The following is a 243793-nucleotide window of genomic DNA, read 5'->3' on the forward strand; positions in this document are numbered from 1 at the left end:
AGCATGCACACGGGGGCACGCAGGGTACAGGTTAGTGCAGAGCATGCACACTGGGGTATGCAGGGTACAGGATAGTTCTGAGCGCGCACAGGGGGCACGATGGGTACAGGAGTGCATAGATCGTATACACAGGGACACGCAGGGTACAGGAGTGCATAGAGCATATACACGGGGGCACGCAGGGTACAGGAGTGCATTAAGTGTGTACACGGGGGCATGCAGGGTACAGGAGTGCGTAGAGCGTGTACACAGGGACACTCAGGGTACAGGAGTGTGTGAAGCATGTACACGGGGGCACGCAGGGTAAAGGTTAGTGCAGAGCATGCACACTGGGGCACGCAGGGTACAGGATAGTGCTGAGTGTGCAAACGGGGCACGCAGGGTACAGGAGTGCGTAGAGCGTGCACTGAGAAGCATGCCTGGGTACAAGGCAGAGCAGAGCACGTGCTGGGAAGTACGCCTGGGTACGAGACAAAGAGCGCTTGCTAGGGAGCATGCCAAAATACAGCGTAGTGGACCTGTGTACAGAGTGTGGCCAAGCAGACCTAGCAAAAAGCAAAACGATAATCTGGCGCCGCCTACAGGAAGAGGCCGCCTGAAATAGGGAGTGTGCGCCGGGACTTCTGGGTCAGGTCCTCCAGGACCATAGAGACATCAGAGCTAGTGCGGCGCAGTCAGAGCTGCAGGTTGTGCGCAAGTGCACCCGACGGGACCTGGGGACGAAGTGCTGGCCGTGAGACTGGAAGTGAAGATGTCGGGCGGCGTGCACCAGCTCTGGAGGTATGCGGTGAGAGCGGCGTAACATTCAGAAACTGCGCTGTCACACACTTCAGAGAAGGACAGCCGGAGGAGAGGGGTGTGAACACGATCCATTGGGAATGCAATTTAACTAATTGCAGTGCAAAGCAAAAATACAGATATTAGATGAAATACTATATATATATATATGTGTGTTAAGTTACAGTAAATCAATTGGATGTTAATAAATGACAGCTGTAAGACTAGATACTTGTACTCTTATGCCGATTAGCCAAATTTGACAGAAGCCAGCTGGTTAGGTTATCTACTGTATAATAATAAGATGAATTTAATATAATGAATTTATTTACTGGATAATTATTTTATGAAACCAATTGTTAATGATTAAATGAAAACAATTGGTACCACAGAAAAAGTCTCAAAAGTACTGTATACTTATGATTATCCATAATGTTGGCGCTCTTGGCCATTGATAATGACTATAAGAGAGAGCAAGTGTAATGAAAGAAATTATCCGGTTTGTGCATGCTCAGCTGTACGTATCTCCCTATCAGAAAACTGGATAGAGCGCTTACCCCCATGTAAACATGATATGGGACAGAACCTAAAATATAAAGATAGAATAAGTAGAGATTAAATACCAAAGAATGAGGCAACATACAAATGTTGGTAGGCGGTAAAAGGCTAGTCTTTGACATTGAACATGGTTAATATATACACTGTGTTCCAAATTATTAAGCAAATGATATTTTTCTCTGATTTTCCTAAATAGTCGGTACAAATGACAGTCAGTCTAATAAAAGTCATCACCGGTTAGAGTATACATCAAATTTTATTGAAGAAACCTCCCAATGATAACAGTATAATCTCCAAAATGAATAAAAGCTCAAATTGCACTGTTCCAAATTATTAGGCACAGTAGAATTTCTAAACATTTGATCTGTTTTAAAGAACTGAAAATGTTCATTTGTGGAATTTGCAGCATTAGGAGGTCACATTCACTGAACAAAAAGGATATTTAACTCCAAAACATCCTAACAGGCCAAGTTACATGCTATCATAGGAACCCTTCTGTGACATCACCTTCACAATTCTTGCATCCATTGAACTTGGGAGTTTTCGGAGAGTTTCTTCTTGGATTTATTTGCATGAAGTCAGAATAGCCTCCCAGAGCTGCTGTTCTGATGTGAGCTGCCTCCCACCCTCACAGATCTTTTGCTTGATGATACTCCAAAGGTTCTCTATAGGGTTGAGGTCAGGGGAAGATGGTGGCCACACCATGAGTTTATCTCCTTTTATGCCCATAGCAGTCAATGACTCGGAGGTATTCTTTGCAGCATGAGATGGTGCATTGTCATGCATGAAGAGGATTTTGCTCCTGAAGGCACGTTTCTGCTTTTTATACCATGGAAGACAGCTGTCAGTCAGAAACTCTATATACTTTGCAGAGGTCATTTTCACACCTTCAGGAACCTTAAAGAGCCCCATCAGCTGTTTCCCCATGATTCCGGCCCAAAACATGACTCCTCCTCCTCCTTGCTGACGTTGCAGCCTTGTTGGGACATAGTGGCCATCCACCAACCATCCACCAACCATCCATCTGGACCATCCAGGGTTGCTCGACACTCATCAGTAAACAAGACTGTATGAAAAATAGTCTTCATGTATGTCTGGACCCACTGCAAACATTTCTGCTTGTGAACACTTTTTAGGGGTGGCGGAATAGTAGGTTTATGCACCACAGCAAGCCTTTGAAGGATCCTACACCTTGAGGTTCGAGGGACTCCAGAGGCACCAGCAGCTTTAAATATCTGTTTGCTGGTTTGTAATGGCTTTTTAGCAGCTGCTCTCTTAATCCGATGAACTTGCCTGGCAGAAACCTTCCTCATTCTGCCTTTATCAGCACAAACATGTCTGTGCTCAGAATCAACCACAAATCTCTTAACAGTACGATGATCATGTTTAAGTTTTTGGGAAATATCTTATGTTTTCATCTCTTGACCAAGGCATTGCACTATTTGATGCTTTTCAGCAGCAGAGAGGTCCTTTTTCTTCCCTAAATTCCTTGAAACCTGTGCCCTGCTTAATAATGTGGAACATCATTCTTAAGTAGTTTTCCTTTAATTGAGCTCATCTTGTAAACTAATTATCACAGGAAATTGAGATTGATTTCAGTGATCCAAAGAGCCCTGATACACAATACCATCTATGAGTTTATTTGAAAAACAAAAAAATTACATCTTTAGGACACTTAAATCCAATTTGCATAATAATTTGGAACACGGTGTATAGATCAGTCCTAGAATTCATACCATTTGGAAACTTTGTATCCAGTTTTACAATCCAAAAGGCTTCTCTCCTGGCAAGATGTCTTTGCCAATTCCCCCCCTCCCAGGTGGACATCCCACCTTTTCAATGCCATAAAAGCAGAATTGTCCCCTTTATGTACAGTAGTGAAATGTTTTATGGCCCCAGAATATTGTTGTTACCAATATTGGCGATCTTTCTCGGCAATACGTCTTTTTAACTTGCGTGTAGTACAACCAATATAGCGCAGGTTGCAGGAGCGGCATACTATACACGACATGGTGTGAGTCACAATTATAGAAATGATGCGATAGTCTGACTCTCACCATGTGGTGATAGAAAGGATTTTGTTCTTGTCAACGCCAAAAGTACAGACGTTACATCTGGCACTTAAGCCCCTGAAGAAGCCCTTACATGACAGCCAAGAAGTGGTGATAGGAGAAAATCGTGGCATGCTTGGCGATACAATATTGCCTAAGGATAGACCTCTTCTCGCAACACATCTACATCCCTCCTGAACAATTTCACGGAGGGTCTCATCCTGATTGAGCACAGGCAAATATTTTAAAATAATTTTCCTTATAGCGTTAAATTGTGCACTATAGGGTGTAAAAAAAGTGACACCTGATGAAGGGTTCACCTTGTCTTTTATTTTCTTCCATATAATAAGCTGTCTCTAGATTTCCTCTTAACTTTTTCAAATGCAAGTTTGACCTATTGATTGTGGTAGCCTCTAGCTCGGAGCCTGTTACTAATGACTCTACCCTCTGCAACAAAGGAAGCGTCGCTGGAACAGATTCTTCTGGCACGTGTAAATTCTCCTAGGCCCGGGAATAGCCTCGGGATGGCAACTGCTGGAAAGAAGAGTCATGTCACCTGAAGGTTTTTTTACGATACAATGTTGTTTCAACCTTCTCATTAGATGGTGTACCTGTTAACATTATGTCTAAAAAAGAAACTGAAGTGTAAAGGTACTGTCACACTTAGCGATGCACCAGCGATCCCGACCAGCGATATGACGCGGTCAGGATCGCTGGTACATCACTAAGTGGTCGCTAGTGAGCTGCCACACAGGCAGATCTCACCAGCGACATCGCTAGGGACGGGGGTCATTACTTACCTGTCACACTAGGCGATCCTGCGTCCTCCCGCCCGGCTCGTCGCTCATCTCTCCACAGGAAGCGCCGCAGGAAGCTGACGACGAGAAACAGTCCTGGGCGTTCTCGTGCGATCAGCGATTACCAGTGGGGGAGCGAGTTGTAGGTAAGTATCACACACAGCGATATCGCTATAACGTTACAAGTTATAGCGATATTGCTTGCGATATCGCTTAGTGTGACAGTACCTTTAGGTTCTTCAGCTGTGAATCGTAGATTGAAATCATTAGTATTTATATATTGGAGGAAATGTGGAATAACTGATACATCCCCTGTCCAAGCAATAAGCAGGTCATCCACATAGCGTCCATACCATGCTATGTGGGGGGGGGGAGGATTATTGTGAGTAAAGATAAAATGAACCTTCCACCATGCCATATACATAATGAAGGGGAGAGTTTTGAGCCCATTGGGGCGCCCTCTGTTTAAAAAAAAAATACCTTGAATTGAACATAAAATATTTGTGACTTAATAGATAATCTATATATCCATATACCTCTTTCACATGCGGCTCCGCTCCGTACATCTCGTACACACGCGGTTCCGCTCCGTACACCTCGTACACACGGCTCCTCTCCGTACACCTCGTACACACGCGGCTCCGCTCCGTACACCTCGCACACACACGGTTCCACTCCGTACACACGGCTCCTCTCCGTACACCTCGTACACACGTGGCTCCACTCCGTACATCTCGTACACACGCGGCTCCGCTCCGTACACCTCGTACACACGCGGCTCCGCTCCGTACACCTCGTACACACGCGGCTCCGCTCCGTACACCTCGTACACACAGGGCTCCTCTCCGTACACCTCGTACACACGCGGCTCCGCTCCGTACACCTCGTACACACGCGGCTCCGCTCCGTACACCTCGTACACACGCGGCTCCGCTCCGTACATCTCGTACACACGCGGCTCCGCTCCGTACATCTCGTACACACGGCTCCGCTCCGTACACTTCGTACACACACGGCTCCGCTCCGTACATCTCGTACACACGGCTCCTCTCCGTACACCTCGTACACACGCCGCTCCGTACATCTCGTACACACGCGGCTCCGCTCCGTACATCTCGTACACACGCGGCTCCGCTCCGTACATCTCGTACACACGGCTCCGCTCCGTACACTTCGTACACACACGGCTCCGCTCCGTACACACGCGGTTCCGCTCCGTACACCTCGCACACACACGGTTCCACTCCGTACACACGGCTCCTCTCCGTACACCTCGTACACACGTGGCTCCGCTCCGTACATCTCGTACACACGTGGCTCCGCTCCGTACACCTCGTACACACGCGGCTCCTCTCCGTACACCTCGTACACACAGGGCTCCGCTCCGTACACCTCGTACACACGCGGCTCCGCTCCGTACACCTCGTACACACGCGGCTCCGCTCCGTACACCTCGTACACACGCGGCTCCGCTCCGTACACCTCGTACACACGCGGCTCCGCTCCGTACACCTCGTACACACGCGGCTCCGCTCCGTACACCTCGTACACACGCGGCTCCGCTCCGTACACCTCGTACACACGCGGCTCCGCTCCGTACACCTCGTACACACGCGGCTCCGCTCCGTACACCTCGTACACACGCGGCTCCGCTCCGTACACCTCGTACACACGCGGCTCCGCTCCGTACACCTCGTACACACGGCTCCTCTCCGTACACCTCGTACACACGCGGCTCCGCTCCGTACACCTCGCACACACACGGTTCCACTCCGTACACACGGCTCCTCTCCGTACACCTCGTACACACGCGGCTCCTCTCCGTACACCTCGTACACACAGGGCTCCTCTCCGTACACCTCGTACACACAGGGCTCCTCTCCGTACACCTCGTACACACACGGCTCCGCTCCGTACACCTCGTACACACGGCTCCTCTCCGTACACCTCGTACACACGCGGCTCCGCTCCGTACACCTCGCACACACACGGTTCCACTCCGTACACACGGCTCCTCTCCGTACACCTCGTACACACGTGGCTCCGCTCCGCTCCATACACCTCGTACACACGCGGCTCCTCTCCGTACACCTCGTACACACGCGGCTCCGCTCCGTACACCTCGTACACACGCGGCTCCGCTCCGTACATCTCGTACACACGGCTCCGCTCCGTACACTTCGTACACACACGGCTCCGCTCCGTACACTTCGTACACACGCGGCTCCGCTCCGTACACTTCGTACACACGCGGCTCCGCTCCGTACACTTCGTACACACGCGGCTCCGCTCCGTACACTTCGTACACACGCGGCTCCGCTCCGTACATCTCGTACACGCGGCTCCTCTCCGTACACCTCGTACACACAGGGCTCCTCTCCGTACACCTCGTACACACAGGGCTCCTCTCCGTACACCTCGTACACACAGGGCTCCTCTCCGTACACCTCGTACACACACGGCTCCGCTCCGTACACCTCATACACACGGCTCCTCTCCGTACACCTCGTACACACGCGGCTCCGCTCCGTACACCTCGCACACACACACACACGGTTCCACTCCGTACACACGGCTCCTCTCCGTACACCTCGTACACACGCGGCTCCTCTCCGTACACCTCGTACACACAGGGCTCCTCTCCGTACACCTCGTACACACAGGGCTCCTCTCCGTACACCTCGTACACACACGGCTCCGCTCCGTACACCTCATACACACGGCTCCTCTCCGTACACCTCGTACACACGCGGCTCCGCTCCGTACACCTCGCACACACACACACACGGTTCCACTCCGTACACACGGCTCCTCTCCGTACACCTCGTACACACGCGGCTCCTCTCCGTACACCTCGTACACACAGGGCTCCTCTCCGTACACCTCGTACACACGCGGCTCCGCTCCGTACACTTCGTACACACGCGGCTCCGCTCCGTACACTTCGTACACACGCGGCTCCGCTCCGTACACTTCGTACACACGCGGCTCCGCTCCGTACACTTCGTACACACGCGGCTCCGCTCCGTACACTTCGTACACACGCGGCTCCGCTCCGTACACTTCGTACACACGCGGCTCCGCTCCGTACACTTCGTACACACGCGGCTCCGCTCCGTACACTTCGTACACACGCGGCTCCGCTCCGTACACTTCGTACACACGCGGCTCCGCTCCGTACACTTCGTACACACGCGGCTCCGCTCCGTACACTTCGTACACACGCGGCTCCGCTCCGTACACTTCGTACACACGCGGCTCCGCTCCGTACACTTCGTACACACGCGGCTCCGCTCCGTACACTTCGTACACACGCGGCTCCGCTCCGTACACTTCGTACACACGCGGCTCCGCTCCGTACATCTCGTACACACGCGGCTCCGCTCCGTACATCTCGTACACACGCGGCTCCGCTCCGTACATCTCGTACACACGCGGCTCCGCTCCGTACACCTCGTACACACGCGGCTCCGCTCCGTACACCTCGTACACACGCGGCTCTGCTCCGTACACTTCGTACACGCGGCTCTGCTCCATACACCTCGTACACACGCGACTCTGCTACATCCACCCTGTAAACCCCTCCTGACCCCACACAAACTTACCCTCATCCAGCACACTGACAACAAGCACAGCAGAGTCCTGCACACACAGAGGCCCCTGATCATGTGACCCCTGACCCCTCCCCTCCTGTGATCTCATCACAGGTGCTGTGCGCACAGAACAGCCTTCGCATCAGGTCAATTGCAGCCTGGCAGCCAAGGCGCGGAGCTGCACAGCCAATGAGCCGCTGCAGCTCCCAGAGGCAGCTACTCCCCTGACGCGCCCACCACACAGCTCACCGTCGAAGTGCAAACTCGCGATCGGGCCCATAAGCACTCCGGGCCGTCGCAGCTGCGGCCGCGGTACTTACGCCCCTGTCTCTATACAGAATAACCTCAAGAGAATCCTCTCCTGGGTCTTCTCGGTCCCCAAATGTCCCCCTAGTACATGACAATGAGTCATATCAAGCACCCTGCGTCAATAGGCCTTAGGGAGCAGTAATTACTCAACGAGTTCCAGATCTTTCTTGATCACTACACAAGAGCTCATTATTCATGGCAAAGTGGGGAAACCGTTGGTCAGCTCCTGGATATTGGTGAACACCACTGACCACGACATTCTCCCTTGCATATATAAGGGTGTCATCCTTCAACTGAGCCATACCAAACTTATTTTGTGCTTCCTCTACCTCCAGTAGCACTGGGGAATCAGGGATAATTTCATCTTCTCAAACAAAGACCTGCAATGGAGAATTCCCACCCTCTTTCATTGGACTGGTATGGAGACTACCCTCAGTGACTGTAGCATTCCCCCACAACTTCCAGAACACGGGAAAATCGAGGCCAAAAATTACATTATACATAAGGGCTTTTACCACCCCCACTTTGTATTCCACCATCCCACACATTCTGGTGTCACCATAGATACACACCACACTTATGATGAGCCTGTCGGGTATATGACACCCAGGTATGAGGCTGGCATGTACTAGTGTCAGGAGACTACCTGAGTCTAGTATGGAGGTGACCAAACAACCATTCAGCCTGATTTTACACACTTGTGGCTTGGTCTCTAGTCCAGATGTGGCCACAAAGGAGAGAGCTGCAAACAGGGACTGGCACCGGCCTGTTTCACATTCCATAGGCTCTGGGCCTAATGGACACTAAGCCATGACAAGACCAAACTCACAACACATCCAAAACTGGACTTGCCTGGGTTTTCTAAACATAGAGTCTCTACCATGGCCAGAATTTTTCCTGGCAGCCCCTTCCACCACCCCTTGGATAGTAGGATGTTACTGACAGAGTGGGTCAGTTTCCCTGCAGGTGATGGATTGGGGGGAAGCGTCTTGGAGAGTTCCCTCTCTATCGACAAATCTCTCCACCAACTTCACTAGATGATTCACACTCCGGGGGTCACCATGGCCAACTCAACTTTTGCCTCCAAAAATCGGAATAGAAAGCAATGAAAAATGTCATGTGCCTAAAGATGGTACCAATAAAAAAGTTTCGCAAAAACCAAGCCCTCACATGACTATGTCGGCCAAAATATGGAAAAATTATAGCTCTCAAAATGTGGTGATGCAGTTTTTGCAATCAAGAGCATTTTTTTAGTGTGTGACAGCAGCCAAACATAAAATCCCGACAATAATCTGGTATCGCTGTAATCGAACCGACCCGAAGAATAAAGTTGCCTAATCACTTATGCGGCATAAGGAATGGTGTAAAAAAGAAATAAAACCAATTCTTCACATGCTGTTGCTTTGTTCATTTTGCCTCCAAAAGATAGCAGCAAGGTTCGGCACACATTTATCCTGCACTATGCGCTGAGCGCTTACACCGGAGTTTCCATGTACATCTCTGAAATATGCGATTCAGACAGAACCCCCGGCAGAAGATCCCCTATAATGAGGCAGATGGGGACACTGTTAGTGCCATCTGACCTGGGGACCGGCAATATCTGTCTTTTTTAGGTATTGCATAAAAGTGCCATTGACCAGTTTTGTGCACTTCTAAAAAGAAGGAAACCGCTGAACAGAGGCCAGACGGAGTCCAGAGTAACTCTGCTGCCTCACTATAGTAAAGGGATCCCTAGGGGATTTCATCTGAATCACGTCACTCAAAGATTTTGATGGAAACCCCAAAGTGCTCAGCGTAGAGCACCGGATAAATGTGATTCAAAATGTTATGTAAAATGTTCCCAATAAAAGCTTCAACTCAATCCCCAAAAAAAAGCAAGTCCTCAATCGGGTCTGTCATCTGTTAACGGAAATATAGGGGGCTTCCATGTTACTGGTAGCACAAAGGCTCTGAAAAAGCGAAATGGCTCCTCACCCACCAAAATAAATTCAGCAAATTCTGAGCTCCCAAATCCAAATGCCTCCCTCCCTTGTGAGCCCCATTGTACCTAATCCACATATAGCATCTATGTTTGGCATTTCTGTAGTAATGAGAGCCCGCCTAAGTTATGGGTGCATGTCTCAAGAAGCATGAGCTGGGCATAACGTACTGGTCGCTATAAGGTACTGGTCGCTATAAGGTACTGGTCACTACAGCGTACTGGTCACTACAACGGCAGTTTGCAATTTTCACTCAGCTACATCCACTGCTGTTTGTTTCTGGAAAACAGCCATGGAGTCAAAATCATCACAACACCTGTAGATAAATTCCCAAAGGGATATAATTTCCAAAATAGGGTCACTTGAGGGAGAGATTCTGCTCTTCTAGCGCTTAGGAGCTCTGTATATGGAGTCCGCAAACTATTCTAGGAAAATCTGCGCTTCAGGAGGCAAATAGCGCTTCGTCCCTCCCGAGTCTCTCCGTGTGGCTAATCAGTACTCTACCGCCACCTATGGGGTATTTCCACATTCAGTAGAAATTGTGGGACAAGTTATGGTGCCATTTTTACCCACTTCTTGCCTGAAAATGTAAAATCTGCGGCTAAAACTACATTTTGGTGGTTAAAATGTAATTATTTTTCTTTACTGACCAATGGTATAAAATTCTGTGACACACCTGATTGTCAATATGATCACTGCACTCCTGGAGCTCAGTTTGTTTTAGAAAAATTTACCTATTAGCCCTTAAGAAAATTAAAAATGTGGTGTTAAAACAACATTTTAGTGGTAGAAATGTAATTTATTCTTTCTTTACCGCTCAATGGTATAACATTCTGTGAGGCACATGTGGTGTTAATATGATCACTGCACCCCTAGATGAATTCATTGGGGGGGGGGTGTAGATTGTAAAATGAGTTCACATATAGGGGGTTTCTGCTGTTCTGGCACCTCAGGGGCTCTGTCAATGTGACATGGCACCCTCAAACCATTCCAGAAAAATCTGAACTCCAATATGTCGCCTCTTCCCTTCTGAGCTTTGCACTGTGCCTCAAAAGTAGTATTCCCTCACATATGGGGTCTCAGCTCTCAGCGTACTCAGGAGAACAAATTGTATGGTGCAATTTCTCCTGTTACTGTTGTGAAAATGAAAAATTTGGGGTTAAAATAACACTTTTGTGGGGAAAATGTGATTTTTTTTTATTTTCACAGCTCAACGTTATAAACTTGTGTGAAGCACTTGGGGGTTCAAGGTGCTCACCACACATATAAATACATTCCTTGAAGGATCTAGTTTCCAAAATGGGGTCACTTGTGGGGGGGTTTACATTGTTTAGGCACATCAAGGACTCTCCAAACACAACATGGCATCCTTTAATGATTCCAGCAAATTTTACATTCAAAAAGTCAAATGGTGCTCTTTCCCTTCCAAGTCCTGCCGTGCCCCAAACAGGAGTTTTCCTCCACATATGGGGTATCAGCATACTCAGGTGAAATTGGACAACAAATTGTATGGTGCAATTTCTCCTGTTACCCTTATGAAAATGTAAAATTTGGGGCTAAACAACATTTTTGTTTGGAAAATGTGCTTTTTTATTTTCATGACTTAACGTTATAAACTTCTGTGATGCACCTGGGGGTTTAATCTGATCACCATATAGCTAGATAAGTTCCCTGAGGGGTCTAGTTTCCAAAATGGTGTCACTGGTATTTTCACCAAAGGCGACATGGCATCCACTAATTGTTCCAGCAAATTTTGCATTCAAAAAGTCAAATGGCGCTCCTTCCCTTCCGAGCCCTACCGTGCGACCACATATGGGAAATCGACATGCTCAGGAGAAATTTCACAACAAACGTTGGGGGTCTATTTTTTCCTGTTAACTTTGTAAAAATGATATATTTTAATTCTCACTTTTGTGCTGTATAACTTTTAATTAATCAATTAAAATGTAAAAAAGAAATATGTGCCACCATACAAGTGAAAGGGGGTGTTCTTCTGGTCGACACAACTCAAATGAGAGTAAACCAAGGAAGAACACCTCCTATAGGATAAATACACTGCTCAAAAAATAAAGGGAACGCTTACTCAACACAATGTAACTCCAAGTCAATCACACGTCAAACAAACTTAGGAAGCAACACTGACTGACAATCAATTTCACATGCTGTTGTGCAAATGGAATAGACAACAGATGAAAATTATTGGCAATTATCAAGACACCCTCAATAAAGGAGTGGTTCTGCAGGTGGGGACCACAGACCACATCTCAGTACCAATGCTTTCTGGCTGATGTTTTGGTCACTTTTGAATGTTGGTTGTGCTTTCACACTCGTGGTAGCATGAGACAGACTCTACAACCCACACAAGTGGCTCAGGTAGTGCAGCTCATCCAGGATGGCACATCAATGCGAGCTGTGGCAAGAAGGTTTGCAGTGTCTGTCAGCGTAGTGTCCAGAGGCTGGAGGCACTACCAGGAGACAGGCCAGTACACCAGGAGATGGGGAGGGGGCTGTAAGAGGGTAACGACCCAGCAGCAGGACCGCTACCTCTGCCTTTGTGCAAGGAGGAACACTGCCAGAGCCCTGCAAAATGACCTCCAGCAGGCCACAAATGTGCATGTGTCTGCACAAACGGTTACTGTAGAAATTGACTCCATGAGGATGGTACAGTATGAGGGCCCGACGTCCACAGATGGGGGTTGTGCTCACAGCCCAACACCGTGCAGGATGCTTGGCATTTGACACAGAACACCAGGATTGGCAAATTCGCCACTGGCGCCCTGTGCTCTTCACAGATGAAAGCAGGTTCACACTGAGCACAGATGTGACAGAGTCTGGAGACGCCGTGGAGAGCGATCTACTGCCTGCAACATCCTTCAGCATGACCGGTTTGGCAGTGGGTCAGTAATGGTGTGGGGTGGCATTTCTTTGGAGGGCCGCACAGCCCTCCATGTGCTCGCCAGAGGTAGCCCGACTGCCATTAGGTACCGAGATGAGATCCTCAGACCCTTTGTGAGACCATATGCTGGCGCGATTGGCCCTAGGTTCCTCCTAATGCAGGACAATGCCAGACGTCATGTGGCTGGAGTGTGTCAGCAGTTCCTGCAAGATGAAGGCATTGAAGCTATGGACTGGCCCGCCTGTTCCCCAGACCTGAATCCGACTGAGCACATCTGGGACATCATGTCTCAGACTGTCCAGGAGTTGGCGGAAGCTTTTGTCCAGGTCTGGGAGGATGTGACGAGCGTCAGCTTACGCTGAGTCATTTCTTCTTTGAATGAGTGGACCCTCTGGGCCGTGGCACCCACCCACCTAGGGCGAGCTGACCTAGTGAGGAACCACCCCCTATACAGGGAGTGTCAGGGGCAAGACCAAGGGGGTGAGCCACCATGGCTGCTGGACCAGACGGCCGGCTCAGGAAGCAAGACAAGACGAGACAAGGCATTAGTTCAAGTAAGCTTCATTCAGGAACACTTCAGGGTACAACAGGTGCAAAGGTGAACACACTAAGAACATAAAGCAAGATGCGTGCAAGGGCACGCCGAGGTCCAAGGCTTGAGGAACTCTTCTAGGCAAAACAGGTGCAAAACGTGAACACACAGAATCCATATAACAGGGTGCGTGCAAGGGCACGCCAAAGTCCAAGGCAGGGTGCGAGGCATCGGACTCCGGAAGGCTGGCAAGGACTGACAGGGTCCAGGCATCAGAGTATAGACATCTGGCTCCAGATCTCCGGCAGTAGTCTGCTGACTTCAGGAATCCGGCAGACAAACTAGGAGACAAAACAGGGTGCGTGCAAGGAGACACGCCAGGATCAGATTCACAGAACAGAGATCTGCGCAAGCCGAGGGGCATGCCTGGGACGGGTACAAGGACGGAGGCCTGCGCGTGCGAGAGCACGCCAGGGAGGAGCACAAGAACGGTGGCCTGCGCGTGCGAGGGCATGCCAGGGACGGGTACAATGGCATCGGAATCCGGGGTGCTGGCATCGACCGACAGGGTCCAGGAATCAGGCTCCGGACATCAGGCCGCAGTCATCTAGGTCCAGACCTCTGGCAGCGGTCGGCAGGTTACGGAATCCGGCAGGCAAACTAGGGTTCAGAGCAGAGCAAAAGAGGCAAAAGGCTTTGTGCAAGAGTAGCACGAAAAGGCACACTGCGAGAACCAGCGTGCGTGCAAGGGAGCACGGAGACCACGGCTGGGGCAAAGGGCACGTGGTACCGATGATGGCATAAGCAGGCGGGCACGACAAGAGGCGGCACCGCTGCGGCCACGCAGCCGATAACCACTATAGCACTGGACGGGGCACAGCTGAGGCACACAGGCGAGCACGGCTAGAGGCGGCATGGCTGAGGCACACCAGGCAGGCACAGGCGACCAGGCATGTGCATAGAGGCACGGAGCCACAAGGCAGGGCTAGGCAAAGATACAGGACAGAGAAGCGTGCAGACAGCACGGCAAAGTATTCAATGAGAATATTTAATTCATTCAGATCTAGGATGTGTTATTTGAGTGTTCCCTTTATTTTTTGAGCAGTGTATTATCCTATAGGAGGTGTTCTTCCTTGGTTTACTCTCATTTGACTTATGCCGACGGGAAGAACACCCCCTTTCACTTGTATGGTGGCACATTTATTTTTTACATTTTAATTAGTTAAAAGTTGTATTTTAATTTTCACTTTTGTAAAGTATATCATATCCTCTGGTGAGATCTATACTTATTAAATTGTTGGCATTTACTCCATCACAGCTTTTTTCAAACTTTTCGAAAATAATAACATTTCTTGAATGTGGCTTTGAGCACCCTGAGGGGTGCAGTTTTTAGAATGGTGTCACTTTTGGGTATTTTCTGCCATATAGACCCCTCAAAGTCACTTCAAATGTGATGTGGTCCCTAAAAAAAATGGTGTTGTAAATATGAGAAATCGCTGGTCAACGTATAACCCTTGAAACGTCCTAACAAAGAAAAAAAATGATGTTTCATAAATTGTTCTAATGTAAAGTAAACACGTGGGAAATGCTACTTATTAACTAGATGGAGGCCCGATGCTATCGAATCGGGAGGGCACAGTGGTGTGCACGCGGGATTTCAGTTACAGAGAGATATACTCACCTTCCGACGGCCCCCGATCTCCTCTCCACGCTCCTGGCATCTTCCGGTCCCAGTAATGCTTAGCGCGAAGGATCGGAGATGACGTCACTCTTGCGAGAGCGTGCCGTCATCAGCGGTCTTTCGCGCAAAGCGTTACTGGGACCGGAAGATGCCGGGCGCGTTGTGAGACGAGAGAAAGAGTCCGGGGGCCGTCGGAAGGTGAGTATATCACTATTTTTTATTTTAATTCTATTTTTTACAGGTTTATGGTACCCAGGGCCTGGAGGAGAGTCTCCTCTCCTCCGGACCCTGGGTACCATCCGCAACATTGAGCGATGGGCTGGTCAGCTCCCGGTTGCGTCGCCGCTGACCTCCGCGCGGCAGGAAATGACCCGCGCCAACCGTTGGGAGATCAGTGGCTAGAGCCGCAGATCTCCAGACGGTAGCGGTGGTGTGCGCATTCGAATGCCGCGCCAATTTGCGGACAGACTGCGCCTGTCGCTGATTGGTCACGGCCAGCCAGGCGCGACCAATCAGCGACGTAGGATTTCCGTTACAGACAGAATTAGACGATTATATAGTATATTTTGTTTGACATACAGTGGGGAAAAAAAGTATTTAGTCAGTCAGCAATAGTGCAAGTTCCACCACTTAAAAAGATGAGAGGCGTCTGTAATTTACATCATAGGTAGACCTCAACTATGGGAGACAAACTGAGAAAAAAAAATCCAGAAAATCACATTGTCTGTTTTTTTTCATTTTATTTGCATATTATGGTGGAAAATAAGTATTTGGTCAGAAACAAGCAATCAAGATTTCTGGCTCTCACAGACCTGTAACTTCTTCTTTAAGAGTCTCCTCTTTCCTCCACTCATTACCTGTAGTAATGGCACCTGTTTAAACTTGTTATCAGTATAAAAAGACACCTGTGCACACCCTCAAACAGTCTGACTCCAAACTCCACTATGGTGAAGACCAAAGAGCTGTCAAAGGACACCAGAAACAAAATTGTAGCCCTGCACCAGGCTGGGAAGACTGAATCTGCAATAGCCAACCAGCTTGGAGTGAAGAAATCAACTGTGGGAGCAATAATTAGAAAATGGAAGACATACAAGACCACTGATAATCTCCCTCGATCTGGTGCTCCACGCAAAATCCCACCCCGTGGGGTCAGAATGATCACAAGAACGGTGAGCAAAAATCCCAGAACCACGCGGGGGGACCTAGTGAATGAACTGCAGAGAGCTGGGACCAATGTAACAAGGCCTACCATAAGTAACACACTACGCCACCATGGACTCAGATCCTGCAGTGCCAGACGTGTCCCACTGCTTAACCCTGCAAGGAGTTTGTATGTTCTCCCCGTGTTTGCGTGGGTTTCCTCCGGGCACTCCGGTTTCCTCCCACATTCTAAAGACATACTGATAGGGAATTTAGATTGTGAGCCCCATCGGGGACAGTGATGAAAATGTGTGCAAAAACTGTAAAGCGCTGCGGAATATGTTAGCGCTATATAAAAATAAAGATTATTATTATTATTATTATTATTATTATTATTAATAAGCCTGTACATGTCCGGGCCCGTCTGAAGTTTGCTGGAGAGCATTTGGATGATCCAGAGGAGTTTTGGGAGAATGTCCTATGGTCTGATGAAACCAAACTGGAACTGTTTGATAGAAACACAACTTGTCGTGTTTGGAGGAAAAAGAATACTGAGTTGCATCCATCAAACACCATACCTACTGTATAGCATGGTGGTGGAAACATCATGCTTTGGGGCTGTTTCTCTGCAAAGGGGCCAGGACGATTGATCCGGGTACATGAAAGAATGAATGGGGCCATGTATCGTGAGATTTTGAGTGCAAACCTCCTTCCAACAGCAAGGGCATTGAAGATGAAACGTGGCTGGGTCTTTCAACCTGACAATGATCCAAAGCCAGGGCAACGAAGGAGTGGCTTCGTAAGAAGCATTTCAAGGTCCTGGAGTGGCCTAGCCAGTCTCCAGATCTCAACCCTATAGAAAACCTTTGGAGGGAGTTGAAAGTCCGTGTTACCAAGCGAAAAGCCAAAAACATCACTGCTCTAGAGGAGATCTGCATGGAGGAATGGGCCAACATACCAACAACAGTGTGTGGCAACCTTGTGAAGACTTACAGAAAACGTTTGACCTCTGTCATTGCCAACAAAGGATATATCACAAATTATTGAGATGAAATTTTGTTTCTGACCAAATACTTATTTTCCACCATAATATGCAAATAAAATGAAAAAAAAAGCAGACAATGTGATTTTCTGGATTTTTTTTTCTCCGTTTGTCTCCCATAGTTGAGGTCTACCTATGATGTAAATTACAGACGCCTCTCATCTTTTTAAGTGGTGGAACTTGCACTATTGCTGACTGACTAAATACTTTTTTTCCCCACTGTATCTCTCTAATTTAAAGGCATTAGAATTCAAAGTTTGAAAATTGCAACATTTTCCAAATTTTCACCAAATTTCCTTTTTTTTTTTGCAAATAAACGTACGTTATATTGAATTTCTATACAGCGGTGCCCTCCGTTTCCCTCCTGTGTTATATCGAATGCTACCACTGTCATGAAGTACAGTATGTCATAAAAAAAAAACATTCTCCGAATCACCAGGATCCGTTGAAGGTCCAGGGTTATTACCTTATAAAGGGACAGTGGTCAGAATTGTAAAAATTGGCCTGGTCATTAACCACCTAGGGGGGTAGAGAAGTGAATTTTTTAAAAAACATTTTTTTTCTATTTTTTACCGGCTTCAATAGTCTCCGTAGGAGACTTGAAAATGTGATGATTCGAATGCTTGTTACACTTAGCGGGGCTTCGGCAGAAATGATCATCTGCTCTGAACGCCGGCCATAGGTTGTGAAGGGGGTAAATAGGGATAAATAATAAAGACAATATGAAATATAAATAACTATTTGTTACAGAACCACTCAGCACCCAGAATATGTTGTGTAGTTATATGTATGTATAATAGGTTCCATGTGAGATGCATGTCCCTATGCATCAGTTCAGAGGCTGCGCCCCTGGGCAGAGGGGACACGATATTCTCCTTTTGTCCACCCTCCCCCACCTCTGTAATTCCCACAGTAAACATCGGCAGGCTCCGGCCACCTGCGGCTTTTGTAATGCATGTCTGGCCTGCCGCTTTTCTATTGGCCTGCCCTCTGTATCTGTGTGATATATTCTGTGTCCTGTGAGTAAAGTGTTGTCAGACTGGAAATACGTGGAGAAGCAGTGATCTTTTATATGCGCCCATGTAACCAAGGAATTCCAGCCAGCGTCATTCATTCAGACTCCAGCCAACGCAGAGTGGACCTCGGAAAACACAGAGTGGTACTGAAAGAGGTACTCCAGCTTGTAGACCCCGTTACACTGGTGGCAGCAGTGGGATTTGATACCCCTTCTACAGGAGGAAAGGAATGAATGGAAAATAACTACCAGAAGTTAAAGAGGACTACATTAAAAGATCTGGTGGAAGCCCGAGGGTTGATCGCCAGCAACAAAACAAAAGCGGATTTGATAGCAGCCATCATGGAACACGACAGTGCAGCGCCCCCAATGTGAACGTGGAGGAGACCGAATTCCAGAGGGAGGTAAAGAACAGACTGGCGTTCTATGGCCCAAACCCTGCAGTAGAGATCATACGAGAGGTGATGGCTGATGTGCGTACTGATCTGAAGGAAAAGATGGCCGAGCAGACCAGGATAGAGCTAGCCAAGATGGAGATGGCCGAGCAGACCAAAGTGGAGCTGGCCAAGATGGAGATGGCAGAGTGGAGAGAGGAGAGTCAGCAAGCAGGGGGAGCTCTGGCCTTCGACCAGGTACCGTCAGCAGTAAGCCACAAAAAGATCCAGTATAATGCCTTCTGACAGTTGGGGGAGGCAGAGGACGACATTGATGGCTTTCTGCAGGACTTTGAGCGGCAGTGTGCCCTTCATCAAGTGAAGCCGGAGGAACGGGTTCAGATTCTGGCCAGCAAGCTGACAGGCCGGGCAGCGGATGCCTATCGCACGGTACCGGATGAGGACTGTATGGACTATGAGCGGATCAAAGAAGTGATCTTGGCCCGGTATGCGCTGACACCAGAGGCATACCGCCAAAAGTTCCGCGGACTTATAAAACGCGTAACCGATACCCACGCTGAATGGGCCTGTAAATTACGGCGGTCACTGCTACAGTGGGTACAAGGGAGCCAAGCAACCACTAAGGAGGACGTCCTCCAGCTCTTCCTGTTAGAACGATTCTTTAATGGACTAAACCCCGAGACACAGGAATGGCTTCGGGACAGGCGGCCAACGACTCGAGGAAGCCGCTCGTCTGGCCGATGAACATCATGATGCCAGGAGGTCGCAGTTGTCCGGATCAAAGGTGGTTACTAGGGGCCCGCCCATGGACCTGGAGGGCCCCAAACCACCGAAGATTGTAGTGGGACCAGCTAGAAACCCGGCCTACCACAGTCCCCCTGGGGCGCGATGCCACACCTGTCGTCAGCTGGGCCACCTGCAAAGACAATGTCCCAACCGGACTCCGCATACCCAGTGGCCAAAGACGGGAACAGCTACCTTCAGCCAGGCTGCTGTACACTGCTACCAAGGCGAAGCTGACCCGGCATTGGGGGCTACGACTAACCAAGGGGTGGAAGAGATGAAGGAAGTGCTGCATGAAGTAGACCCCGTGCAGGCAGCCCAGGCAGATAATCGACAACAGCATCTACAGGTCGTGTGGATTAATGGGAAACGTATGCAGGGACTAAGAGATTCCAGGGCAACTTTGACCCTTGTGAAGCCTCATCTCGTCCGGGACCAAGAGAAGACGGACCGGACAGTGGCAGTCCATGTAGCAGGGGGAGCTATCCTGCCCACTGCCAGGATTCACCTGAACTGGGGAGTCGGGGATGGCCTTGTTGAAGTCGGCTTGATGGAGGATTTGCCTGCAGATGTCTTGCTGGGAAATGGCTTGGGGCCCATGTTGTCGGTGGCCTCTCTGGCTGAGACCTATCCTGTGACCACCCGGAGACAAGCTCGAGCTGCGGAGGCGGAATCACACTCAGAGGAGGCCCAGGTAAGACATCCCAGCCCTAAACGTATTCCCATAGCCAGACACATTTCTTGGGCCACCCCAGATGAATTTAAGAGGGAGTTACTTGAGGATCCTTCATTCGAGGGATATCGTGGGAAGGCACAGGAGGGGAGAGGGGTACTGGAAGGGGAACAGTTTGTATGGAAGCAGGGACTCCTCTACCGGATCACAGAGCAGCACCACACAGGGACGAGCCCCACTATAAAACGACAGCTGGTAGTTCCCAAGAAGTATAGGCAGGAGTTACTGCGAATCTCTCATGATATACCCTTGGCCGGGCACTTCGGCGTCAGTCGCACCAGGCATTGTCTGACACAAAACTTCTTTTGGCCGGGGGTAACCTATGATGTTCGTCAGTACTGCCAGACCTGTGACAGTTGCCAGCGCATTGGCAAGAGGGGGATCGATGCAAGGCCAAATTACGCCCCCTCCCCATTGTGGAGGAACCATTTAGCCGAGTAGCGGTCGATCTGATAGGGCCGTTAGCCAAACCCAGTCCGTCCGGGAAAAGGTATTTATTGACAGTGGTAGATTATGCCACACGGTATCCAGAGGCAGTTGCGTTACCTAACATACTGGCAGAGACGGTGGCGACCACCCTGCTCCAGGTTTTCTCACGGGTTGGATTTCCACGGGAGATTATCTCGGACCAGGGTACCAAGTTTACAGCAGAGGTGACCAACCAACTGTGGAAGCTGTGGGGCGTAAAGTCCATTAGAAGCGCCCCGTACCACCCGCAAACCAATGGGTTGTGTGAACGCTTTAACGGGACATTAAAACAGCTCATTGGGACTTTTACCAGGACTTACAGGGACTGGGAGAAATTCTTGCCACACCTCCTGCTTGCCTATCGGGAGGTGCCCCAAGAATCCACGGGGTTCTCCCCGTTCGAGCTGGTATACGGGAGACAGGTAAGGGGACCCCTAGACTTAGTGCTGGAACACTGGGAAGGGGAGGGCCTCATAGAAGGAGTACCTATTGTACCCTATGTGCTGGAATTCCGGGACCGCCTACAGGAGCTGACCCAGGTTGTACGTGAGAACATGCAGGCGACCCAGCAGCTCCAGCGTGTATGGTACGATCGGAGGGCCAGAGAGCGCACTTTGGAAATAGGACAGAAGGTCCTGGTGTTAGATGTTAGAACCCACTAAGCAGAATAAGTTTCAAGCTGCATGGCAGGGGCCCTACCAGGTAGTGGGGAAATTACCGACACAACCTATAAGGTCGCCGATTGTGACGACCCCAGGGTTATCCGCATGTTCCACATGAATATGCTGAAGCCCTACCGGGAGCACCCTGAAGAGGTAGTGGCCATCTGTGCACCTGAAGCAGAGGATTTAGCCGGACTTTCCTTGCTGGATGTCTTAGGGGAAAGGACTCAGTTTAAAACATGGAACCAGTTTCACTTGGGTGAAGACCTAGGCCCCCGGGAGAGACAGCAGGCGGATACATTGTTGAGGCTGCGACAGAGGATGTTTTCAGAGAGACCAGGGTACACTCGCCTGGCACAACACAAGGTTGAGACCCAGGATGAGACCCCCCCTGCGACAAAACCCCTTCCGCGTCCCTGAGTCTGTACGAGAGGGGATGCGACAAGAGATACAAGAGATGCTGAGTTTAGGGGTCATCGAAGAGTCAGATAGTCCCTGGGCATCCCCCGTAGTGTTAGTGCCCAAGAAGGATGGGACTACACGGTTTTGTGTAGACTGTTGTAAGCTCAATGAGAAAACAGTGACGGATGCATACCCCATGCCGCGTGTGGATGAGTTGTTAGACCGGCTGGCGGGGGCAAAGTATTTGACCACCATCGATCTATGCAAAGGCTACTGGCAGATTCCCCTTAGTCCTGACGCTATTCCCAAGTCAGCATTTGTCACCCCGTTCGGCTTATTCCAGTTTCGAGTTATGCCATTCGGGATGAAGAATGCCCCGGCGACCTTCCAAAGGCTGGCTGACCGGCTTCTGGATGGTCTCCAGGACTATGCTTGTGCCTACCTGGACGACATCGCCATCTACAGTGCGACATGGGAAGAGCATCTAAATCACCTAGAGACAGTATTGGACAGGATCCACCAGGCGTGAATCACCCTGAACCCAAACAAGTGTCACGTGGGCAAAGTAGAGGTTCAGTATTTAGGGCATTGGGTGGGAAGTGGGAAACAGCGACCAGAACCAGCCAAGAATGAGGCCATAGCCAAATGGCCCATCCCACGTATTAAAACCCAGGTCATGGCGTTTCTAGGGACAGCGGGGTATTACAGGAAATTTGTTCACAATTACAGCAGCGTAGCCAAGCCCCTCACTGATCTGACCCATAAGGACCAACCGCGCCAGGTAACCTGGACCTAAGAGTGTGAGGAAGCCTTTCGTCAACTAAAGGCCGCACCCGATCCAACTAAACGTTTCCTTGTTCACACAGACGCTTCTATGTTTGGATTCGCTGAAAAGGGGAGCCGTGTTACAGAACCACTCAGCACCCAGAATATGTTGTGCAGTTATATGTATGTATAATAGGTTCCATGTGAGATGCATGTCCCTGCGCCCCTGGGCAGAGGGGACATGATATTCTCCTTTTGTCCGCCCTTCCCCCACCTTTGTAATTCCCACAGTAAACATCGGCAGGCTCCGGCCACCTGCGGCTTTTGTAATGTATGTCTGGCCTGCCGCTTTTCTATTGGCCTGCCCTCTGTATCTGTGTGATATATTCTGTATCCTGTGAGTAAAGTGTTGTCAGACTGGAAATACATGGAGAAGCAGTGATCTTTTATATGCACCCATGTAACCAAGGAATTCCAGCCAGCGTCATTCATTCAGACTCCAGCCAACCCAGAGCGGACCTCCGAAAACACGGGGTGGTACTGAAAGAGGTACTCCAGCTTGGTAGACCCCGTTACACTGTTCATGCTGAATATATTAATCATATTTTAGCTGTGAACTTTTTAGACCAAATTACAACAATCCAAAGTAAAAAAAAAAAAAAACCACACCAAACCTTAGTTTCATACGTTTTTCTGCTGAACTATGGCATTGTTCTCTTTGCCTCCTCGTTCTCCATTGCAATCCTCGCTGCGCTCAGCCTCGCCTCTCGTGGAGTAATCGAGTTCTGCAGTACAGGTGGCAGGCTCGCTACAGTGATCAAAACGGAACAACTCTTTTTATTCACTTAAGCAAAACCTTTAATCACATAACAGACGAACAAAATCTCCCAAACAGATAAACCATTTGCACAGTTACCCAGGACCATTGTATTGTGCGAAGTATGAACTTACCTGCCTCCTTGCATTTAATTGTCGCCCTTGCTCCTGCTCAGCAACTCTCGCTCAGAGTCTCTGAAACCTGCAGCGACTTGGCCAATAAAAGTTGTGTGTGGGGAGATGGAGGGGTCCGTCTCAGGTCTCTGGGTATATTGTTCTTCCTATCCTCCAGGAACCAGAAGTGTCTTATTTGTTGCTTTTTTTTTTTTTATAATTTTCCACTTTGTTTTTCTTAAACTTTTTACTGTAACTTCATTTCGTTCAGCAGCCTCAAGTTTCAATGCAAGCTATGCAGACAGAAGGATTCTTAAGAGAAGCTGCTGGAGCGGACATTTGTTACTGGTCTCTCCTCTCTGGATTTATGCTCTTGAGACGCTGTCTACAATCAACAGCCTTGCAGCTCTGGGGTCCAGGGTGTAAATCCTACCAAGTACAACATCTCCATAGAGTTTGTATGTCATAGAATCATAGAGTTGGAAGGGACCTCCTGGGCCATCTGGTCCAACCCCCTGCGTGGGTTTCCTCCACATTCCCGTTTCTTCCCACACGCCAAAGACAGATAGGGAATCCAGACTGTGAGCCCCAATAGGGACAGCGAGTGATAATGTCTGTAAAGCGCCACTGTATATGTTGACGCTATATAAGTAGAGTTGAGCGAATTTGATCGGATTCGGTTCCGAATACGATCAGCAGCAAATATTGTTTTTGCAATATTCGTTGAACACAGCCGAACGTCATTAGTGTCAATGAGAGTAGAAATTACTGAATATGTTCGGAACCGAACACAAGACATACATTTGGCACGAATAGTGTTCAAATATGGCCCCAATATGTTAAAATCAGATTTCGGGGACAAAATCCAAACAAATTCGCTCATCTCTATATATAAGCAAGAGAAATGATAACGTTGCCTCTCTTTTTCAGGCGAGTCTTTGCTTTTACTTAAACTGTCTGCCAACAGGTTAGTGATACATAACGTAAAGTGCGGGGTTCAGACATCCCTCACAGGCTGTGGCTGTCTTGTCCCTATGCTGTGTTTTGGGGTAAGTGGTATTTGGTATCCTCAAGATGTCAGCAACCATTACAGCAATAATAAAGTCCCTAACAACTCTAAAAATAGTTTGAGTCCCACTTCAGGACATTTATTGATGTGGAGAACAGGGGACCCTACACCAGCCTGAGACGAGAGGCACAACTGATGGAGAGGTCGAGACGTGTGCAGCTGACCATGGGAAAACAGAACCCGCGAAGCCCAACTGCTCAGAGGCCTGTATGACAGTCATTGAAGTGACCAGGGAGAGTCGGGTTCACGTGCTGCTCCATCGCTACTCATTCTTAAAGGGACTGTCAGCACGGAATGGCTGTGTCAGCCACTCGGGGCTTCATGGCGGCCAATCAGTAAAATACACCTCCCCACCTGCTTGTTTTCCCTCAATCTCCACCCCCTCTCTTTGATTGACAGCTGTTTTCATAGAGCAGGTGGGAAGGTTTAACTAAATGATTGGCCCCGCTGTGAAGCACCGAGCACCTGCACTTGGTTTGGAGAGTCACTCTGTACTGACAGAGGCGGTGTCAGCGGGTAGAAGGACCCCAATTCTGTATGCGTGTGAAACCATCGTCTATCAGACAAATACTGTGATGGGCAGCCTATCTAAACCATGTGACATAATGTCATCACTTTGTAAATAGAAACAGACTAATACCCGTTCCGGTAAATTGCCAAACTCAATTTACAATTCATGCAGTATAAAAAAAAAAAAAAAAAAAAGGATGAAAAGTGACAAGAAAAAAGACCAACTCTATAATAAAAGGCATCCTATAATCACAGTTCTTGAATGGGTGCGTTAAATTGTGGATAAAATTATTATTTATTTATATAGCACCATTTATTCCATGGTGTTGTACATGAGAAGAGGTTACATACAAGAAACAGATACAAATTACAATGAACAAACTAACAATGACAGACCCGTACAGAGGGGAGAGGACCCTGCCCTTTGGGAGCTAATAGTCTACAGAGTGGTGGGGAAGGAGGCCAAAGGTTAGGGAAATTGCGGCAGCACAGGGGGTGGTGAGGAGGCAGCTCAGGTGGTGGTGAGGAGGCAGCTCAGGTGGTGGTGAGGAGGCAGCTCAGGTGGTGGTGAGGCGGAAGCTCAGGTGGTGGTGATGGTGGAAGCTCAGGTGGTGATGAGGCGGAAGCTCAGGTGGTGGTGAGGCAACAGCGCTAATGGTGGTGAGGCAACAGCTCTGGTGGTGGTGAGGCGGCAGCTCAGGTGGGGAGGCGGAAGCTCAGGTGGTGGTGAGGCGGCAGCTCAGGTGGTGGGGAGGCAACAGCGCTAATGGTGGTGAGGCAACAGCTCAGGTGGGGAGGCGGAAGCTCAGGTGGTGGTGAGGCGGCAGCTCAGGTGGTGGGGAGGTGGCAGCGCCAATGGTGGTGAGGCAACAGCTCTGGTGGTGGGGAGGCGGCAGCTCAGGTGGTGGTGAGGCGGTAACTCAGGTGGTGGTGAGGCGGAAGCTCAGGTGGTGGTGAGGCAACAGCTCTGGTGGTGGGGAGGTGGCAACGCCAATGGTGGTGAGACAACAGTTCTGATGGTGATCAGGTGGCAGCTCTGGTGGTGGTGAGGCAGCATCTCAGGTGGTGGTGAGGCTGCAGGTGGTTATTTCAGGCTATAGTCTGATGACAACTCCAGTGGTGGTGTGGTGGCAGAAGGTTATTGCAGGCTGTAGTGAGGAGGCAACTCCAGTGGTGGTGAGGTGACAGGAGGCTATTGCAGGCTGTAATAAGAGGGAAGCTCCAGTAGTGGCAGTTTATTGCAGCCTGTAGTGAGGTGGCAGGGGGCCATTTTAGGCTGTAACCTTTCTTGAAGAGATGCGTTCTATCTGAAAGTTCCAAATGTGGTGGATAATCGGACGTGTTGGGGTACAGAATTCCAGTGAATGGGGGACGTTTGGAAGAAGTTTTGGAGGCGATTGGGTGAGTAACGTATAAGTGTGGGGGAGAGAAGGAGGTCTTGAGAGGACCAGAGATTACGTGTGGGGAGATATTAAGATATTTGTTCGGAGATCTAAGGAGGAGACAGATTATGGACGACTTTGTAGTTCAGTGTTAGTAGCTTGAACTGGATACTTTTGGGTTTTGGGAGCCAATGAAGGGATTTGCAGAGAGGAGTGGAGGAGGAGAGAGGTGAACTAGTTTGGCAGCAGAGTTCATGACAGACTTGAGAGGCGCGGGAGTGTTAGCAGGCAGGCCACTGAGGAGGATATTGCAGTAGTCGAGGCGGGAGATGATGAGGACAGCACTTACATTTTAGAAGATTGACGTTTGAAGAAAAGAGGGACTATAGAAATATTTTTGAGTTGGAGGTGGTGAGAGCTTGGATGTGCGGTTTGCAGGACAGGGCAGAGTCTGGGGTTACTCTGAGGCAGCGAACAAGATGCTGGGAAGAATCTAAAATGGGCAGTCTGCCCTCTCCATGGATGGAAACAAAATTCCTTACATAGGAAACAAACAGCAGTCAGATCTCAGTCACACTTGTGTATTTTGCTTATTGTATTGCATCAGTATTTATAATCCAAAGCTGGAATTGGAATATAACCATAGAAGAATACACTGAAGAGATTTAAACATATTGAATTGTTTTTTTGTCCAGCAGCGCCGCTGCAATGATGCAAGGTTTAAGGTGACAATTCAGCTTCAACGCATAGAAAATTACAACGGCACAATCATTTTCTCCAAGAATCTCGGTCAGAGCTGAGTTCAGGTAAAATTATTTGTTCCTTAGCAGAACCAGGCTAATTCTACTAAAATCATAGTATTTCACACATCCCAACAAGAATATGGTTTCTACACAATGTGACTTCTCGGTTATAAAATATTATTTACTTGTAAAAAAATTTCCACATATTGAAAATCAAAACGGCTTCTCCCGTATGTGACTCTTTTGATGTTTAATAACACTCGATTTATCTGTAAAGCGCTTCCCACATTGTGGACATGAATACGGCTTCTCTCCTCTGTGAATTCTCTCATGAATGATAAGATTTGGTTTACCGGTAAAGCATTTCCCACATTCAGGACATGAATATGGCTTCTCTCCTGTGTGTGTTCTTTCATGTCGAACAAGATTTGATTTGTCTTTAAAACATTTTCCACATAGTGAACATGAATACGGCTTCTCTCCTGTGTGGCTTCTCTCATGGTTAACAAGACTTGTTCTGTCTTTAAAGCACTTTCCACATTCTATACAAGAATACGGTTTCTCCCCTGTGTGAATTCTCCCGTGTGAAGCAAGATTTGCTTTTTCTGTAAAACATTTCCCACATTCTGAACATGTATACGGCTTCTCTCCTGTGTGAATTTTCTGATGTGTAACCAGATGCGATTTACTTACAAAACATTTCTTACATTCTGAACAGGAGTATGGCTTCTCTCCTGTGTGAATTCTCTGATGGGCGACAAGATTTGATTTTCTTGTAAAAAAATTCCCGCATTCAGAACATGAAAACGGCTTCTCTCCTGTGTGTGTTCTCACATGCGTAACAAGATGCGATTTAACTATAAAGCATTTCCCACATTTTGAACAGGGGTACGGCCTGTCCACTGTGTGAATCCTTCCAATTTGTGATTGATCAGGAGAAGGTTCTTCATGAAGGGGATTATACAATAGGTCGGTACTATGAAGTTCTGGATGTAGATTAAGGTTAATGAGGTTACCTCTTGAGGAGCGCTGCATAATATCTTGATCTTCTACTTTACAGTCGAATGATAACATCATTTTTTCTTCATAGATCTTACTGGAATTATCTGTTTAAACATAGATTTTGTGATTTATGTTTTAATCCTCAAAGTAGACAAATATATAACATTCATATTACACTGGAAACACAACTGTGGTTTTTATGTACTTTTAGAGTCAAAGCCAAATACCCCTTCACCTCCCATTGCATCCTTAAGTATTTACCTTTTGTTTCTCTTTTTCTATTTTCGTCAACATTATTTATTGTGCAAGTGCAAGGCTGTGCACTTATTGTTTCTTATGTAATGATCAGATTTGAGATTACTCTATTTATTTAGGGTAGGGGTGGGTAGTCACCGACCCGCAACGTTGTTTTTTTTCGCCCCTGAGCAGATTCCTGGGAACATCCGTGCTCGTTAACGCTGTAGAACATGAAATAAAGGATTATGTCCTGTGTCAGAACGTACTTTGTGGGCGTACTTTACAGTCCCACAGACAACAGTAGTGGAAGCCCATGCCCCTCTCGAAATTTATATAGGCCCCCTGCTTCCACAATGTATATGTACCCCCTGCCCCTCCTGTGATGTATATGTGCCCCTGGCGTCTTCAATGATGCATATATGCTCCTGGCATCTCCTGTGATGTATATGCCCTAGCGCCTCCTTTGATGTATGTGTCCCAGCATCTCTTGTATGTGACTTGGCGTCTCCTGTAAAGTACATGTGCCCGTAGCATCTCCTGTGATGTACATGTGCCCCAGTATCTCATGTATGTGCCCTGGCGCCTCCTGTGATGTACATGTGCCCCCCCCTGCATCTCCTGTGAAGCACAGGTGTGCCCCCAGCATCTTCTGTAAAATACATATGCACCCGACATCTCCAGTGACGTCCGAGAGCCCGGATTCTCCTATGTGATGTATGTGTTCTAGCTCCAGTGTATCCTATGCGATGTGTATACTGCAGTCTCGGTGAGTCCTATGTTCTGTATATAGCAGACCTCCCATTTCTTGAGTTCTATAAATGTAATATGAGCAGTGATGGATTTTCTCTTGTGAGGAGACCTGCAGTGTAATATATAGTCAAGGCTGAAAGTGCTGGCACCCTAGAAATTGTTCCAGAAAATGAAGTATTTCTCCCATAAAATTATTGCAATTACACATATTTTGTTATACATGTTTATTTACTTTGTGTGTATTGGAACAACACAAAAAAACTGAGAAAAAAGGGAAAAATTAGACATAATTTCACACAAACCCCCAAAAAGGGCCGGACTAAACTGATTGCACCCTCAGCTTAATATTTGGTTGCACACCCTTTGGAATAAATAACTTAAATGAATCGCTTCCTATAACCATCACCCTTATACCTCTCAATTGGAATTTTGGACCACTCTTCTTTTGCAAACTGCTCTAGATCTCTCATATTTAAAAGCGTCTTCTCCCAACAACAATGTTAAGATCTCTCCACAGGTGCTCAATAGGGTTTAGATCCGGACTCATTGATTCCGCTTAAGAACTCTCCAGCACTTTGTTTCCATCCATTTTTGGGCGCTTCTTGAAGTATGTTTGTGGTCATTGTCCTGCTGGAAGACCCATGATCTTGGACGTAAACCCAGCTTTTTGACCCTGGACACTACATTGCCACCCAAAATCCTTTGGTAATCTTCAGATTTCATGATCCCTTGCACGCAGTCAAGGCACTCAGTGCCTGAGGCAGAAACAACCTCAAAACATTTTTGACCCTCCACCATATTCGACTGTAGGTACTGTGTTCTTTCCTTTGTAGGTCTCATTCTGTTTTCAGTAAACAGTAGAATGATGTGCTTTACCAAAAAGCTCTATCTTGGTTTGATCTGTCAACAAGACATTTTCCCATAAGGATTTTGGCTTACTCATGTATACTGTGGCAAACTGCAGTCTAGCTTTTTAGGTCTCTGTGTCATCAGTGGGGTCTTCCTGGGTCTCCTGCCATACCGTTTCATTTCATTCACATGTGGACAGATACTTCATCCTGACACTGATGCACCCCGATCCTGCAAAACAGCATTAATTTCTTTGAAATTTGATTGGGACTGCTTATCCACCATCCGGACTATCCTGCATTGCAACCTTCCATTAATGTTTCTCTGCCATCCACGTCCAGGGAGATTAGCTACAGTGCCATGGGTTGTAAACTTCTAGATTATGTTGAGCACTGTGGACAAAGCAACATCAAGATCTCTGGAGATGGACTTGTAACCTTGAGATTGTTGATATTGTTCAACAATTTTGGTTCTCAAGGCCTCAGACAGTTCTCTTCTCCTCCGTAATTAGGGTGTCCCACACAGACACACAATGCAAAGACTGAGTCTACATCTCCCCTTTTAATCTGGTTTCATGTGTGATTTTCATATTGCCCACACCTGTTACTTGCCACGGGTGAGTGTGAACAGGCATCACATGCTGGAAACAAAACTGTTTACCCACAATTTTGAAAAAGTTCCAACAATTTTCTCTGGTCCATTTTTGGAATATTGTGTGAAATTATGTACAATTTGTCTTTTTTCTGTGTGTTGTTCCAATATTCACAAAGGAAATAAACCTGTGTGTAATAAAACATAGGAAATTGTAATAATTGTCTGGGAGAAATACTTTACTTTTTCTGGAACAATTTCAAGGGGGCCAACACTTTTGGCTATGATTGTATTACAATGTTACTGAAGATCTTGGTTTATATTTGAGATTGTTTTTTCTATTCGGCTGTCATTAGATCATACATTTATATGTTGGGGGTGTCTTGTGGGTTTATTATGACCCTTACTACACTTTTGCCCCTCCAACAGGGCCTTATAATATGTGTCTGTATTATTGGTAATGTATCTTTTTTGGCATAACAATGTGACAATATTTTCTCCCGATATTCATATTTCGGGGTGCGCTCTGCTTTATACACACTGTCCTTTTGTATTGCTGATTTGTGCTGTTAAATATATACAGTAAATCTCCCCTATGATTATATGGCTTGTGTTCTCACTTTCTTTTTGGTTGGAAACGCCGAATTTAATTTGAATTTTTGGCCCGATCCGAGCGATTCTTCTTAAATAGAATTCTGGACGATTGCTCAATGCGACTCAACGCAGCTACAGGATATAAATAAAAAGCATTTTTGTGGGCAGAGCCTTGTAATAGCCGTTTTTGTGCACATTTTGGGTAGGCGGAGTATGGGAATGTTTTTGTGCTTGTCCTATGGTTTCTTATAGGGTTAATTCTTTGTTATTGTAGTTTACACCAGGGTTCCCCAACTCCAGTCCTCAAAGCCCACCAACAGGTCATGTTTTCAGGATTTCCTTTGTATTGCACAGGTGAAGCAATTATCATCTGAGCAATACTAAGGAAATCCTGAAAACATCACCTGTTGGTGGGCCTTGAGGACTGGAGTTGGGGAACCCTGGTTTACACTAGAAACTTCTCTTACATTTTTGGTGGCAGTAAGGTAAGGACATATGATCTGTTCAGGCCTCTGCCAGGACCCGGTCACGTCCTACATTCACTGTTACATACCCGGAGTAACATCATCTGCTGGATTTCCCTCTTCCACGTCCCTCACTCGCGGTGCGTCGCCCGACATCTTTTCTGCTTCTGCTTTTACCTCCGCTTTAAAAATCGTCAGCTCTTCATCCTGACAGACGGAAAAACTTCACTGTTCAACAGAAGAGTAACAATAGCAACTGAACGGAACCAGGGAAAAGAAACCTCCGTGGTGAAGACGACACAACGTGTCCTCTAAAGAGCTGTCACCAGGTCAAAGGTGGTCACTTTATGTTTTTATGTCCTCCTCACTGCTCCGCTGAGCATTCCGCTTTATAAGACTCCGCAGATACCGACCTTTATATGTATACTGATTTTTATGATATTTTGTCATGGGGGAGTCTCACAGGACATTTACCATATTTTTCGGATTATAAGATGCACCTTTTTCCCCCAAATTTGGGGGAAAAAATGGGTGCGCGTCTTATAAGATGGATATACCTTATCGGGGCGCCGTTGCGGGTGTCCGGTGGTGCTGTGCTGTGTACCGGTGGTGGTGCTGATGGGGGGCTCTGCCGACATTTTGTGAAAGGCCAGAGCCCCCGGCAGTTCGATGGTTTCCTGTGCGGTTTACTCCGGGAAAATGGCCGCCGGGGGGCAGCGCATGCGCAGATGGAGATGTCAGCATCAAGATTTCGGGAGATGAGATCTCAGCGCTGAAATCTCGGTGCCAAGATCTCCATCTGCGCATGCGCCGCCCCCCGGCGGCCATTTTCCCGGAGTAAACCGCACAGGAAACCATTGAACTGCCGGGGGCTCTGGCCTTTCACAAAATGTCGGCAGAGCCCCCTGCAGCACCGCCACCAGGACACAGTGCAGCACCGCCACCGGACAACTGCAGCAGTGTGCCGCACATTGGAACACACCCTCATCCCAGCCTATGGCAATGCTCCACTCTTGCCTCCTCCAGCAGCGACCCTGGGACCCCGCTTCACCGCAGCCACCAACCCCAGTAACCAATAAGACGCATGGATTATAAGAAGCACCACTATTTTATTAAAAAGAAAAGTTTTTTTTCCTATTTTTCTCCTCAAAATTTGGGGTGCGTCTTATAATCCGAAAAATACCGTATGTAAAAAAAAAGGCGGTAAAATCGTGTGTATTTTGTGCAGCGTTTTTCCTGCCAACACTTCTGTATTCGTGGCAGGAAAACGTGAAGCAGATACCTAACGTGTGCACACACTCCAACAAACACTGGACAATTTTGCTTTGAACAGGATTCAAAAGATCAAACAGACGACGTCCATTTACCCAAACAACGCCAACATATCTTCTTACCGCGGCCATAGAACTTTTATGAAAGGTTGCCATATTTTCATGGTGCCATGGTATAAACCCGCAGAATCGCAGGTGAAGTCGGTGTTCAGGTGTCTGATTTCTGAGCTCCTGCTCTAATAGAGAGCATTAACCAGAACCTTTTAGCAAGTCCGGACATTGATCTCCCTTAGATTCAGCTTATTGCAGTTGTTACGGCAGGCACGGTACTAAATAAGGAACGTGCCTCTGACTGAGGAGACCATATGACTAAAGTTAGAGGGAAATACGGTTCAGTGCCCAATCCTCCTCCCCCGCCACCACTCCCCCATGTGAAGCACTAATTGGGATGCCCAACTGACCAAAGGGATCAAAGGGTAAGGGGCATCCAACCACACCTACAGGGGTTAAATTCAGGTGACTGGCGTCAGTGACTATCTTTCCCCTGGCTGACCCCTGGAAGCTTTTGTCCCACCTACCCTCCCTTATATATTCAACGCTGTTTTATATTGTCATATTAATTGTATGATATATAAAAAAAAAAAAAAAACTTGTTAATGATACTAAGTCACAGCGGAAAATGTGGAGAAGGGCAAAGGTTCGTAACCGCTCATTGGCCTGTTAAGGGACGGGTTCTTGTTGAGCTACCACTATAATCTTGCCTTGGGGTCTGCTTGTAGGGATGTCTATCTGGCCCCCTAAAAGTCTTACTATTGAGATAGGCTAGTTTCACACTAGCTCTTTTGAGCGCAGCGACGGCCTGCGCACGGCCGCCGCTAAGCCCCGCCCCCTGCCGCGCCTCCACCGGTAGCTCCGCCTACCGGCGCATGATGGTGCATGCGTCCCCTATCTTTATCACTGGGGGCGCAGGACGTGCGCACTATGCGTTTGGCGGCGCATGCGTCCTTTTGACGGTGCGCCATCCTGCGCCAAATGCAACCTGCTGCAGTTTGGTTGCGCTCGGCGCACCGTCAAAAAGGCGCATGCGCCGCCAAACGCATAGTGCGCACGTCCTGCGCCCCCAGTGATAAAGATAGGGGACGCAGGACGCATGCCGCGTCATGCGCCGGTAGGCGGAGCTACCGGCGGAGGCACGGCAGGGGGCGGGGCTTAGCGGCGGCCGTGCGCAGGCCGTCGCTGCGCTCAAAAGCGCTAGTGTGAAACTAGCCTTAGCCTGATAACCAGTCGTCTGCTCTAGAAACCCGAGAGTAAGGCTAAGGGCTCATACTCAATTGCGAGAGACTCGCACGATTCTTGTGCGAGTCTCTCGCATGAAAACCTGGCACTGTCGCCGGCACTCAGGCCGGAGTGTGTGGATACATGTATTTCTAAGCAGCCGTACGCTCCGGTCTCAGTGCCAGGTTTTCATGCTTGAGAACTGTGCGAGTCTCTCACAAGTAGGTATGAGTCCTAAAGGTGGGACTTGGATAATACAGACTTGGATCACCGCCTGGGGACCAAATCCAATATATAAATGATGGATCTCTTCTTCTTTCCACTTCTAACAGAAGAGGCGTGATGGCTCTTTACCATTTTCTTGGCTTTTCTTGGCCATTTTGTCTGTTTCTATAAACTCTCTATCTTTTATATAAAGCTTAAAAGGTTTTATGTGTTTTGTTCGTCTGCTCTACAGAAGCCAAAGTCTTTCTACAGTGTTGCAACTAGCTGACTGCAGGGAACCACCCAAAAGCTCTTTCATCTATGACTACAGGATCGCTCCTGTCAGACTAACCTGATCCGCTTCTATGAGGATGTAAGCTCTCAAATGGACCCAGGAGAATCATTGGATGTCATTTATCTCGACTTCTCTACAGCATCTGACACTGTCCCACATAAAAGATTGGTAAGTGAGATGAGAAAGCTTGGGCTAGGGGAAAATGTGTGTAGATGGGGAGGTAGCTGGCTTAGTGATAGAAAACAAAGAGTGGTTATTAATGGGGCATCCTCAGATTGGGCCAGGGTTAGTAGTGGGGGACCACAGGGGTCTGTATTGGGCCCTCTACTATTTATTATATTTATTAATGATCTAGTGGATGGCTTACACAGTAAAATACCAGTATTTGCAGATGATACAAAACTATGTAAGGTCGTTAACACAAAGGAGGACAGTTTGCAACTACAGACAGATTTAAGTAAATTTGAGAATTGGGCTGAAAAATGGCAAATGAGGTTTAACACAGATAAGTGTAAGGTTATGCACATGGGAAGGAGAAACAGAGGCTACAATTACTGACTAAATGGGAAACTGCTGGGGAAATCAGACATGGAAAAAGACTTAGGCATTAGTCAATAAGAAGCTAAATTGGAGTGCCCAGTGTCAGGCAGCTGCCACCAAAGCAAATAGGGTCATGGGAGGCATTAGAAGAGGTCTGGGGACACGAGATGAAAACATAATTCTCCCTCTGTACAAATCACTCGTCAGACCACACTTGGAGCATTGTGTGCAATTTTGGACGCCGGTGCTCAAGAAAGACATTACTGAACTTGAAAGGGTTCAAAGGCGGGCTACTAAAATGATAAATGGAGTTGGTTCACTACAATACCCAGAAAGGTTATCAAAATTAGGTCTATTTACTCTAGAAAAGACAAGACTAAGGGTGGTTTCACATTAGCGCTTTTTAAGCGCACGCACGGCCGGGGGTAGCTCCGCCCGGTGTGCCCGCCCCTTGCTTGTAGCACCGCCTCCTAGCGCACAGCGGCGCCTGCGATCGGCGCACCCTATCTTTAGCATAGGGTGCGCAGATCGTGCGCAGGCCGTGCGCTAGTTGCGCTTTGACCTGCGCTGCGCACTTTTGACGGTGCACCGTGCGCGCCAAAATCCGAAAAGTTTGATTTTGGCGCGCACGGCGCACCGTCAAAAGTGCGCAGCGCAGGTCAAAGCGCCACTAGCGCACGGCCTGCGCACCCTATGCTAAAGATAGGGTGCGCCGATCGCAGGCGCCGCTGTGCGCTAGGAGGCGGCGCTACAAGCAAGGGGCGGGCACACCGGGCAGAGAGCCGGCTCGGGAGCGGAGCTACCCCCGGCCGTGCGTGCGCTTAAAAAGCGCTAATGTGAAACCACCCTTAGGGGAGACCTAATATATACAGTATGTACAAGTATATCAGAGGGCAATACAGAGATCTCTCCAATGAACTGTTTGTGTTTGTACCAAGGACTGTGACAAGAACAAGGGGGCATTCTCTTCGTTTGGAGGAAAGACAATTTCTGCACCAGCATAGAAGAGAGTTCTTCACGGTAAGAGCAGTGAGGCTCTGGAATTCGCTTCCTGAGGAAGTGGTGATGGCCAACTCACTGAGTGAATGTAAGAAAGGAATGGAGGCTTTTCTTGTGAGTAACAGTATAGAAGGTTACGAATAACAGAATATTATAGGTAGATGGTTGACCCAGCTTAGGGGGAAGGAATTTTTTTCCCTATGGAGAAAATTGGCTTCTACTCTGTGGGTTTTTTGCCTTCCCCAGGATCAACAATGCAGAACAGCTGCACTAAAAATAGGCTGAACTAGATGGACATAAGGTCTTCCTTCAGCCTTCAAAACTATGTTACTATGTTACAGGACCTTAAAGGTCCACACAACCCTGTAGAGATTTTGTACGTGGCTTAGCTTCATCTACCTGATGACTCTCCAGGACGTTGTGATTTTCTTCTGCACATTCCTGGTAATACGGAAGATTGGAACATCTCTCTGGTGGATTTCTTTCAATGAGTCCATCTGTGGGAAACGCACATGTAAGCAGGTGGAAGGTAACCCAGGTAACTTCTCAATAATGGAGGTTTATATGCTCTGCACTTTATGCCTGATGGAGGTAAATTGCTTTGTATGTATTGTATATATCCCCTCTGATGGGCAGATAGTTGGGGCTCTATTATTTACTATTGCATGAGTTAGTAACACTATAATTGGGATAGGTCAAAGAAGCCCACCACGCAAATGCGCGGCGGCGCTGCGGCAAACACGCTCATCAGGCCACATGGGAAAGCGCTTTATGATAGTAATATACATAAAGTGCCATTGACAGTTCTATTTTTTGGTCAAACATTCATTATAAAGTTATGTGGGAGGATTCTGGTTGGATGGCCCTTTCTTTTTAATGCAACGTAGGACACCACAATCTGACCTATCCCAATATAGCGATAGTAACGCATATACGAAGGACCATCCTACAACCTTTGTTATAAGAGTACTCAGCATGACAATAATTACCTTGAGCCTGTCAGGTTGTTTTGAAAATACACATTCTCCCTGTCATATCTTCTGGTAATATGTGCAATTTTTTTCACCCTTGTACTTTCCCGTTATAATGTTACGAGCTATCTTTGATGGGGCGTTTTGCCTGGTCTTAACCATTTGAACCCATCTTTTTACTATGTTTGTACGTGTTGCATATCATGCGAGTGAAAAATTAATAAATGTTCTATATTGAGGTTTACACTCTGTGTTTCTCATCTCATTGGGTATTGTGAGGGCACAGCACTCCAATTCTCTGTAGGATTCTCAGAATGGTCAGCAGTAGATCGAAACAAGGGAGACCAAAGGCTGGATGCCATCAAGAATGCAACTGGAAGCAACTGAAAGAAGCCATAGAAAACATGGAAGATGGCAAGAACCTGCCTACAGAGAATCCAAGGTAGACATGAATGCATGGATAGAAGCAGTGTTGGTGCGCAGCTTACACACAGCGAGGGAATAGATGGTGAGAGTTGTATCTAGATGACAATCAGTGGTATTCTCCTCGTCTTACACTGTAGATCGTCCTCCATCTCCTTTTCTTCATCTATAACCACAACCTTAATATCAATCAGATTTTCACACTAAACAGAGAAGAGAAAGAAAAATTAAAATGAACTTTTGTTCCATGTTTTTATGGTCACATTTCGGTGAGGGATCAGCACCATCTACCTGAAGATTCTCCGGGATGCTGTGATTCTCCTGTGGACAGTCCGGGGTATACAGAGGACGGGGACATCTCTCTGGTGGGTTTCTCCTCCTGGATCTATCTGTGGGAGACAGAAACACTCAAGTGACGGAATCCATGACCGGCTGGAGATCTGTCTGTATACCATACATTTCTCACATCATCCTCAGTTCTAGGTTTATTTGTCAAGGTCTACATAACAAATGTTGTGTCTCTAACCCCTCCCCCCCCCCCCCCCCCCGACATTAGAAGCCCGGCCACGAGCTGCTGTCCCATACAGAGATTCCGCGTTCACTCTTTCTGCAGACGTACATGCAGGTAGATGGGATGGCTGGTTGTAGAAAATCCATTTTGAGAATATATACTAAACTAGATAACGAAGCTAAAATTTTAAAAAGAGGCTAAAACTCTTCTGGACATTTGAACACGCACATTTTTGTTTTGTCTTCCCCTTCCCACATCCCTAATTAGAATGTTTTATTTTTATGTGAACTTTGTATTTAATGTCAGGTTTTCGTGTCATTTGCTATACACAATGTAGACGTATTTGTATTATTGCATTTTACTATTGATTAATGCAGAGAAGAAATCCATTGCACCTGTTCTGTGTCATTTACTGATCACCATAAAGGTCTCACTGTAATTTACGAGTTAGTGTTACAGAAATATGTTATTTATTAGTTAGTGATGTTGTCACGATGTGCCGGTCTGAAGTGAGGGGGAGGGGACTGCAGCGATCCCTGGAGATGGGGCCCTCACTACTCCTATCCCAGGGGTACTCTTGAAGGTAGAGAGGCCTGGGTCTCAAACCTTACTATGCTTCTGAATGCACACTGAAATAATTCCTCCCCCACCCGGGGAAGTATGGGACTGATGACAAATGGAGAGCACAAACCTGACAGAGAAAACAGACTGGGATAAAAGGAAACTGCAATTATACAAAATAACTGAAGGAACAACAAAGCGGAAAACAAGGGAACAGTAGGAGCGACCAACCAAATGGGAGAGGATAAGGAAATACACACACTTCAAAAACCATACAGAAAACACAAATAAGGACAACTCCATCACCAAACTGGGGAGTTGTAAGCTATCACCTGCAGGGAACAGAAGGAAGCAGTGAGGATTGAATAAAAGCCCCTGCAGAGAGATAGGATAGGCCAAATATCAGATGGAAATCACCTGCTGTAAGACAGGAGTGGACGGAAGGCAAAGGGAAATGTGCATCTGGACAGCGACAGGATCTCTAGTGGCTCAGCGGATAGAGATGCCGGCCAATAACCTCAAGACTGCCGGAACAAATCCTGAGGCATGACACAGGTTATTAAAATACGATTTGTGTCATCGTTTTGTACCTTAATAGAAAAAATTCTTTTCTTTTCAGTTTTTCTTTTTTCACATATATATTACTGAGACGTTTTAACATGGAATATAGAGATAGATCTGATCATGTAAAGGAGAATACTAGTGAGGTTTTTAGGCAGAGAAAATCCACTCATCCCCAGCAGCCTGTGGCTCACTGTTAGGGTTTCTGCTTTCTTTACTACAGTTCCTTGGTTTCAGTCCCAGCGGGTGAGTCTTGGGTAGGTCGAGCATTACATAGTGACTAGAGAGGAGCAAGGTCTCCTAGGACTGTATCCAGGTCCTTTCTTTAACACAGACAGCCTTACTGATTTCAAACGTATACAATTAAAAAAATTGTCATAAACTATCATTTTGGGGGCAGATGCCGGCTGTGCCGGAGCTTATACCTGTGTGTTCTATACTACAGGAGCCATAGCTCATAACAAATAGCAACACATCTGGAGCTTTAAGCTAAGCAACCAGCAGCTTCGCTTCTTCTAACCATGAAAACATTATTATCCCTATTTGTGGAATATGAACAGGTTTATTGTTTGCTCGTAAAGTGAAGCAGCAATGGGAAGCAGCAGCCCCATGAACCACCCACCTGCCCGTATCGTCTCTGGTTAGTAGCACCGGCACAGTGTTATGTGTGTGTCACCTCGCAGTCATGACGAGGATCCTGTATCTGATGGTGACACGATGCATTGCCTCCATGTATAATTTATCTGTGGATATCCCTCATGAGAACCCACCATGGATGGAGACATTGCATTTCACGATCTCCGTCATCACGTCTTGCACAGATTTAGGAATGAGCCACTGAACATCTGGTGAGATATTTCTGTGATGTGGATTTCACTTTACAGACATTTAGTCCCAGCATATAATGTGCACAGACCTAGAAGACCAACTTACCTGGTCTCAAAGAGCTTTCACCGTATTTATCACTCCTCACCTGGTGATGTGCGGGGCAGGTCGCCCTCCATCATGACGTCCTCGTACAGATCTCTGTGTCCTTCTAGATACTCCCACTCCTCCATGGAGAAATAGACGGTGACGTCCTGACACCTTACAGGAACCTGACATGGACAATGATAGCGTCATTACCCAGAATCCTCCAGTGCCGGTCCTGTATAATGTCCCAGCAGTCACCTCTCCAGTCAGCAGCTCAATCATCTTGTTGGCGAGTTCTAGAATCCTCTTATGAATCGGGGAGTGCGGGGGAGGCTCTGTGATGGGGCTCCACCTCCTGCTCTGCCCTCCTGACTCATGGCAGCCGGGAGTCACACAATCACCTGATGTCTTCTTCACTAGTGTGTAATCCTGTGCGTGGGGAGACGCTAATAAATATCATTATCTGCACTATATAATGTCACATGGAACTTTTTGTGGGACGTTACTGGTGTGGGGAGTACTGGAGATACATGGGGGCTGTGGGAGGTCAGTGGTGTGGGGGGAACTGGAGATACATGGGGGCTGTGGAAGGTCAGTGGTGTGGGGGGAACTGGAGATACATGGGGGCTGTGGGACGTTACTGGTGTGGGGGGGTACTGGAGATACATGGGAGCTGTGGAAGGTCAGTGGTGTGGGGGGCACTGGAGATACATGGGGGCTGTGGGAGGACAGTGGTGTGGGGAGCGCTGGAGATACATGGGGCTGTGGGAGGTCAGTGGTGTGGGGGGCACTGGAGATACATGGGGGCTGTGGGAGGTCAGTGGTGTGGTGGGCACTGGAGATACATGGGGGCTGTGGGAGGTCAGTGGTGTGGTGGGCACTGGAGATACATGGGGGCTGTGGGAGGTCAGTGGTGTGGTGGGCACTGGAGATACATGGGGGCTGTGGGAGGTCAGTGGTGTGGGGGGAACTGGAGATACATGGGGGCTGTGGGAGGACAGTGGTGTGGGGAGCGCTGGAGATACATGGAGCTGTGGGAGGTCAGTGGTGTGGGGGGCACTGGAGATACATGGGGGCTGTGGGAGGTCAGTGGTGTGGTGGGCACTGGAGATACATGGGGCTGTGGGAGGTCAGTGGTGTGGGGGGCACTGGAGATACATGGGGGCTGTGGGAGGTCAGTGGTGTGGTGGGCACTGGAGATACATGGGGGCTGTGGGAGGTCAGTGGTGTGGTGGGCACTGGAGATACATGGGGGCTGTGGGAGGTCAGTGGTGTGGTGGGCACTGGAGATACATGGGGGCTGTGGGAGGTCAGTGGTGTGGTGGGCACTGGAGATACATGGGGGCTGTGGGAGGTCAGTGGTGTGGGGGGAACTGGAGATACATGGGGGCTGTGGGAGGACAGTGGTGTGGGGAGCGCTGGAGATACATGGGGCTGTGGGAGGTCAGTGGTGTGGGGGGCACTGGAGATACATGGGGGCTGTGGGAGGTCAGTGGTGTGGTGGGCACTGGAGATACATGGGGGCTGTGGGAGGTCAGTGGTGTGGTGGGCACTGGAGATACATGGGGGCTGTGGGAGGTCAGTGGTGTGGTGGGCACTGGAGATACATGGGGGCTGTGGGAGGTCAGTGGTGTGGGGTGCGCTGGAGATACATGGGGGCTGTGGGAGGTCAGTGGTGTGGGGGCACTGGAGATACATGGGGGCTGTGGGAGGTCAGTGGTGTGGGGGCACTGGAGATACATGGGGGCTGTGGGAGGTCAGTGGTGTGGGGGGCGCTGGAGATACATGGGGGCTGTGGGAGGTCAGTGGTGTGGGGGGCACTGGAGATACATGGGGGCTGTGGGAGGTCAGTGATGTGGGGTGCGCTGGAGATACATGGGGGCTGTGGGAGCTCAGTGGTGTGGGGGGCACTGGAGATACATGGGGGCTGTGGGAGATCAGTGGTGTGGGGGCACTGAAGATATATGGGGGCTGAGGGAGGTTAGTGGTGTGGTGGGCACTGGAGATACATGGGGGCTGTGGGAGGTCAGTGGTGTGGGGTGCGCTGGAGATACATGGGGGCTGTGGGAGGTCAGTGATGTGGGGGGCACTGGAGATACATGGGGGCTGTGGGAGGTCAGTGGTGTGGGGGGCGCTGGAGATACATGGGGGCTGTGGGAGGTCAGTGGTGTGGGGTGCGCTGGAGATACATGGGAGCTGTGGGAGGTCAGTGGTGTGGGGGGGGCACTGGAGATACATGGGGGCTGTGAGAGGTCAGAGGTGTGGGGGGCGCTGGAGATACATGGGAGGCGCTGGAGATACATGGGAGCTGTGGGAGGTCAGTGGTGTGGGGTGCGCTGGAGATACATGGGGGCTGTGGGAGGTCAGTGGTGTGGTGGGCACTGGAGATACATGGGAGCTGTGGGAGGTCAGTGGTGTGGGGGGGCGCTGGAGATACATGGGGGCTGTGGGAGGTCAGTGGTGTGGGGGGGCGCAGGAGATACATGGGGGCTGTGGGAGGTCAGTGGTGTGGGGGGGCGCTGGAGATACATGGGGGCTGTGGGAGGTCAGTGGTGTGGGGGGGCGCTGGAGATACATGGGAGCTGTGGGAGGTCAGTGGTGTGGGGGGGCGCTGGAGATACATGGGGGCTGTGGGAGGTCAGTGGTGTGGGGGGGCGCTGGAGATACATGGGAGCTGTGGGAGGTCAGTGGTGTGGGGGGGCGCTGGAGATACATGGGGGCTGTGGGAGGTCAGTGGTGTGGGGGACGCTGGAGATACATGAGGGCTGTGGGAGGTCAGTGGTGTGGGGGGCGCTAGAGATACATGGGGGTTGTGGGGGGGTCAGTGGTGTGGGGGGCGCTAGAGATACATGGGGGTTGTGGGGGGGTCAGTGGTGTGGGGGGGCCACTGGAGATAAATGGGGACTGTGGAAGGTTATTATATTCATCCTCTTACACCCAAACACCCCTTACAACCTAGGTTTGGAGATTTCTCCACTAACCTTACTGACATTATGAAAAGATCCGGAACCTCCTGCAGACCAATCTCGTTAATCATATTTCCCCCAATCATCTGATCTTCATTGAGTAAAACAACTTGCATTAAAAATCTAAATCTATAACCTGTGTACAGTAATGTAGGAACCATAACTTGTAATATTACTGCACCCAGCAAAGACATCCAGGACCGAACGGAACAAATTCCATCATGGCCGCTTGCTCTGCTAGAGAGCGCACTGCTCTTACAGCGAAGAATCCCAGTCTATGTTGGTGTATAAACCATTTCTACTCTAATGTTGAGGACATCTCTGTTATAGTCACAGTCTAATAGAGATAAAAACTACTCAAACGTTTAGCAATAAATCATGCCTCCGTCCTCAGGGCTACGGGACGTGTGAGGGGACTGGAGATCTGTCGAGCGAGAGAGGAGTCAAGTGAGATATTTTCTCTCTGCGCTCAGTACAGGACACATGACAGTGGATCATCTCCACCATCTTTGGAGCTGGGCCTGAGGACAATTACCAGTAAGTGATAGAGTCCAGAGGGGAGAAAACCGGTGATATCTGCAAAATAAAAGTCATATAATAGGCAGAAGTAGGTTTTCCTATTATTCTGAAAGGATTTCTGAGTGATGATTATAAATTAACAATAGAATAAAGGTGATAGAAGTTTAGGATTGCTCACCTCTCCGGTCAGCAGGTAGATGATCTCCAGGGTGAAGCTTAATAATCTTTTGCTTATTGCTCTCCCCTCTTCGTCCATCCTATTTGAAAAACATGAGAAAACAACAGCTAAAATAATAAGGGATCTAGTCCTGCAGACACCTAAGTGATAAAGAGAGGCTCCTGATCCCTCAGGAGACCAGGTCATGAGTGAGATGGAGGCCTGCGATCACTGAGCATTGAGAAGACAGATTCTGAGCCTTTACCACAAGGTGAGAGGAAAATTCCCAACTCCAAAAGCTTTACAAGAGGAACTTAGAGAGCAGATAATATCATCTGTACTTAATCTTTTTCCACAAAACTTGTATTTTATTCATAGACAAGTTTACAACTATCAGGAGGAGATGTGCTGACTAGCTTTTTGCTGAGACTCGCACCAACTCGCAGATCAGGGAACTTTTATCGCGGTTACAAGTCAAACACCCATCTGCCGCTTCATTCCTCCACTAAGGTGATGCCCAAAGAAGCAGAACACAATGACTGACAGCCCGAAACATTACGAATGGGTCGGTGGTGGAGCACGCGCACTCCTGCTCCATCCCAACGGCAAGAAAGGGTCTCCATTCTGCAGATCGGTATCGGTTGAAGTGATGGAAAACAGAACGATCGGTAAGTGATCACCTATCCCGGAGATAAATGGTGACAACTGGACAAACCAATCAGCTATAAATATATGATGCCGGGATGATGTAAATTGAGAAGTTGTGTCACCGGTGTAAGGATTCAGCTGTAAGGCTGGAGTCACACTAACCTGCGCAAAATACGGTCAGTATTTTACATGCGTAATACGGATGACAGACCCCTAAATAGTGCTCCGTATGTCATCCGTAATCAAGGTGTGGTCGCGTATTTTGCGCATGTAAGCATCCGTATGCAATCCGTATGGCATCCGTATGCTGAGATTTTCTCGCAGGCTTGCAAAATGGACATATAATGGAGCCCTATGACAGTTTTAATAAAGAAAGAAAGAATAGATATAGACACATAGAATAAATATATATATATATTTATTCTATGTGTCTATATCTATTCTTTCTTTCTTTATTAAACCTGTCAGTGTGAGATTACTGTATAGCGCACTGAATTGCCGGCTTTGCTAAAAGACACCGAGTGCGTATTTCTCGCAGGTCACACGTGTGTTCCGTGTGTAATACGTATTTTTTGCGCACCCATAGACTTGCATTGGCGTACTACGGGCGTAGGACACTGACAATCGCAGCATGCTGCGAGTGGCACGGAGCGTAGGATACGGAGAAATATACGGCTGGTGCGAGTGACCCCATAGAGAATCATTGGTCCGTGTCTAATGCGTGCTTTTTGCGCCTCTCACGCACCCGTATTCCTCGCCAGTGTGACTCCGGCCTAAGACACAGACGCATCCGGCGTTAGTTAGGTAGGGGATGACTCCTATGCCAAATGATCTTGGGCAAATTGTTTTCTAAATCAAACTTTTTATTAGTTTAATAGGGAGGGATGTCGCGCCTGACAGATAACAGAATCAGAATGGTAAAGTCCCACACTGCACATCTTATAGTCGAAAAAATAATATAAAGTTGAAGAAACATTTCTAGCTCCTCGGATAAAAAACCAAAACAAATTTGACTTTATTTAAAATATTGCAATCAGAGGATAATACTGAGAAAAAGCAACAAATGCGATCCAGAGGGCATTCTCTAAGGCCTCTTTCACACATCAGGTTTTCGCCGTCAGGCGCGATCCGGCGCTTTTGACAAAAACCGGATCTGGCGAAATGCAATGCCGGATCCGGTTTCCCCCCCATTGACTTGCACACACAATGAAAGCCTATGAGCGCCGCAATGCGCCTGATCCGGCGAAAGCCGTATCCGGTGGCCGGATCCGGTTTTTTTGGTCTGAGCATGCTCAGTAGCTCTGCCCACAAGACACATATATAAAAGCATGACAGTGGGACCCTCAGCCACACCCAACATGGCACCCAAGACAGCAACCAGGCGCAGGACAAGGCAGGAGACATCTGCAGCAGCACCATCAGCACCACCCCAAATGGAGCAGCATGCTGAACAACGGGAGGGGAGTCCAGCAGCAGATGAGAGACGGTAATTATCAAATCCCCCATTCCTCCAAACTAGGGCTATGGAATATCAAGATATTCATTGGCCCTTTGTTTCTCTTTATTCAACAGCCGCCCAAGAGATGCAGCAGCAGCAGAAATGGCATCACTGGCAGCAGCAACAGCAGCAGCAATACCCACAGCCATGGAGTCTGGCCATCAACAGGACAGCACATCATCTTCTGGGAGCCCTCCCTCGCATCGTCAGCGTTTAACGGTAAGTTTTTATTTCCAAAATCCATCATCTCTGTAATATATGTCTATTCATTGCCTTTTATTTCAAAACAGGAATCACAAGATGAAGAGGAGCTCCCAGAAGAAGAAGGAAGGGGTGGACAGACACCTGGAGTGGGCTCACAATTGGTAAGTTTTTTGCATCAAACGCAGAAACACAACATCACACTACACACAACACATAGAAAACAATGTTCTGCAGACCACACACAGCAAACAAATGCCTACATCCAAAGACATAACTTTTTTTGTTTTCTTCTCTAGTCTTCCCAATCTGGTGCTCGGCCAAGAGGTCCTCGCAGTGCCTCCCAGGGTCGTCGGCGACAGCAACGCGGCGGTCACCAGCGTGTAAGTATAAATATTTTTGCTTTGTTTTTTTGCACTTTTTATTTCATTTCTTTTGTGGAGGCTAATTATGTTATTTTTGTCTTTTTCTTTAACAGCCTTCACAGCGTGCTCCCGACTCTGACGGTGAGGATGGAGGGACTGATGTGGACCACCTCATCGATCTCGTCAGAGAAAGGGAGCCGCTCTGGAATATGGCTGACCACCGCCACGCTGACCTGATCGTTACCCGACGACTCTGGGAGGAAATCTGTTCGCTCCTTGTGGGCCGCTGGGAGGACCTCGATGCTCGGGCCCAGATTAAAGAGCGTAAGTATATACAGTACCGGTTGCTTGATGTAAACCAGTGTTTCCCGAACTCCAGTCCTCGTGGTCCCCACGGATCATGTGTTCAGGATTTCTATTTACTATAGAAATCCTGAAAACATGACCCCTGGGGACCATGAGGACTGGAGTTTGGGAAACACTGATGTTGTATACTAACCACTCCTTTCTCGTTTCAGGGAACAGAATTGTGAATCGGTGGCGGTCTGTGAGGGATCGTTTCAAGAAGGAGTTCAATAAAGAGATGCGGGCCTCGAGTGGATCTGGAGGACGCAGGAGCAAGTACAAGTACGCAGAAGCCCTGTCGTTCCTCCGGGAAACAATGTTCACCAGAAGGTAAATATTACACACCACATGTGAAAAAAAAATGTTTAGATGTAACTTTTTTTTTTTTCTGCCAGGGCCATACCATGTCAGTATTTTAATTGTTTTTTTTTCTCTTTATTCCACAGCACGGTGAGCAGCACTCGGGAGCCTGCACGATTGGACCCTTCTGAGGCGATCCCTGAGGAGACCGGCACCGAGGGACACTTCGACCGCCCCGGTACATCTGCACCTTCCCACACATTCGACCCATCTGTCCCATCCACCAGCACAGGAGCATCGTGGCCGCCTACATTACATGAAGCTGCTGGTGAGGAGATCGCTTTCCCTTTACCCCACCCTTCTGCCCCTGCCACCTCTAGTACACCTGCGGGTACTGGGCGGCAGCGGCAGAGGGGTCAGGAAAAGACTTATGCGCCAGAGTTCTCGCATCTGAATGCATCTTTCCAGAACTGTCTAAAAGTCTTGTCAGAGCAAATCTCCGCAGGCTTTCAGCAGATCAACTCCAGCATTCTGGAGGTGAAGACACTTCTGCAAACCATGCATTCAGAAGCAAGATCTTCGCCAAGCCACACCTTTTTCAGGTCTGTTGTGGAGCGCATGGAAACGCTATCTCCTACCCAGCAGATGCATGTAATGCATTCATGCCACGGTGCTCTCCAGCAAGTTACCTTCCAACCTCCTCCTCCCACCACAGTAGTTCCTCCACCTGCACCCCCTCCAGCCACTTTCCATCCTCCCCCTCCTATTACATACCATCCACCTCCCCAGTACCAGCCACCTCCCCAGTACCAGCCACCTCCCCAGTACCAGCCACCTCCCCAGTACCAGCCACCTCCCCAGTACCAGCCACCTCCCCAGTACCAGACATCTCCCCACTTCCAGCAACCTGCCCCGTACCAAACTCCTTCCCCATACAACTTGCCATCAACATCATCTGCTCCTACAGTCCCTGCCCAACCCTCCACTCCACCACCCACCACCTCTTCTGCCTCCCACATGTCCACCCATTCTGTAGCTTTTTCCACACCTTCACCTCTAACTGTTCCTTCCCCACCACGATCCCAGTCCTCTCTCCACACTCCCAGTGTCGAAGTGTCCCGCAGCCCCTCCAGCAGTATTTCCACCCCACAGTACACAGATTTATAATATGTGTGTATTTTAATAAAAATGACCAGTTTTATGGTTTCAAAGCTTTATTAAAAAAGTTTATTAAAATTTAAAAACAGTTTACAAAAAAAAAAAACATTTTTCAATAAAAGTTAAATTATTTTACACTGGTTATCTGTCATCTTTCTGCGGCCAAAAAGGTTAAATACAGGTTATTTAAAAGGTGAAATGGTATTCAAAACCAGGTATATAACTGTGGGTAAATTTTAGCTTTTTGCCACAGTTGTGTTCCTGGTTGTGTTTGAAGCAAAGTATTTCACCTAAAAAGTTGTGTTTATTGTTGGTGATTTCCTAACAATGTACACAACTTTTGTTAAAAGGTGAAATACTTTGCATAAAACACAACCAGGTACACACCTGTGGCCTAAAGCTAAAAATAGAGACCATGACAAGATAGCCAACTTTGCTTGGCAAAGGTATATACTGTTGGTAAAGAAGGTACACAAGTTTGGTTGGGCACAAATCTTTCACACTCTGTCATCCTGCCAGTGTACTCTGCCTTGAGGTGACATAAAGTATAGTGCAAAATTGTCCCTCATTACTGAAACCGTCACAGAACTTCTAGTGGTAATGTCATGGTAATCTTGCAAGGTGGTTTCTTCAGAGGTGTCCTCAATGGAAATGGGTTCCTTGCAGATAACAAAATTGTGGAGTACCACGCACGCTTTGATCACCTCGTCCACAGTTTCTGTCTTGAGGTTGATCGCAGTCAATAGGACCCGCCATTTGGCTGTCAGAATACCAAAGGTACATTCAACCATTCTTCTTGCTCTTGTGAGGCGGTAATTAAAAATGCGTTTTGGTCTTGTCAATCCTCTGCTAGAGTACGGTTTCAAAAGGTGTTCTGACAGCTGGAAGGCTTCATCCCCTACACAGACAAATGGCATAGGTGGACCAGATGTTTGCGGCAGCGGTCTAGGTGGTGGGAACTGGAAGGTGTTTCCATACAGTTTACGCCCCATGGCAGACAGTTTGAAAACTTGAGAGTCATTGGAGCGGCCATAGGCCCCAATATCAACAGCAATAAATTTGTATTCCGCGTCAGCGATGGCCATGAGGACAATTGAAAAATATTTCTTGTAATTGAAATATTCCGATCCCGATCCGGCTGGCTTTACAATGCGGATATGTTTCCCGTCCACAGCGCCCAAGCAGTTGGGAAACTGACATATCTGTTGAAACTTGTCAGCAATTTCAATCCACCTCTCTGTTGTGGGCTCTGGTAAAAACTCTTCAGCTAAGGAGTCCCACAGTGCACGGCATGTGTACTTCACTATTCCAGATATGGTGGAAATCCCGAGTCTGTACTGGAAATGCAGTGACGAAAGGGATTCTCCAGTTGTAAGAAATCTGTGGGGAATTAAAAAACAATAAATTAGTTTTAAATCACAGCATTACATACCAAAACTGAGCTATAACACTTGGAGATACAAACTACCACCAACAAGATTGCAGTGAAAGTGTGCTCTGATGCGATCACATCCAATAAATGTGGCTTACCTTAAAGTCACCATCAGACGCTCTGCGGGTGAAACAGAGAAGCGGCAATAGGTGTCCGCTTTTCTTATGAGGTGTGCAATGCGCTCCACCAAGTAATCAAAATTCTCCATTTTCATCCTAACATATCCAAAAAATTTATCCGGGTTTCGTCGAAGGTCCATGCAGAGTGTAGAATAGACCCCACGCGTCATTCTCTTGGCTGTGATGGGGTGGATCCACAAACGTCGTCTACGATGCCTGATGCGCTGCTGTCTCGCTCTCTCCTTCTCCAGAACAATCACCCTCAAACGATTCGCCTCCGCTATAAAATCCGCCAAATTCTTCAAAATATTTCCAATGACAACATCCATCTTCGCCAGTAACTTGCTCTTCTCTCCAACCTGCACTTTCTCCTCTACAACCTGTCAAAGAAGGGCTGTAGGAACATGCTATATATAGTTTTCCAGTAGCCAATCCCGTTCGGAAGGCCACAAGGGGTGTTTTTAAAAACCGGATCCGGCGTAATCCGTCGAAAAACGGATCGAAAAACGGATGAACCGGATGAGACGGATCCGGTTTTGTCTGTCAAGAACAAGACGGATCCGGCAGAAAAACGGATCCGTCACATCCGGTTTTATGAAATATTTGCCGAATCCGGCGCTCCGGCACGACGCCGGATCGCGCCTGACGCCAAAAACCTGATGTGTGAAAGTAGCCTAAGTCTCATACCAAAAGTGTCTCAAACTCCTTATTCCATAGTGCCCCCATATATCTCCAGTGAATGTATCACCAGTGCCCCCCACACCACTGACCTCCCACAGCCCCCCATGTATCTCCAGCGCCCCCCACACCACTGACCTCCCACAGCCCCCATGTATCCCCAGTGCCCCCCACACCACTGACCTCCCACAGCCTCCATGTATCTCCAGCACCCCCCCACAGCCCCCATGTATCTCCAGCGCCCCCCCACACCACTGGCCTCCCACAGCCCCCATGTATCTCTAGTGCCCCCACACCACTGACCTCCCACAGCCCCCATGCATCTCCAGTACCCCCCACACCACTGACCTCCCACAGCCCCCATGCATCTCCAGTACCCCCCACACCACTGACCTCCCACAGCCCCCATGCATCTCCAGTGCCCCCCGCAGCCTCCAGGTATCTCCAGTGCCCCCCACACCAAACATCTGCAGCCTCCATGTATCTCCAGCGCCCCCCCACACCACTGACCTCCCACAGCCTCTATGTATCTCCAGCGCCCCCCCACACCACTGACCTCCCACAGCCTCCATGTATCTCCAGCGCCCCCCCACACCACTGACCTCCCACAGCCTCCATGTATCTCCAGCGCCCCCCCACACCACTGACCTCCCACAGCCTCCATGTATCTCCAGCGCCCCCCCACACCACTGACCTCCCACAGCCTCCATGTATCTCCAGCGCCCCCCACACCACTGACCTCCCACAGCCTCCATGTATCTCCAGCGCCCCCCCACACCACTGACCTCCCACAGCCTCCATGTATCTCCAGCGCCCCCCACACCACTGACCTCCCACAGCCCCCATGTATCTCCAGTGCCCCCACACCACTGACCTCCCACAGCCCCCATGCATCTCCAGTACCCCCCACACCACTGACCTCCCACAGCCCCCATGCATCTCCAGTGCCCCCCACACCACTGACCTCCCACAGCCCCCATGTATCTCCAGTGCCCCCCACACCACTGACCTCCCACAGCCCCCATGTATCTCCAGTGCCCCCCACACCACTGACCTCCCACAGCCCCCATGTATCTCCAGTGCCCGCCACACCACTGACCTCCTACAGCCCCATGTATCTCCAGTGCCCCCCACACCACTGACCTCCCACAGCCCCCATGTATCTCCAGTGCCCGCCACACCACTGACCTCCTACAGCCCCATGTATCTCCAGTGCCCCCCACACCACTGACCTCCCACACCCTCCATGAATCTCCAGTGCCCCCACACCACTGACCTCCCACAGCCCCCCCATGTACCTCCAGTGCCCCCCACACCACTGACCTCACACAGCCCCATGTGTCTCCAGTGCCCCCCCCAAACCCCCCCCATGTATCTCCAGTGCCCCCCACACCACTAACTTCATCTGCAGTCCTGCTCATAAACCTCAGGTCCCTCATTATAAAACACAAGCAAGCTGTGCACTCTCCTTCTGACCCTGTACTCCGTCAGACCCTACCACTGTCAGATGAGGCGACATAAGGTTACCACAGTTCACAACAGTGGATTCTCATGTGGGCACCATGAGTGCTGGACTGATGAGCGCTGATGTCACCACTCGTTATCAGTGGACATTGCACAGCTGACATCAACCCCAAAACCATTAACCAATTGCCACCGCACTAGGGGAATTGTGAAGGGCCGAGGCTAAGTGCCAGATATAATGGATGCGCCATTTCTGGGGCAGCATAGGGCTGGTCTTATTAGGCTGGAAAGGGACAAGGATATTGGCCACTTCCCAGCCTATTACAACCTGCCTATTAATATCAGCCCTCAGCTCTCTGCTTAGCCTTTGCTGATTAATAAAAATAGTAGGGACCCCACATCATTTTGTTTGGGTTCTCCCATTTTTAATAACCAGCAAAGACACAGAAGACAGCTGGGGGCTGATATTAATAGGCTGGAAAGTTGCATGGATATTGGCCCTTTCCCACCATAATAAGACCAGCTCACAGCTGTCTTCTTTCTCTTGGGTGGTTATAAAAACAGGGGGAACCTAAATCATTTTTTTCCCCATTATTTATTTCACAACTTCAGGCCGCGTCATATGCTACGCCGGCTGGAACTTCCCACAGCCTTAAAGTTTGTTGATAGGCTGCGCTGCAGACTTTTAGCAATCTTTATTAGTCTGCAGAATCCGAACAGTAACACGGATTTACAGTAAGAAGTCCGTGTTCGGGGTTAAGTACTGGACACTAGGTGTCTGATACAAACCCCCAACTTGACTCATCCCTAATCTTCACTCCACGACATGGGCACAGCCACTGCTATCTACAATGCCACACTCACATGGGCTATTGACTGTCACCTCTCATCCATAACAGAATGTGACAAATCAATAGACAACCCTGGCACCAACGTCACAAAAATGCTACAGTTATCATCCAGGATTGTAAAGAGGAGCTGGAAACACTCACTGGGAAACTATCATAATCAAGGAAGCAATCTTACATTCAAGGCTTGCCTCATCTCTGCTGAACAGGACGACCTCACAAGCCTCATATTTTCTCTAACCTATAACCCCAAACAATTATTCAACACTTAACAGCTTGTCGAGTACAGTCCGGCCATCGATATGATAGATACGGTCATTCACACAAGCCGTATGAGACGGTCACCAACCAGTGTGTACAGGTGCAGATACAAAGTGACTGAGAGCATGGAAGGGCGAGCAGGAGATAGTACTGCTGATGAATGAAGGAGGTACCAGCTCACGGGCAAACAGTGTGTCTTTATTCAGGTGAATATAGAGGATCGAGGATAAAATCTTCATGTTAGCGATTAGGGCACATCGTGTATAGAGGGGCAGCAATAATGATCGGAAGAATAATAAATTCAATATTAATGCAAGTGATGTAAATGCAGCAAAAAGTGTCCAAATGTACAAGGGCTGCACGCAGAGGTCAAAGCAGCAAGTGCCAACAGCAGCCACAAAATACTGTAGAACGGTGAACACCAGAGAATACTGCACTGTTTATCACAGAGGCAACAGTGTCAGTGCTCACCCCGTGCTCTAGATACCCAGGTGCCAGCAACCCCAAAGTGGGTCGTGTGCGTGGGCTTCTTGGCGGGGATTGTACTCCCTGTTATTTAGTAATACTGTGGGTGTGATGTCAGGAGATGATGTGTATAACTAGTGTCATCAATATAAAGACTGAAAACCGGATCTCCGGATGGTTTGTCCAATAGGGGCCATGTATAAACAGGAGTGGACCTAGGACTGAGCCCGGAGGATCACTGACAGCAAGAGGGGTGCCCCAGCTGTCGACATTTTTATAAATGATCTCGATAAGGGAACTGAAGGTAAATTAATCTAATTTGCAGATGCTGCAAAGCTAGGAGGGATAGCTTACACTAGAGAAGACAGAGAAAGGATTCAGAAGAATCTACATAAGCTTGAACAATGGGCAGTGACTAATAGTATTTAACAGGGAAAAATGCAAGATTCTACACCTTGGCAAGAAAAACGAAAATTACATCTACAGAATGGAAGGAATAGGGCTACGCAACAGCACATGTGAAAAAGACATGAGTATACTAACAGATCACAGACTGCACATGAGTCAACAGTGTGATGCAGCAGCAGAAAGGCAAACAGTTCTAGTATGTATTAAGAGAGGCATAGAGTCTAGATCACGTGACGTCATTATTGCCCTCTACTCCTCCTTGTTCAGGCTCATCTGGAATACTGTGTCCAGTTCTGGGCACCACATCATATAAAAGACATTGAAATAGTGGAGCAAGTTCAGAGAAGAGTGACCAGGATGGTGAGCGGACTGTAAGCTATGTCCTACGAGGAACGGTTACAGGATCTGGGTATGTTTAGCTGCAAAAAAGAGGAGACTTAATAGCGGTCTACAAATATCTCAAGGGCTGTCACATTGTAGAGAGATTATCATTATTCTCATTTGCACATGGAGACACGAGAAGCAATGGGATGAAACTGAAAGGGAGAAGATACAGATTAGATATTAGAAAAAAACATTTTGACAGAGTGATCAATGAGTGGAACAGGCTGCCATGAGAGGTGGCGAGTTCTCCTTCAATGGAAGTCTTCACACAGAGACTGGACAGACATCTGTCCGAGATGGTTTAGTGAATCCTGCATTAAGCAGCGGGTTGGACACGATGACCCTGGAGGTTCCGATGACCCTGGAGGTCCCTTCCAACTCTAACATTCTAGGATTTTATGACCTAACACTGAACTCTGAGGAACCCTTACAGTAAAGGGAAGTAGAGAAGAAGAGTAGCTAGCAAAATATACAGTGAAGGAGCGGTCAGAGAGGTAGAAGGAGAACCAGAAGAGAACAGTGTCTTTGTGACAGATAGAACAGAGCACAGTGAGGAGTAGCTGGTGATCCAGTGTAGAATGCGGTTAGTAGATCATTAGAGACTTTAGTGAGGGCAGTCTCAGTAGAGTGTAAAGAGCGGAAACCGGATTGTAGAGGCTGACAAAGAGAAAAGCGTTATCACAGAAATGGCGGATAAGACGGGAGTGAACAAAACGCTCCAGGAGTTTGGAGATGAAGGGAAGATTAGAGACAGGTCTGGTCCATGCATGATTTCAAAGTAATGGCTGTATGACTGCGTGTGTGAGGGAGAAAGGAAACAAACTGGACAAGAGAGGATAAATATTGTATTCAGGTGAGTGATGACATCTGGGGAAAAGGAGATGTGAGGGAATAGGGTCACTAGTGCAGGTAGTGGGGCGAGAACATGCAAGGAGCCAGGTAACCTCTGCTTCCACAACTGGCTCAGAAGGACAGTGAACTTGATGAAAGAGGAGACACGATATTTGGCGGATGGGGAAAATTAGGAGAGAACGTCCTAGTGGATCGGTGAATATTTACTGTTAAATAACTGTGTGTGGGGGCGGGGCCTAGCTCTTGATGTGAGAAGTCGGGTGGCTGTGCTTCTCTGCCACCATTAGCCTCAATTATCCTGCACAGAGCCCGAACCAGCTAATTCCTTTACCAGGATCAGATGTCTGAAGGTCCCAGGAGTCAGGGGCGAGCTTCTGCCAGACTCAGAGAGACAGACATGGGCCGCAAAAGGCAGAAAGATGTCGGAGCCTGCAGCAGTGCCTCAGTCCAAGATGGTGCTGAGAGAGAGGAGGAGGCGGGAAGAAGAAACACAGCCTTTGCACAGAGGCTGGAAGTCTCAGCCCGGCTGAACAGGTATGTGAAGGGCATAGAGACAGATGAAGAAGGAAATGGAGAGAGTGAGAAGCACAGAGATGAGGAGGAAGACGATGAGGAGATGCCTGTGCTGAATGCAGAGCTGGAGCAGGAGGAAGAGGGGGATGGTGACACTGTGCAGTTAGCTGAAAGTGCAGATGTAGCAGAGCCCACCCTGCGGGATGTATTCCAGGCTGTCTTATACTGCAAGACTGCCTTAACTGCTCTAACAAAGCAAGTGAATTGCTTGAAAGAAGAAATGGGAGGCATAAAAACATCTATGCAGAAAGTTACAGCCAGATTAACTGAGGTGGAGGACAGAGTTGGTGTAACATAAGATCACTTAACTTCAGTGCAAAAGACACAACAACAGCACACTCAGAGGATCACGGTAGTAGCCAATAAAAATGATGACCTGGAGAACCGGTCACGTAGGAACAATTTGCGCATTGTGGGCATCCCTGAGAGAGCTGAGGGTGCTGACCCCACAGCCTTTATTGAAACCTGGCTGCTGGACAAGTTTGGTGCTGATAACTTGTCGAGAGTGTTTGCGGTGGAGCGTGCCCATCGCGTACCCATGAGACCCCCAGTGCCGGGAGATGGACCTCGCACGATGCTAGCCAGAATCCTGAATTGCAGAGACAGGGACACTATCTTACGAAAGGCTGCAAAGTTGACAGATCTTAACCTGGAGGGCAAACGAATCGAAATATACCCGGATTACTCAGCCGAGGTGCAAAAGTTGCGACTGCGGTATGGCGAAGTGAAGAAACAGCTCCGCTCTTTGCATTTGAAATACTCTACAATTTATCCTGCTAAATTAAGAGTGGAAGCTTTTGGAAAGGTCATTTTTTTCCCGTCACCGGTTGAGGCTGCTTCGTGGTTGGAGCGCAACCGGAGCAAACTGAGAGAAGATAATGGTAATATGACCACATGACCCTGCTAGACTTATCCCTGGACAGGGTTGTGGCGCTGCTTTACTCTGCGAAATAGGAGCGCAGAGGAGGGGGAGAACTCCCCACTGGGATCTACGTATTATGGTTAATTGTTTGACTAATGGTTCGGGACTATGCATAATGTTGACAATATGGCGGAGAGGCTGCCAATGATGGAGGAGGACACGACGCATGTTGAAGTGCGGAATACTGAGAAGTTGCTCAGGTTCTTTGAGCTCCCACTCTCACGTTGGGGAGAGAGTGACAAGTGCAAAAGGGGAAGGGTGGGGGGAGGGGAAGCGGAGAGGGATGGGGGGAGGTGGGTGGGGTGGATCTGTAGGGAGATGGGGGTTTTCATGCTGTTTGACCGGGTATGATTGGGACCACAATGTAATGATGTTACTTGATGATGATGGATTGTTCTTTCTAATGCACAATGAGTAACCGTACTGTTCGGATGTTAAGTTGGAATGTACGCGGTATATCTGATAAGGTTAAGAGGGCGGCTGTTCTGAATCATATCAAATCCTGTGAACCTATGATCGCGTGCTTGCAGGAGACACATCTCACTAGAGACACTATGCACTGGTTGTCAAGAGCCTGGATGCTAAAGACATATCATTCTACTTATTCCTCGTACTCCAGGGGGGTGTCAGTCCTAATACACAAAAACACACATTATGAAGAGCTGGAAGTGCATGTAGACAGTGAAGGGCAGTATGTATGGATTGCTTGCAGATTGTTCGGACACAAAATGATTTTAGTGGCTTTATATATCCCTCCACCTTACTCTAAAAAGAAACTACAAGCAGTACTGGAACTGACGGGCAGATGGGGGGAGACTCCATTGTTGATTATGGGAGATGTTAACACCACTATGAATGATTATTGGGATAAAGTACGACCGGCAGGTACGGAAGCTGGACAGGACAGGATGACTGCCTTTGGCAAGTATGTAGGGGAACTTGGGCTGGTATATCTGTGGAGAGTACGAAATGAGGGTAAGAGGACTTTTTCATGTCATTCGGCAACACTGTCGAGGATAGACCTGGCTTTGGGGGATACCGCTATGGACGGGATGGTGGGGGAGGTGGAATACCTACAGAGGACTCTCTCAGATCATGGTCCTATGGTGGTCACGCTTCTGGTGAGATCTGCTCAGGGTCAGAGGAGAGGTTGGCGTCTTCACCCGACGTGGCTTAAAGTGGTGGACATGGGTGGCATAACCAAAGAGCTAGAGCACTTCTTCCAAATGAACGAAGGGAGTACTGAGGCCACAACGGTATGGGATGCCATGAAGGCGTTTATGAGGGGACTTTTTATAAGTGAGATTGCGAGGTGTAAGACCAAAACTAAATTGGCAGATCAACAAATAAAGGATGACCTGACAAGAGCGGAGGCAGACATGATTTTGGCGCCAACGAGTGAAGCTCACAATAGACTAAAATTGGCTCAGGAGGCAGTTGATAAACTGCACATGATGCAAGCTGAGAGGAAAAGGGCATTTCAGCAAGCTCAATTCTTTGAAGAAGGAGAGAGAGTAGGTCACTTGTTGGCGGTGATATCTGCGGCACAAAGGGAGTCTTCCAGGGTGTATAAACTGAGAGATCAAACAGGGGCGACTCTGACAGACACAAAGGACATACTGGAGGTCTTCAAGGCATATTACATGGCACTGTACACTTCGAGAGCACGGGACACAGAGGGGGATGTGGAGAAATTTTTGGAAGGCATTTCACTACCTAAATTGTCTGAGGAAGATAGGTTGAGGTTGGAAGAACCTGTGAGTGTGGAGGAGGTGGAATGTGCAATACTGTCTATGCCCAATAACAAATCACCGGGAGCTGATGGTCTACCTGGGGAGGTGTACAGGGAGTTAGTGGAACTGCTGGCTCCGAAATTGAAATCTGTGCTTGATGAGGCTTTAGTGACGGGGGCACTGCCGACATCAATGGAGGAAGCAGTGATAGTGGTTCTACCGAAGGAGGGAAAAGATCCCATGGATGCGGAGTCGTACAGGCCCATTTCGTTGTTGACAACGGATGTCAAAATACTCGCTAAGATCCTGGCCACCCGGCTCACCGGGGTTGCGCATACCATTATACACGAGGACCAGTTGGGCTTTATGCCTAACCGCTCCACGGCTGTTAACTTAAGAAGATTATTTCTTAATATGCAACTGCCTGCTGATAATGGTGGCAGGAGAATAGTGATGTCATTGGATGCTAGGAAAGCATTTGATAGCGTGGAATGGCAATACTTATGGAAAATCATGGAACTGATGGGATTCGGCCCAGCGTTCATGGCCTGGGTGAAGTTATTGTACTCATCCCCAAAGGCGGTAGTTAAGGTGAATGGAGAACAGTCCGGGATGTTTGACTTGCATAGGGGCACAAGGCAGGGGTGTCCGCTGTCCCCGCTATTGTTCGCGGAGGCAGTGGAGCCCCTGGCGGCCAAGATCAGAGCTGAGAGGGGAGTGGTCGGATTTAAATTTGGGAAGCTGGAAGAAAAAATATCATTGTATGCCGACGACATCCTGTTGTTTTTGGAAAGTGCAGGAGAGACACTGGGGTGCGCGATGGATGTAATTAAACAATTTGGGAGCATTTCGGGACTGGAGATAAATTGGCACAAGTCTTATGTCATGGCTGTGGATAGAGCAATAGAAGCGGAGGAGATAGATGAGAGGGGGAAACAACTCCAGCTAGTTTCACAGTTTAAATACCTAGGGATATGGGTAGCTCTTCCACTGTCCCGATTCACGGATCTGAATTTGGTTCCTCTGCTAGAGAAATTTAAAGGGAAAATAGGTGCATGGTGCAAATTGGCTTTAACGGTAACGGGTAGAACTAACCTGATTAAGATGGTCCTTATGCCACAACTAATGTACGTTTTGCACAATTCGCCGATATGGCTACCAAAAAAACGGTTTCGGGGCATTGATTCTATCTTCAGATCCTTGATATGGGGCAAGAAGCAGGCACGGATTAAATTTGGAACTCTGCAAAAAGGAAAGGAAGAGGGAGGACTGGCTGCACCAAATCCATGGGTCTATTTCTTGGCAGTACAGGCCCAGCATGTCAGGGGATGGAGAGAGCTCGATTGTGGAGGTGCAGCTCACCGGGTGCTGGTACATGTGACGGGGAGACGTCCACTTATCCAGGGTCTAGAGGATGGTACCTTTAAGAAACTGGGAGCACCATATCCTACCATAGGCATGATTCAGAAGTTATGGGACACCATTAAAAGGATCAGAGGGGTGGATGAGCTGACTAGGTACTCACCGGTGTGGGACAATGAGCATCTGCCGGAACTTAATAAGCTGCGTCAAATGGGCAATTGGAAGGCGAAAGGAGTGAGATATGTGTGCCAGCTGCAGAGTGGAACGGACCTGAAGACCTCTGAGACATTGAGAGAGGAATTTGATTTGCCTTCGGTATGGGGGTTTCAATACTATATGCTTCGACATGCTTGGAGGGCACAGTGTAGATTGGGAGCCATGACGGTTCAGGGCGACATTGTACTAGACTTTGTGTGTATGAAAGGAGGGACGAGGGGAGTTATATCGAGCATATATCATGATCTACTACACTCCTATCTGGGGGACAATCACCTCACTGCAAAGAGTAAATGGGAGAGGGAGGTGGGTACCCTCACAACAGAACAATGGGAGACTATTCTTGAATATGTCCCGAAGATCTCTCTAAGCGAGCAGGCACAGCTCTCCCAATTATATGTAATACATAGAACATACAAAACACCGCTGGTCCTATTCAAGGCGGGCTTGAGGGGAGACTCTAGCTGCCCTAGATGTGGCACAGACCAGGCCGGACTGTTACATATGCTATGGTCGTGTCCGCGGCTGGTGGCATACTGGCTGGTCGTGATCAACAAAATTGAGAGAGCTTATGCATGTACGCTCGACAGGAATCCAGTGCTGTGTGTTTTGGGGGAGGTGGATGGGATACCTGTCTCAGAACATTACAAAGTGGCAATAGCGAGGTTGCTGTATGTGGCACGCAAACTAATAGCACGAAAATGGAAGGATTCGGAACCCCCTGCTAGGAGGGAATTTATTGCTCAGACACGTACGGTAATGCATTTAGAGGAAAGCATTTACAGGCGAAGGCATGGTGAAAGAACTTTCGAAAAAATATGGTCCGCCTGGATGGCGGTGATATGATTGCTAAGACTCTCAAGTATACCCGGCATAAGGAGGAGGGGGGGAGGGGGGGATGGCTTTGATTGTATTACTACAAGATATGTGAATTGTTACATGTATATTGATATCCACTGTTTATTGTTTAAAATCTTTTGAAACCTAAATAAAAATAACTGGTTTAAAAAAAAATAACTGTGTAGATGGTCAGTGCTGAGGTCAGTGTTCAGTGACATGTCAGGACTGAGGAGGGAGTGACGAGCGTCAGAGGTCTGGAATAGTCGCCAGTGATGTAAGGGCAGAGCTGTGAGGCCACAGAATTTGCTGCTTCATATCCTGACAGGAGTAATACACAGTGATAATCACCTCCGTCCTCCTCCTCTGCCTCCTCCTGACAGGAGTAATACACAGTGATAATCACCTCCGTCCTCCTCCTCCGTCTCCTCCTGACAGGAGTAATACACAGTGATAATCACCTCCGTCCTCCTCCTCCTCCGTCTCCTCCTGACAGGAGTAATGCACAGTGATAATCACCTCCGTCCTCCTCCTCCGTCTCCTCCTGACAGGAGTAATGCACAGTGATAATCACCTCCGTCCTCCTCCTCCTCTGCCTCCTCCTGGCAGGAGTAATACACAGTGATAATCACCTCCGTCCTCCTCCTCCGCCTCCTCCTGACAGGTGTAATACACAGTGATAATCACCTCCGTCCTCCTCCTCCGCCTCCTCCTGACAGGAGTAATACACAGTGATAATCACCTCCGTCCTCCTCCTCCTGACAGGAGTAATACACAGTGATAATCACCTCCGTCCTCCTCCTCCGTCTCCTCCTGACAGGAGTAATACACAGTGATAATCACCTCCGTCCTCCTCCTCCTCCGTCTCCTCCTGACAGGAGTAATGCAAAGTGATAATCACCTCCGTCCTCCTCCTCCGTCTCCTCCTGACAGGAGTAATGCACAGTGATAATCACCTCCGTCCTCCTCCTCCTCTGCCTCCTCCTGGCAGGAGTAATACACAGTGATAATCACCTCCGTCCTCCTCCTCCTGACAGGAGTAATACACAGTGATAATCACCTCCGTCCTCCTCCTCCGTCTCCTCCTGACAGGAGTAATGCACAGTGATAATTACCTCCGTCCTCCTCCTCCGTCTACTCCTGGCAGGAGTAATACACAGTGATAATCACCTCCGTCCTCCTCCTCCGTCTCCTCCTGGCAGGAGTAATACACAGTGATAATCACCTCCGTCCTCCTCCTCCGCCTCCTCCTGTCAGGAGTAATACACAGTGATAATCACCTCCGTCCTCCTCCTCCTGGCAGGAGTAATACACAGTGATAATCACCTCCGTCCTCCTCCTCCGTCTCCTCCTGACAGGAGTAATACACAGTGATAATCACCTCCGTCCTCCTCCTCCGTCTCCTCCTGACAGGAGTAATGCACAGTGATAATCACCTCCGTCCTCCTCCTCTGCCTCCTCCTGTCTGGAGTAATACACAGTGATAATCACCTCCGTCCTCCTCCTCCGTCTCCTCCTGACAGGAGTAATGCACAGTGATAATCACCTCCGTCCTCCTCCTCCGTCTCCTCCTGACAGGAGTAATGCACAGTGATAATCACCTCCGTCCTCCTCCTCTTCCTCCTCCTGGCAGGAGTAAGGCACAGTGATAATCACCTCCGTCCTCCTCCTCTGCCTCCTCCTGGCAGGAGTAATACACAGTGATAATCACCTCCGTCCTCCTCCTCTGCCTCCTCCTGACAGGAGTAATACACAGTGATAATCACCTCCGTCCTCCTCCTCCTGACAGGAGTAATACACAGTGATAATCACCTCCGTCCACCTCCTCCGTCTTCTCCTGACAGGAGTAATACACAGTGATAGCCACCTCCGTCCTCCTCCTCCATCTCCTCCTGACAGGAGTAATACACAGTGATAATCACCTTCGTCCTCCTCCTCCGTCTCCTCCTGACAGGAGTAATGCACAGTGATAATCACCTCCGTCCTCCTCCTCCTCTGCCTCCTCCTGGCAGGAGTAATACACAGTGATAATCACCTCCGTCCTCCTCCTCCGTCTCCTCCTGGCAGGAGTAATACACAGTGATAATCACCTCCGTCCTCCTCCTCCTGGCAGGAGTAATACACAGTGATAATCACCTCCGTCCTCCTCCTCTGTCTCCTCCTGACAGGAGTAATGCACAGTGATAATCACCTCCGTCCTCCTCCTCCGTCTCCTCCTGACAGGAGTAATGCACAGTGATAATCACCTCCGTCCTCCTCCTCTGCCTCCTCCTGTCAGGTGTAATACACAGTGATAATCACCTCCGTCCTCCTCCTCCGTCTCCTCCTGACAGGAGTAATACACAGTGATAATTACCTCCGTCCTCCTCCTCCGTCTCCTCCTGACAGGTGTAATACACAGTGATAATCACCTCCGTCCTCCTCCTCCGCCTCCTCCTGACAGGTGTAATACACAGTGATAATCACCTCCGTCCTCCTCCTCCGTCTCCTCCTGACAGGTGTAATACACAGTGATAATCACCTCCGTCCTCCTCCTCCGCCTCCTCCTGACAGGAGTAATACACAGTGATAATCACCTCCGTCCTCCTCCTCCGCCTCCTCCTGACAGGTGTAATACACAGTGATAATCACCTCCGTCCTCCTCCTCTGCCTCCTCCTGACAGGAGTAATACACAGTGATAATCACCTCCGTCCTCCTCCTCCTGTCAGGTGTAATACACAGTGATAATCACCTCCGTCCTCCTCCGCCGCCTCCTCCTGACAGGAGTAATGCACAGTGATAATCACCTCCGTCCTCCTCCTCCGCCTCCTCCTGTCAGGTGTAATACACAGTGATAATCACCTCCGTCCTCCTCCTCCGCCTCCTCCTGACAGGAGTAATACACAGTGATAATCACCTCCGTCCTCCTCCTCCGTCTCCTCCTGACAGGAGTAATACACAGTGATAATCACCTCCGTCCTCCTCCTCCGCCTCCTCCTGACAGGAGTAATACACAGTGATAATCACCTCCGTCCTCCTCTGACCGTCAGCTGCTTATTCTGTATGGGTGCAGGACCTGTGATGACGTAATCACCATGTGACCAGTCACGTGAGAGGGCGCAGCTAAGATGTAAGTGGTGGATGAAGGACCTTTAGAGGCCATGTGACCTCGGAGGGAGGAGCTTGTGCCATATGACTAAGATGGAGAAAGCTGGGACTTGTAGTGCTTCTGTCTACTCTTCTTGTCCCTTTCACTTATTGTAGCCGTGACAGGTCCCCACGTATCACATAACACAGGGGGGACATGCTGGGAGTTGTAGTTCTACGTCCTCCCTGTAATGACCTCACGTATCCATAACACAAGGCGGACATGCTGGGAGTTGTAGTTCTACGTCCTCCCTGTAATGTCCTCACGTATCCCATAACACAGGGCGGACATGCTGGGAGTTGTAGTTCTACGTCCTCCCTGTAATGACCTCACGTATCCATAACACAAGGCGGACATGCTGGGAGTTGTAGTTCTACGTCCTCCCTGTAATATCCTCACGTATCCCATAACACGGGGCGGACATGCTGGGAGTTGTAGTTCTACGTCCTCCCTGTAATGTCCTCACGTATCCCATAACACAGGGCGGACATGCTGGGAGTTGTAGTTCTACGTCCTCCCTGTAATGACCTCACGTATCCATAACACAAGGCGGACATGCTGGGAGTTGTAGTTCTACGTCCTCCCTGTAATATCCTCACGTATCCCATAACACGGGGCGGACATGCTGGGAGTTGTAGTTCTACGTCCTCCCTGTAATGTCCTCACGTATCCCATAACACAGGGCGGACATGCTGGGAGTTGTAGTTCTACGTCCTCCCTGTAATGACCTCACGTATCCATAACACAAGGCGGACATGCTGGGAGTTGTAGTTCTACGTCCTCCCTGTAATATCCTCACATATCCCATAACACAGGGTGGACATGCTGGGAGTTGTAGTTCTACGTCCTCCCTGTAATATCCTCACGTATCCCATAACACGGGGCGGACATGCTGGGAGTTGTAGTTCTACGTCCTCCCTGTAATGACCTCACGTATCCATAACACAAGGCGGACATGCTGGGAGTTGTAGTTCTACGTCCTCCCTGTAATGTCCTCACATATCCCATAACACAGGGTGGACATGCTGGGAGTTGTAGTTCTACGTCCTCCCTGTAATATCCTCACGTATCCCATAACACGGGGCGGACATGCTGGGAGTTGTAGTTCTACGTCCTCCCTGTAATGTCCTCACGTATCCCATAACACAGGGCGTACATGCTGGGAGTTGTAGTTCTACGTCCTCCCTGTAATGTCCTCACGTATCCCATAACACAAGGCGGACATGCTGGGAGTTGTAGTTCTACGTCCTCCCTGTAATATCCTCACGTATCCCATAACACGGGGCGGACATGCTGGGAGTTGTAGTTCTACGTCCTCCCTGTAATGTCCTCACGTATCACATAACACAGGGGGGACATGCTGGGAGTTGTAGTTCTACGTCCTCCCTGTAATGACCTCACGTATCCATAACACAAGGCGGACATGCTGGGAGTTGTAGTTCTACGTCCTCCCTGTAATGTCCTCACGTATCCCGTAACACAGGGCGGACATGCTGGGAGTTGTAGTTCTACGTCCTCCCTGTAATATCCTCACGTATCCCATAACACAGGGGGGGACATGCTGGGAGTTGTAGTTCTACGTCCTCCCTGTAATATCCTCACGTATCCCATAACACAGGGCGGACATGCTGGGAGTTGTAGTTCTACGTCCTCCCTGTAATGTCCTCATGTATCCCATAACACGGGGCGGACATGCTGGGAGTTGTAGTTCTACGTCCTCCCTGTAATGACCTCACGTATCCATAACACAAGGCGGACATGCTGGGAGTTGTAGTTCTACGTCCTCCCTGTAATATCCTCACGTATCCCATAACACGGGGCGGACATGCTGGGAGTTGTAGTTCTACGTCCTCCCTGTAATGTCCTCACGTATCCCATAACACAGGGCGGACATGCTGGGAGTTGTAGTTCTACGTCCTCCCTGTAATGACCTCACGTATCCATAACACAAGGCGGACATGCTGGGAGTTGTAGTTCTACGTCCTCCCTGTAATATCCTCACATATCCCATAACACAGGGTGGACATGCTGGGAGTTGTAGTTCTACGTCCTCCCTGTAATATCCTCACGTATCCCATAACACGGGGCGGACATGCTGGGAGTTGTAGTTCTACGTCCTCCCTGTAATGACCTCACGTATCCATAACACAAGGCGGACATGCTGGGAGTTGTAGTTCTACGTCCTCCCTGTAATGTCCTCACATATCCCATAACACAGGGTGGACATGCTGGGAGTTGTAGTTCTACGTCCTCCCTGTAATATCCTCACGTATCCCATAACACGGGGCGGACATGCTGGGAGTTGTAGTTCTACGTCCTCCCTGTAATGTCCTCACGTATCCCATAACACAGGGCGTACATGCTGGGAGTTGTAGTTCTACGTCCTCCCTGTAATGTCCTCACGTATCCCATAACACAAGGCGGACATGCTGGGAGTTGTAGTTCTACGTCCTCCCTGTAATATCCTCACGTATCCCATAACACGGGGCGGACATGCTGGGAGTTGTAGTTCTACGTCCTCCCTGTAATGTCCTCACATATCCCATAACACAGGGGGGACATGCTGGGAGTTGTAGTTCTACGTCCTCCCTGTAATATCCTCACGTATCCCATAACACGGGGCGGACATGCTGGGAGTTGTAGTTCTACGTCCTCCCTGTAATGTCCTCACGTATCCCATAACACAGGGCGTACATGCTGGGAGTTGTAGTTCTACGTCCTCCCTGTAATGTCCTCACGTATCCCATAACACAGGGCGGACATGCTGGGAGTTGTAGTTCTACGTCCTCCCTGTAATGACCTCACGTATCCATAACACAAGGCGGACATGCTGGGAGTTGTAGTTCTACGTCCTCCCTGTAATATCCTCACGTATCCCATAACACGGGGCGGACATGCTGGGAGTTGTAGTTCTACGTCCTCCCTGTAATGTCCTCACGTATCCCATAACACAGGGCGGACATGCTGGGAGTTGTAGTTCTACGTCCTCCCTGTAATGACCTCACGTATCCATAACACAAGGCGGACATGCTGGGAGTTGTAGTTCTACGTCCTCCCTGTAATATCCTCACATATCCCATAACACAGGGTGGACATGCTGGGAGTTGTAGTTCTACGTCCTCCCTGTAATATCCTCACGTATCCCATAACACGGGGCGGACATGCTGGGAGTTGTAGTTCTACGTCCTCCCTGTAATGACCTCACGTATCCATAACACAAGGCGGACATGCTGGGAGTTGTAGTTCTACGTCCTCCCTGTAATGTCCTCACATATCCCATAACACAGGGTGGACATGCTGGGAGTTGTAGTTCTACGTCCTCCCTGTAATATCCTCACGTATCCCATAACACGGGGCGGACATGCTGGGAGTTGTAGTTCTACGTCCTCCCTGTAATGTCCTCACGTATCCCATAACACAGGGCGTACATGCTGGGAGTTGTAGTTCTACGTCCTCCCTGTAATATCCTCACGTATCCCATAACACGGGGCGGACATGCTGGGAGTTGTAGTTCTACGTCCTCCCTGTAATGACCTCACGTATCCATAACACAAGGCGGACATGCTGGGAGTTGTAGTTCTACGTCCTCCCTGTAATGTCCTCACATATCCCATAACACAGGGTGGACATGCTGGGAGTTGTAGTTCTACGTCCTCCCTGTAATATCCTCACGTATCCCATAACACGGGGCGGACATGCTGGGAGTTGTAGTTCTACGTCCTCCCTGTAATGTCCTCACGTATCCCATAACACAAGGCGGACATGCTGGGAGTTGTAGTTCTACGTCCTCCCTGTAATATCCTCACGTATCCCATAACACGGGGCGGACATGCTGGGAGTTGTAGTTCTACGTCCTCCCTGTAATGTCCTCACATATCCCATAACACAGGGGGGGACATGCTGGGAGTTGTAGTTCTACGTCCTCCCTGTAATATCCTCACGTATCCCATAACACGGGGCGGACATGCTGGGAGTTGTAGTTCTACGTCCTCCCTGTAATGTCCTCACGTATCCCATAACACAGGGCGTACATGCTGGGAGTTGTAGTTCTACGTCCTCCCTGTAATGTCCTCACGTATCCCATAACACAGGGCGGACATGCTGGGAGTTGTAGTTCTACGTCCTCCCTGTAATGTCCTCACATATCCCATAACACAGGGTGGACATGCTGGGAGTTATAGTTCTACGTCCTCCCTGTAATATCCTCACGTATCCCATAACACGGGGCGGACATGCTGGGAGTTGTAGTTCTACGTCCTCCCTGTAATGTCCTCACGTATCCCATAACACAGGGCGGACATGCTGGGTGTTGTAGTTCTACGTCCTCCCTGTAATGTCCTCACGTATCCCGTAACACAGGGCGGACATGCTGGGAGTTGTAGTTCTACGTCCTCCCTGTAATGTCCTCACGTATTCCGTAACACAGGGCGGACATGCTGGGAGTTGTAGTTCTACGTCCTCCCTGTAATGTCCTCACGTATCCCGTAACACAGGGCGGACATGCTGGGAGTTGTAGTTCCACGTCCTCCTTGTAATGTCCTCACGTATCCCGTAACACAGGGCGGACATGCTGGGAGTTGTAGTTCTACGTCCTCCCTGTAATGTCCTCACGTATCCCATAACACAGGGCGGACATGCTGGGAGTTGTAGTTCTACGTCCTCCCTGTAATGTCCTCACGTATCCCATAACACAGGGCGGACATGCTGGGGGTTGTAGTTCTACGTCCTCCCTGTAATGTCCTCACGTATCCCATAACACAGGGCGGACATGCTTGGAGTTGTAGTTCTACGTCCTCCCTGTAATGTCCTCACGTATCCCATAACACAGGGCGGACATGCTGGGAGTTGTAGTTCTACGTCCTCCCTGTAATGTCCTCACGTACCCATAACACAGGGCGGACATGCTGGGAGTTGTAGTTCTGCGCCCTCCCTGTAATAACAGGGAGGACATGCTGGGGGTTGTAGTTCTACGTCCTCCCTGTAATATCCTCACGTATCCCATAACACAGGGCGGACATGCTGGGAGTTGTAGTTCTACGTCCTCCCTGTAATATCCTCACGTATCCCATAACACAGGGCGGACATGCTGGGAGTTGTAGTTCTACGTCCTCCCAGTAATGTCCTCACGTATCCCATAACACAGGGCGGACATGCTGGGAGTTGTAGTTCTACGTCCTCCCTGTAATATCCTCACGTATCCCATAACACAGGGCGGACATGCTGGGAGTTGTAGTTCTACGTCCTCCCTGTAATGTCCTCACGTATCCCGTAACACAGGGCGGACATGCTGGGAGTTGTAGTTCCACGTCCTCCTTGTAATGTCCTCACGTATCCCGTAACACAGGGCGGACATGCTGGGAGTTGTAGTTCTACGTCCTCCCTGTAATGTCCTCACGTATCCCATAACACAGGGCGGACATGCTGGGGGTTGTAGTTCTACGTCCTCCCTGTAATGTCCTCACGTATCCCATAACACAGGGGGGGACATGCTGGGAGTTGTAGTTCTACGTCCTCCCTGTAATATCCTCACGTATCCCATAACACGGGGCGGACATGCTGGGAGTTGTAGTTCTACTCCCTCCGTGTAATGTCCTCACGTATTCCGTAACACAGGGCGGACATGCTGGGAGTTGTAGTTCCACGTCCTCCTTGTAATGTCCTCACGTATCCCGTAACACAGGGCAGACATGCTGGGAGTTGTAGTTCTACGTCCTCCCTGTAATGTCCTCACGTATCCCATAACACAGGGCGGACATGCTGGGAGTTGTAGTTCTACGTCCTCCCTGTAATGTCCTCACGTATCCCATAACACAGGGCGGACATGCTTGGAGTTGTAGTTCTACGTCCTCCCTGTAATGTCCTCACGTATCCCATAACACAGGGCGGACATGCTGGGGGTTGTAGTTCTACGTCCTCCCTGTAATGTCCTCACGTATCCCATAACACAGGGAGGACATGCTGGGAGTTGTAGTTCTACGTCCTCCCTGTAATGTCCTCACGTATCCCATAACACAGGGCGGACATGCTGGGGGTTGTAGTTCTACGTCCTCCCTGTAATGTCCTCACGTATCCCATAACACAGGGCGGACATGCTGGGAGTTGTAGTTCTACGTCCTCCCTGTAATGTCCTCACGTACCCATAACACAGGGGGGACATGCTGGGAGTTATAGTTCTACGCCCTCCCTGTAATGTCCTCACGTATCCCATAACACAGGGCGGACATGCTGGGAGTTGTAGTTCTACGTCCTCTCTGTAATGTCCTCACGTATCCCATAACACAGGGCGGACATGCTGGGAGTTGTAGTTCTACGTCCTCCCTGTAATGTCCTCACGTACCCATAACACAGGGCGGACATGCTGGGAGTTGTAGTTCTACGTCCTCCCTGTAATGTCCTCACGTATCCCATAACACAGGGCGGACATGCTGGGAGTTGTAGTTCTACGTCCTCCCTGTAATGTCCTCACGTATCCCATAACACAGGGCGGACATGCTGGGAGTTGTAGTTCTACGTCCTCCCTGTAATGTCCTCACGTATCCCATAACACAGGGCGGACATGCTGGGAGTTGTAGTTCTACGTCCTCCCTGTAATGTCCTCACGTACCCATAACACAGGGGGGACATGCTGGGAGTTATAGTTCTACGCCCTCCCTGTAATGTCCTCACGTATCCCATAACACAGGGCGGACATGCTGGGAGTTGTAGTTCTACGTCCTCTCTGTAATGTCCTCACGTATCCCATAACACAGGGGGGGACATGCTGGGAGTTGTAGTTCTACGTCCTCCCTGTAATATCCTCACGTATCCCATAACACAGGGAGGACATGCTGGGAGTTGTAGTTCTACGTCCTCTCTGTAATGTCCTCACGTATCCCATAACACAGGGCGGACATGCTGGGAGTTGTAGTTCTACATCCTCCCTGTAATATCCTCACGTATCCCATAACACAGGGGGGGACATGCTGGGAGTTGTAGTTCTACGTCCTCCCTGAAATATCCTCACGTATCCCATAACACAGGGGGGGACATGCTGGGAGTTGTAGTTCTACGTCCTCCCTGTAATGTCCTCACGTATCCCATAACACAGGGGGGACATGCTGGGAGTTGTAGTTCTACGTCCTCCCTGTAATGTCCTCTCGTATCCCATAACACAGGGCGGACATTCTGGGAGTTGTAGTTCTACGTCCTCCCTGTAATGTCCTCACGTATCCCATAACACAGGGCGGATATGCTGGGAGTTGTAGTTCTACGTCCTCCCTGTAATGTCCTCACGTATCCCATAACACAGGGGGGGACATGCTGGGAGTTGTAGTTCTACGTCCTCCCTGAAATATCCTCACGCATCCCATAACACAGGGGGGGACATGCTGGGAGTTGTAGTTCTACGTCCTCCCTGTAATGTCCTCACGTATCCCATAACACAGGGAGGACATGCTGGGAGTTGTAGTTCTACGTCCTCCCTGTAATGTCCTCACGTATCCCATAACACAGGGTGGACATGCTGGGAGTTGTAGTTCTACGTCCTCCCTGTAATGTCCTCACGTATCCCATAACACAGGGAGGACATGCTGGGAGTTGTAGTTCTACGTCCTCCCTGTAATGTCCTCACGTATCCCATAACACAGGGTGGACATGCTGGGAGTTGTAGTTCTACGTCCTCCCTGTAATGTCCTCACGTATCCCATAACACAGGGGGGGACATGCTGGGAGTTGTAGTTCTACGTCCTCCCTGTAATATCCTCACGTATCCCATAACACAGGGGGGGACATGCTGGGAGTTGTAGTTCTACGTCCTCCCTGTAATATCCTCACGTATCCCATAACACGGGGCGGACATGCTGGGAGTTGTAGTTCTACGTCCTCCCTGTAATGTCCTCACGTATCCCATAACACAGGGCGGACATGCTGGGAGTTGTAGTTCTACGTCCTCCCTGTAATATCCTCACGTATCCCATAACACAGGGCGGACATGCTGGGAGTTGTAGTTCTACATCCTCCCTGTAATGTCCTCACGTATCCCATAACACAGGGCGGACATGCTGGGAGTTGTAGTTCTACGTCCTCCCTGTAATGACCTCACGTATCCATAACACAAGGCGGACATGCTGGGAGTTGTAGTTCTACGTCCTCCCTGTAATGTCCTCACATATCCCATAACACAGGGTGGACATGCTGGGAGTTGTAGTTCTACGTCCTCCCTGTAATATCCTCACGTATCCCATAACACGGGGCGGACATGCTGGGAGTTGTAGTTCTACGTCCTCCCTGTAATATCCTCACGTATCCCATTACACGGGGCGGACATGCTGGGAGTTGTAGTTCTACGTCCTCCCTGTAATGACCTCACGTATCCATAACACAAGGCGGACATGCTGGGAGTTGTAGTTCTACGTCCTCACTGTAATGTCCTCACATATCCCATAACACAGGGTGGACATGCTGGGAGTTGTAGTTCTACGTCCTCCCTGTAATATCCTCACGTATCCCATAACACGGGGCGGACATGCTGGGAGTTGTAGTTCAACGTCCTCCCTGTAATGTCCTCACGTATCCCATAACACAGGGCGTACATGCTGGGAGTTGTAGTTCTACGTCCTCCCTGTAATGACCTCACGTATCCATAACACAAGGCGGACATGCTGGGAGTTGTAGTTCTACGTCCTCCCTGTAATGTCCTCACATATCCCATAACACAGGGCGGACATGCTGGGAGTTGTAGTTCTACGTCCTCCCTGTAATGTCCTCACGTACCCATAACACAGGGCGGACATGCTGGGAGTTGTAGTTCTGCGCCCTCCCTGTAATAACAGGGAGGACATGCTGGGGGTTGTAGTTCTACGTCCTCCCTGTAATATCCTCACGTATCCCATAACACAGGGCGGACATGCTGGGAGTTGTAGTTCTACGTCCTCCCTGTAATATCCTCACGTATCCCATAACACAGGGCGGACATGCTGGGAGTTGTAGTTCTACGTCCTCCCAGTAATGTCCTCACGTATCCCATAACACAGGGCGGACATGCTGGGAGTTGTAGTTCTACGTCCTCCCTGTAATGTCCTCACGTATCCCATAACACAGGGGGGGACATGTTGGGAGTTGTAGTTCTACGTCCTCCCTGTAATATCCTCACGTATCCCATAACACGGGGCGGACATGCTGGGAGTTGTAGTTCTGCGTCCTCCCTGTAATGTCCTCACGTATCCCATAGCACAGGGCGGACATGCTGGGAGTTGTAGTTCTACGTCCTCCCTGTAATGTCCTCACGTATCCCATAACACAGGGGGGGACATGCTGGGAGTTGTAGTTCTACGTCCTCCCTGTAATATCCTCACGTATCCCATAACACGGGGCGGACATGCTGGGAGTTGTAGTTCTACTCCCTCCGTGTAATGTCCTCACGTATTCCGTAACACAGGGCGGACATGCTGGGAGTTGTAGTTCTACGTCCTCCCTGTAATGTCCTCACGTATCCCGTAACACAGGGCGGACATGCTGGGAGTTGTAGTTCCACGTCCTCCTTGTAATGTCCTCACGTATCCCATAACACAGGGGGGGACATGCTGGGAGTTGTAGTTCTACGTCCTCCCTGTAATATCCTCACGTATCCCATAACACGGGGCGGACATGCTGGGAGTTGTAGTTCTACTCCCTCCGTGTAATGTCCTCACGTATTCCGTAACACAGGGCGGACATGCTGGGAGTTGTAGTTCTACGTCCTCCCTGTAATGTCCTCACGTATCCCGTAACACAGGGCGGACATGCTGGGAGTTGTAGTTCTACGTCCTCCCTGTAATGTCCTCACGTATCCCATAACACAGGGCGGACATGCTGGGAGTTGTAGTTCTACGTCCTCCCTGTAATGTCCTCACGTATCCCATAACACAGGGCGGACATGCTGGGGGTTGTAGTTCTACGTCCTCCCTGTAATGTCCTCACGTATCCCATAACACAGGGCGGACATGCTTGGAGTTGTAGTTCTACGTCCTCCCTGTAATGTCCTCACGTATCCCATAACACAGGGCGGACATGCTGGGAGTTGTAGTTCTACGTCCTCCCTGTAATGTCCTCACGTATCCCGTAACACAGGGCGGACATGCTGGGAGTTGTAGTTCTACGTCCTCCCTGTAATGTCCTCACGTATCCCATAACACAGGGCGGACATGCTGGGAGTTGTAGTTCTACGTCCTCCCTGTAATGTCCTCACGTATCCCATAACACAGGGCGGACATGCTGGGGGTTGTAGTTCTACGTCCTCCCTGTAATGTCCTCACGTATCCCATAACACAGGGAGGACATGCTGGGAGTTGTAGTTCTACGTCCTCCCTGTAATGTCCTCACGTATCCCATAACACAGGGCGGACATGCTGGGGGTTGTAGTTCTACGTCCTCCCTGTAATGTCCTCACGTATCCCATAACACAGGGCGGACATGCTGGGAGTTGTAGTTCTACGTCCTCCCTGTAATGTCCTCACGTATCCCATAACACAGGGCGGACATGCTGGGAGTTGTAGTTCTACGTCCTCCCTGTAATGTCCTCACGTACCCATAACACAGGGCGGACATGCTGGGAGTTGTAGTTCTGCGCCCTCCCTGTAATAACAGGGAGGACATGCTGGGGGTTGTAGTTCTACGTCCTCCCTGTAATATCCTCACGTATCCCATAACACAGGGCGGACATGCTGGGAGTTGTAGTTCTACGTCCTCCCTGTAATATCCTCACGTATCCCATAACACAGGGCGGACATGCTGGGAGTTGTAGTTCTACGTCCTCCCAGTAATGTCCTCACGTATCCCATAACACAGGGCGGACATGCTGGGAGTTGTAGTTCTACGTCCTCCCTGTAATGTCCTCACGTATCCCATAACACAGGGGGGGACATGTTGGGAGTTGTAGTTCTACGTCCTCCCTGTAATATCCTCACGTATCCCATAACACGGGGCGGACATGCTGGGAGTTGTAGTTCTGCGTCCTCCCTGTAATGTCCTCACGTATCCCATAGCACAGGGCGGACATGCTGGGAGTTGTAGTTCTACGTCCTCCCTGTAATGTCCTCACGTATCCCATAACACAGGGGGGGACATGCTGGGAGTTGTAGTTCTACGTCCTCCCTGTAATATCCTCACGTATCCCATAACACGGGGCGGACATGCTGGGAGTTGTAGTTCTACTCCCTCCGTGTAATGTCCTCACGTATCCCATAACACAGGGGGGGACATGCTGGGAGTTGTAGTTCTACGTCCTCCCTGTAATGTCCTCACGTATCCCATAACACAGGGCGGACATGCTGGGGGTTGTAGTTCTACGTCCTCCCTGTAATATCCTCACGTATCCCATAACACAGGGCGGACATGCTGGGAGTTGTAGTTCTACGTCCTCCCTGTAATATCCTCACGTATCCCATAACACAGGGCGGACATGCTGGGAGTTGTAGTTCTACGTCCTCCCTGTAATATCCTCACGTATCCCATAACACAGGGCGGACATGCTGGGAGTTGTAGTTCTGCGTCCTCCCTGTAATGTCCTCACGTATCCCATAACACGGGGCGGACATGCTGGGAGTTGTAGTTCTACGTCCTCCCTGTAATGTCCTCACGTATCCCATAACACAGGGCGGACATGCTGGGAGTTGTAGTTCTACGTCCTCCCTGTAATGTCCTCACGTACCCATAACACAGGGGGGACATGCTGGGAGTTGTAGTTCTACGTCCTCCCTGTAATGTCCTCACGTATCCCATAACACAGGGCGGACATGCTGGGAGCTGTAGTTCTACGTCCTCCCTGTAATGTCCTCACGTATCCCATAACACAGGGCGGACATGCTGGGAGTTGTAGTTCTACGTCCTCCCTGTAATGTCCTCACGTATCCCATAACACAGGGCGGACATGCTGGGAGTTGTAGTTCTACGTCCTCCCTGTAATGTCCTCACGTATCCCATAACACAGGGCGGACATGCTGGGAGCTGTAGTTCTACGTCCTCCCTGTAATGTCCTCACGTATCCCATAACACAGGGCGGACATGCTGGGAGTTGTAGTTCTACGTCCTCCCTGTAATGTCCTCACGTATCCCATAACACAGGGCGGACATGCTGGGAGTTGTAGTTCTGCGTCCTTCCTGTAATGTCCTCACGTATCCCATAACACAGGGCGGACATGCTGGGAGTTGTAGTTCTACGTCCTCCCTGTAATGTCCTCACGTATCCCATAACACAGGGCGGACATGCTGGGTGTAGTAGTTCTGCGCCCTCGCTGTAATGTCCTCACGTATCCCATAACACAGGGCGGACATGCTGGGAGTTGTAGTTCTGCGCCCTCCCTGTAATATCCTCACGTATCCCATAACACAGGGCGGACATGCTGGGTGTAGTAGTTCTGCGCCCTCGCTGTAATGTCCTCACGTATCCCATAACACAGGGCGGACATGCTGGGGGTTGTAGTTCTACGTCCTCCCTGTAATATCCTCACGTATCCCATAACACAGGGCGGACATGCTGGGAGTTGTAGTTCTACGTCCTCCCTGTAATATCCTCACGTATCCCATAACACAGGGGGGACATGCTGGGAGTTGTAGTTCTACGTCCTCCCTGTAATATCCTCACGTATCCCATAACACGGGGCGGACATGCTGGGAGTTGTAGTTCTACTCCCTCCGTGTAATGTCCTCACGTATCCCATAACACAGGGGGGGACATGCTGGGAGTTGTAGTTCTACGTCCTCCCTGTAATATCCTCACGTATCCCATAACACGGGGCGGACATGCTGGGAGTTGTAGTTCTACGTCCTCCCTGTAATGTCCTCACGTATCCCATAACGCGGGGCGGACATGCTGGGAGTTGTAGTTCTGCGTCCTCCCTGTAATGTCCTCACGTATCCCATAACACGGGGCAGACATGCTGGGAGTTGTAGTTCTACATCCTCCCTGTAATGTCCTCACGTATCCCATAACACAGGGGGGACATGCTGGGAGTTGTAGTTCTCCGTCCTCCCTGTAATGTCCTCACGTATTCCATAACGCGGGGCGGACATGCTGGGAGTTGTAGTTCTGCGTCCTCCCTGTAATGTCCTCACGTATCCCATAACACGGGGCGGACATGCTGGGAGTTGTAGTTCTACGTCCTCCCTGTAATGTCCTCACGTATCCCATAACACGGGGCGGACATGCTGGGAGTTGTAGTTCTACGTCCTCCCTGTAATGTCCTCACGTATCCCATAACACAGGGCGGACATGCTGGGAGTTGTAGTTCTGCGCCCTCCCTGTAATGTCCTCACGTACCCATAACACAGGGCGGACATGCTGGGAGTTGTAGTTCTACGCCCTCCCTGTAATGTCCTCACGTATCCCATAACACAGGGCGGACATGCTGGGAGCTGTAGTTCTACGTCCTCCCTGTAATGTCCTCACGTATCCCATAACACAGGGCGGACATGCTGGGAGTTGTAGTTCTACGTCCTCCCTGTAATATCCTCACGTATCCCATAACACAGGGCGGACATGCTGGGAGTTGTAGTTCTGCGTCCTTCCTGTAATGTCCTCACGTATCCCATAACACAGGGCGGACATGCTGGGGGTTGTAGTTCTACGTCCTCCCTGTAATGTCCTCACGTATCCCATAACACAGGGAGGACATGCTGGGGGTTGTAGTTCTACGTCCTCCCTGTAATGTCCTCACGTATCCCATAACACAGGGTGGACATGCTGGGAGTTGTAGTTCTACGCCCTCCCTGTAATGTCCTCACGTATCCCATAACACAGGGCGGACATGCTGGGAGTTGTAGTTCTACGTCCTCCCTGTAATGTCCTCACGTATCCCATAACACAGGGCGGACATGCTGGGAGTTGTAGTTCTACGTCCTCCCTGTAATGTCCTCACGTATCCCATAACACAGGGTGGACATGCTGGGAGTTGTAGTTCTACGCCCTCCCTGTAATGTCCTCACGTATCCCATAACACAGGGTGGACATGCTGGGAGTTGTAGTTCTACGTCCTCCCTGTAATGTCCTCACGTATCCCATAACACGGGGCGGACATGATGGGAGTTGTAGTTCTACGTCCTCCCTGTAATGTCCTCACGTATCCCATAACACGGGGCGGACATGCTGGGAGTTGTAGTTCTACGTCCTCCCTGTAATATCCTCACGTATCCCATAACACGGGGCGGACATGCTGGGAGTTGTAGTTCTACGTCCTACCTGTAATATCCTCACGTATCCCATAACACGGGGCGGACATGCTGGGAGTTATAGTTCTACGCCCTCCCTGTAATATCCTCACGTATCCCATAACACAGGGGGGGACATGCTGGGAGTTGTAGTTCTACGTCCTCCCTGTAATGTCCTCACGTATCCCATAACACGGGGCGGACATGCTGGGAGTTGTAGTTCTACGTCCTCCCTGTAATGTCCTCAGTATCCCATAACACGGGGCGGACATGCTGGGAATTATAGTTCTACGCCCTCCCTGTAATGTCCTCACGTATCCCATAACACAGGGGGGGACATGCTGGGAGTTGTAGTTCTACGTCCTCCCTGTAATGTCCTCACGTATCCCATAACACAGGGGGGGACATGCTGGGAGTTGTAGTTCTACGCCCTCCCTGTAATGTCCTCACGTATCCCATAACACGGGGCGGACATGCTGGGAATTATAGTTCTACGCCCTCCCTGTAATGTCCTCACGTATCCCATAACACAGGGCGGACATGCTGGGAGTTGTAGTTCTACGTCCTCCCTGTAATGTCCTCACGTATCCCATAACACAGGGGGGGACATGCTGGGAGTTGTAGTTCTACGTCCTCCCTGTAATGTCCTCACGTATCCATAACACAGGGCGGACATGCTGGGAGTTGTAGTTCTACGTCCTCCCTGTAATATCCTCACGTATCCCATAACACGGGGCGGACATGCTGGGAGTTGTAGTTCTACGTCCTCCCTGTAATATCCTCACGTATCCCATAACACGGGGCGGACATGCTGGGAGTTGTAGTTCTACGTCCTCCCTGTAATATCCTCACGTATCCCATAACACAGGGGGGGACATGCTGGGAGTTGTAGTTCTACGTCCTCCCTGTAATATCCTCACGTATCCCATAACACAGGGCGGACATGCTGGGAGTTATAGTTCTACGTCCTCCCTGTAATGTCCTCACGTATCCCATAACACAGGGGGGGACATGCTGGGAGTTGTAGTTCTACGTCCTCCCTGTAATATCCTCACGTATCCCATAACACAGGGCGGACATGCTGGGAGTTGTAGTTCTCCGTCCTCCCTGTAATATCCTCACGTATCCCATAACACAGGGCGGACATGCTGGGAGTTGTAGTTCTACGTCCTCCCTGTAATATCCTCACGTATCCCATAACACGGGGCGGACATGCTGGGAGTTGTAGTTCTACGTCCTCCCTGTAATGTCCTCACGTATCCCATAACACAGGGGGGGACATGCTGGGAGTTGTAGTTCTACGTCCTCCCTGTAATGTCCTCACGTATCCATAACACAGGGCGGACATGCTGGGAGTTGTAGTTCTACGTCCTCCCTGTAATATCCTCACGTATCCCATAACACGGGGCGGACATGCTGGGAGTTGTAGTTCTACGTCCTCCCTGTAATATCCTCACGTATCCCATAACACGGGGCGGACATGCTGGGAGTTGTAGTTCTACGTCCTCCCTGTAATATCCTCACGTATCCCATAACACAGGGGGGGACATGCTGGGAGTTATAGTTCTACGTCCTCCCTGTAATGTCCTCACGTATCCCATAACACAGGGGGGGACATGCTGGGAGTTGTAGTTCTACGTCCTCCCTGTAATGTCCTCACGTATCCCATAACACAGGGGGGGACATGCTGGGAGTTGTAGTTCTACGTCCTCCCTGTAATATCCTCACGTATCCCATAACACAGGGGCGGACATGCTGGGAGTTGTAGTTCTACGTCCTCCCTGTAATATCCTCACGTATCCCATAACACAGGGGGGGACATGCTGGGAGTTGTAGTTCTACGTCCTCCCTGTAATATCCTCACGTATCCCATAACACAGGGCGGACATGCTGGGAGTTGTAGTTCTGCGTCCTCCCTGTAATATCCTCACGTATCCCATAACACAGGGGGGACATGCTGGGAGTTGTAGTTCTCCGTCCTCCCTGTAATATCCTCACGTATCCCATAACACAGGGCGGACATGCTGGGAGTTGTAGTTCTACGTCCTCCCTGTAATGTCCTCACGTATCCCATAACACAGGGCGGACATGCTGGGAGTTGTAGTTCTACGTCCTCCCTGTAATATCCTCACGTATCCCATAACACAGGGCGGACATGCTGGGAGTTGTAGTTCTACGCCCTCCCTGTAATGTCCTCACGTATCCCATAACACAGGGCGGACATGCTGGGAGTTGTAGTTCTACGCCCTCCCTGTAATGTCCTCACGTATCCCATAACACAGGGCGGACATGCTGGGAGTTGTAGTTCTACGTCCTCCCTGTAATATCCTCACGTATCCCATAACACAGGGCGGACATGCTGGGAGTTGTAGTTCTACGTCCTCCCTGTAATGTCCTCACGTATCCCATAACACAGGGCGGACATGCTGGGAGTTGTAGTTCTACGTCCTCCCTGTAATGTCCTCACGTATCCCATAACACAGGGCGGACATGCTGGGAGTTGTAGTTCTACGTCCTCCCTGTAATGTCCTCACGTATCCCATAACACAGGGCGGACATGCTGGGAGTTGTAGTTCTACGTCCTCCCTGTAATGTCCTCACGTATCCCATAACACAGGGCGGACATGCTGGGAGTTGTAGTTCTACGTCCTCCCTGTAATATCCTCACGTATCCCATAACACGGGGCGGACATGCTGGGAGTTGTAGTTCTACGTCCTACCTGTAATATCCTCACGTATCCCATAACACGGGGCGGACATGCTGGGAGTTATAGTTCTACGCCCTCCCTGTAATATCCTCACGTATCCCATAACACAGGGCGGACATGCTGGGAGTTGTAGTTCTACGTCCTCCCTGTAATGTCCTCACGTATCCCATAACACGGGGCGGACATGCTGGGAGTTATAGTTCTACGCCCTCCCTGTAATGTCCTCACGTATCCCATAACACAGGGGGGACATGCTGGGAGTTGTAGTTCTACGTCCTCCCTGTAATGTCCTCACGTATCCATAACACAGGGCGGACATGCTGGGAGTTGTAGTTCTACGTCCTCCCTGTAATATCCTCACGTATCCCATAACACGGGGCGGACATGCTGGGAGTTGTAGTTCTACGTCCTCCCTGTAATATCCTCACGTATCCCATAACACAGGGGGGGACATGCTGGGAGTTATAGTTCTACGTCCTCCCTGTAATGTCCTCACGTATCCCATAACACAGGGGGGGACATGCTGGGAGTTATAGTTCTACGTCCTCCCTGTAATGTCCTCACGTATCCCATAACACAGGGGGGGACATGCTGGGAGTTGTAGTTCTACGTCCTCCCTGTAATGTCCTCACGTATCCCATAACACAGGGGGGACATGCTGGGAGTTGTAGTTCTACGTCCTCCCTGTAATATCCTCACGTATCCCATAACACAGGGGGGGACATGCTGGGAGTTGTAGTTCTACGTCCTCCCTGTAATGTCCTCACGTATCCCATAACACAGGGCGGACATGCTGGGAGTTGTAGTTCTACGTCCTCCCTGTAATATCCTCACGTATCCCATAACACAGGGGCGGACATGCTGGGAGTTGTAGTTCTACGTCCTCCCTGTAATATCCTCACGTATCCCATAACACAGGGGGGGACATGCTGGGAGTTGTAGTTCTACGTCCTCCCTGTAATATCCTCACGTATCCCATAACACAGGGGGGGACATGCTGGGAGTTATAGTTCTACGCCCTCCCTGTAATGTCCTCACGTATCCCATAACACAGGGGGGGACATGCTGGGAGTTGTAGTTCTACGTCCTCCCTGTAATGTCCTCACGTATCCCATAACACGGGGCGGACATGCTGGGAGTTGTAGTTCTACGTCCTCCCTGTAATGTCCTCACGTATCCCATAACACGGGGCGGACATGCTGGGAGTTATAGTTCTACGCCCTCCCTGTAATGTCCTCACGTATCCCATAACACAGGGGGGGACATGCTGGGAGTTGTAGTTCTACGTCCTCCCTGTAATGTCCTCACGTATCCATAACACAGGGCGGACATGCTGGGAGTTGTAGTTCTACGTCCTCCCTGTAATATCCTCACGTATCCCATAACACGGGGCGGACATGCTGGGAGTTGTAGTTCTACGTCCTCCCTGTAATGTCCTCACGTATCCCATAACACGGGGCGGACATGCTGGGAGTTATAGTTCTACGCCCTCCCTGTAATGTCCTCACGTATCCCATAACACAGGGGGGGACATGCTGGGAGTTGTAGTTCTACGTCCTCCCTGTAATGTCCTCACGTATCCCATAACACGGGGCGGACATGCTGGGAGTTGTAGTTCTACGTCCTCCCTGTAATATCCTCACGTATCCCATAACACGGGGCGGACATGCTGGGAGTTGTAGTTCTACGTCCTCCCTGTAATGTCCTCACGTATCCCATAACACAGGGGGGGACATGCTGGGAGTTGTAGTTCTACGTCCTCCCTGTAATATCCTCACGTATCCCATAACACAGGGCGGACATGCTGGGAGTTGTAGTTCTACGTCCTCCCTGTAATATCCTCACGTATCCCATAACACGGGGCGGACATGCTGGGAGTTGTAGTTCTACGTCCTCCCTGTAATGTCCTCACGTATCCATAACACAGGGGGGGACATGCTGGGAGTTGTAGTTCTACGTCCTCCCTGTAATATCCTCACGTATCCCATAACACGGGGAGGACATGCTGGGAGTTGTAGTTCTACGTCCTCCCTGTAATGTCCTCACGTATCCCATAACACGGAGCGGACATGCTGGGAGTTGTAGTTCTACGTCCTCCCTGTAATGTCCTCACATATCCCATAACACGGGGCGGACATGCTGGGAGTTATAGTTCTACGCCCTCCCTGTAATGTCCTCACGTATCCCATAACATAGGGGGGGACATGCTGGGAGTTGTAGTTCTACGTCCTCCCTGTAATGTCCTCACGTATCCATAACACAGGGCGGACATGCTGGGAGTTGTAGTTCTGCGTCCTTCCTGTAATGTCCTCACATATCCCATATCCTAAGGTTGGACATGCTGGGAGTTGTAGTGCACGTGTCACTTTGCTCTGGTGCTTCTCCACACCGCAGTCATTTTCATTCTCACTTTTTAGGCTACTTTCACACTTTACTTTTTTTGATGTCAGTCACAATCTGTCGGCTCGGCGGATCCATTGCAGAAAATCTGACGTGCGGATCCGTTTTTTGGCGCCTCTGCCTTACCTGGGAGGTTTATTTACATTTGTGGATATTGGAGCATGCTCAGTTTATAGGCGTCCATTCTAGCAAATGACCGACGGCGCCGGATCCGTCGCTGTCCAAATTTTCGACGGAGATAAAAGTTACTTGTTGTGTCGTCTCCGTCCGCCGGACAATTTCCGATGGATCCAGAGAGCGACGGATGAAACGTGCGGCCAGCTGTCGGAATCTGTCTATGAGAAAAAAACGGATTCTGCGAAATGTGAAAGGGGCCTGAGGCTTATTACTTATTGACTCTTCATGGTGAACCGTTCCATGATGAAACACATTGGGATGACTGGATCTCTGCGCACAGGGCCGATACCGGCTGTATTAGGGCATGTGCACACGCTGCGGATTATGCTGCAGATCCGCAAGCATGGTGCAGTACAATGTTAGCCAATGGCTTTTAAAAACCGCTGTGCACATGCTGCAGATTTTTGTGCGCGGATTTGCTACGGTTTTAAATCCTCAGCATGTCAATTCTTTCTGCGGATTCCGCAGCGGTTTGACATTTGTTCCATTGTCCAGGTGTCAAACCGCAGGGGAAAACCGCAGGAAAACCGCAGGTCACTTTACCTGCGGATCCATGCGGAAAAATCCTCAGGTGAATCCGCAGCGTGTGCACTCACCCTTACACTGCCGCAATCAGCGCTGCAGCCGATCACTGCTGGTGACCTCTCAAATTCAGCTGTCAATCACTGACAGTGACACTAAAACGCTGGGATACATCTGGGGTGTCCCTGCAGGCGCCATCGCACCTGGTGAAGACCCCTGTACCGGTCCTGTGATCTCCTGTGACGTCCGTCCACAGACGTATTCTTCCTGACCGGGCTTTGTAGTAATTATATTCTTAAGGCCGGGGTCACACTTGTGAGAAACTCGCACAAGTCTCGCGTCTCACTACCCGGCACCGCCGCCGGCACTCGGGACCGGAGCGCTCAGCTGCATAGAAAGACATAGAGATCCATGCAGCCGCACGCTCCGGTCCCGAGTGCCGGCGGCAGTGCCAGGTATTGAGACGCGAGACTCGTGCGAGTTTCTCACAAGTGTGACCCCGGCCTTATTCTGTGTTACGACCTGATGATATGGAGTCTTCTGCCTGGTGATGGCTCCCGTATATATTACTCTTGGTTCGGCAGAATTCTAGTTTGGCTCCAAGACTGTTCTTACGTTCCGGTCCTAGATGTAATCGTAGATCTGAGACAATGTCTTCTCTCCATTTATGACCCCGTGCTGAGTAATCCTGCCGACAATCTGGGAGTGGTGGGGTTACATTTCAGGCGATGGTGAGGCTGTGCCCTCCGTAAGCTGTCATATATTGGGACATTGATGCCCCACGTTCAGCAGAATGAGATCGAGCGGTCACTCTTCCCAATCTTTAGCTGAGGTATGGATGCGTTCCAGCATCTGTAGGGCGCAGACCAGTGGACCAGAAATGAAGCTTCGCTCTCCTGCAGACGTTGGGTTTCCGGTCCTCGAATGTCTATTAGGCTTCCGACTACACACCTAAGGAATGACGTCAGCATCGCATCGGATGTGACCTTCTGCGTTCCACATGGAGGGAAGGTCTGACGCCACCCGCAGGTGCAGTAGTATTAACCTCGAGGCTGCACATGCAGCTCAGAAGGCAGCGGTATGGTCCAGCTCAGGCCCCATCACACATAGCGACGCACCAGCGATCCCGACAAAGATATGACCTTGTCAGGATCGCTGGTGAGCTGCCAAACAGGCAGATCTCAGCAGCGATCAGGACAGCGACGACGCAGGTAACAAGCGACGCATGTCACTTAGTTACCCGCTGTGTACCTTAGATACCAGCTTGCTGGTGCAGGGAGCTGGTAACCAAGGTACACAGCGGGTAACTAAGTGAGGCACGCCCTTAGAAACCCACTGGTTACCTTAGATACCAGCTCCCTGCACCAGCGCGCTGGTATCTAAGGTACACAGCGGGTAACTAAGTGATGCGCGCCCTTAGTTACCCTTGGTTTACATTGGAAACCAGCTCCCAGCATCGCTGATCGCTGGTCTCCCGCCTGTCACACGCAGCGATGCGAGCTGGCCAGCGGGAGACCAACGATCAAAAAATGTCCAGGGCATTCGAGCACGATCAGCGATATCCGGCAGGGTGGGCCGGTCGCTGGTCAGTGTCACACACAGCGATCTCGGTATGTGACGGGGGCTTTAGTTCTGGGATTTCCTCACTATGAGGGGGCAGCACTGTAGTATAGCTGAGGACCGGGCTTCACAGTGTCTATTAGCTCCAATAATGAATTAAGTCCTTGAGGAAACACTTTGGGAGATAATTAGGGGGATTCTCTCATCTGAGAAGTTACCGGTGATGAATGTTATTCCTTCTTGGCATTAGAGAGTCCGCTTATCTGAATCATAGAATCGTAGAGTTGGAAGGGACCTCCTGGGCCATCTGGTCCAACCCCCTGCTCAAAGCAGGATTCGCTAAATCATCCCAGTCAGATGTCTGTCCAGCCTCTGTTTGAAGACTTCCATTGAAGGAGAACTCACCACTTCTCGTGGCAGCCTGTTCCACTCATTGATCACTCTAACTGTCAAAAAGTTTTTTCTAATATCTAATCTGTGTCTCCTCCCATTCAGTTTCATCCCATTGCTTCTAGTCTTTCCTTGTGCAAATGAGAATAAAGTTGATCCTTCTACAATGTGACAGCCCTTCAGATATTTGTAGACAGCTATTAAGTCTCCTCTCAGTCTTCTCTTTTGCAAACTAAACATTCCCAAATCCTGCAACCTTTCCTCATAAGACAGGGTTTGCAGACCGGTCACCATTCTGGTCGCTCTTTTCTGAACTTGCTCCAGTTTGTTGATGTCTTTTTTAAAATGTGGTGCCCAAAACTGGACACAATATTCCAGATGAGGTCTGACCAAAGAGGAGTAGAGGGAAATAATGACTTCACGTGATCTAGACTGTATGCTTCTGTTAATACATCCTAGAATTGCATTTGCCTTTTTGCTGCTGCATCACACTGTTGACTCATATTCAGTCTGTGATCTATTAGTATACCCAAGTCTTTTTCACATGTGCTGTTGCTTAGCCCTATTCCTCCCATTCTGTATATGCTTTTTTCATTTTTATTGCCCAGATGTAGTACTTTGCATTTTTCCCTGTTAAAAACCATTCTGTTAGTTGCTGCCCACTTCTCCAGTTTATTTACATCTTTTTGAATCTTCTCTCTTCTCTAGTATTAGCTATGCCTCCTAGCTTTGTGTCATCAGCAAATTTAATCAGCTTACCCTCAATTCCTTCATCTAAATCGTTGATAAAGATGTTGAACAATACAGGGCCCAGGACAGAGCCCTGTGGTACCCCACTTGAGACATTCTTCCAACTGGATGTGCAGCCATTTACGACCACTCTTTGGGTCCGATCACTAAGCCAGTTATGAATCCACCTAACAGTTGCCTTGTCCATTCCATACTTAGCCATTTTTTCAATAAGGGTTGTATGAGATACTTTGTCAAATGCTTTGCTTAAGTCAAGATATACTATATCTACAGCATTTCCCTGATCCACCCAATCAGTGATTCCATCATAGAAGGAAATTAAGTTAGTCTGACATGACTTATTAGTTACAAACCCATGCTGACTCTGTTTAATCACTTCATTCTTATCCAGGTACTGACATACATGTTGTTTAATAATTTGTTCAAAGTTCTTTCCTGGTATAGAAGTCAGACTCACCGGCCTAGAGTTGCCTGGGTCCACCTTCTTCAACCTTTTTGAAGATAGGAACAATATTTGCTCTTCTCCAGTCTTCTGGGACTTCTCCTGTTCTCCAAGAATTTTCAAAGATTATGGAGAGGGGTTCAAAAATTTCTTCTGCTATCTCCTTCAGTACTCTGGGGTGTAATTCATCTGGACCTGGAGACTTGAATTCATTTAGGTTAGCTAAGTGTTTCCTCACTATCTTTCTGTTTATAGATATCCTGAATTCTTCTATTCCCTTAATAGGACAGTGAAGAACAGTTGATGTTACATTTCCTTTCTGAGAGAAAACAGATGCAAAATAGGAATTTAAAAGTTCGGCCTTCTCAACATCCTGTCTTACCATTTTATCTTTTTCATCCTGTAAAAATCCTATAGCATCTTTGACTTTTCTTTTACTTTTGACATATCCCCAAAATCCTTTATTATTGCTTTTGACGTCTCTTGCAAGCCTCAGTTCATTGTCAGCTTTAGATAATCTGATTTGTGCCCTGCAGGTTCTGCAGACAGCATTATATTCTTCTTTAGATATGCCTCCCTCTTTCCATTTTATAAACATTTCTTTCTTCCTTTTTAGCATGTGCTTAAGTTCTGTGTTCATCCATCCTGGTTTCCTTAAATGCTTCCTATTCTTCCCTCTTTACGGAATTGTTAACAATTGTGCTTGAGAATTTCATTTTTCAAGATTTCCCATCCTTCCTGGACATTTTTGTCTTTAAGGATATCCAGCCTTTGGATCCCTCCAATTCTCTTTCTGAATCCCTTAAAATCTGCCTTTCTGAAATCTAACCTTGACGTCTGAGTCTTCACAGGTCTTCCGCCTCTAATTATCCAAAATTCTAAAATAGCATGGTCGCTACCTCCTAGGGTCCCAGCCACTTTTACCTCCTCAACCATTTCCCCCCTGTTTATAAGGATTAGATCCAAGGTAGCAGATCCCCTTGTTTTCTCCCTTACCTTTTGGAAGATAAAGTTGTCAGCAAGAGAGGATAAGAATTTCCTTGACCTGTTAGTTTTGCCTGAGATTCCCAACAAATGTCTGGATAGTTGAAATCTCCCATGACAACTATGGAACTGCTCAGGACCATTTTCTAACACTGGATTAGATTGTTCCTTAACATTCTATTATCATTTTGTTATTAACGGCCTTCTTCTCAATCTCGAGAGATGACAACATAGTAACATAGTTTTGAAGGCTGAAGGAAGACCTTATGTCCATCTAGTTCAGCCTATTTTTAGTGCAGCTGTTCTGCATTGTTGATCCTGGGAAAGGCAAAAAACCCACAGAGTAGAAGCCAATTTTCTCCATAGGGAAAAAAATTCCTTCCCCTAAGCTGGGTCAACCATCTACCTATAATATTCTGTTATTCGTAACCTTCTATACTGTTACTCACAAGAAAAGCCTCCATTCCTTTCTTACATTCATTCAGTGAGTTGGCCATCACCACTTCCTCAGGAAGAGAATTCCAGAGCCTCACTGCTCTTACCGTGAAGAACCCTCTTCTATGCTGGTGCAGAAATTGTCTTTCCTCCAAACGAAGAGAATGCCCCCTTGTTCTTGTCACAGTCCTTGGTACAAACAGTTCATTGGAGAGATCTCTGTATTGCCCTCTGATATACTTGTACATATATATTAGGTCTCCCCTAAGTCTTCTCTTTTCTAGAGTAAATAGACCTAATTTTGATAACCTTTCTGGTTATTGTAGTGAACCAACTCCATTTATCATTTTAGTAGCCGCCTTTGAACCCTTTCAAGTTCAGTAATGTCTTTCTTGAGCACCGGCGTCCAAAATTGCACACAATCCTCAAAGTGTGGTCTGACGAGTGATTTGTACAGAGGGAGAATTATGTTTTCATCTCGTGTCCCCAGACCTCTTCTAATGCATCCCATGACCCTATTTGCTTTGGTGGCAGCTGCCTGACACTGGGCACTCCAATTTAGCTTCTTATTGACTAAGATGCCCAAGTCTTTTTCCATGTCTGATTTCCCCAGCAGTTTCCCATTTAGTCAGTAATTGTAGCCTCTGTTTCTCCTTCCCATGTGCATAACCTTACACTTATCTGTGTTAAATCTCATTTGCCATTTTTCGGCCCAATTCTCCAATTTACGCAAATCTGTCTGTAGTTGCAAACTGTCCTCCTTTGTGTTAACTCCCTTACATAGTTTTGTATCATCTGCAAATACTGATATGTTACTGTGTAAGCCATCCACTAGATCATTACTAAATATATTAAATAGTAGGGGGCCCAATACAGACCCCTGTGGTCCCCCACTAGTAACCCTGACCCAATCTGAGGATGCCCCATTAATAACCACTCTTTGTCTTCTATCACTAAGCCAGCTACCTACCCATCTACACACATTTTCCCCGAGCTTTCTCCTCTTAATTACCAATCTTTTATGTGGGACAGTGTCAGATGCTTTAGAGAAGTCGAGATAAATGACATCCAATGATTCTCCTGGGTCCATTTGAGAGCTTACATCCTCATAGGAGCTGATCAGGTTAGTCTGACAGGAGCGATCCTTCATAAATCCATGTTGATATGGAGTTAAACATTTATTAACAGTGAGATATTCCATAATGGTATCCCTTAGAAACCCTTCAAAAATTTTAACTACAGCAGATGTTCAGCTTACCGGCCGATAGTTTCCAGGTTCCCTTTTACACCCCTTTTTGAATATTGGTACCACATTTGCTTGCCGCCAATCAAAAGGAACAGACCCTGTTTCTATAGAGTCTTTCAATATAAGGAATAGAGGCCTGTCTATCACATTACTTAACTCCCTTAATACCCGAGGGTGAATGCCATCAGGGCCTGGTGATTTGTCCATTTTCATCTTACTAAGGCGGTTCTGCACTTCTTCCTGGGTTAGGCAGGTAATAGTTAATGGGGAGTTTACATTATCACTCTGCATTTCCCCTGGCAAATCCTTTTCCTGTGTGAACACTGTTGAGAAAAAAGTATTTAAAACATTTGCTTTTCCCACATCGCTCTCTATGATTTCACCCTCATTGTTCTTTAAAGGGCCGACACCATCAATTTTAATCATTTTACTGTTTATATAATTATAGAATAGTTTGGCGTTTGTTTTACTTTCCTTAGCAATGAGTCTCTCAGTTTCCACTTTTGCTAAATGTATTTGTTTTTTTACACATTTTATTTTTTTCTCTATAACTTTTTAATGCTTCTTCATTGTCTTCTTGGTTTAGCTTCCTAAATTCCTTGTTCTTGTTCTTTATTGCCCTCTTTACATCCTTATTTAGCCACATTGGTGTTCTCCTGTTCCTAGCCCTTTTATTTCTGTACGGTATGGCCAGCTCGCAGTGGGTGTGTAAAACTGATTTAAATGTTTCCCATTTATTTTCTGTGCTCCTATTTTTGAGGACATTGTCCCAATCAATTCGGGGAAGGTCCTCTCTAAGCTGCTCACACTTTGCTTTCCTGAAATCCAGCGTTTTCGTAACCCCCTTCCAGGGCGCCTTACTGAAGGACAAGTGGAATTGTGTTATATTGTGGTCACTGTTCCCTCGGTGCCATCGACTCAGACTTCTGTTATTCTATCTGGCCTGTGGCTTAACATTAAGTCCAGAAGGGCCGTCCCTCTAGTTGGGCCCTGCACAAGTGGTGACAGATAATTATCCTCGGTCACTGACAGACGTTGGTTTCCTTTCTGAGATCCGCAGGTTTCGGTTTCCCGGTCTATGTCGGGGTAGTTGAAGTCCCCCATAATAATCACCTCATTGGGGTTTGCTGCTTTGTCTCTTTGTTTCAATAATACATTCTCAGTGGCTTCTGTTATATTTGGTGGCTTAATGCCACCAAATGCCACGTGATGGATGAACGCTCTGTAGGAAGATTGATCTTGTACAAGCCTAGCTAGGTCCTCCAGCAACTTCTCCGCCGTTATTTTGATAGTATTTAGCCATTGGGTTGCTAGTCTTCCTCTTCGCCTTGTTCCTTCTATTCTTCCGGCCAAGATGTCCTTCTCCAGTGACTGCTCTCTTCGTATGATGTGTCCACAGAAGGCAAGTTGTAGCTCGGTGATCCTCGCTTCGAGTGATATGTCAGCTTGATTTGTTCCAAGATTGACTGGTTTGTCCTTCTTGCCATCCATGGTATTGATAACATCCTTCTCCACCACATTTCGAAGGCTTCAGTTCTTCTTCTGTCTCGCTTCTTTATTGTCCAGGTTACTAATCCATACGTTACTACAGAAAAATAAAAACAGGCTATGTCTGAGCCATGTCTTCATCTCCAGTGAAATGTTCCTCGATTTTAGGACTTTGTTCAGTGACTTCATTGTTTATTTGCTATTCTATTGACTTCAGTCAGAGTAGGTTGAAGCCCTTTACAACTTCCAGCTCATTGCCGTCCATCTCAAATGAGATCCGGTCGTCCCTGACAGTAGTCAATATGTTTGTCTTCTTTGTATTGAGTAGCAGTCCCATGTTCAAGATTTCCATCTTGACACTTCGCAATAAGTTCTTCATTCCATCTAACCTTGTTGCTTCTGCATATACATTGAAGAAAAATGGTGACAGGGTGCAGCCACATCCGATGCCTCGTTCTACTGTGAGTCATGCCGTGTCACCATGTTCTGTTCGGATTGCTGCTTCTTGTTCAATGTAAAGGTTCCTAATGAGACTGATCAGATGGTTCGGCACACCTCTATTTATCATGGGTTTCCAAAGTTTCTGCTGATCAACAGTCGACGGCTTTGCTGTAGTCTTTCCCATTCCATCTGTTAGCAATCACATCTCTTGTTCCTCTGCCTTTTCTGAATCCTGTTTGTTCATCTGGCAGCTTTATTGGAGCAACCATTTTGTCTTTCAGGATGTTCGGCTCGCTATCATTTCCAGTCTCAGTTTCTTCCCGTATCACCAAGTAGTTCTTGTAGAGGAGCTCCGTGTCCTCTTTCCATCCTACCTTGATCTGTTCTGGTTCAGTAAGTTTGTTCCCACTCTTGGTAGAACCTTTTCTCGTATCTCTTTGATCTTTTGGTACGCTTCCTGGTCTTGTCCCTCAGATGATCACTTTCTGTCTCTACATATCTTTTGATAAAGTTCTTTGTCAGCTCGAGTGTCTCTCTTTAGTCTTTTACTGACGTGCCCTGCGTTCTGCTGGTTACCTTTTCATGTCTGTATTGTGTATTTACATTATTTGCTGTGTGTATTGTGCATTTGATGCTTTTGGATTGTGTGTTTTTTGGTGTCTGTATTGTGTATATTTGAGTGGATCAGTGATGTTGAAAGCTATGCCTCCGACAGTCTATTTTGCAGTTAGGACACCCCAGGCGGACGGGTTTGAACTGACACACCAGACTAAGCGTACTGCCCAGCAGTAGAACATGACAAGGTGGTTTGTATTGACAGCATACATTGCTGATTCAGCGTGGCTCCTGCACGGTTGCTGCATTATTGCGTGGAAGAAAGGCCTGGCAATCGACTTCTATACTATGCCAAGAAAAGTTGGCGAGTACAAGTAAAGGAACTAATATTGTATGGCTTTAAGATTTTATATGGTTATGGCTTTGATTCCGACTCCAAAAGACACATTTGACATTAGGGTTGGTGTTATTTTATTATATGCCGCCATATGACATCCTGTTTGCGACATAGTCGCAGTAGCCCCAAAGTATTCCCTTGATGAGCAATGACGAAATGCGTCGGGAGAATGGGGGAGAGCATGAATCTGGAGAGAGGAATGCAGTTACTATTGAATTTTTTCCCTCCGTATCGGGTGAGACCTCGCCTGTGTATTTACCTTGCCAAAATGTCGTATTTATCCTTTTTCACCAATGGGGAGAAGGATCTGCTATAGGCGTGTTCTTCACTATATGTCAATGGAGATAATTTGGTGTAAAGTACAGAACACCCCTGTCACGAATTACTAGGGAGGATATATTCGTATATCACACCACTGCCAATTTGTCAAGTACCCGCTTCTCAGCATGTGATTTGGGGTTGCGACTGCAAGGGTTAATCTATCTCCTCTCACTCAGTCCAGCATTCAACCTTTGTTCTATGCTGCAGTGGGAGCATAAATCACACCCCGACACAGACCACACACCCCGCTCATACACGCTGCCACCACTCACCGAACACACGGGCGATGAGTCCTGGAAATACTACTATTATGTGCCAGTCACCAGGAGCGCACACTCTAAGGCTGTGGATTCTTTAGAGCAACAAGGTTCAGACTTACTAAAGATTTAAGCTTTAATAGAAAAGGTGCAGTGCTTACAATAAATAGGATATGACAATGGAAATAAAAAGTGACCTACAAATATGCAAAACAGCGATAAAAGGGAAAAAACTTACAGAAATATCGAACTTTGCATCCTGGTACTCTGTCCCCGAGGGAGGGGGGAATATGAAATGGAGCACAGCAGCTAGGCTGCCCCTCACTGGGAACCCTTTTCTTCGTGTCGGCCTGATTTATAGATGTGACTTGGGAATCCAATTTCTAGACCAGCCTCTCATGTTAATATTCTAATTGCTGGTTTGTGACGGGACCATGGCTATTTTACCAATGAATACATTATTTTTTTCCTTTGAAACTCTTTGTGTAACCTTTCTCATAGATATAGTGCCATTCTCCAATTGGCATCTCTTCTTCAAAGACACTGAGAGGTGTGAAATGTTACCACTGTGTAGTTCTCAGTAAAGCCCCCTGGTGAGATTGGAGACAGGAGACTGCCTTCTCAGGATAACGTGAGGTCATGACCTGTGTGGAGAGCTGCCGTCTAAGACAAATGTACTGCTGGTCATACATAATTCACTACACCTCCCTCCTTATGAACGTGCATGGGGGCTGACTTATAGGTCAGCTCCCGAGTGCGTATCTGGTTCCGCCCCACCTAGGTGAGGAAGGCCATCAGCATTGCCATGATCGACTCCTTTCTTATGTTGAATTGTGAACTCGTTGAGCACCCCCATCAGCTCAGACCTCTGGCTGTGGGACAGTGCAGGGTTAAACTCTACTAACCCCAGGGACTCCATATACTGAGTCCCAGCCCTCACATCTAGTAACAGATCATCCTCCCCCTCTTCAGGCAGGCTACAGACAGGTGGCCTCCCTGTCATGATGAACCTTCAGCCTATTTACATGGAATACCTTCTGACGCTTTTCATGCTCATCTAGGGTCACCACATAATTAACATCATTTAGCCGCTTGGTACAGCGTATGGTTCCTCCCATGTGGTCTGTAGTTTATTCTGTAACATAGGGACCAACACCCAAACCTTCTGCCCTTCCTCGTAGGCCCTCAGTCTGGCATTACGGTCGTACCAGACCCTCTGGTTGATTTGGGCCTGGGTCACGTTCTCATAGGCCAGGTTGCTCAGTTTTTGCATTCTTTCCCTGAGCCACAGTACATATTCAACCACCGAGACGCCCATAGTTTTGGGGTCGCCCTCCCAACAGTCCTTAATCAAATCAAGTGGCCCCCTGACCCTCCTGCCATAACCAAACCATTTCAAAGGGGGAGAATCCTGTAGATGCCTGGGGTACCTCTCTGTAACATAGTAACATAGTTTTGAAGGCTGAAGGAAGACCTTATGTCCATCTAGTTCAGCCTATTTTTAGTGCAGCTGTTCTGCATTGTTGATCCTGGGGAAGGCAAAAAACCCACAGAGTAGAAGCCAATTTTCTCCATAGGGAAAAAAATTCCTTCCCCTAAGCTGGGTCAACCATCTACCTATAATATTCTGTTATTCGTAACCTTCTATACTGTTACTCACAAGAAAAGCCTCCATTCCTTTCTTACATTCAGTGAGTTGGCCATCACCACTTCCTCAGGAAGAGAATTCCAGAGCCTCACTGCTCTTACCGTGAAGAACCCTCTTCTATGCTGGTGCAGAAATTGTCTTTCCTCCAAACGAAGAGAATGCCCCCTTGTTCTTGGCACAGTCCTTGGTACAAACAGTTCATTGGAGAGATCTCTGTATTGCCCTCTGATATACTTGTACATATATATTAAGTCTCTCCTAAGTCTTCTCTTTTCTAGAGTAAATAGACCTAATTTTGATAACCTTTCTGGGTATTGTAGTGAACCAACTCCATTTATCATTTTAGTAGCCCGCCTTTGAACCCTTTCAAGTTCAGTAATGTCTTTCTTGAGCACCGGCGTCCAAAATTGCCCACAATCCTCCAAGTGTGGTCTGACGAGTGATTTGTACGGAGGGAGAATTATGTTTTCATCTCGTGTCCCCAGACCTCTTCTAATGCATCCCATGACCCTATTTGCTTTGGTGGCAGCTGCCTGACACTGGGCACTCCAATTTAGCTTCTTATTGACTAAGATGCCCAAGTCTTTTTCCATGTCTGATTTCCCCAGCAGTTTCCCATTTGGTAAGTAATTGTAGCATCTGTTTCTCCTTCCCATGTGCAGAACCTTACACTTATCTGGGTTAAACCTCATTTGCCATTTTTCAGCCCAATTCTTCAATTTACTCAAATCTGTCGGTAGTTGCAAACTGTCCTCCTTTGTGTTAACTCCCTTACATAGTTTTGTATCATCTGCAAATACTGATATGTTACTGTGTAAGCCATCCACTAGATCATTAATAAATATAATAAATAGTAGGGGGCCCAATACAGACCCCTGTGGTCCCCCACTAGTGACCCTGGCCCAATCTTAGTATAACTCTCTGTACGCAGATGGGGGAGGTGCTGCTCCCAGTCTCTTCCTTCAGTCTCCACCAGCATTCTGAGCATTTGTTTTAATGTCCCGTTAAAACGCTCGCAGAGTCCACTGGTTTGGTGATGATAGGCGCTGGCCACAAAATGCTGCACCTGTATTTTTTCGCAGAGGCTTTCCATCAGATCGGACATGAATTGGGTTCCCTGATCGGTTAACATTTCCCTGGGGAAACCCACACGAGAGAAAACAGTAAAGCCTCCGCCACTTTGTCTGCTCGGATGGAGGACAGGGCCGCAGCTTCCGGATATCGAGTAGCGTAGTCCACCACTGTGAAGATGTATTTTTTGCCAGAGCTGCTAGGAATTGCAAGTGGCCCTATGATATCCACAGCCACTCACTGGAAAGGCTCATCGATCACTGGCAGTGGTTTCATTGGGGCTTTCTGTATATCCTCAGACTTTCCAACTCTCTGACAAACTACGCAGGATCGACAGTAGTTGGCTATATCTGTCCCCATACTGGGCCAATAAAAGTCATGTGTCAGGCGAGCTTTAGTCTTTTGTATTCCAAGGTGTCCAGCCAGAGGAATTTCATGAGCAATTCTCAATAATTGTTCCCTGAATGGATAAGGAACGACCAGCTGCTTTTCACAGTCCCAAGGTTCTGTAGTATCAGTGGGGAGAGTCTCTTTATACAGTCTGCCCTGCTCCCAGTATATTCTCTCTCTGTCAAAAGCAGTGGGGGGTTGATCTGCAAGACATCTGAGCTTCTCCAGACTGACATCTGTCCGCAGGGCCTCCTGGAAGCTCTGTCAGTCTGCAGCCCTGGCCTAGTGTGACTGCCAGGCCCTGGTCTGAAGCTGAGTCTTCAGTGTCGGTTATCAGGGACCTCGGTGGGTCTGCCATATGAGGAGGCTCCTGGGCCACTGTATGGTCCACCGGTTCTGGCAGTTCTATTTGAGCCTTATCCTCTAATCTCTGGGGTTTAGTCTGAGCCACAGCCTGGCTCCAGGCCACAGCGGCCATATATGTACATTCCTGTGCATTGGTACATTTTCCCTCCTTGCACAGGATCTCAGGTGGGTTGCTTTCTTCCACCTCTTCTGTAGCATTTACTTGCAAGGGAGGGATATAGTGGGACACCATCCTCCCCAAGTCTGTGCCTAGCAACACATTGGTGGGAATAGCCACTGATACTCCCACTTCTCTCAGTCCTTTCCCTGCTCCCCAGTCCAGGTATACACGGGCCATGGGCACGGCCGGGCTGACCCCTCCAATCCCGGTTATAGACATGGTCTTTCCTGGTATATTTGCAGGGTTTACCATTGCTGGACGCACCAGAGTCACCTCTGCCCCAGTGTCTCCGAGACCAATGAGGACTTTATTGCCAACAGTGACAGATTGACAGTTCTCATGGGTCCTCACATCAGAGCCGGCCACAAAGAGGACAAAAGGTGGGGGGACCCAGATGGCTTTGTGGTTGTAGTTGGGCATTTGTCCCTATCAGGGCAGACAGCGCTAACATGTCCCACTTTGTTGCAGGAGAAGCATCGGCGTGTATCGCCTAGAGAATGTCTATTCCCTGGGACCCCATAGGAGGTGGGCTTGGACAGCACTGGTAATCGGCCGGCAGAGGGAGAAGGATCCCCGCTTGGCTTACCTCCCTTCCAGCTGAATCCTGATGGCTTCCGCACCTCAGGCATCCTGTTAGCCACATAGCAGTTAGCAGTCTTTGCAGCCTGATCCGCAGTTCGTGGCTCCCGATCACATACAAATTGTTGTACATCCGAGGGGCACATAAGAAGAAATTGATCCTTGACCATAAGATCCGTTAAGTCCTCAAAAGTGTTAACAGAAAGTCCTCTGATCCACTGATGGAACGTGGTCCTCAAGGTGCTCACGACATCCGCATAGCTGTCCGTTGATACATGTTGTAGATTCCAGAACTTCCTCCGGTACACTTCTGGGGTTAGGTTGTATTTCCTGATCAGGGCCTCTTATTGCCTCATAGTTCCCATCTAGCTCTGGCGGGAGTCCAGCAAAAAACTTCCAGGGCTTTGCCTCTCAACCCTGGGGTCAGATACTGCGCCCACTGCTCACTGGGTAGATGGTATTGCCTGCAGGTTTTTTCAAACCCTCGAAGGAAAGTATCTAAGTCCATATCCTTCTCCATCACAGGGAAGTTTGCCAGACGTGGTTTCCTTGGATTTATGTCCGGGAAAGGGGTCAGCTGAGGACCGTTACCCCTTTCTATTTGAGTCATCTGAAGCTTGAAAGCTCTCTCCTCCCGGCGTTCTGCAGCCTCTCACCTCCTGGCGTTCTGCAGCCACTCACCTCCCGGCATTCTGCAGCCTCTCTCACCTCCTGGCGTTCTGCAGCCTCTCTCTCCTCCCGGCGTTCTGCAGCCTCTCTCTCCTCCCGGCGTTCTGCAGCCTCTCTCTCCTCCCGGCGTTCTGCAGCCTCTCTCTCCTCCCGGCGTTCTGCAGCCTCTCTCTCCTCCTGGCGTTCTGCAGCCTCTCTCTCCTCCTGGCGTTCTACAGCCTCTCTCTCCTCCTGGCGTTCTGCAGCCTCTCTCTCCTCCCTGCCTTCTGCAGCCTCTCTCTCCTCCCAACGTTCTGCAGCCTCTCTCTCCTCCTGGCGTTCTGCAGCCTCTCACCTCCTGGCGTTCTGCAGCCTCTCTCTCCTCCCAACGTTCTGCAGCCTCTCTCTCCTCCCAATGTTCTGCAGCCTCTCTCTCCTCCCAACGTTCTGCAGCCTCTCTGTCCTCCCGGCGTTCTGCAGCCTCTCTCTCCTCCCAACGTTCTGCAGCCTCTCTCTCCTCCTGGCGTTCTGCAGCCTCTCTCTCAGCCCGGTCCCGGCGTTCTGCAGCCTCTCTCCTCCCAACGTTCTGCAGCCTCTCTCTCCTCCCAACGTTCTGCAGCCTCTCTTTCCTCCCAACGTTCTGCAGCCTCTCTCTCCTCCTGGCGTTCTGCAGCCTCTCTCTCCTCCTGGCGTTCTGCAGCCTCTCTCTCCTCCCGGCGTTCTGCAGCCCCTCTCTCCTCCCAACGTTCTGCAGCCTCTCTGTCCTCCCGGCGTTCTGCAGCCTCTCTGTCCTCCCAACGTTCTGCAGCCTCTCTGTCCTCCCGGCGTTCTGCAGCCTCTCTGTCCTCCCAACGTTCTGCAGCCTCTCTCTCCTCCCGGCGTTCTGCAGCCTCTCTCTCCTCCTGGCGATCTGCAGCCTCTCTCTCCTCTCGGCGTTCTGCAGCCTCTCTCTCCTCCCGGCGTTCTGCAGCCTCTCTCTCCTCCCGGCGTTCTGCAGCCTCTCTGTCCTCCCAACGTTCTGCAGCCTCTCTGTCCTCCCGGCGTTCTGCAGCTTCTCTCTCAGCCCGGTCCCGGCGTTCTGCAGCAGCAGCCTGTCGGTACTGTAGAATAAGCTGCGGGTGCAGATTGGGGTCACTTGTTCCCAGCTGTTGTAAGTCCATTTGTAAATTAGAGTCCATGGTCTCCTCAGCACTGGCATTACTGGCACTTCCATCAGGTATCTCCGGTGCAAGAGCTGGCATTGCTGGGTCTCTCTGAAGTGGACTCTCTCTTCTTGCCCAGATGCTTCAGCACTTTGCTCTATGTCCTGCTTGACCAAGGTGCGTATCAGCAGTTCCTTGGATCTGTCGGCGGCCTCTATTCCTCTCTGCTCTGCTTCTTGTACTGGGCTGCCATATCGATGAGCAGCCTTTGCCAAATAAAAGATAGAAAGAAAAACGGGGAAGGGAAACTGCAAGTATGTCTAAGTAAGCACTGAGCTGGACCTTGTAGAACTGGTGCACTCCTCGCAAGGACACCAATTCTTTAGTACAGGGAATAATTGCTTACACCATGCACTAATGCTCTAATAGAAATAAATTCCATCCCACCAATTGTCACGTACCCGCTTCTAGCAAGTGACTTGGGGTTGCGCCTGCAAGGGTTAATCTATCTCCTCACTCAGTCCAGCATTGACCTCTGTCCTATGCCGCAATGGAGGCATAAATCACACCCGGACACAGACCACACACCCCGCTTCATACACGCTGCCACCACTCACCGAACACACGGGCGATGACTCCCGGCATTACTATTATTATGTGCCAGTCACCAGGAGCGCACACTCTAAGGCTATGTTCACACACAGCGGTTTTTTTGCGTTTTTCCTGCGGATTTACCAAAAAATCCGCTTAAAAGAGGCTTCCTATTCATTTTAATGAATTCTGCACTTTTAGTGCATATTGATGCGTTTTTTACTGTGAAAAAAACACTTTGCGGTAAAAAACGCAGCATGCTCATTAATTTCATGGTAAATTCTGCATTTCTGGCTATTTTCTCTCTGGGGATGTGCGGAAAAAATCGCGACAAACGCGCAAAAATCGCGGTAAAAAAACGCGCGTTTTCTGGGAAGGAGTCCTGTTTTTATGCAGAAACTAGCTGAAGAGCCCGGCGTTGCCTGGGCACAGTAACCAACTGTTATAACAACAAATTATAATGATTATATTGCACATAAAAACATTTCACATCATATATTCAACACTACAGATTTGCAGCACAAATTAACTAAACGATTACCCAAGTATCCTCTCCTGTGTGATACTGTCTGCTGAGCCGTGTATCTAATCCTCTGTGTGATACTGTCTGCTGAGCCGTGTATCTAACCCAATCGTGTGTTACTGACTGCTCAGCCGTGTATCTAATCCTATCCTGTGTGATACTGTCTGCTGAGCCGTGTAGCTAACCCTGTCGTGTGTTACTGACTGCTCAGCCGTGTATCTAATCCTCTCCTGTGATGCTGACTGCTGATCCGTGTATCTAATCCTCTCCTGTGTGATATTGACTGCTGAGCCGTGTATCTAATCCTCTCCTGTGTGATACTGACTGCTGAGCCGTGTATCTAATCCTCTCCTGTGTGATACTAACTGCTGAGCCGTGTATCTAATCCTCTCCTGTGTGATACTGACTGCTGAGCTGTGTATCTAATCCTCTCCTGTGTGATACTGACTGCTGAGCCGTGTATCTAATCCTCTCCTGTGTGATACTGACTGCTGAGCCGTGTATCTAATCATATCCTGTGTGATACTGACTGCTGATCCGTGTATATAATCATATCCTGTGTGATACTGACTGCTGATCCGTGTAGCTAACCCTGTCGTGTGTTACTGACTGCTCAGCCGTGTATCTAATCCTCTCCTGTGTGATGCTGACTGCTGATCCATGTATCTAATCCTCTCCTGTGTGATATTGACTGCTGAGCCGTGTATCTAATCCTCTCCTGTGTGATACTGACTGCTGAGCCGTGTATCTAATCCTCTCCTGTGTGATACTAACTGCTGAGCCGTGTATCTAATCCTATCCTGTGTGATACTGACTGCTGAGCTGTGTATCTAATCCTCTCCTGTGTGATACTGACTGCTGAGCCGTGTATCTAATCCTCTCCTGTGTGATACTGACTGCTGAGCCGTGTATCTAATCATATCCTGTGTGATACTGACTGCTGATCCGTGTATATAATCATATACTGTGATACTGACTGCTGATCCGTGTATCTAATCCTCTCCTGTGTGATACTGTCTGCTGAGCCATGTATCTAATCGTATCCTGTGTGATACTGTCTACTGAGCCGTGCATCTAATCCTCTCTTGTGTGATACTGTGTGCTGAGCCGTGTATCTAACCCTGTGTGATGCTGACTGAGCCGTGTATCTAACCCTGTGTGATACTGTCTGCTCATCCGTGTAGCTAATCCTCTCCTGTGTGATACTGACTGCTGATCTGTGTATCTAATCCTCTCCTGTGTGATACTGACTGCTGAGCTGTGCATCTAATCCTCTCCTGTGTGATACTGACTGCTGATCCGTGTATCTAATCCTCTCCTGTGTGATACTGACTGCTGATCCGTGTATCTAATCCTATCCTGTGTGATACCGTCTGCTGAGCCGTGTATCTAATCCTATCATGTGTGATACTGACTGCTGATCCGTGTATCTAATCCTCTCCTGTGTAATACTGACTGCTGATCTGTGTATCTAATCCTCTCCTGTGTGATACTGACTGCTGAGCTGTGCATCTAATCCTCTCCTGTGTGATACTGACTGCTGATCCGTGTATCTAATCCTCTCCTGTGTGATACTGACTGCTGATCCGTGTATCTAATCCTCTGTGTGATACTGTCTGCTGAGCCGTGTATCTAGCCCAATCGTGTGTTACTGACTGCTCAGCCGTGTATCTAATCCTATCCTGTGTGATACTGTCTGCTGAGCCGTGTAGCTAACCCTGTCGTGTGTTACTGACTGCTCAGCCGTGTATCTAATCCTCTCCTGTGTGATGCTGACTGCTGATCCGTGTATCTAATCCTCTCCTGTGTGATATTGACTGCTGAGCCGTGTATCTAATCCTCTCCTGTGTGATACTGACTGCTGAGCCGTGTATCTAATCCTCTCCTGTGTGATACTAACTGCTGAGCCGTGTATCTAATCCTATCCTGTGTGATACTGACTGCTGAGCTGTGTATCTAATCCTCTCCTGTGTGATACTGACTGCTGAGCCGTGTATCTAATCCTCTCCTGTGTGATACTGACTGCTGAGCCGTGTATCTAATCATATCCTGTGTGATACTGACTGCTGATCCGTGTATATAATCATATCCTGTGTGATACTGACTGCTGATCCGTGTATCTAATCCTCTCCTGTGTGATACTGTCTGCTGAGCCATGTATCTAATCGTATCCTGTGTGATACTGTCTACTGAGCCGTGCATCTAATCCTCTCTTGTGTGATACTGTGTGCTGAGCCGTGTATCTAACCCTGTGTGATGCTGACTGAGCCGTGTATCTAACCCTGTGTGATACTGTCTGCTCATCCGTGTAGCTAATCCTCTCCTGTGTGATACTGACTGCTGATCTGTGTATCTAATCCTCTCCTGTGTGATACTGACTGCTGAGCTGTGCATCTAATCCTCTCCTGTGTGATACTGACTGCTGATCCGTGTATCTAATCCTCTCCTGTGTGATACTGACTGCTGATCCGTGTATCTAATCCTATCCTGTGTGATACCGTCTGCTGAGCCGTGTATCTAATCCTATCATGTGTGATACTGACTGCTGATCCGTGTATCTAATCCTCTCCTGTGTAATACTGACTGCTGATCTGTGTATCTAATCCTCTCCTGTGTGATACTGACTGCTGAGCTGTGCATCTAATCCTCTCCTGTGTGATACTGACTGCTGATCCGTGTATCTAATCCTCTCCTGTGTGATACTGACTGCTGATCCGTGTATCTAATCCTATCCTGTGTGATACCGTCTGCTGAGCCGTGTATCTAATCCTATCATGTGTGATACTGACTGCTGATCTGTGTATCTAATCCTCTCCTGTGTGATACTGACTGCTGATCTGTGTATCTAATCCTCTCCTGTGTGATACTGACTGCTGAGCTGTGCATCTAATCCTCTCCTGTGTGATACTGACTGCTGATCCGTGTATCTAATCCTCTCCTGTGTGATACTGACTGCTGATCCGTGTATCTAATCCTATCCTGTGTGATACCGTCTGCTGAGCCGTGTATCTAATCCTATCATGTGTGATACTGACTGCTGATCCGTGTATCTAATCCTCTCCTGTGTAATACTGACTGCTGAGCCGTGTATCTAATCTTCTCGTGTGATACTTTCTGCTGAGCCGTGTATCTAGCCCTATCGTGTTACTGACTGCTCAGCCGTGTATCTAATCCTCTCCTGTGTGATGCGAACTGCTGATCCGTGTATCTAATCCTCTCCTGTGTGATACTGACTGCTGAGCCATGTATCTAATCCTCTCCAGTGTGATACTGGCTGCTGAGCTGTGTATCTAACCCTATCCTGTGTGATACTGTCTGCTGAGCCGTGTATCTAATCCTCTCCTGTGTGCTGAGCCGGGTATCTAATCCTATCCTGTGTGATGCTGACTGAGCCGTGTATGTAACTCTATCCTGTGTGAAACTGTCTGCTGATCCATGTATCTAATCCTCTCCTGTGTGATACTGTCTGCTGAGCCGTGTATCTAATCCTGTCATGTGTGTTACTGACTGCTCAGCCGTGTATCTAATCCTGTCCTGTGTGATACTGACTGCTGAGCTGTGTATCTAATCCTCTCCTGTGTGATGCTGACTGCTGAGCTGTGTATATAATCCTCTCCTGTGTGATACTGACTGCTGAGCCGTGTATCTAATCCTCTCCTGTGTGATACTGTCTGCTGAGCCGTGTATCTAATCCTCTCGTGATACTGTCTGCTGAGCCGTGTATCTAATCGTCTCCTGTGTGATGCTGACTGCTGATCCGTGTATCTAATCCTCTTCTGTGATACTGACTGCTGAGCTGTTTCTAATCCTATCCTGTGTGATACTGACTACTGAGCTGTGTATCTAATCCTATCATGTGTTACTGATTGCTCAGCCGTGTATCTAATCCTCTCCTGTGTGATGCTGACTGCTGAGCAGTGTATCTAATCCTATCCTGTGTGATACTGTCTGCTGAGCCGTGTAGCTAACCCTGTCGTGTGTTACTGACTGCTCAGCCGTGTATCTAATCCTCTCCTGTGTGATGCTGACTGCTGATCCGTGTATCTAATCCTCTCCTGTGTGATATTGACTGCTGAGCCGTGTATCTAATCCTCTCCTGTGTGATACTGACTGCTGAGCCGTGTATCTAATCCTCTCCTGTGTGATACTAACTGCTGAGCCGTGTATCTAATCCTATCCTGTGTGATACTGACTGCTGAGCTGTGTATCTAATCCTCTCCTGTGTGATACTGACTGCTGAGCTGTGTATCTAATCCTCTCCTGTGTGATACTGACTGCTGAGCCGTGTATCTAATCATATCCTGTGTGATACTGACTGCTGATCCGTGTATATAATCATATCCTGTGTGATACTGACTGCTGATCCGTGTATCTAATCCTCTCCTGTGTGATACTGTCTGCTGAGCCATGTATCTAATCCTATCCTGTGTGATACTGTCTGCTGAGCCGTGCATCTAATCCTCTCTTGTGTGATACTGTGTGCTGAGCCGTGTATCTAACCCTGTGTGATGCTGACTGAGCCGTGTATCTAACCCTGTGTGATACTGTCTGCTCATCCGTGTAGCTAATCCTCTCCTGTGTGATACTGACTGCTGATCTGTGTATCTAATCCTCTCCTGTGTGATACTGACTGCTGAGCTGTGCATCTAATCCTCTCCTGTGTGATACTGACTGCTGATCCGTGTATCTAATCCTCTCCTGTGTGATACTGACTGCTGATCCGTGTATCTAATCCTATCCTGTGTGATACCGTCTGCTGAGCCGTGTATCTAATCCTATCATGTGTGATACTGACTGCTGATCCGTGTATCTAATCCTCTCCTGTGTAATACTGACTGCTGAGCCGTGTATCTAATCTTCTCGTGTGATACTTTCTGCTGAGCCGTGTATCTAGCCCTATCGTGTTACTGACTGCTCAGCCGTGTATCTAATCCTCTCCTGTGTGATGCGAACTGCTGATCCGTGTATCTAATCCTCTCCTGTGTGATACTGACTGCTGAGCCATGTATCTAATCCTCTCCAGTGTGATACTGGCTGCTGAGCTGTGTATCTAATCCTATCCTGTGTGATACTGTCTGCTGAGCCGTGTATCTAATCCTCTCCTGTGTGCTGAGCCGGGTATCTAATCCTATCCTGTGTGATGCTGACTGAGCCGTGTATGTAACTCTATCCTGTGTGAAACTGTCTGCTGATCCATGTATCTAATCCTATCCTGTGTGATACTGTCTGCTGAGCCGTGTATCTAATCCTGTCATGTGTGTTACTGACTGCTCAGCCGTGTATCTAATCCTGTCCTGTGTGATACTGACTGCTGAGCTGTGTATCTAATCCTCTCCTGTGTGATGCTGACTGCTGAGCTGTGTATATAATCCTCTCCTGTGTGATACTGACTGCTGAGCCGTGTATCTAATCCTCTCCTGTGTGATAGTCTGCTGAGCTGTGTGTCTAATCCTATCGTGTTACTGACTGCTGAGCCGTGTATCTAATCCTCTCGTGATACTGTCTGCTGAGCCGTGTATCTAATCCTCTCCTGTGTGATGCTGACTGCTGATCCGTGTATCTAATCCTCTTCTGTGATACTGACTGCTGAGCTGTTTCTAATCCTATCCTGTGTGATACTGACTACTGAGCTGTGTATCTAATCCTATCATGTGTTACTGATTGCTCAGCCGTGTATCTAATCCTCTCCTGTGTGATGCTGACTGCTGATCCGTGTAACTAATCGTCTTCTGTGTGATACTGACTGCTGATCCGCGTATCTAATCCTCTCCTGTGTGATACTGTCTGCTGACCGGGTATCTAATCCTCTAATGTGTGATACTGACTGCTGAGCCGTGTATCTAATCCTCTCCTGTGTGATGCTGACTGCTGATCCGTGTATCTAATCCTCTTCTGTGATACTGACTGCTGAGCTGTTTCTAATCCTATCCTGTGTGATACTGACTACTGAGCCGTGTATCTAATCCTCTGTGTGATACTGACTGCTGAGCCGTGTATCTAATCCTCTCCTGTGTGTTACTGACTGCTCAGCCGTGTTTCTAATCCTCTCCTGTGTGATACTGACTGCTGAGCCGTGTATCTAATCCCATCCTGTGTGATACTGACTGCTGAGCCGTGTTTCTAATCCTATCCTGTGATACTGACTGCTGAGCCGTGTATCTAATCCCATCCTGTGTGATACTGACTGCTGAGCCGTGTTTCTAATCCTATCCTGTGTGATACTGACTGCTGAGCTGTGTATTTAATCCTATCCTGTGTGATACTGACTGCAGAGCTGTGTATCTAATCCTATCCTGTGTGATACCGACTGCTGAGCTGTGTATCTAATCCTATCCTGTGTGATACTGACTGCTGAGCTGTGTATCTAATCCTCTCCTGTGTGATACTGACTGCTGAGCTGTGTATCTAATCCGATCCTGTGTGATAATGACTGCTGAGCCGTGTAGCTAATCCTCTCCTGTGTGATACTGACTTCTGAGCTGTGTATCTAATCCTATCCTGTGTGATACTAACTGCTGAGCCGTGTATCTAATCCTCTCCTGTGTGATACTGACTGCTGAGCTGTGTATCTAATCCTATCCTGTGTGATACTGACTGCTGAGCTGTGTATCTAATCCTCTCCTGTGTGATACTGACTGCTGAGCCGTTTCTAATCCTATCCTGTGTGATACTGACTGCTGAGCCGTGTAGCTAATCCTCTCCTGTGTGATACTGACTACTGAGCCGTGTATCTAATCCTATCCTGTGATACTGACTGCTGAGCTGTGTATCTAATCCTCTCCTGTGTGATACTGACTGCTGAGATGTGTATCTAATCCTCTCCTGTGTGATACCGTCTGCTGAGCCGTGTATCTAGTCCTATCCTGTTACTGACTGCTCAGCCGTGTATCTAATCCTCTCCTGTGTGATACTGACTGCTGATCCGTGTATCTAATCCTCTCCTGTGTGATGCTGACTGCTGATCCGTGTATCTAATCCTCTCCTGTGTGATACTGACTGCTGATCCGTGTATCTAATCCTCTCCTGTGTGATGCTGAGCTGACTGCTGATCCGTGTATCTAATCCTCCTCCTGTGATACTGGCTGCTGAGCTGTGTATCTAATCCTATCCTGTGTGATACTGTCTGCTGATCCGTGTATCTAATCCTATCCTGTGTGATACTGTCTGCTGAGCCGTGTATCTAATCCTATCCTGTGTGACACTGTCTGCTGAGCTGTGTATCTAATCCTGTCATGTGTTACGGACTGCTCAGCCATGTATCTAATCCTCTCCTGTGTGATGCTGACTGCTGATCCGTGTATCTAATCCTCTCCTGTGTGATACTGACTGCTGAGCTGTTTCTAATCCTATCCTGTGTGATACTGACTGCTGAGCCGTGTAGCTAATCCTCTCCTGTGTGATACTGACTACTGAGCCGTGTATCTAATCCTATCCTGTGTGATACTGACTGCTGAGCTGTGTATCTAATCCTCTCCTGTGTGATACCGTCTGCTGAGCCGTGTATCTAGTCCTATCCTGTTACTGACTGCTCAGCCGTGTATCTAATCCTCTCCTGTGTGATACTGACTGCTGAGCCGTGTATCTAATCCTATCCTGTGTGATGCTGACTGCTGATCCGTGTATCTAATCCTCTCCTGTGTGATACTGACTGCTGAGCTGTGTATCTAATCCTATCCTGTGTTACTGACTGCTGAGCCGTGTATCTAATCCTCTCCTGTTATACTGTCTGCTGAGCTGTGTGTCTAATCCTATCGTGTGTTACTGACTGCTCAGCCGTGTATCTAATCCTCTCCTGTGTGATGCTGACTGCTGATCCGTGTATCTAATCCTCCTGTGATACTGGCTGCTGAGCTGTGTATCTAATCCTATCCTGTGTGATACTGTCTGCTGAGCCGTGTATCTAATCCTCTCCTGTGTGCTGAGCCGTGTATCTAACCCTATCCTGTGTGATGCTGACTGAGCCGTGTATCTAACTCTATCCTGTGATACTGTCTGCTGATCCGTGTATCTAATCCTCTCCTGTGTGATACTGTCTGCTGAGCCGTGTGTCTAATCCTATCGTGTTACCGACTGCTGAGCCGTGTATCTAATCCTCTCCTGTGTGATACTGTCTGCTGAGCTGTGTATCTAATCCTCTCCTGTGTGTGGTGAAATGTGTGCTGAGGGTGGTATATGTGTTGAAGCCCCCTTGTTCACAGCTGTCAATTTGCCTCCAACACTCTTCCTTTAACTTTATCCCCATTATGTAGATAGGGGCAAAATTGTTTGGTGAATTGGAATGCGCAGGGTTAAAATTTCGCCTCACAACATAGCTTAGGATGCTCTCGGGGTCCAGACGTGTGACTGTGCCAAATTTTGTGGCTGTAGCTGCGACGGTGCAGATGCCTATCCTGGACATACACACACACATACTGTACATACATACACACACATACTGTACATACATACACACACACACACTGTACATACATACTGTACATACATACTGTACACACATACTGTACACATACTGTACACACTGTACATACATACTGTACATCCACATTGAGCTTTATATATTAGATTTTCTGCATATGTGTGCACATAGCCGTAGGCTGTGGATTCTTTAGAGCAACAAGGTTCAGACTTATTAAAGTTTTAAGCTTTAATATAAAAGGTACAGTGCTTACAATAAAAGTATAGAAAACTGGAAATGAAAAGTGACATACAAATATGCAAAACAGCGATAAAATAAAAGGGAGAAAACTTACAAGAAATATCGAACTTTGCATCCTGGTACTCTGTCCCCGAGGGAGGGGGGAATATGAAATGGAGCACAGCAGCTAGGCTGCCCCTCACTGGGAACCCTTTTCTTTGACTGTAGGCCTAATTTATAGATGTGACTTGGGAATCCAATTTCTAGACCAGCCTCTCATGTTAATATTCTAACTGCTGGTTTGTGACGGGACCATGGCTATTTTACCAATGAATACATTATTTTTTTCCTCTGAAACTCTTTGTGTAACCTTTCTCATAGATATAGTGTCATTCCCCAATTGGCATCTCTTCTTCAAAGACACTGAGAGGTGTGAAATGTTACCACTGTGTAGTTCTCAGTAAAGCCCCCTGGTGAGATTGGAGACAGGAGACTGCCTTCTCAGGATAACGTGAGGTCATGACCTGTGTGGAGAGCTGCAGTCTAAGGACAGATGTTAATTACAACCCCCCAATAGAAGTGAGACCTCCTTAAGATTTGCCATTATAAGATTGTAGCCTTTATACATGTATGTGGTATATGGGAGTCTGTCGGGTAAATATGGGACATGCCATGGAGAATAAGGTCTGGCTTTGTGACAAGCAGGGGGTTTGCGTGGTCAGCCATTGTTTGTGCTGTTTATTGATGTACACGCAATTGTTAAAAACCGGTGCAGGATTTTATCTGGGCATAGAAACGTTTCCGATGTAAACTGGTCCATAGATCCTGCAACACTATGGTCCTGTACGATTGTGGATTATACACACAGCCTGGTCATATATTGGTACCTGCGTCCTAAACCAAAATCACGTGTACCTGGTATAATAGGATACCAACAACAGCTTTATCTACCGCGCAGGAAACAGACTGAGGGGCTGTAAGAGTCTTTTATAGGCTACTGATTTTCCTTGTTTTTGTGTGTATTCCACAATATTTGTTTGTCCTAGCCCCTTGCACTTTAGATTGGGTATATTTTATTTTAAATATTTATTGTGGTGTAGTTACCACTATGTCAGCTAGGGGGCGCTGTGTGGGTGTCCCAGGACGGGTGTACAGGCACATTCAGTGTGGTAACAGGAGCAGGGTCCTAAATGACCATTATGGGTCTCAAGGTGGGTGGCCTTGGGATGCAGGCTCCAGGGTGTATTGATCAGCAGAGGTACTGCTGATCTTTCTGTTACACTGTGTCAGGGAAGCCTGTGTGTGTCTATACAACCTTTAGTGATGTCATAGCCATGTGATCACCTGTGGGTGTGGTTACAGGGCTATGTAATTAAGGTGTCTGGCACATGTGAGAGAGTGGAGGGAGTCTGTCTGAGTGTGGACAGACTTCCATGTGTCCAGGTGGGACACTACAGAGAGTGACCTGTGTTCCAAGGAAGGAGAAGCCGTCCTGGGTCTGCGGCTGCAGATAGAGCGCTGCTCGGGACATTGCCCTGGCCTATGTATATTAGTTGTATATGTGGAGGACTACACCTCCCAGCATGTGCTGAGACTCTCGGTCCGAGTCTAAAGCCACGGACGTTTATGATCTTTTGTGCCTAAGCTAGAGGCTATTTTGGTGATACGCTGATTTATGGTTTATGGAGCAAATAAACCTCATGAACTTTGGGAAGAACGTGCCTCATGATTGTCTCCCGCTGCACCTGAGCGAGTCGAATCTCTACAATTGGTGACAGACTGCGGGCAGCGACTCCCAGAAGCACGTGTGGCATCGCTGGCGATTCTGAGCCAGGAGAGCAGACGGTCTGACAACCGTGAGTAATACTGACTGAGGTCAGAGAAAGTGACTGTGTTAATATTTGTGGGATACCTCTGAGGAGAAGAGGCGTCCAGGAACCTGTGTGGCCGACACAGGTAACAGACAGGAGTCTGTGTTGCACTGACCAGGGTCAGTGAGAGACTGTGTTCCTGGAGGGGTCAGTGAGCAAGGTCCTGGAGGGTCAGTGTTGGGAGGTTCTGGGAGAGGAATCGGATCCCTGGAACACGTGATATGACCTTGGACCTGGTGAGGCCGGTGTGTTGGGCAGTCTCAGGCGGAGACGGATGTCCTGAAGAGCACCCGCTGAGCCCCTGGACCTGGTGAGGCTGGTGTGTTGGGAGACCCTGGGAGGAGGGTCGGCTCCCTGAATAGCACCCGGTGTGCGCCTGTGTGTTGGACAGTCTCAGGCGGAGACGGTACGTCCTGAGTGGCACACGAACAGGACACGTGAGAGACTGTGCATGTGTTTTTGTTTTTTTTTCCTTTTCCTCGTTTTCTCTGCAAAAACCTGAAAGTGCTTGCTGTGGCTCAGTGGGGTCACGAAGGTCTCGCAGCACAGGGCCCTGGTGTTTTTCCTGGGAGCATTGGTAGCAGACGCTGTCTGTCTACACCATCCTGCTGCAGCTTTATTGCATATGACTAAGCGGATACAGTAGTTGTGGCTTTACACAACTATTAAGGGTGAGTACCCTGTATTATTGCTGCATAACCCATTATACCTGCACTGGTAAGGCCCTATGGGCGCACTTTTGTGGCTTTTTTATCTTTGAGGGTGACAAGCGGCTTCCAGTAACCCGGCGGGGTTACGAAGGTGACAAGCGGCTTCCGGTGGATCGGCGGATCCACGAAGATGGCGCAGCAGGAGCTGCAGTGACACCAGCCGCTGTGTGTGTGTGTGAACAGCAGCCGGAGGTGCCGGTGATCAGTGACAGCAGGAGCTGTGGTGGTGCCAGCAAAGACTTGTGTGGTATCGTTAAAAGACAAACTGTACGGTGTGAACTGTGGCCTAAGAGGTTCTGCAGGACGGACATGGGGAAATCCCAAAAGGGAGTGGTAACCCAAAAAGGGGTGGAATCCCAAAAGGGGGCGGTGACCCAAATTGGAGTGGTAACCCAAAAAGGGGTGGAGTTCCAAAAGGGGGCGGTGACCCAAATTGGAGTGGTAACCCAAAAAGGGGTGGAGTTCCAAAAGGGGGCGGTGACCAAAATTTGGGTGGCAACCCAAAGCGGGGTGGTGGTCCAGAAAGGGGCCAAGTGTGAAGAAGTGACAACACTGGGTGACTCAGTAGGTACGTCTGGAGTACCGCAGTGCATGTGCAGGTCTTTTTCAGAATGTGGAATATCCTTTCCGGGTAGTAATGACGGGCCACAGATGTGTACAGTGATGCTGCACCGGGAAGGAGCCTTTGGTCGGCTGGTCTCAGAGAGTCAGGTGACTCTGACAGGAATTCCTCTCGTTTTCTCTCTGACCGAGAAAAACGTCAGGGTTCGCTGTAAACACGGGGTAACGGTGAACTACGCAGTAGACACAGTAGTGTTTGAGGGGACCAAAGGTGGTGAGTGCCAAGGTAGAGGAATACCACGGGACTTAGTCTATGCCTGGGAGAGGGGCCGGGACTTTCTTTTGTTTGATGACGTTTGGTCTGACGATGGAGATGCTTCGACTGTGGGACAAGCAGACACTGAGACAGTGACGGCTCCTGACATGGACAGGTCAGAGGTAGAACTGACCAGAGGAAGAAGTACATCTGCCCAACTGACGGACCTGACGTCTCGTGATAAGACAGATGGTGGGCTGGGAGATGAGACGACTGGACTAGACACATTGGTGCTGGACGGTCACTGGAGGGTTCACTCGACTGGTGTGACTGACCCAGTGGTACCCTTTGATGATATAATTAAAGAGGTAGTAGTGCGACACGTGCTGGCCAAAAGAGAGCAGGATCGTGAGATACAGCTGATAAAGGAGACTGTAACAGAACATGTCGAACGGGAAAGAGTCCTAAGGCAAGCAGCTGAGCACAGAGTGGATGAGCTGGAGAAGGAAGTCTCTGAGCTCAGAGGTCACCTGTCAGCATGTAAAACCATGAACAAGACCCTGTTGGAAGATATAGAGGTGCTCAGAGAGGCCCAAGAGAAGCATCAACAGGAGATTCTCAGGAGAGAGGATCAGCGTCGCTACCTGGCAGAGGAGCGAGATAAAGTTCTGCAAGAACTCAGTGGAGTAGTAAAAGGTCTTCTACAGGAGAAGAAGTGGATGGGCGAAGACATACAGCGGCCTTGCCCGACTGATAGCAAGGCAGAACTGCCAAAGCCCATCTTGGAAAAGGGTCCTGAAGACTGTAAATCTCAGGAAGATGGTGAGCCAAGAGTTGCACAAGACAGTCACCCGGTCTTGGCAGATACCTTGAGGGAAGTGTCCGTGGGGAACCCAGAGCCATCTGTCCAGGAGGAGAGCAAGTCCATGACCTTCAAGTGCGTGATGGAGGTACCCAAAGACGTGCGAGAAGCGTGTGCCAGCGAAGGTGTGCATGAGACCTTTAAAAAGGCAGTAAAGGCCTATAGTGTGAGCTGGGCACCAGAAACAAACCAGTTGGTGATACTGGCAGAAACGGAAGACACAGAGAGAAGGGTGGCTGTCCTGAAGGAGATGCACCTACAATGTCTCCGCACGAAACAGATGCTCGTGGAGCGTAATAAGAAAGCCGCTCGACGTCTGGAGCTTGCAAGGGAGGCTCAAAGTCGGCTGGGCTTTGTGGAAGACATAATTCCGGTACCCAGAAATCTGGTGGGGAAAGTCATTGGCAGACTTGGAAAGGTGATGCAGGAGATGGTGAATCGATCCTGTGTGAAGAGAGTGAGGATCCCTCCTGCTGGTGAAATCCAAGTCGTTATTGAAGATGACATGGTTCCTGTCATTGTGGTTGGCTCAGTGGAAAGCATTGGGAAGCTTCGCATGCTCCTGGAATATCGGGTAGCGTACCTGACGGAGATTGAGCAGCTAAGACAGGATCGACTGCAGATGAATGAGCAGATAGAGAACGTCAGGTGGCGTCCCCCTCCAACCCAAGGTGTAAGGACCCGAAGGGATCCTCCAAGGAATGAAAGGACAGGTAGTCGAAGGCAAGAACGTCGAGAGTCCGCAAGTGGCCGTTCTAATCTTAGTAACATAGGCACGAGACTCGGTGGTGGACGTAGCGACACAGGGTCAGACTCAGACCAGCCAGTTAGCCCAACTGGACGTGGGACTCATGACCGTACGAACCAGGAGAGTCAGCTAGTGAGAGAAAGGTCGGGTGACGGAGCGCACTGCAGACAGGTGGAGACTAAAGAGTGTCTGGTCACACTGATGGACGTTCACGGGAAGGCCAAAGCCCAAGGCCGAGATACTGACCGCTGGGGGCAGGGGAGGCCTAACGTAAATATGCAGTATGACTACCGAAACAGACGGAGATGGTCCTCCCGACTGGTAGGGCAAGGTGACATGGGTGCCAGGTCTCAAGATCCCTGGGTGATGTCATGTGTTCAACCCCACAAGTTTGAACAGAGGGGGGAGGTATGTGGTGTAGTTACCACTATGTCAGCTAGGGGGCGCTGTGTGGGTGTCCCAGGACGGGTGTACAGGCACATTCAGTGTGGTATCAGGAGCAGGGTCCTAAATGACCATTATGGGTCTCAAGGTGGGTGGCCTTGGGATGCAGGCTCCAGGGTGTATTGATCAGCAGAGGTACTGCTGATCTTTCTGTTACACTGTGTCAGGGAAGCCTGTGTGTGTCTATACAACCTTTAGTGATGTCATAGCCATGTGATCACCTGTGGGTGTGGTTACAGGGCTATGTAATTGAGGTGTTTGGCACATGTGAGAGTGTGAGAGTGAGTCTGTCTGAGTGTGGACAGACTTCCATGTGTCCAGGTGGGACACTACAGAGAGTGGCCTGTGTGCTAAGGAAGGAGAAGCCTTCCTGGGTCTGCGGCTGCAGATAGAGCGCTGCTCGGGACATTGCCCTGGCCTATGTATATTAGTTGTATATGGGGAGGACTACACCTCCCAGCATGTGCTGAGACTCTCGGTCCGAGTCTAAAGCCACGGACGTTTATGATCTTTTGTGCCTAAGCTAGAGGCTATTTTGGTGATACGCTGATTTATGGTTTATGGAGCAAATAAACCTCATGAACTTTGGGAAGAACCTGCCTCATGATTGTCTCCCGCTGCACCTGAGCGAGTCACATCCCTACACTATTAAAAGTTATATGTTATTCCAATACGCTATTTTCAATTGACACTAGTTGGATTTAACCATCTGCAATCTGAACTTCTCTCTCTTTTCCTCTGACCTGTGTTTCCACTCTTGGTACCTCTCACTGTCGAATTACCTTTTGTCTTGGATTATAATACTTGTATTTTTTATCATAATTTTGCTAATAAAACATGATTTTGATTATTTCTGGTTCTTTATGTGCATTTCCTTCTCTATAGGTTTCACATTCCCAAGGATAACCTGTGAGGCTGATGTAGTCAAGAGGTCCGAGGTCAAAAGCCAAGAGAGTACGTCATAGACAGGGGTGATATGAAGGAGTAGTCGGGAAACAGCCCGAGGTAAAAAAAATTCCAAGAAGGTAGTGGATCACAATCAAAGGACGAGGCAAATGAATGGTCAAGACAAATGCGAGGTCGAGCAGCAAACCTCAAAATACACGACTAGGAGCACAGAGCACACACACCTCATGAGCAAAGCTACAATTAGCAGCAATCAAGGGCAGAGAGATGGTTAAATAGCCAGGTAGTTACTCTGGACAAGAGAGACATGGTGTCACGGGTGTGTCAGGTGTGACAGTCATCCTGGATCCGGCTGTGGAAGGGTCTTTGCGTTTAGCTCAAGCACCTTCTTGATTTTTGCATCTCTGTTATGGAGCGATATCCCTCTCCCTTTAGGACCAATGGTTACCTCCATCTTCTGCTGCTAATCACACACCTGTGCTGCAGGTCTAAATACATTCAATTGCAGCAGCATGGTGCTGTTGTTAGCTCTTGTCTCTGTCTGGTTGGGAGTACTTACAGTCGGTTAGTTCCTTCTCAGAGGACTCGGTAGGAGTATTGCTGGTGTGACATCTTGGTTGTCTTCTCAAGCTAAATGTGCCCGTTTGTCTTCCCTCTTTGTCTTTAGTCACTATGATCAGACAAGGATTAGGCGCCTGCTCGGCGATAGGCGCAGAACATATATAAGGACTGTTAGGGCAGTCAGGGTGATTTTAGATCTGCCTAGGGGTCTCCACTACCCACTTTTATGTTTGGGTTCCCATTCCCCTTTTTTGTGCACTTATCCATCATTCAGCGTGACACATGAATGTAGCACTGGCACACCCTGGTCTTGATTGGACGGCTAAACTGTCACTCCAGACACTGACATCTCAGCACAATCCTGCATCTGACTGTATGCTCCTTTCCTAGATTGGACGGCAGAATTGTCATTCACTATGTCCAGACACTCAGGAGGAATAGTGACAACGCTAACCACTGAGCCACCGCGTTGCTCCATATAAAGTACAGTGCCAACCCCCCGAGCTACCATTAATTCTACTATTGATGTCTGTCATGGCAAAAGACTGCAAAAATATAAAACACAGTTGGATGTTTCAGCAGAAAAAAAAACAATATAACTGCTAGAACAATTGCCTGTTTAAAATGTAAAGACGGCATTTCACCAGAAAGACCCGATTCTGACTATACAGCCCAGCGGTGGAAATGTTATAGTGTGGGACCGCTCTACTGTGTCAGCACCGGGTTATCAACCTACAACCACCACTAAGTCTTCACTGTACCGGAGGCTGCTTGACGATAACGTGAGCTCATCTGATGATCAGGCTGATAAAGTCAGAAATATGACAGTCAACATTAAAAAAAAACATAAAGCGGGTTCTTGAATGGTAAGTCTACGTGTATCCATCCAGATCCTGGTGAGAATGTACAACTGGCTGTGCATGGAAGGAAAGTCCCATGAATCCGGCAGTAAGGTCTCATTCACACTTATGCATATTGGATATAATGCTGCATCATTATTTTTAGTCCAGTAGAGAGTAGCATAAACATAAAAAATTACAATGGGGCTATAGGTAAGTCTTTCATGTTTTTGCCAAAGGGACCTCACCAGAGGCTTGAGCCACAGGAAACGGCGGATCTGCAATTATTTTTCAGTCCGGTTGAACCACCTTTACCTTGAATGAAGATTGAATCAGGGTATGTAAAATTTTTACAAAGTTTGCATGGGGTGTCCTGACTTCTTCCACTGTATTCTCATGCAGTGTAGATGAATTTATGAATAGAGTAATAAATGGCATATGTAGCAAACAAGGCTCGTGTTCCTCCTTATAGCCATAATCATTTTCTCCATGGATCCTGGGTTTTTAATATAAGATCCAATCTAATTCTACTAAGGTCATCTTTGCTCTTACAGCATTTCTCCCATTCCAACAATGGTTTCTACTCAATAACAATTCTCTAATCAATTATGAAATAGGATCTACTTATAAAACATTATATACATGTAGAAAATCACACTGGTTCCTCCCGTATGTGACTCTTTTGATGTTTAATGACACTTGATTTATCTGTAAAGCATTTCCCACATTGGGTACATGAAAACGGCTTCTCTCCTCTGTGAATTCTTTCATGTATAACAAGATTTGCTTTACCCGTGAAGCATTTACCACAGAGTGAACAGGAGTATGGCTTCTCTCCTGTGTGTGTTCTCTCATGTCTAACAAGATTTGAATACTGCTTAAAACATTTTCCACATTGCGAACATGAATACGGCTTCTCTCCCGTGTGGCTTCTCTCATGGTTAACAAGACTAGTTCTATCTTTAAAGCACTTCCTACATTCTGAACATGAATACGGCTTCTCTCCCGTGTGTATTCTCTTGTGTGAAGCAAGATTGGCTTTTTCTGTAAAACGCTTCCCACATTCTGAACATGAATATGGCTTTTCTCCTGTGTGAATTTTTTGATGTGTAACAAGCTGAGATTTCTTAATAAAACTTTTCACACATTCTGAACATGAATATGGCTTCTCTCCTGTGTGAATTCTCCCATGCGAAGCAAGATTTGCTTTATCTGTAAAACATTTCCCACATTCTGAGCAAGAATACGGCTTCTCTCCTGTGTGAGTTTTCTCATGTGTAACAAGATGCGTTTTACTGGCAAAAAATTTCCCACATTCTGAACATGAATACGGCCTCTTTCCTGTGTGGATTTTCTGATGTGTAACGAGATGCGATTTACTTGTAAAACCTTTTTTACATTCAGGACATGAAAACGGCTTCTCTCCTGTGTGAGTTCTCTGGTGTGTAATAAAACGTGATTTAATTGTAAAGCACTTCTCACACTTTGTGCACTGGTATGGCTTGTCCACGGCAGGAGTTCTTCTAATCGGTGATTGACCAGTAGAAGGTTCTCCAGAAGTAGGAGGAGTACACAATGGATCTGTACTGTCAAGTCCTGGATGTGCTTTAATGTTAAAGATCTTTTGTCTTGAGCTGCACTGACTGTTATGTTCACCTTTTCCTTTATAATTTTTTGATGAAATGTTTTTTTCAGAGTTCTTACAACAATTTTCTGTTAGGATTAAAAAAAAAAAAAGATTAAGTGATTTTTTTTTTTTTTTTAAATAAAGTAGACAAAGGTCTAACATGAATATTACCGAGGACACAAAAACTACCCGTGTATGTAGTTAGTACCAAAGCCAGACGTAGCTTCAGCAGGAGGAGAGGCTTCTGAAAGATAAGAAAAATTAGTTACATTATACTCACCCAGGGGCGGTCCGGGTCCGGTTTTGGGCCGATGGGTGTATCGGTCCAGTACGGCGCCTCCCATCTTCTAACGATGACGTCCTCTTCTTTGCTGCCTGTCGCGGCTCCTGCGCAGGCGCACTGCTCTGCCCTGTTGAGGGCAGAGCAGGGTCCGGCGCCTTCGCACTGCAGTATTCTGCTCTGACCACAACACCCATCGGACCAAGACGGGACCGGACCCCGGGTGAGTATAATGAACTCTTTTTCTTATCTTTCAGGTTACATCGTGGGCTTATCTACAGCATTACAGAATGCTGGCGATAAGCCCCTGATGGCGGTGCCGGCAGCTGATACTCGAAAAATGGGGTGAGATTCCCTTTAAAGACCTTGTTTTAATGTGGGCCGAGCTTTTTTTAACGCATGATTTTGGATATCCTTTCTGGATAGGTTTTATAATGTTTTGGGCTATGTGCACACGGCATCATTTTCATGTGGTTTCCGCCTGAAAAATCACCGCATAAAATGAACATAATACACAGCAATGTCAAAAAGAACATCGTGCACATGTTCTGTCTTTCAACTGCTTGAGGGTTTCCGAAAAGAAGTGACATTCTCATTCTATACCTTAAAAGTATGAAGGAAAAGATGCCAAGAATGACAGTGAAACAGTTTCAATGCCAGGATTTTCCCAAAGCGGTTTCACCTGGGAAGACTCGGCAGGTGCTCTCGCATCTAAGAGACACTGTGTGCACATGATATTTATCAGAAGTCAAAGTCTAATTTGAGGCCATTATGTTTATAGGATAATTTTATTTTATGTTATTTCCAAATCTAACGTTTTGTTTTTTTTTGTGCCAGTAAGGGACACGGACTCACTTTCTACATTCATTGTTACATACCTGGTATCACACAAACTGTAATTTCTTCTTCCATGTTACTCACAAGTGGGGGGGCGCCCACCATTATTTCTTCTTCTTCTTCTTTGATCTCCACTTTAATAATCGTCAGTTCTTCACCCTGACAGATGGGAGAATCTCACTGTTCAACATAAACTGGAATGCAAGTGGTCTGTGAATGTAACTAGGAAAAGAAATGCTCTAATGGAGGAGACGGAGCCTGTCCTATAACACGCAGGGAAGAATGCAGAAGATGGTCCTCCGATTGCCCAAATCGCGAAACCTCTTGACCGTATTAGCACACAAATGCCTTTTTACTGCTGCGATAAAGGGCCTGATGCCTGAGCTACGTATTTATGGTCCCATAGTGTCAGTCTGCAGAATGTATCGCCCCGGGTGAGGCGCAGATTCGGGTGAGTGATGTCACAGGACCTCCCTTGTGGAACAGGGTCTCAATAAGTTGCTATTACAGCCGAAAGTATAAAAATGGTCATATAGGGAATAAGATTAGTTTATTAGGCCGCCTGTCCTGCCACTATAAAACTCACAGGCATAATGCATCGCACTACAGTAATACGGCAAAATATTACCTTTCTGTTCCTAAAAAAAAATATATATAAGTGCTTTGTGTGAAAAGAAAAAAAAAAAGAATACAAAAAATGCTCTAAGATTTGCCTCGTCTTTTACAAAAGCCTTTGGTTAATAAAAAAGGAAAAAAGACTTAAGGCGTGAATGGTACTGCCGTATCCAAAATGATCAGAACTATGAGATGATCACATTCTAGGTATAGGAATATGTCCTGCGACTCAATGTAGTAGCAACAAATCTAAAGAATCAAGTCCTCGTACATCACGGAGGAAATAAAGTGTCCTGGCTCGTGTAATGCAATGACAAAAAGTAAGAATTTCATTGTGCGAAAGTAGAAAAACTTTTTAAAAAAATGCCACATAAATCATGGAGTCGGCAGAGCGAATAAAGTGATCACTGTAATTACCGCCAACACTTCATCAAACAAAATAAAAAATGCAGCCTCGAGATATATATATATATATATATATATTTACTATTCCTCCACTAGACAACCATTAAAACAAACATAATAGCAGGTTTCTGGTCCATGTAACCTACAGTAACAACCACATCTTCTCACACTAGGGAGTCAAAGTCACAACTTTCCTTATCGACCTGACAAACTAGCGGGCATCTCTAGAAAGCAAAGCCAAACTCTAAAGGAGGTGAAAATAATGCCGGTTACACAACCCCTGTGAGACACAGCCCAGCCGATAGCCGGTCTCCTGACCTGAGCAGACTCCTTCATAGGCATATAAGATCTGGAGAGCCGCTGGTCAGACCCTGCTCAGATTGTAAGACTTGGTCTATGTTTCATGGGTGTGCGACACCGGCCTAAGACATGGAGGAAAAATAGCCTGAGAGTTAAGGGCCTGTCACACTAAGCGATATCGCTAGAAATATCGCTATAACGTCACTGGTTTTTGTGACGTACCAGCGATATCGCTATGTCTGATACCTCCAACCAGCTCCCCACTGATTATCGCTGATAGCGCGAGAACGTCCTGGGCTGTTTCTCATCGTCAGCTTCCTGCTGAACTTCCTGTGGAGAGACGAGCGTGGACGCGGGTGGGAGGACGTCAGGATCGCCTCGTCTGACAGGTAAGTAACGACCCCCGACCCCTGCTATGTCGCTGGTGAGATCTGCCTGTGTGGCAGCTCACTAGCGACCACTTAGCGATGCACCAGCGATCCTGACCGGGTCATATCGCTGGTCGGGATCACTGGTGCATCGCTAAGTGTGACAGAACCTTTAGGCCAGTGTCACACTTGCGAGAAACTCACACAAGTCTCAAACGTCTATACCCGGCAGCACTCGGAATGGAGCGTTCAGCTGCATGTATTTTCATCCCGAGTGCCGGCGGCAGTGCCAGGTATTGACTTGTGAGCTTCTCCTAAGTGTGACCCCGGCCTTAGATCCTATATATGAACTGCGCGACCCTTATGTTTCTAATCAGCACTTTCTACCCTCTCCTCCAGTGTAGAAACCTTTGAACTAACAAAAAAACACCCCAAATCTCTGATATCTGTGACCTCAGATTTGATACAGGGCTAAGCTCCTTATACCTGATAATTCTCCGGGACGTTGTGACTTCCCTCTGGGTGGTCCGGGGAGTACAGAGGACGGGGACATCTCTCTGGTGGACCTCCTTCTTCTGTAGGAGACACAGAACAGATTGTTTGCATGTGATGTTCAGATGATGAGCGTTGTATCTAAGTGACGCTCTTTTAAAAACAGTGATGATCTACCTTCCTTACACAGCTGATGGTCCTCAGTCTTTTCTTCATCATCATCATCATCCTCCTCCTCTGTAACCTCAATCTTAATATCCATCAGATTCTTAGCCTAATCAGAGAAGACATTAATGTAAAATGAACAGTGCTTCAGTAACTTTATGGTCGTATTTTAGTAAGAGCTCCGCGTCATCTACCTGATGATTCTCCGGGACGTTGTGACTTCCCTCTGGACTGTACGGGGAATACAGAGGACGGGGACATCTCTCTGGGAGGTCTCTTTCATCTGCAGGATACACAGAACAGATAGATTACATGTGATGATAGGATGATGGAAGTTGTATCTAGATGACATTCTATAAAACTGGTGATGGTCTCCCCCTCCTTACACGGCTGATTGGCCTCTGTCTCCTCTTCATCTATGACCTCAACCTTAATATTCAACAGATTTTCATCCTAATCAGAGAAGACAATAACATAACATCAACAGTGGTTCAGTAACTTTATGCTCGTATTTCAGTGAGAGCTCAGGGTCATCTACCTGGTGGTTCTCCAGGACGTTGTGATTTTCCTCTGGACGGTCTAGGGAACACAGAGGACGGGGACATCTCTTGGGTGGATTTCTCCTCCTGGAACCATCTGTGGGTGATAGAGACACAGTGGTGGAGTCTATGACCGGCTGGAGATCTGACCATATATCACACACTTCTCTCATCACCTCCCGTTCTAGCTTTACTTATCAGGGTCATATACAGTCATATGTTAAAGTTTGGGCACCCCTATTAATGTTAACCTTTTTTCTTTATAACAATTTTGGTTTTTGCAACAGCTATTTCAGTTTCATATATCTAATAACTGATGGACTCAGTTATATTTCTGGATTCAAATGAGGTTTGCATTTTAACAAAATCTGACCTGTGCAAAAGTATGGGCACCTCAACATATAAGTGACATTAATATTTCATAGATCCTCCTTTTGCAAAAATAACAGCCTCTAGTCGCTTCCTGTAGCTATTAATGAGTTCCTGGATCCTGGATGAAGGTATTTGTGACCATTCCTGTTTACAAAACAATTCCAGTTCAGTTAAGTTTGATGGTCGCCGAGCATGGACAGCCCGCTTCAAATCATCCCACAGATGTTCAATGATATTCAGGTCTGGGGACTGGGATGGCCATTCCAGAACATTGTAATTGTTCCTCTGCATGAATGCCTGAGTAGATTTGGAGCGGTGTTTTGGATCATTGTCTTGCTGAAATATCCATCCCCTGCGTAACTTCAACTTCGTCACTGATTCTTGCACATTATTGTCAAGAATCTGCTGATACTGAGTTGAATCCATGCGACCCTCAACTTTAACAAGATTCCCGGTGCCGGCAGTGGCCACACAGCCCCAAAGCATGATGGAACCTCCACCAAATTTTACTGTGGGTAGCAAGTGTTTTTCTTGGAATGCTGTGTTTTTTAGCCTCCATGCTTAACGCCTTTTTGTATGACCAAACAACTCAATCTTTTCATCAGTCCACAGGACCTTCTTCCAAACTGTAACTGGCTTGTCCAAATGTGCTTTTGCAGACCTCAGGCGACTCTGTTTGTGGCGTGCTTGCAGAAACGGCTTCTTTCGCATCACTCTCCCATACAGCTTCTCCTTGTGCAAAGTGCGCTGTATTGTTGACCGATGCACAGTGACACCATCTGCAGCAAGATGATGCTGCCGGTCTTTGGAGGTGGTCTGTGGATTGTCCTTGACTGTTGTCACCATTCTTCTTCTCTGCCTTTCTGATATTTTTCTTGGCCTGCCACTTCTGGGCTTAACAAGAACTGTACCTGTGTTCTTCCATTTCCTTACTATGTTCCTCACAGTGGAAACTGACAAGTTAAATCTCTGAGAGAACTTTTTGTATCCTTCCCCTGAAAAGCTATGTTGAATAATCTTTGTTTTCAGATCATTTGAGAGTTGTTTTGAGGAGCCCATGATGCCACTCTTCATAGGAGAATCAAATAGGAGAACTACTTGCAAGTGGCCACCTTAAATACCTTTTCTCATGATTTGATACACCTGGCTATGAAGTTCAAAGCTCAATGAGGTTACAAAACCAATTTAGTGCTTCAGGAAGTCAGTAAAAAGTAGTTAGGAGTGTTCAAATCAAGAAAATGATAAGGGGGCCCATACTTTTGCACCAGTCAAATTTTGTTTAAATGCAGATTGCACATTTTCTGTTAGTACAATAAACCTCATTTGAATCCAGAAATATAACTGAGTCCATCAGTTATTAGATATATGAAACGGAAATAGCTGTTGCAAAAACCAAAATTGTTATAAAGAAAAAAGGTTAACATTAATAGGGGTGCCCAAACTTTAACATATGACTGTAATAATGTTGTGCTAGTCAACCACACCAAGATAACAAAGTCGTGCCCACACAATAATATCAGGCCCGGAGTGGCTGCTCCACACCGAGACTCCAGTTTCACCTTTTTCTTGGAAAATCAATCTTCTGCATATGGAAGAGACTCAAACATGTAAAAATTTAGAAGAGTTGTCCAGTGGAGAAAACCAATCTTCAAACACATTGAAATGTCAATAGAGTCCCTGCTACTCGGCCTTTATTATGGGGCCTCACAATGAGTGCAGTCTCGCTGCGCTGCTGGGGCTACGATTTTGACCTTTCGGAAGAGATCAACTTTTTTTTTTTTAGTTTGCGGATTAAAAAAAAAAGAAGATCAGCTGTGAAGAAGTCAGCGTGCTGGGCAATAGAGGTCACCAGCTGTAAGGGGTCCCCATACGAGTGGTACACACGTATACACATTATCCACACAGATTTGAAGAAACTTACACGCGTCTAAAGAAAAAGCATCAAATGCCAACAAACCAAACAACAAAACAAACAGAGGCAGCGGAATGCCACAACGTCTGCAACGGAATACTGCTACTGGATGAAACGCCGGCATTTCTTCTGCTCATCTGAACAAACCCATTTTCTTGGCTTTCGCCTTCCCGCATCCACGACAGCCAGAACTTCATATTTTGCAAGGTTTTAGGCGTTCTCCCCTGAGACGTTTCTGCGATTTTTAGTTCCACCCTATAGCACACATTGGCCATCTTCTTTTAGAAGAGAACCGCTCTCAAAGACCAAATTACATAGCAATTTTGTAATTGCCATGTGTTTACGCCTCCTCTTACCTTGTGATGTGGGACGCCGGTCGCTCTCCATCATGACGTCCTCGTACAGATCTCCTTCACTATTGTGCAATCCTGTGTTGGAGAGATGCCGATAATATATCTATATACACCCACAATTAGTCACAAAGAACTTTCTAGGGAGACAATCTTCCTCCTCCAACCAATCTCCCCTCATTGATCTATAAACAAACAAGCCGCTAACCTTCCTAACACTGGAGAAGACTTCCATCACCACATCATGAAATCACAGAATCATAGACTGGTAGGGTTGGAAGGGACCTCCAGGGCCATCTGGTCCAACCCCTGCTCAAAGCAGCGGGAAATGATCTGGATCCTCGGAGAGATCTACTTTTGTTAATCATAAACTCTACTCAATGTTTTGGTTTCAGTGGCTAAACCCTTCCGGAAACATCAGCTCCAACGCTGGGTGTCTGGGGCAGAACACGGCCAGCTCCCTCCTCGAAGATCATCGTCCCGACCTTGCTCTGATCGCTGCTACATAGCAGCCGAATTCAAATGTTAGCGAGCGGCCCGTGCCCTCATAACCCCCGCACGTACCCTGAAATCCATACTCCTGCATAATAGCAGGGATTGCAGCCAACTGTGCCCGATGCGGTTAGAAGAAGGAAACCAACGAAAACCTTAGTTCCTCATGCACTAAACAAGACCTCACCCAGCTCCAGCCATGAAAAAAAATGAAAGTTTCAGGTCTCAGAAAATGTTAGCACAAACCAAGTTCTGGATTTTATTTATTTATTTAAACACTGAAACAAAAAAACTTTAATAAAAATTACGTTTCCTTCACCTTGTATCTGTTCCGACACAATTTACGGAATTACATTTTTTTTTCCCCACACTTGGAATCCATTTAATTAGTGTCACTCAAAACTAAAACAGAAAACCCTTCATACGACGCTGTCGATGGAATAATAAATAAAAAGTTACGCCTCTTGGGACAAGGGGAGAAAAAAACATTAAAAAAAAAAATGAAGATTGACTACAAAGGAAGAGGTTAAAGAAATATCTCCGTGAGCGATTCTCACAAAAAGGCCCCAATCGAAACGGACGACAAAGCCGCAAAGATCCGTCTGTAACGAGTAGTAGATGACAGCTGCCCATCCTGTTATGCTGAACCCTCCCGAGACCAGATCCAAAAAATCTTCTACCTATAATCTGGTGATCAGAGTAAGGCCGGAGTCACACTACAGCGAGATACGGCCGAGTCTCGCAGGTTAAAACCAAGCTCTGGCACCGGCACTCCGGAGCGCAGCGTGCAGCTCCATGTATTGCTGTGCGGCTGCACGCTCCGCTCCAGAGTGCCGGCACCAGAGCTTGGTTTTAACCTGCGAGACTCGGCCGTATCTCGTTGTGTGTGATCCCGGCCTCAGTCCTTGAATGGAAGGCCAATCTCCAGTAACCAGGACTTCTAGATGGTTTGTAGAACCCTGGTCCACATCAACAGTCCACGGTTGCCGGAGTAGATCCCTGAGAATATCCTACTACCTGCCGACATTCCTGGCAGAAGAAGTCATGCAGGTGCCGCAACCCGGGCTGTGCAGTGGGAGTCGGAGTCTGTATAAAATGGAGCGACTCTGACTCCTAAAATATAGAACACATTGGCTTCAACTTATCCCAGCGGTTATGAGAATGTTTTTTCGTGACACATTGTACTTTATATTAGTGGTAAATTTAGATCGTGAATATTTTTTGGTTTTATGCAAATGATGAAAATTTGCCACAAAAAATTTGAAAATGTAGCAATTAAATCAGATCGCTTACCGCACAGAACAGTTAATAAATAACATTTCCCACACGTCTACTTTACATCAGCACAATTTTGGAAACATTTTTTTTTTATAGGAAGTTTGAAGGGTTAGAAGTTTATTAGCAATTTCTCATTTTTCCAACAAAATTTACAAAACCAGTTTTTGGGGGGGTTTTTTTAGGGACCACATCACATTTGAAGTGACTTTGAGGGGCCTACATGGCAGAAAATACCCAAAAGTGACACCATTCTAAAAACTGCACCCCTCAAGGAGCTCAAAACCACATTCAAGAAGTTTATTAACCCTTCAGGTGCTTCACAGAAACTTAAAGCAATGTGGAAGGCAAATATGCCAATTTTACTTTTTCCCACCAAAATATTGGTTTAGCACCAAATTTTTCATTTTCACAAGAGTAACAAGAGAAAATGGACCCCAAAATATGATGAGCAATTTCCCCTACGTACACCGATACCCAATATGTGGGGAAAAATTACTGTTTGGGTGCATGGCAGGGCTTGGAAGTGAAGGAGTACTGTTCAACTTTTCGAGCGCCAAATTGGTTGATAGTGGACGCCATGTCACATTTGGAGAGCCCCTGATGTGTCTAAACAGTGGAGGCCCCCCACATGTGACCCCATTTTGGAAACTACACCCCTCAAGGCACTTAACTAGAGGTGTGGTGAGCACCTTGAACCCACTGGTGCTTTTACAGTAGTTTTTGAGCTGTGAAAATGAAAAAATAAAATTTTTACAGCAAAATTGTTGCTTTAGCCCCAGATTTTTCCTTCTCACATGGGTAACAGGAGAAAATGGACAATAAAATTTGTTGTGCAATTGCCTCAGAGTACACAGATACCCCAAATGTGGTGGAAAACTACCGTTTGGGAACATGGCAGGGCTCGGACAGGAAGGAGCGCCAACTGAATTTTGGAACGCAATTTTGGCTGGCATAGGTTGCAGACACATTTGACGAGATCCTGATATGCCAAAACAGCAGAAACCCCCACAAGTGACCCCACTTTGGAAACTACACCTCTTGAGGAATTCATCTAGGGGGCAGTAAACATTTTAAGCCCTCAGGCAATTCACAGAATTGTATAACAATCGGCTGATCAAAAATGACTTTTGAGGCACAGTGCAGATCTCAGAAGGGACGAAGCGCCATATTACAGAGCAGATTGTGCCGCACTGGTCTGAGAGCGCCATGTCACATTAGCAGAACCCCTGAAGTAACAGAACAGCAGAAACCTCCCATAAGAGACCCCAGTTTACAAACTACACCCCGAAATAAATTAATCTGTGGGTGCAGTGATCATATTGACACCACAGGCGTGTCACAGAATTTTATATGTTTGGGCAGTGAAGAAAAAATTATTACATTTTTACCTCAAGCATTTACCTTTGGCCCCAGATTTTACATTTTCACAAGGAGAAATACCGTAGAGACCAAAAATTTGGACACACCTTCTCATTCAAAGAGTTTTCTTTATTTTCATGACTATGAAAATTGTGGATTCACTCTGAAGGCATCAAAAGTATGAATTACCACATGTGGAATTATATAATTAGCTAAAAAGCGTGAAACAACTGAAAATATTTCATAACTTCATAAAGGGGAGTTCCCCAACCACCCAGTGAGGTCAGCACAGTGGGAGTGGCTTAAGTTTGAGCACAGGTATAAGACACAGGGGCGGGACTAGAGCCCCCCCTCTCTCTCTCGGAAGTCACCTAGCAGATACTGTTCCCTATGCATTGGGAGATATGCGCCTCCTCCCTGCTGCATGGATTACCATGGAATGATATAAGCTTATTTTCTACTTTCATCCCTTTTATTTTGTAGTTGCTTTGTACATATTATAATTGTCTCAATTTCTAACATCTTTTTGTATATTTGTAAACACTGCCTACTTTTTGTAGTAAAATATAAAATTACTAGCTTCGTTTCTCCTTGCTCTCTAACGTATCCCCACGACCTCCGTGCTAAATTAAGCCAATGCTACTGATCGGGTGGCTCCTGACCCAATCTTAAGATTAGAACGAGGAGCTGGTGGCAGCTTAGTGTGTTCTGGGCTTTTGAGGGGAGACCCTGGCAGTGATGGACGGAGTTTGAAAAGTGTATATCCTGCCTAGGACTGGGATTAGACATCTCCCTCACTGCAGCCTTCCTATTAGCCTGTACACGGTGAGGCGACCCATCTGGCGACTACTTAACCTAGGTGCAGTTCCTTGACTGACTTGAGGGTAAGGGGGGCACCGGAGAGCTGCAAGTTCCAAACCAAAATTAGAAAGTGGGATATACGAAAATCCCTGCTAAAGAACTGGGGGCAACCAAACACCTCTGCAGTACGTCACACATTTGGTGGCAGCAGTGGGATAACCAAATATATCCCCCCTGCGATTTGTCACACTCTGCACCGGAGCCTATTACCTCGTGTGTCCAATTCAACATGGCACATTTAGTCAAAGGTCTCTCTAAGGCTATGTGCACACGTTGCAGATTCAGCTGCGGGTTTTTCCGCGTGGATCTGCAGGTAAAGTGACCTGCGGTTTCACACCTCTACTATGTTAAAGGTGTGAAACTGCTGCGGAATCTGCAGAAACAAGTGACATGCTGCGGTTAGTAAACCGCGCGGAAAAAAACCGCAGCGTGAGTACAGCAGTTTAGAAAAGCCATAGGCTTACATGGTACTGTACCATGTCTGCGGAACTGCTGCGTTTCCACAGGGCCAAAACCGCAGCAAAAACTGCAGCGTGTGCACACAGCCTGAAGAGAACCTGTCACCAGAAAAAATGCTGTTCGCCTGCAGCTATGGAGTTAGTAAGGTTACTAGCCTGCCCGCACTCAGCCGAACACTGCGGCTGCTCCGAGTGTGACTGCGGCCCTGGTCAGAACTGGGGCCGGCGGACGGTCAGGACCGCGAGCAGCTTGGAAGTGTTATTAATCGGCAGAGTGACCCCACACCTGCCGACAAACCACAGCGAGGCGCCGCCACCTGCACTTCCCGCGCCCGGAGGAGGCGACGAGTCACAGCCCGCGGGGGCCAGGAGCACTCCCAGCACAGACACATCTGAGGAGGACGACGAGAGGAAGGGGTTAAATACAGCAGTGCATTGTGGGACAGACGGAGCTGGTAGCGGCCGCTGCTGACAGGGGCGAGCAGACCCCACGCCGCAGTGTGAACACCGCCCTCCGTTACCTGCGGCTGCGGCCTCCTCCCCTGCTCGCTCACAGACACCACAATTATGAGGTACAACGAAATCTGGTTTCAGGCCGAGAAATGAAGCAGCGGACGAGAGAGCTCTGTGGAATCTGCCGCCGCCGCACAGTCCAAGGAACCGCGACCTGTACCGCCCTGTCTGATCCGACGCCGAAGGACCTGCGTGACGTCACTAATGTGAGACCAGAGCAGCAGGGAGGAGACGCGGGTGATAGGGTGTGGCTAAACCAGCTGTCATGATGTCACCACCGTGTGATCAGTCACGTGAGAAGGCGGAGTTAGACTAAAAGACGGTCATGTGACAATGGGCGGAGCGAAGAAAGCAGACGAGAAACCCCGCCCACCCATGCCACGCCCCATTCTGAATACAACTAATGGTCCCATGAACATAGCGCAAACCAAAATCAGTCAATAACCTGCAGTCCTATGTAACACCACAGCTCTTACAGTGATGCCACCTGCAGTCCTATGTAACACCACAGCTCTTACAGTGATGCCACCTGCAGTCCTATGTAACACCACAGCTCTTACAGTGATGCCACCTGCAGTCCTATGTAACACCACAGCTCTTACAGTGATGTCACCTGCAGTCCTATGTAACACCACAGCTCATACAGTGATGCCACCTGCAGTCCTATGTAACCACAGCTCATAGTGATGCCACCTGCAGTCCTATGTAACACCACAGCTCTTACAGTGATGCCACCTGCAGTCCTATGTAACACCACAGCTCTTACAGTGATGCCACCTGCAGTCCTATGTAACACCACAGCTCATACAGTGATGCCACCTGCAGTCCTATGTAACACCACAGATCACACAGTGATGCCACCTGCAGTCCTATGTAACCACAGCTCATAGTGATGCCACCTTCAGTCCTATGTAACACCACAGCTCTTACAGTGATGTCACCTGCAGTCCTATGTAACCACAGCTCATAGTGATGCCACCTGCAGTCCTATGTAACACCACAGCTCATACAGTGATGCCACTTGCAGTCCTATGTAACACCACAGCTCATACAGTGATGTCACCTGCAGTCCTATGTAACCACAGCTCATAGTGATGCCACCTGCAGTCCTATGTAACACCACAGCTCTTACAGTGATGTCACCTGCAGTCCTATGTAACACCACAGCTCACACAGTCATGTCACCCGCAGTCCTATGTAACACCACAGATCACACAGTGATGCCACCTGCAGTCCTATGTAACCACAGCTCATAGTGATGCCACCTGCAGTCCTATGTAACACCACAGCTCTTACAGTGATGTCACCTGCAGTCCTATGTAACCACAGCTCATAGTGATGCCACCTGCAGTCCTATGTAACACCACAGCTCATACAGTGATGCCACTTGCAGTCCTATGTAACACCACAGCTCATACAGTGATGTCACCTGCAGTCCTATGTAACACCACAGCTCATACAGTGATGCCACCTGCAGTCCTATGTAACATCACAGCTCTTACAGTGATGTCACCTGCAGTCCTATGTAACACCACAGCTCACACAGTCATGTCACCCGCAGTCCTATGTAACACCACAGCTCATACAGTGATGTCACCTGCAGTCCTATGTAACACCACAGATCACACAGTGATGCCACCTGCAGTCCTATGTAACCACAGCTCATAGTGATGCCACCTGCAGTCCTATGTAACACCACAGCTCTTACAGTGATGTCACCTGCAGTCCTATGTAACACCACAGCTCACACAGTCATGTCACCCGCAGTCCTATGTAACACCACAGCTCATACAGTGATGTCACCTGCAGTCCTATGTAACACCACAGATCACACAGTGATGCCACCTGCAGTCCTATGTAACCACAGCTCATAGTGATGCCACCTGCAGTCCTATGTAACACCACAGCTCTTACAGTGATGTCACATGCAGTCCTATGTAACCACAGCTCATAGTGATGCCACCTGCAGTCCTATGTAACACCACAGCTCATACAGTGATGCCACTTGCAGTCCTATGTAACACCACAGCTCATACAGTGATGTCACCTGCAGTCCTATGTAACCACAGCTCATAGTGATGCCACCTGCAGTCCTATGTAACACCACAGCTCACACAGTGATGTCACCCGCAGTCCTATGTAACACAACAGCTCACACAGTGATGTCACCTGCAGTCCTGTGTAACGCCACAGCTCACACAATGATGCCACCTGCAGTCCTATGTAACACCACAGCTCACAGTGATGTCACCCGCAGTCCTATGTAACAGCACAGCTCATACAGTGATGCCACCTGCAGTCCTATGTAACGCCACAGATCACGCAGTGATGTCACATGCAGTCCTATGTAACGCCACATTTCATACAGTGATGTCACCTGCAGTCCTATGTAACACCACAGTTCATACTGTGATGTCACCTGCAGTCCTATGTAACACCACAGCTCATACAGTGATGTCACCTGCAGTCCTATGTAACACCACAGCTCACACAGTGATGTTACCTGCAGTCCTATGTAACACCACAGCTCACACAGTGATGTCACCTGCAGTCCTATGTAACGCCACAGATCACGCAGTGATGTCACCTGCAGTCCTATGTAACGCCACAGTTCATACAGTGATGTCACCTGCAGTCCTATGTAACTCCACAGCTCATACAGTGATGTCACCCGCAGTCCTATGTAACACCACAGCTCACACAGTGTTGTTACCTGCAGTCCTATGTAACACCACAGCTCACACAGTGATGTCACCTGCAGTCCTATGTAACGCCACAGTTCATACAGTGATGTCGCCTGCAGTCCTATGTAACGTCACAGTTCATACAGTGATGTCACCTGCAGTCCTATGTAACACCACAGCTCACACAGTGATGTCACCTGCAGTCCTATGTAACGCCACAGTTCATACAGTGATGTCGCCTGCAGTCCTATGTAACGCCACAGTTCATACAGTGATGTCGCCTGCAGTCCTATGTAACGCCACAGCTCATACAGTGATGTCGCCTGCAGTCCTATGTAACGCCACAGTTCATACAGTGATGTCACCCGCAGTCCTATGTAACGCCACAGCTCATACAGTGATGTCACCTGCAGTCCTATGTAACACCACAGCTCACACAGTGATGCCACCTGCAGTCCTATGTAACCACAGCTCATACAGTGATGCCACCTGCAGTCCTATGTAACACCACAGCTCATACAGTGATGTCATCTGCAGTCCTATGTAACACCACAGCTCATACAGTGATGTCACCCGCAGTCCTATGCAACACCACAGATCACACAGTGATGTCACCCGCAGTCCTATGTAACACCACAGCTCATACAGTGGTCACCAGCAGTCCTATGTAACACCACAGCTCACACAGTGTTGCCACCTGCAGTCCTATGTAACACCACAGCTCACACAGTGATGCCACCTGCAGTCCTATGTAACACCACAGCTCCTATACTGATGCCGCCTGCAGTCCTATGTAACACCACAGCTCATACAGTGATGTCACCCGCAGTCCTATGTAACACCACAGCTCACACAGTGATGTCACCTGCAGTCCTATGTAACGCCACAGCTCATACAGTGATGTCACCTGCAGTCCTATGTAACACCACAGCTCATACAGTGATGTCACCCGCAGTCCTTTGTAACACCACAGATCACACAGTGATGTCACCCGCAGTCCTATGTAACACCACAACTCACACAGTGATGTCACCTGCAATCCTATGTAACACCACAGCTCACACAGTGATGTCACCTGCAGTCCTATGTAACACAACAGCTCACACAGTGATGTCACCTGCAGTCCTATGTAACACCACAGCTCACACAGTGATGTCACCTGCAGTCCTATGTAACACCACAGCTCACAGTGATGTCACCCGCAGTCCTATGTAACCACAGCTCATACAGTGATGTCACCTGCAATCCTCTGTAACACCACAGCTCACACAATGATGCCACCTGCAGTCCTATGTAACAAAAAGAGAGAAGAGCCAGCACTGCCAGTGGTCAGAACGCATAACATGAGGTGCATATGCACATATCTTACTGCATTCAAAATGAGACATTTAGCAAAATATTGATCAATATATTGAGCCACCCCGCCACGCCAAGGCAATCTCGTATGGGGGGATTGCACTTGATGTGGTCATGCTCTAAATGTATTTAGGAGGCCGTAATGGCACAGCATTTATTAAAAATATATAGAGTAGGACCCCCCATATGAGATTGCCTTGGCGCGGCGGGGTGGCTCAATTGAATTGATCAATTTTTTTGCTAAATATCTCATTTTTGAATACAGCTAGACATTATGTGCATATGCACTCTAATTTATGCGTCCTAACCTTAAGCAGTGCTGGCTTCCCCCTCTATAGTCCTATGTAACACCACAGCTCACAGTGATGTCACCCGCAGTCCTATGTAACACTACAACTCAAACAGTGATGTCACTCGCAGTTCTATGTAATACCACAGCTCACAGTGATGTCACCTGCAGTCCTATGTAACACCACAGCTCACAGTGATGTCACCTGCAGTCCTATGTAACACTACAACTCATACAGTGATGTCACTCGCAGTTCTATGTAATACCACAGCTCATACAGTGATGTCACCTGCAGTCCTATGTAACACCACAGATCATGTAGGGCAGGGGTGTGGAATGTTTTTTTCTGCCAAGGGCCATCTGGATATTTATACCATCCTTCGGGGGGCCGTACAAACTCCGCCCACACAGTACATCCTGACTCTGGCACTGGTGTCAGGACGTAATCTTTCATTGCATGCCCTTCAATGTTCAGTAGTGAACACTGCGTGCGCTCACTGAGCAAGAAGAAATTAATGAGATTGTGGCAATCAAAATACAGCTCCCTGCCCAAGAATGCGGTTCCTGAGAATCTGTTCGGGGGCCTGATAAAAGGTCATCGAGGGCCGTAAATGGCCCTGGGGCCAGAGGTTCCCCACCCGTGATGTAGGGGACTGAAGGCATCTGGAAATGATGAGGCAGAGCACAGAGTAAACGAGCAGCACTAGAAACTTCAGAAGCAACTCCGCAAAAACTCTTACTGTTTCTCTTATTCATTCTCGTCTGGACTATTGTAACTCTCTTCTAATCGGTCTCCCTCTTACCAAACTCTCCCCCCTCCAATCTGTCTTGAATGCTGCAGCCAGGATCATATTCCTCACCAATCGTTACACCGACGCCTCTACCTTGTGCCAGTCATTACACTGGCTACCCATCCACTCCAGAATTCAGTATAAACTTATTACCCTCACCCACAAAGCCCTCCATGGCTCAGCACCACCCTACATCTCCTCCCTTGTTTCAGTATACCACCCTACCCGCGCCCTCCGTTCTCCTGATGACCTGAGGTTAGTATCCTCAATAGTCAGAACCTCCCACTCCCGTCTCCAAGACTTTACTCGTGCTGCGCCAATTCTTTGGAATGCACTTCCCAGATCAATACGATTAGTCCCCAATCCCCACAATTTTAAGCGTGACCTGAAAACGCATTTATTCAGACTGGCCTATCGCCTCACCACATTAACCTAACCTATCCCTGTGTGGCACAGCCAAAAGTTTTACCATAACCAGGTTCCCCACATCATGTCCCCCCATATACTTTATACATCCATTAGCCCTCTGTGTCTGTACTGTTACACACTTAACATTATGGCTGGTCCATACAATCAGGACAACTGTTACCACCCACCTTTCGTGTCGCCCTCTTTCCTCATAGACTGTAAGCTTGCGAGCAGGGCCCTCATTCCTCTTGGTATCTGTTATGACCTATGTGATTATTGTTATGCTGTAATGTCTATTGTCTGTACAAATCCCCTCTGAAATGTAAAGTGCTGCGGAATATGTCGGCGCTATAGAAATAACATTTATTATTATTATAGGAGGAAGCTCAGAAGCCACCAGCAACAAAATACTCAGGCAACGAGTCTTTTTTGACCCAGACTTAAATAACAGGAGTGACAGGAAGTTCAAGGACAGGGAGAAGTATCAGACTTCATCTTAGACAACGGCAAAACAGGCTCCATGTAACATCTGGAAACCTTATACTTGATTGTATGAGGCTCCTATGGCTGCCACCTGGACCTTTAGGGTGCTGGTCGCAAGGCCACGTTCCAACCCCTTCTGCAGAAGTTCCAGGATTGCTGTAATTGGAACACCATCCTGGATTCTCACCCCTGAGGTGGATAGAAATTTCCATAAGCTTTTGTGGTAATAATTTTCCTACTCTTTAGCAGGGTGGAGACAAAATTTGGTGAAATCTCTCTATCCCTCAACAATGGCCTTTCAAATTCCATGCGGTCAAATGTAGGTTCGCTGCCTGAGGGTGGAACACCGATCCCTGAGAAAAAAGGTCTGGAAGTTCCAGTAGAACCCAAGGATCTGTGATGGACATCATCCTCAGCCAGGAGAACCCAAGTTCTTTTTGGCCAAAATGGGGCTATCCGTATTATTCTCGCCTTGTCCTCCCTGACCTTCCTTAGAACCGCTGGGATGAGGAAAACCGGGGGAAAGGCGTAGGCCAGGCTCTGATTCCATGGGATCATAAAGGCATCTAGAGCCTGAGGGTTCCCTCTGGGATCTAGGGAGCAAAAATACTATACCTTTTTGTTGTCGATACTGGCAAAAAGATTAATGACCGGGAGGCCCCACTGTAACGGGGTTTACCAAGCTGGAGTACCTTTTTCAGTACCACCCCGTGTTTTCGGAGGTCTGCTCTGCATTGGCTGGAGTCTGAATGAATGACGCTGGCTGGAATTCCTTGGTTACATGGGCGCATATAAAAGATCACTGCTTCTCCATGTATTTCCAGTCTGACAACACTTTACTCACAGGACACAGAATATATCACACAGACACAGAGGGCCGGCCAACAGAAAAGCGGCAGGCCAGACATGCATTACAAAAGCCGCAGGTGGCCGGAGCCTGCCGATGTTTACTGTGGGAATTACAAAGGTGGGGGGAGGGCGGACAAAAGGAGAATATCGTGTCCCCTCTGCCCAGGGGCGCAGCCTGTGGGCTGATGCATTAGGGACATGCGTCTCACATAGAACCTATTATACATACATATAACTGCACAACATATTCTGGGTGCTGGGGGGTTCCGTAACACGTAACATGGCTCCCCTTTTCAGCGACGCGATCGGCATACACAGTCTGATCATCAACGGATCGGTTTGGGGATGACTGAAGTTTATTGGGTTGGTACAAGTTCCGTTTGTCGTCTTAGTCCATCGGTGTTACCGTTTTGTTTGCCGGATCTGTGGTGGATGGTGAAGTCCAGAGGTTGTAGGGCTAAAATCCACCGCAGCAATCTGGCTTTGTCTCCGGAGACCCGATTAAGCCAGACTAGGGGATTATGGTCCGTTAGGAGGGAAAACTGTCATCCATACAAATATGGTTGCAACTTCTTGAGTGCCCATACTACCGCCAGGCACTCCTTCTTGATGGCCGCATAGCTTACTTCACGGGGCAGTAGTTTCCGACTCGGGTAAGCTACCGGGTGTTCTTGGCCGTCAGGCCCGACTTTGCTCAGTACTGCCCCCAATCCAAACATAGAAGCGTCTGTGTGAACCAGGAAACGTTAGTTGGATCGGGTGCGGCCAATACAGGGATACTGGTGAGGGCGTCCTTTAGTTGGCGGAAGGCTTCCTCACACTGTTACACTTCGGGTGCCGGAAGCGAGAGTGGACCCACTGGGCCGTGACGCCGAACCCTCCCCGAGCGAGCGCACCAAGTGGACCGACCCCTATACAGGGATCGTTAGGGAACAGACTCGGGGAGTTCAAGCGCCACGGCAGCCAGGACCAGGGGTCGGCTCAAGAGGGTGAGCGATGAAGAGGAGTAGTGGGAGATCCGAGGAGGAGACCGGTACACCGGGATCCGTAGGCGGAAGGAGTGGAAGGTGGGACGGCGGGACCAGCAGGAGGCAGGAAAGGGAGCAACACTAAAAGGAGAGAGGACACAGAGGGTTAAACAGCGGGCAGGAGCAGGAGACACAGCGATAACAGGATGGCACAGCAGGAAGCACAGAGACAGGGAGCACAGGGACAGGGAGCACAAAGGCAGGCAGCACAGAGGGTTAACAGGATAGCAGCTGCTACAGCAGCGAGCACGGCCTCGACACAAGAGACAATAACTCAATAGTCAGGCACCTCCCCTAGGGGAGGGCGGCCTGAAATACCTAGTGGAGGGCGCTGATAGGTCGGGCGGAGGTCCGAGCAGGTCAAGCCGACAGACTGCCATAGGCGCACGATCTAACCCTCCGGCGCGTGCGCAGAGGTACCATGCGCGCGGCCGAGAGAAGTGGAGGAGGACGTCGGGAGACCAGCTGCCGGAAAGCGCGCAGAGCGGGGGCGCACGTCAAGGCAGAAACTGAGGAGGAAGCCGGACCAGGAGCGGGAGCGGTGAGTACAGCCGGGGAGCGGGGAGCGGTGCTAACAGTACCCCCTCTCTTACCCTCCCCTCCACTGCGTCTGGCTAAAAACCTCTTAAGAATGAGTGGAGCATTGATGTTTTCCTGTGGCTCCCAAGATCTCTCCTCGGGACCGAAACCCTTCCAATCGATTAGGAACAAAGTTTTACCCCTGACTTTTTTCGAGGCCAAAATGTCTCTTACCTCAAAGATATCATCAGAACAGACAGGTAGAGGAGAAGGGTTGGGAGCCGGGTGGAACCGATTCAAGACAACTGGCTTAAGGAGAGAGACGTGGAAGGAGTTGGGGATCCGAAGCGAGACGGGTAACTCCAGTTTGTAAGATACGTTGTTTATGCGTTTGAGAATCTTGAAAGGTCCAATGTAGCGAGGTCCCAGTTTGTAAGAAGGGAGCTTTAGCCTAATGTACTTGGCCGAAAGCCAAACTTGTTGCCCCGGGAGGTAGATCGGAGAGTCCAAGCGTCTTTTGTCAGCGTGTCTTTTCATGCGCTCCCCAGACTTTTTGAGAGCCTCCTTAGTCTCAGACCAGATCTTAGAGAACTCCAGGGTCAGAGAATCTGCTGAAGGCACACCAGAGGTAGTGGAAATAGGTAGCGGGATACCAGGATGCATCCCAAACACCACGAAGAATGGAGACTTGGCTGAAGACTCGCTGGGGTGATTATTGTAGGAGAACTCTGCCCAGGGGAGGAGATGGACCCAGTTATCCTGATGAGCGTTGGTGAACTGCCGTAAATATGTCGCTAGTACCTGATTAATGCGTTCCACTTGGCCATTGGACTGAGGATGGTACGCGGAGGAAAAGTCCAACCTTACCTCCAGAAGCTTACATAAGGCTCTCCAGAATCGCGAGGTGAATTGTACACCTCGATCAGACACAATATGCTTCGGAAAGCCGTGGAGGCGAAAGATGTGCTGGATAAAAATCTTCGCCAACTCTGGGGCGGAGGGCAAGGCTGGAAGAGGCGTGAAATGGGCCATCTTCGAGAAGCGGTCGACAGTTACCAGGATAGTTGTATATCCGGAAGAGTCAGGTAGATCCGTAATGAAATCCAAAGCGATATGTTGCCAAGGGACTGAGGGAATCGGCAGGGGAAGCAGAAGGCCGGAGGGTGATCGCCTAGGAACCTTGACCTTGGCACAAGAGGAACAGGATGCCGTGAAGTCAGACACATCCTGGTGGAGAGAGGGCCACCAGTAAAAACGAGCAATGAGCTCCATCGTCTTTTTGACTCCGACATGTCCAGAAACTTTAGAGGAATGTCCCCAATGCAGTACCTTTTTCCTGTCTGCCTCGGGCACGTAGGTCTTGCCTGGGGGAGGAGTAATCAGTCTCACCGGGGCCACCGTGATGATCTTGGCAGGATCGATGATGTGAGTCGGTTCCTCCACCAAATCAGGAGACTGCAGAGACCAGGACAATGCATCCGCCTTGAAGTTCTTTGGCCCGGGGCGGAAATGCAGCTTGAAATCGAACAGAGCGAAGAATAGAGACCATCTGGCTTGTCGAGGATTAAGTCTCTGGGCCGACTGGAGATATGCCAGGTTCTTGTGATCGGTAAAGATGGTAAACGGGTGGACCGACCCTTCAAGGAGGTAGCGCCACTCCTCCAACGACAATTTTATGGCCAGCAGTTCACGATCCCCGATGGAGTAGTTACACTCTGCTGGAGAGAAGGCTTTCGAAAAGAACCCGCAGGAAACCAGTCGGCCGGATGGGGATCTCTGAGAAAGCACTGCACCTGCTCCGATGGAAGAGGCATCCACCTCCAGAATGAATGGCTTGGTAGCCTCGGGTTGGTGTAAAACAGGTGCCGTTGCAAAGGTTTGTTTCAGACAGGAGAAGGCCTCTTCAGCCTCCGGAGACCAGGACGAGGGGCTGACGTCTTTGCGAGTGAGACTGGAGATAGGTCTGATGACGGATGAAAAATGTGGCACAAATTGGCAATAATAATTGGCGAAGCCGAGGAACCTTTGAATCGCCTTGACTCCCACCGGCCGGGGCCACTGAAGAATTGCCGACAGCTTTCCAGGATCCATCTCCAGACCAGAATCAGAAACAATGTACCCCAAAAAGGGTAAGGAAGACTGCTCAAAGAGACACTTCTCCAGCTTCGCGTAGAGGTGATTCTCCCGTAGGCGTTGTAGAACCAGTCGAACGCTCCTCCTGTGAGAAGCCAGATCCGAGGAAAAAATAAGGATGTCGTCCAGATACACCACCACGCAGGAGTATAATAGATCTCGGAAGATATCGTTGACGAATTCCTGGAACACCGCGGGAGCGTTTCAGAGACCGAAGGGCATGACCAGATATTCGTAATGCCCGTCCCGGGTGTTGAAGGCGGTCTTCCATTCGTCACCCGGACGGATGCGGACGAGGTTGTAGGCTCCGCGTAAATCCAACTTCGAGAAGATGCGGGCCCCACGCAGCCGATCAAAGAGTTCTGGGATGAGAGGCAAGGGATACTTGTTTTTTACAGTAATGTCGTTCAAACCCCGGAAATCGATGCAAGGACGGAGAGAACCGTCTTTCTTCTTCACAAAGAAAAACCCGGCTCCGGCAGGCGAAGAAGACTTCCGTATGAAACCTCTTGCTAAATTCTCACGAATGTACTCAGACATGGCCGCAGTCTCAGCTGGGGACAAGGGATAAATTCGCCCACGAGGCGGAATGGTCCCGGGTCGTAGCTCGATAGGGCAGTCATACGGGCGATGCGGAGGAAGGATCTCCGCCTCCTTCTTATCAAACACGTCTGAGGACGACCAGTATGCGGCTGGTAAGCCCCCAGGACCCGAGGAGACTGGAGGAGGACTGACTGGACGCACAGACCTCAGGCATCTCTCCTGGCAGGGATGTCCACAGCGGAGGACCTCCCCGTAACGCCAATTCAGGACGGGTTCGTGTGTTCGAAGCCAGGGTAGGCCAAGTAGCAAGGCATGGCCTAAGTCGGGAAGAACGTAGAATGCGATCCGCTCCCGGTGCAAGGCCCTGATTTGCAGACACACCTCCTCCGTAACCAGGGACACGGACTCCTGTAGGGGTCTTCCATCTACGGAGGCGATAACACGCGGAGTTTTCAGGGTAATAACGGGAATCCGGTACTTCCTCACCTCCTTCAATCTCATGAAGTTCCCCGCCGCGCCCGAGTCCACATAGGCCACCTCCGAGCCACGTCTCTGACCAAAAACCAGCTGAACCGAAAGGGTAAGGGGATGAGAGGAGTGAGATACACCTAGGTCGGCCTCTCTTACCTGCCCTAGGTGGAGGAGTTTCCCGGCCTCTCAGGACAAGAACGCAGGAAGTGGGATGCGCTGCCACAATACAGGCATAAACCCTCCATCAGTCTCTCCTTACGGCGCTGTTCAGCCAACTTGACTCGATCCACCTGCATCGGCTCCGGTGCCAGACTGGAGGACGGACCAGGAGGACGAGGACTGGACGGCCTGTGAAAAGAAGCAGATGGTCTGAGCGGACGCCTCTCTCTCGCAGCCTCTCTAGCGCGTTCCTGGAACCGGAGGTCAATTCGTGTGGCCAGAGAAATAAGATCCTCCAAGGTGGTCGGGGTATCACGCCCTGCCAGTTCGTCTTTGATTTTGCCGGAGAGACCACGCCAGAAGGCCCCGACCAAAGCCTCGTTATTCCACCCCAACTCAGAGGCCAAGGTACGGAACCGGATGGCATATTGTCCGACCGTAAGGGTACCCTGAGTGAGGCAGAAAAGGGACTCCATGGCGGAAGCTACCCGACCGGGCTCGTCAAAGACTCTACGGAAAGTGTCCATGAAGTTCTGGACACTAGAGACTACGGGATCGTCCCGCTCCCACAGAGGATTCACCCAGGAGAGGGCCTCTCCCTCCAAATGGGACACAATAAAGGCCACCTTGGCCCGATCAGTGGGATACTGTTGGGGCAATAGTTCGAAATGCAACCTGCACTGATTTAGGAAGCCCCTGCACAACTTTGGGTCGCCGCCATTCCGAGGCGGTTTACCCAGCCTGGGTGACGGGGCAGGTACGGAATCGGAACCGCGGGACGGATCGCGCGCGGCAGCCGACTGCAGGGACAGCAACTGATCGTCGCCCGAGGCCATGTAAGAGAGGATGTGGGATTGGGTGTCTCGTTGCTGAACCAGCTCCTGCTGGAGGCTGGCCAGTTGGGAGGAGTTGCCAGGGTCAGCGGCCTGTAAGGCCGACAGGCGGGAATCCATGGTCTTCATAAAAGACATAATTCGAGTCTGGTTCTCCCTCAGGAATACCAACTCCTTTTGGGCGGCGGCCCCGGCGGGGTCCATGGCCTGACTATTCTGTTACGCTTCGGGTGCCGGAAGCGAGAGAGGACCCACTGGGCCGTGACGCCGAACCCTCCCCGAGCGAGCGCACCAAGTGGACCGACCCCTATACAGGGATCGTTAGGGAACAGACTCGGGGAGTTCAAGCGCCACGGCAGCCAGGACCAGGGGTCGGCTCAAGAGGGTGAGCGATGAAGAGGAGTAGTGGGAGATCCGAGGAGGAGACCGGTACACCGGGATCCGTAGGCGGAAGGAGTGGAAGGTGGGACGGCGGGACCAGCAGGAGGCAGGAAAGGGAGCAACACTAAAAGGAGAGAGGACACAGAGGGTTAAACAGCGGGCAGGAGCAGGAGACACAGCGATAACACGATGGCACAGCAGGAAGCACAGAGACAGGGAGCACAGGGACAGGGAGCACAAAGGCAGGCAGCACAGAGGGTTAACAGGATAGCAGCTGCTACAGCAGCGAGCACGGCCTCGACACAAGAGACAATAACTCAATAGTCAGGCGCCTCCCCTAGGGGAGGGCGGCCTGAAATACCTAGTGGAGGGCGCTGATAGGTCGGGCGGAGGTCCGAGCAGGTCACGCCGACAGACTGCCATAGGCGCACGATCTAACCCTCCGGCGCGTGCGCAGAGGTACCATGCGCGCGGCCGAGGGAAGTGGAGGAGGACGTCGGGAGACCAGCTGCCGGAAAGCGCGCAGAGCGGGGGGCGCGCGTCAAGGCAGAGACTGAGGAGGAAGCCGGACCAGGAGCGGGAGCGGTGAGTACAGCCAGGGAGCGGGGAGCGGTGCTAACACACACTCTGAGGTCCAGGTTACCTGGCGGGGTTGGTTCTTACGGGTCAGATCAGTGAGGGGCTTGGCTACGCTGCTGTAATTGGGAACAAATTTCCTGTAATACCCCGCTGTCCCTAGAAACGCCATGACCTGGGTTTTAGTACGTGGGATGGGCCACTTGGCTATGGCCTCAATCTTGGCTGGTTCTGGTCGCTGTTTCCCACTTCCCACCCAATGCCCTAAATACTGAACCATTGCTTTGCCCACGTGACACTTGTTTGGTTTCAGGGTGATTCCGGCCTGGTGGATCCTGTCCAATACTGTCTCTAGGTGATTTAGATGCTCTTCCCATGTCGCACTGTAGATGGCGATGTCGTCCAGGTAGGCACAAGCATAGTCCTGGAGACCATCCAGAAGCCGGTCAGCCAGCCTTTGGAAGGTCGCCGGGGCATTCTTCATCCCGAATGGCATAACTTGAAACTGGAATAAGCCGAATGGGGTGACAAATGCCGACTTGGGAATAGCGTCAGGACTAAGGGGAATCTGCCAGTAGCCTTTGCATAGATCGATGGTGGACAAATACTTTGCCCCCGCCAGCCGGTCTAACAACTCATCCACACGCGGCATGGGGTATGCATCCGTCACTGTTTTCTCATTGAGCTTACGATAGTCTACACAAAACCATGTAATCCCATCCTTCTTGGGCACTAACACTACAGGGGATGCCCAGGGACTATCTGACTCTTCAATGACCCCTAAACGCAGTATCTCTTGTATCTCTTGTCGCATCCCCTCTCGTACAGACTCAGGGACGCGGAAGGGGTTTTGTCGTAGGGGGGTCTGATCCTGGGTCTCAACCTTGTGTTGTGCCAGGCGAGTGTACCCCGGTCTCTCTGAAAACATCCTCTGTCACAGCCTCAACAACGCCTCCGCCTGCTGTCTCTCCTGGGGGCCTAGGTCTTCACCCAAGTGAACCTGGTTCCATGTTTTAAACTGAGTCCTTTCCCCTAAGACATCCAGCAAGGAAAGTCCGGCTAAATCCTCTGCTTCAGGTGCACAGATAGCCACTACCTCTTCAGGGCGCTCCTGGTAGGGCTTCTGCATATTCACGTGGAACATGCGGATAACCCTGGGGTCGTCACAATCGGCGACATTATAGGTGGTGTTGGCTATTTTCCCCACTACCTGGTAGGGCCCCTGCCATGCAGCTTGGAACTTATTCTGCTTAGTGGGCTCTAACACCAGGACCTTCTGTCCTATTTCCAAAGTGCGCTCTCTGGCCCTCTGATCGTACCATACGCACTGGCGCCGCTGGGTCGCCTGCAGGTTCTCACGTACAACCTGGGTCAGCTCCTGTAGGCGGTCTCGGAATTCCAGCACATAGGGTACAATAGGTACCCCTTCTATGAGGCCCTCCCCCTCCCAGTGTTCCAGCACTAAGTCTAGGGGTCCCCTTACCCGTCTCCCGTATACCAGCTCGAACGGGGAGAACCCCATGGATTCTTGAGGCACCTCCCGATAGGCAAACAGGAGGTGTGGCAAGAATTTCTCCCAGTCCCTGTAGGTCCTGATAAAAGTCCCAATGAGCTGTTTTAATGTCCCGTTAAAGCGCTCACACAACCCATTGGTTTGCGGGTGGTACGGGGTGCTTCTCATTGGACTTTACGCCGCACAGCTTCCACAATTGGTTGGTCACCTCTGCTGTAAACTGGGTACCCTGGTCCGAGATAATCTCCCGGGGAAATCCAACCCGTGAGAACACCTGGAGCAAAGCGGCCGCCACCGTCTCTGCCAGTATGTTAGGTAACGCAACCGCCTCTGGATACCGTGTGGCATAATCTACCACTGTCAATATATACCTTTTCCCGGACGGACTGGGTTTGGCTAACGGCCCTATCAGATCGACCGCTACTCGGCTAAATGGTTCCTCCACAATGGGGAGGGGGCGTAATTTGGCCTTGCATCGATCCCCCCTCTTGCCAATGCGCTGACAACTGTCACAGGTCTGGCAGTACTGACGAACATCATAGGTTACACCCGGCCAAAAGAAGTTTTGTGTCTGATGATGCCTGGTGTGACTGACTCCGAAGTGCCGACCAAGGGTATATCATGAGAGATTCGCAGTAACTCCTGACTATACTTCTTGAGAACTACCAGCTGTTGTCTTATAGTGGGGCTCGTCCCTGTGTGGTGCTGCTCTGTGATCCGGTAGAGGAGTCCCTGCTTCCATACAAACTGTTCCCCTTCAAGTACTCCTCTCCCCTCCTGTGCATTCCCACGATATCCCTCTAATGAAGGATCCTCAAGTAACTCCCTCTTAAATTCATCTGGGGTGGCCCAAGAAATGTGTCTGGCTATGGGAATACGTGTAGGGCTGGGATGTCTTACCTGAGCCTCCTCTGAGTGTGATTCCGCCTCCGCAGCTTGAGCTTGTCTCCGGGTGGTCACAGGATAGGTCTCATCCAGAGTGGCCACCGAGAATGCAGACATGGGCCCCAAGTCATTTCCCAGCAAGACGTCTGCAGGCAAATCCTCCATCAATCCAACCTCAACAAGGCCATCCCCGACTCCCCAGTTCAGGTGAATCCTGGCAGTGGGTAGTCGATGTATGGCTCCCCCTGCTACACGGACTGCCACTCTCCAGTCCGTCTTCTCTTGGTCCCGGACGAGATGAGGCTTCACAAGGGTCAAAGTTGCCCCAGAATCTTAGTCCCTGCATACGTTTCCCATTAACCCACACGACCTGTCGATGCTGTTGTCGATTATCTGCCCGGGCTGCCTGCATGGGGTCTACTTCATGCAGCACTTCCTCCATCTCTTCCACCCCTTGGTTAGTCGTAGCCCCCAATGCCGGGTCAGCTTCACCTTGGTGGCAGTGTACAGCAGCCCGGCTGGGTATGCTGAGTCCAGTTGGGGCATTGTCTTTGCAGGTGGCCCAGCTGACGACAGGTGTGGCATCGCGCCCCAGAGGGACTGTGGTAGGCCGGGTTTCTAGCTGGTCCCCATACAATCTTCGGTGGTTTGGGGCCCTCCAGGTCCATGGGCGGGCCCCTAGTGACCACATTTGATCCGGACAACTGCAGCCTCCTGGCATCATGATGTTCATCGGCCACACGAGCGGCTTCCTCAAGAGTCATTGGCCGCCTGTCCCGAAGCCATTCCTGTGTCTCGGGGTTTAGTCCATTAAAGAATCGTTCTTACAGGAAGAGCTGGAGGACGTCCTCCTTAGTGGTTGCTTGGCTCCCTTGTACCCACTGTAGCAGTGACCGCCGTAATTTACAGGCCCATTCAGCGTGGGTATCAGTTACGCGTTTTATAAGTCCGCGGAACTTTTGGCGGTATGCCTCTGGTGTCAGCGCATACCAGGCCAAGATTACTTCTTTGATCCGCTCATAGTCCATACAGTCCTCATCAGGTACCGTGCGATAGGCGCCCGCTGCCCGGCCTGTCAGCTTGCTGGCCAGAATCTGAACCCGTTCCTCCGGCTTCACTTGATGAAGGGCACACTGCCGCTCAAAGTCCTTCAGAAAGCCATCAATGTCTTCCTCTGTCTCCCCCAACTGTCGGAAGGCATTATACTGGATCTTTTTGTGGCTTACTGTTGAAGGTACCTGGTCGAAGGCCAGAGCTCCCCCTGCTCGCTGACTCTCCTCTCTCCGTTCTGCCATCTCCATCTTGGCCAGCTCCACTTTGGTCCACTCTGCCATCTCCATCTTGGCTAGCTCTATCCTGGTCCGCTCGGCCATCTTTTCCTTCAGATCAGTACGCACATCAGCCATCACCTCTCGTATGATCTCTACTGTAGAGTTTGGGCCATAGAACGCCAGTCTGTTCTTTACCTCCCTCTGGAATTCGGTCTCCTCCACATTCACATTGGGGGGCGCTGCACTGTCGTGTTCCATGATGGCTGCTATCAAATCCGCTTTTGTTTTGTTGCTGGCGATCAACCCTCAGGCTTCCACCAGATCTTTTAATGTAGTCCTCTTTAACTTCTGGTAGTTATTTTCCATTCATTCCTTTTCTCCTGTAGAAGGGGTATCAAATCCCACTGCTGCCACCAGTGTAACGGGGTCTACCAAGCTGGGGTACCTCTTTCAGTACCACCCCGTGTTTTCGGAGGTCCGCTCTGCGTTGGCTGGAGTCTGAATGACGCTGGCTGGAATTCCTTGGTTACATGGGCGCATATAAAAGATCACTGCTTCTCCACGTATTTCCAGTCTGACAACACTTTACTCACAGGACACAGAATATATCACACAGATACAGAGGGCCGGCCAATAGAAAAGCGGCAGGCCAGACATACATTACAAAAGCCGCAGGTGGCCGGAGCCTGCCGATGTTTACTGTGGGAATTACAAAGGTGGGGGGAGGGCGGACAAAAGAAGAATATCGTGTCCCCTCTGCCCAGGGGCGCAGCCTGTGAGCTGATGCATTAGGGACATGCATCTCACATAGAACCTATTATACATACATATAACTGCACAACATATTCTGGGTGCTGAGTGGTTCTGTAGCACGTAACACCCACATTTCCACAATTTGTTTGAAAACAGACTTGTTCAGAGCCCATTCGCCCTGCCTTAGTTGAGTGCAGCTCAAAAAGTCTGCTCTTTAATTCTCTACCCCCTGAATGTGTAGTGCCGAAAGGGATAGGATATTGTTTTCTGCCAAACTGAAAATTTGGGATGTTATGACCATAAGGGCCCATGACCTGGTTCCCCCTGATGGTTTAGATAGGCCACTGCTACCTGATTGTCCTAAAATATTCGTACATGATGACCTTGCAGAGTATCCAGGAATTCTAACAGGGCGTAACTTACTGCCAATAGCTCTTTTTGGTTTGAGGATACCTCTATCCCCTGCCCTTTCCGCATCCCCTGAGTAATCTTGTCACCCAGGTGAGCCCCCCCATCCAGTGGAGCTTGCATTGGTGGTAACTACTCGGGACACCTTTGTTACACAAGGGACTCCTTTGGATAGATTGTTCATATCTCCTCACCAAATTAGGGAACAAATACAGGTCAAAGACAGTCATGTGTCCCTCTAAGTGACCTAGTAATGAGGCTTGGTTCTTTAAAATCTCCCACTGGAGTTCTCTGGTTTGTAGCTGGGCCCATTGTACTGCTGGCAAACAAGCAGTAAGGGAACATAGCAGGGACATGGCCTTCCTCAAAGTCATGGATGAGTTCTGTGAGGTTTTTGATACCTGGTCTATGATTTTCCCCCTTTTCTCTACTGGCAGGCGGCACTCTTGCTTCCGAGAGTCCAACAGTAATCCTAGAAACTCTTGCACCATCCATGGCTCGAGCCTTGACTTTTTCAGGTTTAGGAACCAGTCCAGATCTACTAAGGTATTCATTACTCTGCTTAGCTGTTCTCTAAAAGTTGAGCTGAGTTGCCTATTACCATAAAGTCAGCCAAATAAGGGACTATCCTGCTCTCTCAGGTGCGCCATTGCCTCCGCCACTAATTTGGTAAATACTCGAGGGGCTATTGATAAGCCAAAGGGAAGGGCTTTGTACTGGAAACACTTTATTCTTCCTTTTATGGAGACTGCTACTCTGAGGAACCTCTGAGAGTCTTTGTGTATAGGGACATGGTAATACGCGTCGCTGAGATCCAGAACCGTCATGAAGCAATTTGCAAACAGTATTTTGATGACCGACTTTATTGATTCCATCTTGAATTCTTGAGTTTTTACATAACCTTTCAACCCCCTCTGGTTTAGGATTGTCTGGTATGACCCATCTGTGTTACGCCGCACTCACCGCACACCTCTGGCGCTGGCGCACGCCGCCCGACATCTTCACTTCCGGTTTAGCAGCCTGCGCCGGGGTCCCGTAGGGTGCGCGCACGTGCCGCATGCTCTTGACTCTGAGGCTGCGCGCCCGGCCCTGAGTCCCATCTGGTGCACCTGCGTACTACCGGCAGATCTGACTGCGTGGCACCAGCTCTGACATCTCTATGGTCCTGGAGGACCTGACCCAGAAGTCCCAGCGCAAACTCTATTTCAGGTGGCCTCTTCCTGTAGGCGGCACCTGATTATCATTCTTGCTGCCTTGCTAGGCCTGCTTGGTGCCTGCTTGGCCGCTCTCTGTACTCAGGTTCACTACCCTGTGCTCTGGCGTGTTTCTTAGCACACGCCCTGCTTTGCCTTGTACCCAGTCGTGCTTCCCTGCACATGCTCTGCTTTGCCTTGTACCCAGTCGTGCTTCCCTGCACATGCTCTGCTTTGCCTTGTACCCAGTCGTGCTTCCCTGCACGCGCTCTGCTTTGCCTTGTACCCAGTCGTGCTTCCCTGCACGCACTCTGCTTTGCCTTGTACCCAGTCGTGCTTCCCTGCACGCGCTCTGCTTTGCCTTGTACCCAGTCGTGCTTCCCTGCACGCACTCTGCTTTGCCTTGTACCCAGTCGTGCTTCCCTGCACGCGCTCTGCTTTGCCTTGTACCCAGTCGTGCTTCCCTGCACATGCTCTGCTTTGTCTTGTACCCAGTCGTGCTTCCCTGCACGCGCTCTGCTTTGCCTTGCACCCAGTCGTGCTTCCCTGCACGCGCTCTGCTTTGCCTTGTACCCAGTCGTGCTTCCCTGCACGCGCTCTGCTTTGCCTTGTACCCAGTCGTGCTTCCCTGCACGCGCTCTGCTTTGCCTTGTACCCGGTCGTGCTTCCCTGCACGCCCTCTGCTTTGCCTTGTACCCAGTCGTGCTTCCCTGCACGCGCTCTGCTTTGCCTTGTACCCAGTCGTGCTTCCCTGCACGCGCTCTGCTTTGCCTTGTACCCAGTCGTGCTTCCCTGCACGCGCTCTGCTTTGCCTTGTACCCAGTCGTGCTTCCCTGCACGCGCTCTGCTTTGCCTTGTACCCAGTCGTGCTTCCCTGCACGCGCTCTGCTTTTCCTTGTACCCAGGCATGCTTCCTAGCACGCGCTCTGCTTTGCCTCGTACACCGCGTGCCCCCATGTACACACTCAGCACTGTTCTGTACCCTGCGTGCCTCCTTATACACGCTCTGCACTATCCTGTATCCTGCGTGCCTCCGTGTCCACGCTTTATGAACTCCTGTATCCTGCGTGTCCTCGCCTTCACCTTGCTACTCAGACTCTTGAGCCTCCTTTGAGCCGGCCACTTGGTTCCAGCAGTCGTGGTACTTTATTCCCTGGGTCTGCCCCTGATGCTCCCTGTATAGGGGTGGTCCTCAATAGGTCAGCTCGCTCAGGGTGGCTTGGTATCACATCCCAGAGGGTCCACTCCAGGAGGCGTTATAATCTGGTTTGTTTTCCAGGAACAATGGGGAGTAGAATCCCACCCTCCTTTCTCGAAGGGGAACTTCCTGGAGAACGGCTTTGCCTACAAAGTCCAAAACCTCGCGCTCCAGGGTCTCTTGTTCCTTCGGAGAGCACCGTAGGGGAGTCCTGAAAAAGTTCTGGGGAGGGAGTGAATGGAAGTCTAGCCGAAGGCCTGCCCTGACAAGATTTAGTATTCAGGAACTGTTTGAAATTTTTTCCCAGGCCGTAAGGAAACGGGATAGTCTGCCCCCCACCTGGGAAAAATTGTCACTTTTAGGGCTTCCTATCCCTAGAGGAGTTTCCAAAGAGGAAACCCATGTCTTTCCTCTTCCCCTCATTCCATCTACTCTGCTCCCTCGGGGGCCTCCTATTGAAGAATTTTCTACTCAGAAAGGACCGTTTGAGCGTGGGGGTGGCCAGGTTAGGGAACCCTTTACTCTTGTCCCCTGCCTTCTGAAAGATGTTATCTAACGGCTCTCCAAACAAAAACTTTCCTTCACAGGGGATCGAGCATAATTTTAATTTGGTCTGCAAATCTCCCAGCTAGCACTTGAGCCAAAGTGCTCTACGGGATGCCATCGAGAGAGCTGCAGACTTGGATGCTAGTCTGGCTGAGTCAGCTGAAGAATCTGCCGAGAAAGCTGCCCCCAGTATCGAGGGGATGGACTCTAGTACTTTGTTCCTGGGTATCCCGTCCTGGAGTTGTTTCTCTAGCTGATCCACCCATATCATAAGGGATCTAGTGGTACAGGTAGCCTCTATAGCAGGCCTAAGATTACCCCCCGATGTTTCCCATGCCCCTTTTAGAAAACCAGCCTTTTTATCTAATGGGTCTTTCAATGTTCCCATGTCTTCAAAGGGGAGAGCAAATCTTTTAGAGGCCTTGGCAACTGCAATGATGTTGATGCTGCATCCTCAAAGGGGTATTTACTTTTTAGGGATGGCAGTCACTGAGCACAATCCTGATCACAGGTGTCAGTTTAATCAGTATAACGGCGCCGACCTGACACTGTCTGTAGTCACTGAGCACAATCCTGATCACAGGTGTCAGTGTAATCAGTATAACGGCGCCGACCTGACACTGTCTGTAGTCACTGAGCACAATCCTGATCACAGGTGTCAGTGTAATCAGTATAACGGCGCTGACCTGACACTGTCTGTAGTCACTGAGCACAATCCTGATCACAGGTGTCAGTATAATCAGTATAACGGCACAGACCTGACACTGTGTGTAGTTACTGAGCACAATCCTGATCACAGGTGTCAGTGTAATCAGTATAACGGCACAGACCTGACACTGTGTGTAGTTACTGAGCACAATCCTGATCACAGGTGTCAGTGTAAACAGTATAACCGGCCGACCTGACACTGTCTGTAGGCACTGAGCACAATCCTGATCACAGGTGTCAGTGTAATCAGTATAACGGCACCGACCTGACACTGTGTGTAGTTACTGAGCACAATCCTGATCACAGGTGTCAGTGTAATCAGTATAACGGCACAGACCTGACACTGTGTGTAGTTACTGAGCACAATCCTGATCACAGGTGTCAGTGTAAACAGTATAACCGGCCGACCTGACACTGTCTGTAGGCACTGAGCACAATACTGATCACAGGTGTCAGTGTAATCAGTATAACGGCACCGACCTGACACTGTCTGTAGTCACTGAGCACAATACTGACCACAGGTGTCAGTGTAATCAGTATAACGGCGCCGACCTGACACTGTGTGTAGTCACTGAGCACAATCCTGATCACAGGTGTCAGTATAATCAGTATAACGGCACAGACCTGACACTGTGTGTAGTTACTGAGCACAATCCTGATCACAGGTGTCAGTGTAATCAGTATAACGGCACAGACCTGACACTGTGTGTAGTTACTGAGCACAATCCTGATCACAGGTGTCAGTGTAAACAGTATAACCGGCCGACCTGACACTGTCTGTAGGCACTGAGCACAATACTGATCACAGGTGTCAGTGTAATCAGTATAACGGCACCGACCTGACACTGTCTGTAGTCACTGAGCACAATACTGACCACAGGTGTCAGTGTAATCAGTATAACGGCGCCGACCTGACACTGTGTGTAGTCACTGAGCACAATCCTGATCACAGGTATCAGTGTAATCAGTATAACGGCGCCGACCTGACACTGTGTGTAGTCACTGAGCACAATACTGATCACAGGTGTCAGTGTAATCAGTATAACGGCACAGACCTGACACTGTGTGTAGTTACTGAGCACAATCCTGATCACAGGTGTCAGTATAATCAGTATAACGACACAGACCTGACACTGTGTGTAGTTACTGAGAACAATCCTGATCACAGGTGTCAGTGTAAAAAGTATAACGTCACTGACCTGACACTGTCTGTAGTCACTGAGCACAATCCTGATCACAGGTGTCAGTATAATCAGTATAACGGCACAGACCTGACACTGTGTGTAGTTACTGAGCACAATCCTGATCACAGGTGTCAGTATAATCAGTATAATGGCACAGACCTGACACTGTGTGTAGTTACTGAGCACAATCCTGATCACAGGTGTCAGTATAATCAGTATAACGGCGCCGACCTGACACTGTGTGTAGTCACTGAGCACAATACTGATCACAAGTGTCAGTGTAATCAGTATAACGGCACAGACCTGACACTGTGTGTAGTTACTGAGCACAATCCTGATCACAGGTGTCAGTATAATCAGTATAACGGCACAGACCTGACACTGTGTGTAGTTACTGAGCACAATCCTGATCACAGGTGTCAGTGTAATCAGTATAACGTCACTGACCTGACACTGTCTGTAGTCACTGAGCACAATCCTGATCACAGGTGTCAGTATAATCAGTGTAACGGCACAGACCTGACACTGTGTGTAGTTACTGAGCACAATCCTGATCACAGGTGTCAGTGTAATCAGTATAACGTCACTGACCTGACACTGTCTGTAGTCACTGAGCACAATCCTGATCACAGGTGTCAGTGTAATCAGTATAACGGCACAGACCTGACACTGTCTGTAGTCACTGAGCACAATCCTGATCACAGGTGTCAGTATAATCAGTATAACGGCACAGACCTGACACTGTGTGTAGTTACTGAGCACAATCCTGATCACATGTGTCAGTATAATCAGTATAACGGCACAGACCTGACACTGTGTGTAGTTACTGAGCACAATCCTGATCACATGTGTCAGTATAATCAGTATAACGGCACAGACCTGACACTGTGTGTAGTTACTGAGCACAATCCTGATCACAGGTGTCAGTGTAATCAGTATAACGGCCCCGACCTGACACTGTCTGTAGTTACTGAGCACAATCCTGATCACAGGTGTCAGTGTAATCAGTATAATGGCCCCGACCTGACACTGTCTGTAGTCACTGAGCACAATCCTGAGCACAGGGCACTTTAACATCTTAATTCACGCTGTCACTTGCTGACATTCAAGTTCCCTAATCCGACTCAGACTTTAGTTCTGATGACCATCAGCTTTCCTGTGACTGTTGCAGGGAATTGATAAGATGCTATGAGAGCCGGGGGCCGGCTGAACGCCTCCCTGAGCACGTCTTGTGATCTCTCCTGTGACGCCCAGCCTGATTCTGGGTGCCATAGAAGACAGTGATTTTACCTATATAATGTAATGCAAAAATATATTGCTGTATATCAAAAATCGTAGGGGCTAATAAATAAAATAAAAGAAAAACTTTTTAAAAATGTAAAAAAAATTAAAAAAAATTGAAAAATTTGAATGCCCCGTCCTCCTTTTCCCCAGTTAACAATAAAGAAATGTAAAAAAAAATATCAAAATACATATTTGGTATCAGCGTTTCCAGAAAATTAACCCTATCTGCAAAAATTCCAGAATTCCAAAATAGCATGTTTTTGGTTGTGGCATGTCCACTAAAAATGCAATAAGAGATCGAAGCATCTTATCTACCCCAAAGTAGTAACAATAAAACCATCAGGTCACCAGGGAAAAAAACAAGCCCCCACACAGATCCATCAACCAAAAAATAAAAATGTTAAAGGGTCTGGAAATGATGACTTGTGCAAAATTATTTTTTTAAAATTTTTTTTCATTACTTAAGTAATAATAAAAAAATGAAAGTTAAAGTTTGGCCTCATCATAATCACTGACCAGGACATCCATATTCTCAAGTATTTTTTTTACTGTAGATCATACCTCCCCCCCCCACCCCACACACACACACACAAAAAACTGGTTTTATCGTAATTTCACTTCACTTGGAATTTTTTTCAGATTTTCCAGTAAGCCATGTGATAAAATTGATGGTGTCATTTAAAAGTACAACTAGTACCAGAAAAAAAATCAAGACCTCATGTGGCTTTGTCAGTGGGAAAATAAAAAAAAAATACGGCTCTTGAAAGAATGAAAGGAAAAAATGAAAAATTGCTTGGTCCTTAAAAGGGTCCAACATCTCCCCCTCCCCCACCATCCTAGTTAAATATGTGAAGGATTCGGCATACTTCGAGAAACCTTTTTGTGTAATAATTAGAAATGGTGGGTTGGGGGCTCATGTTAACCTCCAAGTCATTTCTTCTGCTCTTCCGATCCTCCTGGAGGCACAATAGACTGTTGCTTGTTTTGTGACATCTTATTTTTGTACTTTTGTGAGTTCTGCACTTTTAAAATTGCAACTAAAAACTTTAATGCATTTGATGTGTAACATAAAGCGATGACCATGGGCTTTGTGAATATAGACCAGGGCTGTGGAGTCAGTCGGAGTCCATTTTGGTGGAGTTGGAGTTGGTATAAAATGGACCGACTCCGACTCCTAAAATATATAATAAATTGGGAACAGTAGTTCAATGCAGTTTGTGGGTAATATTTTTTTTCATAAGAATTTGGGAAAGTTATGAAATGTACTACAAATATCTGATCTAAGGTCTAGACTTTTAGCTGAGATGAATCTGTGCTGCAGTTTATGTTCATGATAAGTAGTGAAGCTCCTCCGCTACAGATAAGGGGAAAAATAATAAACGCACAGGGAAGGAATGCCTGCATTCATCTCAGAACTTCTGGAGTGAACAGGAAAGCAGGATTAAGGTAAGCATATCTAAACTTTCAATAAACTGAGTAAATCAATAGTACAGTGCACGTTGTCTCTGTATGCTTGATGTTTTAGTTTTTTTTTCCTCTTAGCTCCTGTTAGGAGAAATTAGCTGCTTTGATGACTTATATACACAATACATAGAATATAAGGGGAAAAACTGTTTTCTAACATCTCAAATTCGGAAATACAGTATCAGGATCGATGAGGACATATATATGTGTGTGTGTGTGTTCTGGAATATGATTCAGCACAAACATGCTCACTTCCTCCTCTCCTCTTCATAGACTGTGAAGAAATATGATGTGAAGCATTTAGTGAGCTGTACCCTGAGACAAGCCTGACACTAAAAGTTCAGAGTAAAGCTATCTAACAACATATTACATAGTAACATAGTAATTAAGGCTGAAGGAAGACTTTAAGTCCATTTAGTTCAACCCATATCCTATCCTAACTTGCCCTAACATGTTGATCCAGAGGAAGGCAAAAAAAAACCCATGTGGCAACAGTAAGCTTCACATTGGGGAAAAAAATTCCTTCCCGACTCCACATACGGCAATCAGACTAGCTCCCTGGATCAACGCAATATTAAGGAAACTAGTGTATATACCCTGTAATATTATACTTTTCAAGAAAGGCATCCAGTCCCTTCTTAAATCTTAGTAGGGAATCACTCATTACAACATCACATGGCAGAGTTCCATAGTCTCACTGCTCTTACAGTAAAGAATCCGCGTCTGTTAGTATGCTTAAACCTTCTTTCCTCCAGACGTAGAGGATGCCCCCTTGTCCCCGTCACAGGTCTAAGAGTAAAAAGATCATTAGAAAGGTCTTTGTATTGTCCCCGCATATATTTATACATTGTAATAAGATCACCCCTAAGAATAACCCCAAGTGTAATAACCTGTCTTGGTATTGCAGACCCCTCAGTTCCCTAATAACCTTGGTCGCTCTTCTCTGCACCCACTCCAGTTCAGCTATGTCTTTCTTATACACCGGAGACCAGAACTGTACACAGTATTCTAAGTGTGGTCGCACTAGTGACTTATATAGAGGTAAAATTATGTTCTCCTCATGAGCATCTATGCCTCTTTTGATGCCTCCCATTATTTTATTTGCCTTTGCAGCAGCTGCCTGACACTGGCCACTAAATGTGAGTTTGTCGTCCACCCATACACCCAGGTCTTTTTCAGTGACAGTTTTGCCCAGTGTTTTACAATTAAGCACATAATTATACATCTTGTTTGTTCTACCCAAGTGCATCATTAAAGCTCATATTTTACAGACTATATACTTATCATCTGTCCTATTAATATATGCAAAGATTGTTTTATTTCTATCCTAAATTATACAGTGCATGATTCCCTATTCTTGCAAGAGTTTCAATATATCTTATTTTTTTACAGGACAAAATTATTTTGAGAGCGAATTTACATAATTACAAAATGTCTAAGAAGCATCTTATGAAGTCAGCTGCATTTGAGCATTTCACAGTGACTCAAGATAAAAAACATTCTGTGTGTCAGTGTATAAGTGACCCAGATGAAAACAAATGCTGTGATGCCAAAATCACTGCATACTCAGGCAGTGATAAAAATGCTCCTTCAAGAGCTTCCACTCTAAAAAGACATTTACAGCACTGCCACCCAGATGTTTACAAAGCTGTGAACGAACCGAGACAAAGAGCCGGCTCTTTCATGTGACCGACGGGAGTCAGCTCACCACTGGGAGCTGAGCCAAATTTTTTTTTTCCCCCTGCTGTTTGCATAGCTTCTTCCTGCCTGGATGGGGGCTGGGAGGAGCTGAGGAGGAGACTTAAGGCCCCGTCACACTAAGCGACTTACCAGCGATCCCGACACCGATATCAAGGTGTCAGGATCGCTGGTAAGTCGCTATGTGATTGCTGGTGAGCTGTCACACAGACAGCTTCACCAGCGATCAGCACAGCGATGCCGAGCGCCCGGCATCGCTGGCCATCCCTGTAAAAAATAGAATCAAAATAAAAAATATTGTTATTCTCACCTTCCGACGTCCCATTCAGCCATCCTGCCTCTCTCCACGCTCCGGTCCCAGTGATCCTTTTTACACCTGCTCGCTGGTCTCCTGCCTGTCACACGCAGCGATGCGTGCTGGCCAGCGGGAGACCAGCGACCAAAGAAATGTCCAGAGGTTTCTTCCAGCAATCAGCGATACCGGCAGGGGGGCCGCTCGCTGATCGCTGTCACACACAGCGATCTCGCTGGTGAGATTGCTGTTACGTCACAAAAGTTGTGACTCAGCAGCGATCTCGCTACCGAGATCGCTTAGTGTGACCGGGCCTTTAGAGCAATGAGCACAAGTGGGGAGTGACTGGCAAGGCTTTGACTTGCGACTGGGCTCCTCCCACATGACACATAGCTGTACTGTGATTGGCTGCTCAGTGCAGTGAGTGCACACACATGATCTGTGATAGACCACAATGTGCAGTCACACAGACTGTCACTGACATAACAGTGGATGTCCGGCAGCTGCAGGATGAGCAGAGCAGAGGCACTGAGCTCAGGCACTGACAGCCATCTTATCCCTCATTATTTTCTGTATTTCCTGCTGCTATACAGTGGGAAAGTAATAATATAAATCTGAGGCAGAGAAACTCTGTGGACAGATCCGGGGTATATCTATAATATAACGGGATAAGCGTCACTCTGTTCGAAACCTTTATAGACTGTGCAAGCGTGACGCACCTGCGCAGTCTGGCTCCAGACAGAGTGACGCACCCCCTTGCTATGATGACAGGAGAGGGCGGGTTGTTGCTCCGGAAGCGGTGCATGTGCAGTCCGCGCTTTCCGAGCCATTTTGGGGAAGACACACTGCAGTGTGTCTTCAAGACAATGGCGCCGGAAAGAGAGGAATGCGCAGGCGCCGATTCCGGAGCAACAACCCGCCCTCTCCTGTCATCACAGTAGGCACAAAAGATTACTGAGGTATTCGCCATGAAGTCAGGAGACGGCGCGTTGTGGCGCCAAAATCGGGAGCCAATTACGGCCGCACAATCCCACACTCCTTTAGACCTGGATCGGGGGATGAGGGAGTACCATGCATACCAGGATAGGGGGTGAGAGAACCATGCATACCAGGATTGGGGGGTGAGGGCACCATGCATACCAAGATAGGGGGTGAGGGGACCATGCATACCAGGATAGGGATGAGGGAGTACCATGCATACCAGGATAGGGATGAGGGAGTACCATGCATACCAGGATAGGGATGAGGGAGTACCATGCATACCAGGATTGGGGGATGAGAGGACCATGCTTACCAGCATTGGGGGATGAGGGGTACCATGCATACCAGGATAATGGGTGAGGGGACCATGCATACCAGGATAGGGGGTGAGGGGACCATACATAACAGGATAGGGGGTGAGGGGACCATGCATACCAGGATAGGGGGTGAGGGGACCATGCATACCAGGATAGGGATGGAGTACCATGCATACCAGGATTGGGGGGGTGAGGGGACCATACATACCAGGATGAAGAATGGGGTGCCATGCATACCAGGATTGGGGGGGTGAGGGTACAATGCATACCAGGATAGGAATGATGGGTGCCATGCATACCAAGATAGGAGGGGGGCAGCACATACCAGGATGGGAGACCATATGCCAATAAAAATGCTCGCCACCTGGGCGTAGAACGGGTTCATAGCTAGTGTATAATATAACGCTCTAAGCATCATTCTGTCCGAAGCCTTTATAGACTGCGCAAGTGCGACGCACCTGCGCAGTCTGGCTCCATACAGAGTGGCGCACCCCCCACGAGATTGCGGTATGTGTAAGCACTGATTGCATACTGCGATCTCCGGCACAACACCTTACCGATTCGGTGTTGCCACGGGGTCTTGCGTCTGGCGGTGATGACAGGAGAGGGCGGGTTGTTGGGCCGGAATCGGCGCATGCGCAGTCCGCGCTTTCTGGCGCCATTTTGTAGAAGACACACTGCAGTGTGTCTTCAACAAAATGGCACCAGAAAGAGAGGAATGTGCAGGCACCAATTCCGACCCAACAACCCGCCCTCTCCTGTCCTCACAGCACAAAAAATTACCGATCAGGTATTCACCGTGAAGTCAGTAGAGGGCGGGTTGTGGCGCCATGCATACCAGGATAGGTGGGTTAGAGGACCATGCAGGATTGGGGGGAGAGGGGGCCATGCATTCCAGGATGAGGAATGGGGTGCCATGCATACCAGGATTGGGGGGGTGAGGGGACTATATATACCAGAATAGGGATGAGAGGACTATGCATACCAGGATTGGGGGGTGAGGTGACCATGCATACCAGGATTGGGGGGTGAGGTGACCATGCATACCAGGATTGGGGGATGAGGGGTACCATGCATATCAGGATTGGGGATGAGGGGACCATGCATACCAGAATTGGGGGATGAGGGGTACCATGCATACCAGGATTGGTAGGTAAGGGGTGCCATTTATGGTGCAGATATCAGAGTTACTCTGTAAGAACCTGGAACATGTCTGCAAGGATTTACTTATAAGGGTATGTGCACATGTTGTGGAATTTTCTGTGCGGAATCTGCATCTCTTGGCAGATTCCGCAGGTCTAAATCCGTGAGGTTTTTATGCAGATTTATTGTGGATTTTGTGCGGATTTCTGTAATGGAATGGGTGTAAAAACGCTGCGGAATCCGCACAAAGTATTGACATGCTGCGGAAAATAAACTGCTGCGTTTCCACTTGGATTTTTCCGCAGCATGTACACAGCGTTTTTTCCCCATAGAATAGCATTGTACTGTACATCACTTGTGGATCCGCAGCAAATCCGCAACGTGTGCACATAGCCTTAGAATAATCAGTGCCGGCAGATGTCACAGCACTGACTAATGCAGAACACATGGACAAATATCAGATATTAGAGGATAACACAAATCAGCAATACGGACAGGAGTGAGGGCCTGATCCCAGGAGCTTACACTCTGAGAAAATGGCTAAGAAGCCTTCACTAGACCCCTGTATAGCTGTATAATGAGGCCCAGGCTTTATAGTGAAGAGACTGGAGTGATAAAAGAGGGGAAAGGAGCACTTTTTGCAAGAAGAGCCGCTTTTTGAGCCAAAAAGAGTCGGCTCTTTTTGGTGAGCAGAGCCGAGTGAGCCAGATCACCAAAAAGAGCCGGACTGCCCATCACTACAAGAAACCAGAGACAGCACTTGTTGCCAGTCAGAGGAGGAGCAACGAGCATCTCAAAGATCAGTTACAAGATGAATTGTAAGTGACAAAGTTACTGTAACAATGACAGCAAATGTGTTTAAAAGTCAGCTCATCGCGCTTGTTGTGAAGGACGGTGTACCATTATCATTATTGGCACGACCAGCTTTTACAGCTCTTAATGGAGAAATGGCCGCAAACTTGGTGTTTCTCTGGAAAGAGAAAGTATTAATAATAATCTTTATATAGCACTAACATATTACGCAGCACTTTACAGTTTGCACACATTGTGAGTCCCATCGGGGACAGTGATGATAATCTAAATTCCCTGTCTTTGGAATGTGGGAGGAAACCGGAGTGCCTGGAGGAAACCCACACAAACACGGGGATGATATACAAACTCCTTTCAGATGTTGTCCTTGGTGGGATTTGACCCCAGGACTCCAGCACTGCTGCAGTGCTATCCACTGAGCCACCGTGCTGCTCAATATTAGAAAATTAGTGATTGAAGAAGCCCGTAACCAAAAGGAAGATCTTAAAAAGACTCTCAAGACACTTTGTGCTTCTTAAAATGGACGCCTGCACACGTCACAGAGTGAACTATTTTGCTATCAACATTTGATATGTTTGTGACAACAAAAAAATTGTTACTAAGACGCTGGCAATAAAAGATACTAAGGCTCATCCCAGCAGCCGGTTTCTCCAGGCCTTAGTGGAAAAAGTTCTGCAAGATTATGAACTCACAAAAGAACAGGTTCTTGCTATTGTAACGGACAATGCTTCAGACATAAGTACAATTACACTGATGAATGAGAACAATGAAGGTGAACGGCAGCTAGAAGAACATTTCACATTCAGTATGTTGGAGATGGAAGGCCACAGTCCTGTTCCCATAACGGAGGAACAAACAGATATTACTACAGAAGAGCAGCAAAATGATTCTTTACAATTAGATGATCTTGTTGAAGCTGCTTCACACCTCATGGAAATTGAGGAGTCAGAGTTGGAGTCGGAGGTTTGTCTTACCGACTCCACAGCCCCGATATAGACATGCCAATATTATACACCTCTGCTGTATACACAAGTGTTTTCCTTTGTTGCTGTATACTTCATATATTGATGAGCGAAGAATCGCTTTATAACCAGATTTACCCACAGAGGAGGCAGAAAACATACTGAGCCAAGACAATGGCCTGTAGATGGTTATCAGAACTTTGGTCACACCTGGCCTAAAGCCTCATACACACCAGACAGCTGTATGCTCTCTTGCAAGTCCCCCATACACAGAAGTACTCGGCCAAGTATGGCTGTATTCTCTATCACAGACTTGCTGGCAGTAGCTTATCTCCCAGAGAACAAAATAATCGGATGTGCTGGAGCATCTGTTGGGAAAGTTGGGAGGAAGAACTTGGCGATATTGACTGGCCTTTAGATTTACTACAAGCCAATTAACCTGGTAGAACAGTCACACCTCTACACGCTGCCATTCTATAAACTATTTCATGTGGCCACGATTCTCGGTCGTGTTCTTATTTTCTTAAAACTCTTTAGACCATAATTTCACTTATACTATGAGAAAAAACTTCCCTTTTCCTTATCAGATTAATGTAGAATGCAGGCAAGACTGGGATCCAAACTAAAGGCCTCCATACATATTAGACTAATGTCAGTTGAACCCACCGATATTGAAGGGTTTGGACAAAGGTCTAATATGTCGGGTGGCGCAAGCTGACTGATGCTCAGGAGAGATGTTGATTGCACATGTCCAATTTCGGACAGATAATTGCATTGTTTTCCCAATAATAAACCCAACATGTCAGCTGGCTTCTTTGTCATGGGGAAGACAGGGGCACTTGGATGAATGAGTGCTCCTGGGTATTGGTGAGTTGGCTGAGATGGCTGTTGGGAGAGCAAGTACTTCTATGTATGGGAGAGTCAGCCCAGATGGCGGTCGGGAGAGCGAGCGCTCCTGTGTATTGGAGAATCGGCCGAGATGGCTGTCAGGAGAGCAAGTGCCTCTGTGAATGGGAGAGTGGGCCAAGATGGCTGTCGGGAGAGCGAGCGCTTCTGTGTGTTTGAGAATCGGCCGAGATGGCTGTCGGGAGAGCGAGCGCTTCTGTGTGTGGGAGAATCATCCGAGATGGCTGTTAGGAGCAAGCACTCCTGTGTATGGGAGAGTTGGCCGAGATGGCTGTCGGGAGAGCGAGCGCTTCTATGTGTGGGAGAATCGGCCAAGATGGTTGTTGGGAGCAAGCACTTCTGTGTATGGGAGAGTCAGCCGAGATGTCTGTCGGGAGAGCACGCACTCCGGTGTATGGGAGAGCTGGCCGAGATGGCTGTCGTGAGAGCATGCGCTCCTGTGTACGGGAGAATCAGCAGAGATGGCTGTTAGGAGAGCAAGTGCTTCTGTGTATGGGAAAACGGCTGAGATGGCTGTCGGGAGAGCGGGCGCTCCTGTGTATGGGTGAGTGGGTCAAGATGACTGTCGAGAGAGCGAGTACTCCTGTGTATGGGAGAGTTGGCCGAAATGGCTGTCGGGAGAGCATGCGCTCCTGTGTATGGAATCATAGAATCATAGAGTTGGAAGGGACCTCCTGGGCCATCTGGTCCATCCCCCTGCTCAAAGCAGGATTTGCTAAATCATCCCAGACAGTCTGTCCAGCCTCTGTTTGAAGACTTCCATTGAAGGAGAACTCACCACCTCTCGTGGCAGCCTGTTCCACTCATTGATCACTTTGTCAAAAAGTTTTTCTAATATCTAATCTGTCTCCTCCCATTCAGTTTCATCCCATTGCTTCTAGTCTTTCCTTGTGCAAATGAGAATAAAGATGATCCTTCTACAATGTGACAGCCCTTTAGATATTTGTAGACAGCTATTAAGTCTCCTCTCAGTCTTCTCTTTTGCAAACTAAACATTCCCAAATCCTGCAACCTTTCCTCATAAGACAGGGTTTGCAGACCGGTCGCCATTCTGGTCGCTCTTTTCTGAACTTGCTCCAGTTTGTTGATGCCTTTTTTAAAATTTGGCGCCCAAAACTGGACACAGTATTCCAGATGAGGTCTGACCAAAGAGGAGTAGAGGGCAATAATGACTTCACGTGATCTAAACTGTATGCTTCTGTTAATACATCCTAGAATTGCATTTGCCTTTTTTGCTGCTGCATCACACTGTTGACTTATATTCAGTCTGTGATCTATTAGTATACCCAAGTCTTTTTCCCCAGTTGCTTTTGCTGAGCCCTATTCCTTCCATTCTGTATATGCTTTTTTCATTTTTATTGCCCAGATGTAGTACTTTGCATTTTTCCCTGTTAAAAAACATTCTCTTAGTTGCTGCCCACTTCTCCAGTTTATTTATATCTTTTTGAATCCTCTCTCTCTTCTCTAGTATTGGCTATCCCTCCTAGCTTTGTGTCATCAACAAATTTAATCAGTTTACCCTCAATTCCTTCATCTAAATCGTTGATAAAGATGTTGAACAATACAGGGCCCAGGACAGAGCCCTGTGGTACCTCACTTGAGACATTCTTCCAACTGGATGTGCAGCCATTTACGACCACTCTTTGGGTCCGATCACTAAGCCAGTTATGAATCCACCTAACAGTTGCCTTGTCCATTCCATACTTAGCCATTTTTTCAATAAGGATTGTGTGAGATACTTTGTCAAATGCTTTGCTGAAGTCAAGATATACTATATCTACAGCATTTCCCTGATCCACCCAATCAGTGATTCTATCATAGAAGGAAATTAAGTTAGTCTGACATGACTTATTAGTTACAAACCCATGCTGACTCTGTTTAATCACTTAATTCTTATCCAGATACTTACAAACATGTTTTTTAATAATTTGTTCAAAGATCTTTCCTGGTATAGAAGTCAGACTCACCGACCTATAGTTGCCTGGGTCCACCTTCTTCCCCTTTTTGAAGATAGGAACAACATTTGCTCTTCTCCAGTCTTCTGGAACTTCTCCTGTTCTCCAAGAATTTTCAAAGATTATGGAGAGGGGTTCAAAAATTTCTTTTGCTATCGCCTTCAGTACTCTGGGGTGTAATTCATCTGGACCTGGAGACTTGAATTCATTTAGGTTAGCTAAGTGTTTCCTCACTATCTTTTTGTTTATAGATATCCTGGATTCTTCTATTCCCTTAATAGGACAGTGAAGAACAGTTGATGTTGCATTTCCTTTCTGAGAGAAAAGAGATGCAAAATAGGAATTTAAAAGTTGGGCCTTCTCAACTTCCTGTATTACCATTTCATCATTTTCATCCTGTAAAAATCCTATAGAATCTTTGACTTTTCTTTTGACATATCCCCAAAATCCTTTATTATTGCTTTTGACGTCTCTTGCCAGCCTCCGCTCATTGTCAGCTTTAGTAATCTGATTTGTGCCCTGCAAGTTCTACAGACAGCATTATATTCTTCTTTAGATATGCCTCCCTCTTTCCATGTTATAAACATTTCTTTCTTTCTTTTTAGCATGTGCTTACGTTCTGTGTTCATCCATCCTGGTTTCTTTAAATGTTTCTGTTATGCCGCGCTCACCAGGAGGCGGGGCTTCGGTTCCGACGTCACTCCCTCCGGTACGGCGGTCCCTCGGGGGCTCCCGTCGGGTGCGCACGCGCAGCTCTCGTCCCCGGGGCTCCTCCTCCATGTCACGTTTGTGCTTGCGCGCTCCTGTCAGTGCTGTCTCTGGGTCGGTCCCCTCTATGGTAATGGAGGACCTGACCCGGAAGCTGTAGTGGTCATGTGCTTTCTGGCTAGGATCTGACCCGGAACCTGTCATGGTCATGTGCTATATCAGGCTACCTTCCCCTATGGGAGGTGCCTGATTATTATTGGGCTTCCTGGCTGGGACGTCTGTGTCTCTGCCAGGCTGTTCGCTGTACTCAGGTCCTCTGTTCCGCCTTGTGTTCTTGGTGCTCCAGGGCACCCTTTCTGAACTTCCATTCCACTCTGTCTTTGCTCAGTCGTGCCCTCTGGCATCCACTCGGATCTTGTGCTCTGTCTCTTGCTCCGCTGTGCCTCCGGGCACTCTCTCTGTCCCTATACTCTAATACTCCTCCTGGCACGACTGCTGCTCCATTCTGTACTCTGTCGTGCTCCTTGCACGCATCTTGCTTGGTTTACCTCCGGACGTATTACTCGCCACATGTGCTCACGTGTACCTGTCTCGCACTATCCTGTAGTAAGCGCACTTCCGTGAACACACCTGGTGTTCCTAGTATCCAGTACCGTCCCTCAGTCATACCCACCCGTCTCCTGTGAGCCGTCCCTCTCTGTACCGGCTACCGTGGTACTCGAACCCCTGGGCTTGCTCTTAACGGTCCCTGTATAGGGGTCGGTTCCACCTGGCAGCTCGCGCGGGGCCCCTCGGTGCCACGGTCCAGAGGGTCCACTCCTGGAGTTTCCAGCTCCAGACCATCCACGCTAACAGTTTCCTATTCTTCCCTCTCAGTCGGCTGAGATGGCTGTCAGGAGAGCGAGTGCTCCTGTGTATGGGAGAGATGAATTGTCAGGAAAGTGAGCACTCCAGTGTATGGGAGTTGGCTGAGATGGCTGTTGAGAGAGCACTCCTGTGTATATGGGAGAGTCGGCTGTCGGGAGAGTGAGCACTCCTGTATATGGGAGAGGCAGCTGTCGGGAGAGCGAGCACTCCTGAGTAAGTCTATGTGCAGATGATCAGTAAACGCTGCATATTTGTGCAGCGTCCAACCCACAGCATCCAGATGTTAAGAAATCCCATGCCCATTATGCGTCCAGAGCCGCCCACGGCTCACCCACAGAGATGGACAAGCGGCGCGTCTCTCCAGTCAATTTGTCTTACGGAGACAGTAGTCTCTGCAAGATAAATTTTACCCGCACAAAGTATTGGATGCGGTGAATCTGCACGGTTCAGTGAACACATGCGGATTCACCTGTGTTCAATAGCTGGCAGCGCTTTGGGCGCAGCGAACATGCGCTGCCACTTCCGGATCGCCTGCACATACCCCTAAGGAGCGTTCTCATCTTTTCTTCAGAAGCGCACTGCTCCCCAGCCTTCCAGCTTCCTACTTGTCAGGGAGCAGTGCGCTGCTGAAAATTGAGCGTTCAGACCGGGAGCATGGTTGTGCTTGAACGCTCTTTCATGTTGTTAGGAAAAGCAGCCAAGGAGCAATGACGCTGGTTGTATCCAGGCTGTTTCAGAGTGACGCTTACAGGCTGTAAAGCACAAAGTCTGCAAGCAGTGTGAGCGCGCTGGTTAGCTGGCCGCTCTGATGATTGCAGGGTGGCAACGAGCCGCACACAAAAGAATTCAAAACCACTCAGTTCTTGATAATCGAGGGGATTTTTAATAACAGGTAAAGTGCAAAGTTGTTTGCTTTTACAAGGACTTTGCAATTTTAACAATTTAACAAACCCTTTAATGCAATAATGAGGAGGAATGGGCCTTATTTGATATCATTCATGTGTGGAATTACCATGTCGGGATCCAGACCGGACTGAGACCTTCAGAAAGATAATGGATGCCTAGTAATGATGAGCGAACGTGTTCAGATAAGGCGTTATATCTTTGTCGTGCTCGAATAATATGTTCCAGTCCCCGCGCCTGCATATCTCCTGGCTGATCGGCAGCTGCAACACATGAATGGATTGTCTGTTTGTTATGCAATCCCTGCATCTGTTGTGGTTGTTGATCAGCCACAAGATATGCAGGCGCGGGGACTGGAACATATTATTTGAGCACATCAAAGACACTCTGTTAGCACCCAAACACGTTCACTCGTCATTAATATCACGGAGTCTGAAGAGCAAAGATGGCCAAATAATTGTATGGCAAGAATATTTCAGACAATATTTGTTTTACCTCGATGCAGTAGATCCCATCAAGAGCAAAACTCAGACTTCTGTCCTCATCTAAAGAACCCAAGAATTTCTTCAGCTTTCACTGCTATTGATGGCTGCAGAAAGCTGCAAAAATTGAAAACACAGCAAAATGTTGCCGAGCAAAACGACGGCAAACAACAAAGGTTTTAGAATATTGCGCTGTGTAAAGAAGCTGTTATTTCACTAAAGGATCAGAAGACATGTTTAGCAAATTTTAATGACAGAATTTTACCCAAAAGATCGGATACAGACTAGAGAGAATGAATAGAAGGAGAGTTCTTGAATAGTCAAATAAAAGAGATGTTCAAAATCCCATTAAGATACTGAGGAGAAGGTAAAACCAGCCCTGAACCCGCTCTATGGAAAGAAGCCAAATCCCCAATATAAGAAGCTAGTGGACAGTCCGACCTCATTCACACTTACGTATTTTAGTTATTATATTGCATCAGGATATAAAATACAAAAATGGGATTGAAACATAATTAATGTATGGTATATTGGAAAGATTGCCATGTTTTTGCCAAAAGGAGCAATACCAGGTACTTGAGCCACACACTGAAACATCGTGTCAAACTTTTTCAGTTCCACCACCATTAAATTTTTAAAATGTTTGAATGGAGATCAAATTTGGAAATGTTCAAAGAAAGTTTGCTTTTTTCATTCACTATGAATTCTCCTTCACTATGAATGAGTTTATGGAAAAGGCTCGGACTGGCCCATAGAGTAACAGGGGAATCCCCCGGTGGGCCCCTGTGCAATGTGGGCCCCCAACCCCACTGTATGGGCATTACTTGGCATAATTCACTTGATTCACTCTGTACAGAAAAAACAGCATATCATCACTCATTAACCAAACTACCCAGTTTATTATCATATAGAGATATGGGTAAATTTGAGAAGGAGGGTAGTGTAATATTTGTATGCAGGTGAATAGTAGGCCCCCCAACATCAATGTTACTGGTGGGCCCTTAGCACCCCAGTCCGATACACTAATAAGAAGCAGAGTCCGTGCTGATATTTTAGTTTAGAAAGTAAATCAAGGCTCTTCTTTTCTTCCTTAACGACAGAACAATTTTTTTTTTTTTCAATGGATCCTGGTTAAAGATGGATTTAGATATTTGGTAGATTTAAGCTAATTCAACTGAAATTTTTTTTGTTTCTTCCTCTTACAAAATTTCCAACATTTCACCAAGTATATGGTCTCTTTTCAATGCATATTCTTTGATTTAATATTTACTTGTAATGCCTATTTCATATATTGAACACTAAAAACACCTTCTTCTCCTTTGTGACTTCTTTGATGTTTTATAAGACTTGATTTATACGTAAAGCCCTTCCCACATAGTGAACACGAGTACGGCTTCTCTCCTGTGTGGCTTCTCTCGTGTGCAACAAAACTTGTTCTGTCTATAAAGCATTTCCCACATTCTAAACATGAAAACGGGTTTTCACCTGTGTGTATTTTCTCGTGTCTAACAAGAATTTTTTTAGTTGTAAAACATTTCCCACATTGAGAACAGGAAAACGGCTTCTCTCCTGTGTGAATTCTCTCATGTATAACAAGACTTGATTTATCTATAAAGCACTTCCCACATTGTGGACATGAATACGGCTTTTCTCCTCTATGACTTCTTTCATGCCTAACAAGATTCTGTCTACCGGTGAAGCATTTCCCGCACTGTGAACATGAATACGGCTTCTCTCCTGTGTGCGTTCTCTCATGTCTAACAAGATTTGATTTATCTATAAAGCACTTCCCACACAGCAAACATGAATATGGTTTCTCTCCTGTGTGGCCTCTCTCATGTGTAACAAGACTTGTTTTATCTGTAAAGCATTTCCCACATTCTAAACATGAATACGGCTTCTCTCCTGTATGAATTCTCCCATGCGAAACAAGATTTGCCTTTTCTGTGAAATATTTCCCACATTCTGAACAGGAATATGGCTTCACTCCAGTGTGAATTTTCTGATGATTAACAAGATGCCATTTATTTATAAAACATTTCCCACATTCTGAACATGAGTATGGCTTCTCTCCTGTATGAATTTTCTGATGATTAACAAGAATCGATTTTGTTGTAAAAAATTTTCCACATTGAGAACATGAAAATGGCTTTTCTCCTGTGTGTGTTCTCTCATGGGTAACAAGATGTGTTTTATTTCTGAAGCATTTCCCACATATTAAACAGGAGTATGGCTTCTCCACCGTATGAATTCTTCCAATCTGTAATTGGTGATGAGATGGTGCTTCATACTTCATAGAGGAATAAGGTGATAGATCTGTACCATGAATGGCAATAAGGTTTTCTCCTGAGGAGTGATGCATACCATCATCTTCTACTTTACAGTTCACTGATAACACTAAGTTTTCCTCAGAAGTTCTGCTGCGATTTTCTGTTAGGATAAAAAAAATACATTTTGTGATTTATCTTTAAAAAAGCAGACACACATACAACATTCATGTTACGCTGGAAACACACCTGTAGTTTTTATGCATTTTTTAAGACCTCAGCGGATTCAGTAGGAAGACAACTTGTTGTTATATATTTCTGTTTCTTTTGAATTGACTCCTTTAACCCAGAATAACAGCCATAAAATCTGCTGTTTAGTTATTCAGAGGCATTAAAAGTTATTTGGATACTTAAAAAATTTAAATTAACTGAGCTTACTAATACGCTTCTCACAAAATCAGAATATCATCAAAAAGTGAATTTATTTCAGTTCTTCAATACAGACAGTGACTCTCCTCTATTCTATAGAGTCATTACACACAGAGTGATCTATGTCACGGGTTTATTTCTGGTAATGTTGATGATTATGGCTTACAGCCAATAAAAACCCAAAAGTCATTATCTCAGTAAATTAGAATACTTTATAAAATCAGTTTGAAAAATTATTTTAAAATCCGAAATGTTGGCTTACTGAAATGTCTGTTCAGTAAATGCCCTCAATACTTGGATCATTTTGCATCAATTACTGCATCAATGCGGCGTGGCATGGACGCGATCAGCCTGTGGCACTGCTGAGGGGCTATGGAAGCCCAGGTTACTTTGATCGCAGCCTTCAGCTCGTCTGCATTGTTGGGTCTGGTGTCTCTCATCTTCCTCTTGACAATACTCCATAGATTCTCTATGGGGTTAAGGTCAGGCGAGTTTGCTGCCAATCAAGCACAGTGACACTGTTGTGTGTACACCAGGTATTGGTACTTTTGGCAGTGTGGACAGGGGCCAAGTCTTGCTGGAGAATGACATTTCCATCTCCAAAAAGCCTGTCGGCAGAGGGAAGCATGAAGTGCTCTAAAATGTCCTAGTAGACGGCTGTGCCGACTTTGTTCTTGATAAAACACAGTGGACTTACACCAGCAGATGACATGGCTCCCCAAACCACCACTGATGGTGGAGACTTCACACCAGACCTCCAGCAGCTTGGATTGTGGTCTCTCCACTCTTCCTTCAGACTCTGGGACCTTGATTTACAAATGAAATGCAAAATTTACTTTCCTTGTGGAGTGTGTCAGTGACTGCCTTCTGGACATCTGTCAGGTCAGCAGTCTTCCCCATGATTGTGGAGCCTACTAAAATAGACAAACGGACCTTTTTAAATGCTTAGGAAGCCTTTACAGGGGTTTTTTGTGGATTACTCTAATTTACTGAAATAATGACTTTTGGGTTTTCATTGGCTGTAAGCCATAATCATCAACATTACCAGAAATAAACACTTGAAATAGGTAAGTTTGTAATGTCTCTATATAATATATACAATAGGGAATAAAGTCTTTAGTCAGCCATCAATTGTGCAAGTTCTCTCACTTACAAAGATGAGAGAGGCCTTTAACTGACATCATAGGTAGACCACAACTATGAGAGACAAAATGAGAAAACAAATCCAGGAAATCACCTTGTCTGATTTGGGAAGATTTATTTTGCAAATTATGGTGGAAAATAAGTATTTGGTCATTAACAAAAGTTCATCGCAGTATTTTGTTATATATCCTTTGTTGGCAATGACAGAGGTCAAACGTTTTCTGTAAGTCTTCACAAGGATGGCACACACTGTTGGTGGTATGTTGGCCCATTCCTCCATGCAGATCTCCTCTAGAGCAGTGATGTTTTGGTCCTGCCGCTGGGCAACACAGACTTTCAACTCCCTCCAAAGGTTTTCTATGCGGTTGAGATCTGGAGACTGGCTAGGCCACTCCAGGACCTTCATATACTTCTTACGAAGCCACTCCTTTGTTGCCCTGGCAGTGTGCTTGGGATCATTACCATGATGAAATACCCATCCACGTTTCATCTTCAATGCCCTTGCTGATAGAAGGAGATTTGCACTCAAAATCTCACGATACATGGCCCCATTCATTATTTCATGTACGCGGATCAGTCATCCTGGTCCTTTTGCAGAGAAACAGCCCCAAAGCATGATGTTGCCACCCCCATGCTTCATAGTAGGTATGGTGTTCTTTGGATGCAGCTCAGCATTGTGTCTCCTCCAAACACGAGTTTTGTTTCTACCAAACAGTTCTACTTTGGTTTCATCAGGCTATATGACATTCTCCCAATACTCTTCTGGATAATCCAAATGCTCTCTAGCAAACTTCAGACAGGCCCAGACATTTACTGGCTTAAGCAGGGGGACACATCTGTCACTGCAGGATCTGAGTCCTTGGCGGCGTAGTGTGTTACTGATGGTAGCCTTTGTTACAGCGGTCCCAGCTCTATGCAGGTCATTCACTAGGTCCCCCCCCGTGTAGTTCTGGGATTTTTGCTCACCGTTCGTGATGATTTTGACCCCACGGGGTGAGATTTTGTGTGGAGCCCCAGATCGAGGGAGATTATCAGTAGTCTTGTAAGTCTTCCATTTTCTTATTATTGCTCCCACAGTTGATTTCATCACACCAAGCTGCTTGCCTAATGCAGATTCAGTCTTCCCAGCCTAGTGCAGGGCTACAATTTCGTTTCTGGTGACCTTCTACAGCTCTTTGGTCTTCACCATAGTGGAGATGGAGTGTGACTCTTTGAGGTTGTGGTCAGGTGTCTTTTATAAACAGCTGCCATTACTACAGGTAATGAGTGGAGGACAGAGGAGCCTCTTAAAGAAGAAGTTACAGGTCTGTGAGAGCCAGAAATCTTGCATGTTTTTAGGTGACCAAATACTTATTTTCCACCATAATTTGCTAAATAAATCTTGCCAAATCAGACAAGGTGATTTTCTGGATTTGTTTTCTCATTTTGACTCTCATAGTTGTGATCTACCTATGATGTCAATTACAGGCCTCTCTCATCCTTTTAAGTGGCAGAACTTGCACAATTGGTGGCTGACTAAAGACTTTTTCCCTGCTGTATGAGTTTCACGTTTTGTATTGAAGAACTGAAATAAATTAACTTTTTGATGATATTCTAATTTTGTGAGAAGCACCTGGACATTGTCAGAGAGGACAGCCGGGAGATCCTGTAGATATCTCGCCAACGCCAGATGTTCACGAACCACCACTCCGCCACCTCTAATCATAAAGACAATTACACAACTGGCAGACGATTGCTGGATGAGGCTGCTTCCACTACTAGGCCGGATATTAGGGAGCTCACCGTGAAAGTATAGTATATACACATCCGATTCCAATGCATGGAAATTTATATCCTATCCCGAAAGGATCACTGCCAACTCTACAATAACAATAAGAACTACTCGATACCAACACCAATCATTTCTACAGGCCGACTGGACACCTGTTGAGATAGATTATTGAATCAGGGGTGCGGTTTTACACACTTCCTATAATTCCATATTGATTGGATATAACTGCAAATGCAACATGCGGTCCTATATTCCTCCATTGCATTTCTCTGTTGAACTTATATGTACTTTAAATTGTTCAATTTTTCAATAAAGTTTAAAGAAATATTTTTTTTTAAAGAGACTATAGGCACCTTTTTTTCTTTGGGTGGGGTTCATGGTTAAGGTGTGTCTTTATTAATAAGTATTTGCTGTATATGTTGGCAGTCAACCTTTTTGTAAGACCATTTACCCACATCATTTTTGGGGAAGCATTTAACAAGTTTTATAAAAGCGTTAGTGAATTCTGGAACATGTGGTGTGTGCTTGTTAGCAATTGGCTTCTGACAAATAAAAGGTCTGCAAAAATATATATATATTTAAAAAGTTTTCATTGAATTTAATGCATTTTGATGTGCTGAATCTGAAAAGGACTTCCATTTTCCTCCATCACGTACAGTTTTCTTGCAAAAGAAGAAAGAATATATTGAATCAATACGGATTGGTCAAAAAATACAAACAATTGTCATTCTCAAGTAAAATACAGTTGTCATCCATAAAACACAATTGATTGATCACTCTGTTCAATTTTTTCTTCTCTTTCAATATTCTCCTTGCGTGCTTCAAGGTTCTTGGATTCAGCATCCAGCAGTTTTCACCCATCCGGTCCACGTCCCATCTTCCCTGGTAACATCTCTCCATTTCTTTAACATCCTGGTGGAATATTTCTCCTTGCTCCTCACTGTAAGCTCCTAAGGTTTCAGGATATTACACTATGTGTCAATGTAAAAAATGGACCTTTAACCTCTTTCCTACATTGGGCATAATAGTGCGCCCACATCGGACTCCCTCCCTTTGATGTGGGCTCTGGCGGTGAGCCCGCATCTTTCCCGTCACACGTCAGCTGTTTTTAAACAACTGACATGTGCCCGGAACAGTCGCGGGTGCAATCACGATCCACCTACGGCTATTAACACGTTAAATGCCGCTGTCAAACACTGACAGCGGAATTTAACATGCGCTTCCGGCAATCGCGTTGAAAATCCGCCGTCACCGATGGGTTGGCAGAGAACCAGAGGTCTCCTAGAGACCTCTATGGCTGTCACTGCTGGCTTGCTGTGAGCGCCTCCCGGTGGTTAGCGCTCATAGCATGAGAGTGATTCTGCTACATAGAAGAGATCTGATCATCGCCTGTATGTAGCCAATCGGGAGACTATTGAAGCATGCCAAAAGTAAAAAAAAAAAAGTTTTTAAAAATATTAGAATAAAAAAAAAATAAAGTTCAACTCACCCCCCCTTTCACCCCATTAAAAATAAAACAATGATAAAAAAAAGTATTACATTTACTGGTAATTTGGTTTCTAAGACCTCCAAGACAGCACACAGGAGGTTGCCTCCTTGTCCTAATTGGGGACAGGAAACAAGAGGTTCAAGTAGCCCACCCCTTACCACTGCCCTCAGTGTTTTCCAAGGACCACACAGTGTAAATAAAAATTTGAAGCATTCATTCTAAGGAATCAAATGAATATAACATTTTAGGGGGGAAATTACCTGTGCTGTCATGGAGGGTCTTAGAAACCAAATTACCGGTAAGTAATTCTATTTTCTCAAATTCTACCCGACAGCACACAGGAGAAATACCAAAGAATAATGGTTAGGGAGGGACAACAGCCTGTAGGACTTTCCTGCCAAAGGCTAGATCTCTTATAGACATTAGATCTAATCTGTAGTGTTTAGTGAAGGTATGGACCGAGAACCAGGTAGCAGCTCTGCAGCTATGCTCAATGGAAGCACTGGCCCTTTCAGCCCAGGAGACGGCGACGGTTCTAGTGAAATGAGTTCCCTAATGGATAGGGCCTGTATCTCACCCACCCTTCTTGCTGTTGTAATGGCTACTAGTAGTCTCGCCTTTCAGGATAGTTTGTCTAACTGGACCTCGTCTATAGGCTCAAAGCGTGGAATAGTTAGACCTTTCAGCACTATATTCAAATCGCAAGTTGGAATTATATTGTACGTACTTGGACGAATTTTGGAGGCAGCTGTCATGAACCTCTTTATCCATCGGTGATCTGCCAGGTTCTGATCAAAATAGGATCTAGGAGCCGAAACCTGGACTTTCAAGGTACTGGGTTTTAGTCCATTTGATAAGCCGTCCTATAGGATGTCTAGTATTTTAGCCATGTCAGGGTGAAAAGGATCGATGGGAGTGGATCCATACCATGCTGAGAAGGTCTTCCATATTTTGGAGTAGATGGCATTTGTGACCCATTTCCTACTTTTTTTGCAAAGTGGATATAACGGCATCTGAGAGGCCTCTGGCTCTCATGACTGTGGCTTCAGAAGCCAGGCTGATAGGCGTAGGCTGTGGGGAGTCGGATGAAAAATAGGACAATGATGTAGAAGGTCATGGTCTAGTGGCAGGGCCAGAGGTTCTTCTGAGCTCAGGAATTTCAGAGCCCCAAACCTGCTTCTCTTTGGCCAGAGAGGGGCAATCAGGATGGTTTTGACCCTGTGCGTTCTGACCTTTTGTAGCATCCTTGGCAACAGCGGAATTGGAGGGAACACATAGGCCAACCTGAAACTCCACGGGTGAGTGAAGGCATCCACCTTTGATTGGGTTTCGCTTGGACTTGTGGAGAAATAATGCTCTACTTTTGCGCTTTTCCAATTCGAAAATAAGTCCACATCTGGGAGCCGCCATTTTTGGGTTATTAAGTGGAAAACTCTCGTACTGATTCTCTATTCCCGATTCTAAATCTGTCCTGCTCAGAAAGTCTGCTTGGATGTTGTCAGATCCTTTTAGGTGAAGAACCGATAAAAACAGGAGGTGACATTCTGCCCAAATGAAAATTCTTGCTGAGACTTGCTGCAGACCCTCAAATTTTGTACTGCCCTGATGACGTAGATGTGCCACAGTGGTTATGTTGTCAGAGTAAACTCGGACATGGGTGCCCTGGAGTATTGGTTTAGCTGCTCTCAGGGCTTCCTCTACTGCTCTCAAATCCCTGAAATTGGAGGATTGATTGTCCATCTTTTTGGGCCAGATTCCCTGAAAGACTTTGAGATGTCCCTGCTTCCCAACCACGTTTGCTTGCGTCTGTTGTTACTGAGGAGACTGGATATTCGATCCAAGGTATTCCCTTTGCCAGATTTTCTTGGCTGAGCCACCAGTTGAGGGATAGTTTTACGTGATGAGGAAGAGAGATTTTTGTACCAAGTGCTTCCGGAGTGTTGTCCCAAGCAAGAGAGGATAAATTTTTGAAGCATCCTCAAATGAGCTTAGGCCCAGGGAACTGCCTGAATACATGTTGTCAATGATCCCAAGACTGACATGGCAAATCTTAAGGTCATGTTCTTCTGGGGTTTTAGAGTCCAAATCCTTGATCTTATGTTCAATTGTTTGATGACCAGAATAGAGGATCTTTGGTTTTGGGAGTCTAAGAGGATTCCTAAAAAGATCTTCTCGGCTGATGGGTTCAGGTCTGATTATCCCCAATTTATGAACCAGCCTAAAGATGTTAGGGTATGCAGAACTGAATGGAGATGTGCTCTTAGAGTTATGGAAAGAGCCATGATGAGAAGGTCGTTCAGGCAGGGAACGATGCCGATGTCTCGCTTTCTGAAAAAAGCAACTACCTCTGCCATGATCTTTACAAATGTTCGGGGGGGGGGGGCGGCAGATGATATGCCAAAGGGAGGGACCTTGAACTGGAAGTGACACAGCTCCTTGCCTAGAGTGACCGCAAATCTCAGATACCGTTTGCAGCTTGGATGAATGGGCACATGGTAGTATGCCTCCTGGAGGTCTATAGAGGCAATGGCGAAGTCCTTCCCGATCAATGGGATTGTAGATTTTACCGACTCCTTTTTGAATCGTCGATACACTATGTATTGATTCAGCTGTTTCAAGTTGATGATAACCCGGTAATCTCCACTCGGCTTCTTTATATGGAACACACGGAAGTAATGACCTGACCTTGGCCCTGCTCTGCTTCTGGAACCGGAGATATTACCGCAGAGGATAGAATTTGCTGGAGTTCTGTGTACAGAATGTCCTGTAACCTTGATGATGGAAGAGATGTCACCTCTACTCTGTGTGGGGGAAAGGAGGAAAGAGGAAAATTCTATCTTTGATCTTCTTCAGACCAATTCCAGGATTTTGTGGTCTGATGTTACTTCCCGCCATTTTGAGAAGTAGTTTGAAATCCTGCCCCCTACTTGTTTGGGGTCATTTTCAATCTGAACGTGGGTGTTGAAAAATATTTCTTCCTCTACCCCTTTTCGGGTAGCTCCACCATCCAGTTTTACCTTTCCCTCTGTATTGAGGGGTTTGCGTCTGAGGTGGATGAAATACCCTCTTTTTGAGGGTTTTTGGTTCAGAAACATTTTTCTTTTTCTTGGTCACTTTCTCCAATAATTTGTCCAGTGTATTCTCCTTTGAAGGGAATAGAGCAGAATTTAGACTTAGATAGGATGTCTCCGCTCCACATCTTTAAAAATAGTGCCCTTCTGGTGGTGTTGGAGAGCACTGACGTCCTCGCAGCAATGCGGACTGATTAAGCCAAGGAGTCTGCAAGGAAACCAGCAGGATTCTGTAGGAGAGGTAACGAGGCCAGAAGGTCTTCTCTGGGGTTACTGCCCTTAATATGGTCTTCTAATTGTTGCAACCAGAAAAATAGGGTTCTGGTGACACAAGCGGATGCGACATTTGTCTTTAAGGAGTTCACCGATGCTTTCCAAGACTTCCTCAATAAGCTGTTCATCTTGCGGTCAAGTGGATCCTGGAGTTGAGAGGAGTCCTCAAAGGGTAACCTAGGGTAACGTAGTTTTCTTGGCTACTCTAGCCCCCTGGATACTGAGGATTTCAGTCCAGCACTTTGAGACGTCTTCATCTAGAGAAAAGCAATTCTTCATATCATTGGGATGTTCAGCTTCCTTTCTGGGAATTCCCATTCATCCAGGAATAAATTTTGAACATTGTCAGGGATGGGAAAAACAGGATTTTTGGGTTGCTTACCGTAAAATTTGTTTCTCTGAGCCTTCATTGGGGACACAGAGACCATGGGTGTATGCTGCTGCCACTAGGAGGCTGACACTATGCACAAAAAAAAGGTTAGCTCCTCCTCCGCAGTGTACACCCCACCGACCGGCAGGGAATTCCTCAGTTAGTGAGAAAGCAGTAGGAGAAGTAACAGAATAGATTGAAAACAGAACAAACAACTCAACTGTAACCAATCAACCAAAGTAAGAACAGGAGCTGAAGAACATGGGAGGGTGCTGTGTCCCCCAATGAAGGCTCCGAGAAACAGATTTTACGGTAAGCAACCCAAAAATCCTGTTTTCTCGTTCACCTTATTGGGGGACACAGAGACCCTGAGACGTCCCAAAGCAGTCCCTGGGGTGGGAAACAAACTTCCATCAGGCCAGTGGACTCACCACCGCTGCCTGCAGGATCCTTCTACCTAGGCTGGCGTCCGCCGAAGCGTAGGTGTGGACCTTGTAGAATTTCACAAACGTGTGAACCGAAGACCAGGTTGCAGCTTTGCAAAGCTGCAGCGCGGAGACTCTGTGGCGTACCGCCCAGGAAGCACCCACTGCCCGGGTAGAGTGCGCTCTGATCCCCGGAGGGGCCACTCGATGCTTAACCCGGTAGGCCTCCAAAATTGCCGATCTGATCCAGCGAGCAATTGTAGCTTTGGAAGCCGGGTGACCTTTCCGCGCCCCATCTGGAATGACGAAAAGAGAGTCTCTGTCTTTCACAAGGAAGTCGTCCTAGACAGACTCTCATCGCCCTGACCAGATCCATCTTGTTCAGGGACCGCTCCCGAGGGTGAGTTGGACTCTGACAGAAGGACGGCAGAACAATATCCTCATTGAGGTGAAAGGAGGACACCACCTTCGGAAGAAAAGAGGGCGGAGGCCGCAGAACTACCTTGTCCTGGTGAAGTACCAAGAAAGGAGAGCGGCAAGAAAGAGCCGCCAATTCTGACACGCGCCGGATGGACGTGATGGCCACCAGAAAAGCTACCTTCCAAGAAAGGAGAGAAAGGGAAACATCCCTGAGAGGTTCAAAAGGAGAACCTTGCAGAACCTCAAGAACCAGATTAAGATCCCATGGATCCACGGGCGCTCGATACGGAGGAGCCGTGTGAGCCACGCCCTGAAGAAAGGTTTTGACCTGAGGGCGGGAGGCCAACGTCTTCTGAAACAAAATGGACAGCGCCGAAACTTGACCCTTCAAGGAACTGAGAGCAAGCCCCGCATCCAGCCCTGCCTGAAGAAACGCCATAATGGAAGGGAGCGAAAATCACATGGGCGCGATGTTATTGGCCTCACACCAAGTGAAATAGGCCTTCCAAGTACGGTAGTAAATTTTGGAAGATGATGGCTTCCTGGCTCGAATCATGGTATGAATTACTCGACCGGAGAATCCTGCTCGTTTCAAAACCTCGGTCTCAACAGCCACGCCGTCAAATTGAGCGGCCGAGAATTGGGGTGGCAAATCGGGCCTTGAGACAGCAGATCTGCCCTGTCTGGAAGCTTCCAGGGGGCGTCCGCGAGAAGGTTGACAATGTCCGCGAACCAAGACCTTCTGGGCCAATTCGGGGCGATGAGAATGACTGGAATTCCTTCTGCTTTGATCTTCTTCAACAGTTTGGGAAGAAGAGGCAGGGGAGGAAACAGGTAGGGGAGCTCGAACTGCGACCAAGGAATGGCCAGAGCGTCGGCGCCCACTGCAAGAGGATCTCGAGCCCTGGATACAAACTGTGGGACTTTCCTGTTGAGGCGAGAAGCTAGCAGATCAACGTCCGGGGTTCCCCAACGACGGCAGAGCTGAAGAAATACCTCCGGATGCAGGGACCACTCTCCTGCCGCGAGACCCTCGCGGCTGAGAAAATCGGCGGCCCAGTTGTCTACGCCGGGAATGTGTACCGCAGAGATTGTCTGTACCGAAATCTCTGCCCACTGAAGAATCTTTGACACCTCTGCCAGGGCTGAGACACTCCGTGTCCCTCCTTGGCGGTTGACATATGCCACCGCTGTGGCATTGTCTGTCTGAATCCGGACAGGCAGGCCCCTGAGGAGCCTCTCCCAGTGGACGAGAGCCAGATGGATCACTCGTATCTCTAGGACGTTGATCGGCAGAGCAGATTCCTGAGTCGACCAACGACCCTGAACAGTGTGATGGCGGAACACTGCACCCCAGCCGAGGAGGCTGGCATCCGTTGTTACAATCTGCCAGTGAACAGGAAGAAAAGACCGCCCCAAGAGGATGAGAGGTGACAGCAACCACCAGTTGAGTGACCGCTTGATCCGGCATGAAAGACGAACAGGGCGATCCAGGGACAGAGCCGACCTGTTCCACCTTGACAAAATGGCGCGCTGGAGAGGTCTGGCGTGAAATTGGGCAAAGGGAACTGCCTCTATCGCCGCCACCATCTTTCCCAGGACCCTCATGGTTGTTCGGAGGGACGGAAATCGTGTGGTCTGCAGCGATTGTACATCCTGCCGCAGGGAGAGAATCTTCTCTTGTGGGAGAAAGACCCTTGACCGACGAGTGTCGAACAGGAGGCCCAGAAACACAAGACGATGAGTTGGAACCAGACAGGACTATTTCCTGTTGACGATCCACCCGAAATTGGAGAGTGTCTAGGACGATCGTCAAACTTAGGCGTGCCTGTTGGAAAGAGGGAGCTTTGATCAGAATATCGTCAAGGTATGGAAAAAGAACGAGACCAGGCCATCAACGCAGCCATGAAGACTCTGGGAGCCGTGGCGAGACCGAAGGGCAGCGCGACGAACTGGTAATGTTCCTGGCGAACCGCAAAACGCAGGAACTTCTGATGTCCGTAGAATATGGGAACATGTAGATAGGCATCTTGGATGTCTATTGAACACATGAATTCCTGCTCCTCCATGGAAGCGATTACCGAACGAACCGACTCCATCCGGAAGTGGCGAAGACGGATTCTCCTGTTGAGCAGCTTGAGATCCAAGATGGATCGGACCGCCCCGTCTTTTTTTGGCACGACAAATAGGTTTGAATAAAACCCTGTAAACCGCTCCGATTCGGGCACAATCACCCCGGAACTGAGGACAGAGTCGATGGCCGTAAAGAACCCCGGGACCAAAGCTGGATCTTTTGGAGGACGGGATTCGAAGAAACGATCCCGTGGAAGAGAGACGAACTCTATCTTGTATCCTGACGATACAACCTCCCTGACCCAAGCGTCCTCTACTGAGGCCAGCCAGACGTCCCTGAAGAAGAGAAGTCGACCTCCCAATTGGAAGGGACCCTCGGGAGTCCGACGATAGTCATGCCGATGTAGACAGTCCAGATCTGGATCTCGATGGTCTGCCCTGGGCAGAGTGGGATCGCCAGGAAGGAGTGGGCCTGAAGGAAACTTTCTTTCTGTCTTGGCGCGCCTGCGGTCTCTGTTGGTTGGATGGGTTCTCCGCCGTATTGAAACGGCGGAAAGCCCGAAAGGGTCGAAACTGACGCCTTAGTGGAGGTCTGCGAGGCTTGGACTGAGGCAGGAGAGAACTCGTGCCACCGGTGGCGTCCTTAATAATCTGGTCCAGTTGGGATCCAAAGAGGCGCCCTCCCTGAAAAGGCAGATTAGTAAGAGACTTTTTAGAAGACAGGTCCGCCTGCCAGGCCTTGAGCCAAATTGTACGTCGGATTGCCACAACGTTGCTTGACGCCTGAACTGCGCAGAATGCGGCATCCAAAGAAGCAGAAAGCAGATAATCCCCCGCATGGGAAATCTGATTGGCGAGATCGGCCAATCGATCTGGTTGTGCTTTCTCTAGGATGCCCTGACGAAGATCCTCTGCCCAAGTAGCTATGGCCTTTGCTGCCCAAGATGAAGCAAAAACTGGGCATACCGCCGTTGAAGCCGCTTCGAAGGCAGACTTCACTAGGGATTCTATAATGCTATCATTAGAATCCTTTAGAGACGCCACGCCTGAAAGCGGGAGAACCGTGTTAGTAGAAAGCCTGGACACGGGCGGGTCGACCGAGGGGGAGGCAGACCAGTTGTCCGTGAGCTCTTTAGCAAACGGGTACAGAACGCCGAGACGCTTTCCTCTTTGAAAGCGTCTGGTCGGAGCTCCTCTTTCCCTGGTAAAAATCTTTCCAAACTCGGAATGTAAAGGGAATACCCTGGAGGGTGTTTCCTCCCATCTGAACGAAACCTCCTGATCTGAGGATTTCGCAGGGGGGTCAGCAATGTCGAAGGTCTGATGGATTGCTGCAATGAAGTTCTGTACAGTAACCCTCATGTTCGCATCCTGGTCCGAATCCAGCTCTAAGATCCCCTCAGATGACCTGTCCGAGAGCGCTTCACCTGACTCGGGAGAGGAGGCCCAGGAGGGAGGCTGCCGAGAAGGACTATGTGGTGACATGGGGCGAGGAGAGGATTCCGGCAGGAGATCCTGCCTGTGTCTTTTGCGACTAACGCTGGCCGACTCAGATGGAACCTCTTGAAGCCTGCTGGACCCTGTAGAGGTGTCCAGGGGTAACTTATCCAGAACGGCTACTAGGGACTGAGACACCCTGGTGAGGTCTGCCACTGACTGTGATAGAGACGAGGCCCAGCCGGGCATGGGGGGGTTCACTCTCGCGTGGGGCCCTAGATGGCTCCTGGGCGGCGTCAGGTTGAATAGGATTGCTACAATCCAGGCAGAGGGAAGTGGACTGACCTGAGGGAAGTTTGCGATTGCAAGAAGAGCATGCAAAGAACTTGACTAGAGTGCAGGGGGGAGCCGCAGAGCGGTTACGGTCAGATTTGGAGTTAGACATAGTGAAACCTGAGGTAGTGCCGGAAGGTTGGGGGACAGGGTGCAGAGAAGGGTGTCAGCCTGCAGATGCAGAGCTATTCACGGTCCGGTGACCCCAGAGACGAAGGTATCCACCTCTCTGCAGATGCAGGACAGCGCGATATCCGGCTGACAGGGGCGTCTGGCTGTGCGGCTGCAAAGATGGCGACCGCCTGAGAGGAAACAGGGAAAAACGCACTCCCAAGGGAAGAAGGAGGGCGGAGCTAAGTGCCTGCTGAATCTGGCGCCGCACCTGGCCAGGAACAGGCTGAGAAGGACGGTGGGAGGGCCTGGAACGGGCGGGAGAGAAGCCCGCTTAGAAGAAAGGGGCGGAGGGCGTGGCCGCGACGCTAAGGTAGGCCCGACAGAAGCCGGGGCCTAACTTAGTAGCGGCGGCTGCCTGTCAGCACGGGGTCGGCGCGGAGGTGCCGCAAAGTGAGCGCCGCCGCGAGAGGACCCTGAAATACCCGATCAGAGTGTCGGGGTAGAAGAGGACAGTGAAGGGGCTGGCTGTAGAAGGATGGGCGCAGGAGTTCGCAGCGCCACCGCATCCCTACTCCAGGGAAGACGCTGCAAACGTGCCCTCGGGGAGGAATGCTGCAGGCCAAAGGGTCCCCATACTTACCCGTCCCGGGAAAGTACCTGTACATGAAGAGTCTGCGTCTCAACCAACCGACAGGCTCTGGTAGGCGAGTGGGTGGGAGACTGGCGACGAGGACCCTCTGGATCGCTGACACATCTTCGCGTTGGCGTCCGCCTGGAAGGCTGCTGGTCCTGAACTGTGAGAACTGTGAGGATACGGGGTGGCAGTACACGCCGTACTCACAGACTCCTTGTGGGAGTACAGATGTGACCATTCACACTGTATCCCTCCGGGAAAACCTGAAAAGGAACGACGCACATCGCGGTAGATATGGGTCTAATTAAAGACCCGTGTCCACCTCCTACTGACACTAAGCTAAAACTTAGGAATTCCCTGCCGATCGGTGGGGTGTACACTGCGGAGGAGGAGCTAACCTTTTTTTTGTGCATAGTGTCAGCCTCCTAGTGGCAGCAGCATACACCCATGGTCTCTGTGTCCCCCAATAAGGCGAACGAGAAAAAACATCTTCCTTCTTGATTTCAGACCCCCGAACATCTCATCTTGGACTGTGCTGGATGGTTTCTCCTCATCGTATTCCTGACTGCCAGCAGCAGCTCATCCATATCCTCAGAGGAAAATAATAATTTTTTATTATCCTCCGTATGACTCGGGAGTAAGTTCACCTTCTTCCAACCATTCTTCAGGATCTGATAATTCAGCTTATGAGTCAGATCTATACTCAGGGGCGTATTTCCTCCTATTGGATACAGAGGGGGCCCCCTGAAAAAGACTGGAAGAAGGTAGCTAGGTATTCTCAGGCTGGTAAGGGTCCAAGCATATTGCCTCTCCCAGCCTTAAAAATAGCAGCCCGCATCCATTAGATGCACCAATGTGGCGCTTTGCCAAGCTCTTCCCACTTGCTCTGTAGCGGTGGCAAGTGGGGTTCATATTTGTGGGGTTGATGTCACTTTTGTATTGTCAGGTAACATCAAGCCTACGGATTAGTAATGGAGAGACGGCTATAAGACACCGGTCCATTACTACTGCTATAGTTGTATGGTAAATAAAGACACAGCCAGAATAAAGTCTTTTATTTGAAACTAGCTGAAGAGCCGGGTGGTGCCTGGGCACAGTAACCAACTGTGGTTAGTTATAACAAATTATAATGATTATATTGCACATAAAAACATTTCACATCATATATTCATTACTACAGATTTGCAGCACAAATTAACTAAACGATTACCCAAGTATTGATAGGATAGTATTTTCAACTCATCCAAGAGCCTTTTGATAAACATGTGTATCTGTGTACCTAAGCCTCTCCTGTGTGATACTTTCTGCTGAGCTGTGTATCTAATCCACTCCTGTGTGATACCGACTGCTGAGCCGTGTATCTAATCCTATCATGTGTGTTACTGACTGCTGAGCCGTGTATCTAATCCTGTCCTGTGTGATACTGACTGCCAAGCCGTGTACCTAATTCTATGATGTGTGTTTCTGACTACTGAGCAGTGTATCTAATCCTCTCCTGTGTGATACTGACTGCTGAGCTGTGTACCTAATCCTATCGTGTTACTGACTGCTCAGCCGTGTATCTAATCCAATTCTGTGTGATACTGACTGCTGAGCCGTGTATCTAATCCTATCCTGTGTGATACTGACTGCTGAGCCGTGTATCTAATCCTATCCTGTGTGATACTGACTGCTGAGCCGTGTATCTATTCCCATCCTGTGTGATACTGACTGCTGAGCTGTATGTCTAATCCTATCCTGTGTGATACTGACTGCTGAGCTGTTTATCTAATACTATCCTGTGTGATACTGACTGCTGAGCCGTGTATCTAATCCTATCCTGTGTGATACTGGGCCCCCCCTGCAGTCTGTGTCAGAGGGTGGTCTGTGTTGGCACAGTAATAAATTGAGTTATTTCCAGCTTTACAGAAGGACGATAACACCATAGAAATGATAAGAATAATAGGCAAAATTGTTTGGTGAACTGGAACGCGCGGGGTTAAAAATTCACCTTTGACGCTCTTGGGGTCCAGACGTGTGACTGTGCCAAAGTTTATGGCTGTAGCTGCGACGGTGCAGATGCCAATCCCGGACATACACATACATACACACACACACACATTGAGTTTTATATATTAGATAAGATTAAACACAGTTTTCTATTTTTATTTATACGTCTAATTCCAGCAAAGCCCTCGTTCTCCTGTAATAGAAAAATAAAAATACAACAATATACCATACCTGCCTGTCGTTCTGTCCCACGCCATAAGCCATGTCTGGGGGATAAACAGTTCTCAAACTGGAGGGTGCCAAGATGCGCCCGTCCTGACTGAGAACCACTGGTGACCGAACTGCGAGCGCAGCGACAGAGACCGGTGGTGATGTCATAGTGGTTATGTCCGTTCACTGAGGCTCCGTTCCCAGCCAGGGTGGACTGCGGTGACATGCCCGCCAGCACCTTGAGAGTTTTTCGCTCACAGCAGTTCAGTCACCAGTGGTTTTCACTATACTCTATAGTATTAGTAATGGATAGGTGTCTTAGACGCTTCTCCATTACAAAGCCGTGGGCTGGATGTCACCTGACAATACAAAGGTGACATCAACCCCACTTGCCACTGCTACAGGGCAAGTCGGAAGAGCCTGGCATAGCGCCAGAATTTGCGCATCTAATAGATGTGTTTTTTCTGGGCAGCTGCGGGCTGCTACTTTTAGGCTGGGGGGGGGCAATATCCATGACACCTTACCAGCCTGAGAATATCAGCCCCCAGCTGTGAGCTTTAGCAAGGTTGGTTGTCAAAAATGGGGGGACCCTATGCTGTTGTTTAAGATTATTTAAATAATTAAAAAAAAAACAGCATGGGGACCCCTCTATTCTTGCTAACTAGCCTTGCTGACAGATGAGGGTTGCAGCCCCCAGCTGTGCGTTTTGTCTGGCTGGTTAGCAAAAATACAGGGGAACCCACACCAGTTTTTAATTATTTATTTACAGCGCAGGAGCTGCTGATGAATACTCCCATCCGCTGCTCCTGCTCTTGATGTTATTAGGGACAGCAGGTGTTGGATGATGGGAGCAGTAGTCCCATCAGCTAACACCAGTGACAGGAGGTAAACTTTATACCTCCGATCACAGCTGAGTGCTTCCACTGTCTTTTGACAGCGTGGGAACGGCTCTTTGACCAGCGAGGATGATTTCACCGCAGATCAGAAGCGGTGTTTGTGCGCTGCCATGCACATGACAGTGCGACAAACACCCAGTGTTCGGGCAACCGAACAGTAACATGGACTTCCTGCTGAAGTCTGTGTTCGGTGTCTGCCCAAGCGGTAGGTGTTCGGTACGGACGCCGAACTTTACTGTTAGGGTTCGCCCATCTCTACTCTTCATCCCTTAGGGGACAGGAAACATTGAGGATAGTGGAAAGGGGAGGGCTATATAAACCTCTTGTTTCCTGCCCCTAATTAGGATGGGGAAGCAACATGCTGTATGCTGTCGTGGAGGGGATTAGAGAAAATCAAACACACACATATTTGGTATCGCCGTGTTCAGAATCGCCCTCAATATATAAAAAAAAAAAAAAAAAGGGATTAACCTGATCGCTAAACGATGTAGCGAGAAAAAAAGTCAACACACCAGAATTACGGTTCTTGTTCGCCATAACATTGCATTAAAATGCAATAACTGGCGATCAAAGGATCATATCTGCACCAAAATGGATCATTAAAATGTCAGCTCAGCGCGCAAAAAATAAGCCTCACCCAACCACAGATCACGAAACATGGAGACTCTATGGGTCTGGGAAAATGCCGTAATTTTTAACAAAGTTTAGAATTTTTTGTCACTACTTATATATATAAAAAAAAAAAAAAAAAAAAAAAAAAAAAGAACCTAGACATGTTTGGTGTCTATGAACTTGCAATGACCTGAAGAATCATAATGGCCGGTCAGTTTTAGCATCTAGTGAACTTTGTAAAAAAGCAAAACAAGTGTGGGATTGCACTTTTTTTTGGAATTTCACCGCACTTGGAATTTCTTTCCTGTTTTCGAGTACACGATATGTTAAAACCAATGGTGTCGTTCAAAAGTACAACTCGTCCCGCAAAAAACAAGCCCTCACACGGCCATATTGACGGAAAAATAAAATAGATATGGTTCTGGGAAGAAGGGGCAGCAAAAAACGAACGCAAAAATGAAAATACCTCCAGTCATGAAGGGGTTAAGCTCATGTTGCAGCCTTGAGCTTTAGCTGTACTTAGCACGCGTTCCACAAAGTTTTGTAACCTGGATCTTTGTAATTTCCCCAGTATGTAGGCACCAAAACTTTACATGAATCCAATGCTTCTCTTTCAGTTTCAATCATGGACGTTGGGAACAAGGAATCAGAGCAAAGTTTACTTAGGTCGGGCCCTACGAGAGGTTTGGGAACTTGGAGCACAGGTGTGTGAAGCATTGCCCATTCTTTGGTAGAGATTTAACAAATGGCTTCATAAAACCCAATTTTATGTGAAAAGGTGGTAAGAGGATGCTTTCACAAGGAACCAGACTTTTTTTGATCAGGTTCCTTTCACCAAGAGTTAGAGTGTCTCGTTGATCAGGTTCCTTTCACCAAGAGTTAGAGCGTCTCGAAGTTTGTTTTTTTGTTTTTTTTTTCAATGAAGATGTCTGGCTTGACTATCCCAGAAGCAGGGACACTGTGCTATTCAGTCAAGATATACAGTTAGTATTTTGAGGTCTCCACAAATCATCCAACGATGACCTTCATACTTGATTTTATCAAAAATCAAAGCCAACTTTTCATAACTTTCCTGTAGATCAACCGAGTGTCCAACAGGGAGTGGTGCAAATTAAATTTCCATTATGCAGCAAGATTGCCGTTAAACTTCTTCTTGAAGACTCTATAATGAAGTGCTATAGGGATGATTCATATTCGATTTCAAGTTGTCTCATGAGCCCAGAGATATCACTCCAAAAACCAGATTCCCCTCTAGAATAAAACAATGTGAACTCACTCTCTCTATGCCTGTGGCAGCCTGAAAACGATGTTCCGGATGACAGAAGGTGTTTGATCTTCAGTCTTGATCGCAGCAATTCAGCAGAATCTTTGGAAAGGCCCAAATCTGTCACAAGAGCCTTTAACATTTTCTGAGAAAAAAAAGTGGAGGCCCCTCATCCATAATCCATAGAAACTTCAGAGGCAGATTCTTCCTGTACTGGTCCTGCACCTTCTTCATCGAACCCGATAGCAACCAGATTACGGGAGAGATGCGGTACTGATCGTGCGCTGCTTTGAACTTTTTTGTTTAGTCTATTAAAACCTTTAACGTCAACCGAACAAAAAATGTCGGTCATAACTGTGGTCCCGCTGTTGATACCACATCTTTGGATCAGCAAAGTGAAAAGATGGCTTCTTGCCTTTATACCACAAGTGGTGATCTTCTTTGCATCTCTCCTGCACTCCTTATGGGGGGCCCAGGCCTGGTCTTCATCCGCAAGCTGCAATTTGAAGTACCCAAAATAAACTTTATTCACAAAAATACTTAGTTTGTTGGGTTTGAACATTGTATTCACCGCAAATAAAACAAGAACAGTCCAGACAAATAGCGGCCTCTGGTAAGAGTAACATCTTAGCACTAGCAGGATTGTGCTGTACCGGCGCGCTCCAAGGTCCAACCAGTAATGAAGGCGTTACTGAAAGGGACACGTCAGGGCTGCTCAGCCAGGTGGTCTCCTGCACTCCCACCACAACAGCTACCAAGAACTAACCAGAGTAAGACAGAACATGACTGATTCTGATGTAGCCCAAATCCCTCTCCCCCACACTATCCCTATCACTGTCCCCAATTCCTTCTCTCCCCCTCACTTTCCTCCTTATTCTTTTGTATTCCTCATATTCATTTAAAAAATCCTTTTTCAATAAGAAGTTTACACATCGGGAATCGCGCAAAGTGTCTTGTTCCATTACAAATTCAGCAGCTGGGCACCCAAAACACAACTTTTGCAAGAAAACCTGAAGTGATAGAATTTTGTGTTTTAGTATTTTTCACATATTCAGCATGCAAAATCTCCCAGAAACCCATGAAAAATCCCACGCGCTTTTTTTTTTTTTTTTTTTATTATTATACTGTACATACAGGTCTACAATCAGTAAAAAAAAATTAAAATCATAGAATTGTAGAGTTGGAAGGGACCTCCTGGGCCATCTGGTCCAACCCCCTGCTCAAAGCAGGATTCACTAAATCATCCCAGTCAGATATCTGTCCAGCCTCTGTTTGAAGACTTCCATTGAAGGAGAACTCACCACTTCTCGTGGCAGCCTGTTCCACTCATTGATCACTCTAACTGTCAAAAAGTTTTTTCTAATATCTAATCTGTGTCTCCTCCCATTCAGTTTCATCCCATTGCTTCTAGTCTTTCCTTGTGCAAATGAGAATAAAGTTGATCCTTCTACAATGTGACAGCCCTTTAGATATTTGTAGACAGCTATTAAGTCTCCTCTCAGTCTTCTCTTTTGCAAACTAAACATTCCCAAATCCTGCAACCTTTCCTCATAAGACAGGGTTTGCAGACCGGTCACCATTCTGGTTGCTCTTTTCTGAACTTGCTCCAGTTTGTTGATGTCTTTTTTAAAATGTGGTGCCCAAAACTGGACAAAATATTCCAGATGAGGTCTGACCAAAGAGGAGTAGAGGGAAATAATGACTTCACGTGATCTAGACTGTATGATTCTGTTAATACATCCTAGAATTGCATTTGCCTTTTTTGCTGCTGCATCACACTGTTGACTCATATTCAGTCTGTGATCTATTAGTATACCCAAGTCTTTTTCACATGTGCTGTTGCTTAGCCCTATTCCTCCCATTCTGTATATGCTTTTTTCATTTTTATTGCCCAGATGTAGTACTTTGCATTTTTCCCTGTTAAAAACCATTCTGTTAGTTGCTGCCCACTTCTCCAGTTTATTTATATCTTTTTGAATCCTCTCTCTTTTGTTAGGTTTATTTTGTGTGATTTTTGTTTAGATGTTTTTAATTAGTTTAACATTTCTTTTGTGACTAAAGGTCATTGAAACTGAGGTTTTTTTAACTCCTTTCTCCCCTCAGCCTGTTTTCACCTTCCTGACGAGGACAATTTTCCAATTCGGACCAGTGTCACTTTGTGGTAGTAATTCTGCAACGCTTCAAGGGATCCAACAGATTCCGAGATTGTACTTCATGTAAGTGGCAAACTTTGGTTCATAAGATTTGCGTTTATGAAAATTTCACACACAAAAACTTGAAAGTTTTGCAATTTTAAAATTTAATTTTTATGCCCTTAAACCAGATAGTTATGCCACAAAAAAAATAGTTAATTAACAACATTTACCACATGTCTGTCTATTTTACATCAGCATCATTTTTTTAAAGAAATTATAAGGGTTAAAGGTGAATCAGCAATTTTTTCCCAAAATAATTTACAAAACCAAACTTTTTTTTTTTTTTTTTTTTTGGGACCACATCTAATCTGGAGTGACTTTGAGAGGCCTATGTGAAAGAAAATACACAAGTGAGACTTTCAAAAACTGCACCACTCAAAGTGCTCAAAACCACATTTAATAAGTTTATTAATCCTTTAGGGGATTTACAGGAATTAATGGCATTCAGGAACAAAAAAAAAAAAAGTGGAAAATGTGACTATTTCACCACACAAATATTGTTTTAATTCAAAATTTTGCATTTTCACATGGTTACAGGTGAAAGTGGACCATACAATTTGCTGTTCAGTTTCTCCTCAGTACACAGATACCCCATATGTGGGGGAAAACTACTGTTTGGGCGCATGGCAGGGCTCAGAAGGGATGAAGCGCCATTCGACTTTTTGAATGCAAAATTAGCTGGAATGAATAGTGAATGCCATGTCGCGTTTGGAGATCCGCCAATCTGCCTAAACAGTGGAAACTCCCCACAAAAGACCCCATTTTGGAAACTACTCCCCTCAAGGAATTTATGTGGATGTGTGGTGAGCACCTTGAACCCGTGGGTGCTTCACAAAATTTTATAACGTTAAGCTGTGATAATGAAAAAAAATACCCACAAAAATGTTGCTTCAGCATCAAATTTTTCATTTTCAAAAGGGTAACAGGAGAAAAATGTCCCCTCTCATAAGTGATCTCATTTTCCAAACTACACCCCCCCAATGAATTCATCTAGGGGTGCAGTGATCATATTGACACCACATTTGCCTCAGACTTTTACAGAAGGTACGGAAAGTATTCAGACCCCTTTAAATTTTTCACTCTTTGCTTCATTGCAGCCATTTGGTAAATTCTATAAAGTTCATTTTTTCTCATTAATGTGCACTCTGCACCCCATCTTGACTGGAAAAAAAACAGAAATGTAGAAATTTTTGCAAATTTATTAAACAAGAAAAACTGAAATCTCACATGGTCATAAGTCTTCATCCCCTTTGCTCAGTGTTGAGTAGACGCACCTTTTGAGCTAGTAAAGCCATGAGTCTTCTTGGTAATGATGCAACAAGGTTCTCACCCCTGGATTTGGGGATCCTCGGCCATTCTTCCTTGCAAATCCTCTCCAGTTCCGTCAGGTTGGATGGTGAACGTTGGTGGACAGCCATTTTCAGGTCTTTCCAGAGATGCTCCATTGGGTTTAGGTCAGGGCTCTGGCTGGCCCAGTCAGGAATGGTCACAGAGTTGTTCTGAAGCCACTCCTTTGTATTTTAGCTGTGTGCTTAGGGTCATTGTCTTGTTGGAAGGTGAACCTTCGGCCAAGTCTGAGGTCCCGAGTACTCTGGAAGAGGTTTTCATCCAGGATATCTCTGTACTTGGCCGCATTCATGTTTCCTTCACTTGTAACCAGTCGTCCTGTCCCTGCAGCTGAAAAACACCCCCATAGCATGATGCTGCCACCACCATGTTTCACTGTGGGGATTGTATTGGGCAGGTGATGAGCAGTGCCTGGTTTTCTCCACACATACCGCTTAGAATTATCACCAAAAAGTTCTATCTTCGTCTCATCAGACCAGAGAATCTTATATCTCATAGTCTGGGAGTCCTTCATGTGTTTTTTAGTAAACTCTATGCAGGCTGTCATATGTCTGGCACTGAGGAGAGGCTTCCGTCAGGCCACTCTGCCATAAAGGCCTGACTGGTGGAGGGCTGCACTGATGGTGGACTATGTGGAACTTTCTCCCATCTCCCTACTGCATCTGTGGAGCTCAGCCACAGTGATCTTGGGGTTCTTCTTTACCTCTCCCACCAAGGCTCTTCTCCCACGATTGCTCAGTTTGGCTGGACGGCCAGGTCTAGGAAGACTTCTGGTGGTCCCAAACGTCTTACATTTAAGCATTATGGAGGCCACTGTGCTCTTAGGAACCTTCAGTACTGCAAAAATTCTTTTGTAACCTGGGCCAGATCTGTGCCTTGCCACAATTCTGTCTCTGAGCTTCTTGGCCAGTTCCTTTGACATCATGATTCTCATTTGGTTCCAGAAGAGGAGAATCCCCCTCAAGAGACCCCATTTTGGTGATTTACACCACTCTGGGAATTTAGCTACAGGTGTAGTGTCGATTTTGACTAAATGGAGGTTTTCCAGAAACAAGGAGCTGTGGATGTGGCTGAGTGAAAATTTCAAATTACCATTGAAGTCCCCAGTACGTTGTAGTCACCAGTGCTTCTGGAGACATGCACCAGTAAATTAGGTGGGCTCTCATCACTACAGAAATGCCAAATGTGAATGCTAACTGCGGTTTAGGCACACTGGGGCTCAGAAGTGTGTGCCCGGGCGAAAGAGTTTCAGTGGCCCCTTTAACACATACCAGGATTCATGATGCACAGATACGGCAGAGAAATATAGGTATAGTACAATGCCAAAAATAGTTCAGAAACCAGACAGTATAGTCCTCCATACAGAATAATCGACCCCAAATAATGCTCCATATATGATGGGTCCCATATAATGTTTCAGTATAATGGGCACCATATAATGCTCCATACATAACGAGCACCATATATTGCTCCATACAGTATATAATGGGCCCCATATATTGCTCCACACAAAAAAAAAACAAACAAAAAAAAAAACAAAAAACACTCACCTCTCCTCGCTGGCGGCAGGTCTGGACTCCTCAGCGTTGCAGTCTTACAGTTCTCTGCACTGTGACTGTTCAGAGCAGAGAGGGCGCTGTAGTGAAGTCATCGCACCCTCTGACTTGAAACGTCACAGTCAGGAGATGATGCAGCTGCAGAGGAACGGGGAGAGGCAAGTATTGCAAGTATCAGGACCCTGAGCACTGGCGCCGGGAGCCCATGGCGAGCCAGAGTCCCTGATTACGAGTGGGTCCCCCTGCCAGCTCTGGGTCCCGACACTTGCCCGGGTGCTGATGCCAGCCCTGGAGGGGAGTCGAGGGGGGGTCATTTGGATTTGGGAGTGCAGTATTTGCTGAATTTCTTTTGAGGGGCAAGGAGCCACTTAGCTTTTCCAGAGCGTTTGTGCTACCAGTAACGTGGAAGCCCCCTATATGTCTGTTAACAAATGCAGATCTGAGTGCGGACTTGCTTTTTCGTGTGGATTGAGTTGAAGCTTTTATTGGGAACATTTTACATAACGTTTGGGGTCACAGTTATCCGGCGCTCTACGCTGAGCCCTTGCTTTGGGGTTTCTACATAAATCTCTGAGTGACGCGATTCAGATGAAACCCCCCTAGGGATCCATTCACTATAGTGAGGCAGCAGAGTTTATCTGGCTCCATCTGGCCTCTGTTCAGCGGTGTCGTTTTTTTTCAAAAGTGCAGAAAACTGTGGCCGACGGTACTTTTAGGGTCACACAGCGTCCACAGTGCCTCCATCTGCCCCATTATAGGGAATCTTCCGCCGGGGGTTCTGTCTGAATTAGGTATTTCAGAGATTTACACGGAAACCCCGATGTAAGCGCTCAGCGCAGAGACAAGGATAAATGTGCGACGAGCCTTACTGCGATCTTTGGGAGGCAGAATGAAAAAAAAAAAAAAAAAAAAAAAATCAACAGCATGTGAAGAATTGGTTTTATTTATTTTTACATGGTTAACTAGTGTGACTGTATACATATTTATTGGTATAACTTTTTTTTTTCTTTACATAGTCACTCTGGTCGCTGGAATAAAAGCATTGCAATGTATTATACTTGTCAGTGCTGCACTGACAGAAGCCTCTTAGGCCATGCTCCGAGAATGGTCTTAACAAGTTCCCGTAGCTAGCAGACCCGGAGGTCTACATGATGACCCTAGGGTTGCTATGATGATCGGTAGCCCATAATAACGTAGCGGTGGCGCCGATCAGAGGGCACAGGGAACCCCCTCCCTCTTAGCCTCTCAAATGCTGTGACTGATATTGATCACAACATTTAGAGGGTTAAATAGCTGGGGTGGTGCAGGCATTGTTCCTATGACAGACAAGGCTTGGCTATCAGGTAAGCCGACTCCCGGCAGCAACTGCGCGGTGACCGCTACTGTGCCCGATTGATCACCATGACGTACGTATACTCCATTGGTCAGGAACCCCTATCTGACCGTGACGTATAGGTACAGCAAATGTCGTGAATGGGTTAAATCCTGGCTACAAGTACAACCTCTGTGCCAAAAAGTTAAATGTGAGGGTGTGCGCACACCAAGTCTTATTGCTTTATCTCCAAGTTTTTGGAGCAGAAACTGAGCTGAAAGTTTTACAGGAGTTAAGTTTTTTGAGGAGGATTTGAAGAATATGCACTTAGTTTCTGCCCCAAAACACCTTAACCCTTAGGGTATCGTCAGACGGAGTTTCTTTTTATTATTTAAGAAACCACATGATGAAACGCTCCTTCTTTGTGGAGCGTTTGTTTCCTGAATCTGCGTTTTGAACAGTTTTTCAAACATTATGGCAGAGTTTCTTTTCTAGAGGCATTTTTGCAGCCTTTTGATTGGACCAGTACCTAGGTTAGAGCTTTTCCCGGCAGAAGTCGCCTTAGCGGAGCGACAGGAACTTTGTCTGCTCACCAGGCATTTTTCAAAACCAGAAATGGAAAAAAAAATGCTCAAAAGACTGAACGTGAAGAGCAAAGTGGTTTTACAATAAAAATTATCTGGAACATTTTTCAGGCATTGTTTTTAGAGAGGACCTGCTACAAAAGACCCCTCAAAAAAAACCACAGACACAGGCCCCAATACATGACCGGACCCTGCAGAGAGGACTCCTTAGGTCCAGCACGATGATACCGAGTATTTTCGGGCCACAGCAGATGGTGACTTACCTGCGCCAACATCTCTGGGCATCTCCTCCGTCACGTCACTCACTGGATCGCTCCTCATCACCTCATCGGCTTCTTCTTTAACCTCCACTTTAACAACAGCCAGATCTTCCCCCTGATACACCAGGTGTAAAACGTCAGAACAATACGGCAGCGACAAGGAGAAAGCCAACAGATGAGTGTCATGGAGGAGGGCTGTAAATTAATGGAAGAATCTTCTTTAAGGGTTTCTTACTGGCAGAGTTCAATTTGTAAAGGGAACTTGTAGTCAGAAAAGAAATCATAGAAGTCAAGTTCTTATGCTACATATGATAGATTTATTGTCAGTGAGGGGCATTGTATGCGAGGGCCGATATGTGCCCCCCAGAATAAGCCTGGAAACATACCGAACCCCTGGGGTGCATTGTGATCACAGCCACGGTTGTGGTTACCGCGCAGAATAACAGTCTAGACTGGCTCAAGTCATTTCACCAAATCAGTTTAGGAAAACCTGTCCTGGGCTTTTAGTTTTGGAGAGATCAGTAGGATGGTGGGGGGCCGGATCTCTCCCTCCAGTCTGGGTCTCACATGTGGGACATGGCCACAGTTTTCATTTAAAACCTGCAGTAAAGGTTTGGGTTTTGCCAGTTTGCGTTGGATTTCCACACGCCGAAGAGGCTGTGGACGTATGACTGGCTGTGTGATATAAAAAAATAAATAAATAAAATAATTAGAGAGATTATATATATATATATATATATATATATATATATATATATATATATATATATATATATATATAGAGAGAGAGAGAGAGAGAGAGAGAGAGAGAGAGAGAGATATATATCTATATCTATCTCTCTCAATATCACCATTAAAGTGGTTGTCCGGGCTTTTCACATAATCTCAGTACATATCTGGGCTGCAGAATTATGACAATAAGTAATTTACTTTCTGTCTCTAGTTTGCACGGTTTTCTAGATAATATTCTCAACAGAACATCCAAGGCGGGGTGTTATGGCATTGAAATGAGAACTAGTCGTAACCTCCTACTCTACTCCAAACCTGCCCTCTATAGCAACAACCCCACCCTCCATAGCTACAGGCCCTCCCCGTCCACATGAACAAGCCCTCATCACACAGTAACAAATCCTCCCCCTCTAGCAGCCTCAGTGCAGAGAGCAGAAACCACCCAGCTGCTCCTCCCCCAGACACACACTGAAGAGTGTTTTATGGAAAGTGAAACCAGTGAGGAGGGAAAATCGTCCTGCATTCTGGGCCACTCCATGATTACAATACATAACTCATTATCAGTAATTCCTTCCCTCACTGTCGCAGGCTGCTGGCAGCAGTGAGAACAGACTGTGTGATGGCCAGTGATGGGGGTCTGCAGCGTCTAATCTGCACAGGGGATGGCAGTCACTTGTGTGACAAAGCCTCTGCTGTGTGAATGAGACAGCTCTGTGTCACTGATGTCTTCACACAGCAGCAGATTTGGTGCAGTGTATGTGTGAGCACCATGTCTCTAATGACACAAATACTGATGGGAGCAGCCTGTCCCAAAATACAGGATGATTTTCCCTCCTCACTAGTTTCACTTTCCATAGATCACTGTTCAGTGTGTGTCTGGGGGAGGAGCAGCTGCTCTCTGCACTGAGGCTGCTAGAGGGGGAGGATTTGTTACTGTGTGATGAGGGCTGCTTCATGTGGACGGGGAGGGCCTGTTGCTATGGAGGGTGGGGTTGTTGCTATAGAGGGCATGTTTGGAGTAGAGTAGGAGGCTACAACTAGTTCTCATTTCAATGCCATAATACACCCCCCTTGGACGTTCTGTTCAGAATATCTAGAAAACCGTGCAAACTAGTGACATAAAGTAAATTACTTATTGTCATAATTCTGCAGCCCAGATATGTACTGAGATTAAGTAGTTTCCTAATCAGAGGCAGAATTACAATAACTGATAACACATGATCCCCCATTCATAATAGGTGATATCACAGCTCACCTCCTCTTCCTGTACAATGACTGATAACACCTCTATATACAACAGATAACACAGGATCCCCCATTCACAATAGGTGATGTCACAGCTCACCTCCTCTTCCTGTACAATGACTGATAACACCTCTATATACAGTAAAGGATCCACCATTCACAATAGGTGATGTCACAGCTCACCTCCTCCTGTACAATGACAGATAACACCTCTCTATTCAGCAGATAACACAGGATCCAGAATAGGTGATGTCACAGCTCACCTCCTCCTCCTCCTCAATGACTAATAACACCTCTATATACAGCAGATAACATAGGATCCCCAATAGGTGATGTCACAGCTCATCATCTCCTCCATGACTGATACACCTCTACATACAGCAGATAACACAGGATCCACCATTCACAATAGGTGATGTCACAGCTCACCTCCTCCTCCTGTACAATGACTTTATTTGCTAGTATGTAAATGCTATCCGTAGTCGCATTGAAACAAGTTATTTATTTTTTACCACGATGACAACTGAAAAAAAAAAACAACCTTTGCCAGAATTGCTGGCTTATTTTGTATCCACCAATTGAGGAATATTCCCCAAAACAGCCATATTAGTACCACCGCGTTTCTGCATCAGGCAGAAGATGGAACAAGATGGAAGTTCTCACTGTTGTGCGGATCAGTGACGGCCGCTCAGACAGCACACATTATGCCGACAACCTCCTTATAGGTGTAGTTGCCGGCCAGATTCAGACCCCGGTCTCCAGAGCTGGCAGTAATGCTAAGTATAGAGCCACAGACAAGACAATGCCCAATATTCTTCACTTTCCCCCCTTATTGCCTCACCATTTAGTCGTTAAAGCCTTGTTTGCCCAGTGAACTATTGATCGGCTCTAGACACAGGCGAACACTAGGGTCACAACGTGGGTGGCGAGGTTCAGAGTCAAGGTGTTGATATAGAAGAGTTAATGGTTTGCTTTTATATCCCTTTAAATGCCTTTAAGACTTCAATTGCCTTTTGCCTTATTATTGCTAGAATTATTCTTATGTAGACTAGTAGTCTCTGTCTTCAAGGAAACTATACTTGTTATCATATTTGTTCTCAACAACGTGTTCTGGGTATATTGTAAACAAGGTACGACCCTGAGGTGATGGTGGGGGCCAAATGAGCTCCAGAGTCACATATTGTTGTAAATGGTATAAAAACATGTCTTATATTTCATTACGTCAGATAAAGTGATTTGACCACGGCTTGTGTGTTGAAGTTTCTTTGTCTCCAAGCGCTTGCAACAGAAAGGGCGAAAAAACTTCACGATTCCGACTCACTGGTGATCTGGACAGCTGACGCTTGGTCAGAACAAAAGCAGCTACGACAGTTTTGGCGCCCGACGGGGACCGTGGAAACCAGTCTATTCGGAATCCGTATGTGGGAGCTTCCTGGGAGGTTGAAAATGCAGAATCCAGGCTGCAGCAGGTGAGAACATTTATTCTTACATTGATTCTGCATCTGCAACCTTTCTAAGGATGTCTACATATCTCTGGGTAAGACTGTAACAGCACGGTTCAAAAGAACCCACATCACCAGTGAGTGGTGAGTATGTCCGTATGAGAGTTGGAGTAATAAGATAATAATTGTCATCTGTATTATCTGTTAAACTGTTCTGGCAATATACTAATATACTAACTGGTTGTGTACTGGTGTACTGTGTAGCACAAAGTCTGGGATAGACTCTGTGCAGTGGTTATTTTGGATTGCCAGTACATTTGTATAAGGCTGTGGTTTTTGGTTGCTCTGGTTTTCAATGTTTCTTGTGTAAGAAGTTGGCTTTGGTGTTCTCGGAGTGTCAGTGGACACTGCTGTAGGTTAAAGTGTCAATCAAATCAAAGTGCAAGATAGGCAGGCTGTGTGAATCCTTGTCTATATGTCTATGAGAACCTCTGAATAAGATGAGAGATGAGTAATTGAGTATAAAAAAATACGTGAATGAGCACGTATGAATGAATCATCACACATCATTTTTGTGTCAAGAGATTTGTTACCTTTCTAGCTGTGGTGGAATCCCGGACAGATGCGTTATAGATATTTCAAATCTACATCTGAGACTGAATGAATTGAGTAATGATATATCTCGTGTTATATGTGGCATTACATTGTAAAGTTTCCTGAATGCATTTGGCCAGAAAAAGGGCAAGACATGGTTAATCTCATTATACAGTTATCTGCCCTTACAGTGAAATCCCATGATTGAGTTTTCTTTTGTAGAAATTGATTTTGATAAGTCTAAAGAACTACAGAATTCTGTGAAGGACGACGCTGCATTCTGATGGGAGGGGGGGGGAAGGATGGCGCTGCGCAGTTTTTCTTCTTCCTTCGCTCTTATCTCTGCTGAGTGTGAGCTGTGCTCAAAATTCTCTGTAATTCTATCCGTAAGGTACGCGCTGAAAGATTTGTGCATTTTAAAGCAACAGTACTTAATTGAAGTTGGAAGTTAAAAGTAAAATATGGTGCCTAATTTAGAAGGAAATTGTAAGTGATTGGTAATTGTAAGTGATTGTTTGGTCATTGTGTTTGAACCTGCTTCTAGTTGTGTGATTGATTTGTATAGCAAATTGTGTATCAACAGAGGAGGTAGCCGACTGTACGGCTGATAAAGTAGGTCAGAGGCCTATCACACCTGGGCCTTCTTACTTTAGTCAGCGGGTTTTTTGTTGTGGGTGAGAGGCGAGGGCGAGGAGCCCTCTGGATATACCTTGGCAGGCTCACTCTGACTTGCTATGTGTGGGCTGTAAGACAGAGGTCCAGACACACAGAAGGGCATTTCAGAAGAAAGGTGAGCTGTCTAAAGTTGAAATAGCCTTCCCACAACAATCCATGGAGCTGGGCAGGAAGGATTCAGGCCTGATCCTATTCTAGCCAGCTGATCTAACGGGTGAGAGGCAGAGAGCCTTCCCGTTACATCCTGTAGGTCTACCGGGTGAGAGGCAAGGAGCCTTCCCGCTACACCTTGGCAGGCTCTCTCTGACTTGCTAAGTGTGGCCTGTAAGACAGAGGTCCAGGCACACTGGGAGGGCATTTCAGAAGGTGAGCTGTCGGCAGAAAAAGGTTGAAGCCATGGCAACTTTTTCTGTGTACAGTCGGTGCCCCCAATGAGATCCAAGACAGCTATGCAAATTGTAAAAGACAGAGCAGAAAGGAAGCAGTGAAACAGGTAGGTTGGACAAATATTGAAAAAGGCAAAAATACCAGAGTGTGAATGTTTGGATGTACAAAAAGGCACAGACAAGGGAAGAAAATAGCAAGTGAATAAATGATGCTTGAGAATGTGCAGCAGTATGAAAGGTGTATTATGAATGTTTGATTGACAAAGTGTAACCAGAGACCCAGACAAAACAGATGGACTTGTAAACACTGTGATCAGACTCAGACAAACCCAGACTGAATAGCTACTTGTGTGACCTGTGCTACTGACCTAAGCGAATTGCGCTAAATCCTATCCTGTCCAGACAAGATCATAAGAAGCTGACATAATAGTGTGGATAGTGGGGACATTGGCCCTTGAGGAGTAAGCTGACAGTAGACATCAGACGACCAACCCCATCAGGACCTAGAAGTGCAACTAGAATAAGAAAGATGCAGGTGCATTATCTCTGGAGCCCCTCTGACCAGCTAGCTTTGCTGAAGCAGCTGCCTGACCCTGAAGACCAACCATTCCCGTTTTACAGACACATAAAGGAAGTACAGCAGACATATAAGTGTACCTGGGCAGACCTAGAGAGGTTGGTGAGTTTAAAGGCAGGTGACGCACTAGATCATATAATTAAGACACATACAGATGTGACAAAGAATCAGGCTTGGGGCATGGATGATAAATCTGCATGGTCTGGGGAGACGTACTGTGAGTCACTAAGACAATGGGCTACAGTGGAACAATCAGAGCAGTCCGTACTCCTGACTAATGTGAGACAGCAAAGAGGAGAGAGTGTAGAGATGTACTTTGGACGGTTACAGCTGAAATGGGCAGACATGGGGTACATTTGCATAAACCCACTTGATGTTAGAATACTGGTGAATGCATTCATTGACGGTATGAACAAAGACTTACGAGACGCAGTACAGACAGCCAGACCTGAATGGAGACATGTAGATCCGAAAGACCTCCTTAAAGTAGCTAAAGGAGTTGAGCAAACAAGGACAATAAGACGACCTGTCATGTATGCTGGAGCACAAGGAAAAAAGTGGAGACGTAATAGGGGACCAAGGGACCTAGAAACAGTGAGGTGCTGGAATTGTGGTACTTACAAAACTTATTGTTAGTGACAATACCCCTATGAATTTACTGGGAGCAGATGTGCTGAGTGCGATCCCGGCCACCATACAGTACTCTCCTGAGGGTATTACAGTCACAAAGTCCCCTCTCAGATAAACATTTGTGTAAGATTGCGGCAATGGTGTATATGACAAAAGCGGTGAAACTAACACCTGACACCAAAATGCCTGAAGATGAGGAAATGGGACAGGTGCCAGACACTGTTTGGGCAAGGGGGGAAAAACTGATGTGGGTCGGCTGCCCATTCCCCCTGTCATGATTAAAATGAAAGAAGGAAACATTCCTTGTCTAAAAGCAATACCCCTTGAGCCTAGCCAAATCAATTGCCCCGAGCAGAGATATTAGAGAGTATGTTAAGGCAGGGGTTCTGGTGCAAAGAAACCCCCCCTGGACTGCAAAGATCTTCCCCCTGCGACACCACTTTGTATCCCATTAGGAAAAAAAAAAAAAAAAAAAAAAAAAGGACTCAAGGGTTTGCTGACACTTACAGAAAAGTTCATGACTTAAGGGCTATTAATGATGATACAGTGAGTGTGACCTCAATCGTCCCTAACACACACACACAATACTGTCACAGATCCCAGTAATGTCAGAATGTTTCACAGTCATTGATTTAGCAGGTGCATTCTTCTCTGTACCTCTGCACCCAGACTGTCAGTGTTTTTCTCCTTTACTCATAGAGGTGAACAATATTGTTGGACAGTCCTCCCACAAAGGGGGAAAGAAATCCCCTGCCATCTATTCAGCAGCAATCCGGGACCTCTCGCAGGGATCCTTGAGTAGTGGCCATCACCTCATCTGCTGATTGTACTATTACAGTACGTGGATGACCCTAAGGGTTGCAAGGTCTCACGTGACAAATTACAGTATTACAAACAAAAGGTGACATTTGTTGGGACATTATATTGCCGAAGGTACGAGACACAGGACAGGAAACAGGCAATTCAAGATCTCCCTCTACCCAGGTCACATCAGCATCTATGCACTTTCCTAGGTATAGTGACCTACAGTAGGCCTTGGATCAGGTCCGCTTCACAAATATTCCAACCACTTTATGGCTGCTTGTCATCAGACCCGGGACCTCACACAAAATACAATTGATTGTGTCTGTGCGGTAGGAGCAGCTGCACTACTACTAGGAAAGGCATGTGAGATCACACGGACGTTTCTTTTGACAATCTATTCCCCACATGACATCCATGCCATACTCCTACAAGTTCAACCAAAACATCTGTCTATGGCCAGACAGCTCCGACTTGAGTGTGCTCTACTAATTCCTGAGTATGTCACCCTCAAAAGATGTAACGTTCTGAATCCAGCCACCCTCCTGCCTGTGGATTCAGAAAAAGGGGGAATTGTGACCGTATTAGTGAGTGAGGAAGGATACTTTGACATGACACATGAACATGTCTGCATAGAACTGATGAGTCAGGAGACAGTTGGGTTTGCACACGTTCATGAAAAACCTGTTCTTTTTTGTAGATGGCCCCAGATACCACCAGGATGGACGATTCTACACTGGATATGCAGCAGTATCCTCACATGAGGTAATCCGAGCGGAACCACTCTCTCCTCACATGTCGGCGCAGGAGGCAGAGTTGAAGGCACTCACTGAGGCGTGTAGAGCCGCTGCAGGTAAAGTCGCTAATATTTTTACAGATTCGAAGCCCATTAAAAATGCAGAGCTGGTGAAACAATTGATGGAGGCATTGATGTTACCAGTCCAGGTTGGCATTGTCAAGGTAAAAGCACACATAAAGGTGACTCCGTGGAGGTAGAGGGCAATAGAAGGGCGAACGAGGCTGCTAAAATAGCACAAGGCGGCCTAGAGAGAGCAGTGGACGGTGGCGGGGAGTCAGCGTATTCCAGCCACATTGGGTCTAGATGTCCTGAAATCCCTCCGGCAAAAGGCTGCCCAAACAGAGAAGGTACACCGGGGGAGACTGGGAGCTGAGCTGAACTCAAATGGAGTATGGGAGAATAAGGATAAAATGTGCCCACCAAAGTCCCTGTTCCCAATCATGGCGCAAGCAGCACATGTCCCCACTCACACCTCAAAAAGTCACATGTGTGCCATGGTAGATGCCTTCTGGATCGCTCCTGGCTTCAGTTACGCAGCCGCGAAACTTGTACAATCATGCCTCATCTGTGCACAGGACAACCCAGGTAAAACAGTAAAAGTCCCTAAGAAAGCGACATCTAGGCCTCTCTACCCGTTTCAGAGACGGCAGATTGACGACATACAGCTACCAAGGTAGGAGTGTATGCAAATATCCTAGTATGTGTAGATCTCTTCTCTGGTTGGCCGGAAGCCTATCCGGTAAAATGTGCAAATGCTAAAATGACTACAGACAAACTGATGAAAGAACTGATCTGCAGGTATGGTGTCCCAGAAGCCACAGAAACAGATAGGGGTACACACTTCACGGGAGAAATAATGAGGGAAGTCATGCAGGCCCCGGGTGTACAGCAAGCATTTCATACACCATATAGGCCACAAAGTAGTGGGAAAGTGGAAAGACTAAATGGGACACTTAAACTGAAAATTCAAAAGGCCATGGCAGACACAGGAAAGAGCAGGGTAGAGTGCTTGCCTCTTGCACTCTTTTCAGTTAGACACACTCCAAATAGAAAGACAGGCTTGTCTCCCTTTGAAGTCCTGTTTGGTAGTGCACCAAAGACTGGTCTGTACTTCCCACAGGTGCTACAAATGCAACAAGTGCTATGACAGCCTATGTCTAGGCCTTGCAGGAAAGACTTAATGTGGTGCATAAACATGTGTTCTCATACATTCCAGATCCTAATGCCAGTGCAGATGTGCATCAGCTGAATCCAGGTGATTGGGTGGTTATACGCAGGCACGTGAGAAGGAGCCTGGACACATGATTTGACGGCCCCTTCCAAGTCCAGCTGACCACATCCACTTCAGTAAAACTTGAGGGAAAGTCCACCTGGATCCACGCCAGTCACTGCAAGAAGGTCCTTTCACCAGTAGAATGACTACTCCTCATCACCTTGCTGGCAGTGACAGGGTTACTGCACTCTACAGAGACACAGGACAAACTCTTAAATGCTGATTGGGACAACAAACTTATTCGGCATCATGCTCTTCTTATAAAGGACAAGGAAGGACAGAAACCGATGGACTGTTGGATCTGTATACACAGCCCTGTATCTGCGAGGACTATGCCGTTCTTAGCCTTACCTCTGGAGCCATGGGAGGTATTAACCCCACACTGCATACACAATGAGACTTGGACTCAATCTAGGTGTGCCCCGTGATATATCTGCCTCATTGGCTATAGTCGAATGGGCCGCTAATCCCTGGTTTCAGTTTAATATAACGCGGCCTAAAGGTACAAATGTGGTGGCGGGAATATGACTCAGATGTCGGAGATATGGTCGCCAGGAGGAGGACTGAGATCCCTCACTCAGACCCTATTCCCAATGATGGACGGTGGTTCAGTCTTCAACACACTGGAGCAGACACCTGTGGTGAGGACAATAATTGCTTCCGCATATACACTCATGATCAAACACAGGTTAATGAGACGCTGTACCAGGATGGCGTTGAAGGCTGTAAAGCATCTACGGGTAAAATAATAAGGAAAGAAAGGGGTAAATGTACATCTGGTATAAGGGGAAAACCAATGAATAATACTTGGTGCGCCCATAAGCCTATGTCAGGACTTTTGAGTTTATACCAATGTATACAGACCCCTGGTCACGTTTGTGTTCTCCCTGAAATATTCTTGGTTTGCGGACATCGAGCCTACAGGTGGGTGAGCCCGGACATAAGAGGGGTCTGCACTCTTGCTAAACTGACACCAGCCACTTTCATAGTTCCTCATAGTAAAATAGACACAGCAGCAGTCCCAATTCACACTTTGTATAGAAGGGCTGCAGACTATAAGCCCCAGCCAAATGGTAGGCCGCATCTAGTAGAGATGGGGATAACAAAATATTCAGTAGTATGCTAATATACCCCTTCATAACACAACTGTGGGATAAATTAGTGGAATGTACCGACTACCTGGACAATCAGATTTTCCAGATTCTTGAAGTTCTAAATGAGACTAATACAATACATAGACAATTAATCGTAGTTACTAACCAGCATACTATAGTCCTAGATTACCTGACAGCAAAAAAAGGAGGAATGTGTCAGATAATGGGTCCCACCTGTCATAATTATATCGACCCTGCTGGCAATCTCCAGATCAGGGCCAGTATAGACAAAATAGGTGAACTCAGAGACCAATGGTTAAAGCAACACAGTGCAAACAGAGATTCCTGGTGGGGTAACGTATTCTCTTTCCTAAATCCAGCAAATTGGTTTAATAGCTTAGCAGGATGGATTTTTGGCATTTTGCAGACTTGTATGCAAATTTTGTTGTTTTGCTTATTGTTTTATGTAGCCGTAAAAGCGCTAATATATGTATTACTTAAGCTTCTGAATAATGTATGTGTGGGAAAAAAAAAAAAAAATCTAAGGCTGAACCTTCTGTAGTGTATCATAGACCCCAGGTAGCCATTGCTGATGGGGAAGGTGAGTGTCCACACTGAGGGTGGATGGGCGAAGCAGGTAGGAAGCCCCCTTATGGGTACTAGACCCATGAGACAGTAGCTCCTTTGTGGACATCACCTGACCCTGTGGCAAAGGTTATACCATTTACAAAAGGGGGAAATTGATATAGAAGAGTTAATGGTTTGCTTTTATATCCCTTTAAATGCCTTTAAGACTTCAATTGCCTTTTGCCTTATTATTGCTAGAATTATTCTTATGTAGACTAGTAGTCTCTGTCTTCAAGGAAACTATACTTGTTATCATATTTGTTCTCAACAGCGTGTTCTGGGTATATTGTAAACAAGGTATGACCCTGAGGTGATGGTGGGGGCCAAATGAGCTCCAGAGTCACATATTGTTGTAAATGGTATAAAAACATGTCTTATATTTCATTACGTCAGATAAAGTGATTTGACCACAGCTTGTGTGTTGAAGTTTCTTTGTCTCCAAGCGCTTGCAACAGAAAGGGCGAAAAAACCTCACGATTCGGACTCACTGGTGATCTGGACAGCTGACGCTTGGTCAGAACAAAAGCAGCTACGACAGTGTGAACTCCCTGGTCTTCAGATGCTGAATTACACAGAAGCGATATGACCGGTCTTAAGTCTCATTAGACCCTTGTTTATTAGGATTGCTGCTGGTTTTGTGTATTTTTTTGGGCATTTTCTAAGTTCTGTTGTTTTTATTTTAAAGCATAGAACTTTGTTGAGCTTTGTCCGTGTGTGGTCTACAGACTCCATCTCCTTTCCTAGAGTATTGTAACCTGTTGACTGTAGGAAACCACCACAAACCTATGATAGAATTTACGACTGGAGGGACAAAAATTTCCACATGTCCCTCCATAAATTTGGTACAGCGCTCAGCGTCATCTACCTGAGGAGTCTCCGGGGCGTTGTGACTTCCCTCTGGGCGATCCCGGGAGTACAGAGGACGGGGACCTCTCTCTGGGGGGATTCTTTCATCTGTAGGAGACACAGAACCGATAGTTTGCATGTGATGATCAGTTGATGAGCGTTGTATCTAGAGGACGCTCTTTTACAACCAGTGATGGTCTCCCCTTCCTTACTCGGCTGACTGGCCTGCGTCTCCTCTCCTATAACCACGACATTGATTCCCCTCAGGTCTTCACCCTAAGCCGCCAAAAAAAAAAAAAAAAAAAAAAAAAATACTGAATGAACTTTGGTTCCATCTCTTTATGGTCGTATTTCGGTGAGGACTCAGTTCAACCTACCTGATGATTCTCCGGGATGTTGTGATTTTCCTCTGGACGGTCCGGGGTATACCGAGGACAGGGACATCTCTCTGGTGGATTTCTCCTTCGGGATCCATCTGTGAGAGACACAGACACAGAGTGACGGAACCATAACCATCTGTAGATCTGACAATACATCACACACTTCTCTCATCACCTCCCTTGTTAGAGATAATTATCAAGGGGCTATAATAGTGTTGCGCTCGCCAACTTTCTGCTGGAACACTAAGATAACATGGTGGTGCCCAAATTATAATCTCAGGCTCCGCTCTGTGGAACTTCAGAAAGTTGAGTCGAGTCTCAAAACTTGTCCTGCTCCTAAGTATTGTGGTGTTAGAGAAGATATCAGACCAAGCGTTCTGAAACTTCCGTTATTTTGAGGCTATAATTTTACATGACGCCTAGTCGTTTACAGACTTCAGCTGCACTGGCGGAAGAACAGTCTCGATTGAGCCAGGTACAAATCAGCAGGGGAGCACTGTCCGGTTACCAAACGCAGAAGTCTGAGGTGTCTCCAAGGAGTAGTGAGATTTGCCCACTGTCCGAGCTGGCTGTGAAGCTGAGAGCTGGCTCGGAGAAGAAGTACGACTGAAGGGGAGACGCAGGGTGAGAGACAGTGTGAATAGGTGCCCAGTATGGAAAGGAGAGGACAGTGTGGAGGCCATGTATTATAAGAGGGACAGTGCTGGGTTCATGTTTTGTGCAGGGAATATAGTGAGGGGAAATTATTTATTCAGGGGCTCAGCGTAGGACAGATACTTTTATTCAGGAGCTTCATAATGCCATTTTTATTATAAGGACACCATGTCGGGATGTGCTGCAGAAGATCGGAGAAGATGGAAGTCTGCAGAGAAAAGCTTGGTTGTGAAAGGTCACCGTGGTGTTTGGAGCAGATAGAGAAGAAAAGAAAGAACAACTTCAACCAGAAAAGATGTCACCTATAAGGTACCAGGATGTAAATGTGACAATGACATCATATCATTAGGACCGTGGTTCCTGAATGATCTACAGTCTGATGATGGCTGGTAACAACTCCCAGTATCTCCTTACCTTTGCTAAGGACTTAGTGGGAATTGTTGTAGGCTCATGCGATAAAATTGTATATAGGGTTGACCTCAAGTTACAATTCATCACTGCAATTAGCTTGGTAATTAGTCAAAAAAAAGTCTCAAAAACAGTGTACACATGAACAGGTAATAATATTTATTTTAGGGTGTTAAGTGATAGTATATATTATTCTATTTCTACCACCACAGGTGTACCATGGACATGAGATAGGGTGACCCCCTGATGAAGGCAGATGCCGAAACGCGCGTCGGGGTGGACGCATCCTTGAGACAGCCTATGACCCCCTTTCCTCCATTTAACAGGTACGGGATGTTGTGATATTATGGCAGCAATTTGATTTCCAACGCTATTTCAGTGTTGACTTATTGAGCCCATACAATGCGGTCACTTATGAAGTAAGGTGACATTACATGCACTCTACCTATGTGGACATATACTCCTTCACTGCAATTTCTGCTATATCTTATACCTGTTCTTTTATGTGGGTCCATTTTTTTGCACTTATTTATTTTTAACACATTGGCAGCATAACAAAGATACACCTCTGGCAAAAATTAAGAGGCCATCACATCAAAACCCTGTCATGGCCGCCCAATCTCCAGACGTGAACCCCACTGAGAACTTCTGGAATGTAATCAAGAGGAAGATGGAGAGTCGCAAGCCATCAAACAAAGAAGAACTGCTGACATGGGTGTACCAGGAGTGGCATAAGGTCACCCAGAAGCCGCGTGCGACACTGGAGGAAAGCAGCCAAGACGCCTGAAAGCTGGGATTAACAATCATGGGGATTCCACAGAATATTGATTTCTGAACTCTTCCCGAGTTAAAACCAGGGCTGTGGAGTCGGAGTCATGGAGTCGGAGTTAGTTTTGGTTGGAGTCGGAGTCGGTAGAAATGTACCGACTCCGACTCCAGCTTTAAAAAAAATGTATTAATATTTCATAATTGAACTTTCATATGAATTTTATAAATGTTACTCAAATATATACAGTCATGGCCAAAAGTATTGACACCCCTGCAATTCTGTCAGATAATACTCAGTTTCTTCCTGAAAATGATTGCAAACACAGATTCTTTGGTATTATTATCTTCATTTAATTTGTCTTAAATGAAAAAACACAAAAAAAATTGTCCTAAAGCCAAATTGGATATAATTCCACACCAAACATAAAGAGGGTGGACAAAAGTATTGGCACTGTTCGAAAAATAATGTGATGCTTCTCTAATTTGTGTAATTAACAGCACCTGTAACTTACCTGTGGCACCTAACAGGTGTTGGCAATAACTAAATCACACTTGCAGCCAGTTGACATGGATTAAAGTTGACTCAACCTCTGTCCTGTGTCCTTGTGTGTACCACATTGAGCATGGAGAAAAGAAAGAAGACCAAAGAACTGTCTGAGGACTTGAGAAACCAAATTGTGAGGAAGCATGAGCAATCTCAAGGCTACAAGTCCATCTCCAAAGACCTGAATGTTCCTGTGTCTACCGTGCGCAGTGTCATCAAGAAGTGTAAAGCCCATGGCACTGTGGCTAACCTCCCTAGATGTGGCCGGAAAAGAAAAATTGACAAGAGATTTCAACGCAAGATTGTGCGGATGTTGGATAAAGAACCTCCACTAACATCCAAACAAGTTCAAGCTGCCCTGCAGTCCGAGGGTACAACGGTGTCAATCCGTACTATCCGTCGGCATCTGAATGAAAAGGGACTGTATGGTAGGAGACCCAGGAAGACTCCACTTCTTACCCCGAGACATAAAAAAGCCAGGCTGGAGTTTGCCAAAACTTACCTTAAAAAGCCTAAAACATTTTGGAAGAATGTTCTCTGGTCAGATGAGACAAAAGTAGAGCTTTTAGGGCAAAAGCATCAACATAGAGTTTACAGGAGAAAAAAGAGGCATTCAAAGAAAAGTACACGGTCCCTACAGTCAAACACGGCGGAGGTTCCCTGATGTTCTGGGGTTGCTTTGCTGCCTCTGGCACTGGACTGCTTGACCGTGTGCATGGCATTATGAAGTCAGAAGACTACAAACAAATTTTGCAGCATAATTTAGGGCCCAGTGTGAGAAAGCTGGGTCTACCTCAGAGGTCATGGGTCTTCCAGCAGGACAATAACCCAAAACACACTTCAAAAAGCACTAGAAAATGGTTTGAGAGAAAGCACTGGAGACCTCTAAGGTGACCAGCAATGAGTCCAGACCTGAATCCCATAGAACACCTGTGGAGAGATCTAAAAATGGCAGTTTGGAGAAGGCACCCTTCTAATATCAGGGACCTGGAGCAGTTTGCCAAAGAAGAATGGTCTAAAATTCCAGCAGAGCATTGTAAGAAACTCATTGATGGTTACCGGAAGTGGTTGGTCGCAGTTATTTTGGCTAAAGGTTGTGCAACCAAGTATTAGGCTGAGGGTGCTAATACTTTTGTCCGGCCCATTTTTGGAGTTTTGTGTGAAATGATCAATGTTTTGCTTTTTGCTTCATTCTCTTTTGTGTTTTTTCATTTAAGACAAATTAAATGAAGATAATAATACCAAAGAATTTGTGTTTGCAATCATTTTCAGGAAGAAACTGAATATTATCTGACAGAATTGCAGGGGCCATGACTGTATGTTCTATCAAACTATGAACAACAGTGATAAGCAGTTCTGCTGACCGGGTCGGATCGCTGGTCGGATCGCTGGTGCATAGCTAAATGTAAAAGGGCCTATAGAGACATTTCTTACTTCTTGTGTGTCACTGTTCTCCACTGCCCTTATCTAATCTTATACTTGGTTAACCTCATGCTGCCCCAACCCCCCTACTTACAATGTATGAAACTGAAAGTGAAAATGTGTTGGAAATTCTTAGTAGTAAAGCTCCTCCTCTAGACTAGATCATACTAGGTGTGCGTCTTCCAAGCATCTCACAGCTGCCTGCTACTCAGAAGAGGAAGACTGTAAGAAGTATTATCCTTTCAACAAACTTTGCATCAGTTAACTGTGAGTACATGAGGAATAATAACAGTATTACTGACCACTATATCAGTTGTACGACCTGGCAATAATTTTGTACAATTGTTTTTAGGAAAAACAATTGTCATTTGGATTGTGAATGCAGAATTAAAAACCTGAGAATGTCAAAGAAGCATCACATTAAATCAGCTGTATTTGAACATTTCACCATCACTCAAGATAGAAAACATTATGTCTGTCAGTGTATGACAAATGATCCAGACGAAAACAAATGCTGTGAAGCCAAGATGAGTGCATATTCAGGCAAAGATAAAAATGCTCCTACCAGAGCTTCTAATCTAAAGAGACATTTACAGCGCTTTCATCCAGAAGTACTGAAAGCAGTGGATGAGAAAGACTGCATCCAAACCAATGAACCAGTGCCCAGCTCTTCCAGCCAAAGGAGCAGAGAACTTTGCAGCCATCAGTTGCAAGATATTTTGTCAGTGACAAAGTTACTGTGACAATGACAGTAGATACATTTAAAAAACAGATAATAGAGCTTGTTGTAAAGGATAGTGTGCCTATTTCATTATTTTCACGACCAGCTTTTATGTGTCTGAATGGGGAAATGGCCCGCAAGCTTGGTGTTTCTCTGGAGAGAGAGTATTAGAAAATTAGTAATCGAAGAAGCTTTTAAACAAAAGGAAGAACTTAAAAAAACTCTCAAGGGACGCTTTCTGTTTCTTAAAATGGATGCCTGCACACGTCACAGAGTGAACTATTTTGCCATCAATGTCCGATTTGTTTGTGACAAAAATGAAATAGTTACCAAGACATTGGCAGTAAAAGACACCAAAGCTCATCACACCAGTGAGTTTCTCCAGGTCTTGGTGGAAAAGGTTCTGCAAGACTATGAACTTAAAAAAGAGCAAGTTCTTTCTGTCGTAACTGACAATGCTTCAAATATGATAAGTACTATTAAGCTAATGAATGAGAGTAATGATGGTGACCAGCAGCTAGAAGAACATTCTGGGTCCACAGACACAGAAATGTTTGAAATAGAGGAACACAGTATTGTAACTGAGGAGCAAACTGAAGTTGCTTCAGATGAACAGCAACATGATAGTTTAGATGATCTTGTTGAAACTGTGTCAATATGTTCTTTCATTCATCACATGCGCTGTGTTGTGCATACGCTACAGCTGGCTATAAGAGACAGTCTGCAAGAAGGACATGCTGCTGCACTGATTGGCAAGGTGAAAAAATTGGCTACTGTTGCCAGAACCCCTAAAGTTGACTCAATTTTGAAGAGACGTGCTGGAAAAGGGGCAATTATTGATCAAGCCACACGATGGGGCAGTACTTACTTAATGATTCAGCGCTTGGTTGAACTGAAAACCTTTCTTGTAGACATGGCTAACCCTCAACTGACGCTAAATGAAAGTCAGTGGAATCAGGTGACTGAGCTGGAAAAATTGCTAGAGCACCCATTTACAATGACTAAAAAATTACAAGCAGAGGACTTAACTCCAGGTATTTTCTTAAAGGAGTGGAAGAACCTGATGTTTCGCCTGTCCCAAAGAGGAGGGTTAATTGCAAGTGGCATTGCTACATCAATGAAACGGAGAGAGGAGCTACTATTACAAAATAACATTCTTTTGGCAGCTGTTTATGTAGACCCAATGCATCGGATTCTTCTAGATGATCAACAGCTAAGTAAAGGAAAAGAAGCTCTGTTTGAAATAGCAGTAAGGATGAAAGGGTTGCAGAACAGTCAGGAGGAACAAGAAGAATTTGGTCGTCCTGTCACATCTTCACCCTCATCATCAACTGATGAAGAATTTAATTTTGAAAAATATTTGGATCACAAGGACCGTGCAAAGCGTTCCCGCATAGAAGAAGAGTCATCCCCATCAAGGAACACAGCCAGTACATTTCAGCAGAATTTTTCATGTGCACTAAAAGAAATTGAGAAATTTGACCGTTCATCAAAAATAACAGTGCAACAAGCGATTCCTCTGTATCCTGACATTGTCAGAGATGTTGCCCGAGTGGTTACTGCTTTGCCACCAACACAAGTTAGTGTAGAGAGGTTGTTCTCTGCTCTCAAAATAATTAGATCAGATTTGAGGGCATCCATGAAGGAGGATCTGACAGAGGCAATACTTTTTCTAAGGACAAATTTATAGATTTCTTCTTATTAACTGCATAAAAGTGTTTATTGCATATTTACTTACAGTTTAGAAAAGTTTATAAAAGTTATTTGCTATATTCTAATTGTATTCTAATAAATGTAGTTTTTGCTCTAAGTGGTCTGATTACTTATATGATGGTGAGAAACTGAATAAGCACGATGTTTAATATTTTACAACAGTAAATTTGTTGTTATGAATTGGCCATTTATGAAGGAGTCGGAGTCGGAGTCGGAGCCTGATAAAATCCAGGAGTCGGAGTCGGAGTCGCAACTGTGGCTTACAGACTCCACAGCCCTGGTTAAAACATTAGTATTGTTGTTTCTAAATGATTATGGACTTGTTTTCTTTACATTATTTGAGGTCTAAAAGCACTGGGATCTTTTAGTTTTGAACATTTCTCCTTTTCAGAAAAAAAAAAAAAATGTAGTTCTTGGAAATTCGGAGACATGTCAGTAGTTTGTAGACTAAAAGAACAATTTACATTTTATTCAAAATTATCGATAAAGAGAGAAATCAGACAAACTGAAAATTTGGAAGTGGTCTCTTAATTTTTGCCAGAGCAGTATACTTAATTTTCATCATTTAATCACTTTTATTAAACTTTGTGTTGCCATTGCTATAATACCCCAGTTTTTAGCTGGTCCCTTGTGTACTGCATCCCTATTCCCTGAGTATTTGCTTCCACCTACACCTTCTTTCTATCTCTGTAAATTAATTAATAAAATATATTTTTTACTTAATTTGGGTTTTAAACTCTGGTTCTCTGCTTATAAGCTTGGTAATGTATATCTGTACTGGTGGTGGTTCTGGTGCTATATTCATGTACTGAAGACTGTTCTGGTACTGTATTTCTGCACTGTTTGTGGCTCTAATGCTGTTTTCCTGTACTTCCTGGGGTTTCTGGTCATCTATTTCTACACTGCTGCTGGTTGTGATACAGTACTTCTGTACTCCTAGTGGCTCTGGTAATGTATTTCTGTCCCGTTAGTGGTTCTGATGTTGCATTTCTGTATGGATGGTGCTTCTGGTTTTTATACATGTCAGATAATATGATACACGGCTTTTGTAATAAAGTAGTGTGCCATGTCAAAAGTTAAGGCCTGCTGTCTTTGTATTTATGTTAGGAGTATTAATGATAGCATCCGGCTACAGTGCTTAATGTTAACAGCGAGTAATATAGTCACTGTTACAACTCGGCTCTGCTTGCTGGTTCATATGCCCTTTTCATACTTACGGTCACGTGATGAGCAGTTTTTCTCCCTTTTTAGTTTCAATGAAGCAGGGGTTGTATTTTGTTTCAATAAACATTGAGAGAATTAACAACAGCAGCTCGTCAATACATGGCCACTGTCACAGGTTTCCCCTACTCCTGCACTGATTAGAAGCACTTCACCTTCATATTTGTATTTTTCTTTTAGCAGTGCATGGGTTAATCTGCTCAGTTGAGAACTCCTGGAAGCTTTCCTGCATTAAGGCTCTCAGCTGTGCACTCACTGTCAGAACTAGCTTATGCTGCATGACTGGAGGTTGTTGGTGGTTAATATAGAAGAAGGTGGTTGGTGGATTTATCTGTGACTGTTGCTAGGTTTTGTGTGATATTTTCCCTTTATTCTCCTACTTTGGTTTTCACCCATTCTCTACTCGCCAGTATTTACCTCTGTTGTCTGTGTGAGTATATTTGTATGATAGATATTTTCCTTTAGTCCTATTCGTATTAACTTGTTAGTCTGGTTGGTGTATTAAGGTACACTACTACTCCCCTGTTTCCTGGGTAGGGGAAAGATACAGACCGAGGGTGGATTCAGGAGCTAAGGCAAGATACGTGGCCCCCGCATCTTCACCATCAGAAGTAATCCGGGGGAACCGGGCGAGCTAGGGCGCCCCTAGCTTTAGGGACAACGAACAAGCCTCTGGTCCCGGTACACGCGACAGAGTTGTGACAATGACTACTCAAACTGCCTTAGAAGTTTATAGGATGGGGGGTCGCCGAACTAAATTTATACTGAAAAATCTAGCTTCGCCTCTGACTTATCTGACAGTTTCGTCTCATCGAGTAACCCTTTAACAGTCTATGACGGATACGCACAACAGTGGCGTTTAAGTGCCGTGATATTGCCCAGACATATGTCCCAGGCAGATGTGTGGTGGTGCCATGTTGGCTAGGCTTTATAGGAGATCATGATTTTCACTACATATTACAGGCTTTAGGTGCCCTGTGTGGACAGGGAAGTAAATATGTCTAAAAAATATTTAAAAAGTAAAAATATTGGAATCATCCTCTTTTCCCAAGTTAAGAATGAAGAAATTTAATAAAATTTCTCTCTTCTTCATCAACAATAGTCTCGGGTTCACTAGGCTGTTATGGTTCTGCGACTGTGTAAAAGTGGTAGCTTGATCTAGAATCTCTGCTCTTACCTTGTGCGGTAGGATGCCGATAGTTTTCCATAATGACGTTCTCATACAGATCCTTGTGTTCTACCAGATACTCCCACATCTACAGGAAGAAATAGACAGCAATGTTCTGATACAGGAACCCGATACACACAATGATACAGTCATCACCCGATCAGTGCCAATCCTTTATAATGTCCCAGCATTCCCACCTCTCCGGTCAGCAGCTCAATGATCTTGTTGGTGACGTCGAGGATCTTTTGCTTATTGTTCCTGTCACATAACCCGGAGTGCGGGGGAGGCTCTCTGATAGGGCACCAGCTCCTGCTCCGCCCTCCTGACTCTTGGCTGTTGGGAGTCACACAATCCCCCGTAGTCTTCTTCACTATTGTGTAATCCTGTGTATGAAGAGACACTGATAAATGTCAGTGCACAATACAAGAGAGATGTCATATAGATCTTTCTACAGAATTACAATCTGCTTCCTTCCATCCAAATGCAACTCATTAAACTACAAGCTAGCAATGGAGATCTCACGGCTGCCTTACTGACACTGTGGAGGATGGATACATCACCTCAAGAGCTATTACTCCAGACACATTGTGAACTCTTCCTCCCCCGCACAGTCACTCATTCCTCCCGTAATATTACCACTGGAGCATAGATTACAGTGGAACCTAACAGTTTATGGTGGCTGGTTTTGGCATTTTTCACTGCTCAGTTCTTTCACGCCGTTATCTTACAAAAGCCTAGTTCTGAACTCATCAGCCACGACTTCTCCTCGCCTCACACAACTCATGGCTAAAACCTGTCACGAGACACAGAACCGCTGCCACTACTTATATGTTCTCGTCCCAGCCGGTCAACCCTGTACATCGATGTTACGGACTATGTGGTTGGTCTACAGAAAACTAGGGGAGAAGGATCTGCTCTCCGCCGAGCACGAAAGACTTGAAAACAGCAACTCTGCACCAACTATGGTGGTGACATCATTCACTGCGGGATTCAAGCCATACAAGTAGCGTTCCTCCTCAGGTACACACCACTGTCCTAAAAAAGACCGAAAAAGATCAGAGAAGAACCATAGAGACGTCACCTCTCCGGTCAGCAGGTAGATGATCTCCATGGTGAAGTTTAATAATCTTTTAGTGATTGTATCTCGGTTTTTCTCCATCCTTGATTCGTCTTTCAGAAGAAAAATAAAAGTATTGATGAAGTCCTGTGTCCTGGTAATGCAGAAAAATGGGAGAAGCAAAGTAAGATGCAGAAACTGGATTATTAGAGGGAATGTGTCAGCAACAGATTTCTTTCCAAAAATTTTGTTAATGGTATAAAATATGAAATTCAAGCCTAGTGTAACGCTAGCTCGCATTACGACTGCTGTAAAAGTGGGCGGGATCTGCTCCATGTGTCTGATGTCTCCTCCCCTTCCGGGCGTTTATAAAACGATAAAGGGAGAATGAAGTTTATGATCACAGTGCGCAGACATCACTGGTGACAGCACAGTTATACTGACGTGGTGAGAGTATCACCGGGGAACGCAGGGAGAGGGTCAGCGGGGAACGCAGGGAGAGGGTCAGCAGGGAGAGGGTCAGCGGGGAACGCGGGGAGAGGGTCAGCGGGGAACGCGGGGAGAGGGTCAGCGGGGAACGCGGGGAGAGGGTCAGCGGGGAACGCGGGGAGAGGGCCAGCGGGGAACGCGGGGAGAGGGCCAGCGGGGAACGTGGGGAGAGGGCCAGCGGGGAACGCGGGGAGAGGGCCAGCGGGGAACGCGGGGAGAGGGCCAGCGGGGAACGCGGGGAGAGGGCCAGCGGGAAACGCGGGGAGAGGGCCAGCGGGAAACGCGGGGAGAGGGCCAGCGGGAAACGCGGGGAGAGGGCCAGCGGGAAACGCGGGGAGAGGGCCAGCGGGAAACGCGGGGAGAGGGCCAGCGGGAAACGCGGGGAGAGGGCCAGCGGGAAACGCGGGGAGAGGGCCAGCGGGGAACGCGGGGAGAGGGCCAGCGGGGAACGCGGGGAGAGGGCCAGCGGGGAACGCGGGGAGAGGGCCAGCGGGGAACGCGGGGAGAGGGCCAGCGGGAAACGCGGGGAGAGGGCCAGCGGGAAACGCGGGGAGAGGGCCAGCGGGAAACGCGGGGAGAGGGCCAGCGGGGAACGCGGGGAGAGGGCCAGCGGGGAACGCGGGGAGAGGGCCAGCGGGGAACGGGCCAGCGGGGAGAGGGCCAGCGGGGAGAGGGCCAGCGGGGAGAGGGCCAGCGGGGAGAGGGCCAGCGGGGAGAGGGCCAGCGGGGAGAGGGCCAGCGGGGAACGGGTCAGCGGGGAACGCGGGGAGAGGGTCAGCGGGGAAAATTTAAATTACGCCCCTCTCCGCACTGCAATTGAAACAAGCACTGAACAAACACAATTCCTACCACAGCCCCCATGTATCTCCAGTGCCCCCCACACCACTGACCTCCCACAGCCCCCATGTATCTCCAGTGTCCCCCACACCACTGACCTCCCACAGCCCCCATGTATCTCCAGTGTCCCCCACACCACTGACCTCCCACAGCCCCCATGTATCTCCAGCGTCCCCCACACCACTGACCTCCCACAGCCCCCATGTATCTCCAGCGTCCCCCACACCACTGACCTCCCACAGCCCCCATGTATCTCCAGCGTCCCCCACACCACTGACCTCCCACAGCCCCCATGTATCTCCAGCGTCCCCCACACCACTGACCTCCCACAGCCCCCATGTATCTCCAGCGCCCCCCACACCACTGACCTCCCACAGCCCCCATGTATCTCCAGCGCTCCCCACACCACTGACCTCCCACAGCCCCCATGTATCTCCAGTGCCCCCCACACCACTGACCTCCCACAGCCCCCATGTATCTCCAGTGCCCCCCACACCACTGACCTCCCACAGCCCCCATGTATCTCCAGTGCCCCCCACACCGCTGACCTCCCACAGCCCCCATGTATCTCCAGCGCTCCCCACACCACTGACCTCCCACAGCCCCCATGTATCTCCAGTGCCCCCCACACCACTGACCTCCCACAGCCCCCATATATCTCCAGTGCCCCCCACACCACTGACCTCCCACAGCCCCCATGTATCTCCAGTGCCCCCCACACCACTGACCTCCCACAGCCCCCATGTATCTCCAGTGCCCCCCACACCACTGACCTCCCACAGCCCCCATGTATCTCCCGCCATTACCTTTACCCTCTGGTTTTCCTCTCTGATTTGCAGCTTGTATAAAGAAGTGAAGGACCTGTGATGACTTCATCACCATGTGATCAGTCACGTGAGTGGGCGGAGCTCAAGAGCAGACATTGTAAGAGGTGGAGAAAGGAATTTTGTGGTGACCACGTGACCTGAGGGGGAGGAGCCTGTGCTGTGAGGAGAAGTGATGGAGCGCAGGGTTCTCTTCACACTCAGAGAACAAGGACGTGCTGGGAGTTGTAGCGTTTAGCTCCTTCCTGGGACGTGCTGGGAGTTGTAGCATTTAGCTCCTTCCTGGGACGTGCTGGGAGTTGTAGCATTTAGCTCCTTCCTGGGACGTGCTGGGAGTTGTAGCGTTTAGCTCCTTCCCGGGACGTGCTGGGAGTTGTAGCATTTAGCTCCTTCCTGGGACGTGCTGGGAGTTGTAGCGTTTAGCTCCTTCCTGGGACGTGCTGGGAGTTGTAGCATTTAGCTCCTTCCTGGGACGTGCTGGGAGTTGTAGCATTTAGCTCCTTCCTGGGACGTGCTGGGAGTTGTAGCGTTTAGCTCCTTCCCGGGACGTGCTGGGAGTTGTAGCGTTTAGCTCCTTCCTGGGACGTGCTGGGAGTTGTAGCATTTAGCTCCTTCCTGGGACGTGCTGGGAGTTGTAGCATTTAGCTCCTTCCTGGGACGTGCTGGGAGTTGTAGCGTTTAGCTCCTTCCCGGGACGTGCTGGGAGTTGTAGCGTTTAGCTCCTTCCTGGGACGTGCTGGGAGTTGTAGCATTTAGCTCCTTCCTGGGACGTGCTGGGAGTTGTAGCATTTAGCTCCTTCCTGGGACGTGCTGGGAGTTGTAGCGTTTAGCTCCTTCCCGGGACGTGCTGGGAGTTGTAGCATTTAGCTCCTTCCTGGGACGTGCTGGGAGTTGGAGCGTTTAGCTCCTTCCTGGGACGTACTGGGAGTTGTAGCGTTTAGCTCCTCCTGGGACGTGCTGGGAGTTGTAGCGTTTAGCTCCTTCCTGGGACGTGCTGGGAGTTGTAGCATTTAGCTCCTTCCTGGGACGTGCTGGGAGTTGGAGCGTTTAGCTCCTTCCTGGGACGTACTGGGAGTTGTAGCGTTTAGCTCCTTCCTGGGACGTGCTGGGAGTTGTAGCGTTTAGCTCCTTCCTGGGACGTGCTGGGAGTTGTAGCGTTTAGTTTCTTCCTGGGACGTGCTGGGAGTTGTAGCGTTTAGCTCCTTCCTGGGTCGTGCTGGGAGTTGTAGCGTTTAGCTCCTTCCTGGGACGTGCTGGGAGTTGTAGCGTTTAGCTCCTTCCTGGGACGTGCTGGGAGTTGTAGCGTTTAGCTCCTTCCTGGGACGTACTGGGAGTTGTAGCGTTTAGCTCCTTCCTGGGACGTGCTGGGAGTTGTAGCGTTTAGCTCCTTCCTGGGACGTGCTGGGAGTTGTAGCGTTTAGCTCCTTCCTGGGACGTGCTGGGAGTTGTAGCGTTTAGTTTCTTCCTGGGACGTGCTGGGAGTTGTAGCGTTTAGCTCCTTCCTGGGACGTGCTGGGAGTTGTAGCGTTTAGCTCCTTCCTGGGTCGTGCTGGGAGTTGTAGCGTTTAGCTCCTTCCTGGGTCGTGCTGGGAGTTGTAGCGTTTAGCTCCTTCCTGGGACGTGCTGGGAGTTGTAGCGTTTAGCTCCTTCCTGGGACGTGCTGGGAGTTGTAGCGTTTAGCTCCTTCCTGGGACGTGCTGGGAGTTGTAGCGTTTAGCTCCTTCCTGGGACGTGCTGGGAGTTGTAGCGTTTAGCTCCTTCCTGGAACGTGCTGGGAGTTGTAGCGTTTAGCTCCTTCTTGGGACGTGCTGAGAGTTGTAGCGTTTAGCTCCTTCCTGGGACGTGCTGGGAGTTGTAGCGTTTAGCTCCTTCCTGGAACGTGCTGGGAGTTGTAGCGTTTAGCTCCTTCCTGGGACGTGCTGGGAGTTGTAGCGTTTAGCTCCTTCCTGGGACGTGCTGGGAGTTGTAGCGTTTAGTTCCTTCCTGGGACGTGCTGGGAGTTGTAGCGTTTAGTTTCTTCCTGGGACGTGCTGGGAGTTGTAGCGTTTAGCTCCTTCCCGGGACGTGCTGGGAGTTGTAGCGTTTAGCTCCTTCCTGGGACGTGCTGGGAGTTGTAGCGTTTAGTTCCTTCCTGGGAGGTGCTGGGAGTTGTAGCGTTTAGCTCCTTCCTGGGACGTGCTGGGAGTTGTAGCGTTTAGCTCCTTCCTGGGACGTGCTGGGAGTTGTAGCGTTTAGCTCCTTCCTGGGACGTGCTGGGAGTTGTAGCGTTTAGCTCCTTCCTGGGACGTGCTGGGAGTTGTAGCGTTTAGCTCCTTCCTGGGACGTGCTGGGAGTTGTAGCGTTTAGCTCCTTCCTGGGACGTGCTGAGAGTTGTAGCGTTTAGCTCCTTCCTGGGACGTGCTGGGAGTTGTAGCGTTTAGTTTCTTCCTGGGACGTGCTGGGAGTTGTAGCGTTTAGCTCCTTCCTGGGACGTGCTGGGAGTTGTAGCGTTTAGCTCCTTCCTGGGTCGTGCTGGGAGTTGTAGCGTTTAGCTCCTTCCTGGGACGTGCTGGGAGTTGTAGCGTTTAGTTTCTTCCTGGGACGTGCTGGGAGTTGTAGCGTTTAGCTCCTTCCTGGGTCGTGCTGGGAGTTGTAGCGTTTAGCTCCTTCCTGGGTCGTGCTGGGAGTTGTAGCGTTTAGCTCCTTCCTGGGACGTGCTGGGAGTTGTAGCGTTTAGCTCCTTCCTGGGACGTGCTGGGAGTTGTAGCGTTTAGCTCCTTCCTGGGACGTGCTGGGAGTTGTAGCGTTTAGCTCCTTCCTGGGACGTGCTGGGAGTTGTAGCGTTTAGCTCCTTCCTGGGACGTGCTGGGAGTTGTAGCGTTTAGCTCCTTCCTGGGACGTGCTGGGAGTTGTAGCGTTTAGCTCCTTCCTGGGACGTGCTGGGAGTTGTAGCGTTTAGCTCCTTCCTGGGACGTGCTGGGAGTTGTAGCGTTTAGCTCCTTCCTGGGACGTGCTGGGAGTTGTAGCGTTTAGCTCCTTCCTGGGACGTGCTGGGAGTTGTAGCGTTTAGCTCCTTCCTGGGACGTGCTGGGAGTTGTAGCGTTTAGTTTCTTCCTGGGACGTGCTGGGAGTTGTAGCGTTTAGCTCCTTCCTGGGTCGTGCTGGGAGTTGTAGCGTTTAGCTCCTTCCTGGGTCGTGCTGGGAGTTGTAGCGTTTAGCTCCTTCCTGGGACGTGCTGGGAGTTGTAGCGTTTAGTTTCTTCCTGGGACGTGCTGGGAGTTGTAGCGTTTAGCTCCTTCCTGGGTCGTGCTGGGAGTTGTAGCGTTTAGCTCCTTCCTGGGTCGTGCTGGGAGTTGTAGCGTTTAGCTCCTTCCTGGGACGTGCTGGGAGTTGTAGCGTTTAGCTCCTTCCTGGGACGTGCTGGGAGTTGTAGCGTTTAGCTCCTTCCTGGGACGTGCTGGGAGTTGTAGCGTTTAGCTCCTTCCTGGGACGTGCTGGGAGTTGTAGCGTTTAGCTCCTTCCTGGGTCGTGCTGGGAGTTGTAGCGTTTAGCTCCTTCCTGGGACGTGCTGGGAGTTGTAGCGTTTAGCTCCTTCCCGGGACGTGCTGGGAGTTGTAGCGTTTAACCCGCAGCAAATCCGCACGGAAAAATCCGCAGCATGTGCACAGCGTTTTTGGTTTTACCATTGCAAACAATGGTACTGTACAACAAAGGTAAATCTGCGCACCCGCAGGGCCCGAAACGCTGCGGATTCGCAGCAGAATCCGTACCGTGTGCACATAGCCATATAGAACACATTAATTCCACAGAGCTTTAAAGATGATCCTCCGTGCTGCCCATCTTTTCTATCTGTATTATTATTATAGCGCCATTTATTCCATGGCACTGTACATGTGAGGAGGGTTGCACATTATATGAAAGCGCACAGTAATCTTCATGCCCGGGCCAATTTTTACAATTCTGACCACTGTCCCTTTATGAGTTAATAACTCTGGAACGTTTCCATGGATCCCGGTGACTCTGACACTGTTTTTCTTGTGACATATTGTACTTCATGTTAGTGGTAAAATTTCATTTATATAACTTTCGTTTATTTATGAAAAAAACAGAAATTTGGCAACAATTTAGCAATTTTCAATCTTCATTTTTGTACCCTTAAATCAGACAGTGGTGTCACGCAAAATAGTTAATTAACATTTCCCACATGTCGACTTTACATCAGCACAATTTTGGAAACATAATTTTTTTATGTTATGACATTGGCTTAGAATTCTTTTAATCCCAGGCTAGGGTCAGACACAACGTATAAAAATATGGACTGTATTGTACGGTCGTAATACGCAGAAATGGTCCCCGAATAGTGTTCTGTATGTCATCCGTTGTCAAGGTGTGGCCGCGTATTTTGCGCATGTAATCATCCGTATGTAATCCGTATGCCGAGATCTCGCAGGCTTATAAAATGGACATATAATGGAGCCCAATGACAGGTTACATCCCAAACGAAAGAATAGATATATACACATAGACTACATCTAATATATAAAGCTCAAGTGTGTGTATGTATGTATGTATGGTATGTATGGTATGTGTGTGTGTATGTCCAGGATTGGCATCCGCACCGTCGCAGCTACAGCCACAAAATTTGGCACAGTCACACGTCTGGACCTCGAGAGCGTCCTAGGCTATGTTGTGAGGCGAAATTTTAACCCCGTGCATTCCAATTCACCAAACAATTTTGCCCCTATCTACATACTGGGGAAAAAGTGTGTGTGCGTCAAGCCCCGCCCTTCATTATGATGTCATAATGGTTGACTATGGGATGGAGGATGGGTATATGGGCACTGGACTATGGGATGGAGGATATGTTTGACGGGTATATGGGCACGGGACTATGGGATGGCAGATATGTATATGGGCACTGGACTATGGGATGTAGGATGTGTGATGGGTATATGGGCACGAGCCTATGGGATGGAGGATAATTATAATTTGTTATAACTAACCACAGTTAGTTACTATGCCCGGGCAGCGCCGGGCTCTTCAGCTAGTGTGTGTGTATATATATATATATATACACATACACACACACACACACACGTTATTGAGACATATATATATTTACATTTCATACAGTTCTACATAGCAGAATAGCCGCTAATTCAATTGCCGGCTTCAATAAAATCATTACAGAACTCGACATGAGATGACACAGGGTTACATACAGTAAAGCATTTCATTTCATGTATTTTTTATGTCCCTGACTAATAAAATTAGGATTTGTGTGTAAAATTTGGGACGTCTATATCTTAAATTAAGGGGTTAATTAGTTGGGGAAAAAAATGCGTGGGCTCCCGCGGCAAAATCGCAACCAGAGACGTAAAGCAGGTGAGTGACGGCAGATTTTAATAGCCTTGAGAGAGACCATTGTTTTTGCCCCCCCGCCGGCTACAAAAATCTGCCCCAGAAAAGGCGCATCTATTAGATGTTTATTTAATATGTCAGTGTGATTTTACTGTATCGCGCACTGAATTGCCGACTTTTGTTCAAGGACACCAGTGTGAATTTCTCGCAAGTCACACGTCTGGTCCTTGTGTAATGCGTATTTTTTGCGCACCCATAGACTTGCATTGGCTTATACGCCTGTTCGGAGCTGCACCATAGAGAATCATTGGTCCGTGTGCAATGCGTGATTTTTATGCCTCTCACTCGTCCGTATTTCTCTCTAGCGTGACCCCGGCCTTACTGTGTTTTTTGCGGGCCGTATTGCCGTGATTTTCACACTCTCCTGCAAAAACGGGCTGCAAAAAAACTTGGATCGCCGTTTTTCCATTTGAACAAATTGTTGGGGAAAAACGGCAATCCACATATACAGTGTACCACAAAAACAAGCTACCGTTGTTTTGTGGGACCATTGATTTAAATGGAGGTCGTGTCCGTAAGCCGTGAAAAATATCGCGCAAGCTCGATATTTTTTCACGGCTGCAAATACGGCGCGCCTACTAATTTTTGCGGGCCGATTTTGCAGCCCCATGGAATCTATTGGGGTCGCTGAAACGGCCAGCGAAATCACGGTAAGTGTAAAAGAAGCCTTAAACATTCACCAGCGATTTTTCTAATTTTTCCAACAAAATTTACAAAACCATTTTTTTAGGGACCACATCACATTTGAACTGAGTTCCGGGGGGTCAATATAACAGAAAATACCCAAAAGTGACACCATTCTAAAAACTGCACCCTTCAAGGTGCACAAAACCACATTAATGAAGTTTATTAACTCTTCAGGTGCTTCACGAGAGCTAAAACAACGGAGAAGGAAAAAATTAACATTAACTTTTTTCACCAAAAATTTTTTTCTTTATCGCTTCATTGGGGGATACTGGTAACCATGGTGCTTTGTCCCCCAATGAAGGCTTCAATAACCACCCTCAGCTGTCTGCTTTGCCTTTGTTGGCTATTAGAAATGGTGGGACCCTAAAAAAATGACTTTGGGTCCCCCGTATTTTTAATAACCAGCAAAGGCTAAGCAGAGAGCTGCAGGTTGATATTAATAGACTGGAAAGGGCTATAGATATTGGGCTCTTCTCAGCCTAATAAGACCAGCCCTCAGCCGCCCCAGAAATTGTGCATCTATTAGATGCATCAATAATTCTGGCTCTTAGACTCTGCTCTTCCCTCATTGCCCTGGTGCAGTGGCAATCAGGTTGATGGTTTTGGGGTTAATGTCAGCTGTGTATTGTTCGCTGACATAAAACCCAGGGGTTAGTAATTAAGAGGCTTATTTCATCAGACACCTCCATTCCAAACCTTGTAGTCATGAAATAAACACACAAAGTCCTTTATTTGTTAAAAAAAAATCAATTCCGACAATTACCCTCTTTTACTCATTTATTTAAAGAATAAATAATCCACAGGGGGCCGCTGCAACCCAAATGGAAGTCCCACAATGATACTGATCTTCGTCCAGTCTATGGAGCCCCATTCAGAGAACGCTTCTCCATAGATTGGTGCCGCAGCCACTGCCTGGTCTAATGCTGTACTCCGAGAGACCCAGCCGCTATGAACTGAGGTGACGTCAGTAAGGTTACCTCAGTTCACTGCGGCCTGGTCTCACGAATGCAGAGCAAGTGCTGGACTAATGACAAGCGGGGACGTTACCACTCGTTATCAGTTTGACACAATGCCCTCCTTAGACCTGGCCGCTGTGAACTGAGCTAACCTTACGTCACCTCAGTTCATAGCGGTCGGGTCTCTCGGAGCACAGCATCAGAAAAGGAAATGGCTGCTGCTCCTGTCTAGGGAGTTGCTTTTTTCTGATCAGGGCTCCATAGACTGGATGAAGAAGATGGGGATCATCGCAGGACCGTCATCTGGATTGCAGCGGACCCCTGGGGATAATTTTTTGGGGGTAATAAATATGTAAAAGAGATAACTTGTAAGGGATTTATTTTTACAAATAAAAGACTTCTGTGTGTTTCTTTCTTTTTACTACGGGGTTAGTAATGGGGGTGTCTGACAGCCACCTCGCCATTACTAACTTCTGGAATTTATGTCAGTGGACATTACATCAAACCGCAACTGTGTGCTTTGCCATAGCAGGTTATTAAAAATAGGGGCACCCGCACTTCATTTTTAAATGGTCCCCCCATTTTTAATACCCAGCAAAGGCAAAGCAGACAGCTGTGAGCTGATTTTAATAAGCTGGGAAGGTCCATTGATATTGTCCCCTTCCCAGCATAATACGACCATATCACAGTTCTCTGATTTACTTTAGCTGATTATAAAAATAAGGGGAACCCCACATTGTTTTTTTCATTTATTTATATCCCCATTGATTTATATGGGGTTCGAGTCCAGTATCAAGTTCTGGTACCCGAACCAAACTTTTTTTTTTTCTCAACTTCGGCCGAACCCAAACTTCCACAGCTCCTCTCATCCCTAGTGAAGATAATGGTGGATAGCACCAGAGAGTGTGTGTCTAGGAGAGATTGATTTCTGCAGGAGTGTGCTAATTACTGAACTTGGGGCAACTGAAGAGGACAAGGATGAGTAATGTGAGTAGGTGATGGTTAGATAGGGAGGCTCAGTGGTTAGCACTGAAGCCTTGCAGTTTTGAGGTCCAGGGTTCATATTGCACCATGGACAACATCTGCAAGGAGTTTGTATGTTCTCCCCGTGTTTGCGTGGGTTTTCTCTGGGTTGTCCGGCTTCCTCCCATACTTCAAAGATTGAGAGGGAATATAGATTGTGAGTACCAATGGAGATAATGTCTGTAAAGCGCTGTGGAATTAATGGCACTATATAAGTGAGTAAAATAAACTATAGGAGCCAAGTGGGGAAGTTGCTAATAAAGGAGGTTGCAGGGCCTGGGAACAGGACGTGGTAGAAGGAGAGTACACAGCTTGCCTGTGTTTTAAATGGAAGCATCTGAGGTTTTTGAGCAGGACTGTATATGAAGTTAGTGGTGTGGGGGTACTGGAGATACATGGGGGCTGTGGGAGGTCAGTGGTGTGGGGGCCACTATGGAATATGGAGTTTGAGAAGCTTTTCTTATGAGAATCAGACAATGACCGCTCAATTGCATTCGTTGCTTTTTCTCAGTAATATCCTCTGATTGGAATATTTTTTTGGGAATATGGCTGTAAATTTTGGAATTTTTTTATCCGAGAAGCCAGAAATGTTTCTTCAGTTTTATATTATTTTCTCAACTATAAGATGTGCGGTGTGGGACTTTACCATTCTGATTCTGTTATCTGTCATGCTCGACAACCCTCCCTGATTTAGAAAACAATTTGCCCAAGATCATTTGGCATAGGAGTCATCCCCTACCTAACTAACGCCGGATGCGTCTGTGTCTTACAGCTGAATCCTTACACCGGTGACACAACTTCTCATCTTACATCATCCCGGCATCATATATTTATAGCTGATTGGTTTGTCCAGTTGTCACCATTTATCTCCGGGATAGGTGATCACTTACTGATCGTTCTGTTTTCCACCACTTCAACCAATACCGAGCTGCAGAATGGAGACCCTTTCTTGCCGTTGGGATGGAGCAGGAGTGCGCGTGCTCCACCACCGACCCATTCGTAATGTTTCGGGCTGTCAGTCATTGTGTTCTGCTTCTTTGGGCATCACCTTAGTGGAGGAATGAAGCGGCAGATAGGTGTTTGACTTGTAACCGCGATAAAAGTTCCCTGATCTGCGAGTTGGTGCGAGTCTCGGCAAAAAGCTAGTCAGCACATCTCCTCCTGATAGTTGTAAACTTGTCTATGAATCAAATACAAGTTTTGTGGAAAAAGATTAAGTACAGATGATATTATCTGCTCTCTAAGTTCCTCTTGTAAAGCTTTTGGAGTTGGGAATTTTCCTCTAACCTTGTGGTAAAGGCTCAGAATCTGTCTTCTCAATGCTCAGTGATCGCAGGCCTCCATCTCACTCATGGCCTGGTCTCCTGAGGGATCAGGAGCCTCTCATTATCACTTAGGTGTCTGCAGGACTAGATCCCTTATTATTTTAGCTGTTGTTTTCTCATGTTTTTCAAATAGGATGGACGAAGAGGGGAGAGCAATAAGCAAAAGATTATTAAGCTTCACCCTGGAGATCATCTACCTGCTGACCGGAGAGGTGAGCAATCCTAAACTTCTATCACCTTTATTCTATTGTTAATTTATAATCATCACTCAGAAATCCTTTCAGAATAATAGGAAAACCTACTTCTGCCTATTATATGACTTTTATTTTGCAGATATCACCGGTTTTCTCCCCTCTGGGCTCTATCACTTACTGGTAATTGTCCTCAGGCCCAGCTCCAAAGATGGTGGAGATGATCCACTGTCATGTGTCCTGTACTGAGCGCAGAGAGAAAATATCTCCCTTGACCACTCGCCCTCCTGTTCCCTTGCGTTCCCGTTCTTCCATGTCATCGTAGCTATTGCACCAATAGTAGTGCAGGAACAATGTGTGTGGCCAGAAGGCACACTGTACTGAGGAGGAGAAGGCTAGCGAGAAGCCAAGAAAATTGGGTGACTGAATACGGAGGCATGGTTTATTGCTAAACGTTTGTCATTTCTTATCTCCATTAGACTGTGTCACGCTCGAAGGTGGCCCTCATGGTTCATGGAGCCACTGTGCCACAGGGTCGGACCTGCCTAGGAAAGGACTTAGCTAAGTGGATACTTGGAGCTCATGATGGTGGAGACAGACTGGGATCCAGGAATCCGTCAGGTACCTTTCCTTGGCATGCGCTGCTACTTACTGCCGCTAACGATCCGAGGTGTCGGGTTCACTGACACAGGGAGACATGACCCAGGTCAATGACTAGCAGGAAACCGAGACTGAAGGACTTTGCGGACAACTTGGATATTCAAGATAGGTTCTTATTCACTCATGTAATTATCATGAAACAGTTTTGGAGATGCCGCACTAGGACCAGGGACAATAGACTCAGGACTGGACGCATCGGGACCAGGAGATAGGATATAGGTACCGCCAATGTGTTTTCAGGATTAGGATACTGCCGAAGCGTTTACAGGGACACAGACAAACTATACTAAAGAGAACACAGGATACGGGAATAACTTTAACCCCTTTACCCCCAAGGGTGGTTTGCACGTTCATGACTGGGCCAATTTTTACAATTCTGACCACTGTTCCTTTATGAGGAAATAACTCTGGAACGCTTCCATGGATCCAGGTGATTCTGACATTGTTTTCTCGTGACATATTGTACTTCATGTTAGTGGTAAAAATTCTTTGATATAACTTACGTTTATTTGTGAAAAAAAACGGAAATTTGGTGAAAATTTCACAATTTTCCAAATTTGAATTTTTATGCCCTTAAATCACAGAGATTATGGCACACAAAAAATGTATTAACTAACATTCCCCACATGTTTACTTTACATCAGCACAATTTTTGAACCAAATTTTTTTTTTCTTAGGAAGTTATAAGGGTTAAAAGTTGACCAGCGATTTCTCATTTTTGCAACACCATTTTATTTTTACGGACCACATCACATTTGAAGTCACTTTGAGTGGTCTATATGATAGAAAATACCCAAAAGTGACACCATTCTAAAAACTGCACCCCTTAAGGTGCTCAAAACCACATTCAAAAAGTTTATTAACCCTTCAGGTGCGTCACAGGAATTTTTTGAATGTTTAAAAAAAAAATGAACATTTAACTTTTCTTCACAAAAAAATTACTTCAGGTCCAATTTTTTTTATTTAACCAAGGGTAACAGGAGAAATTGGACTGCAAAAGTTATTGTGCAATTTCTCCTGAGTACGCTGATACCTGATATGTGGGGGGGAACCACTGTTTCGGCGCATGGCAGAGCTCAGAAGGGAAGGAGCGCCGTTTGACTTTTCAATGCAAAATTGGCTGGAATTCAGATCGGACGCCATGTCAAGTTTGGAGAGCCCCTGATGTGCCTAAACAGTGGAAACCCCCTACAAGTGACCCCATTTTGGAAACTAGACCCCCCCAAGGAAGTTATCTAGATATGTGGTGAGAATTTTGAACCCACAAGGGCTTCACAGAAGTTTATAACATACAGCCGTACAATTAAAAAATCATATTTTTTCCACAAAAATGAACTTTTCACCCCCAATTTTTATTTTCCCAAGGGTAACAGGACCCTAAAAGTTATTGTGCCATTTGTCCTGAGTACGCTGATACCCCATATGTGGGTGTAAATGACTATTTGGGCTCATGGCAGAGCTCAGAAGGGAATCAGCACCATTTGAATTTTTTGGATGGAATTGAGATCGGACACCATGTCGTGTTTGGAAAGCCCCTGATGTGCTAAAACAGTGGAAACCCCCTACAAATGACACCAATTTTGAAGCTAGACCCCTCAAGGAACTTATCTAGATGCATGGTGAGCACTTTGAACCCCCAAGGGCTTCACAGAAGTTTATAACGCCCGGGCGTGAAAATAAAAAAATCATATTTTTTCCACAAACATGATCTTTTAGTCCCCAATTTTTTTATTTTCCCAAGGGTAACAGGAGAAATTGGACCCCAAAAGTTGTTGTCCAATTTGTCCTGAGTATGCTGATTCCCCATATGTGGGAGAAAACTACTGTATGGGCACACGTTGGGGCTCGGAAGGGAAGTAGTGACGTTTTGGAATGCAGACTTTGATGGAATGGTCTGCGGGTGTCATGTTGCCTTTGGAGAGCCCCTGATGTACCTAAACAGTGGAAACCCCCACAAGTGACCCCATTTTGGAAACTAGACCCCTCACGGAACTTATCTAGATGTGTGGTGAGCACTTTGAACCCCCAAGTGCTTCACAGAAGTTTATAACGCCTGGGCGTGAAAATAAAAAAAATCATATTTTTTTTCCACAAATTATATTTGTGCCCCCAATTTTTTATTTTCCTAAGGGTAACTGGAGAAATTGGACCCCAAAAGTTGTTTTTCAATTTGTCCTGAGTAGGCTGATACCCCATATGTGGGGGTAAAACACTGTTTGGGCGTATGGCAGAGCTTGGAAGGGAAGCGGCACCATTTGACTTTTTCAACGCAGAATTGCGTTTGGAGAGCACCTGATGTGCCCAAACAGTGGAAACCCCCCAATTCTAACTCCAACCCTAACCCAAACACACCACTAACTCTAATCTCAGCCCTAACCCTAATGGGAAAATGGAAATAAATACATTTTTTTGTAATTTTTATTATTTTTCCATAACTAAGGGGGTGATAACGGGGGGGTTTGATTTACTATTTATGGCGGTTTTTATGTTTGGCAGCTGTCACACGCTAAAAGACGCTTTTTATAGTAAAAATAGCTTTTGCATCACCACATTTTGAGAGCTATAATTTTACATATTTTGGCCCACTGAGTCATGTGAGGTCTTACTTTTTGTGGGACGAGTTAACGTTTTTATTGATACTATTTTCGGCACGTGACATTTTTTGATCGCTTTTTATTCCGATTTTTGTGACGCAGAATGAACAAAAACCAGCATCTCAAGAATTTCTTTTGGGGGGTGCGTTTACACCGTTCCACGTGCAGTAAAATTGTTAAGGTGGTTTTATTCTTCGGGTCAGTACGATTACAGCGATAACTCATTTATGTCTTTTTTTATGTTTTGACGCTTTTATGCAATGAAAACTATTTTATATAAAAAATAATTATTTTGCATCGCTTTATTCTGCGAGCTATAACTTTTTTTTATTTTTCTGCTGATGATGCTGTATGGTGGCTCTTTTTTTGCAGGACAAGATGACGTTTTCAGCGGTACCATGATTATTTAGATCTGTCTTTTTCATCGCGTGTTATTGCACTTTTTGTTCGATGGTATGATAATAAAGCATTATTTTTTGCTTTGTTTTTTATTTTTCTTTTTTAATGGGTTCGCTAAAGGGGTTAACTAATGGGGCAGTTTTATAGGGCGGGTCGTTATGGACGCAGCGATACTAAATGTGTACTTTTATTTTTAATTTTTTTTTATTTCCAACAAATGAATTTATTAGGGAATTTTTTTTTTTTTTTTTTAACTTTATTACACTGTCCCAGGGGGGACATCATGGTCATGTGTGAGATCGCTGATCTGACACATCACAGATTCAAGAGAAATGTGCTGTCTTCCAGGTGCAAAAATTAAAGATGTGTCTGACAGGATATCAGGACTCTTCAGACCTACAGATGACTACCCATTCCTGCTACTACATGTGGGGACAAATGACACCGCAAGAAACGACCTGGAAACTATCTGCAGAGACTTTGAAAACTTAGGCAGGAAAATGAAAGAACCGGGAGCGCAGGTGGTCTTCTCTTCCATCCTCCCAGTGGATGGCCATGGAACAAGGAGGTGGAATAAGATTCTGCAGGTGAACAACTGGCTACGTCGATGGTGCTGTCAGCAAGGATTTGGATTTCTGGATCACGGAGTGAATTTACCTATATGATGGACTACTTGCTAGAGATGGGGGGCACCTTACGAAGACTGGAAAACATGTATTTGGAAGTCGCCTTGCTACACTCATCAGGAGAGCTTTACACTAGAACAACGTGGGAAGGGAAGCAAAAGACCAGAAAAAGCCATACACCTGACAAATGCTATTGAGAACTCTCCTATTAGAAGTGGAAAGGAAGAACAAAGACAAAAGAATGTAAATAATAAAAATATCGGAGAAAGAAACCAATCACAAACTAAAATGTTTCTGTACTAATGCACAAAGCATGGGCAACGAACAAGGAGAATTGGAACTACTAACACAGGAAAAGAAATATGATGTCATTGGAATCACTGAAACTTGGTGGGACGATACACATGATTGTAATACAAGGCTGGAAGGATACAACTTATTTGTAAGAAACAGACTTGATAAAAGAGGAGGAGGTGTCGCATTGTATGTTAGAAACGCGTATATCTGCATAGAGATCCAAGCTTCAGAGACTGGGAGTTCTGTGGAAACTGTTTGGGTAAGAATACAAGGACAGAACAATGGAAAGGACACCATTGTAGGCATTTACTACAGGCCGCCTGTGCAAGCTGAAGATATGGATGAACTCTTTATGCATCAAATGGCCAAGTTCTCCAAAAAATATGACACAGTTGTCATGGGACATTTCAACTATCCAGACATTTGTTAGGAATCTCTCTCAGGCAAAACTAACTGGTCAAGGAAATTCTTATCCTCTCTTGCTGACAACTTTATCTTCCAAAAGGTAGGGGAGAAAACAAGGGGATCTGCTACCTTGGATCTAATCCTTATCAACAGGGAGGAAATGGTCGAGGAGGTAAAAGTGGCTGGGACCCTAGGAGGTAGCAACCATGCTATTTTAGAATTTTGGATAACTAGAGGAGGAAGACCTGTGAAGACTCAGACGTCAAGGTTAGATTTCAGAAAGGCAGATTTTAAGGGATTCAGAAAGAGAATTGGAGCGATCCAATGTCTGGATATCCTTAAGGACAAAAATGTCCAGGAAGGATGGGAAATCTTGAAACATGAAATTCTCAAAGCACAATTGTTAACAATTCCGAAAAGAGGGAAGAATAGGAAGCATTTAAGGAAACCAGGATGGATGAACACAGAACTTAAGCACATGCTAAAAAGGAAGAAAGAATTGTTTATAAAATGGAAAGAGGGAGGCATATCTAAAGAAGAATATAATGCTGTCTGCAGAACCTGCAGGGCACAAATCGGATTAGCTAAAGCTGACAATGAATTGAGGCTTACAAGAGATGTCAAAAGCAATAATAAAGGATTTTGGGGATATGTCAAAAGTAAAAGAAAAGTCAAAGATGCTATAGGATTTTTACAGGATGAAAATGATGAAATGGTAAGACAGGATGTTGAGAAGGCCGAACTTTTAGATTCCTATTTTGCATCTGTTTTCTCTCAGAAAGGAAATGTAACATCAACTGTTCTTCACTGTCCTATTAAGGGAATAGAAGAATCCAGGATATCTATAAACAGAAAGATAGTGAGGAAACACTTAGCTAACCTAAATGAATTCAAGTCTCCAGGTCCAGATGAATTACACTCCAGAGTACTGAAGGAGATGGCAGAAGAAATTTTTGAACCCCTCTCCATAATCTTTGAAAATTCTTGGAGAACAGGATAAGTCCCAGAAGACTGGAGAAGAGCAAATGTTGTTCCTATCTTCAAAAAGGGGAAGAAGGTGGACCCAGGCAACTATAGGCCGGTGAGTCTGACTTCTATACCAGGAAAGATCTTTGAACAAATTATTAAACAACATGTATGTCAGTACCTGGATAAGAATGAAGTGATTAAACAGAGTCAGCATGGGTTTGTAACTAATAAGTCATGTCAGACTAACTTAATTTATTCGGTCGTCCATGACAGCTCCACCTGAGAGAGGGGATCCGCCCTTCAGGAACAGGAAACCTACAGATACAAAAGGGTGGCACCTCTCCCACGCATCAGTTGGTTTCCTGTTCCTGGAGGACAGGACTTCCTACAGATCGTCCGTCATGGAGTAGTCGAGGATATTCCCAGGCCGGCTGACCGACCCAGGTAGCGGGGGATCTCCTACCTCGGTCAGTGCGGGGTCCCTGGAAGCGCCACAGTGGGGCCGGGTAGGTTGCCATGGCAGTGGACGGAGCAGGTGGAGCACAGGGTCCGGTGGACAACCGCCTCCAGAGTGCCAGCACCAGGTATGTATGCCCCGGTCCCCTCCTGGTGCGTTCCCCCCCCAGGTCCGGTCCTCTCCTCATCCGGGTCGGAGTTGGCGCCTGGTCGGCGGGTACATGGCGGCGCACGTGGGGCTGGAGGCATTCCGTGCCGGGGCGCTGTGCCGGCTCGCTCCCGAGGCCTCAGGTGAGCGGCGGGGGTGACGCGGCGCAAGGGGCGCGGCCGGGAACGCCAAAACCGGAAGTCGGGTGATTTCTCTGTGGACTTCTAGGACACCAGTCTGATTCCTGCTCCTCTAAAGCTAAGTTTTCTGCTTTGCCTGTTAGCATTTCTGTTTGTTTTCCTTGCTTTTCTGGATTCTGCCATTCCCTGCTGGGGTGAGCTGAATCTCCTTTTGCCGGTTGCTCTGTCTTCAGAATATTCCTGAGTACTGACATAGCTTTTTGAAGCCTAGTGTCTTCAGGGCCTTTTTCACTGTCAGTCTGTTGGCTCTTATTTTCATAGGGTTTTTCACGGATTGCAGACAGCAGCCTTCCTGTCCTTTCCTATCTAGTTAGCTTGGGCCCCGTCTTTGCTCAGTCTATCTTTCTGTCTGTGTTAGTGTTTTCATCTTGCTTCACCGTCATTATATGTTGGGGGCTGCCTATTGCTTTGGGGTCTGCTCTGGGGCAGTTTAGATTTCCCCTTTCTTTCTTTAGGCCTATTTAATTCTCCGGCTGTGATCGAGGGGTCTAGGGCATCGTAGGAACCCCCCACGGCTACTGTTAGTTGTTGTGGATAGGATCAGGGGTCTGCAATCCGATAGCTGCCAACCTCTCTGGTTTTCTGGACTTAGCTAGCATTTCTGTTTTTGCCTCCTACGGTGACTCAATCATAACACTGAGTCCTAAGTGGAGGCTTCTGGTCAGGAGCAACCACTTTCCTTGTGTCCTTCACCCACACCAAAAGTGAACGATGCGGCAGCACACACTTCAGATTACTCCATGGAGCTCTATTCACATACCATGTCTGGGTTCATTAAAGATGGGGCCCATCATTACTGGAGCATTCCAAATGGGGTACATCAGACACTGGAGCAGCATTTACGGGGCCCTTGATACACTGGAGCATTATAAATGGAGCCCATTATATATTGAGCATTATTAGGGCCCATCATACACTGGAGCGTCATCCATGAGGCCCATCATATACTGGAACATTCCAAATGGGGGACATCAGACACTGGAGCAGCATTTACGGGGCCCATTATACACTGGAGAATTAGAAATGGAGCCCATTATATGTGGAGAATTATTTGGGCCCATAATACACTGGAGCATCGTCCATGGGGACCATCATATACTGTAGCATTATGTGGAGCTCATCATATACTGTATGGAACATTATATGTGGCCAATTCTGTATAGAGAAATATATGGTCCTCATTATTCTGTATGGCGCACAATGTGGTGGCTATAATACTGTAAAGAGTAATATACTGTCCTGTTTTTGAGCTATTGTACAACTTAAAATAGATCAGTCATGTAAGCAGTGAAGTATTTGTCATTGTACTATACCTATATTTATCGGTCGTCCATGACAGCACCACCTGAGAGAGGGGATCCGCCCTTCAGGAACAGGAAACCTACAGATACAAAAGGGCGGCACCTCTCCCACGCATCAGTTGGTTTCCTGTTCCTAGAGGACGGGACTTCCTTCAGATCGTCCATCATGGAGTCGTCGAGGGATTCCCAGGCCGGCTGACCGACTCAGGTAGCGGGGGGATCTCCTACCTCGGTCAAGCTCGGGGTACCTGGAAGCGCCACGGTGGGGCCGGGTAGGTCGCCACGGCAGTGGTTAGAGCAGGCGGAGCAAAGGGTCCGGTGGACAGCCGTCTCCAGAATGCGGGCACCAGGTATGTATGCAGGCCCCTCCTGATGCGTTTCCCCCGGGGTCCGGTCTCAAACCCCCTCCGGCCGGGTCGGCGGTTGCGTCCAGTCGCCAAGCGCAGGCTGGCGCGCATGGGGGCGGCGGGCATACCGGAGCCGGGGGCGCCGTGCCGGCTCCTTTCCGCGCGCTCCCGCGGCCTCTGACGCGCGGCGGAAGTGACGCGGTGGAAGGGGCGGGGCCGGGAACGCCAAAACCGGAAGTCGGGTGCCGGCCGCCTTCCTAGTGTGCGCGGCGATCCGGGGGGACGCGCGGTACCCGAGGCGGTGGGGGGGGACGGTTCATGCGGGGGAAGGTCGCGGGAGGGTTCCTGGGGGAGGTGCCGCGCCAGTGCCCTGCTGACCGGATTCTGGGAGGCCTTAAAGGGCAGGATGTGATGCTGCCGGGGTGCTTCTGAAGGCCCAGCGATGGATGACAGAACCCCCATAGAGCTGCAGGACGTGCAGGAGCACCCACAGAAGGAGGCCTCGGTGAAGCCTCATACGAGTGGAAGCGGACGAGTGAGCAGAGCCGCAGAAGTTCCTCCAGTCTAAAGGATTCCCCCTGCCTCCCTCCGTGATCCGGTACCTGCCTCATCTGCATGGGTAAGAGATCTCCGTGAATGTACCCTGATGCAGTGTTCCCTTATGCTGGTTTCGCAGGGGAGGAAAGCTACGGTAAAACAGAAGCACAGGGAATGTGCGCTCTGTAGTTGCCCCTTACCAGACGGCCACCCCAAAAGACTATGTCAGCCATGTGTGCGACAGACGGTAGTGGTTGGAAGGGGACGGGGGCCCAGGCATAGACTGACAGGCCCTTGCACTCTCCCCCATCCTTACAGGGACAGAGATGAAAGCCCTATCTAAAAGGGACTCTTCTAGGGGGAGAGAATTTAGTTTCTCAGGGTCGGAGTCCTCAGCTGCCCCTAGGAACAATTACTCCTCGGATTCCCCGGCCTCCACTTCATCCTCTTCGGATGAAGACTCAAGCCGATTCTGCTTTCCATTAGACCAGATGGACAAGCTAGTTAAAGCAATAAGGTCCACCATGGCAGTAGCAGACTCAAAGCCAGAGCTTTCGGCACAGGTAATGTTCGGAGGTCTAGATCCCAGGAAACACAAAGCTTTTCCATTAAATGATAAGGTCCAGAGCCTGACAGAAAGGGAATGGAAGAGACCCGAAAAAAGGGGCTCCTTACCACCTGCCTTCAAACGGAGGTACCCATTTGATGACCCAGTGGTAAACAGATGGGATAAGGCCCCTAAGCTGGACGCGGCAGTAGCCAAAGCCTCCAAAAAGTTCTCCATACCGTTCGATGATATGGCCTCCTTTAAAAGACCCGCTGGATAAAAAAGCGGATTCCTTTCTAAAGGGAACATGGGAGATGTCAGCATGCGCCCTAAGACCAGCGATAGCTGCCACTTGTATAGCCAGATCCGTGATGGTCTGGCTAGATCAACTAGATTCCCATCTGAAGGACGGAGCCCCAAGAGCATCCAGTCAGAAAACTCTACCGATCATCCAGAGTGCTGCGGCTTTCTTGGCTGATGCCTCAGCAGACTCGGCAAGGATGGCGGCTAGATCAGCTGGGTTATCAAACGCAGCTCGAAGGGCCCTCTGGTTAAAATGCTGGCCAGGAGATATCCAGGCCAGGTCACGACTCTGCTCCATTCCATATGAGGGGAATATCTGTTTGGCCCCATCCTGGACGAACTTTTAGAGAAAGCCGGGAACGATAAAAAGAAGTTCACCAGCCTCCCGAATCCTTCTTATAGACGCCCCTTCACCAGGAAAGGATATTTCCATAGAAGGCCGTCCAGAGATCAGGGCAGATGGGACGACAAAAGAAGGAGAGTACAGGTTTCATGTTCGGAGGAGGGGGGCGCCAGGAATGTCCATCACGTGACACTAAAAAACCGCCCCAATGACTAGATGCTGTGGGGGGAGACTAGCTGCCTTCTACCCAGCCTGGTCGCTGATCTCTAGCAGCAACTGGATACTGGGGGTGATAGCTGCGGGTTTACGACTAGAGTTCACCCGGGTTCCCCTAGATCAATTTAAGGTCACCCCTCTCAGGTCTTCCACATCAGAACAAGCTGCCCTGGAGGCCGAGGTTCATGAGCTTTGCCACAAGAAAGTCCTGACTATGGTTCCAGAGGGAGAAAGGGGGAAAGGTTTCTACTCCCCTCTGTTCCTGGTCCGCAAGCCAGACGGCTCCTTTAGGACTATAATTAATCTCAAGTCCCTCAAACGATTTCTTGGTTATACGGCCGTTCAAAATGGAAACAATCAATTCAACAATAAAGTTGTTGTTTCAAAACTGCTTTATGGTGGTGTTAGATTTAAAAGATGCATACTACCATATACCCATTCATACAGCCCATCAGCGCTTCCTCAGAGTAGCGGTTCAGTTAAATGGGTCAGTTGAACATTTCCAATATGCGGCCCTCCCCTTTGGGGTGGCAGTCGCTCCCCGGGTGTTTACTAAAGTGGTGGAAGGAAGTTATGGCCCATCTACGTGAATTTAACATTCTAGTAGTCCCCTACTTAGATGACTTCCTGATTATAGGGAAAACGGCAAAACATTGTAAGGAACAGCTACAGAGGGCAATGTCGGCCCTAGAGCGGTTAGGTTGGCTGCTTAATATCAAAAAATCTCGGTTACAGCCGATGAGAATTCAGCAATTTTTAGGCCTGATTCTAGATTCTGAGAAACAGGCTGCCTCCGGAGAAGCTTGTTCGCCTACACTATCAGATCCTAAACGCTGCCAATAACCCCACCATGTCCCTCAAGAAAGCCATGTCCCTTCTGGGTTCCCTTTCCTCCTGTATCCGGCGGTCCAGTGGGCCCAGTTTCATTTAAGAACACTACAGGGGAGGTCTTACTGCATCAAAAAATCCTTGGAGGTTACTTGGAGGGCCAGCTAACCTTGTCCCGAAGCACAAGGGAGTCCCTAGAGTGGTGGCTAGAAAAGGATAATTTGTCCAGAGGGGTTCCCTGGGAGTGTGACATATCCCCCATAGTCACTACGGATGCTAGCCCTTCCGGTTGGGGGGCTCATATGGGTGAAGTCCTAGTCCAGGGCCTATGGGACCATCACCAGATAAAAATGTCATCTAATTTGAAAAGAACTGACAGCAGTAGAGCAGGCAGCTAAGAAGTTACTTATGTATCTGCAGAGCCATCATGTGCGAGTGTTCTCCGACAATCAGGTCACAGTGGCTTATGTCAACCACCAAGGTGGGACTCGTTCCAAACCCCTGAGGAATGTGGCAGAACGGTTGTTCCAACTAGCAGAACAGCCATTCTAAGCTGAATGTGCATGTCCTCGTCAGAGCGCAGCCGTTAAGCAGCTTGAGGCCGGGCCAGTACCGGCATGGGAGTCTGGCTGGGAATCCCTTGTCCTGTTGACATAAATGCCGCAACCTACTAAAACAAGGAGAATGGTCCCTAAACAATTCGATCTTCGACCTGATTATACAAAAATGGAGACAGCCAGAGGTAGATCTCTTCGCCACCAAGGAAATTAAGACTATTCTGCTCCCTAAATCCCAGAGAGAACCCCCTGGCGGTAGATGCCTTTCTGATAAAGCGGGACTTCAGGCTAGCATACGCCTTCCCTCCCCTATCGCTACTACCCTTGGTGTTGAGAAAAATCAAGAGAGACAGAGCAAGGGTCATAGTTATTGCTCCATTTTTGCCCAGGAGGGCATGGTTCTCATGCCTCAGGACCATGTCGGTGTCCGATCCTTGGGTTCTTCCGGACATCCCGGATCTCGTATCCCACGGCCCAGTCTTCCACCCTCAGGTGGCTGGCCTACATCAGACGGCGTGGAGTTTGAGCGGGCACTCTTAAAAGAAAAAGACTTCTCCCCAGACTTGATTAACACCCTACTTAAGAATAGGAAGGCCATTACTACTAAGATCTATGCTAGAATTTGGAAGAAGTTCCTGCAGCGCTCTGAAATAGTTGCTGGGGGTTCAACTCCAATAAATCAGATCTTAGAGTTTCTTCAGAAAGGTCTGGATATGGGACTTTCCACTAGTACTCTTAAAGTACAAGTATCAGCTTTGGGGGCTCTCTTTAGCTGCAACATCGCAGGTAATTACTGGATCAGTAGGTTCATTAAGGCAGCAGGTAGGTCCAGGCCAGTAGTGAAGGATAGATTCATGCCATGGGACTTGAATCTAGTCCTTACGGCCATGACGGAAGCTCCATTCGAACCTATTTCATCAGCTTCCATTAAAAATCTGTCCCTCAAAGTAGCCTTCCTGGTAGCTCTAACCTCAGCTCGCAGAGTAAGCGACATCCAGGCATTATTTAGGCGTCCTCCTTATATACAGGTTAGGACGGGTAATACTCAGACCTGATCCGGCGTACTTACCTAAAGTGGTTTCTAACTTTCATAGGACTCAGGAAATAGTCCTTCCATCCTTCCTCCCTAATCCAGCTAATGAGAAGGAAGAAAAACTACATACCCTGGATGTTAGGAAATGCCTCATAGAATATCTGGCAGCTACCGATCCTTGGAAGAAAGATAATGCCCTATTTATTTCCCACCAAGGCCCTAGGAAAGGTTGTAGAGTGTCAAAAAATACACTAGCCAGGTGGATTAGAGAAGCAATTTCTGTAGCATACACTTCAAAAGGCAGGTCGCCACCTGGGAAGCTGAGGGCGCATTCCACCAGAGCCATGGCGACCTCGTGAGCCGAGAGATCAGAAGTCTCCATCGACCAGATATGTAAGGCGGCTACTTGGTCCTCTCCGAGCACCTTTTATAGTCATTATAGGCTAGACCTGGGTGCTTCCACAGACCTCTCTTTTGGTATAAGGGTGCTGCAGGCTGTAGTCCCTCCCTAAATAGTTATTACTCTCTGTAATTCTCTCAGGTGGTGCTGTCATGGACGACCGATAAAGTCTTAGTTACTCACCGGTTAACGGTATTTTTCGGAGTCCATGACAGCACCCGTATATTCCCTCCCTTTTAGTCTATTTTGGGTGTGCACTCCTTCCTCTTATACGTACACGGGTAATTTAAATAGTCGTGTATAGTATTGTATATAAGTTATGCTATTAACCATTGCGGTCCTCTGTGCTCTGTAATCCAACTGATGCGTGGGAGAGGTGCCGCCCTTATGTATCTGTAGGTTTCCTGTTCCTGAAGGGCGGATCCCCTCTCTCAGGTGGTGCTGTCATGGACTCCGAAAAATACCGTTAACCGGTGAGTAACTAAGACTTTCTCTGCGATATCGGAGCATCATGAGTTGTGGTATGTGTTAAAGGGGGCCACTGCCACTCTTTGGCCCAGGACACATGAAAACCTGGAGCCAGCCCAACCCCCCCCCCACAACTTTATCCAAATAACCCACTGTTTTCAATGCGTAACTATTATTATGAAGTAAATTAAGGTTGACAAGCTTCAGTAATAAGAAT

General features: G+C 47.6%; 3 protein-coding genes and 1 pseudogene across 3 annotated transcripts; all 4 read right to left on the reverse strand.

Moving 5' to 3' along the window:
- Positions 1–25363: 25363 nt before the first annotated feature.
- On the reverse strand, positions 25364–61589 carry LOC141091578 (uncharacterized). The gene is made up of 10 exons (XM_073577233.1): positions 61566–61589; positions 43886–43964; positions 43724–43764; positions 40481–40651; positions 40284–40407; positions 37969–38066; positions 37811–37880; positions 36683–36780; positions 31789–31906; positions 25364–28318 (listed from the first exon to the last, which is right to left on the reverse strand). Exons 4-10 carry the CDS (start codon positions 40502–40504, stop codon positions 27426–27428), a joined length of 1425 nt encoding a protein of 474 aa, XP_073433334.1. The 5' UTR covers positions 40505–40651; positions 43724–43764; positions 43886–43964; positions 61566–61589; the 3' UTR covers positions 25364–27425.
- Positions 61590–93412: 31823 nt separating this feature from the next.
- LOC141091577 (uncharacterized) lies at positions 93413–98470 on the reverse strand (annotated as a pseudogene).
- A 10568-nt stretch (positions 98471–109038) lies between these two features.
- Positions 109039–220554, reverse strand: LOC141091580 (uncharacterized). Its single transcript, XM_073577236.1, has 10 exons — positions 220343–220554; positions 218235–218364; positions 217351–217536; positions 217163–217241; positions 208532–208629; positions 208367–208430; positions 208174–208262; positions 196440–196551; positions 169269–170392; positions 109039–118306 (listed from the first exon to the last, which is right to left on the reverse strand). Exons 2-10 carry the CDS (start codon positions 218310–218312, stop codon positions 117458–117460), a joined length of 2679 nt encoding a protein of 892 aa, XP_073433337.1. The 5' UTR covers positions 218313–218364; positions 220343–220554; the 3' UTR covers positions 109039–117457.
- Positions 118609–129954, reverse strand: LOC141091579 (uncharacterized). Its single transcript, XM_073577235.1, has 9 exons — positions 129802–129954; positions 125074–125145; positions 122433–122530; positions 122281–122347; positions 122089–122177; positions 121907–122003; positions 121724–121812; positions 119591–119708; positions 118609–118676 (listed from the first exon to the last, which is right to left on the reverse strand). Exons 1-9 carry the CDS (start codon positions 129905–129907, stop codon positions 118618–118620), a joined length of 795 nt encoding a protein of 264 aa, XP_073433336.1. The 5' UTR covers positions 129908–129954; the 3' UTR covers positions 118609–118617.
- Positions 220555–243793: the final 23239 nt, after the last annotated feature.

Source organism: Dendrobates tinctorius, unplaced genomic scaffold, assembly GCF_039654945.1.
Source record: "Dendrobates tinctorius isolate UK_male_01 unplaced genomic scaffold, ASM3965494v1 ptg000055l, whole genome shotgun sequence".
Classification (NCBI taxonomy): Eukaryota; Metazoa; Chordata; class Amphibia; order Anura; family Dendrobatidae; genus Dendrobates; species Dendrobates tinctorius.

Excerpts from the sequence above, each read along its gene's own strand:
- LOC141091578 (XM_073577233.1), bottom strand. The coding sequence starts at position 40,504 with ATGATTGAGCTGCTGACTGGAGAG. Across the intron at positions 40,408-40,480 it reads TTGAGCTGCTGACTGGAGAG|GTTCCTGTAAGGTGTCAGGA; the intron begins GTGACTGCTGGG and ends TGTCCATGTCAG. Across the intron at positions 28,319-31,788 it reads AGCAGATGATGTTACTCCGG|ATAATTCCAGTAAGATCTAT; the intron begins GTATGTAACAGT and ends ATGTTTAAACAG.
- LOC141091579 (XM_073577235.1), bottom strand. The coding sequence starts at position 129,907 with ATGTGTCTGTGCTGGGAGTGCTCCTGGCCCCCGCGGGCTGTGACTCGT. Across the intron at positions 122,531-125,073 it reads CCGGCGTCCCACATCACAAG|ATGGTTCCAGGAGGAGAAAT; the intron begins GTAAGAGGAGGC and ends TATCACCCACAG. Across the intron at positions 119,709-121,723 it reads ACGTCCCGGAGAATTATCAG|GGTGAAGAACTGACGATTAT; the intron begins GTATAAGGAGCT and ends CCCATCTGTCAG.
- LOC141091580 (XM_073577236.1), bottom strand. The coding sequence starts at position 218,312 with ATGGAGAAAAACCGAGATACAATCACTAAAAGATTATTAAACTTCACC. Across the intron at positions 217,242-217,350 it reads TTGAGCTGCTGACCGGAGAG|ATGTGGGAGTATCTGGTAGA; the intron begins GTGGGAATGCTG and ends TTCTTCCTGTAG. Across the intron at positions 208,431-208,531 it reads ACATCCCGGAGAATCATCAG|GGTGAAGACCTGAGGGGAAT; the intron begins GTAGGTTGAACT and ends TTGGCGGCTTAG.